The sequence below is a fragment of the Chiloscyllium punctatum genome, chromosome 6, assembly GCF_047496795.1.
Source record: "Chiloscyllium punctatum isolate Juve2018m chromosome 6, sChiPun1.3, whole genome shotgun sequence".
Lineage (NCBI taxonomy): Eukaryota > Metazoa > Chordata > Chondrichthyes > Orectolobiformes > Hemiscylliidae > Chiloscyllium > Chiloscyllium punctatum.
This window is the reverse complement of record NC_092744.1, coordinates 68,301,836-68,545,628: the sequence shown is the minus strand read 5'-3', so window position 1 is coordinate 68,545,628 and position 243,793 is coordinate 68,301,836. Positions and strand designations below refer to the sequence as shown.

At 40.6% G+C, this 243,793-nt stretch overlaps 1 protein-coding gene across 3 annotated transcripts; it reads left to right on the top strand.

Moving 5' to 3' along the window:
- Positions 1-444: 444 nt before the first annotated feature.
- Positions 445-201,286, top strand: LOC140479059 (SH2/SH3 adapter protein NCK1-like). Of its 3 annotated transcripts, XM_072572873.1 has the most exons (5): positions 454-815; positions 80,494-80,545; positions 133,066-133,309; positions 196,882-197,594; positions 199,069-201,286. In XM_072572873.1, the coding sequence occupies exons 3-5, from the start codon at positions 133,084-133,086 to the stop codon at positions 199,261-199,263; spliced, it is 1,134 nt and encodes a 377-aa protein (XP_072428974.1). In that variant the 5' UTR covers positions 454-815; positions 80,494-80,545; positions 133,066-133,083; the 3' UTR covers positions 199,264-201,286. The 3 variants fall into 3 exon arrangements, with proteins under 3 accessions (XP_072428975.1, XP_072428974.1, XP_072428976.1); XM_072572874.1 differs by lacking the exon at positions 80,494-80,545 and having other exon boundaries at positions 445-815; XM_072572875.1 differs by lacking the exons at positions 454-815; positions 80,494-80,545; positions 133,066-133,309 and adding an exon at positions 152,621-152,737.
- The last annotated feature ends 42,507 nt before the right edge of the window (positions 201,287-243,793 follow it).

Below are 243,793 nucleotides of genomic sequence, written 5' to 3'. Positions count from 1 at the left end.
GCGCTGAAGACCAGTTTCAAGGCAAAATCAACCGCGTTGAACTGTGTAATTAGTGCATAAATTGCTTTGATAATTTGGGTGAAATTATTTTGCAATTAAAAGTAAATATATTTACTATCTCTAGTAAACTTACTTTCTAAACATTTAAGATAACTATTATGTCAAAATGGGAAACAAAGGAAATGCTTATGTCTTCTTAATCGGGAAACGGAGCAGCAAGTGTACGGAACGTCTTGACAATCCATAATGCGAAGATAGAGAATGATTTTCCTCTTTTTGTAACAATGTTACCGACCAATGTCACGCACTGCATTTTCTCCCTCCTTTTTGCCTTCCGCGATTGCGGATGACTATCACAATGACGTCACTGCAAAGTTACAACTTTGTCCGTCCAACGAAGAGGAAAAGGGAGAATCAACAAGAGGAGGGAGGATCTGCAAACCAGGGTGCTTTCGATCAGGAGCGCAGTCCTGCGCCGGGGAGAGGAACTGAGCGGAGTCAGCAGCTGATCTATTGTTGCAGGCGCTTTGTTACAAAGTGTAGCGAGCGAAACTGACGATTGACACCACCGTCAGCCAATAGGGAAAGGGAATGGTGATGAAGTCAGCCAATCATAACGACGGAAGGGCGGGATTTCCTTCAGTCAAACACGGTGCCTGAGAAGCTCTCATGCGCAGTGGGACTTTTCACACGGTTCAAGACTGGCGAGCGCAGACTTCAACTGGACACAGAGAGGAAAAGCTGGCTTGAGTGTCTGTGGATGCAGTTGTGTTGGGGTTAGCACCAACTTCTTGGGATCGTAGTTTGTTGTCCAGGTAAGTCCTCGTTTTCTAGTCGAGCGTGTGTATGTGTATGCGCGCTACACCATGAGTGGAGACCGATCGCTGTAGCGAGTCACCGCTATCAGCTTGTGGTCGCCTGTTAGAGGGAGGCAGAGGGACTGCAGCGAAAGCTTCTGATTAGCGGCAGCAGACGGGCGCTGGGGGGGTGTGGGGGGAAGAAGGGACAGCGTCCCACTTTGTACATTCACCTATCCCTGGATTTATTTTCTTTTAACCGTGTGGAGAGCGAGCAAGTTGACAGATGTAAGGACGATTAGTGCTGGCAGCAGCAAACAACGAAAAAAAACTTTCTCGATGGCTCATCGGAACAAAAGTGCCTTTCTCGGCGTTCAAAGCAAGTTCAGTTGCGACCTCTCCCCTGGATTTTCTGTTGCATTCAACCAGAATCTTTTGTTCTTCCGACCTTAAAACTACCATTGTTTTCGAAAGCTTGATCATTTCCAAGAGAAATACAGATTTCCTTCTAAGAATCTAAATATTTTTGCTGAACTTGAGTCTTGGCTTTAGGGTGGAGTGATGAAATTGCAGTTAAAACATTTAAAACATGAAACAAAAAAAGTTATGGAAGGAAATTTGATCTTGTCCGAAAGGCAGCTTTACTGAACTTAATGCCCATCTCAATCGATCAGTCGAATATTTAAAGTTTGCCGAACTGTAGACTTTTTTTCTTAGCTGGGCCTTTTGCTATCTATTGCGTGAACTTACTATTTTTCGTTCTTTTGCCGTCAAAAGAAATTGATATTATTGGACACTTTATTTTAAAGAATATTTAATTATACAGATATATTACATGTAAGACGTTTACTTTCCCAAATACCCTTTGGTGGCCTTCACCTCATTTCTAGCAAAAAAAAACACTACTAAGCTAATGGTAAGACACTTAAGGAGGTCAAATGATGTGTAAAGCGCTATATTAATACAGTTTCTTTTGCTTTTTTTTTCTTTCCCCTCACTTATACGTTGGAGATCTGTGAAATGAAATTCTTCCTGTTGATTCCTGTGAACTGCCCTAGTCTCTTCTAGGTTTCTCATCTATTAATAGCTCTGGAACTTAATGGAATCTTCATTCAAATCCATATGTTCACGCTGCTGCCAAATTTAGAAAGTTGAGCACAGCTTGGAATCAGGCCATCTGGCTGATGCAGGCATTTATCATTCCCATGAGCAAATAAGTCTAATTTTGATCCATTTGGTTTTTGGATGTGAACTTTGGTAAGGCCAGTGTTTCTTGTTTGTCACTCGTTGCCCTTGAGAAGGCGGTGGTGAGCTGCCTTCTATAAAACACTAAAGTCCATTTGGAGTGGGTACACTCGTAATGTTGTGATGGAGACACGTGACTTTGACATAGTAATGGAGAAAGAAACACAATTTATAGTTCAGGGTGAGGATGCTATGTGGCTTGTAGGCAGATTTGATGGTGATGTTTCCAAATACCCCAGTTCTTGTAGATGTTAGAGATTGTGGATTTGGGAGGCCTTGTTGTAGGAGCCTTTGCGAATTGCTGTAGTGCATTTTGTTGATGATACATGCAGGTGCCATTCTACTTCGGTGGTGTGGTGCCAGTTAAGTGGGCTGTTTTGTCGTGAATGATGTTGAGCTTTTTGAGTGTTTTTTGAAGCTGCATTTATCCAGATAAGTGGAGAGTAATTCCATCAGACTCTGTATCAATTCAAAGCCTTTTGTTTCATTCACTTATCCAATTTAACCATGTTTACTCAGTTCTTGCCATAACTGCTCACCCAAAGTCAATTCCACAGTCTTATAACTAGAGAAATGTGTCCCACTCTGTCCTTCATCTCTCATCTACTCTTGTAAGATAAGACCTATAACTCTTTTCTCCACATCAATTAGATGAGAAGCTATTTCTTTTAATATATCATGAGCCTGTATCCCCACTTCTGCCCACCCACAGAACTGAACACACTGGATTCAGAGCATAGGTCTTCCTTTCATTTCTAACCAAACTGCATAATTTCGCTGACCTATTACATCTGATAAGTTTTTGCCCAACTCCCATCCCTTTCCATGTTTCTTCTGGTCTTCTGAGGAATTTACTGAAAATCTGCAGATAATACTGAAATGAGATATTGACCTCTTCTCTCACTGGGTCCTTATCCAAATCAATGATGTAGGGCAGTTGACGTGGTATACATGAACTTCAGTAAAGACTTTGAGAAGGTTCCACATGGTAGGCTGTTGGAGAAAATGCAGAGGCATGGGATTGAGGGTGATTTAGCAGTTTGGATTAGAGACTGGCTTTCTGAAAGAAGGCAGTGAGTGGTGGTTGATGGAAAATATTCAGCCTAGAGTCTGGTTACTAGTGATGTGCCACAAGGATCTGTTTTGAGATCACTGCTGTTTGTCATTTTTATAAATGACTTAGCTGCAGGCATAGGTGGATGGATTCGTAAATTTGCAGACGATACTAAAGTCAGTGGAGTAGTGGACAGTGTGGAAGAATGTTACAGGTTGCAGGGGGACTTGGATAAACTGCAGAATTGGGCTGAGGGGTGGCAAATGGTGTTCAATGCAGCTAAATGTGAGGTGATGCACTTTGGGAAGAATAACAGGAAGGCAGAGTACTGGGTCGATGGAAAGATTCTTGGTAGTGTGGATTAGATTAGATTACTTACAGTGTGGAAACAGGCCCTTTAGCCCAACAAGTCCACACCGACCCGCCGAAGCGCAACCCACCCATTCCCCTACATTTACCCCTTACCTAACACTACGGGCAATTTTGCATGGCCAATTCACCTGACCTGCACATCTTTGGATTGTGGGAGGAAACCGGAGCACCCAGAGGAAACCCACGCAGACACGGGGAGAATGTGCAAACTCCACACAGACAGTTGCCTGAGGCTGGAATTGAACCTGGGTCTCTGGCGCTGTGAGGCAGCAGTGCTAACCACTGTGCCGCCCGCTGCGCAGAGGGATCTTGGAGTCCATGTACATAGACCCCTGAAAGTTGCCACCCAGGTGGATAGTGCTGTTAAGAATGCATACGCTGTGTTAGGTTTCATTCGTAGAGGGATAGAGTTCCAGAGCTGCAATATCCTGCTGCAACTATACAAAACACTGGTGTGGCCACAGTTGGAATATTGTGTACAGTTCCGATCGCCATATTTCAGGAAGGATGTGGAAGCATTGGAAAAGGTGTAGAGGAGATTTACCAGGATGTTGCCTGGTCTAGAGCGAAGGTCTTATGAGGAAAGGCTGAGAGATTTGAACCTGTTATCATTGGCAAGAAGGCAACGAAGAGGGGATTTGATAGAGACATACAAGATGATCAGAGGATTAGATAGGGTAGACAGTGAAAGTCTTTTTCCTAGGATGATGATGTCAGCTTGTACGAGGGAACATAATTATAAATTGAGGGTGATAGATTTAAGACAGATGTCAGAAGCGGGTTCTTTACGCAGAGAGTGGTAAGGGCATGGAATGCCCTACCTGCTAATGTAGTCAACTCAGCCATATTTGGGAGATTTAAACAATCCTTAGATAAGCACATGGATGATGATGGGATAGTGTCAGGGGACAAGCTGAGAATAGTTCACAGGTCGGTGCAACATAGAGTGCCGAAGGGCCTGTTTTGCGCTGTATTGTTCTATGTTCTTAGTGGCCTGGGAACTAAGCTCTCCAGGGACATTTCCACCCACATCTAACCACTGAAGCAAAAACACACCTTACGTCTTTTTCACTTCTTTTTCTCCTTGGCAATTTAAAATCCGATTTACTATCCTCCCAATAATTTCACATCCTTACCATGCTTTAGTAATCTCCCATGTGGTATCTTGTCAATGACTTTCCTATTGTGTCTTCTGTCATTTTCTTAACAAGCATCTTCCTTCCTTCCTTCCTTCCTTATTAATTAATTGTGAGGTTTGTTCATCTGTCATGCCTCCCAAGATGTCTTTACATGATTTGTGCTCTTATGGGATGTGGGCATTGCTGGCAAGGTTAACATTTGTTGTCATAGAGTCATAGGGATGTGCAGCACGGAAACAGACCATTCGGTCCAACTCATCCAAGCAGACCAGATATCCCAAGCTAATCTCGTCTAACCTGCCAACAATCAGCCCATATCCCTCCAAACACTTCCTATTCAGATGCCTTTTAAATGTTGCAATTGTACCAGCCTCCATCACTTCCTCTGGTAGTTCATTCCAAACACTTACCACCTTCTGCATGAAAAAGTTGCACCTTAAGCCTCTTTTACATTTTTCCCTCTTGCCCTAAATCTATGCCCTCTAGTTCTGGACTCCCCCGCCCCAGGGAAAAGACTGTCGATTTATCCTCTCCTCGCTCCTCATGATTTTAAAAACCTATCCTAACTTAGAACTACACTACCCTTCATTCCTGATGCTGAATCAAAATCTTTGAATTCTCCTCCCTGGCACCACTTTGAGTGTATTTACACTGGAGAGACAACAGAGGTCAAAACAACAGCTCACTGGCATCTTCTGAAGGGCATAAATTGCTGTCTCTCCAGTGAAGGTACGCTCAAAGTGGTACCAGGGAGGAGAATTCAAAGACTTTGATTCGGTGACAGTAATGAATAGCAGTGTAATTCGAAGTTAGGATATCATGTTCCTTGGAAGGGAACTTGCAGTTGGTTGTTCTCCTTTCGTTTTTACCTTTGTCCTTCATGATGGTAGAAATCACAGATTTAAAAGGTGCTGGTGAAGGAGCCTTGGTTATTTGCTGCAGTGTGTCATATGTTTACATTGTTGTGGTTCTGTTCGTCGAGCTGGGAATTTGTGTTGCAGACGTTTTGTCCCCTGTCTAGGTGACATCCTCAGTCCTTGGGAGCCTCCTGGGAAGCGCTTCTGTGATGTTTCCTCCGGCATTTATAGTGAGGCATTTATAAATGCCGGAGGAAACATCACAGAAGCGCTTCCCAGGAGGCTTCCAAGCACTGAGGATGTCACCTAGACAGGGGACGAAACGTCTGCATCACAAATTCCCAGCTCGGTGAACAGAACCACAACAACGAGCACCCGAGCTACAAATCTTCTCTCAAACTTTGAATATATTTACATTGCTGCCACGTTGCATAATAAAGAAATGGGATGTTTAAGATTGTGAATAGGGTACTGGTCAAGCAGGCACTTTGTGTCTGGATAGTCTCAAGCATTTTGAGTGTTATTGGAACTGAACTCATTTGGGCAAGTGGAAAGTACTCAATCTCATTTTTGACCTGTGCTATGTAGATGGTGCACAGGCATTGGTGAGACAGGAGATTCAAGTATTTACAGAAATAATCCTGTAAAAATTCCCAGCTCCTTGCCTGTTCCTGCAGCTATTGTATATGGCTAGCTGATATAATTTCATTTCAGGTCAGTGATGGCTCCCAGGATGTTGATAGTGGAGATTCAGAGATGGTAGTGCTATTGAATGTCAGGATGATGGTTGGATTCTCTCTTGTCGGTCATTTTCTCACATTTACACTTGCTAGTTCTCAGCCTGGATATTGTTTGTGTCTTACGACATGTGGATAGGGCTGCTTAAGTATATGAGGAGTTATAACTGGCTCTGAATACTGTGATCGCATTCATGAACATCACCTCAACTCTTACGATGGAGGGAAGGAAGCAACTAAAGATAATTGGAACAGCACATGACACTGAGAAATTCCTACTGTGATGTCCTGGGACTGAGATAATTGACCTTCATCAACCACAGCCATCTTCCTTATTGCATGATTCTAACTGGTAGGGGGGATGGTTTCTCCCTGATTCCCATTGAAAATAATTTTGTTAGAGCTTTTTGATGCCACACTTGGTCAAATGCTGCCTTTATATCAAGGGCCATTAGTTTTGCCTCCCTTAAGAGTTCAGTTTTCTCCAGGCTTAGAGCAAGGGTGTAATGAGGTGAGGAGATGGATAGCTGTAGTGGAATCCCAACTGAACCATCAGTGAGGCAGTTCCTGCTGTGTAATTTCTACTTGACTGCAATGCCACTAACCTCTTCAAACACGTTTCAGGTTGGCTGAATTGAAGTTATACTGCTTTTTGTGGCCGTACCTGAGAAATGTTTCCATATTGTTGGTTAGATGCCAGAATTGTAGTTTCTTATTTGAAAACTTGACTATATTTTCCTTAATTGAAGACACTCAATTTATCCTTACTGCGTTACCAAACTAACTGGCCTATTGTTACCTGAGTTAACTGTCTCCCTTTTACAAAAATGGGTGCTGCATTGGCCCCTTTCCAATCCATTGGCACATATCCACACTGCATGAAGCTCTGAAATATAATTTCCACATCTACTGCAAATCCCCCTTTAGGGTCCGATGACATGTCCACTCATTGTCTTTTCCTGGTGTGGCCCACCTAATCAATCTTATTGTATCCATCAAATGTTTGCTGAACTTGTACTCAGTTGGTCCAGATTCACCTGTCCAATATTCTGCTTAGTGGAGACTGGTGGAATGTATTTAGTAAATGTATCTGTAATATTTTGATTATCATAGAGATATACAGCATGAAAACTGACCATTCAATCCAATTTGTACATGCCCGCCCTCTGAAAATTGACCCTCTTTCCTCTGTCTAAGCTCCAATTTTACTTTTAATCATTCTAATTTCTAAAAAATACATTGTTCTATTTGAGATTTTTTGATTTTTATCCCCTCACCACTCTTTTGTCCTTTTACAAATTTTATTATTATCCTAGATATAGCTTGGATCAAATCTTCAATTTTACTTGTTTTTTAACCTCCTTTTCAAGAACAACCTAAACAGTCTTCTTTGTTATTAAGGGAAAAGCATAATCTGTACCTTGTGTGGTCTTTCTCTGAAGAAAAAAAGTTATTTTGTTTCACAGTCCAATGTGTTAAATTTTGCTTCCACCTTACTTCAGCCAACTTGCTCGTTATCTTGCAAAACTCAGCCACAATTCAGTGTGGTTCCATTAATAGTTTGTACTGATTTTGCATTTCTAAGCAGATCTTGTATTATACTGCATTCTGAATTCTACTCCCAAGATTAACCTGATGTCTTTTGTTAACACTGTAATTGACTTTGTGAGATAGCAGGAAGAACTCTTTCCCCATTGTTAATTTTCACCCCCTTTCTAGTCTTTGTGAGATGTGGTGGATGACAACTGAAAGCAAAATGCTGTTTCTTCTTTCCTTATTGCATGCATGTAGATCATTTGCACAGTATTTTTCTTTCAAGGCTTAGTTCAGCTGTATCCCGTAAAGCTACTAGCCAAAATGAATTAACTAATGACAGCATGGGGGCATTATCTGTTGCCTATCAATGTGGTCAGTTTTTGAGTGAATAAGCACAGTTGCAGATCATAAAATTTGGAGGATGATTCAGCACAGAAAGAAGCCATTTTCCCCACCGCCTGTTGTTGGTCTTTGTTTGCTTACAATCATTAACCTTACTCTTCTGTTTTACATAGCCCTGTAATTGTTTCTCCTTCAATAATTTATCCAGTTCTCTTTTGAGTTCTTCTATTGGATCTGCTTCCACCATCCTTTCAACATTCACAAGCACTCTGTTTCTTCTTTCAAAGTTCCTCATGAAACCTTGGGTTGTTGTGAATGTTACTGATTACTGACCCCTCTGCTACTAGAAGGAACTGCTTCTTTTCATTTATAATTATATTTTATAATTATAAATGAAATCAATTATAAATCAGTCAATTATAATTTTGAAAGCCTCAATCAATGTTCACTTGCACATGCTCTGTGCTAAGGCAAACAATCGCAGCTTCTTCCTTCAACTCAACTGAAGCCCCTTGTTCCTGTTACCATTCTAGTAAACTTCATTTGCATCCTCCCCAAGGCTTTGACAGCGTCCCAAAATTTGGTGCTGAGATTCGAACACTCCAGGGCAAGCTCAAAAGATTTTTCATAAAAGATTCTGTATAACTTGCTTGCTTTTGTGTTCTATTGATAAACCCAAGGATTCTTGATGCCTTTTTAAACAACCTTCTCAACCTGTGTTACCACCTTCAAAATTGTGTCGATCTGCCTCCATTGTCTCTGTTCTTGCACCACATCTCACATTGGACTTTTTAATTTGTGTTGGCTTTGACATTTTGTTAGGAAGATAATCACTTTACACTTCTCTGCATTGAATTTTTTCTGACATTTCATTTATTACACAAATTTACTAATCTGTGTGTCCTTTTCATGTCTGTTACTATCCTCTTCACGGTTGGTTAAATTTGAATGTTGTAACTTTAAAATTATGCCATGTGTGCCAAAGTCCATGTATATATAAAAAAAATCACACTACCGGCCAGAGGGGAATACCAGTTCCCTCAAGCCTAAAAACAGTGTTCTCCACAAGTGTGTGCTTGCTGTCTCAGTTGGTAGCATTCTCGCCACTGAGTCAGAAGGTTGTGGTTTCCAGTCCCACACTACGTAGGGGAAGACTAAAACTTGTAGTGCAGCTCAAGGAGTGTTCCATTCCTGAAAGCTCTTCCTTTACATGAGGCTCCATCTGACCCACAAGAGGCCACAAAGTTATTTGAAATAAGAGCAGGGGAAATTATTGAATGACTTGAACAATATTTATCCCACAATCAATATCAGTTGAATGCAGATTATCTGGTTAGTGTCGCAATATTTTTAGCTTGTGGGACTTTGCTGTGTTCAAATTAGCTGCTGTGGTTCCTGTATCATAACAATGATTGCACTTCTAAAGTACTTAATTGTTATAAAGAAATTTGGTATGTCCTGAGGTCATGAAAGGCTCTTTCAAAATACAAGGCTTTCTTTAACCAATGTTTATAGCTATGCTGCTAGCTCTAGACATTATTCATCAACCTGTTCAGATACGTTACAACGCACTGCAGAAACAGATGGGTTTTGAGCCCAGGGTCCTGTGGGTTATTACTAGTTCTCAGTATTTTTTAATCAGTTTGTTTAGGAATGTGGGGCAAGTGGGACACATCTCTGGGGCAAGTGGGACATGAAGCTGGGCCTTCTGCCCCAGTGATAGGACAACCACCACTGCTGCACAGGAGTCCTGTGTTGCTAGCTCTATGCCATTCAGTTCTGTTAACAGATCTATTAAAAATTACTCTGTGAATTCACTTTCAAAGGTCCAGATGCACAACATCCTCTGCATTGCCCTCCATCACTTACTCTCCATTTCCTTGTCAAATGGTTTAGTCATGTTAGTCAAGCAGTGTTGTCAACAAATCCATTCTGTATTTTATCAATTAGCCCATAATGTCCTAGATTATAGTTTCAGAGCTTTCCACATCCCTGATGTCCCACTATGTTATGGAATTGATCCCTGTCCCTCCTTTTTTGTTTTGAAGATCTATCATCACCAATCCTCTAGTCCTCTAGTACTACTCCCTTAACTAAGGTGGGGCAGAACCTTGGAGCCTGAAGCTCTTTAATCTTCCTCTTTTCTTCCCTCAACATAAGATGTGACCTGCCTGTACTGGGTGAAATGAAGTCAATTACACAAAATGGAACAAAGAACCTTTTTTGGCAAATATTAACGAATATTCATTATGCTGATTGCTTACTATTGCAAGTTGAACTACCATTATGCTGTATATACTGTTCTCAGGCCAACAATGGAAATATTTTTCATTTGTGTGAGGTATTATGAAATGTTTTGCAGCCAATTGAAGCATGGCCCAATGTTGTGACACATTTAAAAAAAAATTAAACTTGTGCCTCTCATGGCCTCAAAATCTTGTGGTTCTTTTTAAAATGAAGTAGTTTTAAAGTAAAGTCACTATTGTAATGTAAGAAAGCAAGAGAAAATTCTTTTCACAGCCAGCTCCAATGGAGTAGCAAAAGCCATAAAAGCTGAAAATATAATGTGGGTCATGCAGCATCTGAAGAAACAGATGTTTCATGTCAAATTTTAGGAGTTGTTGGCTTAGGGAGGTCTGTTGACCTTGCCACTGTTAGAGCTTAAATACTTTTCTATGCCTATGGGCTGGTAGATGTTGACTCTGTTTAGAGTCTTTATCAATGCAGTGCTCTGTGTTGTAGTATTTTTTATACAGAGTTGTTTTTTTTCTTATATCTTACTTTGGTTTTTGGTAGTTTGTAGAGTAGACTAGTAGTTTGTTTCCTTTATTTATTGATGTTGCTATTATATTGTAAAGTTAGACTATTGTTACACTATTTTCTATTAGTTTTGTAATTTTGTTTAAAAAAACCAAAATCTTTTATCTTTTCAGTAAAAATATTTATAAGTGTAAAAAAGAAATTAATGCAGTGCTGCCTCAGTAATGCATTGAGTTTAGTTCAGATCATCTGCTCAAGTCTGCTTAATCCGCGATCATCTTTCTTTGCTGGTAGTTCAATGAACTGAGTCAAACTGATGCTATTGGCAGTATTTAACGCAGCTAGTAGGATTTTGCCTGCTGGCTGCAGAACCAGTGAGAGCCTTCTTTGGGAATGGCCAACCAGAAATGGCCACCTGTGGGTGTTTTTCAGGGTCTGGAAATCCCGGCCCTGAGGACTGCGACTTAACTTGGTCACAGCTATGCTGTTACTGGAAATGTCACCAGGGAGATGGCCGTTTTTGGTACTGAACAAAAGGTAACGCATAAGATTTCCATTGATATCGGCTACAGCTGAATGTGGATAAGGTGTGGGGCTGTTTGTTTCAAACGAAGGGGCAGGTGGGATGTGCAGCTGCCAGTCTGTGCAAACCTCCCCTCCACACACCTCACCCCCCCCCCCCCCCCCGTAGCTTAATAATGCTGCACCACTTGTTGTCAACTCAGTGCCAGGTCAACGAACTGACCCACACCTTACTGGGGGCACTGGGGGATTTGCTATTTGGATGTCTCTTCTAACCAGTGACTGCTGCCTGGCCACTGCCAATGCTGGTGGGATGAGGTTCACAAGTTTCACAGTTGGGGATCTCACTTTGTGGGAATGCCATCCATGAGCCTTTTCCCCCCAGACCTGATATGGGCAGAGGCATGTAGGCAGTGGATGTCTCCACGAGAACCCTCCTGTCTAAGTCAGCCCATCTCCTTCACTCTCATCGGAAAAACATTAATTCCCACTGTGAATAACTGTTGAATGCACTGTGATTCTGATGCATGTGGATTTTTTTTTAACATTAACATGGATTGAAGTTCTCACCTCTACTCTTCTTCTATGCAATCCGAAACATAAATCTTTATGTCAACTTGCACAAATTGATTGCACCCTGTAGAGCCACCAATTGAAACTTTTACATGTACAATTATTCAGACTTTTCTGATTGATTTTGTGATCAGTATCCTGTCGATGATAAAATTGTGTGGCTGGCCTATATCAATGAGTTGACATGACAGCCTGTGCATGGGACTGATGAAAAATGGCTCACCCAATATTTTAGTTAAGATCCTTTCTCACCGTTGGCTAGAGAGCAATTGTCCTCTCATCTAAAAGTGTTAACTGTCTCCATTGACAAGCATCTCTTTATGTTGCTGCCTGAGACATTCGAACAGCAAATTAGTTTCTGGGGACAACTCCAATCATAAGGAATTAAGGTTGATGGAGGAGGTGTGTCTGTCTGCGTTTTGGTTTTGTAGCATTTTAAGATAAGACCTTTGTGGTTGTCACATGGTAGAAATTGCCAGAATGGATCTCTGGGTCTAGGCTTTGTCTTAGCCAGGTTCTGTTCTCAGTGGGATTATGATTATTCAACTTTATGAATAACATGGAAGGTTCAGCAAAACATTGTAAATTGTGTCCTCAATTGGAATAATAAAAGGAGCGTGAATGTCCATACGTTTATCACAGAAGGTCAATGTGACATTTTGTTAAATGAGCATTAAGTGATTGACTCCAATTACGTATAACTTATTAACGTATAAATTAATAGATGGTAAATGTAACCTGTTCTGACTGTTTTAAAAGCAAGAAAGAGAACCTCAGATTGGGGTTTCATGGCATCAGAAACATTCTTTGAATCTTTTAAAAATGCTAGGCAAGTTTTGGTCCACCTCCCATTTCCATCGATCTCATTTCTGCCAATGGAGGGGGGGGGGGGGAAGGTGAGCAGAAGGGAACTGTATTCTGATGGGCCCGCTGTGCTTACTGCTGAGTTCAGATATCTCACTTTGGCTATTACAAAGGTCTTATCCTGCAGAATGGAAATCACAAATTTTTTGAGTAATTGTAAACACTGTTGAAAGATGGTTAAGGTCTGTTTGAGTAATACTCACAACTTTAGGGAGAACGTTTTAAGGGGTAAAGACCCTAGGCCTAAACAGCTTCTACAATAACCAGATGATGGTCCAGATGAACTGAAATCAGCCTTCTAACCAGTCTGTCTTGGCTCTCATGTGCTCCAGTGGCCACCTCTGCTTTGCTTCTCTTGTTGGTGTGTTTAAATCTTATTTCACCGCCACACGCTTTAAGTTTTCCGTTACTCCATCCTTCATGGAAGGGATATATGTAATTCATTAATGGGTCTAATATTCGATCAAATACATCTTGTGTTGCTTGTTACGAGAAAGACAAGAAAGTGCAGTTAAGGCAGTGATCAGCCATGATCTTATTGAATGACCAAGTAGGCTTAAACGATCTCATGCTCTTATTTCTTCTTCTATTGTATTCTGTCTTGCAATATAATTGCTCCGAGAAACACTCGAGTATATCTTTGAGCAAATAGATGTTATCACCTTGTCTTTGTGCACATATACACTGTGGTCAAATTTGAGGAAAGCAGCCGGATGCAGTCATGTAGATAATGTAAAAGCTACTATTGTAATGCCATTAGGCCTGACTGTGCCACACGTCCTGTTAACAATTTGCGTCTCTGCATACGACAACAGTCTTTGAAGGAGATCTCAGACTCATTAAATAGTGCTGCAGCTTAATGGCTGCTTTAAATTTATTTTGCACTTATTAACATGAGAAATGTCAACTGTGGGTTTTTGCTGTTTTCAAGCCTAGTTTTCTCCCTCATCTGGTGTTGCATGATTATGCTGGCAGCCTTTTGGTAGCTTGACTACTGGGTTTTCTTTGTGTGAATCTAGATGGTGTCTGAATTAAATGCTTGGTGGGGTGTTGTTACGTAATGAAGGCCTAAAAGACATCACTGTTGACATACTATTCTCATCGAGCACAGTAACCGTGTTGCGTTTCCAGAGGAGCTAATCAAATAAAAGATGAATCCTAGCTGATTTATCTTGTTGCCCTATGACAAAGAATTGAGGTCATAGGAGCTCATCCACTTTAACAAGCGCTACATTTAGCATTTGGTATTAGCTAGCTGACCTCAGATGACCAAGAATTCAGTTATTTCTGTCTGCAACAGGGGAGGCTTTACATATAGCTGGTACTGACTTGCTCAGTCAACTTTCAGTTTTCTGTGTAGGTGGGGGGGAAATTGAAGTGACTCAAACCTGATTTCGTTTTTATTCCCATAGGGATGTTTTGGCTTCACTTACTGCCAACTGAAACAGTAACTTCAACAATATAAATGCTGAATAGATAGTTGCTACTTTGGCCCTCAATAGAGAAATCAGCAACATTCATAACTTCACCTTAAACAGAAAGGGAAGAGTGTGAGATGAAGGGGATTTTAGTTTCCAACCACTGAAGCTATTAAGGGTGGTTAAGATGATGCATGTACTTTACATTGACATTATATATTTCACAGTTAAAGCAAAGACTGAGCACATCCAGTGACTATCTGGGGCTGTATCCACTGTAGGTGACTAACAATGAGTTTGTCATCCATTTGGCCAGCAATTAGGTGCAGATTAATAAAACCACATGTCCTAACGTGATGTGTTTGCAGTCTGACCATGTAAGGAAGAAAATCTAACCAATTTGATTCCTCATTCAATATTATGTGTGAGAGATTGAAAGAGTTGGTTTCCTGTGGTACCCTAAATAAATACTTTACCATGGCAATTACAAAATAAGCTAATACAGAGGAACCTTGATTATCTGAAGGACATGAGCAGGGAGCCATTTGTTCGGTTAATTGAATTCTGGATAATCGAATGCCAGATAACATTGTTTAGCCAAGCATCGGGACCTTGCGATCTTGCCGGATAATCCGATATTTGCATATTTGAATACCGGATAATCTAGGTTCCTCTGTACATCTTGTGATTGTGGTTAATATAAAACAAAGAACAATAGATGCTGGAGATATGAAACAAAAATGCCAAGTGCTGGAGAAATTCAACAGGTCTGACAGCTTCTGTAGACATGATGTAGAGGTGCCGATGTTGGACTGGATGGACAAAGTCAAAGATCACACGACACCAGGTTATAGTCCAACAGGTTTATTTCAAATCGCAAGCTCCTTCCTCAGGCCAGCTAGTCAGGTAGCTGCCTGAAGAAGGATTGGGGGCTCTGAAAGCTTGTGGTTTCAAGTAAACCTGTTGAACTACAACCTGATGTCATGTGATTTTTGACTTTGACAGCATCGGTAGAGAGAGAGAGAAACAGAGTAAATGTTGCAATGCCAGTGATCCATTATCAGAACTAAAAGCTGGGAAACGGTGGTATTCAGCTGATAGCAGGGGTTGGAGGAAAGGAGTGAGTCAGGTAGATGAAAATGATGCTCGGAGGGAGGGAGGGAGGGAAAAGAAGAGGAGACATAGGAAGTGCTGATGAGAAGCAAATAGTTGAAAATGGGTTGGCAGTGCGAGCAGCACCCCATATCGGACAAAACCTTGTGTGTGGTCAAGGTAATTAACATGGAAGAGGGTATTCACATTCTGAAATTGTTAAACTCAATGAAGGCTCTCCGGTTCCTGGATAGAAAATTAGATGTTTTTCCTCCAGCTTGCGTTGAGCTTCACTGGAGCACTGCAGCTGGCCTGAGAAAAAAACGTAGTGGCTGCTGTGTCGGTGGTATAATGTGGGTTGTTTTAATTTAGATTTTTCTCGAAAGGCTCTGTCAGACTTTGGCTTGTCCTGTCCTAAGTGTTAATACAGTGTCATCAGACAACAATGGAAAGTAAATTAGTTCGTAGTCAAGCTCCAATCAGTTGTGAAGAAGGGTCACATGACCTGAAGTGTTAATTGTGATTTCTTTGCGCAGCTGTTGACAAATCTGCTGGTTTTGTCCAGCAATTTCCATTTACATTGTACATTATTCAAATTTTTCCAGCCCTGCCTTATCCCTGATATGAAAACCTTGGAGTGCTTAAAGGATTATGTGAAAATAATTGTTCTCCTATGTATTTTTGTCTAGTCTCCTTGTCAATCTTATGAAAATTTTGGTATTTAAGTGTACTGTAAAGAGGATAACCACCAATCAGTAAAATGTGCTGAATAGTTAAAAGACTGTGGTCTACTTATTGTTTTGGGAAATTTTGCTAGTAATGAAAGTATTCTTTCATGAAGAGTTTGCTGCATTTTTAAAGAAAGCCTTTTTGTTACTTATGGAGAATCCTATAAACCTTGTTGTAAGGTAGGACCTTCCAAATGATTCAGAATCTGATTTCTGAATCATAGAATCTCAACAGTGTGACAAGAGGCCATTTGGCCCAACAACTCCACACCGACCCTCCAAACAGAAACCCACCCAGACCCATTCCCCAACTCTATTACTCTACATTTACCCCTGACTAATGACCTAACCTACATATCCCTGAAGACTATGGGCAATTTAGGATGGCCAGTTCACCTTACCTGCACAGCTTTGGAGTGTGGGAAGAAACAGGAGTACTAAGAGGCAACCGACACAGACACTAGGAGAATGTGCAACCTACACACAAGCAGTCACCCGAGGCTAGACTCGAACCTGGGTTCCTGGCGCTGTGAGGCACCAGTGCTAACCACTGAGTTGCCATGCTAATGAACTTTAATTTGTGTCTGTTATATGATCCACTATCATGGTCACCATGAGTTACGGCACACTTGAGGATGAATTATAAGATCTTTGGACAGCAACACATGTATGATAATTTTAAAATTATCTAATCTGCACTAACCAATAGACGAGCATTTAGCATTTCACAGGATAACTTAAAATAAATCTTGGTTGGGAACGGATGTCAGGTTAAAGAAAGTTTGAGTGGGGTCGCAGTAACAGTGAAAGAAAATGGTATGTCATTGAAGACTAAATGCATTGCAAGGACAGAATGCAAGCTAAACTAACTCAATTCTAATTGGATGAACAAAATTGTACAAAAGTGAAGTAAATAAATACACACTGTAAGAAGCCTTTTGAAGGCAAAATGAGGAAGGATACTGGAGCTCTTGATTTTCTTTTGATGCTGTTGGAAGCTGGAACTAAAAATGAACCCCTGGTTTTCATTATTGTGAATTGTCTGTTATTAAATAAACATTGGCACCCCTAAAAGTTGACAATTTGTTTAAACTGAAGAGAAACTGAAATGATTGCCTCCTGGAAATATATATCAAAGAACACGTGAGTAATCTCTTACCCAGTTTAGGATGTGTTATAAATACATTTCATGAATGAAACATTACTGAAATGGATGGGCTAGACATGGTAAAGCGGCAAATAACTAATAAAGCCCCAAGGATGGAGAGTCTATCTTTCACTAATTAAGGGTAGAGGTGAAATTATTAAAATTCTGATCATGATGGAGAAGTTTATGGCCATAGCTCATTTCCAATTCCTTCGAAGTTCTTGTTGTGATTATACAACAAAAACATAAATCTGTTAGTAATTGCTGGGAAAACAATGGGATTGCTCATGGACCAAGCTCAATTACTTGTACAGTATACAATGATACAGCTAACATGGCCTCAGAAAACAGAATTCTCAGTTTACCAATTGTTTCAAGGTAGTAACATCTCAATTTGGCAGTGTTAACTACACTGTACTGTAGAAATTAGAATTCCAGAGAAATGTTTGTGAAATGTTTTGCATGGACACCTGCTCAACACATTTAAGACCGTGAGTAGGTATAATCTGAATACAGTTAGTTGAATAAGATGAGACAGTAGGTACATTTTTAATGGACTGATTATCTAACTGGAGTGATGATTTATTGATGGGCACACATAGGAAATGGTACGTGAGGTAAGCAGTAAACAGAAAAACTGTCTATTTCAGGGAATTTTGTATCTCTTTTCTGAAATTTGATTTTAACTGGATAGTTCACTGTCACTGTAAAGCAGATAGAACTGATATTTATTTGCAATTTTAACACAGTAACACATCACAAGGTGACTTTTGCAGGTGTTAACAGACAAAATTTGATACCAAGCCGCAGAAGGAGATATTAACTTGCATAGATCTTTATAGCATAGAAAGAGGCCAATTGGCCCCTCACATTCACACAAAGATCTGACTACATTAATCCAGTTTTCCACCTTTTAGCCTATAGCCCTGTTACCTGTGATGATGCAAGTGTTTACTGTAAATATGGCTTAAGTGTTCTGAGAGTTTCTGACTCAACCACCCTTTCAGACAGTGAGTTCTAGACTTCCACTGCCTTCTATCTCATATTTTTAAATCTATGCTTCCTGGTTATTGACCCCTCTGATAATGGAAAAAAGTGTTTTCATCCACATGCCCCTCATGATCTTTTATATACATCTACTGGGTCCCCTCTCATCATTCAGTGCTCCAAGGAAAACAGTCTCAATCTATCCCGTCTTTCCTCGTAGTGTAGACCTTACAGCCCAGGCAATGATCTGGAAAATTTCCACACCCTCTATAGTGCAGTCATATTCTTCCTATAATGTGGTGACCAGAACTGCATCCAGTTGTGGTCCAACTAGTGTTATTTACAGTTCCAGCAGAACCCCCTTGTTCTTGTATTCCAAGCTTTGGCTAACAAAGATAAGTCTTCCATATTCGGCCTTAACCACCTGATCTACCTACCCTGTTACCTTCATTGATCTGTGAATATGCACACCGTTTCTCTTAGCTTCAGTACTTTCCAGGGTCAGACCACTTATACTGTAATCTCTTGTCTTGTTGGCCCTCCCTATGTGTTGTCTCACACTTTTTCAAGTACAATCCCATTTGCTATTGCTTTGCCAATGTGACCAAACTGTTGATATCCTCCTTTGATAAGTTACAGCTATCCTCCTCAATGTTTGCCACTCTACCAATTTTCTTGCCGTCTGTGAACTTCTTGATCGTACCCAGTGGAGGGGACTGAAAACCTTAACATAGTGGTTGTGTTTTGAAGAGCATTGAAAGAGTTCAAAATTGAGAGAGAACTCTTGAGGTTCAGGCCTGAACTGCAAAAGATTGATGATAGGTGGTGTGATTAAAATTAGGGACCCATGTAAGTCTAAAGTTGGAAGACTGCAGAAAAGTACAGAAGTAGGAAAGATTTTGTGATTATTTAGGAGGTTTGAAACTACGGATGAAATTTGTAAGTAGGCTGGTTGCTGAGCCAAAAGCCAGTGTAGGTTAGTGGGCATAGGGGCATCAGGTAAATGAGAACTTTGTCTTTCCTTTCCACCTAGATGCTTTGTGTGGTCAGTTTTCCTGCCAAACCTTGCTGTTTTGAGAAGAAAAGACAATTGGACAAGCAGCTGGGCCCTTAATCCATGGCAGTGGAATACTATAACTATCTCTGCTGCTGTCAGGAACACTATCATTTCATACGTTGTCTTTAAAATCATCATGAAAATGTATAATTTTTTAAAGCTTTCTTCTTGAAAGAAAATCACCTGTGCAAGTCCATTCTCTTTTAAGCTTATGAAGTCGAACATTATGGTGAACATTGATCAAGCAGAATTAATCTGACCAGTCCATCTATCAAATAATTGGTTCTTGGTTTAATCAACTTGAGAAAATTTGATACCAGTGCAACCTTTTCATTATGTTTTATCAGGCAAGTTGCCTGATACAGAGCATCTGCAGTTGTACATGGGCATTATCTTTCAATCAATAAAGTTTCACAAAGTTCAACTTTGAATTATATATCACTTAACCTTCAGCTTCATCTCCACTTAAAATATGTTGAGACCAGAGGTCAGACGTGCCTCTTACCTTTCTTCTAATTTTCGATCCTTAATTATTGAAGATTTTTTTCCCATATTATGCCACTGATTAAGAGACTCAATGATCCACAAAGATGGATATTGCTGCAATAAGTTATAAATAAGATGTCAGCTTTATTTTCTACTTTTGTTGACATTTTCATGCTTTGGTTTTGAAATGGCTTTGAATTGCTTCATGAATCTCCTGTAATTTATTGGCCACTTTTATCTGCAGTCATGCAGTTACAAGAGAATCTAAGGATGTGCAGTGATGAACACCAGACTGCCTTAACTTTTTCTCTTGCCAATTCTCCCTCAAGTCACCACAGGTTTACCAGACCATAGGGCTGCTCTCATTAAAGGGAGGTGATCTGGTGGTGATTTAACCTGAGGGCCACCATATCTCTGGTAAGGTGAGAGGCTGAGAAGGAGAGTCCTTCATGCTAACCTCAGCTGGTGATGGGAATTGAACCCAGACTGTTGGTGTCACATTACTTTGCAAACTAACTGTGCATCCAAATGAACTAACCTAACGCCCCTGCTTCCAATTTGAGCACCTTTTCAAACAAAATAAAATATGCTGGATATGTGAAATGTCGATACAAAACTAAATGAACATGTGGATTCAGTAATGGTTTTTACCTGTGGTACATGTTTTCATATTTATTTCCTAAAAATGTTTTAAAAATATGATTTGATTGAAATGGAACAAAATGACATTTTCATCCTTTACATTATAGTCGTCAACTTATCCAATACTTGTAAATCTAATAAATAATAATGAAATATTTGTTTCATGTATTCTTATTTAATGATGGAAATTGATGTTCAATCTATTCTGTGGTCTCAATTTAATAAAATCACAGCTATGATTGGCTTGTTTGGAATCTTTTCATTTTCAACATCCACATTTTTAAAATGTTCTCTATTCAGTGACTGGCAAAGCTAATTTGAAAATTTGATGTACTCCGGTATTAGCTTCTTGAACTTAACAAAAGCAAATTGATTCTCTTCAATTCAACTTCAGTGAAATTATAGAAAAATTTGATCTTAGTAAAATGAATCCCAATGATGCAATTTAAACCTGGTTATCAATGCTTAAATAATCAGAACACCTTTAAGGAGAGAAAGTGAGGCTGCAGATGCTGGAGATCAGAGTCGAGAATGTGGCACTGCAAAAGCGCAGCAGGTCAGGCAGCATCCCAGGAGCAGAGAATCGATGTTTTGGGCATAAGCCCTACAATTCCTGATGAAGGGCCATTGCCTGAAATGTCGATTCTCCTGCTCCTTGGACGCTGCCTTACCTGCTGTGCTTTTCCAGCACCCCACTCTTGACAGCAATCAATTTAAGGCCAAGGGATTATGTTACTGAACTAATATTCCAGAATCCTGGTCTGTTTGACCTCGCAACACCAACTGGGGACATTACATTTTGGGTTATTCCCCTCGAAGAAGAGAAGGCTAGAGCTAAATTGAGAGAAGTGCTCAAGATCATACAGAGGAGGTAAAAAGAGTGATTGACTAAAGAATCGGCGGTGGTATGAGGAGAAACCTCTTAGTGCATTTTCTTTGAAAGGGTATTTTTTTCCTATATGTAAGTTCATGAAGCCATACTATGGCCACCTCATTTACCAAATTTAAGGTGACTACTCTGCCATTTATTAGTGAGGAGCATCTCCCCAACTGACTATGTGGGTTGGAGAGAATGATGTAGGGAGATTCAATTGTAGTTTTCAACAGAGAATTGCATAAGCACCCGAAGAGAGAATGTGCAGGACTCCAAGGAGGGGGCAAGGACTTGATTGGCTGATTAGCTTACTTAAGTGCTCTAGCCATCCTTTTATCTGTGTTACATCACATCTGTGAAATTGGCTTTGCTGCCTTCATTATTTCTGTTGTCTTTTAAACCTAACAAACCTTATTTTTTCAGTTGGTTTGATCCCTTTGCAAAACCTCTTGGTTTATGCAGCTCAGTTCTCATGGTTTAATTTCTGAGAGACCATGATTTCATCTCTTTACAAAATCTGGATTTCTTTTCCTGTTAGCAGATGGGAGCACGTTTTTTGGCATTATGGATGATTAAATTTTTTCAAGTAGTCTGTTAATACTTGCATCTGTTTCTTTTGGGCTAAGGATGTAAAATAGCATGCTTGCTGCTTATCTCTATCCTCCCTTACTGGAAGAAGTACTTTATTATTATATTATAATTATAAAAATTAAAAACCTCATAAGATTGTTCCACTACACATATGGAATAGCCAGTGATGGCCTCCTCACGAACTGGTATTTCCTGTCTTTTAAATAGTAACAGTTAACCTTTGATTTCGATTCATTTCCTGAGTAGGCTGTTTGTTACAGCTCTCACCTCAAAATCGGTCTGTTTCTAGCGAAGAAGATAGTCTACGTATGTGAGCCTGATTTTATATCCTTTGTTTTAAATTTTCAAAAATAGTCTCAAATAACCAAATTTCCACAACTTTATGTATTAAATTTTATATAGATTCTTTATCCTCCTGTGTCATTCTATTGGCCTGAGATCTAGTGACATCAGAATCGGGAATCAATCTGGAATGTTCTTCCAGTAGCATCTCCAGTTTTTTCCATTTCCACAGGCTGCTCCAACACCCTGTGGACGCTAACATTTTTCAGTCAGCCAGGCAGTTGTCCAGGATAAAATCCGAATGAAAAAACTGATTTTATTGCCCTCCCTCAATTACAATTTCTCCACTTAGAAAGTCACTCTTTTAAATTCGACACCATATAATGGAACCAGTTTACATTTTCCGTGTATACCTTCAAAAATAATTTTGTTTTTCCTTCATTAGCCTGCCTGGAAGACTAATGGTGTCAACAGCCGGCTTCAGTTACTGACTTGCTCCAATGCGTCTTCATATTTTTATTAGTCTCCTTTTATGAGAAGGGTAGAGGCCTGCATCTCCTCCCATAAACAAAATCTGGAAACTTTTGCGTAAGAAGTTTATTTAATGTTTTGGAAAAATAGGAGAATACTTATTTCTTAGAGAGAAAATGTCCAGAACCCCCACTCTTTGGCAATAGTCAAGGAAGAATGCTTTTAGAACATAGAACATAGAAAAATATAGCGCAGTACAGGCCCTTCGGCCCTCGATGTTGCGCCGACCGAAGCCGACCTAACCTACACTAGCCCAATAACCTCCATTTGCTTGTCCAATGCCTGCTTAAATGACCATAAAGAGGGAGAGTCCACCACTGCTACTGGCAGGGCATTCCATGAACTCTCAACCCGCTGAGTAAAAAATCTACCCATAACATCTGTCCTATACCTACCACCCCTTAATTTAAAGCTGTGTCCCCTAGTAACAGCTGACTTCATTAGCGGAAAAAGGTTCTCACTGTCAACCCTATCTAAACCCCTAATCATCTTGTACACCTCTATCAAGTCTCCCCTAAACCTTCTTTTCTCCAATGCGAAAAGCCCCAAGTGCCTCAGCCTTTCCTCATATGATCTTCCTACCATGCCAGGCAACATCCTGGTAAACCTCCTCTGCACTCGTTCCAATGCTTTTGACTACTTTCAGTTCACTACCCCTTCCTAGTAGCTTCTGAAGAAACATGCTTTATCATATCCTTTGTTCCCATTTTAGTACACATTTTCCTTCCTGGTACTTTTTTTTTCTGAGGGTGTGTGGGCTTTTTTCTACTGCAATAGGTTTCCCCTTTAATTTCGAGCACTTAGTTTTAGTATGTCCAGTCTTATTACAATGAATGCACAGTATTTTCTTCACAGTTTTATAAATAATAAGGCCTTTCTCCTTCATTATTTTGGTATCTCTTTTTTTTCTATCTTGAAAAATATATTATTCTCTTTTCCTCTTAACTTTTTTCTTTGTTGATCGTAATATGTCATTTATATATGCAAGATATTGTAGGTATCTGCCAGGACTGCTACTTCTTGGATCTTCAATACTTGACACTTCTCACATAAATAAATCTTAAACGCTTACTGGAAATTCTTCCATATCATGATTTCCCTCATGTTCTCAAATTTCAGCGATCATAACCAGACCCTACAGTATCTTGTTTTCTTTAGTAAATTCTGCAAGCATCTGATTTAGGTTTCTTTCTTATAGCCCAAGATTTTAATTGATAACCTAGACGGAGAAACTCATAAGCATTGAGTAATGCTCTTTTAACCACTTCATAGTCTGCAGATTTCTCTTCTGATGGTCTGGAGCACACATTCATCATTGTACTTATTAAGGTACACAGTTACATTAAGGTCCAACCACATTTTGGTCACTTCAGCTATCTTCTACTTACAACTGATTTTTCAAATATGTCCTCTGGGAATTTTTAGTGCTAAACACAAATAATTTAATCATATTCCTCAGGATCTTTACTGACTCTTGTTTATTCCTTTACACTAAATTTCCCTTTAGTCAAGCTGTATTGTCTGTACTTTTTCTGTCTCACTGGAGTTCAAGTTTTTGTATTTGCCTTTATTTTTCTTACTCTTGTCTTGCTAATTCAAGCTTTTTATTTCAATTTATCTTTCCTTTTGCTTCCAGTTCAAGCTTGAGAGGTACAGTTAGTAAGTTTGCAGATGACATCAAAATTGGAGGTGTAGTGGACAGCGAAGAGGGTTACCTCAGATTACAACAGAATCTTAACCAGATGGGCCAATGGGCTGAGAAGTGACAGATGGAGTTTAATTCAGATAAATGCAAATACTGTGCATTTTGGGAAAGCAAATCTTAGCAGGACTTATACACTTAATGGTAAGGTCCTAGGGAGTGATGCTGAACAAAGAGACCTTGGAGTGCAGGCTCATAGCTCCTTGAAAGTGGTAGATAGGATAGTGAAGAAGGCGTTTGGTATGCTTTCTTTTATTGGTCAGAGTATAGAGTACAGGAGTTGGGAGGTCATGTTGTGGCTGTACAGGACATTGGTTAGGCCGCTGTTGGACTATTGCGTGCAATTCTGGTCTCCTTCCTATCGGAAAGATGTTGTGAAACTTGAAAGGGTTCTGAAAAGATTTACAAGGATGTTGCCAGGGTTGGAGGATTTGAGCTATAGGAAGAGGCTGAACAGGCTGGGACTGTTTTCCCTGGAGCGTCGGAGGCTGAGGGGTGACCTTACAGAGGTTTACAAAATTGAGGGGCATGGATAGGGTAAATAGGCAAAGTCTTTTCCCTTGGGTGGGGGAGTCCAGATCTAGAGGGCATAGGTTTAGGGTGAGAGGGGAAAGATATAAAAGAGACCAAAGGGGCAACGTTTTCACACAGATTAAATGTACGTGTATTAAATGAGCTGCCAGAGGATGTGGTGGAGGCTGGTACAATTGCAACATTTAAGAGGCATTTGGATAGGTATATAAATAGGAAGGGTTTGGATGGATATGGGTCGGGTGCTGGTAGGTGGGACTAGATTGGGTTGGGATATCTGGTCAGCATGGACGGGTTGGACTGAAGGGTCTGTTTCCATGCTGTACATCTCTATGACTCTATCTGCAGCTGAATCTTAGCTAATTCTCACTGTGTTACATCAATTTTTCTTTTACTTCTAGATAATCACTTGATTTTTGAAAGATCCTGCTGTCATCGTTACCTTCAGTTTATCCACTGCCTCTCCCTTTTTAGCCTTACTCAAAAGAATTTTGACTGCATGGTAGCCCTGTGGTTCGCACTGCTGCCTCACAGCGCCAGGGACCTGGGTTCAATTGGGCGACTGTCAGTGTGGAGTTTACGCGTTCTCCCCGTGTCTGTGTGGGCTTCCTCCGGGTGCTCCGGTTTCCTCCCACAATCCAAAGATGTGCACGATAGGTGAATTGGCCATGCTAAATTGCCCATAGTGTTCAGGGATATGTAGGTTAGCTGCATTAGTCAGGGGTAAATGCAGAGTATTTGAGGAATGGGTCTGGGTGGGTTATCTTTGGAGGGTTGGTTTAGACTTGTTGCCAAAGGACCTGTTTCCACACTGTAGGGATTCTAATTTTAAATATTACATCTCCTACTCCCAGAGAAGTCTTAACAGTCTAAGCCATTTAAAATTCCATCCCATGTAATATAATTGAACACAATCCTGTATCTCAAACCAGTACCTCCTCCCTTCTGTTAAGAATTCCAATATCCCCCTTAAATTCAAGGACTTTCAATTCTGGATGACGTCCCATTTTATTATGATCTCAATTGCTGTTAACATGGGACACATCAGGACCCAGAATGAAACTTGACTTGATAAAGCTACCTTTGATCTTCAGGGTTGAAAATTTTAAAATATGAACACTTTCACAAATGCACTTTCAGTGCAGAATAAAATGTTTATTAGGAAATAAAGATCTAGATAATTTGGAAAGGTTTCAGTACATACGCCAGCAAAAGGGTTTAAACTCAAGTAATTGCTTTTATCTCTGCAATGTCTCACAAACACCAAACCCCAGTGAAGATTCACCACAATCTTTACACTAAGATGTCTTGCTTGGGCTGGAACAACTGCAACCAGCTTGCTTGAGGCAAATGTCTTCCTTTTCTTCAGCTGATACACCTAAATCAAACTGCAAAGTGAACTCAATATTACTTTAACTTAACAGCAAACACATGAATTCCAGAATTCTATTTTCAGTAGTATTGTAGGATTTCTTTCTAGAGAGATCTTTCTATTTCCACTCTTTGACATACCCACATACTCACTGACTTCTGGATTTTCCTGTCTCCGTGTCCCTAAACACCTGTTACTAGGCAACAGCACAGTTTTATTTCTACTTTGTTTTAATGCACTAAACCAACAACCCTCCCATTCATTTTGTTGCACTTCAAAGATTATAAAATCTTGTTAAAGATGTATGTACAAAAACTGACTTCGAGACCTCTTGGCACCAAGATCACAAAGATAATTCTTTTATTTAAAAAAAATGTGAAACTAAAACCAAGTCTCCCTCTTTAACATAAAAGAGTTCTACATTTTTCTTATCTTATTGTCGTGATTGTAATGAGGTCAGCCACATGGGCCTAATAGAATATGGGTTACCTGATTGGGGCTGTTAATCTGGTCCAGTCAGGAAGCCCTGGCTGACATAAAAGGTTAGACGTCAGGGATATTGAAGCCCTGGAATGTCGGATTCGATGAGAAGGTTTTGTCAAAGACTACATATTTGTAAATAAAATGTAATTGGTGATGCAATGCTGGCCACTGAAGAGTTATTTCACTTCCCAATGTGAAATCTGATTTAATTTGGCCTTCCCTTGTGAATTAAGATGTATCTTTGGAAGCTGCACATAGGCAGAATTGACCCTTTCCACTTTTTGTTTTGTTTCTCTTACTGCTCCCTGACATCCCCTTTTCAAAAAAAAACATGATGGGATATATTGAAGCTTCCACTAATTGTCCTGTCATTGGTATTCAAAGGTACTTCTTGCCATTCCACAATTGTTTCATTTAATTGCCAGTTTTTGTATTATTTGTGTACACCTATTTCTGCCTGTGGATTATTCCATCTATCTTTGCCTGTTGTGTAGGTAATCTCTCTCTTGTTATCTGAGAATAAGGTAGCTAAGATTTACCATCTATTTACCTGTTTGATAAATTAAACTAGATGTGCTGCACAAATAAGAGTGGATGGTAAAGATTATTGGAACGTAAGCAGAAAGGCATTCATGCAGAAAAAAGCACGTGCAAATGACATGGTGCCATAACAGTCAATTCTGTTCATTACAAAGAACTTCCAAGAATACGATAGGAAGAACTGAAATCAGGATTTAACCCACAATTTGAGATTGATCCAAGCCTTAATGAAGTAATGCATGCTTGAATGTGTGTTTTCTTTCCTGCCAAAAGTGCTCTTTAGCAGTGTGTCTGCTCCAGAACAGTAAATTCTATGTCAAAAACAGATGGTGTTTTATTAAGAGCAGTAAAGATTAATGGACTTCAACTTTTCCATTAATTTCTAACTTGTCCGGGTTTGCATGTTTATTAAAATGATAAATGCAACTAAAATGACCTGAGTTCCAACTATCGAGCAAGTGTTTCAAAATTTGCCATTAAATCAGAAGTATATTCATTGTGTTGAAGTATTTATTAAAATACAGTAATAGTTTTATAAATGTACCCCTTCCCTGGCTTTTGGCATTATTTTATTCTGCAGTTTGGCTTTTTTTTTCTGTGAACTCATTGTAACTAAAGCTGCATCCAGATCATTTGATGAATACTGGAGAAAGCTTTTGTTGCCTGTCTGTTTGAACATCAAATCTCAAAACTAATGGATGGGATTTCTATCAAAGTTGGTATACAAGGTATGGCCCAAGAAAGAGCTGATTTGGTTTTGGCCAAAAAAGAGGAAGTGAATCCTGGAATTTTTAAAAGCATTTATTAAATTTGCTTGCTTTTTCTTATGAAAGTTGTGGGAGCTTTTCTTCGGTACGTTGTGAACTGTCTCATCTGCTGTCATGCAATTTGCACAGTTCTCAACATGGGACCAGTTTTTAGATCAGGTTGAAATACATGAAGACTCATTAGTAAGATCGTAGCTCTTTTTGAAAATATGTATTTATTTCAGTTTTGAAATTACGGAGCATCCTTCTGATGGGAGGAAGCATCCAGGAAGAGCTGCCTGATTGTAATAAAGTTCAGTTAATATAGTATGGCAGAGATATGCACTCTATTTAATGGCCCTCACTTCACTTGTTTCTACTTGTGTCCCATGGATATGTAGGTTGACCTGTTAAATAATACAATTACAAAAACAAAGTGTGGAATCTTCCCCAGAATGACCCCGATATTGGTGAGAATGTTGGGAGAACATTACTGGCCATTTCATTCTCCCAAAGAGCCTCTCAATGTTGAGAGTGAAACATCCCGTTTTGCAACCATGATTCTCGCTAGTGAGTGTCAAGAGGTATTTTTGTATATCTGAGCTTCGTCATTGTGCTGTCATCTCAGCTCATCGATGCGGCTTTCCCATTCCCTCACCCATTGCTAGAAACTAGACAATAATTAGTGAGGCAAGTTTGTGACGATATCGTGAGAAACTCACGAGGCTCACTGAGAAACACTTCGCCAGATTTGACGCTTCGCCGATTGTTGGTAAAATTCAGCCCAGAGTCTTTGTTTGCTTGTCTGAGTGCTGCTTCCAAGAAGAATGAAGTTGGAAATTTACTCCTTGATTATATTAGTTGGTTTTTCACAAATGTCAGAATTTACTGAAGTGTCAGACCCATGAGTCACGTTGCTTTCGAAAGTGTCCAAAATTCTTTCCAGGTGTTTTAGAAGACCTTTAAAAGCTCTGCTTTCTCAAATATCTCATAAAAACTTATAATTCCTCATCGAACGTTCACGAAGATAATGCTGCAATGCATTTTTATGTCACTTTTGTACCTTTTCTGCAATAGATGTCCAAAACTGTGCTAGAATCTTTCAGAAGGAAGAACAAAAGGGAAAGCCTGTTCTTTGGGTGAAGGGCAAGAACGCTTTGGTAACAAGAATTCATGGTGCAAAAGACAACAGGAGTAATAATGGGTATTTATAGAGACAAGTGTTGTGTCTAAGTGAAGCATGAATGGCTATTTTGCAGCTGTCTGAACACAAGATGAAGAGATAAAGAAAGAAACCAGATAATTTTTACAAAATCACACCAACAGGATGAAGGCAGGCATTGTGATCTAACTTTGAACACATTATTGAGTCTAGACGGCTGTCGAGTTGAAAACTCCTTGACCTTGCTTTGAACTTCATTGGAATAACTTGGAAGGTCAAGGACAGAATAGTCAGAAGTGGACGCAAAGTGGAAAATTAATGTTGAACTACAGGAGTCTCCGGGTTGAACTTTCAGATTGAATGGAGGGATTCTATAAAAAGCATCACCCAATCTACACTTGTCCCCAGTGTAGAGAAAAGAGCATTGTGCACTGCAAATATCGTGTACTAAGCACTTGGGGCTTTGTACAGGGAGTTGGGAGAAGATGAAGGGACAGACTTTGCTGAGTATGAGAGTTAGGACGTCATATTGAGGTTTGTACAGGATGTTTATGAGGCCTCTTCTGCAATACTGTGTGCAGTTCTTGTCGCCTGTTATAGGAAGGATATTATTAATCTGGAGAGAGTTCAGAAAAGAGTTACCAGATGTTGATAGGAATGGAGGGCTTGACATATAAAAATAGACTGGAAAAGCTGGAACCTTTTTTCATGGGAGCATAGGGGTTTGAGGGGTGACGTCATTGAGGTTTACAAAATCATGAGGGGTATAGATCAGGTGAATGACAAAAGCCTTTTCCCTAAGGTGGGTGAGTTCAAAACTAGGGGGCATTTTTTTAAGGTGAGAGGAAAATGATTTAAAAAAAAGAAATGAAGGGCATCCTTTTTACGTAGAGAATGATTGATTAGTATGTGGAATATACTGCCAGAAAAAGTGTGGGATGTGGATACGGCTACAATGTTTAAAAGACATTTGGATGAAGTTCATGAATGAGAAAGGTTTAGATGTATAATGGGCCAAGTGCAGGCAGGTGGAATTTGTTTAGTTTGGGAACATGGTCAGTGTGGACTAGTGGATTGAAGCTTCTGTTTCCACGCTCTCTGAGCCTATGTATCTCCTGAACATGCACAGAAAAGCCTCATTAGGGATTGCTGGGGGCAACTGAGGTATGGACCAGGATGTCACAGAGAACAATCCATGTAGAAAGTGGAAAGGAGAAGGCAGGAGAAGACATGTGGGGTCATGGCGCTCTCCTGGTGGAACTGATGGAAGTGGTAAAGAGTGATCCATTTAAATATAGAGGCTGGTGGGGAACAAGGTGAGGATAAGGCCTATCAGGGTTTTGGAAGGGCGGTGGAGGGGTGAGAGTAGACATGTCTGAAATAGCTGTATAGCTGTGAAGTGCTGGCCTGCCTGCCTTGACCAAGAAGGAAAAAGGAAGATGGATCACAAGCTGGTATGGAAGGCTGCCTTATCAGAACAGACAAAACATTGAGTTGGAAAACCTGGAAAAAATGAATGGGATCATGACAGAAAGCAGAATGTGGGCAAGTGTATGGGGGGGGTTTGGTGGGTGGTGGTGGTGGTTGTTCTGTGGGCTTGTTGTAAATGTTAGTCTCCATTTCTGCTGTTAGGCTATAAACTAAGAAAGGAAAAGTCTGAATTGGGCTCGGAGACAAACAAGAAAGGATGGAATTTGGAAACAGTGCTCATGAAATTTCTAAATTTATGGTGAAAGCAGTCAGGTCATTGAGAAGATCATGAATACACTGAAGAAAAAGAAGAGAGAAGAGTCTGTGAGTAGGTCTGGAATAATAAGTATTCTACACCTCACATGAAGGAAGACAAAAGTAAGAACCACCTTGGTTCCCAAATACAGACCATTTCCACTTGGAAGAAATGAGTGGAGCAGAATGAGTTGTTGTTTAGAGTGACAACAGGCTCCACCAATCAGAGAAGGGTTATGTTGAATGGACTGTTTGGGCCTTTGGCTCAAGTGAGAACTGCAGATGCTGGAGGTTAGAATTGAGAGTGTGGTTTTGGAAAAGCACAGCAGGTCAGGCAGCATCCGTGGAGCAGGAAAATCGACGTTTCATGTTTGGGCCTTTGTTCATTCAGAATTGGAGAGCTCGAGACTGTCCTGATGGGGAACGAAAGTGCGAAACAAAGGCCTAATTTGAAATTCCACAAGCAAGTACAATAGGGAGACTTTATCATTTTGGGTTGCTAGCCTCAATGACTTTGCTTTTGTTGCCTTCTAGCTTGTAAAATCTTTCCCTTTTTAAAACTACATTTCCTTTGCCTGTTTTTACTCAAATTATATTCCACAATTTTTTCTGCATTGAACAGTATCTGCCACTTAGCACTCCGAAGTTCTTATAGCATTGTACATTGCAAACCAATTTTGGAATTGTTTAGTAATTGCTAAATTAGTATCGTGTTTAGGATATGTAAACAACTGTAAATAGTAAATCAGTGGTCTAGCACATCTGTCGAATTGCCACCTTTTGACATGTTCCCTCCACTTCCAGTCACTTTGTTCACATGATTACATTCTTCTTGGTGTGGTGTGTCACCTTTGCCCTAAGCCATAGTCTTTGAGTCAAATGCTTTTTTGAAAATCTAGAGGAATCACATTTGCAGCGTTTCTTATTTTATAAAGTTTGACAAATGCCTTTTCAAAATTTGGTTCTGACTGATTAACTTGTGTTTCTTGAGTGCTTCCTAATTTCATTTATATATTAAAGACTCCAGTAGTTTATCAACAGCTGAGTTGAGATTAATTGACTGCCGTTTCTTAGGCTAATTATTTCTCTTTCTTCAAAGTGCGTAGTCCCATTTATCACACTCCATTAAGTACAATTTTCTTTTTGAGTTTTGAAAAAGGATGGTCTCCTTGTGCTATTTTTTCCAAACCTCCCTTAAGAATTGTAAATATAAGCCATTAAATACAGGTGATTTGTTCACATTAAAATTGAGTAACTATTTTGGTACCATTCCTTTGAATTAATTTATTTTATTTTAATCATTCAGCAGTTCCAATATTCACCTACATTCTTTTTTTCAAAGTTGACTTCACCCGTATACAGGTTTTTTAATTTCAAAAATATACTTTATTGATACAAAAAACACACATAAAGTTACTAAAGCAGTTTGGTTCTGGACAGTAAACCTTTCTCCAAACCCCTTACAATGTTAAGTTAAATGCTCTAGCCCTCGAATTTCCTTTTCCTAGACTAAACCTATTTATATTATTTTCAATGCATCTCAAATATTCTTTGACATTTAGATCACCTACTTGCTCAGCTTATCACCCAAAACTATTTAAAAAAGGGCTTCCTTCCTTGCTGGAAGTGAGTGAGATGGATAACCAATCCCCACACACATGTTTTTTGGGTAATTCAAAGTTCCTGTAAACAGCACTCTGTTAATGTACACCTTAACAATTTGTCAAACGTTTTTGAATATTCATGTTTGACAATTTGGAATGAAACACAGAAATGTGACTAATTCTTAATCAGACTGTATTCTTAATCTCTGGACCCAAAACACTAATCATGTTTTCTGTCCACAGAAGTTGCCAGACCCGCTGAGTTTTTCCCGCAATTTCTATTTTTGCTTCTGATTTCCAGCATCTTTGGTACTTTTGATTTTTTTTCCCCCTCTTTCATTCTACTTTTTCCATTTCTTCATTGCCATGTTAACTTCAGACCTTCCTTGGAGTTCTCATTAATCTTCCTGTGAAATTTGTAAATTGTAAATGATCTGTGTAGAGAGTGTTCTCTTCTGTTTTTCGTGGTATTTTATTTTAACTCTATATTTTACTGTGCCCCCATAAATCAAGTGTTTTTGAGGAAGGAAAGTATTTTTTTAATATGCATTTGTGTGTTTCAAAGCTGCCCTTCCCTTCAGAAAGCACCCAAGGTTTCTGTTCAGTGTATATCAGCATGTGAGTGTGAGCTTGTGATCAGTAATTAAGCATCGTGGGAATTGAATTTGTCCTACCACTTCCTAATGTATGCAAGTGCTGTTGACTGAAGCATGACTGTTTCATTAGTGTATGTCTAATCCAATTAACTTGGACTAATAAAAGCAAGATACTGGGATCTTCTCGCACAGTGGTGCTATCCCTACCTTTTGACCCAGGAGGCCTGAATTCACGCTCCATTTACTTCTGAATTGTGTGATAAAATTACTGAAGTTGACTGTAAAACTTCTAGAAGCATACAGTGTAGTATGGTCTTCAGCCCATGAAGTTGTACTGCCACACACACACTGAAAGCAAAATACTAGGACTCTTCTGGCATGGTGGAAGGGTGTCACTACTTCTAAGCCAGAGACCTGAGTTCAAGTCCTCCTTGCTCCAGAGGTTTGTCATAGAGCAAAATACCTCAGATATTGGAAATCTGAAACAAACACACAAAAAGACTAGAGGAACTCTGCATCCGTGACGAGAAGAGCAGAGTTAATTTTAAGTTCGATATGACTGTTCTTCAGACTGCTTTGACCGAAACCACTTCTTAAAGGGTGCTGAATTCTGTTTCCAGCTGAATTCTGCTTAATTCCTTTCTTTCAAAAGTAAGACTAAGCAAAGAATTTTGAAGTGCTAGTTGCCAGGGAGATGGTGTCTATCTCGTGAATGGTGATACTTAATGCTGACCAGACCCAGCCCAGTGTCTCGATCTGGGCTTGATATACCTCAATCTGGCAATTAAATAACTAGACAAAGACAAAGAAGATACAACATATTTGGTGCGTTAATACTGGAATGCACAAGGAGAGGTGAGCAGTGAAAGTTACTGAGGCCTTTGTTAAAGGGCAAAACTTCAAGATCTCAGAGGAGAGGTGAAAAAAGCTTACAGGCCCAAATTGCAGAAAGAGAGCATAGATTAAGGAAAGTGTTTTGAATGGTAGCATCAAAAACTATTGAGAGACTTAAAAATATGGGTTAAAATATGGAATTAGAGGAGTTGCATGGTGACTGATGAGGCAATAAAGATAAAGTGAGGATTGAGATTTAACTTCTGTGTTGGGGATTGGGAAATAAGTGGAAGATGATGGCGTTGAAGTGATCAGTGACCTGATAAAGATGAAGGGCAAAGAGAAGGCAGTTGCTCTGCTTGATCGATTGTTCATGGAGCACTTGGGCAGCTAAGAATAAAAAAATCTCTTTCAATCCAAAGAATATTGCAAGGTACATTAGAACCAATGATTAGCAATAACGTGAAGGAAGCGAACCTGAAAGTAACAACCTGGATATGGATTTTATTGATAGTGCAGTTGATGTAAACTGGTGGTAGAAGATATAAATAGTCTTGCTGATGGATGGGGTGTGGCATCTCCACTCAACTCAGCATGGAGCACTATCAAATTTAACTTGCCTGAGCAACTGGAGAGGAGGATTATGTCTGAGGCAAGGGTATGGTGATGTGTTTTAGTGGATAAATGTGCTAAATCTCATTGTTCAGTTATAACCTGGGATGGCTTGCTGAAATGACTGTGGAAGAAGCAAGTCATGGAACTATTGTTACAAATGGTCATGGATATCATAAATCAAGCAGGGGAATATGTAAATTAAGTTATGTTAAAACATTTTATTTCTGAGATTCAAGGCTATGGTTAGAATATTCAGTCAATATGGTATAGGCAGTCCATAATCATTTTGGTATGAATTCAGGAATCTTTTTTTCCCAGTGTAATTGGCAGCTGTAACTGGAGGTTACGTCTAAAAGTAGAAATAGATGCCCATCTGTGATCAAGAATTAATGGTGTAAATTATTTTTAATGTGAAGAAGGGAGCAGTGGTTTTGCCTAAAATCTTGTAATGTGACCTGGCTGCTGTATGTGCAAGTTCTTCTGAATTGAGCAAGTTCTTCAAAATTTGAGCATGTAAACTAGCTGAGTCCGAATTTTCACTGACCACGTCTGTCTAGAATGTGAGAAAGAAAATACTTGTATTACCATCGCACCACATCACAACCCCAAGAACTTCCAAACTGCTTTCAAAACAACAGGTTACCTCCTGATACGTGCAGTATACTAAGTTAGACGTGAATCCAGAAAGTCCCATCACTAGTAATTGAACAAATTGACAGATTGTTTTGGTATTGAGGGGAACTATCAAGAGTACCTTCCTTCTGAACTTTTGCTTCCCTTTTAAATAACGCTACCTGGGTAGTGTTCGCCCAAGCAAGTGGAAGTTAATTATCGCTTTTGTGTGAGGTCATTTCCAACAATTTAACTGTTATTAAAAGGTAAAGTTTGAAGGAATTGAGGCAAAGTGTTTTGAAATATTAGAGAATTATTACAAATTGGCTCTTTCAGTCTTGTGAGATGATGTCTTGCGGAAGCTGATCAGATGTGTCTATTTTCAATCATATGATTTGAATTAAGCAATGTCATTGGTTAAAAAAAGTCTTCCATGCTCCTCTTGCTGAGAGGGAAAACTATAAGCAGTATCACTTATTTTTTAGGAATTTTGTTAAACAAAATTTCATCAAATCTGCATATGGAGAGGTTGGACAAGCAAATCTGAGAAAGAAAGAAGTTTCTGGAAAGGTCAGAAAGGCATACTTGTGTGTCACTTAATTATACAATAATTCAGTGGTTTTGGGCCAAATGATTTAATTTAAATAAGTGAATAGTGATTCCCATGATTTCAAAAACCATCTTTTGATGTCTGTTACAAATATATTCTTGCCAAAACATCTAAATCTTAAATGTCTTATTCTTCCTGGACATGCAAAGCAAATGTCATCACTTGTAAGAAATGGCTGCTGAGGGACATTAATTCTTTCACTTTTCTTATATATAGTGACTTCTTTTGGGGTTCATGAGGACACATTTTTTCTCTCTTTTTAATCTTCAAATTTCATGCAGTTTACACATAGCAATCTTTATTTAAAAATATCCAGACACTAATTACATATGACTGAAGAAGGTTCTCTGTAATGGAAATGGGGTTTAGGATTTAATTGCAGACGTCCGTACTTTACATGTCTGTATGATCAAAAAACTTGGAAAAAATGTATCTTTTATAGTTTGTGGAGAAACCATCTGTTCTCATTCCTGAAGTTTCAGAAAGTTCAAGCGGGAAGTTTTTTTAGAATTACCACGTTCTAGTTTGACATATTGAGATTCTTGTGCAAGAAGGTGGGTAACCCTGTTCTTTTAACTGGTGCAAAACTTGCCTTCAAAAGATTGCAACGATACAATTGAAAATCTACTTAAATGACTTGCAGCATGCACCTAAGTTGGTCAGTAGGCTTTGGGTCTGATGGTTTGTGGTAAGGTACTCTGCAGAAAAGTCAGCCAGTGACTGATGGGTGGTCACATATTGATTTGGATGTTAAGCTTGACGGTTCATTTTAAAATGCATAACCCAGCATCATTGCAATGTATTGAACAAGCATTTTGCTATCAGAGGCCAAAGTATCCCTGGTTATTGAATTAAAAGGAAATTAAAAGCCATTAACGCATATTCATAGTTGAATACTTTTTTCATGGCCACCAACACTGCTTTTATTTGAAAAATGACATTAACTATGATTAAAGTACATGTGTTTGGTCAAAAATAGACACATTCTTGTCATCCAGAAGATAACTGGTTTAGTCAGCAGAACAACAAATTGGAATATTTGAATTGAGATTGTCTTCACAATATGTTGTGTTAAGTGAATTTGATAAGCACTATTAACTTTTAACTTCAGTGACTCCTTCATGAAAAATATGTGGTTGATCAGTATAGACAGTAAATAAAGTACCCGGTGCAAAATAGAGGTGTGTGTGACTCTGTGTGTGTCTGTGTCTGTGTGTGACCCTCATTTTGGAATTCTTAGCTTTTGAAGGATAATCATTGGCTGTAACCCTAAACCCATAAGGCTGACATGTGGACATGTGCAGTCTCATCAAAGTAATTTTTTGGAAACAAGAGATTTGTATTTTGGATATGATAAATTGGAGATTAAACTCCATTAAGCATGTACAGTGAAGAATGATGTGTACAGACAGATGGACAAAGCTATTTGCACAGTGTCAAAGAAGAAACCTTTTACTAAAACCAAATCAGGTGAACTTATTGAAAAGTTCCAACTTGTAATTTGACCTTATTCTTTTTAAGCTGCCTAGCAATTTTCCCATTCCAACCCCTATGCTAATTGGCAGATGAAAGGTTCTGTGGATGGGTCACTGGACCCAAAACATTAACTCTGATTTCTCTTCATAGATGCTACCAGACCTGCTGAGCTTTTTTCTGTTTTTGCCCCTTTCCACAGCAACTGTTTCTGTTCCTTTGGTAACTACTCAGAAAATAAATCACCTTTTCTTCTTACAAAATTACGACTTGGTCTTTAACTGCCATTGCCACTCTTGTACTTGATTTTCTTTTGTCTCCCAAATTGCTGTCCATGCTTAATCTACCTGTTTTGACTATATCCATTCTAGTTTCCAGCCTTGCTATGGCACGGAAACCGATCTAATCAAATTTAAAACAACACGCCTTGTGAGCATGAGTGCATTTCTCTCCTTAACTGTTGTGCTATAGTTGACATCAACTTCACCATTCTGCTCCAGTATCTTTCTTCTGTTGTCCATCTTGGTAGAACGTCCTTGCCGGTTACCTTGAGTTCATCTGTAGAATCTACATTATCTTTGTTTTGAATCCGCAGAGGTTCTGTCATTAGACCCTACCTGTCCTTCATGTCTGTTGCCATTTAAATGCAATCATTTACACATTTAAGGGACAGCATCTAGATGTAGACTTAAGACACAGCTCTACTGCACAGATTGCTTTAGTGTTGTTGTTTGCTTATCTGACATGCTGCTTTGAATGAGAGAGAATCTCTACTAGCTGAAGACCAGAATCATCATCAGCCTTTGCTTCGGATTCCATGCTTGTGTCATTGTTTCCATCCCCTCCCAAACCACAGTCTCTGGCTGAACCAGTCTTTTCAGAGCCTAGCATTTGATTCATCCTCAGTTTGAAACTCTGATTCCAAATTCCATCCAGCATTTGCAGGAGGTATTGGTGTGGTGGTAACATTAAGGGACTAGTAATCTGGAGACCCAGACTAATGCTCCATGGGCATGGGTTCAAATCCTGCTGCAGCAGCAATTGAAATTTTAACTCCATTATTGAAGCTGAAATCAAAAGCTAGTATCAGTCCAGGGACATGAAAATATCATTGATTTGATGAAAATAAAAAAACACCTGGTTCACAAATGTCCTTTTAGGAGTGGAATTTGCCATTCTCATTTGGCTTGACCTGCATGCAATTTCACACTCACATCAATGTGGTTGACTCTCAACTGCACTCTGAAATGGCAAACCAATCAATTGAAAGACATTTAGGGTGGGACCAGAAATACTGGTCTTGACAGTGTCCCCCAACTCCCATGAAAGGAAAATTAATAGCTACTTGCTTCCATCCATAAGGCTGCTTATCTCTGCATTTACCTCAACCTATCTGGCAATTGAATACACTTTCCCATTTCCACACTCAACTAATTCCAACTTTATCCTGAGAATTCTCTGTCATCCACCTTCTGTTAACAACTCCATTTCCCTTGCATGTTCATTACCGCTGTCCTTGCTGAGTCCTTGCCCAGTGCCATGGATGTTTAAAATTAACAGAGGATACCAGATTTGGTGAGTTGCTTGAGCACTTTGTGTTTTTATTTTAGATTTATGCTAATATGCAAGTCTCTTATTTTAATAAAGGTTACTGAAGATTGATAATTTCTGGAGAAATATATCTGTGCTTCAGTTGACCAGCTATTGCATCCAGTGCAACTTGGGATTGTGTTACAGTACCTGGATAATGTATGTTATGATGTGAAGTAATACTTTTGTTTAAACTTATTTTTTTTCAATGCTGAGGAGTTGAGAATTGTAGAATCTTGATCAGCTATGTTTCTGCTGGTATGTTTATCGAAGTGTAACTTGCTATTTCCTTCAGCAGTGCAGTTAAATAATAGTAGGCAACAGAAGTGACATTGTCAAGTTAACTTTGAGGTTGGTTGCAATCTCGAACAAAGGCGTAAAGCTTCAGTTGACACCATATTCAAAAGAGTATTTTTTCAATGAGACTTGATTTCACGCAATGCCAAAATGCAAATTCCCTGTGTATTTCCTCGTCCCCTCCCGTCTCCACATTTCCATTTTTATTTGATGCGTTAGCGTACAATTTTCCAACTGAAGTTATCGAATTCAGTTGCATGTGAAGAATTGTAATTTTGTTGCTGCATTGAACAGAATCTCTGTAGCCACAGCACATAGATTTCACAGTTTAAAAGAATTGTTCCGTGATCTATTTCCTGTTCTAAAGCGTAATTTTAAACCCATGGATTACCATTAAGTAGTGAGTTAGAATCAGCTTTATAATTTTACATTTCATAAGGATTGCCAGTTTCTATCTGCATTTTGAATGGGTGCAATTATAATGGAAAAGGTTTGCAGTTTTTGGGTAGCCGACAGGCTGAGACTAATTATGACGGGCAAAGGAAGACAAAAGCAGTGTTAATAAAGTTGATCTGGCTACAGTCTACTCTTAATTCAAGGTCGTTTTTTAAAATTATTTTAATTAGCAGGCATAAACATGGCTGCTGTCATATCCTTTCTCCAGTGCAAGCTGTCAAACTTATTGGATGAATTTTACCCAAAGTTTCATGGAAGGATTCTAGCTGTCATGAGTTTTCTGATGCATTTCTCCACTGCTCACATCATTATGTGCACACCACACTTCTACAGCATCGACCTCACACTCTCTTGGGCATATCGCGTTAAGGGCGTTCTGAGATTTTTGCAGCCAGCACAATATTTAAAGCACAGCTGTGCAACTAGATTAAACCCTGCCTGCCTGGAAGAGCCCTTCACAGTACATATAGTGGGAGGGAAACAAGGAAGAATCGCTTCAGAGGGCATATAGAGTGCACCCATGACACTTAACTACAAATACAAGCTGATATTCATAAATGTACTGCTATTTTGCATCACCAAATGTTTGATCAGCTGTTGCAGTAGCTGAAGCTACACTACCAAATTACCCATCCACAGTGCCATGTTCAAAACCTGAGGGAGTTCTCCTATTTCCCTAACACCCACCCCAGTATAACAACTTGTGATGCTTCCACATTGAACAGTGACAAGTTGGAAAACCTTCAAATGGTTGAAAAGCATCGATTTTCCTTTTGTTCAGTAAAAATTAAAAACAGCAAGTGAAAAGATCCACATATCCTTTTGGGGATAAGCAAGACCTGCTTACCTTTTGAGCAGCAACAGATGTATAGTCACTTTACCAAACTTTGATCTGTTGGAATTAGGTGCCAAGTAAACCCTGTCTGGCTTGTTGCTCCAGTCTTGCATTGCTTTATCCTGGTGCAGGTGATATTTCTCCTAGAGAATGTTCTCATCCTCCTGTGCTAAAGGCCATGGCTACTCTCCCAGCTCTTCAGCCTCCCAATAGATTGCCTGTATCAGTTGTGCAGAACGCAGCATTCGAGGGTTATACCTCACATTCTGTTCAGATTGTACTGTAGTGCCCCCACCACCAGTCCAATCCAAATATTGAAACTTCATCTGCAGGCTTACCACCTGCTCCATGATGGCCCTCACTGAAAAATAGGCCACATCGTGCCTGCACTCTGGCTCAGTCAGGGGTTGTGTCATACAGTCATCAGCCAAGGTTGCAGAGGGTAGCCCTTGTCTCACATGACCATCTATGTAAGGCATCTGGCCCTTTAGGTGACGCAGGAACATAGGAGTTCTCAAGGAGATAGACATCATGCCTGCTCCCAGGGTACCTTGCACAGATATGTTACCTATGATATGTTACCAAAGATCACAGATGATTGGATATTAATGAACTGGACTTCTTTCCTGTTGGTGCTTTGATAATGTGAGAATCACTATTATTCCTTTGGGCAATGCACTTAAAAATGGGAAAAGGATACTGCTTTAAGCAAGGGACTTTGAAATAAGATCTTGCAATTTTGAAAAGAAACAATTGTCCAGACTCAATATGTGGTCTGTCGACAAAGTTGCCTTACTTCAGCAGGGGGAGAGGATGCTAGACACCTCTGCTTGATGTGTGTGTATTTGGCGTAGTTTTGCCCATTGACAGAATTTGTTTCATTCAGCCATGACCATTTGTAGGTGTTCAGTTATACTCAGCATACTAACAACTTGGTGATTGGTTCCTATATAAGTGGCTGCAGCTATTTATTTGGACAATGTAGCAGAAATGTCCAGCCAAAATAGCAGAAAACTCCCATCCCTCTCACTCTGTAACTCTCTTATGAAGATCATGAGCAATTAGCTAGTCTGTCTGTCTCACTATCTCTCTCCTATGAACACACTCATGTGCATGCCCTGCTCGCACACTCTCTGTCCGGAACGGCAAATCTTCAACCAGGTGGATAAAAGCTGGAGAATTAGTACGTCCACACTTTGTGCCCTCATCAGAGTCAAAGGGACTGTGGAGTGTTGCTGAACAAAGAGAGACCTTGGAGTGCAGGTTCATTGTTCCTTGAAAGTAGAGTCCCAGGTGGACAGGATAGTGAAGAAGGCGTTTAGTATGCTTGCGTTTATTGGTCAGAACATTGAATATAGGAGTTGCGAGGTCATGTTGCGGCTGTACAGGATATTGGTTAGGCCACTCTGGAATACTGTGTAATTCTGCTACAGGAAGGATGTTGTGCAACTTAATAAAGTTCAGAAAAGATTTTACAAGGATGTTGCCAGGGTTGGAGGGTTTGAGCTATAGGGAGAGGCTGAATAGGCTGGGGCTGTTTTCCCTGGAGTGTCATAGTCATGAAGGGCATGGATAGGGAAATAGATAAGGTCTTTTCCCTGGGTTGGGGGAGTCCAGAACTAGAGGGCATAGGCTTAGGGTAAGAGGGGAAAGATGTAAAAGGCTCATGAGGGGCAACGTTTTCGCAGAGAGAGTGGTGCGTATATGGAATGAGCTGCCAGAGGAAGTGGTGGATTCTGGTACATTTGCAGCATTTAAAAGGCATCTGGATGAGCATATGAATAGGAGGGGTTTAGAGGGATATGGGCCAAATGTTAGCAAATGGGACTAGATTAATTTAGGATATTTTGGTTGGCATGGATGAGTTGAACAACTGTACATCTCTCTGACTGATGCTAGAATTATGCTTCACTGACATATTTTGTTTCTTCCCCATCGGTAATATTAGTGCTTTGTCTTGTCTCTTTGTCCTGTTTGCATGTGTGTGTGAATTTTTAAGATGGTGTAGAGTTCATGGTATGCTGCCCTTGACAGATTGAGGCAGGACCTGCTGAATTATGCCTGCCTCTCACAACTTGTTAGAATTTAAGACATGGTCATTTGGTTGAACCAGGTTCTGTATGTTTGCAGTGTAAGCTGCTGGCATTTGATGTGATAGAATAATGTGTCCAGCCCTGTGATGAATCACTACTGGCCACCACAAGAAGCTACTTGGCTTTGGTTCTGTAGTAAAAGTCAAAGCATGGCAGAGATGTTGCGGGCATCCAGCTGGGCACAAAGTGAGTGAGCATTGGGAAAGCAAGTGAAGATCCTGAAGGTACCATCTGCTCTGGGTGCCCGTCGCTGTGTGGAAAGCATTGTGGCAGCAGCATTATAATGGAAGGTGTCAGTACAGTTAAAGTGCAGCATTGAATTGAATAACTGCATTCTAAGTGAGTCACAGATTTTTGTTTTTTTTTATATAATGAGGTGAAGAGACTCATGCAAGTCCTTTGTCGATGGGAGGGGAGGGTCAGGCAGAGGTATTGGGAACTATTGGCCCAGTTGCAGGCCTGGAGCACCAAGTGTCCACTCTGACTTTCATTTTGGGAGTTGTTGCATCTGGTTTTACTCTGCTGCTTGGGAGAATGGGCAAAGTGTACATAGAAGCAGTGAGATAGGTAACAATGAGATGTTAATACATGCAAACAGGCCTGTCATCACTCACCTCCGAGATTCTGGTTTCATTGCTAAACCCTTTAACGGGAAGTCAGACTTTCTTGTTACTGTTATGTCAGGGATTTATTTTTCTGACCTTTCCACATTTTCCCAACTGATGCATAATTGCCCATGCCATTTACAGGGCTGGGAAAATTAACCCCGTAATTTCCTTCCTTTGGCTGTCTTTTCCATTTTGTGTCTTTTACAATGTGGCCACGCTACCTGTGCATGAGCAAAAGTTCCATAGACTTAGAACATGGAAACCAATCCCTACAGTATGGAAACAGGCCATTTGGCCCAACAAGTCAACACCGACCCTTCGAAGAGTATCCCACCTAGACCCATTCCACTATCCTTTTACTCTACATTTCCCCTCACTAATACACTTAACCTACACATCCCTGAACACTATGGGCAATTTAGCATGGCCAATTCACCTAACCTGCTCATCTTTTGGACTCTGGGAGGAAACTGGAGCGCCTGGAGGAAACCCATGCAGACACAGGGAGATTGTACAAATTCCACACAGTCACCTGAGGCTGGAATTGAACCCATATCTCTGGTGTGGTGATGCAACAGTGCTAACCACTGAGCCACTGTGCCGCCCAGTTAGTGGTTGCTTCCAAATCTGGCTGTGCTCTCCTTAGACAGGGATAAGGAAGATGATAAGTTTCAGTTCACACAGATTTGATTCTGAAAGATTCCATCTAATGATCAATAAAAGCGAGTGCTGGTAGTGAGGATAAATGATCACAGCTCCCTTTTGTTCCATTGAGTCTCATGTGGCAGAACGGAAGGAGCAGAGTAAAGGGAATGAGCAATGAGGCCTATATGAATAGGGGAGCATCTGGAGCACAACTCCGAACGAGAAGAAAACAAGAGTTGAAATCGCTGAGAAACTCGGCAGCATCTGTTAAAGTTTTGGGTCCAGTGACCCTTGTTTGGAATGCTGAGTTCTGATGAAAGGTCACTGGGCCCAAAACATTAACTCGCCTTTCTCTCCACAGATGCTGCTTGATCTGCTGAATTTCAGCAGCCATTTCTAATTTTTGTTCAGATTTTCAGCATCTGCAGATTTGTTTAATTAATAAAATTTGTTAGTTCACACACGGCTCTTCATTTTACTTGGTGTTTCCCACTCCTTTTGTATTGCACTGATGAATAGGACCGAACAGTGTTCAAGACCAGTAAATAAAGCTTCACAGTGAAGAAACAGAGTCCTCCTCCCTGTACTAACAAATCCTTTGTTTCTTTTCCCAATGCACATGCAAAACCATTTGCCCTGAAATATTATCGCCAATCCCTGTTATAAAGAATGGGGAAGGTGAGATTGGAAGTTATTGAAGTCAATGTTCTGATAATTGCAGTATAGAGTGCCCAAGGAACAGGTTTCTGGTAATGTTGTGCTTAATTTGAATCATGCTGAAGGTAAAGGCAAAAGACTCTGATCTGGGTGGGTTGGGGAATTCAAGTGATAGGGGGCTTGGTGCTGTCGATTCACTGACTAAGCGGAGGCATTGACAGTGGTCTTCCCAGATTAGGCGATGCAGCATAGTGAGCACGAGCGAGTGCACATCCTTCGCAATAACTGAAACTAATTCGTTTTATCTACACTTACCTTTCATTCTTTTGCTCACCCTCTTTCTCTACTTTAAACCTCAATCCCTCATTAGTCCTCAAACCCCTCTTCCCATCCTATTATTGTACAGTCTATTCTTTATTACCTCTCATATTTTTAGGCCTGTCAGAGGGTTGCAGACAAAATATTGATGTGCATTTTGTCTGCATGTGCTCATTTACCTGTTGTTTTTGAATTTTCTTCTTTTTGTTGGATTTTTAGCATTTGTGGTTATACGCAGCCATTAGCATCCAGTGAGAAAGCTGGGTCCCTTGCAACTCTACAGCACTTTCTATTCACGCATATTTAGGTAATTGATGTGATCAAACACAGGAAATAGAAGCTATGTTTCTTCACATCTTCCATGACAATCAGAGTAGCATCAAAATATTACACCCATGCAAATCTGTACACTGTACACCCATGCAAATCTGTGTCACAATCTCACAAGCCAATAATAAAAAGATTTTTTAAAAAATGACCCTACATCAACCTGCTTTTCTTCAGTCATTCTAACTGTGTGCAATTACACTCCAGGGAGATAACTTGTAATTTTCCAGTGGTTGTTCCATTTCCATCGCCGGTGATAGTCTCCAGACTATCGCTCTACACTATTACAGACCCACAGACTCCCATAAGTATCTGGACTACTACTCCCACCCAGTATCCTGCAAGAACTCCATTCCATTCTCCCAATTCCGCTGTATCTGCTCAGACCAGGAAACATATCCACTCGCAAGCATCTTGGAGGTTCACCTATTTCAAACAACATGCTTTTCCTCCTTCTGTCATCCAGACAGCCCTTCATCACACCATCTCCATTCCCTAGTCCACTACTTTAAATCCCTCCCCCATAAGTGCAATAAAGACAGAGTCCCCCTTGTCCTCACCTACGACCCCACCAATCTCCGCATCCAACGCATCACCCTTAAACACTTCCGCCAACTTCAATTAGACGCCACCACCAAAAAGATCTTCCCTTCCCCATCCCCTCTCTGCTTTCTCAAGGACTGTTCCATCCAACAGTCCTTGGTTTGCGCCACTCTCCCCACTTACCCCCACCCCCAAATCCCCAGGTACCTTCCCCTGAAACCAGAAAAGATGCACCCTTTATCTGCAGCTCCTCTTACACCCACCACCAGTCCTGAAGAAGGATTACACCCAAAACGTCAACTTCACCTCCTGATGCTGCCTGGCCTGCTGTCTTCTCCCAGCCTCCCACCTGTCTACTTTTGGATTCCAGCATCTACAGTTTTTTTTTGTCTGTTATAAATTCTGCGCATGTCTAAGTGTAGTTTCATTCAGATTTAAGAATAGGATGTACTGTATAAATTTCCTAGGAAATACAATTGAAGCTGTATTTCAAATGTGGCTGGCTTTTTGCACTTGCAGAATCCTACTGATTTGTACGTTTTATGCAACTATTTCCTCCACATATCTTTATGATATCTCTCCACCCTTCAGGCTGTCTGCTTGTATTCCTGATGAAGGGCTTTTGCCCGAAACGTTGATTTTACTGCTCCTTGGATGCTGCCTGAACTGCTGTGCTTTTCCAGCACCACACTAATCTGGACTCTGGTTTCCAGCATCTGCAGTCATTCTTTTTACCCAACTGATCAAGATCCCATTGTACTCTGAGGTAACCTCCTTCGCTGTCCACTGCACCTCCAATTTTGGTGTCATCTGCAAACTTACTAACTGTACCTCCTATGTTCACATCCAGATCATTATGTGAACATAGGAGGTACAGTTAGTAAGTTTGCAGAATACTCCAAAATTGGATGTATAGTGGACAGCAAAGAAGGTTACCTCAGATTACAATGGGATTTTCATCAGATGGGCTAAAGGGCTGAAGACAGGCAGATGGAGTTTAATTTAATAAATGTGAAGTGCTGCATTTTAGAAAGGCAAATCATGGCAGGGCTTATACACTTAATGGGAAGGTCCTGGGAAGTGTTGCTGAACAATGAGTCCTTGAAACGCAGGTTCATAGTTCCTTGAAAGTGGAGTTGCAGGTAGATAGAATGGTGTAGAAGGTGTTTGGTATGCTTTCCTTTACCCTACAAGGTAGATGTAGCAAATGGCCATGATTTCTTTAATGACTATGTTTCCTGGAATAGTTTGCCCCAGGCACACAAGTTGAGGGCATCACTTCATACCATGCAGGGCTCACCAAGAGGCACTCTTGCTCTCACTGCATACCACAGTTATATTGGACAGAGTCACACGTTGATAAATCAGCCTGTGACCACCATGTCCTACATGGGACTCAAACCTGCATCGTTCTGTAATTGGAGGTAGAGGTGCTACAAACTGTGTCACAAGGACTCCCATTATTCTTAGATTGTCTTTTAAAAATCTGATCTGTTGATTGACCTAGCATCTACTGCTTGTTGACACTTGGAGCTCAATTTATTGAGAAGTTTCAGAATGTTTCTCCTGAAAAGCCTGGCTCTGATTTCAAAATCGTGCTCCCTTTCCCTAGGCTGTTCCAACAGCAGGAAAAGTTTCTGTCTACCCTATTGATTCTTTTCAAAGCGATTAAATTAACTCACTAAAATTATCACTTCACTTTCTAGATTCAAGAGAATACAATGGAGTATATTTAATCTGTCTTCGTAATCTAAACTTGGTGATATTTCTAGTGAATCTGTGCACCACTCCTTCCAAGACCAATATATCCTTTTCTGAGGCAGGGCATCCAGGATTATAGACATCTGGCTTTGTGCAGCTGTTCAAGAGCTTCCCTTTTTATATTCTAGAGCTCCAGTTATAAAGGTTAGCACTCCTTTGTGTTCTTGATTATCTTTGGCACTTGACTGCTGAGAACTCCAAATGTCTCTGGTCCTCTATTGCTCCTTGTTTTTGCTATTTTAATAAAAAAATGATCTTGGATCTGTCCTTCTAATCTAAAATGGATGGCCTTGCATTTGCACTTCCTGTTGACAGTTGTCAGACATTAAATTCTGTGGCCATGCATGATAATTGAGTCACTATCTTACCAAGCATGCCCGGTAGCAACTGGGAACCTTGGCAGCTTCACTCATTTCCTTCTGCCAGAGGACTTGACACAATATGTAAGGCCTCTGCAGAGATCCAGTATTGACACATATTGAGACTTCCTGTCTAATCTGTTCACTGACTTTACAAATTTAACTTTTGACAGAGCAAGCTGCCTGTGCTAATGAAAGAGCTTTTCAGGTAATTAATGGTTATGCTATTTAATCTCAATGTTAAAGCATTAATGATTTCAACTATTTTTCAGTGTATATGCACTGCATCTGCTTTCCCCCAATCTGTGTGCTCACTTATAGCTGACTGCATGCCTCTCTCAATGCTACGCTAAATCAGAGTCAGAAGCACATTGTCTCGCATGGTGCGAAAATCTGTTTTCCTGTTCCGCCCTCTCGAAACAATATAAAGAAGATCAAACCAGAGATCAGAGCACCAGTGTGCATCCCTTAAATGCTGCTTTCAGTTTGTAATCTGCAAACAACAATATGAAGTCTGTTTTTCCTCAGGCTGTCATTTTAAAATTGGCAGTTCTACATTCTTTTACAAAAATAACTTGACTTTAACCAATGTTGACGCCATGATTTCCCAAGCAGGAATTAATTTCTTCTAAAGGCAGAATAAAGCAAATGGAGAGTGGGGATGAGAGCAGGAATGTTTTGATTCTGGATTGTGATTGATTACATTAGTTTGACATTGACAATGAGAAGTTGAAAGAAATAAAGTTGAGACGAACATTTTATAAGACGTCAAACTCTTGCATTACTTCTCCTCAAGAACGTCTTTTTTTTTGTAACTTATCTCCAGGTTCCCTTTTGAAGAATCACGGCACATGGAGAGGCATATTGTTTTAGTTGTTTTCAAGTTTACCTTTGCAGGTGTTTGTTTCTAGCCTGTGTAGATTGAAGAAAAGTAATTGGTTTCTGTCTTGTGTGGTCTGGAAAGATGAAGATATCTTTAATGTCTCCATGCCTGTGTGATTATGAAAATGTATATTTGTCCTTAAACCTGGTATAAATATATAAAGTCAGATATATACTGCCAGATGCCAGTAACTGGATATTTTAATTCAGATTGGCAAAACAATTTTGATCATGAGATTTATAATTATTACCTATTAACATAGTCAGTTATTTAAGCTGCCTCATATTATTCAGTCAAATCACAATGGAAATGTTTGTTGTTGTACTGTCAAGGACATGTGTTGCTTGTTAGTTATACAGGCCCTTCTATCTTATTGGTTATACTTGAAATGAGGGGAAAAAAATTGCAAAGCTTGGGAAAACCGTAGGGGGGTGGACTTTTGATTGTTTCTCTTGGACATTTATAACACAGAAGGAAGCCATTGGCCCATTATATCTGTACCAATCAACAAATTTCTGACTACAATAATCTTAATTTTCAGCTCTTGTTGCATTGTCCTGGAAACAATGGCAATGCAAGTGAATTTCTAAACATGGATTAAATGTTACAAGAGTTTCTGACTCAACTACCCTTTTGGAAAGTGAGTTTCAGATTCCACACTCTCTCTTCAGCTCTCCTTTTAGCCTTCCACCTCTTACCTTAACTCTATGATCCCAGATTATTGACCTCTCTAAAAATGTGAAAAATGCCTTTCTATCCACCTCACCTGTGCCTCTCATAATGTTGCACACCTCTTGTCAGGTCTCCTCTCAACCTTTGCTGTTCCAGCGAAAACCACCCCAGTCCGTCCAATCTTTCCTCCAACCAGGCAGACTGCTAGAATATCTCCTCTGCACCTTCTGTAGTGCCATCACATCCTTCTTAGTGTGGTGACCAGAACAGCATGCAGTTGTGGCCGAACCAGCATTTTATAGTTCTACAATAACCGCCTTGTATTCTATGCTGTGGCTCATAAAGGCAATAATCTCCTATACCTTCTTAACCACATGCCCTGTTACCATCAGAGATTTGATCTTTAGTACTTTCTATTTATAGTGTGAGACCTTGCCTTGATAGCCCTCTGTAAGTGCATTACCAAGTGTAAGCTGGGGAAGTGATTTCTGGGCCCCTTGCAGAGATATTTGTATCATTGACACCCGTATGTGAGGTGCAGGAAGACTGGAGATTGGCTAATGTGAAGCCATTGTTTAAGAAAAGCTGTAAGGAAAAGCCAGGGAACTATAGACAGATTAAAGCCTTACATCAGCAGTTTGTAAGTTGTTGGAGGGTACACTGAGGATTGGGATTTAAATGCATTTGGAAAGCCAAGGTCTGATTATGGATAGTTAGCATGACTTTGTGTGTGGGTTATCATGTCTCACTAGCTTGAGATTTTTAAAGATGTAACAAAGAAGATAGATGAAGGTAGAGAGATAGACATTGTATATATGGACTTGAAAGCATTTGACAAGGTTCCACATGGTAGACACGTTAGTGAGGTTTGATCACATGAGAGCTAGAGGGAGCTAGCCAATTGGATACAAAATTGGCTTGAAAGTAGGACACAGAGGGTGACGGTAGAGGGTTGCTTTTCGGGCTGGAAGCCTGTGACCAACGGTGTGCTGGATTCACTGCTTTTCATAATTTATGTAAATTATTTGGATGTGAATATAGGAGACATGGTTAGTCAGTTTGCAGATGACACCAGAATTGGTGATGTAATGGACAGTGAAGAAGGTTATCTAAGAGTGCAGCGGGATCTTGATCAGATGGGCCAGTGGGCCGAGAACTGGCAGTTGGAGTTTAATTTAGATAAATGTGAGATGCTGCATTTTGGTAAGGCAAACCAGGGTAGGACTTATATACTTAATGGTACAGCCTTGAGGAGTGTTGTCGAACAAAGAGATCTAGGGGTTGCAGGTTCATAGTTCCTTGGAAGTGGATTCGCAGAAGACAGGATGGTGAAGAAACCATTTGGTACATCTGCCTTCATTGATAAGAACATTGAATGTTGGAGTTGTCATTTTGCAGCCGTGCAGGATGTTGGTTAGGTCACTTTTGGAATACTTTGTGCAATTCTGGTTAACCTTCAATAGGAAGGATGTTGTTAAACTTTGAGGGTGCAGAAAAGATTACCAAGGATATTGCCAGGACTGGAGGGTTTGAGTTATAAAGAGAGGCTAAATAGGCTGGGGCTTTTTCCCTGGAACATTGGAGTCTGAGGGGTGACCATATAGAGATTTATAAAATCATGAGGGGCATGGATAGGGTGAATAGCCAAAGACTTTATCCTAAGATGGGGGCATCCAAAACTAGAGATTTAAGTTGAGTGGGGAAAGATTTAAAAGGACCTGAAGGGTAACGTTTTCACCCGGAGGGTAGTGTGTGTGTGGGATGAACTGCCAGAGGAAGAGATGGAGAGTGGTACATTATAGCACTTAAATTGTATCTTGATGGGTTCATGAATAGGAAGTGTTTAGAGAGTATGAGCCAAATGCTGGCAAATGGGCCGAGGTCAGATTGGGATTTCTGGTCAACGCAGATGGGTTGGACTGAAGGGTCCGTTTCCATGCTGTATGACTCTATGATCCCTCTTTCCTAGATTGAATTCCATTTTGCATTGTTCTGTCCAACTGACTAATCCAATGATATCCTTCATTGATAGTCTACTGCTATTATTTACTATCTCACCAATTTTTGTGTCATTACTACAAACTTTCATATGCAAGATGGGTGAACTGGGCCAGACATAGACTAGATCAGGCACCGAGATAACCATGAGTGTTATAACTTTCAGGTTGCTAAAGTGCCCTAAGGTTGTTTCATCATTTTTTTCCCAGGTTGGCAATCACTTCTGTATTACACGTGTCTTATGTGAGATATTCTTGGTGAGGTGAGTTCCTCATGTTGGTGCTTACAAAATGGCTACCAGATGACACTGATGTTATCTAGACAATCCTGGTGGACCATCTCACTGTAACTGCATCTCCTGTAGTGTCTTTCCTGGCTTTGCAGCAAGTATCTTGTTCCAGGTTTTCTATGGGGAGAACATTTCACGTAATTCATCACACATTAGGAGAAGATTTGCTGAAATCGACAAAAATTAAGAATTGCCAAGCTGCAATTTCTGCTATAGAATTTGAAAAATGTTCAATATATTTGTATACTTGGGTTGAGGTGTTTAACCATCTGGAGACCCTTGCTAAGTAAGTCAATGAACACATTCACAGTATGTTCCTAAACCGGTGATCTTTGAGCTCCGCCTGAAGGATTCTTTTGCTTGCATTCCCTAAATTTGATTAAAACTGGACTAGCTCAACAGATATGTGCACAATCCTTTCTCTTACCTGATCTTTTCTCAAGCATTTTATTTTCTTTCCGCAGTCAGTGGCCTTGGTTTAATATCTGGCAGTCTGCGTGCGTCAGCATGTGTCTGACATTAATCTTGGGTTGTTGCCAAAAGAAACCAGAGAACAGCTGGTCCCAGTTGGATTACAACTGTTATATCTTATGTGATCTGTGATGTGGAACACACTGATCTTGGCTAGGTAACATACAATCTTGTTTCTGAGCAGTACATTTTTGCACAAAGAAATCAACTCTACTCTTAAAGTTCTCAATGACCTGTACCATTCAGCAAACAAAATGGATGATGGACTGAACTGTTTGTGTATGTTTGTTACTTAAATCTTGCACTATAGATGTTTTTTTTTTCCAGAATTAACTAGCACACTGCCCTAATCTTGTCCAAGACTGCCTTCTCTCCTTGATCTTTTTGATTGATCTATGAAATCATTGTTATCTTTAGAGACACTAACATTCTTGTACAATTCTGAATTTTATTCACCATTTTTATATTGCTTGAGCTTGCTTTGTTATTTAAGATACTGTGTATTCCCCCAAATGCTTTCACATTCTGACCCTATTTGAATCTTGAAAATTCTTGTGACTCTTCTATGAGAACTGAGGCTGAGGCTGGGGCTGGGAAGACATATGAGAGCAGGGACCAGAAGACCTGTTAAGATGGGCATGGGCTGTGTGTGTGTGGAGACATGATAGCTGTTGCCTCTGAACTCGCTAATTATATCAAGTCAGCAAGCATTTGGGCTTCATTGAGCTCATCATGTCGTTTCAGTTCAGTCAAACTCAAAGGGGACTAAGTACTTTTAAATTTAGCCCTTTTGTACTAGAAGGGATATTGAAGTTGTGCCACATTTATAGATGTGCAAAATATGAGTGGAGTTATTACAGTAATCGGTTAAGTACAGCGCAATGAAATTTAATTCGTGAAATTACATTATGACTGAATCAATCATCAGTTCTGAAATAAACATATTTCCCTAAATCCTTTCTTCATGCCTTTTGATTTGTATATTTGGAATGCAAATGACAATGATTTGAATGCTTGGATCTCATAGAACATTGGTGATCAGTAGTTTCCTGTTACAGCTCTATGAATGTGTTGAATTAAATATTAATGTTGGCAGCATGAAGCTATCATTGGTGAGCTGTATGTTCTGTCTCTGAGAACTATAGACAGACATTTTTGGCTAAGAAGGCAAGGTCATTTTTAAATGGGACATTATGAATGTTGCATTGCCTTTGGCAACTTTGTTCAGCACAGTTACATCCGCTTCGATGCTTCCAAGTCTGGGTTGTACCTGGACAGATGGGAATTGGAGGAGTGGTAGACAGTGAGGTTGATTTTACGAAGCATTTGACAAATAGATACAAGGAGGAAACAACTGGTTAACAGTACTTGATGCTATAAGTAATGATTTTGGTGGCAGAGAGAATTCATAGAAAAGCTGAATTGAAAGGGCAAGTCTCAAAGCTGGAAGATGCTGCAACTGTGGAGAGTTTTTTTGGGTCTTATTGAATATTTGATGTTCTGAAGGTAGGGTGTGCCAATGGGGATTAAGCTGGCAAATAAGGAAAATCCCTTGATGATCAAATGTGAGTACCTGTATTCTATATTAGCTGAAATTTGCGTAAGTTGGAGCTTGAGCTGGTCAATAGAGGACAGTGATGTGGAGAAATTTATTCATGGAGAGGGTAGTGAGTCTTTGGAATTGTGTCCTCCAGAGGATTGTGTGAGTTCAACCACTGAATATGTTCATTACAGAGATTGATTGATAGGTTTTTTATTACTAATGCCATCAGCAACATGGCCATATTGTAGGAAGATGGTTGGGAGAAAGTGAGGACTGCAGATGCTAGAAATCAGAGTCCAAGAGTGTGACGCTGGAAAAGCACAGCAGGTCAGGCAGCATCCGATGAGCAGGTGAATCGACATTTCGAGCATAAGCTCCTCATCAGGAATGGGGGGTGGTGGGGTCAAGGGGGCTGAGAGATTAATGGGAGGAGTGTGGGGCTTGGAGAAGGTAGCTGCGAATGTGATTTGTAGATGAAGTTGGGGGTGAAGATGATAAGTCTGAGAGGAGAGTGGAGTAGATGGGTAGATTAAAAGGGCGGTGCAGAGTTGGAAGGTTGGATCTGGGATAAGGTGGGGGGAGGGTGCACTGGAAGGGAAATGAGCAAACTGGTGAAATCCACATTTATCCCTTGTGGTTGGAGGGTCCCAAGGCGGAAGATGATGTGTTCTTCCTCCAGGCGTTGGGTGGTAAGGGTTTGGCGATGGAGGAAGCCCAGGACCTGCATGTCCTTAATGGAGTGGGAGGGGAGTTAGTGTTCGGCCATGGGACAGGGGGATTGTTTCACGCATATGTCCCAGCGATGTTCTCTGAAGCATTTCGCAAATAGGTGTCCTGTCTCCCCATTGTAGAGGAGACTACATCGGGAACAACAGATACGGTAGATGATATGTCTGGAAGTGCAGGTGCAGCCATGATCTAATGGAATGGTGAAGCCGGCTTATGGGTTAATGGCGTATTTGAGTTCTGTGTTCCTGTAGTTATTGACATACAGAGTGAACTAAACATAGTGTGTGTCTGGTTTTGCACCATGCCTTGGAATTGTAATGGTTGTCTTGTGATGTGTGATGGAAACCTATAACTCCCATCTGAGTTAGTAGACCAAGTGTTCATTGATTTTTGCAGAGCATTAAAGAGTTTTTTTAAGATAAATCAACCCTCCTGCTTTCTAGGTATTTGTTATTTCTGACAATGAACTGAAAAAGATTATTTTTCTTTTTGTGGCTGTGATCCTGGCCTTACTCCCTTAACACGGTGCTACGTTTCTACAAAATTTCACTACACTCTGAATTAGTTGCACATGGGACAATAAATATCCTGGCCAAATCCAATTACTGGAAACTGTACCCTTCTGTTGTGAAGAAAGACCAAAACAAAGATGTGTTCCTCTTTTTTTTTACAGTTTATCTTTGCTTGTCATTTATAATTGAAAAAGGAAACAAAAGTATTCGGAACTTGAATATTGAAAAGAACCAGTGCAAAACTACAGATTTATTCTGAGTTGCCAATGTTTTAACGGAAAGCAAAACTTGGAAATTTCCAAGTTCCAATGATTTTTCTTCTGTTCCATCCATCCACTTTTTCCAAATGTCACTTCAGAATTCCACTGATGGAACAAAATTCAACTCCTGGGTGCTTGGTTTTTAGGACAGTAGGGACATAGTCAGTTAACTGGGAGTTTCCAATCTTCATTAAAAAAAAAAGTTCATCCTTCTTTTCGGCCTTTTGACAAATATTGGGCAGATTCATATGCTATATTTATATTTAGTGGATTATATCAGGAATGTCAACCAGTGGCAGATGTGTTGTCATTCAAATTGACTTTAGGCAAATATCGTCTGGATTATACAGTGGTTAATTATTTGACGCTTTGATGATATGTTCAAGAATATATGTTCGGGGCGGCACGGTGGTACAGTGGTTAGCACTGCTGCCTCACAGCGCTGGAAACCCGGGTTCAATTCCCGCCTCAGGTGACTGACTGTGTGGAGTTTGCACGTTCTCCCCGTGTCTGCGTGAGTTTCCTCCGGGTGCTCCGGTTTCCTCCCACTGTCCAAAGATGTGCAGGACAGGTGAATTGGCCAGGCTAAGTTGCCCGTAGTGTTAGGTAAGGGGTAAATGTAGGGGTATGGGTGGGTTGCGCTTCGGCGGGTCGGTGTGGACTTGTTGGGCCAAAGGGCCTGTTTCCACACTGTAATATAGTCTAATCTAACTAATCTAATAGAATTATCAAATTGATGTTAGTGTGTTTAGATTGAACATTTAGAGAGTGCTTAGTGTCCATTATAAACTCTGCTTTATGCCACTAATCTCTTCGTTCTCACATTGGTCACATTTGGATTAAGTAGGCAAAAGTGAGGACTGCAGATGCTGGAAACCAGAGTTTAGATAAGAGTGGTGCTGGAAAAGCACAGCAGGTCAGGCAGCATCGGAGGAGCAGGAAAATCGACGTTTCGAGCAAAAGCCCTTTATCAAGAATAGAGGCAGGAAGCCTCCAGGGTAGAGAGATAAATTGGTGGGTGTGGGGGTGTGGGGTTTTGTGGGTGCTAGGGAGAAGGTAACAAAGAGTACAATAGGTGAATGGGGGGGTGGAGATGGAGGTGATAGGTCAGAGGGGAGAGTGGAATGGATAGGTGGGAAGAGAGATTGGCAGGTTGGACAGGTCATGAGAATAGTGCTGAGCTGGATGGTTGGAACTGAGGTAAGGTGGGGGAGGGGAAATGAGGAAACGGTGAAGTCCACATTGATGCCCTGGGGTTGAAGTGTTCCGAGGGGGAAGATGAGGTGCTTTTCCTCCAGGCGTCGGGTGGTGAGGGAGTGGTGGTGGAGGAGACCCAGGACCTGCATGTCATCGGCAGAGTGGGAGGGGGAGTTGAAATATTGGACCCTGGGGCAGTGGGGTTGATTGGTGCGGGTTTCCCGAAGATCTTCCCTGAAGCGCTCTGCGAGGAGGCGTCCAGTCTCCCCAATGTAGAGGAGACCGCATTGGGAGCAACGGAAACAATAAATGACATTGGTGGATGTGCAGGTGAAACTTTGATGGATGTGGAAGGATCCTTTGGGGCCTTGGATGGAAGTGAGGGAGGAGGTGTGGGCACAGGTTTTGCAACTCCTGCGGTGGCAGGGGAGGGTGCCAGGAAGGGAGGGTCGCTTGTTGGGGGGCGTGGACCTAACCAGGTAGTCGCAGAGGGAACGGTCTTTGCAGAAAGCGGAAAGGGGCTTTCTGCCTCTGTTCCTGATGAAGGGCTATTGCCCGAAACATCGATTTTCCTGCTCCTCGGATGCCACCTGACCTACTATACTTTTCCAGCACCATTCTGATCTAAACCCCACATTTGTATGAAGTCCAGTATTTTAATCTTAGTTTAGCAAAACCGTTTTGAGTCCACTGACCTTAAAGGTTTCAGATCTCCAGTATCCACAGTTATGTTTCATTTTATTCTTAGTAGCTTGTTCAGGTTGGTGGCATTAAAATTTCACATTTTTAAAATTCAACCTACTTTTCTAGTCAACCTCTTCAGACATGTTATTAAAAACATCTGAAGCAGGTGGGACTTGTACCTGGGCCTCCTGGAAATTACCATGATGCCAGAAGATGGCCCAAAACTAATTGGGCCTGGTAGTCCCACGCTGTGTCCCATCTAAGTACTAAACAGGCTGAGTCTGCATAGCTTCTGAGATCGGATGCTTTCAGACTAATATGTCTGGAGGCCACATTTTAACCATCACCAAAACTGTTGGCTCCACTTCTGCACTGTTGCCAGACTGTTCCTGTCTTTCCATACTATTTTTGAAGTCCTTATGTAATCTTTTGTTATATAAGGCAAAGACCCTCTCCAAAGTGAGAGAGTCTAACCAACACCTCTTGACTACCACGAGCATTCATATTGCTGGTTTCCACACAATCAACACACTTGGGGGGGGGGGGGGAAGAGCCATTGGCCAGACATTGAACTGGACAAGTTATATAACTAATGTGGTTATGAGAGGCTTGCCTCAACCCTATGCACACATCCTGCATTTGTCCTTCCTCCACGTCACCCACCCACACTCTCTTTCTCACCTGATTCTACATTTTTGCTCTGTGTATGCAATCTGACCATTTTTAAGCTCAACATGTGACATTTATTTGAAGTTATGTGAGAATATGAATTCGATGTTAAATTGTTCTGACCTCCATTTCTGGCTCCTCTTTTATTTTATTTTGCCATGAGAGAATTGTTCAAGCATGTCACGTTCTGTTAAGATGACCGAATTAAACACCGGATAGTGGGCCTTTGCTAACAACTGGAGTTTATTCAAACAATTAACATTTCATTTTAGACACTTCTAGTATACTGACGGTCAGGTCACTCGTAAGTTATGCTTGACTTTTTAAGAGCTACGTCGTATTTGTTCATTCACATGTTGCTTGGTTACAGCAAGGTTGTGAGGTCAGTTTGAGGAAGTGAACCACTATAAGTTATCTTGGCTTCTCTATGCAGCCAGATGTTGATATTCCTCCAATCCACGGTCTCCCATGCTCTTAAGTTACAGGTCAAAGTAATAAAATTGTCCTGTCGTTATCTGTAATAAATGTGTTGATTTATCCCATTTTTTAATCTAGAAGTTGTATTCGATGTAAAGTTTGTGAAGATATTTAGGGTGTTAAGTAATCATCGTTGGCTTCAATATTTACTCTGATTCCTTATCAGACATAACCATGATCCAACAAAATATCTAGCATTCATCAGAAAACATCGCACCTCTTGGAGATGTTGCGGACGTTTTAAACATTGCTAATGAGTAATTGCATACAATCTGACTTATATTACCTGATACTAGCTCATCTGGGCCTTTCAAGGGTCTTGTATTTTCTCCGGCTCTTTCTCCATTGATTGTTGTTTGTTTTAAAAGTCTATGCAATTCAAATCTCATTGTCTATATCTGTACACTTGCAAATCAGTCATTTAAGTTATCCTCTCTAAATATCTTTCATTATTAAACCATGCAGCACAGCAGGTATCCATTCAGCACACTTGCGAGTTTTGAAGGAGCCATTCAATTAATCCCAGCCTCCTGCTTTTGCCTCACAATTGTGCAAATTTTACCTTTTTCTAAGTACATGTCCAATTCCCTTTAACTTTGAAATTCTATATTGAATCTATATCGCCCTTCAAACAGTCCCTTCCAGACTATATCTCATTCCACGTTGCTGTAAATATGCATCTGTTATGTGATTCTGGTTTTCTTTCCATGCTGTGTATTCAGCAGTGACATGACGATGAGAGATTCTATTTTTTGACTTGCGAATGATGGGGTGTTATTTCCTCTTTCTGCTTTACAAATAGGGATTTAGCTGACTATTGGAGTGAGGAATCTTCAATTCTGCCTCTGCTATCTGAGAAGTGAGGCATCATTGTTTGTCAGATGACCAACAAAAAGAAAATGAAGTTGGGCCATTTAACACGAAAAGGGTCCTGATTTTCAATCCTGGACTAAAAATTGATTTCTGCAGTTAGATACCAAGAATGAGTAGCCTAAGCTCTGTCACTTTGCCTTGATTAAGCTCATGTATTAATATTTGAAGCCCTTGGATCCAAATAGATTGGCAGAAAAGTGAGCTAAGGATATTTCATTTTTGTTTTTAAGTTTTAACCAAAAAACCTTCGCTGAATGCATGATTATTTTAGAAAACCTGAGACATAGCAATATTGTGGATACACTTTAGTTGTTACCATGCATCAGAAGATTAAATTTGAATGCACAACAGTCAATTATACCTTGTATTGAGTCCCAGGAGGCTGTAAGAGAAAGAAAACCCTGTTAGCCTCCTGTAGTTCTTAATTGGAAAACTGGTCTGTCAATCTACTGCTAACCAGCCTCGTTTTTTTTGTGCTTTCAAAAGGATCCCTGCAAATGATGGAAGAAAATTTAAATGGGTTGGAAGGTTGGGGGTGAAACAAAGGAAGAAAGCCGCTTGTTTCTGTAATAGTAGTGGGTAATTTTTGCATAATTTGGGGACAAATGGATGCATACCTGTTCTTTTTTCAAAGGTCTTACCAACTTTCAGGAGATGAATACATTCTCCATGGTTATTGTAGATTTTATTTGATTTCTGCAAAAAGCACCATGTGCTAGTTGTAAGTTGCAATTAACCTCTTAAAAGTTTGCAAATTAAGTTTTCAGAATTGTATTTAGCATCTTCCCTACCATGTCGTCACCTCCCTTTGTCAGAAAGGCAAATTTTTAACATCTTGCTGTAAAATGATTTTTGTTGTTTGAACCGGGGTTGGGGGGGAAAGAGAGATGTACTTTTGCACGTTATGAAGATATTTTACATTCATGTCTCCTTTTGAATAGTCATATATTATAGAATTATAGTGTCTGCAACTTGTGAAGAAATTCTTTAAAAACAATATTTATTATTAAAATCTCTAAAACATTTTATCAAACTATTGTTCAATTAAAGAGTCATTCACATATGTATTTTCTGAAATCATTGTCAAAATGTAAGTGCCTTTTCAATGTGTGTGGTCACAATAACAATGAAGGAAAGTGCGTATTGCCAAGTTTGAAAGCATGACCATCGATGGTGAATTGATTTGAACCAGGCAACTCAAAACAAAACATAATTAGATGAGAATTGATATCCTGGATGACTGTGGGCTTGAAGATACAAGGAAGAGCAGGATCTTGAAGGGATTTGAAAATGAGGATGAGAATATTAAAATCAAGGTGCTGCTTGATCGGGAACCAGTGTGCTTACTGACCTATATGGGGTGATAGGTGCGTGAGACTTTAGTTAAGACATAATCAATAAAGTTTTAGTTTAGGGGAAAGTTGAGAGTGGGAGATAAATCAGTTGTGTGTTGGACAAGTCAAGTCTAGGGAAATAAAGGAATGGATGAGAATATCAGCAGTAAATGAGCTGAGGCTGTGGTAAAATTGGGCAATGTTATTGAGCTGGATTTAAGTGGTATTAATGATTGTATGTGTGTGTGTTTGGAAGCTCCCCTTGCATCAAACATAAACCCAGGCTTGTGCACGGTGTGATTCCGATGGTTGCCGGGGAAAGTGGTAGAATTGATAGGTAGGGACTAGAAAATGAAAACCATGGCTTCCCAGTCTTTCCATCTACTACTAAATGATGGATTAGATGTCTGATAATTAAGTGAGTGGTGAAGTGATGAGAAATGGTTGTGAGGTGGAAGTGGCTGTTCCAAATGTAAAAATTAATGCTATGTCTCGGGTTTTGATAATGTTGCCAAGGGGACAATGTGTAAGTGAAAAATATTGGGGAACCAAGGATAAATCTTTTTGGCAGAAATCAGACGTAATGTTGTGTGAGCAGGAAGAGCAACTATTGCAAGTGTTACTCATGCTATGATTAGATAGATAAGGATAGAACAGCAGTCCTAACTGATTGACCACACCCTCATCCTCCATTGTCCTCCAATGTTAGAAGAAATGGCGGTGAGTGATAGATTACCTTTGTCGCACAGAATGTCATTTATGACTATTATGCCAATTTTATGATGACATTATACATCTTGACTGCAAGGAGACATCTGACTGCCTACAATGGAAGCCATGCCATCTGTTTCAGATGGGTGCTGGGGGGGTTGGCTGAGGCAACTTTGAGTTGTTTAATATCAGTTGGGTTCAGAGATGTAGAGATTGGTATAAGTATTGGCCATGCTGGTTGGGGATGATGCATCTCATGGCCAGTTTGTTGGCTGTTGTGTAGGAAAATTGATTGTGCTGAGTGAGTCTCCATGAATTGACCTTGGACTTCCTGGTATTTCCCACGTTCCAGATGAAGGTGAATAGTATTCACTTTATTTGGCGTTTATTACAGATTTGCCTTGGCCATGTGTTTGTGGGAGGGCTTTACTTTGTCACAGAGTAGGGATATACGTTGCTACTTGGGTCAGGAAGCTGTATTGTTTCAGTGCTCAGCCCTAGCATGCATTGAGTTAGTCTCTTTTAGGATTTGAGATGAGATGTATTTATGGTGATCTCCTGACTGGCTGGTTATGTGGACATACCCAGATGTAAGGAGGGCAGAAGCAGTAGAGGCCTGGTGTGGATGGATGAGATTTATGGAGTGATTTCAGAATTTATAAACATTCTTTTTCAGTGGTTTAATGATTTTTTTTTGGAACTAAACTGTTGCTTCACACATCTCAAATGTGTACCTGTTTCTTTAAGCTGAAGGTCAACTCTCACTCTCCATGCAACAATCTGCTTGCTGGATTTAACACTGTGCTAAACTTTCATGAAAATGGTGGAGATTGCTAATTGTCTCTGAGGCTAGCAGATTAAAGCTGTTACTAATTCAACTTCTATTTTCGTTAATTCTGATTTGGGTTTCATTTTGACGAGCTCAAGTCACAAACTGGGCCGCAGTGCGATAGTTGGAAAATGCACAAAATGCCATTCTCAAATCTTTATGAACATCTTCCCCAAATCATGCTGCATGTTTATTTAGAAGCTTTATATTTAAAAACTATGCAATTTTTCATCATCTTCCATTGGAACCTGGGCTAGTTTCTTTACAGTATTTCCAGGCATTGTTCATTGTTTTTGTTGCAATATTTGTATTTCAGTGTCCTTTTTGCTGCCTAACTTCAAATTCATTTCTGTCCATGTGTTCCATGTAAAAACTTGTAATGGTTCCAGATTGACAAAGGTTTTAAACACATGAGCTATGATTACAAAGCAGCTCTCACGTGGAAGGCAAGGGAAGAAATGTAATGTGGATTTGTGTGAGCATATTGTAACTTGTTGTCCTGGCGTATTTCTGAATAAAATGACATGCTGTCAAAGCTGTTCATTTTGCACTCCAAGCAGATGTAAGAAGATTGGATTTTAAAGGGAATAATAACATATACTACATGAGAACAGGGTTCTGATTATTGGTTGAGGTGTTGCCATAAAGAATGCACTGGGGAGTGAGTATTGCCCAGGCTTTTGTTTAAGCTTTTTTTCCCAAAACAGCTGGAAGCTACTTTTCTGGAAGAGGACAGTTCCCGAGAGACATTGCAAGCCGAATGATGATCTTCAACCTTTGTAATATAATTCTTAACGAATTTGGGATTGTTCACCAAGCCCTGTCCAAACTCAGAATCACATATACTGTTATCCCGAAAGATATTTTATCTCCCTGTCTCCTGCATAAGTGAGTAATGTGACAGTAATTTCAAGGCCAGTCACATAACCATGCGTTCTAACAGCGGATTGTTTCAAGCTGTTGTTCCCTTCCTCTTGTTTACAAAGGCAGAGTAAGTATAGCACTCAAACCAACCTGTACTTGCAAAACTCAGTGCATATATTCAGGTTCAGGATCATGAATTCTTTTTGCCAAAGGAGGGGAGGCAATAGCTCCCTATTCTTTTCATTTTCAGCAAAACTCACATTCCGTACTACCAACCGTATGACTATTTGCATACTTGGTATTGTTTATTTATTTAAAAAAAAGAAATTCTTCAAAGCTGGTATGCTAATAGTAGTTAAATTATCTGGAAAAGCTGACACAAAAGCATCTCTCTTGGCCAAGTTTTTCTCGACTGTAATTGAGCTGACAGTTACACAAGTCTGAATTTTTCTATTAAGTTGTACAGTGAAGGTTGCAAGACTCTGTTGCCTTTTCTGGGATGTAACTATAATAGCAAGAGACTGCTGCTTGACTTGACATGGTGTTCCGCCATTGGCGACAAGGTGATAAAAAGCCATACAGCTTTTCTGTCTTAAGGCATAAACCTGCACAGAAGAATTGATATCTTTGTGACCAAGCAATGTGGTAATGCGCACTTAACTTTGTCAATGGGGATACTTTGATAAGACTCTGAAAACATTCTGCCTATGTAAGATTTAGTGAGGGACATGTACAGTGAATGTAAGATTCACATTGAACTTTAGCTCATTGTTGTATGGGTTGTGGAAACTGAATGAGCTAATAATGTGTAACTGTGTCCTTGCTGCGAATTCTGATGAGCCTATTTAATAGATTTGTGTGTGCCATTCACACACTTCAGGTTATTGCTTTGATGATCCATTAGTCAATACTTGTTGCTTTGACTTGTGAAATTCTGTTGCAATAAAATTGCAGACCTCCGTATGCTTTAAATGAATTCCTTTCAACTTGGAAGCTTTATATTTGAAAAAAAAGATGTACTTGTTGATGTTGGAAGCCAATAGACTGGCAATTTTATTTTTGAAAACAATACAAGCAAACTTGAATTTCGAGAATTGAGGCTGTTATATGGATTGTGTTCAACTTTGAGTTTTTTTGTGAAATATATGAAATGTTGTAAGCTAACATTGACCTATATGTAGTTCTTGTGATTATGTTTAGATGGATGCATGGTATACATACAGATATCATGCTTTCGGACTGAATGCTTCCACTTCCTGGACACAACGGAGATAGCAACTTTTACACAAGCCTTATTCTTGGATTTTTATTCGTTAATATAGAAGTTACCAGAATAGTTTGTATATCAAGCTGTTGTATCCTGTTACTGTAAATGTAAACACCAGGAAGAATGTATTTATAGAACACTCATTCCCATACAATGAAAATCACATTAGCTGCTGAGAAGTTAACTTCGGTAAGATATGACATTTTCTGTCAAATCTTATTATAGTGTTCCAATTGCTTTCTTTCTATTAAAAATAAAACATCCTTAGTGTCTAGTTTATCTTGATTTGGAATCTACAAGGAAGGCTGGATGACTGATGCTGAGACTGAATCCAAAATAACAGAAGATCCAAATTTTTATTGTCCTGTGTAGTCAAGGGTTCAGAAAAGATTCACAAGGATGTTACCAGGGTTGGAGGATTTGAGCTACAGGGAGAGGTTGAATAGGCTGGGGTTGTTTTCCCTGGAGTGTCGGAGGCTGAGGGGTGACCTTATAGAGGTTTATAAAATTATGAGGGGCATGGATAGGATAAATAGATAAGGTCTCTTCCCTGGGGTGGAGGAGTCCAGAATTAGAGCGTATAGGTTTAGAATGAGAGGGAAAGATATAAAAGAGACCTAAGGGGCAACTTTTTTACAGAGGGTAGTACGTTTATGAAATGAGGCTGATACAATTGCAACATTTAAAATTCATCTGGATGGGTATATCAATAGGAAGGGTTTGGTTAGATGTGGGCCGGGTGCTGGCAAGTGGGATTAGATTGGGTTGGGATGTCTTGTCGGCATGGATGAGTTGGACTGAAGGGTCTGTTTCCATGCTGTACATCTCTGTGACAAAAGTACAGGAGTACTATGAAAAGTATAACATGTCACCACACAAAGCAACTTCGAGTCAAAGGGTCATAGAGATGTACAGCACAGAAACAGATCCTTGAGTCCAACTTTCCCATACTGAGCAGATACCTAAACTAATCTATTTCCATTTGCCAGCATTTGGACAATATCCCTCTAAACTCTTTTTCTTTTCATATACCCATCTGGATGCCTTTTAAACGTTGTAATTGCACCAGCATCCACCTCTTCCTCTGGATTCCATACATGCACTACCCTTTGCATTAAAAAGTTGCCCCTTAGGTCCCTTTTAAATCTTTCTCCTCACCCTAAACCTATGCCCTCTAGTTCTGGACTCCCCCAACCCAGGACGAAAAACCTTGTCTATTTATCCTATCCATGCCTCTCATGATTTTATAAACCTCTATAAGGTCACCTCTCATCCTCCAACGTTCCAGGGAAACATCCAGGTTTAAGAACAAGGTAGAAAGCAAGGACCAAGTTAAAAGTTACACTATACCGTAATTACTGTAATGTTTAAAACATATGAAATAAGGTTAAAAGTTACACATTACAGACCTTCTTAGTTTTAAATAGAAAATGAAGAAATAAAGCTGAAGGTTCAAACATTAAAGTCTTTCTAAAGCGCTCAGCCACCGTGGGACCACACTTCAAAGAATTACCTCAAGACTGGAAGTCCAAAGCCGGGCTGAGAGAGTACCACATACCACTGAAAGATCACCATGCCAGGCTGAGAGAGCACTACATACTACCGAACGATCACCATGCCGGGCTGAGAGACTGCCATGCCAGGCAGGGAGTCTGCCTCACCAATCCAGGAGGCTGCCACACCAGGCTGGGAGGTCATCTCTGTGTGGGTCTGCACTGAGTCCAAGGCCGTTAGTCCGAGGCTAGGAGTCCATGGCTGGAAGAAGAAAGAAGGGAAAAGAAGGAAAGAAAAACCCCCAAAGTGAGGGGAAAAGAGTGAAAAAGAAAACAAAACGGCTGGAGTAGACGAGCACTGCCTGAAGCATCTTACTTCGGCGCCTTCGTGGAATGACTGGAGACTTTGGAAGAGGAATGCATCATGAGGGTGACAATGAGCTGAGAGTCACATTTTTAACTTGTTGATAAGCATAAAATACTTTTATAATGATGTACTGTGGGGATAGTTTGTCATGGATTTTGCTATATGTGGAACATGAGGTGCGTTGAAATTAAAAAATCAGAGTAACCTGCATTTATACTAGAAATAGTTGTGATTTAAGTTAGACTTGGGACCCAATGGTCACCCATTTCCTCCTTCATCACATGTCCAGGTACATCTTGTCCTTGTTTCAGAACCTCTTGGCACTGAAATGTTGTAGAGGATTCAGTGGAGCAAGATAAAAAGAAATAATTGAAGGGAAAATGATTGTGTGGGAGGGTGGGATGAAACCAACAGAAAACAAAAAGCACAAGGGATTATTGTATTATAGTTCTGAGATTGACACTCCAGCAAGTCAATCCAAAGGTGCCTTTGCATTCATAGCAGCAGATGTTCAAACCTGTTGCAATGGATTCAAAATATAAACTAAATTGAGATGATAGCCCTGTACCCCATAGTGTGTCTATTACTTTTTAATTGCCGCTAACCTTGATATTCTACGTTGCCTCAAAAAGGCAATGCAGTAGGAAAGGAATTCCAGACTGTTTTCAGTGAAAAATGTTGATACTGGTGCTAAGTGATGAATTAAGATACAAGGGAAAATCTAAACCTTTTTGAAATTGGCTGAGGGTATTTATGTTCACTGATCTCCACAGCAGATTGCCTGGTGTTTCTATTCTTAAGTTTTTCTTTTCTTAATTAATTTTGACTTGATGCTACTTCTCAGTCTTAATATTCTTTTAAATATTATACTGAAATATAAGGAAGAAATACTGACCGTTCTAAGTGCCTCGTTCAATGATTTGAACACCAAATATGAATCCTTCAAGTAAAACACTATTATTATAACCAACTGGTACAGTCCTCTGAGAATTTCTCCATTGAAACATGCTACTTTAATTGCTTTCCGGTGTGTCATGTCATTTACATGGCCACTTGGGAATTATAAGGGTGAATCTTAATAACATTTAAGCTATTTTTAAGTTTCTTAATGAATGACTTCAGTTCTCTTTTGAAAACAGAAGATTTGTTAACGTTAATGAGGTGAGGCCAGGGGTGAAGGTTATATTCTTGGTGAATGAATTATTGATCAGTATCCTCACATAGCACTGCATATCATTGCATTTATCTAGTTCTTTTATAAATGTACAAAAGAAAACCTAGGTACAGTATATAAGTCTGAAAATGCTAATTAATAGTCAAAATAAAAATGATTTTAGCAACTTTTTAAAAGAAATCTAGTCAGAAGTTGACAGGAAGTCTCTTATGGATTAATAGAATAGAATAATTTTGTATCTTTTGATCCTCAAATTGTCTGTCATTGAAGCAAGTATACTTTGATGTATTTGAATTGTAAATATTGATGGAGAATTTAAATATTCTTTATCGGTGAATATGAAATAATTTTAGTTGTTTTCACCTGTCCTGTTACTATATAGTGTTAGTTTTCTTCTGCTAATGGAGCACTGAAGATTTTACAAAGTGAAAGCCTTACAGAGTGAGCAGATCATTTACTTCTCTACAAACTTTCTTCGGCTCATTCCAGTGAACAACTAGAGATACAAGGGGAGGAATTAGTGTTTGGTGGGGAATGTAAACTAGTGCACATCAATTTTGGAGTTACAGGTCTATCCAATTCATCTAGTATCCTTGTGCAGTACGCAAATTGTGTCCCATCATATCCTGGATTAAAATATTTTGCAATCTGGCCTCATCCTCCCTCATGAATATAAATGTATTAACCTTACCAATGCAACTCCTGATGTGTTGACCTTGAGCTTTGATTGTTACAATCTTCTTTCTTGACTTGATAATTGGTTTTCCACTGAGATTGCAGTATATGTGTTGAACCTTATGCACAGGATTGAGACAGTCATGCACTTTCAGAAACATTTTCTGGACCAGTGCCTCAGGTTTATACAGTATGGCAGATGCTGACTGTTGAATATGATGGAATTTGAATTTGTGTCTGGATTATTGTTTGTTGTTGGAATCATTTGATAAGGTTATGGAGCTTATGACCCCTAGCCATTGTCATATTTGCCAGTGATTTAATTCCCCATGTGGTCTTTGCTAAGCCGGGCTGTTGGCACCTCAGTTTATAACCCTTGAGTCTCCTAAGCTGTCCATCATTAAGAACTACCTCCTGCTACTGCTGTAACTTCATCGTTATTGCACAAACCTGTCTCTTACATTGAGTATTTTTTTTCAGTATTTCTAATCTTTTCTGCTTCACCTTGTCTGCTTTTGCAATGATCTCTGTGAAATTCCTTGGTGTTTTTCTGTGTTAAATGAACTTTATAAAAACCAGCTTTTGTCTTTAAGGAAATGTTTAAAGTAAATGAGGTATTAACAGTGTGTTGTTGTAAACGAGTTTATGGATAAACAGAATACCATGTTCTCAGACCTGTTAATGCAACATTGCCTGCAGCTGGAACAAAAGGCTGACTTTCCATGATATTCACGTGAAGTTAGCTTTACATTCTGAAACCAGTTAACATCAGCCACAGACGCTTAGCACAGGGATCTCTAGATCTGCCTCAAAGTAAGCAATCTTAATGATTAGGCAAAAGTATTGTTGTCTTCATCATCTGTTTCATCTGTCCATGGCAGTATTGAGCAATGTTGACGTAGCACCCCTTCTCACGGGCATATGATTGGGAGAGATGTGGTTACCATCTCTGTCCCAAAACAAAACAGGTGGATTGCTGGACCCAGTATTCTGAGGGTGACCCCTCAATCGGCTTGTCAGGCTGGTGTCTGTTGTCATGGGACTGCCCTTAGCTGTACTTGGCAGTTGAGTCACACTGAATACAGCTGAAGCAGATACTGAATGTCAATATTGGACTCTCTTTGTGCACTGTTCTCTCAAACTATTGTGCCACTTGATTGATTTTCTTCCTACCAACCATACAGCAGTTAGGAATGGTGTATTGTGCTATGAAGAAACAGTTGAATCAAAGTTAATTGTTTTAGCATTGCATTTGGGAGATGGGAACCGGAAACAGCCTTTTCACTGATTGTCAGAAGCTCTCCTTGAAGTAATGATAACTCCAAGCTGTAAAACATTTTCTAAAGTGTTGGAATAATTCTCATTAAGCCTTGCTATCTGGAGTTCAACTGAATTGATTTTTTCAAAAACATTGTTTGCAAATTCCTGGTAAAGTGAATTTTTAAAAATTTAGGAAAGATAACTGAGTCTGATCTGAAAGCTTATCACTGAAAAGCTCCTGAAGACCAAAAATGCATGCAGACTCCAGGTATTTATGAAAGACGTCCTTCATAGGAAACTGAATGTTTCAACAATCCCTGCCCTGTTGGCCATAGACATTTGTTACCTAGGGGACTCGTGCTCCCATCTTACATGCTGCATTTATGATGTCGAGGTGTCGGTGTTGGACTGGGGTGGACAAAATTAAAAATCAGACAACAACAGGTTGTAGTCACAACAGGTTTATTTGGAAGTACAAGCTTTTGGTGTGCTGCTCCTTTGTCAAATAGTCAGCCCTAACTACTTGATGAAGGAGCAGCGCTCTGAAAGCTTGTACTTCCAAATACACCTGTTGGACTATAACCTGGTGTTATCTGATTTTTAACCATGTTGCATTTAGATAGTTAAATACTTTACCTTTTTGAATTAGTGTTCTTGCATTAAGGAAAAATGGGAATGCAAAAGCTTTCCACAGTTTCCCTGATAGTTCACTGAATAATATGAAGTAAATTTTTGTTCACGTGAAATGCATTATTTGACAATTCAACTTTTTAAAAAAAAAATCTTCTTCAGATATTCTGAGGAAATGGCTGCCAAACTGATCAGCTGCATATGCTGATGCGATTGAAAGCATTGTTTTCTTCATTTTGGGGAGGGGAGATAGTATTCCTGAATTAATATTCCAGAGGGCCAGGCGATTGGTCCAAAGGCATGGCAAATGGTGTAATGTGAATTAAATAAAATCTGGAATTAAAAACTGGAACAATGACCATCATATCACCACAGTTGCTTGCTGTAAAAATCCATTTGGTTCATGAATACAATACATGAATTTAGTGGAGGAAGTCCTGATTTTTTTTTAACTGGTCTGACCTACATGTGACTCCAGATGAACAGCAGGGTGGTTGCCGTTTAACTTTTCCATCTGGAACAATTTAACAATCCACTCACTTGAAGGTAAACTAGGATTGGGTAACAAATGCTGGCATTGCCAGCAACATCCACATTTCAAGAAAGAGTGGGGAAAAAAAACATTTCATTTCTTTCCTCAGATTGAGATTGTTGTTTGCCGTATGAATGTGTTGCAGATTGACGGGGAAAAGCAATTGCAGGCAATATCGAATTCCTTTTCGAGAAAAGAATGGGTGAATAAACTGTGACTTGCTTTTCAATACGACAAGCAATTTTCAAACAGTGACCACCTTTCCTTGCAGATGTCCCTTCACAATGTGAGATAATAGTAGAATTTCATTGTTATTTTGTGATAATATGCTCAATTTGTGTGATTGCTGTGCAATAATAGTCAACCTGCATGTTGAAAGATGCTGGCATCGATAAATTATTAATACTCCATTTTGTATTGCATCTGATCCAAACAGCCATCATAAAATTTGGTGTTGGCAAATACATTTCCTTATCAAGCTGCGCTAGTCTTAGCTACGTTATGCAACATGGCCATTTTCCCAGCATCATTTATCGTAGGTAGTTCTGTGTTAGTGTATGCATTTCAAGTTGTTTATAAGTTGTACATTTTTACAATCTATTTGAGGGAAGGTTCTGTACATGGCATTTTTTTAGTAGTCGTGGGAAGAGCAGAAAAGCATTTTTGGCCTTAACCTATGGACTAACTACACGTGTCAGCTATCATGACCACAGCGAGAGTTGTTGGAGTAGGCGGGTTACAAGTGGCTGCAGTACAGAGATTTCTGGAAGAACTGTGAAAAAAATCTGCACCTTTTTTGGTTTGTGATGTGAAATAAATGTTCTCAGTAACACGAGAGTACAGTCTATGATCTGTTCAATTAAATTTGCTGAGCAAGTATAATTAATCCAAAATAGCGTCCATTTGATTTGGTTGTTATAAGTCTGTAAGACTTTAGGCATGTTAAAGGGGCTGTAGCCACAGTTCCATATTGAGGAAACAGTGCCTTATCAGGTGAACCTGAAATGATAGTTGTAAGCTTAATGGTACAAGATGACATAAAAAGCTGCCATGATGCTCTGAAGAGCAGGGGGTTATACTGTTTTTATTTATTCATGGGATATTTTGGAAACAATGGCTGCTGTATTTGGCAAAATAAGTTCACTGCCATTAAAACAATGCAATTCTTTCTGTACAATACTTGGAACATTAGCACTGAATGCCAGTATTATTGTTTTGCACACATTTTAAAGAATTATTTCTTGGATAAGTATAATGTTTACTTCATTCCCAGTGAAATCCATTCATATGTGACTTGAATCTGAGACTATCCTGTCTCTTTTATTTAGTTTTGTAGTAAATGCCATTTTTTGTAAAGCTACATTCTGGTTGTGAAGGATTTAAAAATATTAAATAGCTTTCTAGCACCTTCACTGAATTTCTGTGTGTGCAAGTTATGCTCATTTCTTGAAATGTTTCCTTCAACATTTCCGTGAGGTAAATGGGGGGAAAGCAGTGAGAGTCATAGAGATGTACAGCATTGAAACAGACCCTTCTGTCCAATTCGTCCATGCCACCCAAATATCACAACCTAATCTAGTCCCGCCTGCCAGCACCCAGCCCATATCCCTCCAAACCCTTCCTATTCATATATCCATCCAGATGCCTTTTAAATGTTGCAATCATAGTAGCCTCTACCACTTCCTCTGGCAGCTCATCCCATACACGTGCCACCCTCTGCATGAAAATCTTGCCACTTAGGTCTCTTTTATATCTTTCCCCTCTCACCCTAAACCTATGCCCTCTAGTTCTGGAGTCCCCCAACCAGGGAAAAGACTTGGTCTATTTATCCTATCCATGCCGCTCATGATTTTATAAACCTCTATAAGGTCACCCCTCAGTGTTTGATACTCCAGGGAAAACAGCCCCAGCCTATTAAATGTCTCCCTATAGCTCAAATCCTCCAACCCTAGCAACATCCTTGTAAATCTTTTCTGAACCTTTTCAAGTTTCAGAACCTCTTTCAAATAAGAAGGAGACCAGAATTGCACGCAATGTTCCAAAAGTGGCCTAACCAATGTCCTGTACAGCCGCAACATGACCTCCCATCTCCTGTACTCAATATTCTGACCAATAAAAGAAAGCATACTAAACACCTCCTTCATTATCCTCTCTACCTGCGACTCTGTGTTCAAGGAGCTATGCACTCCAAGGTCTCTTTGTTCAGCAACACTTCCCAGGAACTTACCATTAAGTGTATAAATCCTGCTAAGATTTGCTTTCCCACAATGCAACTCCTCGCATTTATCTGAATTAAACTCCATCTGCCACTCCTCAGCCCATTGGCCCATCTGATCAAGATCCCGTTTTGATCTGAGGTAACCCTCTTCGCTGTCCACCACACCTCCAATTTTGATGTCATCTGCAAGCTTACTAACTACACCTCCAATGTTCACATCCAAATCATTATGTAAATGACAAAAAAATAGAGGATCCAGCACTGATCCTTGTGGCACTCCACTGATCACAGGCCTCTAGTCTGAAAAGCAACCCCAACATCCTCTGTCTTCTACCTGTGAGCCAGTTCTGTATCCAAATGACTAGTTCTGTATCCAAGTGAGATCTAAACTTGCCAACCAATCTCCCATGGGGAAACATGTCAAACATCTTACTGAAGTCCATATAGATCATGCCCAATGTTCTGCCCTCATCAATCCTCTTTATTACTTCAAAAAAATTCAGGTTTGTGAGACATGATTTCCCACGCACGAAGCCATGTTGATTATTCGTAATCAGTTCTTGCCTCTACCAATATGTGTAAATACTTTCCCTCAGGATTCCCTCCAACAACTTGCTTACCACTGATGCCAAGCTCACCGATCTCTGGTTCCCTGGCTTGTCCTTACTGTGGACACCTCCTAACAAAATTCAGTGTTTTTTTGTGAAATAGTGATATTGAGGAACTGTGGAATATTACAGATGTGACAATGCAGGAGAGTGTTTTATATTCAGTCAGCTATAATATGATAAGCAGTGTGGGCGAGGTAGCCAGAAAGATGAGTGTTAGCTTAGATTAGATTCCCTATAGTATGGAAACAGGCCCTTCGGCCCAACCAGTCCACACCGACCCTCCGAAGAGTAACCCACCCAGACCCATTTCCTTCTGATTAATATACCTAACACTACGGGCAATTTAACATGGCCAAATCACCTGACCTGCACATCTTTGGACTGTGGGAGGAAACCAGAGCACCTGGAGGAAACCCACGCAGACACTGGGAGAATGTGCAAACTCCACACAGATAGTCACCCGAGCCTGGAATCGAACCTGGGACCCTGGTGCTGTGAGGCAACAGTGCTAACCACTGAGTCACCGTGCTGCCCCAGAGTGTTCTTCTCACATCTTTTCTTCTCACTTGATGGCTGCCTAGCAGAAAGTTATCCAGTTAGTAGTGTGAGTCGGTGCTCTGTAACCCTTAGTCTGGAGTCCAGGCTGAAATTTCATGCAATCTCGGTGTTCTGACATGACACGGTAGCAGCTGCAAATCTGAAGACTTCCTGCTCTCTTCCGTCATTTCATATGGAAGGCTGAAGAATTAAGTTTGATATCATTCGATAGTGTCACTCTCAGCAGAATCAGCTGCTACATGCAGTCATGATCCTGGTGGCAGGGCCTGACCTCTGCCCTCGTGTCACCTCCTTGTACCTGCTTATCAGGCGGTTATTTCTCGATAGCAGGTGGGCTTCTGAATCTGGTTTCCACTTGCATTCTGTAATTTCTGAGACCGGAGTGGTGATCGTATTTTGCCAACCCCCATGGGTGTTGGGTTGAATGAAATGTGTCTCACCTCTCAAAGAAGTCTGTGAGATCTTAGGCCTTGACAGAGGTAACAGTGGAGTGAGCAATGAGGGGTGGGGAGATGTAAAGAGGGGATAGTAATTTAGAAAAGCAGTCAGTGTACCAATGTTCTGCAACATTGTGACTTGAAACTAGTGAGCATTCTTGGACAAGGAGAATGAGGCATATCAGAATTTGATGTAGGAGGCAGTTGAGAGTTTCAAGATGCACTTGGAAATGAACTTTGGAGTTCTTTTAGAACAGGGTTGGAAGCAGATAACTGAGGGGTCGTGGGTGATACACAAGACTTTGAAAGAGCCTTCATTCTAGAGTTCATAATTTGCTTGGTATTTGCTGTGGCTGAGAATCTTGATATTTGTGAATTAAAGTGCAGAGAAATGGAAATCTGTTTCACTGCATTGTTCGAGGTTTGACATTGACCAATACAGTAAAAAGGTGCTTTTGGCAAGGAACTCTAATGAGATGGTAAACAAACTAAATGTGTTGGACAAACACAACAGGCCTGTGGAGAGAGAAACAGAGCTAACCTTTGAATTGAGTATTACTCTTCCTTTATTTTGTATTTGTTTAAGATTTTCGGCAGCCACAGTATTTTGCTTTTATACTGATGAGATAGTGGCCTGTTTTGTAGATTTGAGTTGAACTGCAACCAGCGTGGCTCGGTGGTTAGTCCTGCTGCTTCATTGTACCAACGACCCAGGTTCGATTCTAGTCTCGAGTGACTGTGTGGAGTTTGCATATTCTACCCATGTCTGCGCGGGTTTCCTCCGGGTGCTGTAGTTTCCTCCCATGTTCCCAAGATGTGCAGGTTAGGTGAATTGTCCGTGCTGAATTGTCCATAGTGTTCAAGGATGTCTTGGTTAGGTGCATTAGCCAGGGGAAATCTAGGGGGTTAGGTCTGCTGGGTTCCTCTCTGAAGAGTCTGTGTGGACTTGTTGGGCCAAATGGCCTGTTTCCACACTGTCTGAATTCTATGATTCAATCTGTGTCGTTACTTTAGGTTTTTTACAGTTACATCAATCTACAGTTTTGCGAATATGTTTTAGAACTTCATCCCCTCTTGCAAATTGTTGAGTTAATGTCTGTTAAATTAGTGGTGAAATACATTGCTCACAGCAACCCCTGTTAGTTGTGCAATGGCAGGGAAAGGGTAAAGAAGCTATATCAAGACTAGCTTCTGAATTGCACAACGCTACCGTTACAAGTCTTACTTTAGTCCTTGAGCACGGAAATCAAAGCTGACTCTTCAGTGCAGTATTGAAGGAACATGCAGGGTAATATTGGAGGTGCAAATTGTGAAATGACCTGCTAAACCAAAGCCTGAACAGGCTGCTCAGTTGAATGTAAATTAAGAGCCTGTGGCACTATTTCAAAGAGGATCTGTGTCCAAGCTGCTGACCAGTATTTACCCCTCAATCAGTATCTCAGAAAACAGATTGACTGGTCATTCTCCCATTGTTGTTTTGTGGACCTTTTGCTGAGTGCAAATTAGATTAAGTGTTTCTTATGTTACAGTAGTGACTAAACTTAAATGAAAACTTTATTGGCTGCAGAGCACTTGACATCATCAGTCTTGAAAAGCAAAGTATAAATGCCAGGATTTATTTTCATTAAAAACGTGAATCATATTTTTCAGAACTTTTGAAACAAATGAAATGGTTAGCACTAGTTCTAGAAAATTTGAACATGGGAAAAGTAAATGGAAGAAAAATTGACTGTTAATTGGCAGGAATATTACTGAAACTTGGTTCTGGCATTGTGTGTGTGGTAGATAGTTTGATCTTGCCTAACAAGTGAATAATGATATCACCTTTATTCTATTTAGTGCTTCATGCTATTGGAGACTGACCTACATTGCCTAATATTAATTTTGATTTAGTAACTTTTAGTGAACCCACATTTAAGGTATTCCGGTTTCATATCCCATCATCAAAAGGACATTATTAGTCATAGATTCATAGAGATGTACAGCACTGAAACAGACCCTTCAGTCCATCCCGTCCGTGCTGACCAGATATCCTAACCTAAACTAGTCCCATTTGCCAGCACTTGGCCCATGTCCTACTAAACCCTTTCTATTCATATACCCATCCAGATACCTTTTAAATGCTACAATTGTACCGGCCTCCACCAGTTCCTCTGGCAGCTCATTCCATACACGCACCACCCTCTGTGAAAATGTTGCCCCTTAAGTCCCTTTTATATCTTTCCCCTCTCATTCTAAACCTATACCCTCTAGTTCTGGATTTCCACGCACCAGGGAAAAGACTTTGCCTATTTATCCTATCCATACCGTTCATGATTTTATAAACCTCTATAAGGTCACCTCTAGCCTCCGACACTCCAGGGAAAACAAACAGACCCAATTTAGCCTCTTCCTATAGCTCAAACCCACCAACCCTGGCAACATCCTTGTAAATCTTTTAATAACTCATTCAAGTTTCACAACATCCTTCCGATAGGAAGGAGACCAGAATTGTACATAATATTCCAAAAGTGGCCGAACCAATGTCCTGTACAGCTGCAACATGACCTTCCACCTCCCATACTCAATACTCTGACCAATCTTATCTATCTGTGACTCTACTTTCAAGGAGCTATGAACCTGCACTCCAAGGTCTCTTGGTTCTGTAACACTCCCTCGGGCCTTACCATTAAGGGTAAAGGTCCAGTTATGATTTGCTTTTCCAAAATGCAGCATCTTGCATTTATCTAAATTTAAACTCCAACTGCCACTCCTCAACCCACTGACCCATCTGATCAAGATCCCATTGTAATCTCAGGTAATCTTCTTCACTGTCCACTACACCTCCAATTTTGGTGTCATCTGCAAACTTGCTAACTTTGCCTCCTGTATGTTCATGTCCAAATCATTTATCTAAATGACAAAAAGTAGTGGACCCAGCACCCATCCTTGTGGCACTCCACTGGTCACAGGCCTCCAGTCTGAAAAGCAACCCTCCACCACCCTCTGTTTTCTACATTCGAGCCCGTTCTGTATCCAAATGGTTAGTTCTTCCCATATTCCATGAGATCTGACTTGCTAACCAGTCTCTCATGGGGAACCTTGTCAAAAGTCTTACTGAAGTCCATATAGATCATGTCCACAGCTCTGCCCTTATCAATCCTCTTTGTTACTTCTTCAGAAAATCAATCAAGTTCGTGAGACATGATTTCCCAGGCACAAAACCATGTTGACTATCCCTAATCAGTTCTTGCCTTTCCAAATACGTGTAAATTCTGTCCCTCAGGATTCTCTCCAACAACTTGCCCATTACCAATGTCAGGCTCACCAGTCTGTAGTTTCCTGGCTTTTCCTTACCACCTTTCATAAATAGAGGTACCACATTTGCAACCTCCAGTCTTCTGGCAACTCGCCTTGCATGAAAGATAAGCGAGGATGGTTTAGGATTGAAGGCGACAAATGAAGAGAGTTAAAAAGCAGAAACTACTTTCATTGAACTCAAGATAGATGCCACACATGCTGCACATTTTCTCAGAAGTTTTTTCAAAAAATAATTACAAACTGCCCTTTTAACTTTGAAATGAGAGCATCAAAAGAGGAGAAAATATTGTTCAGCCTTGAGCAAAATTTAAGGTTAAAAGAATCTTCTTTTCCCTTATCTCATTTCTCTTTTCCTTCATGCACACAATAAAGAAGAAATAAGATAACTCCCACCTTAAGAAGTTATTTATTTCATTCCTTTACACGTACTCTGCCCAAAGACAGGTGCTTGGCTGCAGATGCTTAATCCTGAGCGGTTTTTTTTGGTGGCTGTTGTCAGTGGCGGTTTGCTATTGCCTGGCACATTGAGGCAGGACAAGGAGATATCTCCCAATTCTATCTCAGCCAGAATGGGAATTGAACAGGCACCATTGTCCTTATTTTGAACCACAAGTCGCCATGCCAACTGAGGTAACCAGTTCCCAAGAAATGTCGCATGCAAAGCTCTTAAAACAAAAGTGCAAGAGTAAGGTCTTAAAATATCAGCTCCAACTTTAATATTTTTATTGCATTCCTGATCTAAAATAGTGTATGCTTAGAAGGTGGATGCTGAGCTGAAGTAAGCCACGTACGAAGTCAGGCTGAAGAGGATTGTCTTCTTTATAAGAGCTAGTAGAATAGATTATTGAGTACAAATGATTGCAAAATGGTTCTGGAATGGCAGAAACCATTGAACTGGAAACAGTTTCTCTCCGATCCACATGAGTGCTGACTTGGAAATACACATTTGTTGTCACTGGGTCAAAAGTTGTTGTGGTTCTGTTCGCCGAGCTGGGAATTTGTGTTGCAGACGTTTTGTCCCCTGTCTAGGTGACATCCTCAGTGCTTGGGAGCCTCCTATGAAGCGCTTCTGTGATGTTTCCTCCGGCATTTATAGTGGCCTGTCTCTGCTGCTTCCAGTTGTCAGTCCCAGCTGTCCGCTGCAGTGGTCGGTATATTGTGTCCAGGTCGATGTGCTTATTGATTGAATCTGTGGATGAGTGCCATGCCTCTAGGAATTCCCTGGCTGTTCTCTGTTTGGCTTGCCCTATAATGGTAGTGTAGTCCCAGTCGAAATTACTATTATATACACTACTATTATAGGACAAGTCAAACAGAGAACAGCCAGGGAATTCCTAGAGGCATGGCACTCATCCACAGATTCAATCAATAAGCACATCGACCGGGACCCAATATACCGACCACTGCAGCGGACAGCTGGGACTGACAACCGGAAGCGGCAGATACAAATCACTATAAATGCCGGAGGAAGCATCACAGAAGCGCTTCACAGGAGGCTCCCAAGTACTGAGGATGTCACCTCGACAGGGGACGAAACGTCTGCAACACAAATTCCCAGCTCGGCGAACAGAACCACAACAACGAGCACCCGAGCTACAAATCTTCTCACAGACTTTGAACTGGGTCAAAAGTCCTGGAAATCCTGACTTAAAGGCACTGGAGTGACACTGGCTCCCCATCCTAATAATCACTCTGGTGATAAGGATCCTTGCTATGTAAAATCATCTACACTATGATCCTACTTATGGAGACTTCTAAAGTGGAGATAACTGTTGTGCTGCAGCTTTCCCATGTGAAGTTCTCCCTCGATTGGGAGATTCCTATTCTTAATGCGTACCACAGACACATTTGTGGTTTTGTACTCCTCCAGTCTCGCCTCATTACCAACATATCCTTCATGGCCAAGACAGTCTGGAGTGACACTCGAACCCAGAGCTTCTGGCTCAGAAGTGGGATTGCTTCCCACTGCACTACAAGGCCTCCCATCTGACATGACCTGAACAGCAATTGGGGAGAGAGGGCAGAAGTGTGCCTTGCAAGATATGCTCCCACCACATTAAGGAATGCAGTTGTTTCTGATATAACGTGATAGTTTCGTTCTTGTGCAATTTCGTGTTCTAAGAAATCACGTTATAGCCAATAGAAGTAAGGAAAGTTCACGCTGTACAGATAACGGTTCAAATTCTTCAATCACGTTAAAGCCAATTCATGCTGAAGAAACTTGAGCAGAACCGAAAAAAAAATGATAGGAAATTGATCTAGATGAATGATTTGAATATTTTGATCATTTTTTGCGTGATTCTTACCCAGATGGGAAGAGATATCAAGCAATGTCTCATGAAGAAATTAGTGGTTGCTATAGAGGTTGTGAGAAGACAAATGGTACATTGTGAATTGGTTGTATTCATCCTAGGTATGTTCTTGGCAGAGTGTAAACTTTTTTTAAAAAAATTCATTCTTGCGGTGAGGATATTGCTGACTAAGCCAGCACTTTCTGGTCATCCTTAATTCCCCATAGGACAGCAATGCATCAAGAATGCTCTTGTGGGTTTGGAGTCACAAGTAGGCCAGACAAATTTCCTTTACTAAAAGTCAAGTTTTGAAGACAATCAAAAACAGTGATATCTAATTCCTTAGTGAATTCCGAGTTCACCACCTGCCATAGTGGCATTCATGCTGATGTCCCCAGAACATTAGCATGGTGCTCTGGATTATCAGTCCACTGACATTACCACTACACCACCAGCTCCTCCATCTTACCTATCATTTTTGACAGTCAAAATTCAAGCATGCACATTTCATGCTAAAGATCTGAAGCAGAGATGCCGAATTTGAAACTTTAACTCCGTTTCTCTCTCCACAAATGCTCTCAGACCTAATGGGTTTTTCCAACATTCTCTGTGTTTGTTTCAGATTTACCTTTGTGCAGTTGACCTGCTTTTCAGGAACTTCATCTTTTGCAATGCACCTCTCAAAATTCTGTTTAAAATTATTTTGTGAATGTTTCTTATGACTGATCTTTTCCCAGGACCTGTAGTCTTCAGCTGACCCTGTAATTATCGAATGCGGAAATGCTTATTATGAATGAATAAATGGAAATAAAACACAGAAATCCACAGAAAATGCCAGTTTTGGAAAACTAAAGATTGTATTAGATTAGAAAACCCATTTTCTGTTGTTCACTTTTGTTTTTCTAGAAGTAATGTTGAAATGAAGAATAAACAGGTAATACATTTTTTTTAATTTCAGCTCACCAGTGGAGAGGATATTCTTTGAGGCTGGCAGTTTTGATGTGGCACAGGTAGAATTTTAATTTCTGCTTACTGAATGAAATAAGCAAACGTTTCACTTCACCGATGAACCATAATTGTTAGTTAATGTTGTTATATATTCTTATAGTGTGATAAAGGATTAAATGTTCACACATAATTTGTTTAACTTCAATAATCATCATTCTTTTGTTTAGATTCAATGGCTAATTATCTTGATATCATGTATAACTGAACCTTTAATCCTCATGCTGAACTATGAAAATGCAAAGTGAGATATAAAGGGATCTGATGTAAATTAATAGTTGAGCAATGTTAGTAACCACAATGGCAGACCAACATTGAGCAATTCAATTACAAGTTAAATTCTTTTAGTAGTTATAACAAGGTCAGCCAGGTGGACCTCATAGAATATGAGTTCCCTGATTGGGGTTGTTAATCTGGTCTAATCAGGGAGCCCTGGCTGACAGATATGAACATGAATGTCAGAGAATCTGTTCGTTCTGAGCGTTGGCTCTAGGGGAGCTGGATCAGTGTAAAGGACTTTCCACGTATAAATGAAGGGTGAATTGATAATGCTATGCCAGCCTCTCTGGAGTTATTTCAAATATCTAAACTATACTCCTTCCCATTGTAATGTACTGGTATATTTTGAAGCTCTGAACAAGTACATAGTAGTTGGGATACATTTTAATTCAGGGTTTTGTATCAATGTGGAAAATATCTCTCTTTATATTTCCAGTCCTCTGAACTTGAGGGTGAACATTCCCTGAACCTTTTTTGATTCTGTCTTTTGTCTCCAAGTTCCATATTTTGGTGACGTGTGAACATGGGTTACAGCTCCTGTTTTGAACTTGCCAATGTACCTTGCTTTTCAATACTTGGCGAATGGATCTGTCCTACTCTTTTCCCTTCGGATTGAACTGTTTGACCTCCCACTTGCTTCTATTGAAATTCGCCTGTCATAATTTTACCCACTCACTTCAACAATCAGTTTCTGTTTGTAATGATATGCTTTCATCTATTTATATCCTCTCAAGGATTTAGTTCTACAGTACGAAGATATGGTGATGATATAAAATGGATTTTGCCTTTACAAATAACGGTGCAAGTAACAGTATAGATATATTAAAAGAAGAAGCAGAGCCATTGCTCGGAATACATGTTAATAAAATTCTGGTTCTCAAAATATAGACCAGGTTGGCTAAGATATGAGGTCGTTCTGCAATTGCATACAAGCTAGTGAAGCATATCAGTGAGGATATAGAAAAGGTGCTGATGTGTGATGGGAAATCACGAGGTGGCAGTCTGAAACCTCTGTTTGGACAAGAGAAAGAAAACCTTTGTTCAGCTTGACATCGGTTGCATGTATAAATACAAAATGCTGGAAGTATTGAGTAGATCTGGCAGCATCGGAGATCGGAATTCTTCAGCTCCGAAGGAAATCTTGTGGACTTTATGCTGAAGCAAGGGGGAGGAAGGACAAGAGAGAAGCTCTGGGATGGGATAGAAGCAAGAGACATTAAAAACAAAGATATCATGGATCAAAGGGAGTGGTAATTAGACAAATACTTTATTTCTTTTTTTACTTGAGTGAATTGTACATGGCAGAAGATTGAGCTGCTTGGGCTGAAAGCAAAGGCATGTGGTAAAACAAAAAATTGAAACAGTAAAGAGGTCATTATCTGAAAGTATTGAACGCCTTGGCTTTCTAGACTTAACATAAAGTGTCTAACAGAAAGATGAGGTGTTGTTCCTTGAGCTTATATGGAATGTGACTGGAGCGCTGTAACAAGCTGAGGATGGAAATGTACGTGACAAAAATTACATTAAAATGGGAAGCAACTAAAAGCTCAAAATTAAAAATCACACAACACCAGGTTATAATCCAACAGTTTTGTTTGGAAGCACTAGCTTTTGAAGCGCTGCTTCTTCATCAGGAAGTTATTAAGCATTAGAAAACTAATGCTTCCAAATAAACCTGTTGGACTATAACCTGGTGCTGTGTGATTTTTAACTTTGTCCTCCCCAGTCAACACCAGCATCTCCACATCATAACTAGAAGCTCAGTGTCTTACTTCTCGACTATCTGAAGCAGTTCCATAAAGCATTCCCTCAATTCATGTTTGATCTCCCCAGTGTAAAAGAATTGATTATTGCAAGAAGGAAGTATGTTAGTTCAAAGGAAGTACAATTAAATTGCCACTTTGGATGGTCAGGAGAGGTGATTTTATTTTAATGGATGCAAATTGGTTCTAATGGATGAAGTAAAATTTAGTTTCTATAATCCCATAAGTCTCAGGGTCACATGTTCACTGTGACTTTTTTCAGGCACTAGATGGACTTGCTGTTAATATCCACTATTCTTTTCAGATGATAGGCCCTCAGACATGGGATAAAGTGGGCCAATAAGTTTGTGAAGGACAAACAGAAATGGATTTAGTAGTATAAATGTAGGAAGCTAGGTCATGGAAGAATGATTGAAAGTGTTGTGTTAAATCATTACAACTGCTGTGTTCACAGACAATATAAGATCATTCAACTGGTAAAGTAATGACTTAACTTTCTCTTTAAGTATATCTATACTGTTATTTCCACCGTTATTTGTGAAAGCAAAATCTATTTTATATCACCACCATGACTTCATACTCTAGAACTAAATCCTTGTGGATGCAAAGCTGGGAAGTTTTCATTTTGGTAATGGCAATATGATAGCAATAGATTGGGAAAGGGGAAGGTACGTTGAGACCTCTGTCCCTGTACACCAGTTGCTGAAAGTAAGCATGCAGGTGCAGCAGGCAATGAAGAAGGCAATTGGTATGTTGGCCTTCATATTGACAGGATACGAATATTGGAGCAAGGGTGTCTTGCTATCATTGTACAGGACCTCGGTGAGACCATGCCTGAAACGTTGTGTGCAGTTTTTGTCTCCATATCTAAGGAAAGATGTTCTGAGATGTTCTGGCTAATGTGGGAGTGCAATGAATGTTCAGCAGTCTGATTCCTGGGATGGCAAGACTAATGAAGAAAGAATGGACCAAGTAGGACCACATTCATTAGAGTCGAGAAGAATTGGTGGGGAGGGGGTGTGAGGTTTGCAAGTCCCATAGAAACCTATAAATTTCTAACAGGGCTGAAAAAGGTAAACACAGGAAGGGTGTTCCTGATGAACACAGGTTACAATCAAAGGACATAGGGTCGGCCATTTAAGACTGAGATGAGGAGAAATTTCTTAACTCAGAGTGGTGAGCCTGTGGAATTCTCTGCCACCAAAACAGTTGGGGATTCTGAGCTGTGAATGGGAAGGTTTTGAGAGGATATGTTATTAGTGACAGTCCTTTGTTTGGGGATGACAACATGAATAGGTGAGATGAGAAACTTTATAATGATTGAGATGTATAAAATTATGAGAGGCTAGACAGTACTGACAGGAAGAAACTTTTCCCCTTGTTAGAGGGTTCAGTGACCCGGAAGCATAATTTTAAGAGGCAGAATGTTTAGAGGAAATGGGTGGAAAAGCTTTTTCATCCAGAGTGCTATGGGAATCTGGTAGCGACTGCCTGTAAGGGCGGGAGAAGTTTGATAGGTCTAAGGCCCTTGTAATGGGCTCTAGACCTTGATTCCTCTGTTAGATTCTCATGCTTTGGCAAAACCATTTTTATTTAGTCTGGAGGCCATGAGGATTTAAATTTTTGAGTAGAATCTCTCTTTCTGTGACATGAGATCTTTCATACCAGTTGTATGCTGGACGAGTGCAAAGTGACCTACTTACATTCTGTGAGCTGCTTGTTTGTCCTGGGAATCTGCTATGATTAAAATATCTGTATCTCCCATCATGAGTTTCCTACAGGGAACAAGAATACATATGCTCGGGTAGTTTGAACTCCATTCCTCTTTATTTGCAATGAATCTACTCCCTTTAATGGACATCATCTGTGCAAGTGAATCAAGGTCTCAATGTCACAGCAAGACTGACTCTTAAAACAAAAAAACATTCGTGGGAACCTTTTGGAGAACATTTTTTCCACAAGCATTCCTCATGGATTTCTATCCCTGTTTTATTGAATAAATTTGAGTAAACTGCATTATTGGACAATATTAATGCATTTAACTAAAATAATTAATCAAGTGATGTTTGCTTGCATAGTCTATTGCTGCAACTATGGAAAAGGGCATCTCTGTGTGAAAATTGTATAGCAAAGATCATTGATTCTACTACAGTATTTTCCTCTCATAATCTCAGTTCACATATTTTAAGAAACCATTCATACTATACTTACTTCAAACAAAGTTTTGGGCGGGGCGGGGGGGGGGGGGGGGGGGGGATACAATGTTGTGAGATTTCAGCTATCCTTTCCACTAATTCCTCAATTTATGCTGTATTCTGGAACGTGCCATTGGAAACAAAATGAGAAGACAGTGACATTTGAGAGGGCTGAAGACGTGACAAGAAAATGTTGGAATTCTAGCATCTCAGGAGGCTCAGCCTTATATTGCGTGTTATCAAACATTCACAGCAGGCTGGGCCGAGGCTGAAGGGCTGAAGGGCTATACTATATCAAAGACAAAGTCACCACCACCCTCAAATTGTTTGTGTCTTGGGGTTTGCTGGAGACATGCACAGGTTCTTCCAGCAAATGCATAAATAAATGACTGATAACCTCTTTGTCTCACCAGGAAATGATGTCAGTTTTGCAACTGGTGATGACTGGGTTTTCAATAGTGGCTTCCTATATATATTTGAGACTGTATGTGACAATTTGAACATCCCAAGATTGCCTGGGAGTTTTTGTCTACTACAGGAATATCCACTCGTTAAAGGACACACGACATGAATAATTTTATGCAGTTATATGATATTCCCAGATAGCTACCCTGATACTTTAGTCCAGTGTTAATCCAACTTCTCTCTTTTTTTTTTAACCAAGAAATTGGTTTTGATCAGATTATTGCTATGCTGAAAATGAACTTCAGGTATTTGGACAAATTTAGATCACCCTTCAGAATGCATTGGCCAGTGTCACTAGAATGGTTTCCAGTTGTTTTGTGTTCTTTACAAGCAGCAAGATTTTGACCTGCAGGTCAATCAAAACACAGGGCACAGAGTCTCTTGAAACTATTCCATGAAAGAGGAAGTGGAAAGCAATACGGTTAGAATCCGCAATGGATGCGCTCTGCTGCCTGGGATGACTTCTTGGTTATGTGATTCCCTTGCTTTCAGTCAGGCCTGCCCACCTGACAACCATAGAATAGCCGCTTTCACACGTGGGTTGCTTGGCATACAGCAACCAAACATGGGCCACAAGAATGTTGTGGAAATAAATATTTGTATGTCATAATTAATTTTCTGCTCTGACAATATTTCAAATGTGCAGTTGTAAATTTTTACTCATCTGATATCTTTAAGTGGTATAATCCCTGCTCCTGGCCAGTGTTATCTGGGGTTTACAGTTAGAGGGTCTTGCCAGTGATGACTCCACTTGCACCAGACTTGACTATCCTGGCAAGAGGCAGCATATAGGCCACTTTACATTTTACAAAAGCCTTGGAGGAAACTTGATGAGAGGCCTTTCAAAATAAGGATAGATTTGACATGGTAAATCTGGAGAGAATGTTTCCTTTTGTGGACCAGTACAAAACTGGAGCCCTTAAACACCAAATTGTTTTAAACCCAAAGGAAAATCCAGAATTTTGTTCACTCAGAGTGGATATAATGTGGGACAGTCCACTGCAGGAAGTTGATGAAATGAAGCTGTTGAAGTTTGCATGTTTTCAGAAGGAAATAAGGTGAATACAAGAGTAAAAGGAGCATAAAGATAAGTTGAAAGCCTGAGGTTGGTTGCTTTGAAATCGAAAAGTACTTCTATCAAATGTAAATGCCAACGCCTACTAATTGGGCCAATGGAGTATTTCATTGCTGTAAATTCTGTGTAATACTTTGATGTTGTGGTATGATTGTTTTATTTTCTTGTAATGGAATTTCCAAACCAAATAAAAGTGTTAATTTAAGCGGAAGTAATTCTAGTTGCTGAGGTACTTTGACTTGAGCAGATAAATGTGAAAGTGCAACTTTAATTTTTTTTATGAAATCCCAACTTTACTAATAAAAGAAGTCTACCTTATACGAGATTGCACAGGGAGTCTCCAAAAAAACGTGATGAGGTTTTGAAGATTCCAATTTGTGAAAATCTTTGTGAAAAATAATTTATTGCTGACTAATTTTTTTTTACAACATTGCATCAAGCTGTATGGAGCAAATATGTGTTGTAGAACCTTAAAACCTGCGCAAAGAGAGTGGAAATATTTCAGGTATGATTATAATCACAGTAAAGGATTTAAGATTGATATTGCACATGTTACAGGACTACTAATTGGTAAGAATAGCATGCATTTAGAGTATATTTGTGTTATTTCTGCTAGAGTAACTTGCCTAGGTTTGTACCTTTGTAAGTAGGGCTACAGAAACCCGAGCATGTGGAGATTACAATGCTTGTGGTTATTCTGTCAGGTTAGTCATTTTCCTGTAAATATCTTTTGTTGACTCTGAAGAATTAGTGTAGAACAGAAATGTACAGCACAAAGCAAGGCTGACTTTGGCCTTGTTAAAAATTGATGTTTAATATATATTCCAAATGTTCTTGCAAATGAATTTTGAAATTAAATACCTTACTCTTGTGTGTATAAATTCGAAATATTCTTTTGATCAGAACTTTTGTTTCACAGCGAATGCCACATGCCATCATTTTTCAACACATCAGTGATTTTCTGTCAATATAGGTCATTTACTTGATAAATTCGTACATGGGTGTAATACAGTTTACTTTAAAAAGATCTTTTTAAACAGTAGGAAATAGAAACCTTGCTGCGTGGTGACCCTAGTCACTGGATTGTAGCCTTTTATACCATACGTGGGGTTCACAGTTGTGGTTTATGCTATGCTTATGCATCCTGTGAGGCACTGCTGTTTCTGCTTTACAAGTATTTTGTAAGCACCTGGACAGCTTGTCCCATGACCATTTTTTCTAACCTCTTTTTTTTTCTCTCTCTCACACGCACACACACACACGCACACACACACACACACACACTTTCTCTGACTTAAGGTGATTCTCCAAGTTTTCTACGTTGTTTGATCTGAATAAGTTGGTTGTTAGAATCTTGGGATCAAGCTTGCAGACCAAGTTCTACACAACCTAATCACCTAATCTGCGTTTGACCTCTCCACTGCAGAGGTCACATTGTGAGCAGCGGCTACAATAACACTTGCTCTCTTACCTGAGTATCGCTGGCTGGGTCTGCATTTATTGCAGCTCCCTGAGAAGGTAATTTCACTTCTTGAAAGGCTGCTTTATAAATATTATAGGTAGACCCATGATGGTGTTCAGAAGGGAGGATCCAATGACACTGAAGGGATGGCAAAATATTTCTGATTCAGAGTGGTGAGTGGCTTGAAGGGGAAATTGCAATTGCTGGTGTTCCCATGATTCTGTTGTCCTTGTAGATGGTAGTAATCAAGGGTTTGAAAAGTGTTATCCAAGGAGTTTTGGTGAATTTCTGCAGTGCGTTTTGTGGATGATACGTACTGCTGCTACTGAGAGTCAGTGGTAAAGGGACTGAATGGCACCACATCCACAAAAGGTAAACAGGCTGCTTTGACCTAGATGTTGTCAAGCATCATGAGTGTTGTTTGGTGTGCACTGAATCAGGCAAAGGGGGGAAATATTCCATACACTCCTGAACTGTGTCTTGCAGATGGTGAGCAAGCTGTGAGGACTGAGGAGGTGAGTTATTCACCGCAATATTCCTAGCTTCTGACTTGCTCTTGTAGCCAGAGTATTTATTTGGCTGGTTCAGTTCATTGTCTGGCCAGTGGTACCCCCTTCAGGATGGTGACTTGGGAATGACTGAAGGCGGGTTCATCAAATTGTTGCTTGACACCACTTGTACACATCTCATTGCCTCATGAACCATTTTGATTTCTCAATTGTAGACTGTCACTTCTCCCTGTGCTAGATCCTCCACAATTCTGGGAGTTCTATTCTAGCATCAGTCTTGGCCTCTTGTGTGGCATTTCTGGTGTAAGAGCTGCCACCCTCTGGCCAGCACTCTTCATTGGGCCCATCTTCCACACTGGGGTCCTTTAGTGCTGGGGAAGATCTCATCACAGCCTGATTGGCCTGTGGTTCAAGGGACCTCCCATGAGAGGCAGTGAAAGTCCCTCGCTGGTTCTCCATTTAGCAAGCGACATCCCAATGAAGAGATTCCTCCCGATATAGCAAACCTTCGATTTAAACTACAAAGGCTTTTATGCAATAAATAGTCAGAGTTTGTGTAAATCAGAATGAATTACGCGCAAATTGGATAATTATTGGCCTTTGTACAAAACTTGACATGGAATGAGACCAAATTCTGAAACTCAGTATAAGTAATAATGGTATTTAATGCCTTTAACATGTTCTCTTATATTTACTTGAGTTTTTAATTAGTATAAGCCTTTTCATTTCAGAGTAGAATCTGAGGAATCTTCCACCATAATTATTAACATGTGAATTTAAATGAACCAGTTTGTGCTGGGTGGTATATTTTAATGTTGCTTTTCTTTTCTCTTTCACTATAGAGTACTGTTCTTTCACATCAAAATGTTCTATTGCTTTGTTGATGTGCAAGAATTGTTAACAGACTTGTTAGTTATTACTATTGAATGTCAAACCTCATCAAATAAGAACAAAAAAACTGAAAGACCAGCTGGAAATCAGAAATAAAAATAGAAATTGCTGGAAAACCTCAGCAGATTGGACAGCATCCATGGAGAGAAAGCAGAGTTAACGTTTCAGGACCAGAGACTCTTCTTCAGAAGTCCGATCTGCCAAATAATAGACCTTTTTGTGTTTGAAGGAGCTTTGTATCATATCTGGACCAAAATTGCTACCTGACTGGGTGCTTTAACCAGTATACTTAAGGAAGAAGAGGTATTGCTTATTACTGAGTAATGCACATAATTTCTGGCAGTAATTTGAGTGGATAGTGATGCTAGAATAGGATCTGCAAGGTTGCATGTTTCCCTAAGATGATAGACAGGAGAGATTGAGTGAATCCTTACAGTATAAAGGCAGTAGGAGTACACTTAAGAGGGAAATGAGGAGGGCAAAAAGTGGACATGAGATATGGCAAATATGGTTAAGGAGAATCCAAAGGGTTTTATATAAATACATTTAAGGTCAATAAGTTACCCAGGAAGAGAATAGGGCCTCTCAAAGATCAGTAAGGCAGCCTATTTGTGAAGCTGCAGGAGAGGGGTGGGGGGGGGGGGGGAGGGGGGAGATATAACTATGGAGTAGCACATGGAAAATATAGAATTTGGGGAAATAGATGGTGACATCTTCAAAAATGTCCATATTACAGAAGAGGAGGTGCTGGATGTCTTGAAACACATAAAAGTGGATAAATCCCCAGGACCTGATCAGAAATATCCTGGAACTCTATGGGAAGCTAGGGATGTGATTGCTGGCCCTTGCTGAGATTTGTATCATCAATAGTCACAGGTGAGGTGCCAGAAGAATGGAGGTTAGCAAATGTGATGCATTATTTCAGATAGGTGGTAAGGAAAAGCCAGGGAACTATAGACCGGTGAGCCTGACATCTGTGGTGAGCAAGTTGTTGGAGGGAATCCTGAGGGACAGGATTTCCATGTATTTGGAAAGGCAAGGACTGATTAGAGATACTCACTCAACATGGCTTTGTGCATGGGAAATCATGTCACACAAACTTGATTGAGTTTTTTGAAGAAGCAACAAAGAGGACTGATGAGGGCAGAGCAGTGGACATGATCTATATGGACTTCAGTAAGGCGTTCGACAAGGTTCCCCATGGGAGACTGACTAGCAAGGTTAGATCTCATGGAATACAGGGAGAACTAGCCATTTGGATACAGAACTGGCTCAAAGATAGAAGACAGAGGGTGGTAGTAAAGGGTTGTTTTTCAGATTGGAGGCCTGTAACCAGTGGAGTGCCACAAGGATCGATGCTGGGTCCTCTACTTTTCTTTATTTTATATAAATGATTTGGATGTAAACATAGGAGGTATAGTTAGTAAGTTTGCAGATGACACCAAAATTGGAGGTGTAGTGGACAATGAAGAAGGTTCCCTTGGAGTACATTGGGATCTTGATCAGATGGGCCAATTGGCTGAGGAGTGGCAGATGGCATTTAATTTAGATAAATGCAAGGTGCTGCATTTTGGAAAAGCAAATCAGAGCAGGACTACATACCTAATGGTAAGATCCTGAGGAGTGTTGCTGAACAAAGAGTGCAGGTTTATAGCTCCTTGAAAGTGGAGTCGCAGGTAGATAGGATAGTGAAGGCGGTGTTTGGTATGCTTTCCTTTATTGGTCAGAGTATTGAGTACAGGAGTTGGGAGGTCATGCTGTGCTGTACAGGACATTGGTTAGGCTACTTTTGGAATGTTGTATGCAATTCTGGTCTCCTTCTGATAGGAAGGATGTTGTGAAACTTGAAAGGGTTCAGAAAATATTTACAAGGATGTTGCCAGGGTTGGAGGATCTGAGCTACCGGGAAAGGCTGAATAGGCTGGGGCTGTTTTCCCTGGAGTGTCAGAGGCTGAGGGGTGACCTTGTAAAGGTTTACAAAATTATGAAGGGCATGGATAGGATAAACAAACACAGTCTTTTCCCTGGGCTGGGGAGTCCAGAAGTAGAGGGCATAGGTTTAGGGTGAGGGGGGAAAGATTTAAAAGGGACCTAAGGGGCAACATTTTCATGCAGAGGGTGGTAGAATGAGCTGTCAGGGGAAGTGGTGGAGGCTGGTAGAAGTTCGGCATTTAAAAGGCATCTGGATGCGTAAATGAATAGGAAGGGTTTGGAGGGATATGGGCCAGGTTCTGGCAAATGGGACTAGATTAGGTTAAGATATCTGGTCGGCATGGACAAGTTGGACCGAAGAGTCTGTTTCTATGCTGTACATCTCTGACTCTTTAAACCCACATAACAAACCAATGCACGTTAAAACTGCAATGGGAAAGGTTGCTGTGCAACACAGTGGTGCAAAATGAGAGTTTGATCTGGGTTTTAGAATTGCACATCTATCATTCAGTTAAATTGTAGAATTTGTTTTCTCCAAAAACAAAAGCCAGAAGTATAAAGATTAGATCTGTGAGAAATAGATTTAGGTAAAAGCAAATTCTAACCTGAAAATCTCCCTCCTGGGGCTGAGCAAAATATATGACAAAATCATTTTGTATCGATTCAGCTGGTTAATACTTGGACTGTACTCCTTACATGAGTTCATCTGAATATTCATGGGAGGCTTTTCCACATACTCTGATAATATGAGTAAAGTGAGCATGCCCTGTCAAATTTGGCAAAACATTGTGGTGCAATACTCTTCAGATATGATTTTCCTGATATTACAAATCTTTTTAATGAATTAATGAATAGGGTGCCTGAGAAGTTCAACCATAGTTCATTTTCAAAGAAAACTAATATTGAATTTATGCTGTATGCATATTACTTGATTCAACACAAAACACTCTCTTGTGGGTTTTGGTCAGCTGCCTATAAATAAGGGGACTTTGGGCTTAGAATTTTCTTCTCCCTCAACCCAGAGGTCTCAGATCTAACCTCAAAATTTTCCATCATTTAAAACTAATTCTGCAGTTCAACTTTAATGATGTATGCTCGGTTCTGAAATTTAGGTCACTGATTACTTCATTTTGCACATGTTAGTTAATCAGGTTCTTGAAGATCATCTTTGTGGTGGAGGAGGGGATTTCCACAAGCTTGTTAAATGCCCTCCTGTTATCAAACTCATGAATGCTTTACAAATGAATAATTGCTTCCTGGAGTAGTGAACCTGGTTTTACATTTACATTGCTAGCTGAAAGTGATATCCTATTTTTATTCAATCACAGCTCACTGTAAATTATTATATCTGTGTGGGTATCGACAAACATTTTAACAGCACTTAGAAAAGTAATTCTCTTCTTGGCAAATTTGAAGCATTTCTCTTCTGTACCATCTACAGAAAACAGTAAGGATGTTTAAGAGTGATTTTTCAGGATATCTCAAAACACTTAACAGCTATGGAAGTTCTATTGAAGTGTCAGTGCTTTTGCAGATGTATTGCCTTTTCAACCTGTTCAGAGACATTGCTACACACCTCAGGAGCAGATGGAATTAGAATTCGCGCTTCCTGGCTGAGATGCTGAGCCACTATGAATACAGCACAAGGACACTCTTTAATTTTGGAAACAGAGCAATCCATTGTTATGGCTGAATTGATTTGTTTGCAAAGCATTAATTATGCAGTCTGCATCTAATTTCACAAATCAAATACCAGGAAGTATTAGGAGTAGGTTTAGTACGTAAAGTGCTTATGTGTAGGACATCACTCTACCCAAATTGCCTATTGTGTGTCACTTACAGAACCGTGAAAGTACCTTGTGAACAATGAAGCACTTTATGACCGATGCATAGCCACTGAGAGCTTCTGCGTATGCCGATCTGTAGGCAGATGCATTAGTTTCACTTGCAGACACCATGGATTCTGGGAATTTGTTCAGCGAACATAGCTTGGGACATTGTAATGAAGGTTCATAATATTATTGGGGAACATTTGGATTCTAAATCGGAGGAGGTATAGACGCATAGAAACTAGAAGCAGGTTATTTGGCCCTACTATTCACACTCCATTCAGTATGATCATGGCTGATCTTCTGTCTCAATGCCATGTTCCCACTTTCTCTCCATATTTCTTGATGCAGCTACTGTCTAAAGATTTATTATTGTACTGACTAACCTGACCTCCACAGCCTTTGTAGTAGTGAATTCCACAGGTTTACCAAATATTAAGTGAAGAAATATTTCTTCATTGCAGTCCTAAATGGCCAATGCAATATCCTGAGTCTGTGACCCCTGATTCAAGAATCCCCAATCAGAGGAAGCATCCTGTCCCATCTCGTGTTACAACACTGGGTAAATCCCTCTGCTAATGTAAACCAAACACACAGAAAAGCTCACCTCGCCTCGTAATCTGTTAAAGTACTGTTAGAGAACCACCCAAATTTCACTATTTTAAGAAAAAAATTAACAATTTATTCTTTAACTCCAAAAGAGACCATTAAACAACAATTATCTACACTGTAAGCTCCTTTGTCTTAACGATTAAGCTACGTCCCACTCTGTATCAATATACTGATCTGATAAAATTTACAGAAAGTCACTTTCAAAACCAGCCAGTGGTGTCAATCCTCCTCTGTATCTTCCTGGGTCATCTTCGGTCTTCTGCTGCACAGACTTTTCATATGGAAGAGGTATCTTTTAGAGAGATGGTTAGCAGGTGGTTTGAATGGCAGTAAGTGCTCTTAGTCTCTCTGACTAACTGAACAAAATGCATGTTTTTTACATCCCAAAACATCGGATTGGCTCATTGGTTTGATGTTGTCAAACCAATAAAATTCAAATTTGATTGGGTTTTAGTAACTTGGGGCATAATGTAAACTGGTTGAACTCGAATTGTTGTGTAAACAATTCACTACCTGATCTACATTTCAAATGGCACATCTTCAAATTATCCAGCATGCACTGTGCCTGCAGTCAGTCACATGACAGGCTTAGATCAAAGTGGTGGTGGAAAAGCACAGCAGGTCAGACAGCATCTGCGGAGCAGGAAAATCGACGTTTCAGGCAAAAGCCCTTCATCAGGAATAATTCTGACCTGCTGTGCTTTTACAGCACCACTCTGATCTAAACTCTGGTTTCCAGCATCTGCAGTCCTCACTTTTGCCCACATGACAGGCTTGCCAGCTTTTCAACTTTCACTCCCTTTAAGGTACAGTACACATTCAACTCCTAGTTTCTCTAGCTCAGTTAGAATTTCAAATGTTTCATTCAGATTCCCCTCTAATTCTTCCAAACTCCAGTGAATACAGGCCTGATTGAACTTATCTCTTCTTTGCCATCCCCGGTATCAACCTAGTGGGCCTTAACTGCTGTCCCTCAATGGCATCTACATCTTGTTATGGTAAGGAGAATAAAACTGCACACAATACCCTCTGTGGTCTTATCAATGCCTAGTAGAACTGAAGTAGGGCATCTTTACTCCTGATCTCAAATCTTTTTGCAATGAAGGCCAACATGCCACTTGCCTTCCTAATTGCTTGCTTCATCTGCCTATGTTCTTGCATTGACTGGTGTGCATGCATACCAAGTTGCTTTGTGCATCACACTTCTTGGTATATCACCATGTAAATAATACTGTCTCTCTGCCGTGTGTTTGCTCGCAAACTTGTCTACATTGCGCTGAAGTCGTCTTGCATCTTTCTCGCAGTTCTGAATCCCACCTAGATTTATCATCAGCAAATTTGAAAATTTGCATTTTGTTCCTTCACTTAATAAATTATATATGCTGTGAATAGCTGGGGCCCGAGCACTGTGGTATACTACAAATCTCTAGCCTGTTTTGTGAGCCTGATGAAGAAGCCTTCTTAAAATCCAAATACACTCCATCTACTTGTTCTCCCTTTTCTGTTCTACTTGCTACATCCTCAGAAGACTTCAGAAGATTGGTTAGGCATGACTTCCCCTTCATCAATCCATGCTGACTTTGTCCAATTCTGTTAATGCTTTCAAAGTGTTCTATTATCTATCTTTTATGACAGACCGTACCATTTTCTAGACTACTGGTATTAGGCTAATTGGTCTGTAATTCTGTTTTTTTCCCACTCTATCTATTTTTAATAGTGGGCTTATATTTACCAACATCTGATCCAGCCTTTTCCATAGCTTAAGTTTGAATTGTAATTCGAAATTGTTAAGAATCTGTTTTTGAGTGTTTTTTAGATTCATTTTGCAAGTGGTTTTGGGAGGACTAAAGGACATCCCAGAGAGTTCAAAGACTGAATCAATTTAGCTAGAACTAAAAAACAAAAAGGATGCAAATACAGTGTGATCTATAAACCAACTAGTGGGAAGGATGCAGGGGAAGAGATCTGCAGAGAAATTACAGAGAGACCACATTATAAGATAGTTATAATTGGACTTTAATTACCCTAAGACAGGCTGGAATTCTGGTAGTACACAGGGCAGCGAGGGTTAAGCACTGAGATTGTCTTCAAGGATTTTCTGATAGCAGCATGTGTTCACTTTAACCAGGATGGATGCACTGTTGCAGCTAGTTCCTTGAAATGAAATAAGGTGGACTAAATAGATGGTGTCAATGCAAGAACATTTTGAAGAGAAAGTGGTGGTAAGTAGGATGAAAGTAGAGAATGGTGATGTCATTCCAGAGTGAGAAAAGTCAGGGTATACAGCTGACCTCAACAGGGCAAGGACAGAGCTGGGCTGGAAGGGCTGCAAAAGCAGTTTGATGGGGGACACTGTAACTGAGTCATAGGTTACTTTTAAACTGGAGATGGTTCAGGTACAATCAAGGTATAATCTCTCAAAAAGGATAGGTAGACAAATCAATGCAAACGTCTCTTTTTGATTCCCTTCTGCCTTTCATTCTGGAGAGAGGCACTTCCAACTACTTGTACAATTTATGAAGGAGCAGATTGAGTACAGTCTTCCTTTCTGCTTTCACTCCTCCGTGGTAGTTTCCATTTATTTTGTTCACCAAAAAAGAGAGAGAGCCACTGGGTTATGGTTTCATTGGTGTAGTGGTACCCTCCTTATATCTTGCTCATTTCATCAATATGGCGACCTTTGAGGGTTACAAATGATTGGATGAAGTCTGGCTTGATGTGGCAAGTGAATGCCATTCATACTACCACATTTCGAATAAATCTGAGTGACTTAGTGGTAAGAATTCCAGTAGATGCTTTCTCTCTTGCTAAAGAAGAACTGTGCCCAATGTTTAGCCCACTATCACCACTTCTCTGTTCCTAGTTGAAAGGAATTAGAGTGTGTTGCTTTGAATTTTCTGGGGTATGTCTGCTTTCATCCAGTGTCTTGCATAATATACCTGTTACTTGACACACACTTGCCTTGGTCACTTATTATGCGGCTTACCTAATGAAATATTCTCCAGCTCAATGCCAGCCATGAAGTATAGATGCACTGTGAGTAGGATGATTGTGCAAGCAGGCATGGCATTGGGTGTTTGGCCGACAGTATGAGGAACATGTGCTGGGCTTGAAAACCTGTCAACAGGACTAGTTGAATATCAGCAGTGATTTCCTGCCAAAGCACTGATAGAAAGTGGGGGAAATAAAGATGCAGAAAGATGCATGTGAAGTATGCATGTATTTGTCACGGAATGTTAGATTGCTAGATTTCTTTTATTTTTGAGCTGGGCAAACATTCTTTTTTCCCCTCTTTACCCCTCTTCTTTTCCATGTGCATCCTTTTCATTTAAGATGAATGGTAAGGTGAGTTGATGTCAAGCAATGTGTGGCTGTGAAAGGGAAGCTTCACTGCATTAAACACAAAGCAGTACTTTTAAGCAATGCTTGGGGTTGGTGTGGAAGTGGATTTTGTGTGTGTTTGATGGCCATTGGTGAAACATGAATGAATCTGGCAGTAGTAAGACCATCGCAGGTGGACTGCAGCTGGTGCATGGGTTGTTGTGCCCTATCTAGAGCCAGTCCTTGGTACTGAGCACATCATGGTCATTCTGGAAACCCTGGCTCTGTGCTGCGTTGTGCTGAATCACTACAGGTGCCTGAGATACCCCCTGATCATGTCATTGACTCACTCGATGATATAGCTGGTTGTTGTATTATGACTTTGCTCTTGGGCATCATTAGTTGAATTCCCCATGGTCTTCCATGTTTGTAAGTGGATACCCCTTATCACTAAGGAGCCAACTGGTACATGTGCTTTGAGGTGGGATGTGATTACAGAGGGTGGACTGCCATAGGCTGAAAGCAATTTCCTTGTGAATCTTTCCGCATCATCTTTTATTTGGTTGATTACCAGCTGTACATTCATGGTAGCCCTGATGGTTGAAATAGATCAACTTGTTTGGGGATGTTGTGCCACACCTTCTGGAGCAGGAGCAACTTGACCCCTGAGCCTTGTGGCCCAGAGGTAGGGGCTCTACCATGGAGTCACACAGCACAGAAACAGACCCATCGGTCCAACCAGCCCATGCCAACTATAATCCCAGACTAAACTAGTTCCACCTACCTGCTCCTGGCTCATATCCCTCCAAACCTTTCCTATTCATGTACTTATCCAAATGCCTTTTAAAGAATGTAATTTGTATCCACATCTACCACATCTTCAGGAAGCTCATTCCACACACGAACCACCCCTGTACAAAATATTTGCCCCATGTCTTTTTTTTTGTCTCCCTCACTCCTCTCATCTTAAAAATGTGACCTGTAATCTTAAAATCCCCCACCTAGGGAAAAGACACCACCATTAATCCTATCTATACCCCTCATGATTTTATAAATTTATAAAATTTATAAACCTCCTTGGCTCCAGTGAAAAGATTTCCAGCCTATCCAGCCTTTCTTTATAACTCAAGCCTTCCATACCCAGCAAGATCCTGGTAAATATCTTCCGAACACTCTCCAGCTTGATAATGTCCTTCCTATAACTGGATGACCAGAACTGGGGACACAGTTCTCAGAAGAGGCCTCACCAATGCCCTGTGCAACCTCAACATAACTTCTGAACTCCTATACTCGCAGGTCTGAGCAATAAAGGCAACCGTGCCAAGGGTCTTTTTAACCATCCTGTCGAAATAGGACACAAATTTGATCCAGATGTGTTTTACCTGGCTGTTGATGTATGCTCTTTGGTGATTTGGAAGTGCACTAATAGCCATGTGTGCATGATGCTTTACAGCTGTGGGAAGTCAGACGGATCTGCAAGCCCACATGCTCACTCAATTATTATTGGAGGCAAATTGAAGTCAACCAGCTGACGTGAGATATTTGTGCACTGTTAGTCTGGTGTACAGACCATGAAGGTGTGCAGTTCATCTCATTGCTTAAATGCTGTGAATATCGTGATTCGTAGAATCATGCAAAAAAGCACTGGTGAGATTTCAGTATCTATTGGCAATTTCAGTCTCATGTATTCAATCCCCTTCAGGGTTTGCAAGAAAGCGCTGGTGATATTTCCATATCTATTGGCAATTTAAGTCTCATCTGTTCAATTCCCTTCAGTGTTTGCAGTGTTCTCACCTTCATTTCACGACCTGTTTTTGGTCAGCCATGCAACTTCTGTTAAACTAACAATCACATTAATGTCACTGCAATGAAGCATTCAAATTGACAACCTGATACTCTCAAGATGTTTGCTGACATGCAGCCGGTTGGATGCAGAAGTTAGCAGGTTGCAGCCCCCCCCCACCTTTTACAATGTCAATTCCCTCATCTTGCTCCATCCTACCCCTGCACACTAAGGTTACATGCAAGCAAGATAGGGCCACCTGGCCCATCGAGTCTGGGAGAAAGTGAGGGCTGCAGATGCTGGAAATCAGAGTCAAAAAGTGTGCTGCTGGAAAAGCACAGCTGGTCAGGCAGCATCTGAGGAGCAGGAGGATCGACGTTTCCCAATGAAGAGCTTATGCTCGAAACATCAACACTTCTGCTCCTCTGATGCTGCCTGACTGGCTGTGCTTTTCTAGCACCATACTTTTTGGCCCTTTGAGTCTGCTGTGGCGTTCAAAAAGATCATAAAACTGATTTTACCTCAACTCTACATTTTCATATATCCCAGACGATCTTTCATTCATTTGGTAATCAAGAATGAATCCACCACTGCTTTAAAAATATTTAAAGACTCTGCATCCACTGCTCTTTGTGGGAGAGAATTTCAAAGACACTCCACCCTCTAAAAGAAAAAAAGGTTTCCTCATTCCTATTTTAAATGGGCAATCCCTAGTTCTAAATTTTGCCACAAGAGAAAAACTCCTTTCCGTATCTATCTGGTCAAGTCCCTTAGATTCTTATATGTTTCAATTAAGTGACTCTTCTAAACTCCAGAAGACACAGGCTTTGCTGGTCCAGCCTTTTCTTATAACGCAATCTGTTCTTTTAAGGTATCAGTCCGGTACATCTTCTCTGAACTGCATTCAACGTGATAATATCCTTATGTAAGCATGGTGACCAGTACATTATAAAGTGCTTCATATACAGTCGAACCAGTGTCCTCTATAACTGTAACATAACCTCATGACTTTTCCATTCGGTTCCACTTGCAACAAAGTATACATTCCATTAGTTTTCCTGGTTACTTGCTGTACCAGCATAGTGACATCTGCAATCCATGCACTGAAATGCTCAGCTGCTTCTGCATCTCAAAATTCTGAACTTCTCACCATTTAAGTAATATGCTGCTTTTTTATTCTTTTGGTCAAAGTGGACAATTTCCCACTTGTTCACATTGTGCCGCATTTGTGAGATCTTTGCACACTCGCTTAACCTATTTGCCTTTGTAAGAGGCACTTGGATGGGTATATGAATAGGAAGGGTTTGGAGGGATATGGGCCGGGTGCTGGCAGGTGGGACTAGATTGGGTTGGGATATCTAGTCGGCATGGACGGGTTGGACCGAAGGGTCTGTTTCCATGCTGTACATCTCTATGACTCTATGACTCTAAAAGGTTAGGGGGATTAAACTCCAAACACCCCTCCCTATGTCCTTTGGGATCCAACCCCGAACATACACCTAACTTGAATCGTCCCTAACACCCGCTTCTCCAACCAAAGCCACCCTGCATTTTCCATTAAGTAGTGGTTCTGAAAGTGTTATGTTGGAGAGTGCATTAAGCTCCACCCAGTCTGATGATGTCATAAACACTCAGATGAGGAAGTCAGAGAATGGCTCTGGATCTCGAAGGGGACAGGTGTCATCTATATCTTGCAATAGTCTTTCTCACTATATTTAACCAGTTAATGTAACTTGTAACTAATTACTGTCATGTACTGAACTACATACTGGAGTAGCGTTCAATGTTTCAATACTTTGTAAAATGAATTAGCTTTTTTTCAAACAAATAATCCACATCCTGTTACAAATAATCCACAATACACCATTTTGTTATGATTCATTCGTGGTTGCCCCTCTAACACAGTCCAGGAAAGATGATTATTGGCAGCATCATTATAACCACCAACCGACCCATTTTGCCCCTTTTACCACGTACCTGTCTGTCACTCATTCACGAAAAAGTTGCTTAATTGTTTGAGAATAATCATTCGCGGGATGAGTGGGAAACTATCTAGGCCAGCAGTTATTACAATTTCCTCCCCTCAAGAACATAATGAATCATATGGGTTTTTCCAACAATTGACAATGGATTTGTGGTCATCGTCAGATTCTTAATTTCAGACTTTTAAAAATTGAATTCATAGTCCACCATCTGCTGTGGTAGGATTCAAAACCAAGTTCTCGAGAACATTACCTGGACCTCTGCGTTAAGCATCCAGTGATAACACCACGAAGTACGTCTGATAGTTGTTCTCTGTGTTATACATTAACTTGCCAGGATACAGCAGTTAATACTGTTTTAAGAAAGGGTGGCAGGCTTAATCTCCCTGACTGTCCTAGACGGAGAGTTCAACTGGACTAAATTTACACTGCACATTAAGAGGTCTCTGCCATTGGGAGTTGGGTCCAGAAATGTGGGAATGGATATAGGGGAAAAAGAAGTTGAGAGCAGCAGTCCAACTCGAGCATTAAATTCCACTCATTATAAAATACAACATTCTAATAGCTTTCCTGATTACTTGCTAGACCATCATACTAACCTGAGGATTTGGGCCACTGTTGTTGATATCACAGAGAAAAATACACTTTTCCTATATTGGAACTGTGGTTTCCAGGACCACGAGTATTTGTAGTTAGTCTTCAATTTTGGAAATGAAAGTACAGCTGTAAAGATAAAAGGACAAGGTAGTGTGGAGACAAGCATTTGTAGCTAGTGGAACTCTGTTGATTGAATAAAATACCCCACCTTCTTTTTGTCTGGATAAGAGACAGCTTATGTCCTTCCATGTGCCCAAATTATCTGATAGAGGAGATCACCACAGGACTTGAACCTCTGAAGCTCTGGATAGCACAGTAATTAACATCAAAGACAGTTTTAGGCTAAGAGAGACAGTTTAATTTTGGGGAATGTCACTTGAGAGTTGGGATGATTGGCAGGATTGAAGTTTGCCAGTACACCCCTGAGATGCAGTGCCTCTTTGTATTGGCAGCCCACTGAGCCATTTAGTTGGATGGCTAATGCATATTGAAGTTAGATATAGTAACTGTTAATTGTGAGAGAGCTAATTTTGTCCGTTATGGAAGCGACAGCTTAATATTACCCTTTCTGAAAATTAACTGTGTGATATAATTTCTATTACAGTGCAGAGTATGAAATATAATGCAGAATCAGCTAAGAAAAATGCAAAAGGGAACCAGAACAAACCTGTTATCAGGTCAAAAGAAACATTTAAAATGAATTTCATTTATTCAGGCAATATACAAATCCACACATGATTTGAATATCTTTTCATTTTACTTTTTCTTTGAATTTGAGAGTCTGAATCAGTGATTGAATATGATCTGGAAAGATTGCATTTCTTTAAAGTGCATACATTTTGAATAATAAGTCTTAAATTTGGGGAAATGAAAACACAACCATAAAGATGAAAGGAAAAGGTGGTGTGGAGGCAAGTATTTCTGTTGGGGAGGGAACTCGCCAAAAGTATGAAGGTTTCAACAGCAGGATTTATTTAAAATGGATTTTGGGAATAGAGCAAACTATTTCCTTTAGAAATACTGAAATTGCATTGTAAATCAGGACTTTACCTGTGTGAAATAACATTCTGGTGAACACTGAGCAGTGAAATTACCAATCATGACATGGAACAAATGGAGAATAATGGCTGCCTGGGAATGATTACGAGGCAATAATCTGATAATGGGCAACAGTAAACTGGCCAAGAATCTATTATGGATTGTAATGATTCTCCGAATTCAGAAGTGTAGTTACAGCATTGAAATTCCCCATGAGCAGAGGTTTGTTATTTTAGGTATAATGTCAACTATGCCATACACTTTTATTGATATCTTTTAATTATTCTTGTGTGAATAGATTTTTCCCAATTACTTCAATGGCACCGCAAGTGACAAGTATCATGTATCGTATTGGTATTGCGGTGGTTGTTGAATCTTGGAACATCCAAAATTGAAACAGCACGTAACAGTATTTTTGATGGCCTGTTACTAAATTGTATTATTAGATTTATAATGGAAAACCGAAATGTATTGTATAAATGTGTGATTATTGGTAGTACCGTTTAGATTTAAAAAAAATGTTTGCAGACTGAACTGTGGTTGGAAAGGTAATATATTTCTTTTTAAACCAATCCCATAGCTCTTGCCAAGGTCATTTACATTCTGAATCATAAAGCATGATCCCAACGTCCCATCCTGTCCAGTTGCTTTTGGCTTTGTTGGAATTTAAGCATACGGAGGGTTGCATTAGCAATGGGATAAATGTAAGGTTTATTTTCTCCTCTCTTGAGTCAGCAATCTTAATTTAAATATTTTGGATTCCACTGCAATCTTCTCCCAGGTGCTGAAAAAAAATTAAATGGTTCATGGTCAATAATCTTTTTTGAATTTTACATGAGTATGACATTTCATGTGGAAATATTTTTTTCCAACAAAACGGCAATGTGGTTTCTTATCTGATTTGTTTCTTTGACAAATTTCCATATTGCTGCAGAAAATATCTTGTTTTTCTGTGGAATAAGATTCACAGGCAGTTTTGAGCTTGGGAAAATGCAGTGACAGTACATTGACCCAAATAGATGACTCAAGTCATTATTGCCAGTCACTAGTCAATTGTACCTATGTGCAACATTTCAAATATCTGTTACTTTCTTCTTCATGATGTGTAAAATATTTTCTTTTCAGAAAAAGCCTGAATACTAGTTTTCTATGATAGTTGAAACAATGAGACTACATGGTAAAGCTGGAGTCACAGTAGCAAGATAACAAAAATGAACTACATTTTTTTGACTAAAAAGTGATGAGTCAGTATATTACTGAAGAACACTCAACATTGTAATTAAGGGTGTATAATATTTAATATTTTTGGAATTTGTATATCAAAATAAATACATCTAGGCGTTGGTTATTTCTGTGATGGATTTTCTTTTTTTAAAAAAAATAAGGTTAGAGGGTCCTTCTTGGAACAGTGGCTTTGTCAGACAGCAAGTGACTGTGTACCTCATTTGTGCAAATGGAAAGATATTTACCTTTTGCAAACACTGGTTAACATGCAAGGCTGTTATCTTTGTATTTAGTTCGGAAGGCACCAGTGTTAAGTTTAGCAGCATGCTTACTTACTTTCAGAGCAGTTCAGGGAAGAAGACCCATCAGAAGGGTTTAGTTTGTGAAACTTCCAAACCGGGAGACTTTGGTTAGCAAATCTGCAGGTTTTGCAACGGAAAATGTTTCAGCTCTCTGATTTGTGAAAAGTTCACAGCACATTTAGAAAGGCCTCATTGAATTGTCTGCCAGACCATGGCAGCTTTTGCCCAAAACGTCAATTTTCTTGCTCCTCTGATGCTGCCTGACCTGCTGTGCTTTTCCAGCACCACACTCCTGACTCTAATCTCCAGCATCTGCGGTACTCGCTTTCACCATGGCAAAGAAACTGTCAGGAGTCAGTTAAATGGAACCCTAAGTACTTGAGATAGGACAATAATTTCTCTGGACTTAAGTCTGTAATATATTTTGTGTAGCTTGATTTTTAAAATTTTTTTTGTGTAACAAACTTCAGTTTTCTGTTGTTGAAAAAATGTACAGCCTAGTGTGAATATGTCCAGGTGACTAATCACTATAACTAACTGAACTAACAAAAAGCCCTGTCAAGTCAAATTTCATTCTAGGACCTGATTTGTTCAGCAGTATCGTTAAATGGGAACATAATAACATGATCAGTAAATATAAGCTCAGCAAAGATCTAGGCTGAAGTACTGACAAGGAAAGATGAAAATCACTTTGTGGCAACTTTTTAACAAGGACCAGAACTGGCTGGGTTGAATTGAGTGCTATGTTTTGGTGAGATGAGTGCTGAATCCATATTGTTAGTAATGTCAGAATATAAATAATTTGTTTTACTCTCGAGGTATATTCAACTGCATAGTGAAAAGTTAGCAATCAGTGAAAATAAGCACACTGAAAATTCTATTGAAAAACGCCCAAATCATGTAAATAGAGAAAAAAAATTCACTGACTTCATAAATTTTTGAGGACATCCTTAAAAAGCTTTGCAGGCAGTTACTGCAGATATTTATGACGTGAAAATGTTAGTTATTATACAAATGAAACAGTGAAATACTGTTTTCAGTTTTGCCAGCTTTTTAGTGAGTAATTAGGCTGAAACTATGCTGGAAGATTCCAGTATTACCATTAAGCCTATCTGCAAAGTCATAGAAGAAATGTAACATTTTCTCCCATCATTGGTGAATATTCTTTTTCAGATTTTCTATCCAGTTGTTGGTTGTTAATGTAGCACAAAACATGATAGCCATACGTATTTTTGAATGAAAACTATATGGCAGTATCGAGCATTTAATTACCACTGGTACTGAATGAAGATTGCTGGAAAGTCCCTGTTGTCTTCCATGTTTGACTGCCTTCAGATTGTCCTTTCTGAACAGCGTTTTTATGTCGAACCAAGGATCTCTTAGCAGCATTTTAGTGCTTTGTTTGTAAAACCAAGCTGTGGATTTGAACATTTGTCAAATTAAAATTTCAACTCCGAATGATAGATCTTTGTTAGGCAAGGGCATTAAGGATCCTGCAACTAGTGTGGGTAGATGGGGTGTGTTAGGTCAGATCTGAGTAGCAGAACAGGCCTTAACAAGAAGTCTACTGCTGTTGCTATGTATAAAGTGATTGTAACAATGTGCTTACAATGTTTAAACTTGGTATTTGGTGAGTTGCACATATCAGCCACTGCACTCAGCTTTATATTTGGTGATTGATTCTGGTCAATTTTACTGATGTCATATTGAAACAATCACTTGTTGGTTACTTAATTTGCTTCCTAACCTAATTTAATGTTCGATAAAGCGATTGAACTGTATTCAGACTGTGGTCTTAATATTGAAATAAAAAATAACTTTTTACAGTATCTCATCCCCGTCCCTCCTGTTGCTTCGCTTCTCACTAACATGTTTCTGCAAGAATTCTGCAATGTTGAGAGACCTTGAATTGTGAGGATTTATGGCTTACCAATCAACCTCCATTTTGGTAAATAGCCTACCTTATGGTTTAAGAAAAAACAGATTAATGAGTAGATGGAGAACAACTGGTTTTTGATCAGACATGAGCAACTTGTACAAATGAGGGTCAAACTTTTTTTTGAAAACTTCTAAGATTTTCAAGGCCTATGTTTTCATCTTCACTAGTGCCTTCATTAGGTGAGATGCAGTCACAAGGTAAAATTCCCTTCTGTCATTAAGTTAATATTTGGGATATTTGGACTCTCAGAAGCAGAATTAAAATAATTCAATGTCCTTACTCATTATCAATACCGCCTCCTTTAAATGAAGCCAGAGCTCACAAGGAAGGCTTAAATTTGTTAGAACACTGTTTTAAAATTTGTACAAGATTATAAATTGGCAATAAAAGATTTGTTTCTTCGGTGCTCACTTCATAACAATTCACATTAATTTGCATTTAATTCATTAGCTGTGATTTCAGATTTTCTTGGCTCCCTGGTAGTGAGGTATATTCTTTTGGTGACAGGTTTTCCCCCTTGACAACCTCCCTTCCTCTCTCCAACTCCTCCACTCCATCCCTCTTTGCAACCACCCTTCTCTTACCCGTTTCCCCTTGCAGTCTCTTGCTTCTTTCCTTGCTCTCCCTTTTTTTGGAGTTAGCCACTTTTTGTCTTGCTTGGGAGACCTCATTCACACCCCACGTCTAGCAAAGCCTTGCCAGCCCTTTTCGTCACTGCGACTTACCCTCTGAATTTGAACAGAAGGGAGAAATGACCAGCTCCCATCCAAATTTTTCAGTTTCACGTACAGGGGGTAACCAATCAGGAAAAAATGATTTAGTTCTTTACGGGTGATTTGGCCACTTTTGGCAGCAAATCTGCCTGCTGCCCCAGTGTACTTTGATTATTGGTGAAGAACCAACTCATTGTCTTGCTCAGAGATCGAACTTACAGCCGTCACGCAAGCAAATTGCAGAGATTCTTCCTTGAATTGTTTTGGCTTTGTCCAACTTCAACACCACAGTAAAATAAATAATCTAAGATGCACATTTTGCTTCATAATTTGTTCATAAAATTGAAACAAAAATCCTGAACTGCTCTAAACCTAATCTGCAACATCCAATTGCTTATAAACTTACCAGGCGACTATCTCAAAGCTGTTCTACCCTCTAAAACAATGTAACTGTAAAGTAATCTTGCCAGCATGGCCTCAGTGTATACCTTGTTTTCCTTAAATGTTTTCTTCTGGACGACAGCGAGCTATGGTAGATGTCATAACTGTTTTGCGTACCTAAGCAGGACCCAGAATTGGAACTGTTTGGAAAATCTGCTCCAAGTGCCTGCATTTATTGCACATCACAGCAGCGTTTGTATTACAACGCAGGGAAGTCAGAAGGTGTAGAATGTGGTTTTAAAACCAAGAAGCCCTTTCTATTTTCAAACCCTAACAAGCTCATGAGCACTCTAAGACCAAAAGATCCTGGGCTGATGTATAGAATTATTATTTTTTTAAATCGGGCTCATAGCCACTTTGACATTCCTTTGCAATTTGTGAACAATTGGGAAAACTTGCATCTGTAAAAAAAACTTAAGAAAAAGATTAGATCTGCTCAGTGACTTAGTTAAAAGGAACAGCTGGCTAAATCCATTTTTGACATCACTTATCTCAGCTTCCCACCATGAGTCAAGGTAGCTGAGCTTGCTTAACTGTTGTAGCTTTCATTTGACTCCCCCAGTGTTATCTCTCTCACTTCCAGTCACTCACTCCTTCAACTGAAATCATGCTTCCATGAAGACATGGAAATGCATGCGTCTTATGAATAATTGTGTAAAACAAAGTAATTAAGTTAATGGCAACATTTGAATTTCTCAATGCTGACCTTCTGTGTGCTTGAAATTGTCAAACTGGCTAATTTCCTGTTCGTAAATGCTGCTAAACTAAAAGTTCGCAGACTCTGAATTAAGGGCACCAGAAATGGCCCACAGAGGGGTTGCACATGCATTGCCTGGTGTTCTGGAGATGGGTTAACTGCAATTGTATTTTGAGTTGTCACACAGTATTTCAGAGCTTCATGTTAAATTTGGGTTGCCCATTTGATTCAATTTATTTATTGTCACTTGTATTTTGTTTCAAAACACAGTTAAAAGCATTGTAAAGTGTCGCCACTCTCTGGCACCATCTAAAAACACAGAAAAATAAACCAAACATAGAATATAAAGGCAGAAGAATAAAGAAATAAAGAAAAAGCGTTCATTCCTCCTTTCTAATGTCAAATGTAACAGTGGCTTCCTCGATTATATTGCTTTACTATTCGTATATTGTTTGAGCTGCTATTTCAGAATTTACTGACTTCATGTTGATCTTGCAGAATCTGTAATTTGTGAGAGCTCCCAGCTGTGTGAACTTTGTCCTGTTTCTACTGTGCATTTTTATATATTAGTATAAATAAATTGAAACAGTGCTGTGTAAAGCAGGCATCTTGGGCTGAAAATAGCAGGTGTCCAGTATGTGTGTGTTCTGTGCCAGAGGCTTATGGCCTGTGGTATTGGATTGTTGCAGAGTCATTGAGGCGCAGAAGGAAATTATTTGAATCATTTTGACTTTTTGTAGCTTTCTATAGAACAATCCAAACCATTCCATTGTCCCATTCTATCCCTGTGATATGTTTATTGCGGTCTGTGTCTATTCAATTTCCTGTTAAAATCATTATCTCCACTTCCACCAATCTCTTGAACAGTGTGATGCAGGTCTTTACCACCTGAAGTATTTTCAAAATAAAAGTTTAATCTTCTATGCCATGCATCTTTTTTACCAAAACCCTCCATCTATGAGTCTCATTTTTTGGTGTTCAGCTGGTGGAAGGAGCTGTTGAATGTCCATCCATCTGTATTTGTCACAATCATATACAACTCTATCATATGTACCCTCAATTTCCTCTGCTTTAATTCCTAAAGTTTTGGCAATTAGGCTGGATGCAGTACTCTAGGTGAGGCCTCACCTAGATCTTCTATATGAGCATAGTGCCCTTGCTTTTGGAGACCAAACTTCAGATCATGGAGCACAAGATCCCAGATGGTTGGCCAACTACTCTCTCAGTATGTTCTGTTACATTCAGCAAATGATACACTGGAACCCCTGGTCCCTATGTTCCTGCAAGTAAATAAGTCAATATTATCACTCCCAATCCTTTCTAGTACAATACATTACCTCATACTTGTTAGTTTTACATTCCACATGCTGGTCTATCTATGATTGCATTTGATTGGTATCCCCTTGCTGTTTTCCACATTGCATATTTTGATATTTATTTGAATATCAGACTTCGTTCATATATCAAAAAAACTATCACAACCCCTTGAGAAACAATACTGAGTCTACCATCCTCCTGTGTCATATTTCCTGGCAGTCATGATTCACCCATTTATCTTTTTAGCAAATAAACAATCAACGCAGGCTAGTTATTGGGTTACTACTTCAGACATGACTAATGGCTCCTCTCAGAAACCTCAGCATTGCCACAGAGCTGGGTTACAAGGAGAAGACATAAAATCTGAGAAAGCCCCAGGACCTGATGACGCATATCCTGGAGTTCGAAATAGTTAGCCAGCACATCCACTAGTTCTGTGGTTATGATATTCAAAAATCCTCCAGGTCAGGGAGTGTTCCCAGAACAATGGATATCAGCCAATGTAACACTGCTTTTTCATTAAAGTGGGAAGAGAGGAAACGGGATGGCAGGGAGGGAGGTAGCTACAGGTCAGTGCTGGAAGTGCTGGAATTGTATAATTTTAAAAAAGCCTCAATAATGCATTTCAAGATGCAAACCATACTCAGAACAAATCAACATTGTTCTACGAAAAACACTCCTGTTTGACTGATTTTATTAGAGATTTGTTGAAGAAAAGGATGACTAAAAGGGGAACCAACAGATGCTGTATTCTAGGATTTCCAAAAGCCATTTAATAAAGTGCCATGAAAATGTTATTATCCAAAATGAGAACTCATAGATTTTGGAATGGTACATTAGCATAAATAGAAAATTGGTTATTGGACAGGAGTCAAAGTATGAGAAGTGGACTATTTTCGAGTTAGCAGACAGTGACTAGTAGAATGTCACAAGTATCAGTGCTGGGACCGCACATATTTGCAATCTATATTAATTACTTAGCTGAAGAGACAGAAATATCCAAATGTGATGTTGATAAAAAGTTACTTGGCAATGTAAGATGTGAAGAAGACACAGAGACTTCAAATTATACAGAAAGGTTAAGTGAATGGCTAACAATGCAGCAGATTGAGTAAATATGAAGAACTGACCATTTGTAATAGAAGACCAAAATGCTGATTTATAGAGAAACCGGACTACTCGCACAGTTAATGAAAAGACGTACAGCAAGCAATCAGGAAAGCAAATGTGTTGGCACTTTATTACAAGGGATTTGGAGTAAAGGAATAATGAAATCTTCACACAATTTTACAGGGCTTTGTAGAGCCACACCTGTAACACTGCACAATTTTAGTTTTCATATTTAAAGAAAGATGCCTTTGTATTGAAGGCAGTGCAGTGAATATTCATTAGATTGGTTGTTGGGCTGAGCGTATTTCTCTATGGTGAGAAGCTGTGTCATTTGGCTGTATATTTCTGATGTTTAGGAAAAATTGAGGGGTTATCTGATTTAAACATTCAATGGACTTGACATGACATGGTGGATACTTAGACATTGTTCCACTTGATTGGGGCATCTCGAACAATTGGGAAAAATCTCAGGATAAGGGTCAATTGTTTAGGACTGAGATGAGGAGAACTTTCCTCAAAGTGTTTTGAATCTACTGAATGCTTTACCACAGAGGATTGTGGATGTGCCATTATAGAACATAGATCCTATATGGATCTGAGATAGATAGATTTTTAGTATCTCAGGGAATCAAGGCATATAGGGAGCAGGCAGGAAAGTGGAGTTGAATCCCAAGATAACTCATGATTGTATTGAATGGCATGGCAACCACAATGGGTTTCCTCATGCTCCTATTTCTTATGTACTTAAAGTGTCATTTGAGCAAGGCTTTTTAAATGAATTATTCTAAAGTCTTATTCTTTCAGTTACCACATATGGGTACAAAGCAAAGTTAAAATATAATGAAAAATATAGCTCAAGGGCCTGGAAAATTCCAAAGACTTTTTGTTTCTTTTCCTTTATTAAGTACTATTTTCCTTAATGAATAAGATGCATGGTGACTCAGTGGTTAGCACTGCTGCATCACAGTGCCAGGGATCCAGGTTCGATTCCAGCCTTGGGCAACTGTCTGTGTGGAGTTTGCACATTCTCCCCATGTCTGCGTGGGTTTCCTCCCACAGTCCAAAGATGTGCAGGTTAAGTGAATTGGCCATTCTAAATTGCCTGGAGTGTTAGGTGCATTAGTCAGGGGTAAATATAGGGGAATGGGTCTGGGTGGGTTGCTCTTCAGAGGGTCACTGTGGACTTGATGGGCTTAAGGGCCTGTTTCCACACTAGGGATATCTAATTTGAAATAATTTCACAGCTACTCACTCAATACCACACCCTCCCCAACGCAAGGGACAATGATGTCTGCATATCTTCATGGATAAGATTGAATTCAGTTTGAGTGACACACCACTGCTTCTTTGAATAGTACAACTAAATAAAACAAGTTTGTGCTGTTGGTCAAATTTGCGTATTGGTGTACGTATCCACACATAATGTGGCGACTTGGCTCTCGAGCATCAAGCAATATGTGTCATGAAACATAACCTGCCAGTAAGAAATATGTCCACTATGAGCATCTTAGTAAAAAGAACTCCTCCAACGACAAAATAGTAAGATCTCAAAAAAGTCTTTTCAATTCAGTGAGTTATACCCGTTATACAGTGGTTTGTGCTTGCGTTTAATAAGGAAGTCTGTCATCTCAATTTAAAGAACTTGTGCATTATGTATTTAGAATCATAGAGTCATAGAGATGTACAGCACGGAAACAGATCCTTCCATCCAACTTGTCCATGCCGACCAGATATCCCAAGCCAGTCTCGTTCCCCCCTGCCAGCACCCAGCCCATATCCCTCCAAATCCTTCCTATTCATATACCCATCCAGATGCCTTTTAAATGTTGCAATTGCATTAGCCTCCACCACTTCCTCCGGCAGCCCTTTCCACACATGCACCACCCTATGCGTAAAAACATTGCCCCTTAGGTCTCCTTTTATATCTTTCCCCTCTCACCCTAAACCTATGACCTTTACTTCTGGACTTCCTGACCCAAAGGGAAAAGACTTTGTCAATCTATCCTATCCATGCACCTCATGATTTTATAAACCTCTATAAGGTCACCCCTCAGCGTTCGACGCTCTAGGGAAAATAGCTTCAGCCTGTTCAGCCTCTCCCCGTAGCTCAAATCCTCCAATGCTGGCAACACCCTTGTAAATCTTTTCTGAACCCTTTCAAATTTCACAACATCCTTCCAATGGGAAGGAAAACAGATTAGCACACAGTATTGCAAAAATGGCCTAAACAAAGTCCTGTACAGCTGCAAAATGACCTGCCAACTCCTGTACTCAATACTCTGATCAACAAAGGAAAGCATACCAAACGCCGCCTTCACTATCCTATCTACCTGCGACTCCACTTTCAAGGAGCTATGGACCTGCACTCCAAGGTATCCTTGTTCAGCAAAACTTCTGAGGACTTTACCATTAAGTGTATAAGTCCTGCTAAGATTTGCTTTTTCAAAATGCAGCACCTCGCATTTAACTAAATTAAACTCCACCTGCCATTCCTCAGCCCATTGACCCATTGATCAAGATCTCGTTCTAATCTGAGGTAACCTTCTGTGCTGTCCACTACACCTCCCAATTTTGGTGTCATCTGCAAACTTACTAACTATACCCCTCTGCTCACATCCAAATCATTTATATAAATGATGAAACGTAGTGGACCCAGCACCGATCCTTGTGGCACTCCAGTGGTCACAGGCCTCCAGTCTGAAAAACAACCCTCCACGACCACCCTTTGTCTTCTACCTTTGAGCCAGTTCTGTATCCAAATGGCTAGTTCTCCCTGTATTCTATGAGATCTAATCTTGCCAACCAGTGTCCCGGGGAAGCCTTGTCGAACGCCTTACTGAAGTCCATATAGATCACATCTACCGCTCTGCCTTTTGTTACTTCTTCAAAAAACTCAATCAAGTTTGTGCGTGGGAAATCATGTCTCAAAGCCATGTTGACTATCCTTAATCGGTCCTTGCCTTTCCAAATACATGTACATCCTGTCCCTCAGGATTTCTTCCAACAACTTGCTCACCACCAACGTCAGGCTCACTGGTCTATAGTTCACTGGCTTGTCATTACCACCCTTCTTAAACAGTGGCACCACGTTCGCCAACCTCCAGTTTTGTGGCACCTTACCTGTGACTATCGATGACACAAATATCTCAGCAAGAGGCCCAGCAATCACTTCTCTAGCTTCCCACAGAGTTCTTGGGTACACCTAATCAGGTCTTGGAGATTTATCCACTTTTATGCATTTCAAGACATCCAGCACTTTCTCCTCTGTATTATGGACTTTTTCAAGATGTCACCTTCTATTTCCCTTCATTCTATATCTTCCACGTCCTTTTCCTCAGTAAAGACTGATGCAAAATACTCATTTAGCATCTCCTCCAATTCCTGCAGCTCCACACAAAGGCTGCCTTGCTGATCTTTGAGGGGCCCTATTCTCTCCCTAGTTACCCTTTTGTCCTTAATGTATTTGTAACAACCCTTTGGATTCTCCTTAATTCTATTTGCCAAAGCTATCTCATGCCCCCTTTTTGCTCTCCTGATTTCTCTCTTAAGTATACTCCTACTGCCTTTATACACTTCAAAGGTTCCCCTCTTATACCTGACATATACTTCCTTCTTTTCCTTAACCAAATCCTCAATTTCTTTAGTCGTCCAGCATTCCCTATACCTACCAGCCTTTCCTTTCACCCTGACAGGAATATACTTTCTCTGGAATCTCATGATCTCATTTCTGAAGGCTTCCCATTTTCCACCTGTCCCTTTACCTGTGAACATCTGCCTCCAATCAGCTTTCAAAAGTTCTTGCCTAATACCATCAAAATTGGCCTTTCTCCAATTTAGAACTTCAACTTTTAGATTTGGTATATCCTTTTTCATCACTATTTTAAAACAAATAGAAGTATGGTTGCTGGCCCCAAAGTGCTTCCCCACTGACACCTCTGGCACCTGCCCTGCCTTATTTCCCAAGAGTCGGTCAAGTTTTGCACCTTCTCTCATAGGTACATCCACATACAGAATCAGAATTTTTTTTTGTACACACTTAACAAATTCCTGTCTGTCTAAAGCCATAACACTATAGCAGTCCCAGTCAATGTTTGGAAAGTTAAAATCTCCGACCATAACCATCCTGTTATTCTTAGAGATAATTGCAAACTCCACACACATTTGTTTCTCAATTTCCCGCTAATACAATACATTCCCAACAAGGTGATCATCCCTTTTTTATTTCTCAGTACTCTGCTTTGTCCTTGCCTGCCCTGACTGTTTGACTCACTTCTGTTCTCAACTGTACCAGTCTCAGATTGATCTCTTTCCTCACTATCTCCCTGGGCCCATCCCCCCACCTGACTAGTTTAAATCCTCCTGAGCAGCTCTAACAAATCTCCCTGCCAGTATATTCGTCCCCTTTCAATTCAGGTGCAATCTGTCCTCCTTGTACAGGTCACTTCTACCCAGAATAGATTCCGATGATCCAAAAATGTGAATCCTTATCCCATACACCAGCTCCTCAGCCATGTATTCATCTGCTCCACCCTATTCCTGCCCTCACTAGCTCGTAGCACTGGGAGTAATCCAGATATTATTAGTCTCGAGGATTTCCTTTTTGAATTTCTGCCTAACTCTCTATATTCTCCCTTAATCAAGAGACACACCTCAATAAAACACATAGTCAAGAAAGAACCCACTTTACTCACTACTGCAGACTTTCTGTCGGGCCACTCTGAAAACTATTCACTTATCTGTCTCTGTGCTGTGACCGCTCCCAAACAGGTTCTTCCAAAATCAGTTGTGAATTTCACTGTTTGTTAATTTTCCCAGACACACTCCGATGTCCGGCGATACATGAATTCAAACAGCAAAGGCGGTAACTGTGCAGGTTCACTGTTGATTGAAAGTGAATCAAATAGTTGTGTTTGCTACTGCAATTCGTGCACATTTGTGCAAGACGTCAATGTACCCGATGAAGAGATTGCTGTCATTGTTAAGCTATTAATGTCTGAGAGGTTTGTGTGTTCCATTACCAGGTTGCACTTCAAAGATTTTGTTTGTTTACATTTCTTCTCTCGTCATTTGAGCGAAGATGAAAGGCAGGGACAACAGTCTGAAACCTGATGGTTAAAAATAAGTTTGCGCAATGGTCTTGCATTTTTAAGTTTTTTTTAAATGTACCCATTTCATCAATCAAGTCTATTCAAACAGATCTGAAGCTTATTGAAGAAATCAGTGATGCATTACCTGTTTACTCAATAGTTGATCTACACCTTTTTCATGAATGTATATGTGCTTGCGGTCCTTTTCAAATGTCTTTAGAGGCCTATTAATGTCAGAGGATTGGTGTTGTCTTTTGGGTTTATTGTTGCAAACTAGTTAGCAACTAGTGAGTTCTAAAGCTGTCGCTTCAGCCACTCATTGGTTGATACAGGAATTAATGTCAATAAATTCTGTGAAATGAAGTTAAAGCAGTAAATCTTTTGGTGAAATCACCTCTCAAAAGGTTTACAGCACCATTCATTGTGGCTTCCAATTTATTTAAACAGAATAAAATTAAATTCAAAGTCAAGGGAATCTACTGAAAACAGTGAGGAAGAAAGTCAGCATCTGAGGACAGCAGTGTATGAAGAAAGGGTTTTTTTTTTAAAGGACCCTTTTGACAGTGTTAGTGTTGCCCAAGAAGCAAGAGTTCAACTCACACCTACTCTGAAGATAAATATCATAACAACTCTGAACCAGTTGATTTGAAAAATATCTACAGTTTTGGTCCAGGAGCTATGCTTGAAACAAACCAATCAGTCTGGTCAGAGAGCCCTGGCTGACAGATAGAAGCAAGAGATTCAGAAGGTCTCCTCAGTCTAGGGACTGGCTCGGAGTTAATTGGTCAGAGCCCATGTACTGTGACCATGTGCATAAAGGATGACTTGATGACAGGATAGCTGCCTCTTTGTGGTTATTTCAACACGTAAACATCAACTAAGCTTAGAATGTGAAAGAAGTCAAAAAGAGCACTCCATCTGAATGCACTCAGAATTTGCAACGGCATATGTTTTATACGCAAAATAAAAGGTGAGCAGACACAATGTAATTGCCATTATGGAATCACAGCTGCATGGTAACCAGCACAGGAAATTGAATGTTTAGGGTCTTTCAACATTTACAGAGAACAGGCAAAAAGGAAAAAGAGGTGATGTGCTGATAATGGATGAGATCAGTACGTGAATAAGGGAGGAGCTCTGATCGAAAAAACAAAATGTGGAATCTAAGTGCAGCTAAGAAACAACAAGGGGCAGCAAACATGGTGAAGAATTATTTAAAGGACATGAGGAAAAAGTATTAATCAGGAGATGAAAGTATGTGTAGCATGTGCTGTACAAAAATCAAACGTGACTATAATCTGTGTATGGACTGGGTAAACCTAATAACCATGAATGGTGTGGAGAGGAGTTTCTGGAATGAGATTAGATGGTTTTCTCAAGCACCATGTTGAGGAACCAACTCGAGCACACTCTATTTTAGATCTATGCGTTGTGCTACAAAAGGACTAATTGATAAACCTGTTGTAAAACGACGTTAACTGACTATAATGATCAGTTTTTACAGTATATTCAAAATGAGGTAATTCAATCTGAAGCCAGCATGTTAAATTTGAAAGAAAAGGAAATTATGAAGATATGAGGGGCAATTTAGCTGTAATGGATGAGTAAATACAGGTCATTCTGCACTAACATGAATTCCATTTACAGAAGCTCGATATAACATCGTTGACGAACTGGGGATACTGTTTCTAAAGTGTGAAGTTTTAAAGCATGTATGGGTTATAACGCAATTCTGGCCCCATTAGTTTAAATGGTACTGCTATTACCCGATTTTCCTAAACACAGTAACCACCGCATTATAGCAGAACTGACTGTACATTAAAAAGTATGAGGATACATAGTCTAAAAAAATTGTGACAGTTTCCAGCATTCATCCATTCATTCAAGGCACTAAAGCCCAAAAAAGAACAGGCAACCATGGCTAATAGTGTGAATTAATGATTGAATAAGATTAAAAGAAATGGCCTATAAAGTAGACAGAAACAGAGTAAGCCTGAGGATTGGGATGATTTTAGAACACTGCAAGGCAGGACCAAAACAAAAAGACAAAGAAAGGAAGAAACAAATATGAAAGTAAACAAGCAAAGTTAAATCAGATTATAAAGGTTTCAATAGATATGTATAAAGCAAACATTCGGATTAGACAAATATGGGGACATTGTAGGCAGATGCAGGAGAATTCAAAACAATACAGAAATGAGAGAAGCTAATCAGAGTTCCTACAGTGTGGAAGCAGGCAATTCAGTCCACACCAACTTTCTGAAGTGCAACCCACCCAGATCCACCCCCTATTCCTGTAACCCTGCATTTCCCATGGCTACCCACCTAGCCTGAACATCTTTGGACACTATGGGCAATTCTACACAGCCAATCTACCCATCCTGCACATTTTGGACTGTGGGAGCAAACCCACACAGACATGGGGAGAATATGCAAACTCCACACAGACAGTCACCCAAGGATTAAATTGAACTGTGAGGTACTGTGAGGCAGCAGTGCTAACTACTGAGCCACCTTTACCAGCTAAGTCACTGTACCTTCAGTGAGAAATATTCAAGAAACCTCCCTGAATTAAAGGTTCAAGTGAAGCGTTGACAGGTCTCTTGAACCTGATATTCGACAGCCCAGATTGTTGGATAGCTCTGGAGATAACAGATGTAATAGGGATCATCTTTTAAAAATCTGGAAGAGTTCCTGCAGATTAGCTGTAAGAAGTATGAATCCTTATTTAAAGGGGTAGGAAGGGGGAAAACAGGTAATTTGTTAGACCTCTATCCGTAGTATGGAAAATGCTAGAATATATTATAAAAGGTGTGATAAATGGAGATTTGGATAACATGATCTGACCAATCACAGCTTGGATTTGCAAATGGGAGAAAGCATTTGATGAATCTATTGAATTTTTTTGATTCTAACAGAACTGATACAGTGGAGTTGATGGACATAATATACTTCAATTTTTAGAAGATTTTTCACAAAGTCCCAATATCAACGAAGCACATGTCCAGAACTAGAGGGCATAGGTCTAGGGTGAGGGGGGAAATATTTAAAAGGGACCGAAGGGGCTAGTGTTTTGTATGGAATGAGCTGCCAAAGGAAGTGGTGGAGGCTGGTACAATTACAACATTTGAAAAGCATCTAGATGGGTATATAAATGGAAAGAGTTCAGAAGGATAGGGGCTAAATACCGGCAAATTGGGCTAATTTAGGATATCTGGTCAACATGGACGAGTTGGACTGAAGGATCTGTTTCCGTGCTATATATCTTTATGACTCTCTATTACATGGGAGAGGTCATATACGGATATGGATTATGGTTGGGCTAATAGGTGGAAAATAGGAGGAATCAATAGATCAGCCTGGCAGACAGAGAGTAGTGGGATACCGTAAGATCAGCACTTGACTCCAGTTGTTCACTGTACGTATCAATGATTTGAATGTGAGGACCAAATGTAATACCTTCAAGCTAGATCAGAATGCATGCTGTGATGAAGATGCAAGATTGCTGCAAGAGGATTTGGATATATTTAGCATGTAGGTAGAATGTAGTTGATGGAATACAACGCAGCAAAATGTGAGGATATGCATTTTGAGAAGAGGAATAGATGTGCAGAGTATTCCTAAAATGGTAAGAAATTAGGAATTGTAGATGTAAAGGACCCTGAAAATCCTCAATCAATTGCTGAAGTCAGAATTGTAGGCACATTAAGTAACTGGGAAGTCCGGTAGTATGTTAGAAACAAAAACTGAGGCTGCTGGAAAAGCTTAGCAGCTCTGGCAACATCTGTGAAGAGAAATCAAAGTTAACATTTCGAGACCGGTTGCCCTTCCTCAGAACTGTATGCTAGTCTTTGTCGCAAGAGGACTGGAGTTGCAACGTCTTGCGTTAATCCGATAGAACTTTGCTTAAACTATACCTGGTGGACTGTGTGCAGTTCTAGTTCCCTTATCTTAAGTAGCGTAACTTTGTCACAGAGGGAGTGCAACAAAGATGGTGCACTGTCCCATGAAAAGAGATTAGAGAAACTGGACCTGTGTTCTCTACCGTTTCAAAGCACAAGAGTTCAATATCTGATCGGCATGGATGAGTTGGATCAAAGGGTTTGATTCTGTGGTGTACATCTTCGTGACTCTGTTTGCCATCAATTTCTGTACAAAATGGATTCCACTGAGGAAATGGACTTTGCCGACCAGATATCCTACATACGTGTATCATTTGGCCCATATCCCTCTATTCCTATTCATATGCCCATCCAGATGCCTTTTAAACATTGCAATTGTACTAGACTTCACCACTTCCTTTGGCAGTTCATTCCATACACGCATCACCCTCTGTGTGACAAAGTTGCCCTTAGCTACCATTTAAATCTTTCTCCCCTCACCCTAAACCTATGCCCTCCAGTTTTGGATTCCCTCACCAAGGAGGAAAGATCTTTGTCGATTTACCCCATCCATATCCCTCATGATTTTATAACCCTCTATAAAGTCACCTCTCAGCCTCCGAAGCTCCAGGGAAAACAGCTTCAGCCTTTTCAGCCTCTCCCTATAGCTCGAGCCCTCCAACCCTGGTAACATCCTTGTAAATCTTTTCTGAACCTTTTCAAGTGTCACAAGATTCTTTCAAAGGAGGGAGACCAGAATTGAATGCAGTATTCCAGTAGGGGTCTAACAGATGTCCTGGACTGCCCTGACATGACCTCCCAACTCCTATACTCAACGCACTGACCAATAAAGGCAAGTATACCGAACACCTTCACTATCGTGTCTACCTACGACTCCACTATCAAGGAACTATGAACCTGCAGTCCAAACTCTCTTTGTTCAGCAATACTCTCCAGGTCCTTACCATTAAGTGTATAAGTTCTGCCCTGACTTGCCTTTCCAAAATGCAGCACCTCCCAGTTCATCTAAATTAAACTCCATCTGCCACTTCTCAGCCCATTGGTTCATCTGATCAAGATCCTGTTGTACTCTGAGGTAACCTTCTTCGCTGTCCACTACACCTCCAGTTTTGGTGTCATCTGCAACTTACTAACCATACCTCCTGTGTTCACATACAAATTATTTATATAAATGATAAAAAGCAGAGGATCCAGCACCAATCCTTGTGGCATACTGCTGGTCACAGGCCTCCAGTCTGAAAAACAATTGCTCACCACCACCCTCTGTCTTCTACCTTCAAGCTAGTTCTGAATCCATATGACTAGTTCTCCCTATATTCCATGAGATCTAACCTTGCTAATCAGTCTATCTTGCGGAACCTTATTGAATGACTTATCGAAGTCCATATGGATCACATCCACCACTGTGCCCTCAAACCTCTTTGTTACTTCTTCAAAAATCTCAATTAAGATAACGAGGCATGATTTCCCATGCACAAAACCATGTTGACTATCCCTATCAGTCCTTGCCTTTTCAAATACTTGTAAATCCTGTCGCTCAGGACCCTTTACAACAACATGCCCACCACCAATGTCAGGCTCACCGGTCTTTAATTCGCTGGCTTTTCCTTACTACCTTTCTTCATTAATTGCACCGCATTAGCCAACTCCAGTTTTCCGGCACCTCGCCTGTGGATATCAATGATACAAATATCCCAGCAAAGGAGCCAGCAATCACTTCCCTCGCTTCCCACGGAGTTCTAGGGTACACCTGAGCAGGTCCCGGGAATTTATCCACCTTTGTGTGTTTTAAGTTGTCCAGCACTTCATCTGCTGTAATATGGATATTTTTCAAGATGTCACTATTTATTTCCCCAAATTCTTTATCTTGCATAGCCTTCTCCATTGGTAAACACTGATGCAAAATCTAGTATCTTCCCCATCTCCTGTGGTTCCACGCCGAGGCGGCCTAGAATGTAGTGTTTATTTAAGAGTGCCTCTGCAAGCTACTGAGGGAGAACTCATGATCGGTATTACACCTCATCGTGATAAATGAAGAGTTATTTAGCAATAAGAATGGAGGGGAGATTTAGATTAGATACAAATGGTCATTTAAAAATTAATTCCAGCTATTTACAGACATGGTCGATGGGGCTGTTGCCTCGATGATTTCCATTCTTTCCAGGTTGAGATGTGCTACAAAATGGAGCCACCTTTGTTTCAGATCTTGGGTAAATATTGTTTGTTTTCTGTCTGTCTGTCTTTCTGAAGTTTGAGCACCACTGCTGTGGTCGGGTTTCAGTTAGAGCTGAAAGTAGGCTCCACCTGTATTTGTAAGTGCATTTAGTTTAACAAAAATATATAGCTAGTTCACACAACATGTACAACCGCCATCAACTCCCCAAAATGTTGCAACAGTCATAAATTAGTTTGAACATTATTTTGTCCCTCTATTTGCCCACTTGTTCCTCATTATGTAATAATGTACAAATAGAAAATGTAAGTTGGATTTTTTTTGCCCTGTTTGAATTTGCAATTACTTGTGACGAAAGTCATAAAATTTTATATTACATCAACGTAACCATTTACCTTAACTACTTCTGTTCTAATAGCTCGCATAGATTCTGATTACAGTGCTGCTTGTGGAGGTCCTATCTTTTCCATTGCCTAGACTTTGCATAAAAGCAAGTGCATAATCTTTCCTCTGTTCTTTTGGCAGTCATAAGCTTTCACCAGATCATGGATAACATTGGCCAAGAAGATAATTTGTCCAAAATATAATATTCCCAACTATCACATCTTGTCTTTTGTGATTTAACATATTTTAAAGAGCCATATCTCAGACATTATTCAAAACAATTTCTACTTAGATTTGAACAACACTACGCACTTATCAAGTCACTTGATATTTTTGAAGAACTGAGCGAATTTATACTTCTTAATGATTCCTGTGTTAAAATGTTGTGCAATTGAAGCCTCTTGCAAAAAAATTAGCATTTCCCAATGGAAATCAATTGAAGAAATTATTCAGTTGTTACTTTTGCAGAGTCCAGTCTTTTTTGTGTGCTATAAAGCCTGCACTGTGCTCAAAAGACAGCATTGGTAAGATTAGATGCTACTGTAAGTTGGGTTCTAATTCTGTTTTATAATTCAGTTTTATGCCTTAGTATATTTGCTGAAATAGGTGTAAAATAGAGATACAGCATCACTGGCAGAAGGAGAAATATTTTTTACGATAATTCTTTTTTTATTTTGAAGCAAATTGTTGATGATCGGCATGGAAAAATATTATGGCAGGTACTCAGTAGTGAGAATCCACCTCTTTGCACTGCTGACTGTTCCTGACTGGATTAGTGGTGCTGGAAGAGCGCAGCAGTTCAGGCAGCATCCGAGGAGCAGTAAATTCGGCGTTTCGGGCAAAAGCCCTTCATCAGGAATATAGGCAAAGTGCCTGAAGGGTGGAGAGATAAATGAGAGGAGGGTGGGGGTGGGGAGAAAGTAGCATAAGAGTACAATAGGTGAGTGGGGGAGGGGATGAAGGTGATAGGTCTGGGAGGAGGGTGGAGTGGATAGGTGGAAAAGAAGATAGGCAGGTAGGACAAGTCATGGGGACAGTGCTGAGCTGGAAGTTTGGAACTGGGGTGAGGTGGGGGAAGGGGAAATGAAGAAACTGTTGAAGTCCACATTGAAGTGATCCGAGGCAGAAGATGAGGCGTTCTTTCTCCAGGCATCTGGTGGTGAGGGAGCAGCGGTGAAGGAGGCCCAGGACCTCCATGTCCTCGGCAGAGTGGGAGGGGGGAGTTGAAATGTTGGGCCACAGAGCGGTGTGGTTGATTGGTGCAGGTGTCCCAGAGATGTTCCCTAAAGCACTCTGCTAGGAGGCGTCTCCAATGTAGAGGAGACAGCATCGGGAGCCACAGATACAATAAATGGTATTGGTGGATGTGCAGGTAAAACTTTGGATGTGGAAAGCTCCTTTAGTGCCTTGGATGGAGGTGAAGGAGGAGGTGTGGGTGCAGGCTTTGCAATTCCTGCGGTGGCAGGGGAAGATGCCAGGACGGGAGGGTGGGTTGTAGGGAGGCGTGAACCTGACCAGGTAGTTACGGAGGGAACAGTCTTTGCGGAAGGCAGAAAGGGGTGGGGAGGGAAATATATCCCTGGCGGTGGGGTCCATTTGGAGGTGGCGGAAATGTCGGCGGATGATTTGGTTTATGCAAAGGTTGGTAGGGTGGAAGGTTAGCACCAGGGGCGTTCTGTCCTCGTTACGGTTGGAGATGTGGGGTCTGAGGGCGGAGGTGCAGGATGTGGATGAGATGCGTTGGAGGGCATCTCTAACCACGTGGGAAGAGAAATTGCAGCCTCTAAAGAAGGAGGCCAGCTGGTGTGTTCTGTGGTGGAACTGGTCCTCCTGGGAGCAGATACAGCAGAGGCAGAAGAATTGGGAATACGGGCTGGCATTTTTGCAGGAGGTAGGGTGGGAAGAGTTGTAAGCCAGGTAGTTGTGGGAGTTGGCGACTTTGTAAAAAAAAATGTTGGTGTCAAGTCGGTTATCATTAATGGAGATGGAGAGGTCCAGGAAGGGGAGCAAGGTGTCAGAGATGGTCCAGGTAAATTTAAGGTCAGGGTGGAATGTGTTGGTGAAGTTGATGAATTGCTCAACCTCCTCGCGGGAGCACGAGGTGGCGCCAGTGCAGTCATCAATGTAGCGGAGGAAGAGGTGGGGAGTGGTGCCGGTGTAATTACGGAAGATGGACTGTTCTACGTAGCCGACAAACAGACAGGCATAGGTAGGGCCCATTCCGGTGCCCGTGGCTACCCCTTTGGATTCGAAGGAGAAATTGTTAAGGGTGAGGACCAGTTCGGCCAAATGAATGAGTGTGTCGGTGGAAGTGTACTGTTGGGGATGTCGGGAGAGGAAGAAGTGGAGGGCTTGGAGGCCCTGGTCATAGTGGATGGAGGTCTAGAGGGATTGGATATCCATGAAGAAGATGAGGCGTTGGGGGCAGGGGAAACAGAAGTCTTGGAGGAGGTGGAGGGTGTGGGTGGTGTCTCGAACTTATGTGGGGAGTTCCTGGACTAGGGGGGATAGGACAGTATCGAGGTAAGTAGAAATGAGTTCAGTGGGGCAGGAGCATGCTGAGACAATGGGTCGGCCAGGGTGGTCAGGCTTGTGGATCTTGGGAAGGAGGTAGAACTGGGCAGTGCGGGGTTCCCGGATTATGAGGTTGGAAGCTGTGGGTGGGAGATCTCCTGAGGTGATGAGGTTCTGTATGGTCTGGGAGATGATGGTTTGGTGATGGGGGGGGTGGGGGGGTGGTCGAGGGGGCAGTAGGAAGAGGTGTCCTCGAGTTGGCATTTGGCTTCAGTGGTGTAAAGGTCAGTGCGCCAGACTACCACTCCACCCCCTTTATCTGCTGACTTGATGGTGAGGTCGGGATTGGAGGGCTGTGTGTTGTGAGGGTGAGAGGTTGGAGTGGGGGAGGAGGGTGGACAGGTTGAGGTGGTTAATGTCCCGGCGGCAGTTGGAAATGAAGAGGTTGAAGGCGGGTAATAGGCCGGCACGGGGTGTCCAGGTGGATGCAGTGTGTTGGAGGTGGGCGTAGGGTTCCTCTGAATTTGGGCGGGGGTCCTGATTGTGAAAGTAAGCTCGGAGGCGGAGGCGGTGGAAGAAGTGTTTGACGGCACGGCATGTATTAAATTCATTGATGCACGGGCGGAGGGGGATGAAGGTAAGTCCTTTGCTGAGGACTGATCTTTCGTCCTCAGTGAGGGGGAGGTCTGGAGGGATGGTTCCTGACTGCTCATACCAAACAAAAGAGAAAGACTTGCATTTATGTGACACTTTCAAAAATCTCAGTGTGTCCCAAAGTGCTTTTCAACCAATGAAGCACTTTGGAAGTGATATGTATACAGAATCGGCACACTGTGAGCCAATGACTTATAAATGGGGCAGGATTATCAGCAGGGTTTGAGGGAAACAAAAATCAGTTTACAGAGCCTATTTATGCAGCAGGTAGAATTTGAGCATGATAAACTGTAGCATCGTCTCCCAGTTGAAGCATGTTGATTTCTTTAGCAAACTGTAGTGAATAGAGGATTGTTATGTTCCAATTTTTTGTGTTAATTCAATTCCAGTCACTTACAGCGTGTTGCTCTCTAGGCATGATTGTTAATGGTATCATTCATTCTGGCAAGGGTCATACTGCTATCAACATACTGCTCCGGCCCTCCTTCGAAATAGTATAATGGGCTCTTTCATTTCCACTTGAGAGAAAAGATCAGACCTTGGTTTAACATCTCCTGTGAAAGCCCTGCCATCGGTGCGGTACTCATTCAGTATCACGCTAGCGACATCAGCTTTGCATCTGTCCACATTTCTGGACTACTATGCGTTCACATCTCTAGAATGGGATATGAACCCATAACTTTCTAACACCGTGCTTTGCACTGAGCAGTGGCTAACATGTCGGAGCTTGTTACAAATAACTTGACATACTGGTAAGGTGACATCATGGTATATGGACACATTTCAAATGAATATGTATTACGCAGCTATGCCAAAAGTGCTAACTGGTTACTCTGCACTCTCTGTAGTGATGTGTAATTTGATCATTTAAAATGGGAATGTTTAGTGAAAAGAAAATCTTTTTGCTCTCAATTCAACTGTAAAATGAAATAATTTGAAATGAGACAAATTTGAAGCAATACGGAATAAAAATACTGTGAATTTGAGTATTTTGAGAATGTCTCACTGCAATTTTACAGAGCATTGGTGAGGACTCACCTGGAATATTGTATGCAGTTTTGGTTTCCTTATCTGTGGAAGGACGTTCTTGCTATTGAGGGAGTGCAGTGCAGGTTTACCAAATTGATTCTTGGATTGGCAGCACTGATGTGTATGAAAAGAGGTTTGTCTGTGAATGGTAATTGAATGACATCTGATCTACTGAATGTAGAAAAGAGAATCTTTTCGCTAAGTAGTTGGTAGTGTATGAAATAGTAATTAGTCATAGAGATATACAGCATGGAAACAGACCCTTCGGTCCAACCCGTCCATGCCGACCAGATACCCAAGCCAATCTAGTCCCACCTGCCAGCACCCGCCCCATATCCCTCCAAACCCTTCCTATTCATATACCCATCCAAATGCCTCTTAAATGTTGCAATTGTACCAGCCTCCACCACATCCTCTGGCAGCTCATTCCATACAGGTACCACCCTCTTGTGGGAAAAAGTTGTCCCTTAGGTCTCTTTTATATCTTTTCCCTCTCACCCTAAACCGATGCCCTCTAGTTCTGGACTCCCCGACCCAGGGAAAAGACTTTGCCTATTTATCCTATCCATGCCCCTCATAATTTTGTAAACCTCTATAAGTTCACCCCTCAGCCTCCGTGCTCCAGGGAAAACAGCCCCAGCCTGTTCAGCCTTTCCCTATAGCTCAAATCCTCCAACCCTGGCAACACCTTCATAAATCTTTTCTGGACCCTTTCAAGTTTCACAGCATCTTTTCTGATAGGGAGGAGACCAGAATTGCATGCAATATTCCAACAGTGGCCTAACCAATGTCCTGTACAGTCGCAACATGACCTCCCAACTTCTGATGAAGGGCTTTTGCCAGAAATGTCAATTCTACTGCTCCTCGGATGCTGCCTGAACTGCTGTGCTTTTCCAGCACCATTCTAATCTAGACTCCTGTACTCAGTACTCTGACGAATAAAGGAAAGCATACAAAACACCTTCTTCACTATCCTATCTACCTGCGACTCCACTTTCAAGGAGCTATGAACCTGCACTTCAAGGTCTCTTTGTTCAGCAAAACTCCTGAGGACCTTACCATTAAGTGTGTAAGTCCTGTTAAGATTTGCTTTCCCAAAAGGCAGCACCTCGCATTTATCTGAATTAAACTCCATCTGCCACTTCTCAGCCCATTGGCCCATCTGGTCTAGATCCTGTTGAAATCTGAGGTAACCCTCTTCGCTGTCCACTACACCTCCAATTTTGGTGTCATCTGCAAACTTACTAACTGTACCTCTTCTGCTTGCATCAAAATCATTTATATAAATGACAAAAGTAGAGGATCCAAGTGCCACTCCACTGGTCAGAGGCCTCCAGTTTGAAAAACAACCCTCCACCACCACCCTCTGTCTTCTACCTTTGAGCCAGTTCTGTATCCAAATGGCTAGTTCTCCCTTTATTCCATGAGATCTAACCTTGCTAATCAGTCTCCCATGGGGAACCTTGTTGAACGCCTTACAGAAGTCCAAATAGATCACATCTACCACTCTGCCCTCATCAATCTTCTTTGTTACTTCCTCAAAAAACTCAATCAAGTTTGTGTGACATGATTTCCCTTGCACAAAGCCATGTTGACTATCCCAAATCAGTCCTTGCCTTTCCAAATATGTGGAAATCCTGTCCCTCAGGATTCCCTCCAACAGCGTGCCCACCACCGAGGTCAGGCTCACCGGTCTATAGTTCCCTGGCTTATCTTGACCACCCTTCTTCAACAGTAGCACCATGTTAGCTAACCTCCAATCTTTTGACACCTCACCTGTGACTATCAATGATACAAGTATCTCAGCAAAAAGCCCAGCAATCACTTCTCTAGCTTCCCACTGAGTTCTCGGGTACACTTGATCAGGTCCTGGAGATTTATCCACTTTTATGCATTTCAAGACATCCAACACTTCCTCCTCTGTAATATGGACGTTTTGCAAGATGTCACCATCTATTTCCCTACAGTCTATATCTTCCATATCCTTTTCCACAGTAAATACTGATTAGATTACTTATTTAGTAATGAGTGCAAAGTACTCATTTAGTATCTCCCCCATTTTCTGCGGCTCTACACAAAAGCCGCCTTGCTGATCTTTGAGGGGCCCTATTCTCTCCCTAATTACCCTTTTGTCTTTAATGTATTTGTAAAGCTCTTTGGATTTTCCTTAATTCTATTTGCCAAAGCTATCTCATGTCCCCTTTTTGCCGTCCTGATTTCCTTCTTAAGTATATTCCTACTTCCTTTATACTCTTCTAATGATTTATCCGATCTATCCTGTCTGTACCTTACATATGCTTCCTTCTTTTTCTTAACCAAACCCTCAATTTCTTTAGTCATCCATCATTCCCTATACCTACCAGCCTTTCCTTTCACCCTGACAGGAATATACTTTCTCTGGATTCTTGTTATCTCATTTCTGAAGGCTTCCCATTTTCCAGCCGTCCCTTTACCTGCAAACATCTGCCTCCAATCAGGTTTTGAAATTTCTTGCCTAATACCATCAAAGTTGGCCTTTCTCCAATTTAGAACTTCAAATTTTAGATCTGGTCTATCCTTTTCCATCATTATTTTAAATCTAATAGAATTATGGTCGCCAGCCCCAAAGTGCTCTCCCACTGACACCTCACGCACCTGCCCTGCCTTATTTCCCAAGAGTAAGTCAGGTTTTGCACCTTCTCTAGTCACTACATCCACATACTGAATCTGAAAATTGTCTTGTACACACTTTACAAATTCCTCTCCATCTAAACCCTTAACACTATGGCAGTCCCAGTCTATGTTTGGACATTTTAAAATCCCTGACCATGACCACCCTATTATTCTTACAGATAGCTGAGATCGCCTTACAAGTTTGTTTCTCCAATTTCCCTCTGACTGTTTGGGGGGTGGGGGGTGGTGGGGGGTGGGGGGTGTGGGGTGGGGGGGGGGGCCCTATAATACAATCCCAATAAGGTTATCATCCCTTTTTTCTCAGTCACACCCAAATAACTTCCCTGGATGTATTTCTGGGAATATCCTCCCTCAGCACAGCTGTAATGCTAACCCTTACCAAAAATGCCATCCCCCTCCTCTCTTGCCTCCCTTTCTATCCTTCCTGTAGCATTTGTCTCCTGGACAATTGTCATTCTGTTTTTAGCTATTAAAGTGAGTTTTGATATTTTTCTGTATTCAGAAATGAATTGACAGCGTGCAGAACTCATAACGTGAACTACTGTAATCTGTTTCTAAAGTGTCTGACCAGAGTACCAACTTGAATTATGTTGATTCCTGAGCCACCTAGTTTCAACATTAGTTGTCACTCAAAATCAACTTAAATCGAGTATCAGTTTTGAACATGTTTCTTTGACTTCCAGATCTTGATGTAACTCAAACATTCAGCTAAACATTAGTGTTTGCTTTAGTATCAAGCATCAGTAAAAATGTATTAGGCGTGGATCTAAATTAATTTGATTTGAGGCATTAAATTGATTTTAAATACAGCAATTTTGTTTATCCTGTGAAGCATGGAGGTCATTGGGTAGAAAAATGCAAGGATAATCTTGTTTTGTTTCTTGTAGACTGTGTTAGATTCAGTTTGAGAGTTATAGGGTAACATTTAATGATGTTCTTGTGAACTGAATAGTGCCTCGTGTTGTTGGAGACCAGAGTGACCATTTAACTCAGCATTAACCATTAAATTTGGGGCACATTTAATGGAATAAAAAACACTTTCATTGCTTTGGAAGGTCATATGGTAATTTACTTATAAGTTTTATAAGGTTTTCTATCCAGATCTATTTAGTTGTAACAACCCTAAACAAGTGAAAAGGACATTAAATAGAGCTCTTTAACGTAGCTCTTTCTTAAGACTTCCACCTGAACCAATGATGGTCTGTAAATACAGATCTGAACAAAATCTTAATAACAATTTCTGCCTCTCTTGAATGGCATCCAGGTAATCTATTTTCAACAGTCTCCTCTGTAAAATCTGCTTATATTTAGGCAAATGTAACAGTTGCAGCATGGGTGTTGAGGCAATCCATAATATTCTAAAACAATAACATTCCCAATCAAACAACCCACAACATTGTAAGAGAGAAAGTTTAAATTTCCCACTCTCCTGATGTTAATAGATGGATCCCTGCTTTTAAAAAAAAAAGACCTAATCTGCATCTTTACCAAAAGAAAAATGGTTCTTCTTTCTCCATTTCCTGTGTACCAAGTTTTGCTGAAACCCGTCCACCAGTTTTGGAGGTAGATGATTTGACTGTAAGCTGTAGAATGGGGGAAGGGTGGAAGTAATTAGAATTTACAATTTTAACTCCACTCCATGCGTATACTTGTTCTTTGCAGATAGAAAACCTTTGAAATTTAATGTCCATAAATCTGATATTAATATTAATTTAATATTTAATCTTGTAAATATGCCAGGAGTTGGACTGGTCACCATTTCGCCTTTGGATAGAAGCAGTGTTAAAATAGACCTTCAGTTTGTAAGTGAAACTGGAACAGTTTGAAAGAATAAAGGCTGTTTTTAGGCTGTTTCATCATTATTTTGCAACATTGTGTAATTCTGAACCAGAATTCCCCATACTTAACGCAGTGACTTCAACTTTTTTCTCAAATTTCCCTTTCTTCTGCTGCCCTTGAAAGAGAGGAAGAACTGGCTTTTAAATAGTCCCTTAGGAGTCAATATGGCAGAATCTTAAGTGGTCTGAAAAGCATCGGTTAGGGAGTAGGTATGGCAGCATCACATTGGAATTTCAGTGAGGCCAATCTCAATATTGGGAAAAAGAACTTGCTTCATTTTCATAAGTTTCTGATGTCAAGGTGGGGAATGGCGACTTGCCTATTAAAGGGGATTATTGCTTATTAATAATCTTTGTTGATTGCATGTCCTGATTCATTAATTTATAGCTCCTCACCTCCCACCTGCCATTAGCAAACATCATGCCATTCTTAATGTGGAAATCAGCGTGGCAACATGGTGACTTCAGCTCATTGCTTGTTCCAAATGATCTCTGTGTTTGACACTGGGAGCCAACATCAGTGGGCACATCCAATGTGTACTGGCTATTGTGATGATGCTGCTCCTTTAACAAGGTTATGCTGTCCTTGGCTTTTTTTTCCAGGCAGGTTGTAAAAGCAGCGATTCCGAAAGGTCTGGCTTTCAATGGGTTTTAGGGCCGATATGATTGTAGCTAACAGATACTGCCTCGGGAAAAAGGCTTTTCGGTTTTAAACAAAACACTGGTACAATGAAAGGGGAGTGGCCGATTCTTCCAGCTCAGCCTGTCTCTGTTTGATTTGGTTTTTCGCAGTCTGACTACTCGGTGAAAACAGTCAGGCAGTTTGAGGCTGCTGATCCAAGAAACAGCTGCATGGAAGAGGATGTTCCATGCTGCCATCTGACTCTCTGACTTCTCTCCTGTAAAACCCGGTGTTTGATTTTTACCTTTTGTGCCTAGGGGTGTTTATGGGGCTTGTTGCAAGTATTTGGAACAGCATCATTAGGTTGGGATAATCTGTTGGGTTTTTGGATAGGTTGTTGTTTGGTATTTAGTTCTCTTTTGTGTTTCATTCGGTAATCTTGTAAATAAATTATGTTTTGTTTAAAACTAAGTGGTTTGACCAGCTGCATCCCTCCTTGAATATCCATGTTACACCTGCTTGAAACAACTCGCAAAGTTAGGGTGTAGGCCACTTTCTTCAAATGTTTTGAGTGGTCTGGCCTGGCCCACAACACTGTATACACTCTACGTCCACAGACATTGGCATCCCACATGTCCAGCCTCGAAGAATTCTCCAGGTCCATCTCCGATCCACCTACAGTATGTTTAAGCACTCAATGCTGCAGCAAGGCCACATTTTGATTGGGCATGTCCCGAGATCATGGAATGACTCAGGCTGCATCTCTGAGCTGTTTGTTTGCTCTAATAGTGCTCACTCTCTGAGCCTGCCTGGATCCTCACAGCAGCCTTAACTTCACTTGCCTTTCTCAGCCTTTTTGCATTTAACCACTCCCCCGTCCCCCCACACCACCAAGCCAGAGATACCAGGCTCTCAGTACTGCTGTATGGCCATGCCATTTAGCACAGACATAAAGCCAAGAAACTTGTCATGGTTCTTTGTGGTTATCATGGGCCTTGGTGGGAAATTAGTGCAGTCGCAGAAATCAAACGAGTATAAGCTATCAGAGAGAAGATAGTGGCACACGTTCTGGCAGAGTGAAGAATATAATTCCTACACTGCTGTGCATTTCTCCAAGTGGCTGAGACTCTATTGACTGTGGGTAGCACAGTAGCTTAGTGGTTAGCACTGCTGCCTCGCAGTACCAGGGACCTGGGTTCGATTCCAGCCTCGGGCAACTGTCTGGAGTTTGCACATTTTCCCTGTGATTGCGTGGGTTTGCTCCGTTTCCTCCCCCAGGCTAAAGACGTGCAGGTAGGGTGGATTGGCTATGCTATATTGCCCATAGTGTCCAGGTTATGTGCAGGCTAGGTGGATTAGCCATGGGAAATGCAGGGTTTCAGGGATAGGGTAGGGCCATGGGACTGGGTGGCATGGTCTTCAGAGGGTCAGTGTGGACTTGATTGGCTGAATAGACTGCTTCCATGCTGTAGAGATTCAATTACTCTTAAGTGTTCTTGGAATGTGGAGTGATAATACCAGTTTGTACTCTATAGTTTAGTGATCAAAGAATATTTTTTGCTGTTGGTTCAGTCCCTCATATAACTTGCTTGCTTTTCTACAGATGGTGTTGTGAAATCTTTCACATCTGCCTGAAATAGCAGCCAGGGCCTATGTTTAACGCCTTGGTGGCTCCAACAGTGCAGAACATTCTTGATACTTTATGAAGTGTTCTTCTTGATTCTGTGCTCAAGTTTCAAAAGTGGGAATTGAACTCTCAACCCACTGGTTCAGTGAGGCTGATGAGATTCGAAACTTTCACTGGTCAAAGAAATGCTGTCGCAATATTGGATTAACTACATAGCTAAATGGAAAATACTATTTGAATTATTATCTGTTAGACTTTTTTTCAAACATTTTTAACGTTTGAAATAAATTTTCCTCTTAAAAGTCATAAAGTTTTGTTTCGGTGAGATGAGGATCTCCGTTCGTAAACTGCCTTCATAAACCTGCTTTCCTTAAAGCAGCCCGAATGAAGCACATTCACAATTCAAATCTTGCTCCTCTTTTCAGCTTTTAAAGTGTTTGTATAAGTTAACCTTTTCCCTTTCTGAACTGTGTTAAGCGTGGTATTCTGCAGTCTATTTATCTGCATTATGTTACAATACCAATCCCTTTCTCTTTGAACATGCAGTGCGGAACCCACGGGAAGATGACGGAAGAGGTGATAGTGATCGCCAAGTTTGACTATGTGGCCCAGCAGGAGCAGGAGCTTGACATAAAGAAGAATGAGCGACTGTGGCTGCTTGATGATTCGAAGTCATGGTGGCGGGTTCGAAACTCAACCAACAAAACTGGCTTTGTACCATCAAATTACGTGGAGAGAAAGAACAGTGCTAGGAAAGCTTCTATTGTGAAAAACCTAAAGGATACCTTAGGTAAGTTTGTCATTAATAATACATAATAGATTATTGTCGCAGTCAATTAATTTTAGTTTATCTTTTGAGAAAATGTTTCCGGAAAAGATTCAAAATACAGCATATGTATTTATTGAAAACACTCATTGTCATAAAGTCTGCCACCAAATTATGAATGTCAGCAACAGTAATCATGAGAGAATAATTGCAGTACTGAACTCTGGAAACACTAGTGGGTATTTAAGTGAATGAAATTGAGGCAGATGGGTAGGCAGTAATAGAGGAAATATATACAGTACAAATGTTATGCTGCTTAAGTGATGCTTTTGCAACCATCTGTTTCTTCTTTTTTTGGTGTTCTCATAAACAAACGTGTAAAACTAAGCAGACCAGAGTGGAGATGAGCTTCAAATCCAAACTTGCATTCAGAAGCATAATCTCCTATGAGTATTTTTTTTTCAAGGAAGATTTATGGAGACCTGTCATTGCTGTCTTAATTATGTGTGTTATTTAAAAAGGAGATTTAATATAAGCATTTATTAACTACGTGCCCAACGGCTGCAAAATGACTTTTACTTCGGCGGCTACTTTTCATAATGAGGAGATTGGACTTTGCATGTGCTTTTGGCAATTCGTAATCTAATTTGCTCAAATACACACAAGACAAATAATCTCAGTTTCTCCATTATCCCCGTGGTAGAGAGAGTTTGGGAAACTTTGTCAGCCTGGATGAGTTGGACTGAAGGTCTGTTTCCGTGCTGTATGATTCTAAGACTCTATGTACTGAATCAGTGATTTTTTTAAACAATTTTAAAAACATTAATTTATGCCACTTATAATAATGATTGTTGGAAAAGTGATAATATAATTTCAATGCTGTATTACTAGCTATTGCATTCCTCAAACATTTTTCTTTCAGGCTCATAGATTGTGAAAAACATGAACCATCTATAGTCCATGTGAAATTAATCCTTAAACTGTTGCTGTTCCTGTCTGTGTATGTTGCAAGTCCTTGTCAGTCTTTACTAGCAAACAGCATAGGAAAATGTAATGAATGTTATAAGAATCTATGGAGAAGTGTTTTAATAGGGGATATCCACACAGATTCAACTCTGCTGCTGTTCCATGCAAAGATGACTTAAGTATACTGGAAATAGATTGTCATGATCTTGCTGTAAATATTGGCAAAATAAAATAATGTAAATCAGAAATGACTCTTCAAATATGACCCTGCACCTCTTGAGAACACTGACTGCGGGTTGTATGCCTTTTAACTTCAGGCCCACAATCATTTGTGGAATTGATTCCAGATGTGTTCATAATCCATGCTTATTAAACCACAGTTTTCTCTCCACCACAGCATATAAAATCCTAAAATCTGATGCCAGGTTGTTTAGGACTTCAGCAGTTTAGGATTTTCAATCTTCTCAATGTTGTGACATGGACATCATGGCGAGACTGCAGTATATTGCATATGCTGGTTTGGGAAGCTGCTGGTGGGCCATCTTATTGAATTGCTCTCATCAGTCTTTTGAGCCTGTTACTAGACAGATCAAATAGTGGTGGCAGTATCTGTCACTAAACGGAAATCTGTTGGGTACGTAATAAGTCCAACTTGCTCCAGATGTGTGCTCCAACATCTCTGAACAAGTTGATTAGAAAATATCTGTACTAACAGCCCAGAACTTCATGGCAAGTTCTATTGCCAACTTTATAGTTTGATTTTCTAAAACCTAGGCTCAAATTCTTGAATTGTCGGAGTGAGATTTGTAATGCTTCTCTAAATTATTAGTTCAGGCCTGGGAAATATTAGTTCAGTAATAGTACCAATGCACTACCAAATCTTTGCTACTAACAGGAGAAAGTGGGGATTGCACATACTGGAGATCAGAGTCAAGAGTGCAGTGCTGGAAAAGCACAGCAAGTCAGGCAGCATCCGAGGAGCAGTAGAATCAATGTTTCAGGCATAAGCCTTTCATCAGGAATGAAGGGCTTATGCTCAGAACGTCAACTGTCCTGCTCCTTGGATACTGCCTGACTTGCTGTGCTTTTCCAGCACCACACTCTCGACTTTTGCTATACTATTAAAAGCCTGTGTGCTGGCCTGTACTATATGTTTATTTTGCTTTCCTTCTGGCAGTATTTAGTTTTGATTCAGTTTATGATTTCATATGCTATGGGATTTTCCCTTACTTTTATAAAAACTGCCGCATTCATTTTTCATTATGCCCATAGAAAATATCTATATATAGTATATACATAAACATCAATATAGAAAGTCTTTACAGAGGTATTGGGAAAGGTGATCATAACTTTGTTCAAAAGAAGTTTGCTTTTTTTTTTTGGAGGGTTCAGAAAGGAAATTTGTGAGTTGATGATGCACCCATGGAGTGAGTTGCCAAGTGTGAGACCTTGAAGACTGAAGAATATACTGTCAGTGTGGCAAGTGGAAGAGACAACGCAGGAGTGACCAATGTTAGAAAAATGGCAAATTTTTGCAAGAGCTGTTGGTTTGGGGAAGTAAGTGGAGACAATTTGGAGAAACCTTGAAAGTGTTTGGACATGACTATTTTCTTTTAACTTGGAAACTGTGTGTAGTTCCATAATGTTTGTGGCATAGGCAGCAGATGTTATTATAGGCTGAAGCACAGAGTGTGTGCAGAATGGTAAATAACTAGAAAAGTATGGAAATTGTTGAGTCAGCAGGTGACAGAGACAGAGATAGAGGCTGGGATAAAAGACTGCAACTTAATGGTGGGTATGGGTGGCTGTTGTGAAACAGAGTATCTCAAATCACACATAAGATGCAGAGATTGAGAACAGTCTCATTCAGCCCAAGATAGTGGCCAGTGAGGAATATAGAATTGGTGGCAACATGCAGTTTCAGGAAGGGATTAGAAATAATTGCTTCTGTTTCCCCATTGTATACCTGATGGAAGTAGTAGTACATTTAAGACTGGGTTGTAGAAAAAGACCTCAGTACTACAGAGACATCTGAGAATGAGGTCCTACTGTGTGCTTGGCATAATTTCAGGCAATGGATGACCAGTCTAGATCTGGTCATGGCATACTGAGATCAGCATCTCTTGGATTTAAATTGATTTCCAAATCCAAGATGAATAATTTGAGTTGGAAAAAAAGTTGTTGAACACTGAATCACAATAGTTGATATTAAGTTTTTGTCAACTTATTCTTATTGTGATTCCTCTCTGTCAGAGCGAATGAAAATGTCTTAAACAATTTTGAACATTTCAGGAAAAGTATATGGCTTCATAAAAATTACATTGCATTCTTATTACAAGTTTACGTCTGGATTTGATGACAGATGAAAGAAATGAATTTTGTACTACACAGAGATGATTGTTCTTCCTCCAACTCCTTCATCTTTGATATAGACATTAATTGCAGTGGAACAACAATCAGTGTGTTCCCCACTAATTATATAATTAAACAGAGAGAAATTTTCTGTCTTGATTGACTGAACCTTCAAAAAACAGAGTCAAATATTTTTGTTTAGACAATTAGAAACCTGACTCATTATAAGCAGAACCATTAATTGAACCAGTCTGATTATTGGGTACAAATTTTGAGACATTTAGCTTACTCCTAACCAGTGGCTCAGTGGTTAGCTCTGCTGCCTCACAACAGCAGGGACCCGGGTTCAATTCCAGCCTCAGACGACTGTCTATGTGGAGTTTCCACATTCTCCCCGTGTCTGTGTGGGTTTCCTCCGGGTGTTCCGGTTTCCTCCCACAATCGCAAAGATATGCAGGTTAGGTGAATTGGCCATGTCAAATTGCTAATCGTGTTAGGTGCATTAGTCAGAGGTAAATATAGGGGAGGGGAGTGGGCCTGGGTGGGTTACTGTTCGGAGGGTCGGTGTGGACTTGCTGGGCCAAAAGGCCTGTTTCCACTCTGTAGAGAATCTAATCTAACCCCTGAATTAAAATTTTGTGATCTTCCACATATACTGAGGTACGTAGCTGATTGGTAGATGGATTCTGAAGTCCCCTTTCATTTGGAGTATATCTCATTTATGCTTTTGTGAAGTGTAGCCTTATTGTGTTTTTTTAAACGAAGTTTAGTTTCATTTATTTAAACAGAGTTAGAATGAAATCTTGATAAACTACCAGCTGTTTTTAAGATTTGTAAGTATTGTGCATTATCACAGTTTTCCACATAATAATCTAATTACGCAGGTATTCTTCTGTCTAACTACAGCCAGTTGGACTGACACTCTAATCAATTCCAGTCTATATGCCTTCATCCATCCATCCCCTCCCCCCTCCATCCCCACGCGGGGCAATGGACCATTGTATTTTTAAATACTTTTCCTTTAGTCCTGCAGAGAGGGAACAGAGTTCCATTCATGTCAGTCTTCTGCACATAGATGGATTTAATTTGTGTTGACCAACTGAGTGGCAGATTCAGAATCACAGAATTCCTCATGATGTGAATCTGCATGATCAAACATATTAACCACCTTGTTCTTTGTGATGAATGTATACAGTGAATATCACTTCATTATACCAGTTCTCAGATTTTCAACATTAGGTTAGATGAAATATCCTAATGTTGCAGAAATTTTGACTGCATTTCAGTATACATGAGTTTCAGAGAGAGGGCTAAACTTAACATGACTGGAATTTTACCTTGCATTCTGAGTCAATTGGCTTTAATACATTTGAGTAAAGACGTTAAACAAGGTCGAAGTTAAGTAGGACTAACAGCAGTGTGGGTATACCAACTCTGTGGCAGCAATTCACAAGAATCCCTTGCCACCACCTTGAGGGCAATCAGGGATGGCTGATTAAATGTTGACCTTGCAGGCAATGTTTATGTCTCGCGAATGATTCAAAAGGAAACTTCCTTCACTAGTGGCATGTGGTAACTGCACTGAAATTGTTCTCCCCTTGTTGGAAAGCACTTCAGAGTGCCTTAAGCGATATTCTCAAATATTTTGCGTGCTAGCTATGATGTCAGATGCTTTCATATCAACAAAGGTTGGGGAGTGTATCAGAAAACTGTATGGCTGGGCTTTGATGAGTGAGACTTTAAATATTTTCCATGCTGATATAATCAAGGGACTCTTCCTGATGTAGAGAAGCCATATGAAAATAGTTTTTTAAAATTTCCTCCTGCCTTCTACTTGAACAAGGGGAGAGTTGACTATGGCATTGACAGTAACTATCTGGATGTTGATATTTTAGTCATAATTCTATAGAAGATCTGGTTGGAAAAAAGTTGATGCTTCCAAACTGTCTTTAACTCAAAATCTTAGATTTTTAAATGGCTGTGCAAAGCTTCAATTAAACATGACACAGAATCAATTTAAGTTTAATTATGCACACCTGGTATTCAGGATATGATCTTCTGTGGGTCTAGACAGCAGCAATTGAAGGCAGTGAAATATATTTGTCTCAAGTAGTAGATTAGATTCCCTACAGTGTGGAAACAGGCCCTTCGGCCCAACTAGTCCACACCGACCCTCTGAAGAGTAACCCACCCAGACCCATTCCCCAATTTTAGCATGACCAGTTCACCTAACCTGCGCATCTTTGGATTTTGGGAGGAAACCGGAGCACCCACAGTAGTGCTATCAGGACCTGTGTAGTTCTGTCATACACTACTGCCTGCAGTAGTTCACTCGCAAAGTTGGCAGTGGTGGGATTTGAACCCAGGACTCAAAAGAGACTGGTGCTTAAATCCAGCACCTTAGACTACTCGGCCATGCGAGTAGTCATTTGGTTGTGCAAAGTTTGAGTATTGCTGAAAAAAGACGTATTTCTTCAAAGCGTTTCATCTTGCACTCATCAGAACATTACGCAAGAGAACAAATTCAAGAGGAAAATCATTGTTTATAATGCATAGAATGAATATAATTGATGACCAAGTGGAGTGATTAGTAGAGGTGCTGGCATGGAGAATGTACCCATTAATGATGATTGACAGTTAACAGCCAAACTTTGTTGAATTTTAAATCAGATACATTAACTCTGATCAATCAGAGTATTTCTCTGAGTAATAAGCCAGCGAATGGATGACACATAGTTTGTTGAGTTGAAATAGGCACAGTGCATGTCTGTTCTTTTTATTTGTAAAGAATAATGTCCTGTGTATGAACAAATGTAATTTCCAGTACATGTGAGTGCACCACATTGCTAAGCCTGGCTGACAGTCTTAATTGATAATCTGGATAATTCCTTACTTACTTATTGAGTTCACTTTCATCCAATTAACACTCCTCTTATGCAGTAAATGTTTTTTTTGCCTTGAGTTGGTATTCTTGTGAAATATCCTGATGAGTGCAAGACAGTTTTGATGAAATTTGTTTTTTTTCAGCAATATATATGCCTCCTAGCTCTTGATCTCCTGAAGATCAGTAACACATTGGGAAGGAAGGAGCATCCAATTCACCTCAATGAAATTGTTTTATTTATTAGTGGGATATCAAATGTTTATTGGTCACTGTCTACTATGATAGTATTCAAACATAGTGACAAAAGAGGACACATATTATGACTGATAAAAGAATGAAAAAAGTCAGAAAAGCACAGTTCAGGCACCAGTCCAGATTATGCATGTCAATGAGATGTTTTCATTCAGTTCCCTTGTGGTATCTTTCAACTTTTTGAGGAGGTCCAGAGATTGTAGATATCAATTCTCAACCTGCCATTCACTGGTTGGGGATTTGCCCTTGCAGTGAAGGTGGCTTTCCTTTTTTCCTTTCAAGAAGGGAACTTGCAGAGAAATAGGGAATGAGAGAGAAAGAGAGACTAGCTAGTTTCTTGGAATTTTCTTTTACAGCATTATTCACGGAAGAGAGAGACCAGCAGAGAAGTTTTTGGTGACTTTCTTTTTAAAACATCTTTTTTTCCCTCAGTCCCTTCGTTTAAGCAGTATCCTTTTCAATTTTTAAGTACAAAATATAAGCGAGAAAGAAACGTTTGTCACTTCAGATTGTTTCCAACAGCCATTCACAAGAGAAAAGAAAATCCCAAATGACTGGTGTTTTGAATCTGGTGAGGAGTGAGAGTGTGAAATACACTTAAACCCGTTAACTTTCTGACTTCTAATGGAAGTGACGTGATAGGGAAGGCCAGTATCTTGGTCAGTATGGAAATCCCTCAATTATCCTTGCATTATTCCATAGGCGGGGTTTTGCTGTGTAAATTAAATGCAGTCATTCCCACACTGCCACAATATCTACACTTTAGAAGTTGATTTAGTTCTGTTATCTATTACCATATGTGACTTATCCACAAGTAAGTCTGAGAACTCTGGTCCTTTTTGAAGCTTCATGTAGTTCCAGCCAATAAAAGGTCTAACTGGAATTTTCTCCTGTTTCTGACGAAGAATTGCTGGGTAGATTTGCTTAAGCTAAGACAAAATCATGTTATACAGTAGGATAAGATCATGGCACCTTTCACATTCTTAAGAACCTGTACCATACTGTGATTTCCTTCATATTGGATGACCTTTCGAAAAGGAGGATCAATAAACTCTGGCATTTCATGTATGGCTGACTTCTCAATAACTGTCTTCCTGTTTCACTGGATAGCATGAAACATATTTCAATAAATGCTCAATGACCAAAACTAACCCCATTATTTTTTTTTCGGTATTGACTTTATAGCATTTCCAAACTAAATTAAAATAAAATTGGTATGATCAACTGAGGAAAATTAATGTGGCCTTTAATTTAATCTGTCTATCTCATCTAGAAAAGGGCAGATTTTCTTCATCTTGTTTAAAGTTCACTGTATTTTTGTCAGGAAGCTGAATGAAAATATAGTATTTGAAACATCACTAACATTGTGGATTTTTATTAATGACTAATTGTTACTTCAAGGACCAACAACCCAATCTTCCAATTTTCGAAACTATCAGTGTCATGATGTCAATGGAATAATCTCTCCTGTTGGCAATCTAATCCATTTCCAATATCCCTAGCATCCACCACCTTACTTATGCCCTCCCACCCTCAGCATTGTCTCCCTTTTGAGCATTTCATCCTTCAGCATGTCTCCTTGATTTTAAATCCATGTTGTCCAAGTGTCTTTCTTCCACAACCATAGGAAATCACATGTTAACCATATCTCAAACTGTCCTTATTTTCACTTCCTCCACCATCAGTGGTTTTAATCCTCACAAAAACTTTGGTTAGAATTAATTATTCCACATTCAATTAATGTGTCTGACCATAACACAACAAACTTTTACATTGAAATGATTTAAGTAGGAAATAGCCTATTTATGAAGGAATGATTCTTGAATATTAGTTTAAGGAAGAGAGGGATAGGAACATTATACCTTTATATGATTACAGGCTAGTGTGGGAATCATCTTGCTTACTAGATTTAAACACATCAAAATAATAGAAAATTAGCTTGAGCCCTGTGTATTATATTGGGATTGGGTCAGTAAATGGTTTACAATTGTAATTGCTTTGGATTGAGCTTGAAGGAGGAGATTGTGTAAATAGTGTTGTTCTACAGTTGTGCAACATTATTAGTTGCATTAAAATTTATTCCCAGTTTTCTTTCTCAAAAGCCAACTGTAGACTCAATGATACAAAAGGTAACGCATCCACTTATTACTGCTACCCACAATAATTTTTCTTTAATCCTCAAATTTTGTTTGAGTTTTTTTGCATTGATGAAAAATTGTGTAAGGTAGCCAACCATGTCGAATGGTTCAAAGATATAAAGTGTATCACCAAGATATTTGTAGACGGGGAGTAAGGAGGAAGTATTCTGCTGTATTTCTTTATTTTTTTACTTTATACTAAGAAGATCTGTAATGTTGAACTTTAACTTCTATCTTTATTTTTCTATTTTGTACCTAGGTACTTTGTATCTAAGATGGCATTGGGAATGGTGGCTTTGTTCTCTTCTCACTGTACTCCTGTACTTGAGTACACAAGACAATCAACCTAATTCTAATTCTGTTTAAGCTTGTCTCATGAAGTGTTTCTGTGATTTTGGTCTATTTTGAAAGGGATGGGGTTTAAAAAGCTGTAATTAATGTCACAGTGTTGCTAGCTGTAATCACATCCATGGGAAGATGGTTCGTCTACAACTAAAGACTTGGATTTAGAATCGCAATTTAGGAAGTGGCTAGTCTTTGGATTTTTGAGCTTGAATGGAAATATCTGATATGAGTCTTGCAATTCCTGTGGTTGCAGGGGAAGGAGCTGGGAGGGGTTGGTGGTGGGGGTTGGGGGGGAGGGGGGCATGTGCATGAACCTGACGAGGGAGCCATGGAGGAAATGGGCTTTACGGAAAGCGGAAAGAGGCGGGGAGGGAAATATATCTCTGGTAGTGGGGTGTGTTTGTAGGTGGTGAAAATGTCAGCGGCTGATGCAGTTTATGCAGAGGTTGGTGGGGTGGAAGGTGAAGACCAGGAGGGTTCTGTCCTTGTTATGGTTGGAGGGGTGGAGTTTGAGGGTGGAGGTGCGGGAAGTGGATGAGATGCACTATCAACCACATGGGAGGAGAAATTGCAGTCTTTTTTTTTATAATATATTTTTATTAAGAAAAAATAGATTTTTAAATATTACAACAAATCCAAAACAATGCAATTCAAAACAGTACAAAAATAGTACAAAACTAAACCTGATTAAGGATGATCAGCCATGATCATATTGAATGGTGGTGCAGGCTCGAAGGGCAGAATGGCCTACTCCTGCACCCAATGTCTATTGTCTAAACCCAAATAATAAAAAAAAATTCCCCAACCTACCCTCCTATACAAATGTATAAACATATACAGAGAAGTATAAAATTTTAAAAAAACTAAACTAGCTATTTAACTAACTAAATAAATACCTAACAACAAACAAATAAATAGTAATAACTCGGCCCAGCCAAACAAAACACTCATACATTCACAGTTCCTCCTCCCTGGATATTGGACTCATGAAACACAATCGTTACGGCTATATAAAAACCCTTGTTAGTGTGGCAGATAAATCTGTGTCCAGGTATTTCAAAAAGGGTTGCCATGTCTTGTAAAAATTCTCAGTTTTGTGGTGGACCATATTTGTGAGAAAATCCAGGGGAATATGCTCCATAACAATCTTCCGCCAACCCGACAGGCCTGGGGGGTTTTCTGATATCCAACCTAGCAAGATTTTCTTCCTTGCACAGAATGTAGGAATATTGAAAAGTTTTGCCTTATGCGAGTCTGCAGGAAATACAATGGGTAGGTCCAAAAGGAGTGAAATAGGGTCCTTCTCCACCCCTACACCTAAAATCCTCTCCATTGCACCCACCACAGCACTCCAATATGTTTGAAACCTGTCACAAGACCAAAGACGATGGGTAAGAGTACCCGTACAGACCTTGCATTTGGGGCATGCTGACGATACCTCTGGTTTAAATTTTGACAAATGGTCTGGGGCTAAGTGGACCCTGTTGAGAATCTTCAACTGTAAAACATGGGTCCTATTGCAAATTGATATCTTCCTTGCATTCTCCCAAATATCCTCCCATGCCTCTGAAGAAACTTCAACACCCAGCCCTCTTTCCCACATCTTGCAGAGTTGATCAGACTCATCTGAGGTGGCACCCCCCAATTGGTAATATAGAGTACTGACAGAGAGTGTGCTCTTAGCCCTTAGTACCCACCCCTCTTTCTATGTCAGATTTGTAGGGATCAGTCAAAAGTGTGGTCCTTTTTTGAATAAAATCCCTAATTTGAAAAAAGAACAAAAGAGGTCTCTATTAGGTAACTCGTACTTCTGTATTAACTGATCGAAGGACATCGTTACATCTCCCTCAAATAAATCACCCATGCAAGATATACCCCTAGCTGCTCAAAGTTTAAATCCTGAATCTATGATACCTGGTTGAAAACTCTGCATACCCACTAAAGGTGTAAACAAAGATGTTTTGCCAATATTACCTTCCCTCTGCCGAATTGCCCTCCATGCTTTAACAGTATTGATGACTATTGGGTTATGGCAATATTCCCTAACTGTCCTCACCTTGTCCAAAAACAGCAAACTGGTAAGGGGCACCTTGCCTGGGAGACTTCGATATCTAGCCATATTGAAAGAGAGTCCCCACAAACCCAATCACTTAGGTAGGTCAAAAGTGAGCTTAATTGGTAATTTTTAATGTCCGGAAGGTCTACTCCCCCCAGTCTGTGAGGCAACTGCAGTTTGGCTAATTTAATGAGGGGCCGTTTATGGTGCCAGATAAAGGAGCTGAACCAACTGTTCAGTCTCCTGAGTGTTTGTTTATTGAAAATCAGGGGGAGTATCTGTATAGGGTATAGCAAATGAGGGAGAGTATTCATCTTAATAAGCGCTATCCGACCCAACCATGAGACTGGAAGTGCCTTCCATCTTTGGAGATCTTGTTTAATTTTTTCAAATAATTGAGTAAAATTGGTTTTGACCAGTCAATCCAGAACTGGAGTAGTGAATATGCCCAAATACACACACCCCCCCTTGACCACCTAAATGGGAATCTATAGTCACACTCAAGAGCCAACTCTTTCGTAAGACAACCCATAGGCATAACCTCTAATTTAGCAAAATTAATCATATACCCTGAAAAAGCGCCAAACGCATGAATGCATTGTATCAGGCAAGGCACTGAAACTGCTGGATTTGTCAAGAAAATTAGAACATCATCCGTATACAGCGAGATCTTATTTAATTTTGACCCCACTTCTGGAGCTGATATATTGAGTTCTCCATGAATGGCCTCTGCCAACGGTTCAATCACCAACGTAAAAAGTAATGGTGAAAGGGGACAGCCCTGCCAGCTGCCCCTAGAAATATTAAAATTGCTTGATCGTACCCTGTTGGTAATGACAGCAGCGAGAGGTACACTGCAGAGAACCGTTACCCATCTTATAAAAACTTCGCCCAGACCAAACCGATCTAGAGTATAGAAAAGGTACGGCCACTCAACTTTGTCAAATGCCTTCTCTGCATCTAAAGAAATCACCAATCCCTGCATTGACTGCTGTTGGCATGCTTGAATTACATTAAGCAGCCTCCTAACGTTATTAGAGGATCTGCCACCCTTCATGAAGCCGTCTGATCCTCTTTAATAATAGAAGGTAACACAGTCTCCAGCCTTAACGCAAGAGCCTTAGAAAGGATCTTAAAGTCCATACTTAAGAGCGAGATGGGCCTGTATGAACCACAGTTTTCCAGATCCTTCCCTTTTTTAAGGATAAGTGAAATATTGGCCTCTCTGAGATGGTGGGAGACAAACATGACTGTATGAATCATTAAACATATTCAGCATCAGGTCTGACAGTATACTTATAAGTTCCTTATAGAATTCACTGGGATGTCCATCAGGAGCAGGCGTCTTTCCACTCTGAAGCTGCCTCACAGCTTCCTGCACTACTTGCTCTGATAATGGGGCATTGAGAAACGACTGTTATTCGGGAGTCACTCCCGGGAGCTTCAGGTCTCTAAAAAAGGATTCCATTTTGGCCTGCCCCTCCTCACAATTCTCAGACTGATATAATTTAGAGTAGAATCTCTGGAACGCCACATTAATCTTTTTAGAATCACATGTTAGGTTCCCAGACCCTTCCCTAATCGCTGTAATGGTTTGTGGGGTACTTCTTTTTTCTGGCAAGGTATGCTAAGTATTTGCCTGGCTTGTCACCATGCTCGTATAACCTTTGCTTTGCAAAAGCCAGCTCCTTCTTTGCCATCTGCATGTGCACGGAATTTAGTGCAGACTGCAGTGCTGTAATCATCTGTAGTTTGACCAACGAGGGTCTGTCAAAATAGACCTTCTCGGCTGCCTTCAACCGTGCTTCAAGGAGACGTTGCTGCTCACCCTTCTGCCACTTCCTACTTGTGGAATATGAAATAACTAACCCTCTTGCATAAGCTTTGGCAGTTTCCCAGAGAACAGATGAGCTATCAACCGAGCCTATGTCGGTGTCTAGGAATGTCTGAAATTCCCTAGAGAAATACTCCACAAACTTGCTGTCCATGAGAATAAAGGGGTCCATTCGCAAGTACCTTGAATCCACTAACATCCTTAATTTTAACAATGAAGTATACTGGAGCATGATCAGAGATGGCAATATTACCAATCGTACAGGATGCCACCAGATCCAGGGTTACCGCAGGGGTCAGAAAAAAATCAATCCTCGTGTGACATCTGTGTGGATTGGAGAAAAACGTGAAATCCCTACCTATAGGATGGAGACACCTCCAGATGTCCACCAATCCTAATTCCCCACACAAACCCAATAATTGTTTAGTTTGTGCTGAGGGTATCAAGGGACCTTTAGGCAACCTGTCTACTGTGGGGTCCATGAGGCAGTTAAAATCTCCCCCTATAATGATGTGCCGAGACTTGAGACTTATCAGTTTAGAAAAAGCATCTACCAAGAATTTAAGAGGATGAGCTGGGGGACAATAAACATTTAAAATGCCATATTCTTCCCCATTTATCAAGGCTTTAAGAATTACAAACCTCCCGTATGTGTCTTTAACACATTCGAACAATTTAAATGAGAGATTTTTCCTAACCAATATAGCCACTCCCCTACTTCTGGTATTAAATGATGAAAAATAAACTCGGTCAAAGCCATCCTGCTGTAATTTCAGATGCTCCTTGTCATCCAAATGTGTCTCTTGTAACAAAACAATATCCACCTTCTCCTTTCTAAGATTCAAGAGTACCTTCTTCCTCTTAATTGGTGAGTGACTTCCCTTGATATTCCAGGTACTCCATTTAATCAAATCATTAGCCATAATCTTCTGCAATTACATTTAACTTCCAGAGAGGAGGAACCCGAACCACAAATTGCTGAGCCTTAGTGTCACATGATCCACCAAATATAAAAACTACATAAATTAAAACCACCACATTTAACAAACATACAAAATTGTTAAAAATAAAAAGCAACAAAAACCAGAAAACAAACCAACATATAAAGCGCCAATAGCGCTGAGTAAAGGACCTCACCGCCTGCCCGGAGGTGGCAACTACCTGTCCCGAACTGCCCATAACTAGGCATCTAACCATCTCAACCACCTTCACTTCTCCCAGCTGGAGCCGCATCACAAGCACAAGCTAAAAAGAATAAACTCCCCATAGAATATCAATATGAATTTAAAAAAACATTCTTTTATTAAAAAAAAGGGAATAAATACCCCACCCATTCTTTGGTATGTCTTAACTTAGAAATTTAAATGTACGTCTTAACCACCGACAGACATAGTTTGAACCAAATCATTATCAATAGAGGTTTTAAAAAAAAAGGGAAAAACAAAGCTCCAAGTGGATTTCCTCCATTTCTTTTACAGAATGATAAACACATACCCAAGCAACAATATTTGTACATACTGCAATTGTTTAAATTAGGTTAGTTTGTCCACAAAGTCTCTTGCCTTCTCTGATGTATCAAAGAGATGCATGGATCCATCTAAGGTGATCCGAAGCACTGCCGGATATCTCAGGGAGTACTGAATCCCAAGCTCCTTCAATCTTCTCTTGACACCATCATACGATTTTCGTTTCTGCATCACCGCCGCTGAAAAGTCCTGAGAAAACATGATCTTAGATCCCTTGTAAATTAGGGCCTTTGGATCTTCCCCCTGGAGTCTGGAAGCCTTCATGACTCTCTCCTTATCCCTGTAATGATGGAACCGCACCAGGAAAGGACAAGGGCGTTGACCCAGACCTGACCTCCGTGCTGCGACCTGGTGAGCCCTCTCTATCTTCAAAATCCTCTCATGCCAGTCTCCAAGTCAAGGAATTTTGGAAGCCAGTCTTCAACAAATTCCGCAGGCCGCTCACCTTCCTTACCCTCGGGCAGACCGATGATCAGAATGTTTTTTCTCCTGCCCCTGTTTTCAAGATTATCCACTTGGTCACGCAAATTACGAACCTGCGTCTTCAGGGCTTGGATCTCTTCCCTTGAATGAACTGGCATCAGCTTCCACCACTGTGACCCTGTGCTCCACCTCATCCGTCCTCTTCTCCAGGTCTCCCAGCTGCTGCTCATGCTTCTGCAGCATGAGAGACACTGGGGCCAGCTTATCTTAAATCTGTTTCCCCAACATCTCGTGAAATTTCGAGATCTGGTTCACCAGGTCCTGGAGAATAATCTGCTCTGAGGCTGCTGCAGGCCCGGCCTCAGATGCTCCTCCTCCTTTTTTAGGCATTTCTGGACAGCTACAAATACAGGTAAGTCAATTTTTAGATGTTTCTTGGAGCTCCACAATCTTTCCAACACCCCAAGAAATCTTGATGACCTGGGTTGGGTGATTTAAAGGACTGTCCTGCTCCTGCTGCGATGCGAAGCTCTGCAGTGTGATCTTCTCAGATCGCCGCCATCTTCGATCCCCCTGAAATTGCAGTCTTTAAAGAAAGAGGCCATCTGGTGTGTTCTGTGGTGGAACTGATCCTCCTGGGAGCAGATGCAGTGGAAATGGAGTAATTGGGAATAAGGGATAACGTTTTTACAGGAGGCAGGGTGGAAGCAGGAGTAGTCCAGGTAGCAGTGGGAGTCAGTGGGTTTGTAGCAGATGTCAGTGTTGAGTTGGTCAACGATGATCGAGATGGAGGGGTCCATGAAGGGGAGGGAGGTATCTGAGATGATCCAGGTGAATTTAAGGTTGGGATGGAATATGTTGGTGAAGTTGATGAACTGTTCAACCTCCCTTGTGGGAGCACAAGTTGGCAGTGATGCAGTCATCAATGTAGCGGATGAAAAGGTGGGGAATGGTGCTGGCGTAACAACAGAAGATAGATTATTCCATGTAAGCAACAAAGGGACAGGCATAGCTGGGGCCCATGCAGGTGCCCATGGCTACCCCTTTTGTATGGAGGAAGTGGAAGGATTCAAAGGAGAAATTATTGAGGATGCACCAATCCATTCTCCTCCCGGCACCTTCCCCTGCCACTGCAGGAATTGCAAAACCTACGTCCACACCTCACCCTTATCTCTGTCCTAGGTTCCAAAGAAGCCTTCCACATGCATCAAAGTTTCATCTGCACTTCCACATGTCATTTACTGTATCCTTTGCTACCGATATGGTCTCCTCGACATTGGGGGGACAGGACGCCTACTCGCAGAGTGCTTCAGAGAACATCCCCGGGACACCCACACCATCCAACCCCACCACCCCGTGGCTGAACACTTCCACTCCCCCTCCCACTCCGCCAAGGGCATGCAGGTCCTGGACCGCCTCCATTACCGCTCCCTCACCACCCGTCGCCTGGAGGAAGAATGCCTCATCTTCCGCCTTGGGACCCTCCAACCCAGTAGCATCAAAGTAGATTTCACCAGTTTGCTCATTTCCCCCTCTTCCCCCCACCTTATTCCAGATCCAACCTTCCAACTGGGTGGCACGGTGGCTCAGTGGTTAGCACTGCTGCCTCACAATGCCAGGGACCCAAGTTCGATTCCAGCCATAGGCAACTGTCTGTGTGGAGTTTGCACATTGTCCCCTAAACTGCATGGGTTTCCAGTGGGTGCTTTGGTTTCCTCTCGTAATGCAAAGATGTGCAGGTTAGGTGAATTGGCCATACTAAATGGCCCATAGTGTTCAGGGATGTGTAGGCTAGGTGCATTAGTCAGGGGTAAATATAGGGTAGGGGAATGGGTCTGGCTGGGTTACTCTTTGGAGGGTTAGTATGGACTTGTCAGGCCAAAGGGCCTGTTTCCACGCTGTAGGAATTCTAATTCTAATTCTGCACTGCCCTTGTGACCTGTCCTACCTGTCCATCTTCCTTCTCATCTATCCACTCCGCCCTCCTCTCTGACCTATCACCATTATCAGCACCAACTCACCTCTATCTACCCATCACACTCTCAGCTACCATCCCCCCCTCCCATTTATCTCACCACTCCCTCGGCTCACAGCCTCATTCATGATGCAGGGCTTTTGCCCGAAACATCGACTCTCCTGCTCCTTGGATGCTTGCCTGACCTGCTGTGCTTTTCCAGCACCACAGTCTCGACTCTAATGTCCAGCATCTGCAGTCCTCACTTTTGCCAAGTTGAACAAATAGTTAGGGTCAGTTTATGAGGTTACTGATCAGATCCAATTCCATAGTGCATGGAGCTACATCGTTCCCAACATTTGTTTGATCAGTGAAGGTAACATTTGAGAAACACATTAAGCAAATGAGGGAGCTATGAAGTGGCCAACCAACTGGTATTTTACAGTAACAGAATGCTGTAGGCAGTACAAAAAGACATTCTGCCTGCCACACAATTAAATAATGGAGAGTATGAATTTCAGTGTTGGTGCAATGCCAGGTATATAGGCCACATGAAAAAGCAATTGGTTGGTTAAATTAGACAGCATGTTCCTTCAATTCTTTATCACAGCGCTTAACCAGTCTGCGCTTGCAGAACCAGAAACAAAATGTCTGTGTTAATATGTAATTCAGTTGTTTGGGCTGCACTTGTTGCATGATCCTGATTGCACCAATAACTGCACTAACAATCAATGAAGGCAAGATTGTAATGTGGCTCATTTGTGCTCGCTAGAGGGGCTGTATGTTTGAAGGCAGAGAATCATTGTCTGCAAACAGAAGCCTGATGAATTATTCAAAATGATGGATTATTTTGGAGTTTCGGGTGCCTTTAACTAACTGTTGCTTTCTTTGTGCGAGCAGCTTGGCCAATCCCTGTCAACTTGCCAACCAGTTTACTTCCTCTTCTCTGCAGTATAAATTATTGAGAATGTTTGACATATGGCCGCCTTGTGCTGGTCATTATTGGGGGTATCACCTTTTATTGGAAGTCATGATTTGGAGGTGCTGGTGTTGGACTGGTGTATACAAAATTAAAAATCACAAAACACCAGGTTATAGTCCAACAGGTTTATTTGGAAGCACTAACTTTCAGAACACTGCTCCTTCATCAGGGGCTTGTGGAGTATAAGATGGTAAGATACGGAATATGTAGCAAAAGTTTACAATGTGATGTAACATCACTGCTTCCAAATAAACCTGTTGGACTATAACCTGGTGTTGTATGATTTTTAACTTTGTACCTTTTATTGGAGACACTCAAGTGGGGTTATTAAATTGTAAAGAAAATTAACTACTTTGGTGCCCTAACTAAAAATGTTTTCTAAATTTTTTTTCAGGCTTTGCCGTGGGTAAATCGGCTGCTATTTTTCATTCATAAGTATAACTTGACTTCAGAAGGAATTCATTCATTGTGTAGCACTAACCCAAGGAAGCAATATGGTGCCATTAAAACTACAGGTCCTTTTCATAATACCCTTGTGCTGACAGGGTTGTCAACACCAGAGAAATATTTAACTTTTGAAGCTGGTGATGCAAATTCCAAATCCTCATACAGATTAAGAACCATGCTTACCTTATTAAGAATGATGTGTATCAACGTAAATGATATATTTCAATACATTAAATGGTTGCAGTATATACCGCAGTAATATTTTTAGCAGTAAAACACCATTTTGATTTTGTTGTTCTGAAGAGATCTATAAATGGAGATGTTGCAAAAAGATTTTAACACCTAAATATTCCCCTCTCTTGTGTTTTTGCAAGTGTTGACTGTTGATGGAGTGTGATTCTGTGAATACTACAGGAATTCTTGCCAATACCTGTCTGAACTCTGTTAACTCAACATTGACCAGAGATCAAATCTATATCCACTGTATGGTTCAACTGTTCACAGATCAACTTGTCAAAGCTTGTGTCTGAGTTTAGTCAGTTACAGTTGCAATGAAGTTCATGTATAGTACAGAAATGCTGACACTTCAAGTACAATGGCATATTAATTTTGAGAAAAAGTGCAGTAATTTTGGTCTAATATGCAAACACCTTTGGAACATTATTGCTCTTGGCACTTGACACTTTGTTTAAACTGAACAGGAGTAGATATGTCATGCAATTCAGCAAAATAGATCTGTTCATATGTGAATCTGGTGAAATTGAACTAGGGTGGAATGATCAAACTGCTTGGCCACACTAAAAGAAGCAAAGGAGAACCAGTTTGATGGGAAACTGTTACTGAGTTTGAAATAAAAATCAACTAAGCACTGGAGCCATTTGTTTCTGAGGAGGCGGCACTGGAGGATAAAGGGGAGGGGAAACTGAAGACTGGAAGTTGAAATGTGAGTGCAGTGTTTACCCTAGTCACTAATTCTGATTGATAGCCACTCTTGTAACTTCTAAAGTAATCCAAAGTAATGTAACCACTGTTACCGTGACAACATGATTCAGCAATCAGACTGGTTTTATAAAACTTCAAACTAAACGATTCCAATGGTTGGTTAGAGTTAACTGGATTCCTTTGGCTTGAAATGCAGTCAAGTCACATGCTCCTTGGGGTGGGGAGTTTCTAGTCTGATAATTACTGCATGACGATTAGAGGTTTCTGTCAGACTTGCATATCTGAGCTGAACACAGAGGTAAAGGAAAGCAGACAAAATGGAACCAGTTAATATTATCAAGCAGTTCTTTGGTGAGTTACTAGTTTCCAATCAATTGGTAACCTATGGTCGAGTCAGTTTCACGCTTTCATTATGCTGAGACAATTGAGGTGCACATACTCAATTTAATTTTCTGTTTAGTTTTTAATGTTGACAGTGTTTTATTTCCTCTGTTTTACATTTACCAAGTTGTTTGGTGTTCTTTCATAGGAAATGAAATCTTAGCAGGACTTACACATTTAATGGTAAGGTCCTGTGGAGTGTTGCTAAACGAAAAGACTTTAGAGTGCAGGTTCATATCTCCTTGAAAGTAGAGTCGCACGTAGATAGGATAGTGAAGAAGGTGTTTGGTATGCTTTCCTTTATTGGTCAGAGCATTGAGAACAGTCATATTGCAGCTATATGAATGTTGTTTCGGCCACTTTTGGAATATTGCATGCAATTCTGGCCTCCTTCCTATAGGAAGGATGTTGTGAATCTTGAAAGGGTTCTAAAAAGATTTACGAAGATGTTGACAAGGTTGGAGGATTTGAGCTACAGGGAGAGGCTGAACAGGCTGGGGCTGTTTTTCCTGGACCGTCAAAGCCTGAGGGGTGACCTTATAGAGGTTTATAAATTATGAGGGGCATGGATAGGATAAATAGACAAAATATTTTCCTTGGTGTGGGGGAGTGCAGAACTAGAAGACATAGGTTTAGGGTGAGGGGGGAAAGATATAAAAGAGACCGAAGGAGCAACTTTTCCATGCAGAGGGTGGTACGTGTATGGAATGAGCTGCCAGGGGAAGTGGTGGAGGCTGGTACAATTGCAACATTTAAAAGGCATCTAGATGGTATATGAATAGGAAGGGTTTGGAGGGATATGGGCTGGGTGCTGGCAAATGGGACTAGATTAGGTTGGGATATCTGGATGAGTTGGAGCAAAGGGTCTGTTTCCATGTTGTACAGCTCTGACTCTAATAGGTGCACTATGAATAGGTATGTTTTGAGCTTATTTTTCCATTCTCAAGTAATGAATTATGCTGCAATAACATACCATCATTCCAGTGCTCAAGTTAGTTTCAGACCTGAATTAAGATTACTGTCGTGACTCCAACAACTTGTTCAATCTTGATTTCAAGTGAAACCTTTTCCTTCCCCATTTCAAGCCGCACACTGGCTTTTGGGATTTTTTTTTGTAAAACTGGGAAAGTTTTGGACTATTTGTGATGAACATGTAAGTGCAAGATTTTAAGTGTTTGCTTCCTTACATTTTGCACTGCTATTGATGGCAAAAAAAGTTGCAGAGCTGTACTATTTAAGTTAGTTGTAATAAGTTGAGGAAATAGTGCATACTAGCAGTGACACAACACGAGTAATATAGGGGAAGGTTAAATGGATATCGGGCTCAATTTACTCTATCTTAATAAACTAGAATTAAAAGTAGGAAACCATTGTTGGCTGTCAGTACAAGCCTATCTGGTCTACATCCTTCCTTGAGGGAAGGAAGCTTGCCTTTCTTACCCAGTGTGACTCTCATAACACACCATTGTGATTAACTCTTAATGGGCTAGCAAGTCACCCAGTCATATCAAATTCCTGCAATGCCTAAAGAAAGGAATTAAACTGAACGGACCATCCAGCAGTGATATAGTTACTGAAAACAGCAATGGCAAATCCAACCCAGTCTACCCTGCAAAGTCAAACATCTGGGAGAAGCCCCAAAATCGGGAGAGCTGTCCCACAGATTGGTCGACCAATAGCCTGACATAGTCAAACATAGAAATTCATATGTGACACTGAATGTCCAGAAACAAGCAAAGTCACTGCAGGCTCTGTTCTGTCGTGTCAGCAGGATGACCACATCTGAGGAGGCAGTACAGTCAAGAGGGAGTTGTCCTGAGAATCTTTGCCTCGACACCATGATATTTCATGTGGTCAAGTCCAACATTGGCAAGGAAACTTGCTGCTGATGACCACCTACTGCTTCTTCTTGACTGGACAGGGTAAATAGGTCATTGCCCTCGATTAGGGAGTCCAAAACTAGAGAGCATAGGATTAGGGTGAGAGGGGAAAGGTTAAAAAGGGACCTAAGGGGCAACTTCTTCATGTAAAGGGTGGTGCACATATAGAATGAGTTGCCAGAGGAAGGCATTTGGATGGCTGTATGAATAGGAAGGGTTTAGAGGGATATGGGCCAAATGTTAGCAACTGGGACTAGATTAATTTAGGATATCTGATTGGCATTGACGTTGGACCAAAGGGTCTGTTTCCATGCTGAACTTCTCTCTAACTCTATGACTGATTTAACCCCTGGTCTACCGATTGGAAGAAGCTTTGAAGTTGGCAAGGGCACAGAATATCCTCAATGCCCATAACTCTCAGTAGATCAGTAACACCGCCACTACTGACCAGGTTCTAAAGGATATTTCTATTAGACTGGTCTGCAGCAGGTGATGTGCGACATATGTACTTGGCCTCATCCTCAGCATCCTATCTGCCACAGATGAATTTTTCCATGAGAGCAGTATCAGGAGTTATTGCTACACAGTCCTTGTGGAAACAAAGTTGTTTGGTACTATCAACGTGCTGAATAGGATAGATTTCAAACAGGTTAAGCATCTCAAGACTAGCTATCCATGAGGCGTTATGAGGGCCTGGCCACTGTACAACTGCCATCAAGTGGAGGGACCAACCCTCATACAATGAAGAATGCAGAAGGGCATTCCTCCTGGTGATAACCTTCCGGCAGTATACTGAAGACTTTCCTCTTGAATTAGCCATGCCCCTAACCAAGATTGTTGGGTTGGTGGCAATGATATAGCTATTCTAAAACAATGTGGAAAATAACCAAGGGTATGTCCTGCCCTCAAAAGCAGAACAAATATCTGAGCCAATTAACGAGTCTACTCATGATCATCAATTAATTGATAGAAGACATTTTTGACAGTGCAGTCAAACAACACTTGCTGTAAATCAGAAAATTGTTTTGATTAGCATGGGAGACATTGGCTTTCTTGCACATATTTGTATGTGAGTAGGCCTTGTTACCATATCCTCAATGGTGAATGCCCTGATTACATTTGCTATTAAGTCAACATGGATGCTGTTGGAAATGTATCAAGGAGAGGGAGCAGCCTCAAAGGTTATGTTGCTTGGCTGCAGATAACCAAAATGGAATTCTGATTGCTGAATGAAGCAGGCTTTTGGCAACAGCGTGTAATGAAGGAGCAGTGAGGGGAAATATGGATGGGGTGGTCATCCTAAAAGAGATTGAGGGGGTGCAATGGTTTGGAGCCTGACCTATTGGGTGCAGGGATAATTTAAAAATGGACAGAGTCAAAGTGGACTTGCTTTCTGTTGGTGATAATTAGCACTTCTACATTCTATACAACTCAAACCCATCATTTTTGTTGGAGGGTGGGGATGGCAGGAGGGGAAGTTAACATTCTTCCTGTTATTTCAGTGAACATTTTTGACTTCAGGAGAGATGAAGGCTTTGGTGAGTGAGTCAGAAAACAGAAAAAGAAAAATATTGGATTCACAAGTATATTGGAGGGCCCTTCTGATAATAAATGTGAAAGTAAACTGTTGGAATCAGAAAAGCGTGGAGTTAAATCCTCAGTCGATGTTGATTTCCTAATTTATCAATGACTACCCATGCATCAGGATGAACTAAAAACAGCCAGTACCCCTTTATGTCCCCCACCTTTGTTTCTGACAATGGTGCATTTATTCATATTAGTTGAGCACCGGAGTAGTTGCAGCTGTGCTGCCCTATGATTGAAAAGCCTGGGGAAAAAGTGTGGGAAAGAACATGGTGATATATGTAAATCTGAAGCATCTGAAAGGGTTAATACTTGACTGAGTTCAATTAACATCATCCACAGAGGTGAAGGCATAACAACTCTCTCTCGGGAGAGAGTAAGTGAGGGGGGTGGTGTTAATAAGCTGGAGATTGGTGGGAGAGTGAAGACTTGGGTGTTTTGTGGGAAGCAAACCTAAGGCTGGATCCTCCCAATCATATTTCTTGTAGTTTACCATGTGGAGCCTATTTCATAACTAGTAAGTAGTTGCTGAGAAGCAATAAACTACATCTTGTTTACTCGACAGCATTTGTATTGTTGGAACAGCAAATAATTACTCCCTCACACACGCAACTGTATAAACCACCAAAAGAAGCTCCACATGCTTTTTCTTATTCATTCATGGGATATAAATGGTGCTGGCTGGACCAGCATTAATTGCCCATCCCTAGCCATCTTTGAGATGGTGATGGTGAGCTGGTGCCTTGAAATACTGTAGTCCATTTGGTGTAGATAGGCCCACAGTGCTGTTGGGGATGAAGGACACTCTGAAGATATGGATGGTAGCACACACAACAGTAGAACAGTGTTTAAAAACTCTATGCTAGAAATACAAAGGTAAAGTCAAATTCCTAGTTAGCTTGCATTTTAAATTTGGCAGAACAGTGGTGGGTACTTCAAGTTTCAATAATTTAATTTTATTGTAGGGTTCCTTCCTGACCTTGCTGAAAATGTATTAAAAATTAAATGAATACTGTATGATATTCCCAAGTTACATTGCTGAGAATAAATTCTGAATGAGGAAATGAAATACATTTATGATGTGTCTTAAAATCTATTTGTTTAATGTGCACCCAATTCATGAATCACTCAAAAACTCATTTCCCATTCATTATCTTGAAGCAGTGTATGAAGAATGATGTTACGTAAGCTTATCCTGTGCTGACTTGCTCTATATGACAGGCCTGGCAGTTTCAGAGTATAGAACTGATCAATTTTTATTCAACTTGACATGAAAATCGAGACAATGAAGAGAAATGGATACTTGCTAAAATCAAAAGGAATTGGTGAAAGAGAAAGGTCTTTACAATCAACTGAAATGAACACGAGATGCACGTATTTTAATTAAAATGCTGCCAATGGCTGGGTATAATGAGGGTGCAATGAATCTCAAAATGTAATCCGTTCTAATGTGAGGATATTGCCCAAGGCACCATCTGTCACTGGCACCAACAATTAATGTGTTGGAATGGCTGAAATGTTTACTGTGCAAAACATGTTGCCATCCAATTTCCTTTCAGTGCATCAATCTGGATTCCACTAACATTTCCTCTCAGTTGGCTTGTCACACTGCAGAACAGTTTTTGGTTTTGTTCTTCTTGGTCATTGTGGTTTTATGACTGGGGGTAACTTTTACATTTCCAAATTCAGTGGAGATGAGCACACTTTGTTCTTATAGTTAAGTCAAAACTTAAAATTGATGCACATTGGCCTAACTAACCTTGACTCTTTTGAAGTGCAACCTTTCCACCAGTTAAGGTTTAATTCACCCTATTGTTTGATCAAACAGGTACCTGTTGTCAGTTTTCTGTCGAGGTGGGAAGAGAGGAGGGCCAACCCCGCCGAATGTAGTTCTTGCTGAAAAAGTTGATATAGTGAAGTACTGTAACATGTTTGCCAGTAAGGAGCACTGGTCCTTTTTAAGATTTAATCACGCAATCATGATTTAATATTAGTGCATGGCCACACAGCGCCAGGGACTCTGGTTTGATTCCAGCCTTGAGTGACTGTCTCCATGGAGTTTGCACGCTCTCCCAGTGTCTGTGTGGGTTTCCTCCGGTGCTCCGGTTTCCTCCAATGCTCCAGTTTCCTCCCACAGTCCAAAGATTTGCAGATTATGTAAATTGCCCACTGTGTTTAGGGATGTGTAGGTTTGATGCATTAGTCAGGGGAAATATAGAGTAATAAGGGTAGGGGAATGGGTCTGGATGAGATCTTCTTCAGAAGGTCGATGTGTACTTGTTGGGCCAAATGGCCTGTTTCCACAATGTAGGGATTTTATGATTCTATAAGAATTAAAAATATTTAATACTAAGTTCCATTAAAGGCTATTGTATAATTTTCACACTTCTATAAAATCATATTTGTTGCTGATCATTGATGGATTACCGATACATAAACTGGTTGGATGATTTAAATCATTTTTGGACTAAAGTAGCATGGTGCTAAGAAAGTAATTTAACCATTGGGTTTAAAATAATATGAACTTAAAAGAAATGAAGAAGTATTGGAATGTGAAATTGGCATAAATAATGTGCTAGTTCTAGACTGCAAATAAACCAACTTTTATCATGATGATTTAAAGTATAATAATAACTAAACATCGGCATAAATTTAGCAAATTAACTTCAATTGTCAAGAAATTAAGAATCTGAAATAGATTCCAGGTGTGAAGAAAGGAAACCTATTGATGGGTTGAAGGGGGTTCTATTGAAAAGCAATTGGAAAGGTTGGACCCTTATCCATTGGAGTTGAGAAGAATAAAAGCTGGATCTTATTGAAACATATAAGGACCTGAGGGGAACTAACAGAATGGGTGCTAAAGGAAAGTTTCCACTTAGGAGAGACTAGAACTTGAGATCACTTTTTTTTTCCCAAAGAGCTGTTTCCCGTTTAAGATAAGATTTATTTTTTCTGAGTGTGGAATTTGCCTGTGTATGCTGTCATCTGTATTTTCTAAGTGGGTGCATTCTATAGAGGGCTTCAGTGGTCTAGTGTGTGTAATGCTGGTCATCTCCTAGTCTAACAAAAAAAAGTCTTAATACATGAATATGAAATAACTCCACACAGCATGGTATCTCATCACCAAGTTACCCTATATTTACATGGAGAGAGTCTTTGACACTGATCCAGCTCTCAGAGTGAGCAGAACCACTGACACTCCTGTTTATATGTCAGCTGGGGCTCCCTGATTGGGGCTGTTAAGCTGGTCCAATCAGAGAACCCATATCTAATTAGCTCCACCAGGTTGACCTTGTAACAATCGCTACAGAATAAGATGCAGTTTATTGTGTATCTGCTACTGATCACAGCTCACATGAATAGGCTCTGTATTAGCATGGGGTACACCTAGTCTTGGGTCTGTCTTTCCCAAGATCCTACTTCATTTTTGTACAAAATGCTTATGAGAACATCAAAGTGGGTGGTGCTAATTGCACTCAATCAGTCATTAACTCTTTTGGACCCATTTTAAACAGTTATAATCAGATACTTAGAAAATCATGATGTAACCAGGCAGACATGGCTTTGTGAAAGACGGATTAGTGTACTAGAGCTTTTTGAGGAAGCAACATTCACTGGATGGAAGGACGCTGGTTGGTGACTTGCATAGATTTCCAAAAGACATTTTGTAAGGTAGCAAAGCAAAGATTGCTACAAAAGGATAAAGTATATCAGCATGATTACAGAATTATTTAACTAACTGAAAGCGGATATTCGGGATCAATGGTCATTTTTGTAGTGGACTATAACAGGAATCAGTATAGAGTCCTCACCTGTTTACCATTTATATCAGTGATTTGGATGAAGAGACTGAATGTATGAAAGCAAAATTTGTCAATAGTACCAAGATAGATAGGTAAGTACATTATCAAGAGGAGATAGAGCATTTACAAAGATGGGCTGTGAGGAGAAAACAGACAGGAAATTGGAGGTGACACAACCAGATCAGCCATGATATTATGGTTGAACAGGCTCATGGGCCCAAATGGCCTATTACTGTTTCTTATGTACCTGGGTTTTTTTTCCAATCGAAATTGAGGTGTCCAGATATACAGCCTAAGATCAAGCCTCATGCTCTATCCCTATCCATAGTCATTCAAAAATATAGAGGGTGGCATGGTTACATCTTGATTGAGGCATCCAAACTATTGATTACATAATGTATCAAGAATTAAGTTTGGGCCTGAAATTATGCCTGCAGGACTCAGTTTGATGGTTGAGCCATTTGTATTTTTTTTTTGCCTTTCCTCGACCCATTAAGCATTTACATTTTTTTTCAAATGATTAGATATTTGTGACTCAGTCGATCAGAATGTTGGCATGCTCACATATGTACCTCTGCGGAAGAGCACAGATTGATGTCTGTTGATTACACAATGGTGTGTACATAGTCATGGCCCAGTCATTACACGCTTAGATGGAGAGAAAATCCAAGGTGAAGTCTTATCTGTTTTAGTAACAAAAATTGCTCTGATCTAAATTGGCTAAGTACTTGATTGGAATTGATGTAAATTTTCTGGAACGTGATTTGTAAATTTGTCCTAAACTCCTGTGCTGCAGCATTTAATGAAACATACATAACAGGAATCAGTTGGAATTTTAATAGTCTGGTATGGTACATTTCAGAAGTTAATATGTTCCTAAAGTGATAGCAAATACATCTGTTCAGCTAATCATGTGGAATTGCAAATTTCTCATGCATGATACTATTTCAGGATTGAAGTTCTTAGTCAGTTATGTGCTGCATGATTAAATTCTGCATTAGTGTGTTGATAAGCAGGGCTGTTGGTCTAATGAGAAATTGGAAATATAGTACAGTGCTGGCTTGGAATTACCCATTTCCCTATTTTGGATATGAGCAGGAAAGGTAAGAGAGGTAGGCAGATAATGCAGGAATCTTCTATGTGTATATCCCCATTTCAAGCAAGTATGCTGTTTAGGAAAATGTAGAGACTGATAGATTCTCAGGGGAATGTAGCACGAACAGCCAAGTTTCTGGTATCGAGACTGGCTCTAATCCAATGAGTCGTATGTTGGATTCCAAGAGATCGATTGCGTTAAGGGGCTCTCTAGTCCGAGGCACAGACAAACGTTTCTGGGGCCAGCAGTGAAAAATCAGAATGGTGTGTTGCCTCCCTGCTGCCAGGATCAAGGATGTCTCAGAGTGGGAGCAGAATATTCTCAAGGGGGAGAGGGCCCAGCTGGAGGTCATTGTATACATTGGAACCAATGAAATAAGAAGGGGAAAGGATGAGAATCTGAAGGGAGAATATTGAGAGTTAGGCAGGGACTTAAAAGAATGTCCTCGAGAGTCATCGTATCTGGATTACTCCCAATGTCATGCGCTAGTGAGGGTAGGAATAGGAGGATAGAGCAGATAGAGCATGGCTAAGGAGCTGGTGTATGGGAGAATGATTCACATTTTTGTATTATTGGAATCTCTTCTAGTAGAAGTAACCTGTACAAGAAGGACAGATTGCACCTGAATTGGGAGGACTAATATATTGGCAGGGAGATTTGCTCGAGCTGCTTGGGAGGATTTAAACTAGTAAGGTGGACAGGGGGCGGGGGTGGGGAGGGAGGTGAGACCCAGGGAGATAGTGAGGAATGAGATCAATCTGAGACTGGTACAGTTGAGAAAAGATGCGAGTCAAACAGTCAGGGCAGGCTGGGATAAAGCAGAGACTGGATTAGTGGTGATGGAAGAGCACAGCAGTTCAGGCAGCATCCAACGAGCAGCGAAATCGACGTTTTGGGCAAAAGCCCTTCATCAGGAATAAAGGCAGTGAGCCTGAAGCGTGGGGAGATAAGCTAGAGGAGGGTGGGGGTGGGGAGAGAGTAGCATAGAGTACAATGGGTGAGTGGGGGAGGAGATGAAGGTGATAGGTTAAGGAGGAGAGGGTGGAGTGGATAGGTGGAAAAGAAGATAGGCAGGTTCGACAAGTCCGGACAAGTCAAGGAGACAGTGCTGAGCTGGAAGTTTGAAACTAGGATGAGGTGGGGGAAGGGGAAATGAGGAAGCTGTTGAGAGCAGAGGAAATGACCTGGGAGTTGCAGTGGGAGAGGGACTCCCTGAGATTCTTGTAGAGAGAGGAGGAAAACTTCTTCAAGGCAGGCATCCTTGCAAGAGGATTTGCAGTCAGGTTAAAATCAATGAGGTAAAAACAATAACCAGCAACCATAATTGTATTAGTTTTAAAATAGTGATGGAATCAGAGAACAGATCTAAAAGTAGAAGTTCTAAATTGGGAGGCAGGTTAATTTTGATGGTATTAGGCAAGAACTTCCATAAGCTGATTGGGGGCAGATGTTCGCAAATAAAGGGACGGCTGGAAAATGGAAAGCCTTCAGAAATGAGATAACGAGAATCCAGAGAAAGTATATTCCTGTTAGGGTGTAAGGATAGTAATTATAGGGAATGCTGGATGACTAAAGAAAATGAGAGTTTAATTAAGAAAAAGAAGGAAGCATATGTCAGGTATCGACATGAGAAATCGAGTATAAGAGTAGAAAGGAAGTAGGAGTATACTTAAGAGGGAGATCAGGAGGGGAAAAAGGGGACATGAGATAGCTTTGGCAAATGGAGTTAAGGAGAAACCAAAGGGGTTTTAAAATACATTACGGACAACAGGATAATGGGAGGGAAGAGGGCCCCTCAAAGATCAGCAAGGCGGCCTTTGTGTGGAACTAGAGGAGATGGGGGAGATACTAAATAAATATTTTGCATGAGTGTTTACTGTGGCGAAGGACATAGAGGAGATAGAATGTAGGGAAATAGATGGCGACATCTTGAAAAATGTCCATATTACAGAGGAGGAAGTGCTGGATGCCTTGAAACGCTTAAAAGTGGATAAAAATCCCGAAGACCTGATTAGCTATACCCTAGAACTCTATGGGAAGCAAGGGAAGTGATTGCTGGGCCTCTTGCTGAGATATTTCTATCATCAATAGTCACAGGTGAGGTGCCGGAAGGTTGGCTAACGTGGTGCCACTGTTTAAGAAGGGTGGTAAGGACAAGCCAGGGAACTATAGACCAGTGAGCCTGATGTCGGTGGTGAGCAAGTTGTTGGAGGGAATCCTGAGGGACAGGGTGTACATATATTTGGAAAGGCAAGGACTGATTAGGGATAGTCAACATGGCTTTATGTGTGGGAAATCATGTCTCACAAACTTGATTGAGTTTTTTGAAGAAGTAAGAAAGAGGATTGATGAGGGCAGAACGGTAGACATGATCTATATGAACTTCAGTAAGGCGTTCGACAAGTTTCCCCATGGGAGACTAGTTAGCAAGGTTAGATCTCCTGGAATACAGGGAGAACTAACCATTTGGATACAGAACTGGCTCAAAGGTGGAAGACAGAGGGTGGTGGTGGAGGGTTGTTTTTCAGACTGGAGGCCTGTGACCAGTGGAGTGCCACAAGGATCGGTGCTGGGTCCTCTACTTTTTGTCATTTATATAAATTATTTGGATGTGAGCATAAGAGGTACAATTAGTAAGTTTGCAGATGACACCAAAATTGGGGGTGTAGTGGACAGCGAAGAAGGTTACCTGAGATTACAACAGGATATTGATCCGATGGGCCAATGGGCTGAGGAGTGGCAAATGGAGTTTAATTTAAATAAATGCGAGGTGCTGCATTTTGGGAAAGCAACTCTTAGCAGGAATTATAAACTGAATGATAAGGCCCTCGGGAGTGTTGACAAACAAAGAGACCTTGGAGTGCAGATTCATAGTTCCTTGAAAGTGGAGTCGCAGGTAGATAGAATAGTGAAGAAGGCATTTGGTATGCTTTCCTTTATTGGTCAGAGTATTGAGTACAGGAGTTGGGAGGTCATATTGTGGCTATACAGGACATTGGTTACGCCACGTTTGGAATATTGTGTGCAATTCTAGTCTCCATCCTACCGGGAGGATGTCGTGAAACTTGAAAGGGTTCAGAAAAGATTTACAAGGATGTTGCCAGGGTTGGAGGATTTGAACTGTAGGGAGAGGTTGAATCTGCTGGGGCTGTTTTCCCTGGAGCGTCGGAGGCTGAAGGGTGACCTTATAGAGCTTTATACAATCATGAGGGGCATGGATAAGATAAATAGGCAAAGTCTTTTCCTGGGTGGGAGAGTATAGAACTAGAGGGCATAAAGAGCAAAGAATAAAAGGGCAACTCTTTCACACAGAGGGTGGTGCGTGTATGGAATGAGCTGCCAGAGGAAGTGGTGGAGGCTGGTACAATTGCAACATTTAAAAGGCATTTAGATGGTTATATGAATAGGAAGGGTTTGGATGGATATGGGTCAGGCGCTGGCAAGTGGGACTAGATTAGGTTAGGATATCTGGATTAGTGGTGCTGGAAGAGCGCAGCAGTTCAGGCAGCATCCGAGGAGCAGTCGGATGCTGCCTGAACTGCTGTGCTCTTCCAGCACCACTAATCCAGAATCTGGTTACCAGCATTTGCAGTCATTGTTTTTACCTAGGTTAGCATATCTGGTCGGCATGGACAAGTTGGACGAAAAGGTCTGTTTCCATGCTGTACATCTCTATGACTCTGAGACAGGGTGCCCTGAGATGCAGCATGCAATTCTTTATTGTGTAAAGACTCCTGTGTTTTTGCCCTTGCATTTCTTCCAGCCCGCTGATTAAAAAGGCTAAGGGACAGGGTCACATCAGCATGTGTTGCTCAGAAAGCCAGGATGCTCTGCAAACATTGTGAATAGTTGAGAGGCAAAGCTACTACTTTGTCCACTTTTAGTAACCATGTCGTATTAGAGGAGTTTCCTGTAGCTTATGGCACCTTTGACCGTTGGCTGAATTTTTACCCATTTTAGTCAGCTTGAATGTTCCATGTTGTCTCTGTAAACCGGAGAGTATCTGTTATAGTCTGATTAACTTTTATTAAATGAGTCCGGTGTAGATTTCTGCCTGAAATGTGCTGCACTTTTAGCTTTTGTTTGTGGAAGGGAGCGCTTGACTTAAATTTTAATGTCGAAAGACTTTTGTAAATGAATGTATGGCTGACTTCAGTGAAAATGATCGGTTCGGTGTGAGAAAGATGCAACTTTATGTATATTGTGATTCTTTTTTAAAAATATTTATCTGACCTAGTTGTGTTGATGTGCCTCCTGTTGTCACCAGTTATTGATAAAAGCCCCCTAAATTATCTTGAACACACCAGTCCACGAGCATTTCTGCTGTATTTCCGAGACACTTCCTGGGGATGTATTATATGTCTGTTTCTCAGCTGGGCTGTGAATTGTATCTGCTGCTACACTGTAACTTAATCCATCAATTTGACATCAGTTTCCATGTTTAACCTGTTCTTCCTCACCAAACGTTTTTGCTCTGTCTAACCGTTCTTATTGCCATGATGCTGCAATCCAATATAACCCATAATTTGATCCAATTAATTATCAGGACGGGTCTCGCACAAAATGTGTTCACACACCGACTCCATCCGTTCTCCTTTTACAACAATATTTCAGACCGATACAGACTGTTACAAGCTCAAAATTGAATTTGACCTGGAGGTCTGTTTTTCGCCACATCATCTCCTGCATCAACATGGCCTGTTTCTCCTTTTTTTTTGTTGTGTCAACTCTGCCCCTGTCATTGTCCATCTGCTGCTGAAACCCACAATATTGGATTTGTTATTTCTGAACTTGATCATGCCAATGCTGTCTCATCTTTGGACTGTGGGAGGAAACCAGAGCACCCGGAGGAAACCCACACAGACATGGAGAACATGGAAATTCCACACAGATGTTTGCTCAAGACTGGATTGGAAACTGGGTCCCTGGTGCTGTGAGGCAGTAGTGCTAACTACTGAACCTCTGGGCCACTCAAAACCATGCAGTCTAGAACTTTTGCAAACCAAGGCGTCATCTTTGAAGTGACTGGAAGATTTTTAAAAAATACAACAATGCATTGATCAAACCTGATTGAAATGCATGTTCAATACACTAATTTTATTTTCACACACAAAACATTTGATTACTATCAGCACTTCCTTTGTAATTATCCTTCTGTACTTGTGATAGTTAAAGGACCTAACATTCTGAAGAGACTAATGTTGCTAACACATTGCTAACTTTAGTTTAGATGCATAGATACAGTTTACTGCATAATTTTACAGCGCATTTTGGGATTCAGCTCTAACTATGTGGAAGTTATTTCATTAAAAGTACCTTGCTTGTTTGTAGATAGAGTATACAAATATAGCTTTATATAAAATTTCCTATTTTTAAATCTGGGAATCATGTTGTGGCTTAATGCAGCAAGTTCTTATTTAACATTAGGTTACTTTATAATCAATAAATCAATAGGACTTGTCACTTCATGGAATGCCATCTGCTCTCAAACTCTTCGACTTGCTGCCTTTTGATTCTCTAATTTGCAACCTCCTCCCTGTTACCGACCCTCCAACTTGGAGTCTCATCTCCAACCCAATCTTGAACATGTGTTTCTACTGAAGGTTGAAATGAGCTGGATTTCTTGCATTATAAAAGTGCAGGTCCTGGTGGTGCAGGAGCGCTGAGTTGGAAACCCATGTTTTCTCGAACATTTGTGCTTGTTGTTTCAGTCTCCTGAGCCCTTGTTTAGGAGTGAGGGCTCTGGAGATGAGCAGCACCGGTGAGAGGCAGGATTAGTTTCAACAGATCTATAAGAACTGATTACAAAGGCTCAAGTTCGTGACTTTTGCATCATTGGAACACTTTCATCAAACCTGAAAACTCCAGCTAGGTAAGATCTTGAATGGAAATGCAGGAGAGAGATGTGGTGATTGGGTGAGTCAGCAAGTGGGAGCTTCAACCAAAGGGGAGGTCAAGGAGAGGGAAAAGATGCAAATTAGAGAATTGGGAGTGGAAGAATCTGCTCCATACAAGGTATTGGTGACCAGCTGGACCCATAAGTAGAAATGTATGTTTCTCTTCTATATTTTTACATTTTTTTTAGGTAATTTTATTTCTCACTGTAGGAACTTGGTAGTTTGAAGTATTTCAACATACAGGTTATAATGTTTTAATCAATTTTCAGGTAAAGAAGGTCCTGCAAAACCTAACTTCACTTTCAACAGTAGTCCCTACAGGGACCCCGAGTTTCATTTAAAGTTGTCTTACTTTTCAGGAATGCATCCTAAGTGAGGACTTGCTGTTACCAAAATGGCTAAGCTGTTCCAATAGTTTGGAAAAATGTTCAGCCTTGCAGTTAAATGTTCAGACTTGCAAATTAATTTTTGCAATTAAATTTTTGATAGTGGAATGAAACTTTTGAGTAGTTTTAAAAATTCAACTGAAGTTCAGTATAAACTGACAAGCTCATGTATTTTTTGGCAATTTTTTTGAATGAACCAAAGCGCTATCTCGGAGCAGAACGTATTTCACATTGTTGATTCTTTGAACCCTAATGATAATCCCATAAGAGTGCTTATTTTTGTCCATTCATGAAAAGATTATTTACTGTTGATAATGATGCTTGAATTTTGTTAGCATTCCATTTGTATTTACCCATAAACAAAGGAACTGCTTGAACTAAATTCCAAAGAGATTTAGTTCTTACACATTAAAGATTATTGAATCTTGTCTACATATGGATTTTTAAAGTTTTTTGTTTTGGGGGAAGGGATTGAAAATGCTGTAATGTATTTGTGATTTTTTTAAAAAGAGCTGACGACTTTTTTTTTGAAAACTCCAATGCATGGATGAAGGATTGTGTAATGAAGCAGAAATAATAAACCATCTGCTAACGTAGATAAATTTACTTTCTTGTGATAGATAGCATAGAAGTTTCAGTTCTGTATTAAGTAGTGTACTGACCATAGAGATCCTTCTTTTCCTCTTTTTGTTTGAAAGATTTTGTATAGACAGGACCTATTTGATTGAAATGAGAAACTGCTGACAAGAATTATTGTGAACAAAATAGTTGATGTGGCAGAATATATAACTGGAAAAGCTGGTTATGGGCATTTTGTTAGGTTTTACTGTAAACACATGTTATGGCGTCTGTGAATTATTTTTAGAAAACATTATGACTATTAAATGCATTTTCAAAATGGATATGGATCAAAAGATGTATTTGGCTATTTTTGGCTCATTTCCCCATGAGGATTCTACATTATATTCAGGATGCATATGGAATGCCTCCTAAATACAGTTTGTAACTGTTTTGAATTTTTGCCTCCACTGTCCTACATGGAATGTTATTCTACCGTTGTCATTCTGTGGAGAAGAGTCTTCTGTTCTAAATGTTCTAGTGTTACACTTTGTATTTGAATTTTCTTGCCCTTGCTTTTTAAATCCATCCATAGTCTCATCCCTTCTTATCTCCATTATTTCCTCCCGACTCTCAATCCTTTAAGATATTTGTGTGCACCTAACTCAGGCTGCTGAACGTTGACTGATTTTTAATTGCACCTTAAATTGTCAAGGCTGTAAGATCCAAAATGACCTGGATACCTTTGATTTGCCTGTATAATATTCATTGTACCACTCTATACCAGTGACCTTGATTGAATCATAGATAGCATATAGTTAATGGCACAACTATAAGAAATGGTTTTGCAGTTTCATGCAATGTGTTTTTTGTCTGTCATATAAACAAAGCAGATCAAACCGTAGTACTGAGATATCATAAAAGTAGAACGCATGATCAGTCTTCTGTCTGTGTGCAGCTTGTAGAGCTGATCAAAAGGTCAGTGAGGCCCTCTCTCACTGCACACCCCAGATCATCTCCTCTGCCCAGAAGCATGCCTTCCTTGATCAAAAGGTCACTATTGTTTGCCACCACTAGATGAGCCATTGTTGGTCTCTCTACGCTTTAAGAGTATCAGGTTTTATCCACTAGAGGATCGCCTCAGTATTATGCAAGCTGTAATTGATTACAGTAGTTCTGCACTTCATGTTGTAGTTGTGTTTCTGGAATATGCAATTTTAAAGGGAAGAGCTTTAATTTAGTTGAGCAAGGGCTTGGGAAACGAACACCAAGAGGCAGGAAATAAACCCTCACGTTGGAACAGCTTTAATTTGTAAATTCTTGGGGGATGAGTTGTTGGCTGGAATGGTGGTATCAAAAAGTGTTAGTGAGCAGTAGAGGCAGCTCCATAGTGACACTGTGCCACATGCAGAGCAAATATTGAAACAAAACTCCTGGTGCTAAAAGCAAATACCACCTCGTCCATTAATTGGTCAATGTTAAATTGAAATTACTTAAAGAACAATTTAAAGCAAGGCCTTGCTGTACTTTTATTGCTATTAATAAAATGTATTTAATAAATTTCTGTTCACTTTATTCCTCAGGAAGAAATGATATTTTCTTATGTGTTGGGTAAAGTAAGCAAGATTATGATGTTTCAAACCCACTTCTTCCTGAAAGCAGTGTATTTTTTTGAAGTCCTCAATTTGCCAGGACTTACTAATATAGTCACATCCCTTTGCAAAATGTTAGTTTGAACTTATTGTTCCTCAATTTTACTCCTCAACCAGACTTCCAGTCACTTGTGACTTCTGCCTGGCAGATGGGTCTTTCACAAATTGGTTAAGCACAAATTTCGATCTGTGCAATGATGAAAGATTAGAGAATATTGTGGTCATTCTGAGTATGTTTGAATGACCCAGTTCCTTGCAAAGACTGTATGCCTTATGTCTTGATTGGATTGAAACTTTTTGGATCTCTGAAGACTCACCTTAGGAAAGTTAGCACTGTTTCTTCTCCTCTGAGACCTCTTCAAAGGAATTTAAATGTCTGGGAATACGTGGGTTTTGTAAAATTAGCTTTCACAAAGCAGTTTGCATGAACTTGTGTTCACATCTCTTAACACATATCTAATTTTAATTGGCACATATTGCTTAAATACATCATAAAAACAGATGTTGATGAAAATGGTGCAGTGCGGATAAAAAAAAGTGCTAATTTTTCATTGTCTTTTCACACTCTTAGCCTGTTTCTATGGTGTGTCTTTAGGATGTTGCCTGTTATACAGCAGTAATAAGACTTTAAATCCTGCTTCACTTTTACAATATCATAAGCAATATATCTGCCATGTGGAAGTTTTTGTAAAACTTTATTTTTCAATTACAAGAAAGCAAGCCACTCAGACATGCAGTGTCTTATTCTCTGAATTACATTATTTCTTGTTAAGTTTGTGTTTTCTTTTTGTTAGATCAAAATCTAGGATTAATATGTGCCTTTTAATATCAAACTACACCTCAATGGGACCTAGTAGCATATGCTGTAGGATGTTATTGTTTTCCCCCAGCACTTACCATCTTCTGATGGCTATTGGTAATAATTCTGCAGTTGTAACTCATTCACAATCAGTTGAAGGAGACTCAATAACCCTCAAACTTAAAAATCGCATAACACCAGGTTATAGTCCAACAGGTTTATTTGGAAACACTAGCTTTCGAAGCGCTGCTGCTTCCTCAGGTGGTTGTGAAGCCGGCGATCTCCACATGCAGTAGGTGGTAAGCCTGAATACCAACAATCCATTATACTTGTGGCCTGTTAATGAGCAATACTGTGCTGTAGACTAACACGCTGAAACAGTAGAGTTGCTGCACTCTCTGGAAGATGTAAATGATCCCAAGGCTCTATTCTGAAACACAGCAGTTCTGCCCATAAACCGAGCTCATATTGACACTTCAGCTATGTTAACTTGGTCATGATTGCATTGTTATTGTGAGATTTTGCTGTGTAAACATTGACAATTGTGCCACAAGAAACATACAGGCACAATATTAAGTGTTTAGGGATATTCTCCAGATCATGAAAGATGTTACATAATTATAAGCTTCGTTTGTCCTGAATCAATTAATTCCTGTTTTATTTGTGTTGCTAATCCACAAGGTTTGTTTCCTTGATTGTATAAATGTTGCAATTCTATCTCGTATTTTGGCAAGTTGTATTAAAAGTTTCTTTGTACACCAGACCTTGGTTTTGTGGTTCAAGATTTGTATTTTGTCACGTGCAAGTTTGATGCCATGACAACACTTTATTCCTGGACTTAGAACATTTGAACGCATGAAGTTACAAGACGTCAACTGGTAGTTTTGTCTCTGAGGTGCTTCAGAGTAATACTGGGTGATTGGGGAGGCTTCCAGATGAGACATTTAACGTATGGGCGGACATACAAATTCTGAGGAATTGTTTGTGAAGGGTAGTCATATTATCCTGTAATTCTAAATGATTTTTATATTAAATAAATTAACTTGCCATTTATCTCCATTTTAGCAACTTGGTATGCACAAGTTGACTCCCAATTTTCCAATCTTCTACAGATTCTGGTGCCGCCAGTGGACTGAAGAATTGCAAATGTAACACCTTTTGTTGGTAAATGAGCATAACGATAGGCTCACATTTTTGCTGGGTTTATGTGACAAGGCTCATGTCATTTAAGCTGCTGCAGAATGCTGCTGGCTCTATGCATTTGGAGCTCAGTAGCTCCAAGAATCCCAGGATTTCTCACTGCGTTGGAGAGTTGGTACTTGAACTAACAGAAGCAGGAATTGCTTGATCTGACCGAAAGCCGGGTCAAAGAAAAGAATTGTCAATTTGGGGAAGTTGAAATGGTTTTTCTGCGCAATCCTAGATAGCTAGGATCATGCAGATAACTAAATGCTGAAATATAGACTTTTAGAGTCATAGAGATGTACAGCATGGAAACAGACCCTTCGGTCCAACCCGTCCATGCCGACCAGATATCCCAACCCAATCTAGTCCCACCTGCCAGCACCCGGCCCATATCCCTCCAAACCCTTCCTATTCATATACCCATCCAAATGCCTCTTAAATGTTGCAATTGTATCAGCCTCCACCACTTCCTCTGGCAGCTCATTCCATATACGTACCACCCTCTGCATGAAAAAGTTGTCCCTTAGGTCTCTTTTATATCTTTCCCCCCTCACCCAAAACCTATGCCCTCTAGTTCTGGACTCCCCAACACCAGGGAAAAGACTTTGCCTATTTATCCTATCCATGCCCCTCATAATTTTGTAAACCTCTATAAGGTCACCCCTCAGCCTCCGACGCTCCAGGGAAAACAGCCCCAGCCTGTTCAGCCTCTCCCTGTAGCTCAGATCCTCCAACCCTGGCATCATCCTTGTAAATCCTTTCTGAACCCTTGCAAGTTTCACAGCATCTTTTCTGATAGGAAGGAGACCAGAATTGCACACAATATTCCAACAGTGGCCTAACCAATGTCCTGTACAATCACAACATGACCTCCCAACTCCTGTACTCAGTACTCTGACCAATAAAGGAAAGCATACCAAACGCCGTCTTCACTATCCTAGCTACCTGTGACTCCACTTTCAAGGAGCTATGAATCTACACTCCAAGGTCTCTTTGTTCAGCAACACTCCCTAGGACCTTACCGTTAAGTGGATAAGTCTTGCTAAGATTTGCTTTCCCAAAATGCAGCACCTCGCATTTATCTGAATTAAACTCCATCTGCCACTTCTCAGCCCATTGACCCATCTGGTCCAGATCCTGTTGTAATCTGAGGTAACCCTCTTCGCTGTCCACTACACCTCCTCCAATTTTGGTGTCAACTGCAAACTTACTAACTGTACCTCTTATGTTCTCCGAATCTAATTTTGAGAAGGGCTTGAGCAATTTTGAGGTGAGCAGCCATTGGGACGATCTCGGTTCAAATAGTATTGAGGGATCAGAAGCTGCCTCCTTACAGGAGGGGAATTGAAATCCATGTTGGTAAAAACAGAGTTTTTTTTTGTGTGAATGGCTGACTCATTTCTTGTATTTTCTTTTCTTCTGCCTACCCATTGACATGCAGATTATGGTGTGTTCAGTTGCACTCTGTATGTTAATTCATGTTTACCTCATGCCAGTCTGGATGTATAAGAGTGACTTTGACTGTTTCCTTTGTTGAATAGTAAAATTCTTCTGCTTTTTTTTTTACAACTGTGAAAATCTTGTGGCATTATTCTCTTAATAAATATTTTAAAACATTGTCTATTATACAGGAGCAGTTATTAGGTCCTAACGAGTTTCTAAAAACATTTGTCGATCTTGACGCAGATCATAACATACTGTGCTTAAAATAAAAATGTAAACATTGCACCAAAATGACTAGATTATAACAGGCAGAATACAACAGTTTGGTGCTTGAAGAATCATCAATCACGTCATACTGTCATTATGATGTATGGGAGGTCATTTGCCACAATGAGTTCATATCAGCTGATTGTAGAACAATACAGTCAGATTGCTCCCTGTTCTGTCCCCAGCGTCATGCAACTTTATTTTCCTCATGTGTCCATCTAATTTCCTTTTGAAGTTATTGTTTATCTTTACTTCCTCAATCCTCAAAGGCAGCAGGTTGCAGTTTGTTACTACTCATTGTGCAAAATGGTTTGTCTCCTTCCATGTTTAATAAGACATTGCAAACAGTTTTGTTCATCTCCTCTAAGCCTATCATAAACCTGTACACCTCTATTAAATTTTTGCCCAATTTCCTTTGATATTGGGAGGACAACGCCAGCTGCTCCAGTTTAACCTTGCAGTTGATATCCTTCATTGCTGGAACATTCTTCTCTGTATTCTCTCAAGGACACTCTCATCCTTCCTAAAATCTGGTGATTGGAGCAGGATGTGATTTTCTAATTGTGGCCTAACTAGAGCTTCATAAGAACTCAGTATGTGTACTGCTCTATATTCCATTCTTTCACCCAATTAATCTGTTTTTTAATTCTTGGTGGAGTCACCACTTCAATCACTAACTCTGTACATTCCATAAGCTCCCAATATTTTGTCGATAATAGTTGTCCAGTGCTCTGTCCTAAATTTCTTGCAATATAAGTGCAAGATTTAAATCTCTCTTTAGACCCCTCAAGCATTGAAATTAATTAATTTCTAATAACCATGTACCATCCGACCATAAATTATAAAACCGCAATCGATTCTGACGTGTCGTGCTCCTTTTTTTTTAAGAAAACACAGTTTAGTTTTAAGTCTTGATACTTTTCTCATATCAGGTAGAAACCTGGTGAATCAACAATATTCCCTTTGTCATGACAAATATTGTAATTCATTGAAACTGCACCAACTCCCATTTAGCCTCAGATAACTGCCCAGAATAAAAGCAAACTGCATCACGTTTCTTCAGTAACAATTTAAAAAAGTTTAATTTTAATAAAAACAGTAACAAAGAGAATTTCAACTTGATGTAAGTTAAACTTGCCCCTGTCATGTGTGCGCATGTATAGAGCCACACTCAGACACATCAGTGAGGCAGACATTAAGGGAGAGGAAGAACTGATGAGCAGAAGGTGTGTTGGAAGATTTAACATTTTTCTTTTATATTTTTGCATTTATTTTATTTTGAAGGTCTTTTCACTTTGAAAACTTTAGTGATGTAAGGTATTTAAATTACATGATATAAGATAGCAAGCATTTCTATAAATATATAAAAGTGGCTAAAGTAAACATTGATCCTTTAAAGGAGGAGAAGGGGGATTTAGTAATGGGATATGAGGAAATGGCTAAGACATTGAATAGGTATTTTGTGTCAGTCTTCACAGTGGAGGTCACAAATAACATACCAGTTATTGTCAAAGAGGCAAAGGAAGGTGAGGACCTGGAAACAATCATTATTCCGGAAGAGGTGGTGTAGGGCAAGTTAATGGAGCCAAAGGTAGACAAGTCTCCTGGCATTGATGGAATGCCTCCCAGGGTGCGAAAAGAGATGGCAGGAGGAATAGGGGGAACAGATTTCGGACTGAATTGAGAAGGAACTTCTTCACCCAGAGGGTGGTGAATCTATGGCAATCCTTGCACAGTGATGTGGTTGAATGTTTTTAAAGCTAAGATAATTTTTTGAGTCATAAAGGAATCAAGAATTATGCTGAGAGGGCGGGTAAGTGGAGCTGAGGCCACTAAAAGCTCAGCCCCGATCTTATTGAATGGTGGAGCAGGCTCAAAGGGCCAGATGGCCTACTCCTGCTCCTAGTTCTTATGTTCTTACGCTGTAACTTTTTTTTAAATGATGGGAATTGTACAACAGAACTTTACTGAAGCTTTTGTGTTGGTTGTAATGGGGAAAAAAATCTGTATTTCTTAACATTGTTTTACTTGAGATTGTGCTTTTCAGGGACATAACTAAGTATTAAGTGAGGAAATAGTGTAGTGTGGAATTATAAACTTCTAACAATACATTAACTGTGGTCTTACTAAGCATTTATGGTTTTTATTTCTTTATACACAAACCTTTTCCATTTGTAGAAACAACTTCCTCCCATTTACTAACACAACCTTTGCCATCTCACCTGCCCAGGTAGATGTACATCAATTGGGTGTCATTCAAGGGCACAGCCTTGATGTTAACCTTGTCAAGGGGTTTCGAACCATCTAGCAAATGTATCACAGGCGTTAGAGGTCAATCTGTGATCTGGGAGTTGTTGAAGCAGTTTTACCAATTTACTGGTTGGAAGAGAATTGGATCATCAGAAACCAAAGCACGATAAGACAAAAGATGTATAGTGTAAATAATTGACTTATTGTAACCAACTGCAGCCAAAAGCAATTGTAAATTCTCAATGGGCAAGAAGGCAGACTCCTGCTACATCTATCACCACAATTGATTCTTTACAGTTACTCTTGATGATGCAATCAAAATTGTTTCATAGTGTCGACCTAACTATCCAGTAGTGTCTTTCAGTGTGGTGGAAATATTTGCTTGAAGTATTTTCAATGCCAAGACAGGAGTGAAATTTAATTACTGCTGTGCATTGCCTCACAAGAAGTCAAACGTTTCAGCTGTTAAGGTGGTGAGATTCACGGGAGATGAAATACAATGGAAACATTCTCTGCATGGACGTCCATCACTTCCGCAATATTCCACATCTATTGCTGCAGTGTTCTGAAAAGGAACATTGAAATGAGCATGCAAGGGTGGAATAGATTCCTGGTCAGTTATGAATTGGCAGGAGATTGGAGAGTCTACCATTGGTAGCTGAAGCTCCAGGCTACAATATTGCATGTAAGGTGTGTGTTGCCACAGCAATATGATTTTCTCAGAGGCCCTGTTGAGTCATTAGTTGGATGGCCAATATGGATTAAATTGGTGCAAGTGACATTGGATTTGATTTCAGTCACTTTCTCCATCAGCCCAGTGGATTTTTATTTTTGGGAGGATGAAGAAGGAGAGTGTATGCCCAGCACTGTCTCACTCACTGTCAGACAGATAGACAGAAGGAGAAGACTGAGAGCTGAGTCTTAGAAATGAGCTGTACACGTTTCCCACACATTTCCCCCCCCCCCCCCGTGGTGTTGTGAACATTATTTCTCACCAGCAACTTCAAACCCTTGTGAACCAGAGCGAAATCATTGACCATGTCCCTCCCTAAAGGCACCAATTTAGTTCATTTGAATAGAATTCTACAGTCAAACTCCAGAAAGTTTCTTAAATGCTGCATAAGCATTACCCAGAGGAAAATAGAAAACTGCAGTAAGGGGCATATCCTTATCCAAGTGGCCTTTTGACACCTCTACCCACAATCCCAGCCTGATGTCAAATCCTCATGTTCCAAACATCTACCTGGAGAAAGGAGCCAATAGAGATGAGTCATAATTGGAGACCGGGTGGGAGCTGAGCACGCAGGCCGTGTCCAGGAGCAAAGGCAGTATCACAAGCATGGGATGGGCAGACCAAAACACGAAGGGAATCCTGAGTTCCTGAATGGCATGAAGTGAGGCACATCCCAGTACAGGCGTGACTTGCTACATTGTTGCTGAGTGCCAGTGAGGAGCGGACTGGAGGCTGAAGTGATGCAGGACAGTTGTTGGACTTCCTTCTGGCACCATTTGCTGAGCTGCTGCTGTTTGGAATTTTTTTTTACCAGACTCTAATATAAATCCTTTTCACAATGTTATAGCTACCTCATTACTAACTCATTCTCAGACCTGTTACTAATGCTTCTACTTTCCTTTTAATCCTCTTTTGTATAACAACACTTTTTTTCCCCTATGTAAGATTTGTACCTGGGTACTTGTACCTAAAGATGGTGCCATTAAAAGGCAGCCATTGTAAAATCTTTTCACAGTACTTCTGTACTGGAGTACAAGTGACAATAAAGGATTTCCTGTTCTTCCCTGTGATACTCATTAGCAAATCTAACGTTACTAATCCAGAAAGGAGGCTTGAGAGAGAACAGGGAACTATGATCACTCAAGACTAACATCAGTCATTAGGAAATTTCTATTATTGTTGTAGTTAAAACTTGACAGGTTAAATCACATGGGATCCAGGGGAGCTCATCAATTGGATATAAAATTGGCTTAAAGGTAGGGGAGAGAAAATAGTGGCAGAGGATTGCTTTTCAAACTGGGGCCTATGTCCAACAGTGTGTTGCAGTGATTGGTGCTGAGTCTACTGCTTTATATTTATATAAATGATGTGGATGTGAGTATAGGAGGAATAGTTAGTAAGTTTGTAGATGACACCAAAATAGGTGGTGTAGTGGACAGTGAAGATCATTATCTCAGAGTACAGCGGGACTTTGATCAGATTGGCCAGTGTGCCAAGATGGGGCAGATGGACTTTAATTTAGATAATTGTGAGGTCCTGCACTTTGGTAAGGAAAGCCATGGCAGGACTTGTACATTAGATATTCGGACCCTGCGGAGTGTTGCCGAACAAAGAGACTTAGGGGTGCAGGTGCACAGTTCTGAGAAAATGGAGTCACAGGTAGACAGAGTGGTGAAAAAGGTGTTTGAGACACTTGCCTTCATTGGTCAGAACATTGAATATAAGAGTTGTGACGTAAGGTTGTGGCTGTACAGGACATTGGTGAGGTCACTTCAAGAATACTGTGTACAATTCTGGTCACCTTTCTAAAGGAAGGATATTGTTAAACTTGAGAGGGGTGCAGCAAAAACTAGCAAGGATGTTGCTGGGATTGGAGGGTTTGAGCTAAAGGGAGAGACTGAATAGGCTGGTTTTTTTTCCCCTGGAACCATCAGATGCTGTAGGATGACTTTATGGAGGTTTATAAAATCATGAGAGGCATTCTTAAGGTGAATAGCCAAGGTATCTTTCCTAAGGTGGTGAAGGGGGGTGGGGGGTCAAAAACTAGAAGGCAAAGGTTTAAGATGTGAAGAGAGAGACTTATAAAGGACCTGAGGGGTAAGTGTTTCACGCAGAGCGTGGTAGGTGCATGGAATGAGCTGCCAGAGGAAGTGGTGGAAGCTGGTTCAATTACAACATTTAAATGGCATCTGGATGTGTACATGAATAGGAAGGGTTTAGAGGGGTATGTGCCAAATGGGACCGGGTCAGATTGGGATGTCTCGTTGGCCGAAGGGTCTGTTTCTATGCTCGATGATTCTGTCGCTGCACTCACTGTAAGAAAATGGCCAGTAGTCAAGTGAGGATTCTATGTGTGAAGTTTCACTAGTGAACAAATTTTAAAAGGTTTTTTTTTAGCCATGCTGCAAGTTTTTACAAGCTTTGAGTCTTGTTGTGTATGAAGCATCACATAATCAGGATTAACAGTAACTTACATCTGCAAGTACATCTGGGAGTTGTGGTGAATTTTGGAGGGGTGGGGTGGGTGGAGCACATAATTTTGGGCACAGAGTCACCCAGTGCTGAACTCTTCTGATTTCTTCTTTGTTGATGATTGTGGATATGGTTTGATTTAGCTTCGGATGAAAGCTTTAATTTCAGGTTTGTCTGAGAATCTACAGGCATCAGGCTCTTCCGAGTCCTTACCCAAGTGAGCCATTATATGTGGGAATTCTGATGATGGGTGCTGGCAAGCTGTATGACTGCAGGGGCATTGTGGCATGCATTATACTCCTCTGCTATCCCAAAACAGTTCTTTCCAGCATGGGTCTTTGGACAATGATTTAAAATCAGCAGTCTAGTTTGACTTGTCCGTCTATTCTCCTAACCTGTTGAGGGCAACTGTAGTCTATTTCTGCTGCTTTGAGTTAGAACTGAGTGTACAATGCAAGAAACAAACCTATTTTCTGTTTTTCATGGCTCAGCTATTCACTACTAAAATTATACATTCAGGAGAGTAGTATGACAATTCTATAAATCATATGTCCTTTTTCTTTATAGTACAGATATGTTTACACTATCCTTGAACTATGTTAATGAATGGGAATGAATGAACCACTTTTTGTTTGGATTGTGATAGTTCAATTGTTCAAAATGATAAAAGTACTTTTTATTTTAAAGATGCTGTTGAAATATATGGACTGTAAAATTGTCAAATAGGCTGAATGTGCAGGAAAAAAAATGTAGTTTTGAACTGTATTGCCTTTTTTAAAAGCAAAATACACATTATACACAAGAGTGCACACAGTAACTCCTTATTTTTGGCCAGTTTTGACGAAAGATTGTGTTGAGATATCTGACTTGGTTTCGAACAGATCACTAATTAGAGGCCAGCATTCCAAGATGAACATCTGTTTGCTTTTAAAAAAAATATACAACCAGAACATTGTACTTGAAACTATCTTTTCAGAAAGCTGAACACTTGATGTGGAACTTTCAACTCATGCATGCCCCAAGCAGTTAAGTCATACACCCTTCAACATATCGGAGTGAATCTACAATTGCTCTAACACTTTTTTTTGCAATGCTTCCAAATCTCAAATTTTCCATTATAGATGCAGTAGAAAAATTCATTGTCAAGTGGTTTGAAAGGCTTTTACTTTTGCAACTATGCAGAATAAGAGTTTTGAACATAACTCTTACTGGAGAATTCGATGAGGTTTAAATTGGAAACGTAGTTCCGAGGTAATTTCTGAATCGACAGTATTGAGCAAATGATGGAATTACAGAAAAAATTGGCCATAAATCAGGGAAAATAATTAATGCAAATAATTTCTTTTAAAAAATGCTGTTGAAGTTTATAAACAGCTACAGCACGTAAACTCTGTTAGTATGGACGTGCAGATGATCAAGGTGTTACTTAAGCAGCAAGTGAGAGAGATAAAATCAGGCATTTCAAATTCTGTTTTGTTGTGGTTACTGGCCGCTTCTTTATGGTGAGTAAGAAGGAAGGTTGATGTCATCATCAGTAATCTAGCTAATCGGAACAATGAAAAAGATCAAACAGCTTTCCTGAAATTACTTTTGTTTTGTTACCATAGCAGCAAACTTGTGAGCAGGTTAATTATTAGATCTGCTGTTCTCATGGGAAACTTTTGTATAAATGATGGATTTGTTAGCCCCCAAACAAATTTTGCACCTAATCATAGTTCAACAATGTATCAAAATCCTATTCGCTGTAATAAGGATCCAGAAGATCTATTGTACTGTTGGCTTCTGCATTGCGCCAACAGGAAGTGGTAATACAATATGAGCTATTTAATAAAATCACATTGAGGCTGCATGGTTGATTTTGCTGGATATTGGAGTCCTATTCAGAGTTTGGAGTCTTAATAGCAGTTTCTACAATCTGGGTTCAGGGGCTTACCTGAACAGTATGTTTTGACAGTCCCAACTCGGTTGAGGAAAGTGATTATAAAAAAAACTAAGATTGTACAATTGGTTAGTCAGCAATATTTTCTAATAAAATGCTTTCTGGTTTTCCCCTTCAAAGTATTGACATTTCCCTGAAATGCTATTTGCTCTCTGTAATTTGTAAAAATAACTGCTACCTGGGATCTGGGAGTCCAGAACTAGAGGGCATAGGTTTAGGGTGAGAGGGGAAAGATATAGAAGAGACCTAAGGGGCAACCTTTTCGCAGAGAGGGTGGTACGTGTATGGAATGAGCTGCCAGAGGAAGTAGTGGTGGCTAGTACAACTGCAACATTTAACAGGCATCAGGATGGGTATATGAATAGGAAGGGTTTGGAGGGATATGGGATGGGTGCTGGCAGGTGGGACTAGATTGGGTTGGGATATCTGGTCAGCATGGACGAGTTGGACTGAAGGGTCTGTTTCCATGCTGTATGTCTCTATGACTCTAAGTCTCATTGAACCTAATCTCATTCTTATCGATGAGATACCTGCTGCAATGGTGCAGAAGAGGCCCATATATATACTTGGAAGAGGGAACTTTGACTTTTAGTTTATGTTTCTTTTGTCCAAGGCATGTGTGTCATTTTTACAGCACCTTCACTGATTGACTGACCAAGGACACTGTTAATCTGTAAGGGTAAAGCAGTTGCTGGATGGACGTATTGAACTTGGCTTCTGAAAGTTTGTAATCGGCCTTCCTGAAGGGCATGTTGCAAATGTAGGAAGTAACTTAAAATGTGTCTGTATCAATCAATATTTAAAATAATTTGACAAAAGATAGGATAAATAAGACAAATTGACAGAGTCTTTTTCCCTGGGTTGGGGGAGTAGGTTTAGGGTGAGAAGGGAAAGATATAAAAGAGACGTAAGGGGTAACTTTTTCACACCAGAAGGTGGTGTGTGTATGGAATGAGCTGCCAGAGGAAGTGGTAGAGGCTGGTACAATTAAAACATTTAAAAGGCAGCTGGATGGGTACATGAATAGGAAGCGTTTGAGGGGATATGGGCCAAGTGCTGGCAAATGGGACTAGATAAGGTTGGGCTATCTGGTGGTCATGGATGAGTTTGACCGAACGATCTGTTTCCATACTGTACATCTTTATGGCTCTATGAATCTAAACGATAAGTTAAAAAAACTTATCTGGAAACTTTTGAAATTAAGGGAATTGAAGGAGTGCTGGGCAAATTGGCCTTGAGTGGGAGGCTATGCAGAGAGGGTCGACTGGAACACTGTGGATGTGAAGAATTGACAGAAAACTGGCTTCACCCCTTCAAGGCTTGATAAACAATGAGCTATAAATTCCTGAGCTTTTGTAAACCTCAAAATGATAGCGATTGGATATTTTTGAACTTGTAATGAAGCTGTCCATGTCTATGTGCAGCAGGATCTGGGCAACATTCAGGTTTAGGCTGACAAGTGGCAAATGACATTCACGTCACACAAACACCAAACAATTACCATCTCGAACAAGCCAGAATCAAAACATTACACCTAGATAATCAATGGCATTACCGTTACTGCATTCCTGACTGTCAACATCCTGGGTGTTATCATTAACTAGAAACTGAACTGGACTATTTTAATAAATATAGTGGCTATGAGAGGTCAGAAGCTAGGAATCTTGTGATGAATAACTCACTTCCTGATTGCCCAAAGCCTGTCCACTATAAGGCAGAAATTAGATGTATGATAGAATGTTCCACACTTGCTTGAAAGAGGACCGCTCCAACAAAAGTCAAGAAGGTTGACACCATCCAGGGCAAAGCAGGTTGATGGCTGGTACCACGTCCGCACTCTCCTTCCACTATCAATACTCAGCAGCGGCGGTTTGTACCATCCACAAGATGCAGTACAGAAATTCACCAAGGTTCCTTAGAAGGCACCCTCCAAACCAATGACCACTTTCTTGTTGGAAGGACAACAGCAGCGGATAATGGGAACACCACCGTCTGCAAGTTCCTTTCCATGCCACTCACTTTACTTGGAAGTATATTGCTGGTCCTTCAATATCATTGGAACAAAGTGCTTGAACTCGCCCTCATGGCATTGTGGGTATATCTACGCAAAATAGACTGCAAGGGTTCAAGAAGGCAGCTCATTATCACCTTCTCAAGGGCAGCTAGGAGTGTACATTAACATGATAGTGAACCTGTAATGCCCCCTCCCTGTGAGTGAATTTTAAAAGTTTTTGAAAATGAAGTGATTGCAGTGTTGACTCCCTTTCTGCATTTTCGAAGTGGAAAATGCTGAGAAGATCTACTGGACAGTTATTAATCTGGAAGAGCTATTATATAAATACCACTTTGTAAGAATTAGTTCCTTTATTATATAACGCGTCAATTAGGAATGAAATTTAATCGTAAGGTTTTCAATTAAAGTTATAAATGTCATAGGTATCAATAGGTGGCCAAGCGGTATAAGGTGCATTACTGGAAATAATTATCTGCGTGAAAGCAGTGTGCTGGTAAACGTTTTTGTTTGTTCGTGAATTTGTGACCATTTTCTTGATGTATTAGGTGGGTTTTTTTTTCAAAACTAACTGTGCCTGACTCAACCCAAGTTGAAATGAGGGCAAATTTAAATTATGACTGGTTTTTCCCTCTTAACAATTTGATTTATTCCTTTTTTCTTTTTTTACTCTCATCTCTTACTGAGGTTGCTGAAGGATGATCCCCAAGCCTTAGTTTTGATTGCAATTATTAAAAAATAAACCTATGGCAAAAACCTTTTAAAGTGAATTAATTGCTGGATTTATTAACAAAATAGTAAAAACATGAAGAAAATGCTGCACTCTTCCATGCACACACAAGATATTAAGGGTAACTGAACAGAAGAAGGGAGAGATTGCGTATTACAAGTTTAGGTAAAGATCAGTTCACATGAGTTACAGCTTCCTGGACATCTGTATCCAGCAATAATTTCCTCATTGAGCTAAGGACAATTATTTTCCTTCTTGCAGGGAAAATGTTGACTTCTTTCCAGCCAGGAATTTTAAACGCAGGGATGGGAGAGTGTGAGACAGCTGCTAACTCTGCCAGAGATCCAGAAATTCAGGCAATGCTCTGAGCACATGGGTTCAGTTCCCACAGCTGTGCATGGCAGAATTTTAAGGCAATTAATAAATCTGGAAGTAAAAAAGTTGATTTAACAGTAGTTCTGAAAGAATTGTCAGCTGTCATTCAGAAAAAAAAACCCACCTCGTTCACTGATGTCTTTCAAAGAAGGAAAATCTGCCGGACTGAGCTGGTCTAGCCTACAGGTAACTCCAGACCCATAGCAATGGGTTGAGTCTTAAATGCCTCCAAAAAAGCTGTGGTAAGTCTCTCACTTCAGGGGCAATTAGGGCTGTCCAACAAAGGTTGACCATGCTAGAGACAACTTCACTAAAGCCTTTCACCCTGACTTTAATTCATCTGGACCATCTTGGACACCTCCCCTTCCTGGACTTCTCCGTCTCCACCTCCGGCAACCGACTCAACACTGACACCTATTTCAAAGCCACTGACTCCCACAGCTACCTGGACTACACCTTCTCCCAACTCCCCTCCTGTAAAAACACTATCCCTTATTCTCAATTCCTCCACCTCTGCCATATCGGCTCCCAGGAGGAAACATTCCACTTCAGGACATCCCAGATGGCCTCCTATTTCAGGAGCCGCAATTTTCCCTCCCACGTGATCAACAGTGCCCTCCAGCACATCTCTTCCACTTCCCATGCCTCCACCCTTGAACCCCACTCGTCCAACCACAATAAGGATAGAAGGGCAGCATGGTGGCTCAGTGATTAGCACTGCTGCCTCACATTGCCAGGAACCTGGGTTCGATTCCACCCTTGGGCGACTGTCTGTGTGGAGTTCACACATTCTCCACATGTCTGCTTGGGTTTCCTCCGGGTGCTCCAGTTTCCTCCCACAATCCAAAGGTGTGCAGGTTTGGTGAATTTGCTAGGCTAGGGGGACTGTGTCTGGGTGGGTTACTGTTCAGAGAGTCAGCGTGAACTTGTTGGGCTGAAGGGCCTGTTTCCATACTGTAGGGATTCTTAAAAAAAACTTTCCTAGTTCTCGTCTTGCATCCCACCAAACTCCCAGGTACAGCGCATCGTCCTCCGCAATTTCCGCCACCTTACAATCAGATCCCAGTATTGGAAATTTACTTCCCTCCCCACCCCATCTGCATTCTGCAGAGGCCATTCACTCCTTGATTCCCTCATTAGGTCTACGCACCTGACCAACCCACCCTCCTACCTGACATCTTCCCTTGCTGCCGCAAGAGTTGTAACACTTGCAACAAACCTCTCCCCTCAGCTCCGTCCAAGGCCCTAAAGGATCTTTTCATATCCGGCAGAGATTTTTCTGTATATCCACCCACCTAATTTACTGTGTCCGTTGCTCTTGATGTGGTCTTCTCTACACTGGGGAGACAGGGCTCCAATCCATGGAGCATTTAAAGGAATATTTCTGGGATACACGCACCCAACACTTCAACTTCCCCCTCCCACTCTATCAAAGACATACAAGTCCTGGGCCGCCTCCACCACCAAATCTAAGCCAACCGACACCTGGAGGAAGGACACCTCAGCTTTTGCCTTGAGACCCTCCAAGCACACAGCCTCAACATTGACTTCACTAGTTTCCAAATTTCCCCTCCCCGCACCCCCCCCCCCACCTCATCCCAGATTCAATCCAATTCAGCACCACCCTCTTGATCTGTCCGACCTGTCCATCTTCCTTCCCACCTATCCACTCCACCCTCCTCACCATCCTATCGCAATCATCCCCTACCTGCATCCACCTTCCCAGGTACCTACCCTTCTACGACCCCCCCACCCAGCCCCATCCCCATCCCCCTATTTATTTCTTACACTCACTCACTCCTGATGAAGGCTTATACTGGAAGTGTTGTTCTCCTGCTTCTCGAATGCTGCATGACCTGCTGTGGCTTTTCCAGCGCCACCCTTTTCAACTCTGACTCTGCAGTCCTCATTTTCCCTCGTGCCAGAGACACCTACATTCCTTGGAATACTAAAGCGTTCCCTCTTGAAACAGCAACTGACTTAGACATGTGGAAAAAAAAGGTCATCAGCATGCCTACCTCTGTGGGCTAATCGAGTGATCATTAATTTGACAAGGTTGGAGCTTGACCGTCCCCATTTGAGTTTCCATTATGAGATGACAAGGTCACTGAAAGTGTTAACACTGATAATGGGTCATGGTCAAAAACAGAAATGGCTGGATAAACTCCGATCTGGCAGCAGAAAGCAGGATCAATGTTTCAAGTCCAGTGACCCTCCTTCAGAAATGATTGTCGTTAGGAGAAGGTGGTATACATGCTGAAGATAGGGTTTGGCAAGGTGTGTGTGTATGTGTGGGGGTGTGGTGGCAGGATAAAGGAGTAAGCAATAGGTGGAAAGGGAATTCAGAGACAGAAAACAGTAATTGGATGGACAAAGGGATGGATATTAATGAGCTGGGAAGAAAGAAAAGCTGATAATAGGGACCATACGTTGGTGAAAATAAGTTGGTTGGCTGTGATGAAAGCAGTTCATGTGATGGCAGGGTCAGGGCTGTGGTGGTGGGGAAACAGCATGGAAGAAGAGGCTCAGGCTCAAAACCTCATTAACTCTCTCCCTGTTCCGACTTCCTGGCTTCAGCTTTACGACCTAGCCACAACCTGATGAAGGGTCACTGGACTGGAAACATTAACTCTGCTTTCTCTCCACAGATGCTGCCAGACCTGCTGAGTTTTTCTGACCATTTCTGTTGTTGTTTCAGATTTCCAGTATCCACAGGCTTTTTTCCAATGAGTTTTCCTTTGTTGAGAGCTAGCTGAAAGCAGATGGATCATCTCCAAGTACATTGTGTCAGTTTTGGCTGGTATGCCTGGACAATACAGGGAGTTCAGGAGCTATTGGAAGTACAACCATGTGATCATCAGCCATTTTGAATCCAGCAAGGTTGTCCTTTTATTTCAAAAATGAATTTAAGTCCAAAAACCATACAAGAAAACTGTTTTCTTTGGGATTTCTCTTCATGTTGTCTGGCCTGACAACAATTCATGAGCATTTTGTTATAGTATGTTAGGTGTAATGCACAAGGCACAATTACCTGACAGTGAAACATATAATAAACTAAGGGAAAAGGATCAATTCAGTGAATATATTTGGAGAAAGGGCACAAAATAATTATTGGGATAGGACAGAATTTTAATCTTTTGTCTAGTCTCTTCAGTTTTGTTTCAACCAAGCAGTTGAAACTAGCAGTTGTAGTAGCTTTTGATTTTTGCTTCTAAAATATTAAATTATTCCTGGACCACACCAGTATTGAGAACAGTTAGAATCTGGCACATCCTCTTACTTTAGCAACTGCCATTGCACCATCTTGCACATAATTAGTTTTCTCGCATGCAGATGTCAGTCTCATAGTACAGCAATACATATGTGAGAAATACCTGCTGAATCCTGAACAGCCCAATTAGTGCAGTTATTTTAGATTTTTTTCTACTTTTGAATGAAAATAGGTAATTTTCAAAGCGTAATCTTGTTTGTGCTATGGTGTTATGTTGCTGTATGTCTTAGGGCCAGTCAGTGTTCCACTGCTTTCTTCAGTTTACTTGTTTGAACTTGTGCATCTCGGGATAGGTAGCTGTTTTTTTGAAAAATAAAATCAGGGATCAAAATTCTGGAATTAGTACATTTTGTTTTGAGCAGGTCACTGATCTCTCCTCAATGAGAAGGTAAAGAGGTTCATCACCATAATTCTATTCGTTTTAAAATAGTGATGGAAAAGGATAGACCAGATCTAAAAGTTGACATTCTAAATTGGAGAAAGGCCAATTTTGACGGTATTAGGCAAGAACTTTCGAAAGCTGAATGGAGGCAGATGTTCGCAGGTAAAGGGACGGCTGGAAAATGGGAAGCCTTCAGAAATGAGATGACAAGAATCCAGAGAAAGTATATTCCTGTCAGGGTGAAAGGGAAAGCTGGTAGGTATAGGGAATGCTGGATGACTAAAGAAATTGAGTGTTTGGTTAAGAAAAAGAAGGAAGCATACGTCAGGTATAGACAGGACAGATAGAGTATAAAGAAAGTAGGAGTATACTTAAGAGGGAAATCAGGAGGGTAATGCAGGGACATGAGATAGCTTTGGCGAATAGAACTAAGGAGAATCCAAAGGGTTTTTACAAATATATTCAGGAAAAAAGGGTAACTAGGGAGAGAATAGGGCCCCCTCAAAGATCAGCAAGGCGGCCTTTGTGTGGAACCACAGAAAATGGGGGAGATACTAAATGAATATTTTGCATCAGTATTTACTGTGGAAAAGGATATGGAAGATATAGACTGTAGGGAAATAGATGGTGATATCTTGCAAAATGTCAGATTACAGAGGAGGAAGTGTTGGATGTTTTGAAACGGTTAAGTGGATAAATCCCCAGGACCTGATCAGCTGTAGGATTCTGGATTAGTGGTGCTGGAAGAGCACAGCAGTTCAGGCAGCATCCAAGATTTTGAAGCTACTTGGATGCTGCCTGAACTGCTGTGCTCTTCCAGCACCGCTAATCCAGAATCTGGTATCCAGCATCTGCAGTCATTGTTTTTACCTGATCAGGTGTACCCGAGAACCCTGTGGGAAGCAAGAGAAGTGATTGCTGGGCCTCTTGCTGAGATATTTGCATCATCGATAGTCACAGGTCAGGTGCCGGAAGACTGGAGGTTGGCAAACGTGGTTCCACTGTTTAAGAAGGGCGGTAAAGACAAGCCAGGTAACTATAGGCTGGTGGGCCTGACCTCAGTGGTGGGCAAGTTGTTGGAGGGAATCCTAAGGGACAGGATGTATATGTATTTGGAAAGGCAAGGACTGATTTGAGATAGTCAACATGGCTTTGTGCGTGGGAAATCATGTCTCACAAACTTGATTGAGTTTTTTGAGGAAGTAACAGAAGATTGATGAGGACAGAGCAGTAGATGTGATCTATATGGACTTCAGTAAGGTGTTCGAACAAGGTTCCCCATGGGAGATTGATTAGCAAGGTTAGATCTCATACAGGGAGAACTAGCCATTTGGATACAGAACTGGCTCAAAGGTAGAAGACCCTCAATATACTTTGGTGGTGGAGGGTTGCTTTTCAGACTGGAGGCCTGTGACCAGTGGAGTGCCACAAGGATCGGTGCTGGGCCCTCTACTTTTTGTCATTCACATAAATGATTTGGATGCGAGCATAAGAGGTACAGTTAGTAAGTTTGCAGATGACACCAAAATTGGAGGTGTAGTGGACAGTGAAGAGGGTTATATCAGATTACAACAGGATCTGGACCAGATGGGCCAATGGGCTGAGAAGTGGCAGATGGAGTTTAATTCAGATAAATGCGAGGTGCTGCATTTTGGGAAAGCAAAATGGGAAAGCAGGACTTATACACTTAATGGTAAGGTCCTAGAGAGTGTTGCTGAACAAAGAGACCTTGGAGTGCAGGTTCATAGCTCCTTGAAAGTGGAGTCGCAGGTAGATAGGATAGTGAAGAAGGCATTTGGTATGCTTTCCTTTATTGGTCAGAGTATTGAGTACAGGCGTTGGGAGGTCATGTTGCGGCTGTACAGGACATTTGTTAGGCCACTGTTGGAATATTGCATGCAATTCTGGTCTCCTTCCTATCGGAAAGATGTTGTGAAACTTGTAAATCTTTTCTGAACCCTTTCAAGGATGTTGCCAGGGTTGGAGGATCTGAGTTACAGGGAGAGGCTGAACAGGCTGGGGCTGTTTTCTCTGGAGCGTCGGAGGCTAAGGGGTGACCTTATAGAGGTTTACAAAATTGTGAGGGGCATGGATAGGATAAATAGGCAAAGTCTTTTCCGTGGAGTCGGGGAGTCCAGAACTAGAGGGCATAGGTTTAGGGTGAGAGGGGAAAGGTATAAAAGAGACCTCAGGGGCAATTTTTTCACGCGGAGTGTGGTACGTGTATGGAATGAGCTGCCAGAGGAAGTGGTGGAGGCTGGTACAATTGCAACATTTTAAAAGGCATTTGGATGGGTATATGAATAGGAAGGGTTTGGAGGGATATGGGCCGGGTGCTAGCAGGTGGGACTAGATTGGATTGGGGTATCTGGTCGGCATGGACGGGTTGGACCAAAGGGTCTGATCCCATGACGTACACCTCTATGACTCTGTCTTCCAAGCAGATGTAGCTATTTGATGGTCAGACTAATTGATGTGATCCAGTTTCTCATTGGCATTCTGTTTGTTTACAATGAGATAGCTAGCACATTGGGAAGCTAATAGGCATAAGAAAGATAAATGGCTGAAGGCAGAGAGACTTGTATTTGTGAGCAAGGACAGACAGGATAAGCGCTGCTATGGATGTGCAGCTCTGACTCTGTTTAAGTCTTAATTCAGAATGGTTCACGTAGTAGTGGGGAATAACTTATATTTATGTCACACCCTTAATGTAAGTTGCTTCACAGGAACATTATAAAACAAAATGCTAAGCCTCACGAAGAAATACTGAGGCAAATGATCAAGTTTTGGTCAAATCGTTTTGAAGGTATCTTGTAGGGATGGAAAGGGTGGTACAGAGTTGGGGGAGAGGTGTAGAGAGAGAATTCCAGTGTTCAGTGCCTAGATATGACTGCCAATAATGGGGCAATTAAAATTGTGAATGCTCAGGATGCTTGAATTAGAGGTGCACAGGTATCTTGGATGGTTGTTGAGCTGGAGGAGATTACAATGGTAAAAGCGGTGAGAGCACTGGGATTTTCAGTCGACATTACCTGAACCCACCTAGGTCAGCTACTAGGAATGGAGATGGCTGTGAGTTAAGACACTGGCAGCAAATGTTTGGATTACTACCAATATTCTGAAGGGCAGTAAATGGAGAGCATTGGAATTGTTGAGTCTGGAGTTTTCAAGTGAGGGTTTCTGCAGCAGATGAGCTGAGTTGGGTGATGTTGCACAATGTTGCGGCGGTGAAAGTTAACAGTTTTCATTTTCTGAGGCATCAGTCAACTGTGGCACTGAGAGTGTGAACAGAATGGTATGATTTCAGCATATTACCAAGGTGTCAGGTGGAGTTGATAGTTATGGAACAAGGGGAGTAGGGACTGAACACAAAAGCTTCTGTCTTCCCATATTTACTTTTCGTTACTCCATCACTGGCAGTTGTGCTTTCAGTTGCTTAGGTCCCAAATGCCAGAATATCCTCCCTGTCTGCCCAACTCGATTTGAATCTTTAAGAAGTTCTGCCAAATCTTTAACTAAATGTTTGGCCATTTGATCTGTTCTCCTATGGTTTGGTCCTACTTTGTCTTTAATCACTGTTGTGAAGAGGTTTGGAACTTCTATTATGTAAGTGGTGCTGTATAAATGTAAGTTGATGAAAATCAAAATATTGGTACTTATTGTATGAAGTGTAGCTTGATTCCTTATCTATGTCCTTCACCTCCCTTTCATGCTCACCTAGTTGGTGATTTCACTGTGACTTTGTGCTGGTCACTGTCTCCCAGATTGGAAGAAGGGAGCCACACGAGTAGATGACCAGTGCCTGATCATGCCGTTGTCACATACTTGTGAAACTGAAGATAGCTTTGCCAACTTAGTCTGGAATAAAGAATGTTATGTGAAGGGATCTCATGAAAGGAAAAGAAGAATGAGAAAGCAGTAACCGAGTGAAAGAAAAATTGCATGGTAACAGTTAAATTAACTTATTCCCCTAGCCCCAGGAATTTTGTTTCTCTTGATTACATTCTTGTGTTGTACTGTTACTATTCCTGAATAGGCACTTCAGTTGATTGCAGATTTTGCAATCCAAAACTTCAGGTACTTTTAAAGCCAATGATGGGGAAGTGTGTGTATGTGAGCCAGGTCATGAATGCAAAAGTCCACTGAACTCATTCTAACTGGTGAATTCCTTGCTTTCAGGCCCCATTTATAAGCCCTGTGGATCAAATATCGTTCGCCCTTGTTTTCCATGATCTTATTAATGTTTTTTGTTTTATCTTGACGAGAGATTTCCTCTTTTTGATTACACCTCATTCTGAGCTGTATAGTGGCTTCTTTAATTAACTGCCCAAATGTTTGGAAATGTGGAATCATTTTCTGACCTTTGGAATTGAAATCTGTTCCGCCTGAAGAATGCAGTCATTTTACAGAAGGAAAATGGGAACAAAGTTCCCTGTATGTCGTCCAGGGATGAAGGATTATTTTAGGAGCAAGCCAGGAGGCCTGTAGCTGGTTGCTGGGAGATGGAGTGCACAGCAGCTAACACTTCAACTCACTCGCACATCAGCGAATTGGTAAATGGCAGTGTTAAAATCCAAAATTAAATTTGCATAAACTTTATGAAGCTATATCCAACAAAGATATTGTGAGGGAATTTTGATTTAGAACCGTTCTTGCTGTTAGTTTGTTGTTACAACACCTTCAGTCTTTGCATATCCAAGGCATCATTCTGGGGCAGTTAACAGAACTGAGCACTATCACAAAGAATGTAGCTATTTAAAAATGAAGAAAAGAGCTTTCAAAGATCCTCTGGCACTGTGATTATTAAGACACAAGTAGATTTCCCTTTTTCCAACTCAGTGATGCACTTAGAAGGAATGAGATGGAAAAATTTGTGCAGTTTGTGTCTAATTTTGTGATTTAAAGCTTTTACCCCAGTCAGTCACCCATGATTTCAAATCAAACTCTACTTTTTCAAAGTGAACTGCGTTTTCAATTTTGGGGCATCTGATTTTTGAGGAGTTATAATTTTGAAGCTTTGTAAGAGGGGTTTTTGAGCTTTTTAATTCCATAATTGGTATTGAGAAACAAAAACAAAGGCCCTCCACAACAGGAATCCAGCAACTGACCTCCATCTGATTGGCACTAGTCCAGTATTTCTGGTAATGTTCCCTTATATAGCTCCAAAAGAAAGAAGTTAAATGTGTATAATATCTGTCATGACTGCCCAAGACTGTTATGCCAATTAATTACTTTTGAGGAGTAGACACTACTCTTTTTCCCAGTCATGTGTAGAATACAAGTGTCACAAACAGCAAAGAGATAAGTACCAGCTAATCTGTTTTGGTCATGATGATGGTGGTTGAGAAAAAGATTAGCCGGGACACCAACAGAACTACCAATATTTTGTTCGTATCTTTCACCTGTATTTAACGCCCCAACTAAAAGTTGGTCTCACTGACAGTGTAACACATTCTCAGTGGTGCACTGTAAGTATCAGCTTAGATTAGGTGCTCAAGTCTTGAATCCAATCTGGAATCAATCACCTTCTGCCTTTGGGTTGAGGCTTCTGTGAGAAATGATAATTTGTACTTTTCGAATTAGACATGCTTTAGTTCCATTCTGTGGTAATGAATGAACAGTTTTGTCAGCTTTGTGTCTTGAAAGACTATTCGTTGACTACAATTATTGTTTAACAGCATAATCTGGTCCAAATTGCTGAGATTCAATATATCCTAGTTTATTAAATACAAATTGCGTGGCATGGCATTGCTATCCTTAAGCGATAGGCACCCACTAAATGTGACCAAAAGGTTGGGGCTTGTCCAGTTTAATACAACTATATCTTTAACAGTGTGACACATCTTAATTACTGCTAAACAGCCACTCCAAGAATGAAAATGAACTTTTATAAGTATAGTCCTTTATCCCATTAGACTTTGATTATTGTCAGAGATAATAAGTAAAAGCTATTTTATCCTCCATGCCAATTGTGCTCTTTTTTAAAAGCTTTATTTTGCTATCTGTGCATGATTTGACATTCAATTAAATTACCCATCTTCCACTCACTCTGTTAGTCATTAATGAGTCATCAATCCGGTCAAGGAAATACACAATTGCTTGCTCTTTTCATAAAAGCGCCAGAACCACTGTAAAGGGTGCTATGTTATTTACTTTGTAATACAGTAAGTTGTAGAATCCCACAGATAACCTCTGGCCAGGTTCAAGTGCAGTAAACATCTGTCATTCATTGAAAGCAAGGTCCCAGCCCATTTCTTCCTATTGAGGGCACGGAACGTCAATGAAGTCACGAAAAGAGTATTAAAGTTGCTTTGGATCATCTCAAAAATGGTTACTTTTCTTTTGAGCTTTGACCATCACAAATCTCATGCATGCACTTTTCAGAAAGCTTGCAGAATTATTTGAAAAAACTTTGAATTGTTTGAATAAAAAACTCTTTCTGCATGTCAGAGGGAAATTGAGAAACAAATTTCTAAGGAGACCTCAGCTATCTGTAAGAATAATAGGATGGTTATGGTAGGGGATTTTAACTTTCCAAACATATACTGGGACTGCCGTAGTGTTAAGGGTTTAGATGGAGAAGAATTTGTTAAGTTTGTGCAAGAAAAATTTCTGATTCAGTATGTGGATGTACGACTAGAGAAGGTGCAAAACTTGACCTACTCTTGGGAAATAAGGCAGGGCAGGTGACTGAGGTGTCAGTGGGGGAGCATTTTGGGGCTGGTGACCATAATTCCATTAGATTCAAAGTAGTGATGGAAAAGGATAGACCAGATCTAAAAGTTGACGTTCTAAATTGGAGAAAGGCCAATTTTGACAGTATTAGGCAAGAACTTTCTACGCTGATTAGGGGCAGATGTTCACAGGTAAAGGGACGGCTGGAAAATGGGAAGCCTTCAACTGAGATAATGTGAATCCAGAGAAAGTATATTCCTGTCAGGGTGAAAGGAAAGGCTGGTACATATAGGGAATGATGGATGACTAAAGAAATTGAGGGTTTGGTTAAGAAAAAGAAGGAAGCATATGTCAGGTATAGACAGGAGTGAACGAGTAAATCCTTAGAAGAGTATAAAAGAAGTAGGAGTATACTTAAGAGGGAAATCAGGAGGGCAAAAGGGGGACATGAAATAGCGTTGGCAAATAGAGTTAAGAAGAATCCAAAGGGTTTTTACAAATACATAAAGGACAAAAGCGTAACTAAGGACAGAATAGGGCCCCTCAAAGATCAGCAAGGTGGCCTTTGTGTGGAGCCGCAGGAGGTGGGGGAGGTACTAAATGAGTATTTTGCATCAGCATTTACTGTGGAAAAAGATATGGAAGATATAGACTGTAGGGAAATAGATGGTGACACCTTGAAAAATGTCCATATTACACAAGAGGAAATGCTGGATGTCTTGAAATGCATGAAGGTGGATAAATCCCCAAGACCTGATTAGGTGTACCCTAGAACTCTGTGGGAAGCTAGAGAAGTGATTACTGGGCCTCTTGCTGAGACATTTGTATCATCAATAGTCACAGGTGAGGTGCCAGAAGATTGGAAGTTGGCTAACATGGTGCCACTGTTTAAGAAGGGTGGTAAAGACAAGCCAGGGAACTATAGACCAGTAAGCCTGATGTCAGTGGTGGGCAGGTTGTTGGAGGGAATCCTGAGGGACAGGATGTACATGTATTTGGAAAGGCAAGGACTGGTTAGACATAGTCAACATGGCTTTGTGCGTGGGAAATCATGTCTCACAAACTTGATTGAATTTTTTGAAGAAGTAGCAAAGAGGATTGATGAGGACAGTGCGGTAGATGTGATCTATTTGGACTTCAGTAAGGCATTCGACAAGGTTCTCCATGGGAGACTGATTAGCAAGGTTAAATCTCATAGATTTCAGGGAGAACTAACCATTTGAATACAGAACTGGCTCAAAGGTAGAAGACAGAGGGGTGGAGGGTTGCTTTTCAGACTGGAGGCCTGTGACCAGTGGAGTGCCACAAGGATCGGTGCTTGGCCCTCTACTTTTTGTCATTTATATAAATGATTTGGACGCGATCATAAGAGGTACAGTTAGTAAGTTTGCAGATGACATCAAAATTGGAGGTGTCGTGGACAGCAAAGAGGGTTACCTCTGATTACAACAGGATCTTGATCAGATGGGCCAGTGGGCTGTGAAGTGGCAGATGGAGTTTGAATCAGATAAATGCGAGGTACTGCCTTTTTGGAAAGCAAGTCTTAGCAGGACTTATACACTTAATGGTAAGGTCCTAGGGAGTTTTGCTGAACAAAGAGACCTTGGAGTGCAGGTTCAGAGCTCCTTGAAAGTGGAGTCGGAGGTAGATTGGATAGTGAAGAAGGTGTTTGGTATGCTTTCCTTTATTGGTCAGAGTATTGAGTAGAGGAGTTGGGAGGTCATGTTGCGGCTGTACAGCACATTGGTTAGGCCACTGTTGGAATATCGCGTAGAATTCTGGTCTCCATCCTATTGGAAAGATGTTGTGAAACTTGAAATGGTTCAGAAAAGATTTACAAGGATGTTGCCAGGGTTGGAGGATTTGCACTATAGGGAAAGACTGACCAGGTTGGGCTGTTTTCCCTGGAGCGTCAGAGGCTGAGGGGTGACTTTATAGAGGTTTACAAAATCATGAGGGTCGTGGATAGGATAAATAAACAAAGTCTTTTCCATGGGGTCGGGGAGTCCAGAACTAGAGGGCATAGGTTTAGGCTGAGAGGGAAAAGATATAAAAGAGACCTCAGGGGAAATTTTTCACGCAGAGGATGGTATGTGTATGGAATGAGCTGCCAGAGGAAATGCTGGAGACTGGTACAATTCCAACATTTAAAGGACATGTAGATGGGTATATGAATAGGAAGGGTTTGGAGGGATATGGGCTGGGTGCTGTCAGGTGGGACGAGATTGGGTTGGAATATCTGGTCAGCATGGATAGGTTGGACTTGAAGGGTCTGTTTCCATGCTGTACTATGACTCTGTCACAATTCAGGATCATAGAAATCAATTGTGGCGACCAGCTGCTTCAAACTAAGATGAAAAGGCTCTTGCTAACCTGCAGCACTCTGGGCAACAATCTATTTATTACAGTAGATTTGGTGAAATTATTTCTTATTTTAAAATGATTATGTTATACCAAATTGCATTGCACAATAACTTCTTTCAGTGCTAAGCAAATACAAATTAACTAAACAATCTTGTATGTGAACACTTCCACTTTTCCTGTGAATATTTTTAAAGCATTCAGCTCTATTTGTTCACAACTACATAGGTATTTATAACCACAGTTTAGTGCAGCTAATTTATCTCTGTGAAATGCTGTTTGGTATTTTTATTCCTAAGTGCATGAAGTGCCTTTGCATTCACGATCAACACGCATTGCAGTCATACTTTATTATTCCTTTTCAGGAATTGGGAAAGTGAAACGGAAGCCAAGTATTCGTGACACTGCATCCAATGCAGATGTGGATGGTTACCCGGATAATGGAGAACGTCTGTATGATTTGAATGCTCCCGCTTATGTCAAATTCAACTACACAGCAGAGAGAGATGATGAGCTTTCTTTGGTTAAAGGAACAAAAGTTACCGTCATGGAAAAGTGCAGCGATGGCTGGTGGAGGGGTAGTTATAATGGACAAACTGGTTGGTTTCCATCAAATTATGTCATGGAGGATCCTGAGGGCACCACAGTCGAACCTGTGGGATCATTGACAGAAAGACTAGCAGTTGTGATCAATGCACACAATGCCAAAGTACTTCATGTTGTGCAGGCTCTATATCCGTTTAGTTCTTCGAATGAAGAGGAGCTTAATTTTGAGAAGGGTGAAGTGATGGATGTTGTTGAGAAACCAGAAAATGATCCAGAATGGTGGAAATGTAGGAAAGCTGATGGGCATGTGGGTCTGGTACCTAAGAACTATGTGAATATTGTGCAAACATCACCACCGGTCATTAGCCTTGGTCCAACACCACCTCGATGTGACTACATAGGAGCAGCAACCACTGGCAGGTTTGCTGGTAGCCCATGGTATTATGGAAAAATTACAAGGCATCAAGGAGAAGTGGCTCTGAATGAAAGAGGAGTTGATGGTGATTTCATAATTCGAGACAGCGAGTCCTCAGTAAGTCGTGGATTAATTATCTTAAAATTATGAGTTTGAGTTTTCAATTACCGTCTTAACAGTATTCCAGTATTCTGAATGGAAAGTATGCTAATACATTACACAGTGCATTACTCTTAACTCTTTTAAATGCATGTAATGGAGACGATAATGAGGCATTACTGTATTGTTGCACAAGCTCTTTAGATCCTCTTGAATAGATTGCTTCTAATGAGTTTAATGTGGAATAGCATCATTTTTGGTACACCCTGTGCTTCAATATCTGATTTTTATTTTGGCATTTCACCAGAAGTCTCCAGAACATGAGTAGAAACCTGATTTGGACATTTGCAACTAAAGGGTCCCTCCCTTTTCTACTCTAAGCATAGATTTTACAAACGATGAACCACAGATTCTTTGAGTCTTAGAGTCATAGAGATGTACAGGACAGAAACTGACCCTTTTGTCTAACTCGCCCAAACCAACCAGATATCCCAACCTAAATCAGTCCCATCAGCACTTGGCTCATATCCCTCTTAAACCCTTTCTATTCATATGCCCATCCAGATATAATTTAAATGTTGTAATTATTACTAGCCCCCAGCAGTTCCTCTGGCAGCTCATTCCGTTCACACACCAAACTCTTGCATGAAAAATTTACCCATTAGATCTCTTTTAAGTCTTTCTCCTCTCACCCTCTGCCCTCTAGTTGTGGACTCCCTCACTCTAGAGAAAAGACCTTGTCTATTTATCCTATCCATGTCACTCCTAATTTTATAAACCTCTATCAGGTCCCCCTCAGCTTCTGATGCTCCAGGGAAAACAGCCCCAGCCTATTCAGCCATTCCCTATAGCTCAAATCCTCCAACCCTGGCAATGTCCTTGTTAATCTTTTCTGAACTCTTTCATGTTTCACAACATCCTTCTGATAGGAGGGAGACCAGAATTGCACGCAATATTCCAAAAGTGGCCTAACCAATGTCCTGTACAGCCACAAAATGACCTTCCAACTCCTATACTCAATGCTGCGACCAATAAGGGAAAGCATACCAAACACTGCCTTCAGTATCTGATACTACCTACGACTACTTTGAAGGAACTAAGAGCCTGCACTCCAAGGTCTCTTTGTTCAGCAACACTGCCCAAGACCATACCATTAAGTGTATAAGTCCTGCTCTGATTGTCCTTCCAAAGTGCAGCACCTCACATTTATCTCAATTAAACTTGAGTTTTTTCTTTTCTCTATGAATTGAACTATAGCATCAAAAATGTTTGCCAATCAAAATGTTAGCAATGTGGGGAGAGAAGCACAGCTTCTTTCTAATCTGGTATGTGAGTGACTGTGGGGTTAGAAACACCGAAATTTGCCCTAATTTGTTCTATCATTGTCGACAGATACTCAATGGTGTGCATGTATTATGTGACAAAGTTGGCACTTGGAGTGTATATATTTAAAAAGAAACCTAATCAGCTCTTATTTTCACTTCTTTCACAGCCCAATGACTTCTCTGTGTCTTTGAAAGCCCAAAACAAAAACAAACACTTCAAGGTACAGTTGAAGCAAGGTCTCTACTGCATTGGACAGCGCAAATTTGACAGTATGGAAGATTTAGTGGAACATTATAAAAAGGCTCCCATTTTCACAAGCGAACAGGGAGAGAAATTGTTTTTAGTTAAACCTTTATCTTAATGCAAAAGGTAAAGATCCACTGAAATGGATTCTTCTTGCAGGGAAAAAGAAACAATGGAAGCAAGGAAAACCATGGTTTTTATCAGACTTACTGGCAATAATGACCTAAAACAACAGATCTACTTAAGTTTTCAATTTTAACTACAGTTTGTGTCCCATTTGCATCGTAATGCTGTTTAATTTTGGATAACTCTTTCTTGTATGTAAAGATTTTGTGCCTTGCTTCTGTTGAGCTGCTCATTGTGAACACACTGCCTACAGTTACCTTTTTATCACCAATTTGGCCCATTTCGCCCAATAATCTTGAATCTTTTTATATTTCACTTACTATATACTCTATATATACATATATATATATCACTTACTAAGTCTTACTACAGATCTTTGATTATCTCTGTGTTTTAGAACCTTGTTGACTAGCTCGTGATATGTGAGATGTGAAATTTTATGTATTGTGTGTTGGAATGTTCATTTGCTTTTTCTGACTTTCTTCTGTTATTCACCAGAGATATCGATCAACTATGATTTAATTTTGTTTGAACTTTTTTTTTGGTAGAGGGTGAAAATTGCATCAGGATAAATGCTCTAGTGTGACAAAAGATGAGGACATACCAGATTTTGCCTTAAAGTCTTTCAAACCAAAGGCTATGTACAACTACTGTAATGTTTTATATATAAAGTTACAGTTTAATCACACTTTGGTAGGTCCTGCATTGGGATGTGACTTTAGTAATATCCTTTAACTATATTTTTGTCTGTATTAACTCCAAGGTTTAAACATAACTGCTTTTAATTGATCTGTCATGGTTTGATCATCATCTCCACTTAATGCTTGCTTTGTTATTGGTTCATATTAGGGCTGCATCATATATTGTGTCGATTAGCTTGTAATACAGTTTTAAAGAATATCACCATTTAACAGATAATCTATAATCACTGATTTATATCAGAAGTACTCACGTCTTCTGTTTCATTTTATTTTATTTTGAAGCTGCAGTTCTGTGCCCAGAATGTTGGGCTCCATAGTTGTTGACTGAGCATCCATAATGCATCTTGCACCTGGAATGCTGTGTAGGCCACTGACTCAGTATGATGTACATGCTGAATAATGTAGGGGAACTTCTGTTTTATTGTCAGGAGAGAGGGGCAAAAGAAACAAATTCAAAGGTAGCCAATTACTCAGACGTGAATGTGACAACACATGGTTTGTGTACTACAGAGATCAGTTTATAGTATCAATAGAAAAGCTGTGTCTGAGTTACCAGAATTTTAAATGATATTATTTATCTTTTAATTTATACTTAAAGTCCATGCCATGGTTTCAGATTCATTCAAAAAGATGGTGTGTATTTTACTGTTATTAAGATATCAATTGTACCAGGAATTATACGAGAGAATCGAGTTGCAAAATGTCGTACTTTGTCTTGTGTAACTTAAAGACCAGAGATCAGAACCTTGTTGGAAATACAGATGCAAAGAACCTATAAAACAGCAATGTGCTGACACTAATGTCCTATCCTGCTCTCCAGTGATCTGGTACCAAGAAGGTTATAAGAGACCTGTAATGAATGATGCTTAAAAATAGCATATTTTTATATATTGAAGTTTAGATAATGTAACAGTTTCTGAACCCTGGTCTTTTGATGTTCAATATAGTTGTAAACCTATCGAAAAAGTTGTTGAGTATATAGTGGCGCTTGGAAAGCTATACTCAGTCATTCTCATGTTATTTCTAATCCACTATTTTGTTACTGAAATTACTTAACCATATGTGTATATCATTTTATTTTTCAAACACCAAGGGTAACTGTTAAACTATAAAATACTGTGAAGTCAAATTATGTTTTGCTGTCCTTAGTGCAGCAGATGTCCTACTTGCTTTTAGAAACTTATAATTTCCAAGTACAGTTGTGTTTAATTATTGCAAAACTCAATAAAGTTTCTAAGTCATCTTCTCCTAATGTTTATTTTGTTGCTCCTGAACAGTTTTTTCCTGAATCATAAATAAAATGTTTTAATTCTACCATTTTATTAATCCCATCTTTTTTGTTACAGGGCAAAAAGACATTTCACTAATCACACAAAGATAGATCACTGCTGAATGCTGAACAAAAGCTTGATTTAGTTGATTCAAAATAGTCCAAAATTCCAGAATTGATGAAATGTGAAATTAGAGTGGTGAGGTTTCAGTGTAATGCTAACTGTCATTTTGCTTCCAAGAAGCCAGAGGAAGTGCTTTTTTTTTCAGTAACCTTTGATTTGATTTATTACTGTTACATGCACAGAAATATAGCAAAAAGTATTGTTTTGTGTGCTCTTCAGGCTTGAGTTCTGTGCATTAGTACATCAGAGTAGTTGAACAATATAGTGTTACAGCTACAGAGAAGGTGCAGAGAAAGATCAACTCTAACATACGAGAGTTCCTTTCAAAAGTTTGATGACAGCTGGGACAAAACTATTCTTGGATTTGTTGGTGCATGTTTTCAAATGTGTGTATCTTCAGCCCAGTGGAAGAGAGTATAACTGGGATGGGAGAGGTCTTTGGCTGCTTTCCCGAGGCAGCAGAAGTACAGATGGAGATTATGGAAGGAAGGCTGGTTTTCACGATGGATTGGACTGTTCACAACTCAGTAATTTTCTTGCAGTCTCGGGCAGAGCAGTTGCTATACCAAGCTAAGATACATTCGGGTAGGATGCTTTCCATAGTATATCGATTTAAAAATTAATAAGAGTCCTCGTGGACATGCCGAACTTTAGCCTTCTGAGGAAGTAGAGGCTGTGGTGATTGTAAAAAGGTCAACAAAATGGACCTCATAGAATATGCGTTCCCTGATTGGGGCTGTTAATCTGGTCCAATCAAGGAGCCCTGGCTGACAGATATAAATAGAAGTGTCAGAGGTTCTGTTCACTGAGAGCTGGCTCTGAAGAAACTGGATCAGTGTCAAGGTCTTTCCACATGCAAATAAAGGGTGACTTGGTGTTGGGATATTGGCCTCTGTGGAGTTACTTCAGAGGTGTTGGTGTACTATCTTGACCGTAGCTTGGATGGGTCAGGACAAATTGATGATATTTACACCTAGGAATTTGAAGTTCTAGGACATCTCCACCTCAGCACCATTCATACAGACAGGGACATATCTTCCACTCCACTTCCTGAAATCTATGACAATTCCTTTGTTTTATTGACATTAAGGGAGTGATTGTTGTTTTTACACCATGCCACTAAGCTCCCTATCTCTATCCTATTTTCTGTCTCATCATTACTTAAGGTCCACAATGGTGTCATCAGCAAATTGTAAATGGAGTTAGAGCTGAATTTGGCCATACGGTTGTCAGCATATAAGGACTAGAATAAGGGACAGAATACACAGCCTTGTGAGGTACCGTGTGTTGAGGAGTACCCTGGAGGAGATTGTGTCACCTATCCTTATTGATCACGGTCTGCGGGTCAGGAAGTCAAAGATCTAGTTGCTTAGTTGGGAGTAGAGTCCTAGGAGAAAGATTTGGTTGGAATTATGGTATTGAAGACAGAGCAATAGTCAATAAGTAGGAGTCTGATGGAGTAGTCCTGTTATCCAGATGTTCCAGGCATGAGTATAGGGCTCGGGTATCTGCTGTGGACCTATTGCGATGGTAGGCCAATTGCAGTGGATCAAGGCAATCTGTGTCATTAGTGACCTCTCGAAGGACTTCATAATGATGGATTTCAGAGCCACCCAGTCTCACAATTTAGGATTTTGTGTCCATTCTTCGCACAAGTAAGACGTAGACATGTTTTGCCTTAAAATGAGTTTTGAGCAGAAGTTTACTTCACAATTGTTTGCTGTTGCCTGCTGAGTTCATTTTTGAGAGATAGTTGTATGGTGATTCAAATCTGGGTTGGGCAGTTGTTTAGATAGATACCAAGCATTAATGGAAAAAAACGGCAGAGGAGATGTGATGAGAGAACTAGAGGGACAAAGAGACAATAAAATAGATTGATAGATAACATCAGATGGAATCCAAAGGCTTTCTATAGGTATGCTTACAGTAAAGGGGTTATCAAAGGAGCGGTAGCATCAATTCAGGGGCGAAAAGTGGTAGAACAACCTGGTTGAGGAACAAAATGAGCACTTTGCATCAATGTTTACCAAAATAGAGGACATTATCAATGCCATGAAAAACCAGGAGGTTGCCAGGATACTGGATGTAATAAAAACAGGTAATGAGGAGATACTAGACAAGCAGGCTCCATATACAGTGGATATATTTCCTGGTCTAGATGGAATGAATGTGAGGTTATGGGGGAATGTAAAGATGGAAATTTAGAAGCTGCTGATCCAATCTCTTTTATGGATGTAGATTTGCTCGCTGAGCTGGAAGGCTCATTTCCAGATGTTGCATCACCCTACTATTAACATCTTCACTGGGCCTTAGGCGAAGCACTGCTGATAGTTCCTGCTTTCTATTTATATGTTTGGGTTTCTATAAATAGAAAGCAGGAACTATCAGCAGTGCTTCGCCTGAGGCCCACTGAAGGTGTTACCTAGTAGGGTGATGAAACATCTGGAAATGAGCCTGGAAAATCAAAAACAATAACCAGATAAGCCTTTTTATGCAACAGGTTATTAGCATTTGGCATGTTCTGCCTGGAAGACTGAATAATACAAATGAAATAGTATCCTTCAGAAGGGAATTATATAAATACATTGTGTTATCTAAATTATAGAGGTATGGAAAAACAGTCAAGTGGAGCTTATTGAATTCCTCTTCAGAGGTGTTTCTACAGCTTGATGCAGCAAGTGGCCACTTTGTTCTGTCCTGTTTGATGTTTGGCCAACCTAATTGTATATGCTTATTCTGAATGGCAGTCACTCTGTTCCTATTCATTCATTAGAATAAACAGGTACGACATGTCATTAAGGATGAAAAGAAACAAGAGTGGCTGAAAGGAGGAATTAATCTTTGCAGTGTCAGTACGACCACTAGTAGATTGAATTCAGGAATGTCAGGTTAGGTGCCTCCAAGTAGGCTCTTGTGTATTTATTTTTCTAATAGAGCACAAACAGAAGTTGAACTATTTGTACCAAGTGGCCATCATGAGACTCTATGTTCTGTACATTTTGTTTATGATGAAATTAAACAACGTATGAACAGACTCGAGAGAGATTAAACAAACATCCATCATTACTTGAAGATCAGGTCTGGATTTCACTTGCAGGTGAGACTTGCACATCAGATAATAAAAAGGCAATGGACCAATTCCTGAATTAAAAAGATACCAGCAGTGCCTGGTTATGTTGTATTTTCATATTTTTGTTACCCCCAGCCCCCTTGGAGAACAGTGTGGAATATTGGAGGATTTGCAGGCTGATTATCAATTGTGTTTGGCTATGTTGAATGTTCTTCCTTGGCTGGTCAGGTTCTGGAGTGGGATTTAACCTGATGTCTCTTGGCTCAGAGGTAAGGGTACTGCACACTGTGCCACATGATCTTCTATGGGCAATGATTAATATCAATTAACCTGTGCATATATCTGTGACAAATCTGAAGTCTTTATGTCTCTTGATATAACCTGAAAAGACATAGTGTTTAAAAATAACTTTAAACCCTTACTTCTGCTCCTTGTGCTGACTTCAGTGAGATTACCTCACCTATTTAATTTCCTGAGAGGAAGTTAACCTATATACATCCCAATTCTCATCCCACATAGACAGTATTCACCCCAGCCACAGGAACCATAGTGGTTTATGGAAGTATTTAGTATTTCATTTTGGACCTGGCCCAATTTCCATAATATAATTGAATTTTTGATTGATTTGTAAATTCTTCCCTCAAGCCACTTGCCTTATAGGTGTTCCTGAGACTAAAATCAAAATGGTGGGTTTGATTCCAAGGTCCAGGAATGATATAGCAGTAATTCTAGATGTCAAATATATTTTAAAGGAGTCATGATTTGGAGACGCCGGTGTTGGACTGGGGTGTACAAAGTTAAAAATTACACAACACCAAGTTATAGTCCAACATGTTTAGTTGGAAGCACACTAGCTTTCGGAGCAACGCTCCTTCATCAGGCGAACCACCTGATGAAGGAGTGATACTCCGAAAGCTAGTGTGCTTCCAATTAAACCTGTTGGACTATATTCTGGTGGTTGTGTGATTTATAATATTTTAAAGGATGAGCATAGCATTTTTCATTGTCAATGATTTAAAAAAAAGAACAGACATATTACTGAGTAAGTGAAAAAACGTCACCACTGAAGTCTCCTAAGGATCTATCTTTGGCCCACTCCCTTTCCTTCCTGTGCATGCCATTCCTTGATATCATAATCTGCAGACATGGGATTAGTTTAGATATTATACTTAAGATGCTCTGCTCTGCTGCCACTTTGCTTTTAGTCTGTTTGTCCGATATGGTCTTGGCAAAGCACTCATATTTTTCCTAAACTGCACTAAAATCACTGATCATTGCCATCTCTGTCAACCATAAGACAAAGGAGCAGATTTTTCAGCCCATCGAGTCTGCTCTGCCATTCAATCTTGGCTGAAAAGTTTTTTTTCAACCCTTTTCTCCCCATATTCCTTGATTCCCTTGACAGTCAAGAACCTATCTATTTCTCTCTTAAATTTACTCAATGACCTGGCCTCCACAGCCTTCTTTGTCAATCAATTCCATAGATTCACCACTCTCTGGCTGAAGAAGTCTTTCCTTATCTCCATTCCAAAGGGTCTTCCCTTTACTCTAAGGCTGTGCCCTCGAGTCCTTGTCTCTCCTGCTAATGGAATCATCTTCTCAACATCCATTCTGCCCAGGCTGTTCAGTATTCTGTAAGCTCTACTAAGATTCCCCCTCCTCTTTCTAAGCTCCAACGAGTGTCGACCCAGAGACCTCAAACATTCCTCATATGTTCAGCCTTTCCTTCCTGGGATCATTCTCATGAACTTCCTCTGGACATGCTCCAGGACCAGAACATCCTTCCTGAGGGATGGGACCCAAAGTTGCTTACAATAGTCTAAATATGGACTGACCAGAGCTTTATGAAGCCTCAGAAGTACACTCCTGCTTTTCTATTCTAGTCCTTTTGAGATAAATGCCAACAATGTATATGCCTTCCTAACTACTCACTCAACCTGCAAGTTTACCTGAAGAGAATCCTGGACAAGGACTCCCAAGTCCCTTCACATTTCAGATTTCTGAATTTTCTCCGCATTTAGAAAATAGTCCATGCCTCTATTCTTTCTACTAAAATGCATGGCCTCACATTTTCCCACATTATATTCCATCTCCCCTCAATGCATGGTAGTCTTGTTGGTCAGTGGTCTGAAACTGGTCAGTGTTGTGATTAGATTGTGCTCCTTTTTTTGAGACAGTTATACTTGAATAATATATTATGGATTTTCTTTATTTGAAATTACTGATTGAACAATTAGTATTCTGGACACAAATATCGTTCTTGAAATGTATGTTCATATTGTACTTTGCATTCAAACATATTTACCTGAAAATGATACATTTCTTTTCAAATATGAAGCAAACAATTTGTCTTAAATTTAGAATATGCCACTAAGGATTGGGTGTGTATGTGGAATTCAGTAATTGTAACCTACATCAAATTGGATTATAAATCTATGCAATTGTTTCATTTCAATAGATGTCTATCACTGCATCTTAAACTGCAATTTTGTTGACTAAGTTATCAGTACTGTCCTAATTCAGTTTTGCACACAAACAGTTCTGTTCTGCTCCTTTTGAAGGAGAAGGAAATGTGTTTCTAGAATGCCATTGTAAGCAGAGGGTAGTATTGTTCTGTACACTTGTATACATTTTGTGCAAATATTTTATTCCTTAGGCCATTTGTTCAGCTTGTCTACGCCAGTATTTATATGTTCAGGTTCTTCATTTCCTTCTTTGTTTAACACTGTCAGCATTATTCTCAATTCCTTTTTCCTTCATGCTGATCTAATCTCTGCTTAATTGAATCGCTACTATTCACCTCTCCTCCTACCTATGGTAACAGAGTTCACTTCTCCCCATGCTCTGAGTGAAGTGGTTCATTTTCAATTTCTTATTTGATTTTCATAATGACGGCCTTTGGGTTTCCTGTACCCCACAAATTGAAACACTCTGTCCTCTAACAAAACAAAACAAATTGGACATCTTTAAGGCATCCTGGTTCCTGGTTCAAAATACCATGTTGCATCATGTTTGAAGTTAGGGAAGCTTTGCACTTGTAATAGCATCCCAGTACAGTGGGAACTCAATGTGTACATTAAATTATACCATCTTAAAATTAAAAATAATACAGATATCATTACCCCATTAAACAAAAGAAAAGGACTATGGATGCTGAAAATCTGAAACAAAAATAGAAAAAGCCAGAGAAATTCTGCAGGTATGGCAGCATCTATGGAGCGAAAGTACGGTCAATGTTTCAGGTCCAGTGACCTTTCTTCAGACCTAGTTTCTGTAAATATTATATATGTGTGCTGCTTTAGTGTCAGACTAAATCAGACTGTTCAATTTCCTCAGAAGGCAGAGATTCATCTTAGTACTGTAGCGTATGATTATCAGGATATCCTGGATTATTGTTAACATCTTCCCACAAGAGAAAAGCAATTTGCCAACTTAAATTGGAGACTTCCTCCTATTGAAACACTGTTTCGCAAATCCCACTTGTCTTGCAATCCACTTACAAAGTCATTTGGGGCATTTTATTAACCCTTCATAGGTTTAAATTCATCCTGATATAGATAGATAACCTTTATGCAATGTCCTTCTTACTTTATCGTCTGCATTGGAGATCGGTTCAAAGATCCTCCAACCCTTGATCAAAAATAACTCTATCAACTCTGCAGCAGTTCTCTTGCTATAACAAGAGCTTTAATCTGACTAAATATTTACCATCTCATATTTTAGCAAGTCTGTGATATCACTGCTCAGCTATAAATCTGCAAGTTCACATTCAGAAATGAAACAAGAAGCCAAAGTTCTCCAATGTAAAAGCATCCCATGTTGAGAAATCCCATTCTGTCTGCACACACAAGTTGCAGCCATGGTGCAAACCCTCTAATTTGAGGGTGCAAGTTTTGCAAACTTAAGTATTTTTGACTTTTGCACACAATTTTCAATGACTTCTATCCATTTTTTAGTTATTGTCCACTATATGTTTTATTAATCTATTGGTCCAGACTTTGTAGTCTGAGGCAAAAGAATGAGCTTGCCATTCTTTACATTTGCAATTGGTCTCAGAAATTTACACATCAGTCTGCAGTTTTTAGTGAAAATAGTCTGTCTGTGGGTTGCGTGTACAGGACAGATAACAATTATCTCTTCAACCAATCAGAAGAATCTTTTCTGAAGCACATGCAGTCTGAACAAGCAAGTGTATTTTACAGTATTTAATGTAAAATCATGTACAGAAAACGAATTGAAGAGGAAGAGAGATGCGATTGAAAGAATGGTGGAAAAAAGAATCTCATCGTAATTCACATCTGAAAATAATGTTAGTAGGCAGTAATTTAACACTTGGACCTTAAAAACTTTGTTTATATTTAAATGGGTGAACTACAAATCATTGTCGTTTCAGTGGGGACATGCTACAGTTTCCCACCATCTCTGTTTTTAAATGCCAAATCTCAATTGAGCTATGTTTTATCAAAGCTTCTGGAGCAGTAGAGCTCTGATTGATTTTCATGTTTAACTGCTCTTACAGATACAATATATTGTCTGATTTTATTCTGATAACAATGAGAGCTGCAAACACCACCAAGATTATTGCAAATTCTGGTCCACTGAACTTTCTGATTGCATGGTCTTTGTTTAGATGTAGGCTTGATATCAGATTACTGGCTAGAGGAGACTGCTGCAGAACATTTCTTGGTTTGATTGTGCCTGTGGTTTACATAATGCAGGGTTTTGAGTTGATTCTTGGATTCTGTTGTAGTCTTGTCAAGGACCACCATGTCCTGCATGATTACTACGTTATTGGATGGAGTATCCATTAGTTGGCTGGAGTTTGTAACATTTAAAGCATTGGATGTTCCCAGGCTTGATGCATTTGACTCGGCATAGGAAGGGAGGCAAGATCCAGCTAGGGGTTTTTAAAAGGTCACTCAAATCAGTCAGTGAACTGTCATTGGAGTGTTAGCCAGGAGCTGTGGATGGCTAGAACCAATATGTTGTTAGCTCTGAGCAGAGCAGAGGTGAGGAATGCTCAGTGAAACCCTAGAAGCTGTTTGGTAGCTCCTTAAGGTCAGGGCTTGAAGAAGTGTGCATATGGTCAAGAGTAGCACTGTTCAGTTCAGTGCAGTTCAATGGGAGCAGAATGCCAGAGAGCAGGCAGTTTGAACAAAGGAAAGCCAGGAATCTGCAGTTGTGTATAATGAAGCTGGTAGTCGGGGCAGTGGAACCTCTGTTGAGCGGTGAGATTTTCTCAGAAAAGTGGGAGAGCTGACAGGATTATGGAATGCAGCCTTGTGAATATATTAGAATCCCTACAGTGTGGAAACAGGCCCTTCTGCCCAACAAGTCCATACCAACCCTCCAAAGAGTAACCCACCCAGACCCATTCCCCTATGCTATATTTACCCCTGACTAATGCACCTAACCTACACATTCCTGAACACTGTAGGGCAATTTAGCATGGCCAATTCACCTAACCTGCACATGTTTGGATTGTGGCAGGAAACTGGAGCACCTGGAGGAAACCCATGCAGACACAGGGAGAATATCCAAACTGCACACAGACAGTTGCCCGAGGCTAGAATCGAACCCGGGTCCCTGGCACTGTGAGGCAGCAGTAATAACCACTGAGCCACTTTATGGAATGTAGTGGGAGGCAGTCCGAGCAGATGAGATTGTTCACCTCCCAGTCATTCAAGCTGTTCATGCTAGAGCAGCTTTTGAGAAAACTAAGTCTTTGAAGTCTGTTATGAGGAAGACCGATTTAAAGAATATGATTGTTGATGTTCACTGACATCAGGGAGATTCTTCTGGAACTCTGTAAAACATTAGTTACTGCATACATTAGTCAATGGATTACAGGAAGAACATAATCAAACTAAAAACAATATAGAAAACATTTACAAGGATGAAGCTGGGGGAAAGATGGCATTGACTGAGTTTGTTTTCTTTGGAACTGAAAAGCTTAAACGAAAATTTAATTAAGGTATATGAAATTGTGAGACTCTAATTGAGTGGATGGGAAGGATCTGTTTCTGACAGCAGAATGATCAGTAACCAGTGGTAACAGATTTGGAAGGATTAGATGAGAGCTAGGATTTCTTTCACCCAGAGTGAAGTGGGCCATGGTCAGTTCTGCAGTAAACAAGTCAGTCAGGGAAACCGCACAGAGACGAGTTGGGGGTCTCCATGTAAATCAGTTAGGGGTGGGTCACAGTCCTGGAGGTTTGCAAAATGAAAGGCAAATAGGGTTATTAGAGGACATTGCTGTGATGGAGAAGTGTAAAAACTTGGGGTTGGGGATTGGCAGCAACCTTGAGTGCTAGTGTGGTTAAGGGGTTAGTAGATGTTGATGTATGACTGTTTGAAGGAGGGGGCTGGTGCATGGGAGAATACGGGATGCGAATATTGACTGTCAGCACCACTGTGTCTTTGGGGTGGGGTGGGGTGGGTGTGGGCCACTGTAGAACATGGTGGACATGACTAAACTATAGAGCCAAAGATCAGGTAGCATGTTGGAATATGTGAGGGATTAGCATTGCTGAGCTCTCTGTATGTGTCAGGAAGAAAGGAACGTGGAGTTTCCGGGAAGTTCTTTGACCACACAGAGCCTTAGACTCACTGTGCCAAGTGTCACCTTTCTTGCTTTCCACGTTCAATTGATTCCTATATGCAAACTGTGAATGGGAAATGGCTGTGACCACACTGCTTCTGGGCAAAGCCAGCATTTTGTTTCCTGTCCCAATACAAAGGCTCCACTTCTAAGTAAAGTGAGGTTCTTCAAGGAGCAATTCCGTTAACCAGGCCCTTTCACGGTACAGTTTGAAGTCGCCTGGAATCATAGCATCATGCATGTGAGACACAGGCAGTGACACAACTCTGTGGGGTGCAAATGCTGTGCAAGCAATCTTGACCATGTCATTGCCCACTGAATGTAGCCACCGCTGTAATGCAGGAGTAACCATGGCAACCTTACAAGAGGCACTTGTAAGCTACAAAACACAAAGAAAATGAAAAATCTCGTCAGCTGCAAAAGGACACAGAATTGATTCCCTCTCCTTGAAATGTGAATATTCTGTGACATGCTCTTGTATGCAATGCTGCCTTTTCTTGGCTGATATGGGGCTGGGAGCATTGGTCTCAGTACTCAGGCAGCACTGATAATCTCCTGTCTTCTTGTAATGTGACTCAACGTCCAATGTCAAACTTCCTTATCAAGGCATTCCACGACCCTCCTAGTTAGAGAGCTCCATGTCTCACTTTTTGGAGGAGTATTCCAAACTGAGCTTAGTGAATGATGTAAATGCTGACTGCTCACATTGTGAAGGAGATGTTCTGTTTCCTACATTCCGCATTTTCATTGCAAGTGTGACTAATGGATCTAGCTGCAACAGGAGTTATCATTGCTGTGGCTGCAGTGCAATGAAATGAAGTGGAAGAGGAATAGATGCGCCAGTAAGCTTAGGAACAGCAGTCACCTCCAGCAGCTGTCAAACATATCCACATGAAGAGGTTTCAGCTGAAGGTCCTGTCAGGGTGGCACAGGACAAGCTCGATCATCTCCAGATGAGTGAGGCCGAGTGTCATTGCAGACTGAGATGTCCCAGGACACTGTCACATAACTATGTAATCTCTTAGAGCAGGAAATGGAGTGTCTGGTCAGCTTCTCCCATTGATAGTTGAAGTGACATCTTCATTGAGTTTTTATGCAACTGGCTCCTTCCAAAAAGGATCTTGTGTGGGATCACTCAAACCTTGACCCACAAATGTATCAAGGCAGTTCCTGATGCTGTTTGTGCCAGGTCTCACTGCTTGATCGGATTTCTGCATGATAAGTCAGTGATGCGGTTCAAGCAGTCAGCTTTGTCAACATCACTGGCTACCCCCAGGCCCAGCGTGTGATGGTCTGTATATACGTTGCATGGAGACAGCCATATCATAACACAGCTGAGTTCATCAACAGAAAAGGGGTCCATGCTATCAAAGTGCATGTTATCTGTGATCCTTGGTACCACGTCTTTGAACTCTGCACCAGGTACCCTGGGAGCTGCCATCGTGCCTATATCCTTGAGAACGCTCTTATTCCTACAGTGTTTCAAGGGCCAGATACTAGTTATTGGGGTACAATGTGACAAAGGCTGTTGACCTGTATCCTCTTGACTGAGGTGGATTGTTGATACAGTACAGCCCATTCTTCAACCACTGCGTATAAAGTGAAAGACAACTCCAGGCTGTCAAATGTTTTACTGGGTCAATGGATAGGCTTCAAGGCTGGTACTGGTGCCAGAAATCCTGGCAGTGGAGAGATCATCCAGCTGTGGGCAGTGGAATAATAGGACAAGTGAGCCGCCGTAAGTTAGAGTCATAGAGATGTACAGCATGGAACAGACCCTTCGGTCCAACCCGTCCATGCCGACCAGATATCCCAACCCAATCTAGTCCCATCTGCCAGCACCCGGCCCATGTCCCTCCAAACCCTTCCTATTCATATACCCATCCAAATGCCTCTTAAATGTTGCAATTGTACCAGCCTCCACCACATCCTCTGGCAGCCCATTCCATACATGTACCACCCTCTGCGTGAAAAGGTTGCCTCTTAGGTCTCTTTTTTTATATCTTTCCCCTCTCACCCTAAACCTATGCTCTCTAGTTCTGGACTCCCCGACCCCAGGGAAAAGACTTTGTCTGTTTATCCTATCCATGCCCCTCATAATTTTGTAAACCTCTCTAAGGTCACCCCTCAACCTCCGATGCTCCAGAGAAAACAGCCCTAGCCTGTTCAGCCTCTCTCTGTACATCAGATCCTCCAATCCTGGCAACAACCTTGTAAGTCTTTTCTGAACCCTTTCAGGTTTCACAACATCTTCCCGATAGGAAGGAGACCAGAATTGCATGCAATATTCCAACAGTGGCCTAACCAATGTCCTGTACAGCCGCAACATGACCTCCCAACTCCTATACTCAATACACTGAGCAATAAAGGAAAGCATACCAAATGCCACTTTCACTATCTTATCTCTCTGCAACTCCACTTTCAAGGAGCTATGAACCTGCACTCCAAGGTCTCTTTGTTCAGCAACACTCCCTATGACCTTACCATTAAGTGTATAAGTCCTGCTAAGATTTGCTTTCCCAAAATGCAGCACCTCGCATGTATCGGAATTAAACTCCATCTGCCACTTCTCAGCCCATTGGCCCATCCGGTCCAGATCCTGTTGTAATCTGAGGTAACCCTCTTCGCTGTCCACTACACCTCCAATTTTGGTGTCATCTGCAAACTTACTAACTGTACCTCTTATGCTCGCATCCAAATCATTTCTGTAAATGACAAAAAGTAGAGGGCCCAGTACGATCCTTGTGGCACTCCACTGGTCACAGGCCTCCAGTCTGAAAAACAACCCTCCACCATCACCTTCTGTCTTCTACCTTTGAGTCAGTTCTGTATCCAAATGGCGAGTTCTCCCTGTATTACGTGAGATCTAACCTTGCTTATTAGTTTCCCATGGGGAACCTTGTCGAATGCCTTACTGAAGTCAATATAGATCACATCAACTGCTCTGCCCTCATCAATCTTCTTTGTTACTTCTTCAGAAAACTCAATCAAGTTTGTGAGACATGATTTCCCACGCACAAAGCCATGTTGGCCATCCCTAATCAGTCCTTGCCTTTCCAAATACTTGTACATCCTGTCCCTCAGGATTCCCTCCAACAACCTGCCCCACCACTGAGGTCAGGCTCACTGGTCTATAGTTCCCTGGCTTGTCTTTACCGCCCTTCTTAAACAGTGGCACCACGTTAGTCAACCTCCAGTCTTCCAGCACCTCACCTGTGACAATCGATGATGCAAATATCTCAGCAAGAGGCCCAGCAATCACTTCTCTAGCTTCCCACAGAGTTCTCGGGTGCACCTGATCAGGTCCTGGGGTTTATCCACCTTTAACCATTTCAAGACATCCAGCACTTCCTCCTCTGTAATCTGGGCATTTTGCAAGATGTCACCATCTACTTCCCTAAAGTCTATATCTTCCATATCCTTTTCCACAGTAAATACTGATGCAAAATATTCATTTAGTATCTCCCCCATTTTCTGTGGCTCCACACAAAGGCCGCCTTGCTGATCTTTGAGGGGCCCTATTCTCTCCCTAGTTACCCTTTTGTCCTTAATATATTTGTAAAAACCGTTTGGATTCTCCTTAATTCTATTCGCCAAAGCTATCTCATGTCCCCATTTTGCCCTCCTGATTTCCCTCTTAAGTATACTCCTACTTCCTTTACACTCTTCTAAGGATTCACTCGATCTGTCCTGTCTGTACCTGACATATGCTTCCTTCCTTTTCTTAACCAAATCCTCAATTTCTTCAGTCATCCAACATTCCCTATACCTACCAGCCTTCCTTTTCACCCTGACAGGAATATACTTTCTCTGGATTCTTGTTATCTCATTTCTGAAGGCTTCCCATTTTCCAGCCGTCTCTTTACCTGCGAACATCTGCCTCTAATCAGCTTTCGAAAGTTCTTGCCTAATACTGTCAAAATTGGCCTTTCTCCAATTTAGAACGTCAACTTTTAGATCTGGTCTATCCTTTTCCATCACTATTTTAAAATGAATATAATTATGGTCGCTGGCCCCAAAGTGATCCCCCACTGACACTTCAGTCACCTGCCCAGCCTTATTTCCCAAAAGTAGGTCAAGTTTTGCACCTTCTCTCGTAGTACATCCACATACAGAATCAGAAAATTGTCTTGTACACACTTAACAAATTCCTCTCCATCTAAACCTTTAACACTATGGCAGTCCCAGTCTATGTTTGGAAAGTTAACACCCCCTACCATAACCACCCTATTATTCTTACAGATAGCTGAGATCTCCTTACAAGTTCGTTTCTCAATTTCCCTCTGACTATTGGAGGATCTATGATACAATCCCAATAATGTTGATCATCCCTTTCTTATTTCTCAGTTCCACCCAAATAACTTCCCTGGATGTATTTCCGGGAATATCCTGCCTTAGCACAGCTGTAATGCTATCCCTTATCAAAAATGCCATACCCCCTCCTCTCTTGCCTCCCTTTCTATCCTTCCTGGAGTATTTGTACCCTGGAACATTAAACTGCCAGTCCTGCCCATCCCTGAGCCATGTTTCTGTAATTGCTATGATATCCCAGTCCCATGTTCCTAACCATGCCCTGAGTTCATCTGCCTTCCCTGTTAGGCCCCTTGCATTGAAATAAATGCAGTTTAATTTATTAGTCCTACCTTGTCCCTGCCTGCTTTGACTGTTTGACTCACTTCTGTTCTCAACTGTACCAGTCTCAGATTGATCTCTTTCCTCACTATCTCCCTTGGTCCCCCCCCCCCCCCCCCCCCCCCGCCCCACCTTACTAGTTTAAATCCTCCCAAGCAGTTCTAGCAAATTTCCCTGCCAGTATATTAGTCCCCTTCCAATTTAGGTGCAATCCGTGCTTCTTGTCCAGGTCACTTTACCCCAAAAGAGATTCCAATGATTCAAAAATGTGAATCCTTCTTCCATACACCAGCTCCTCAGACATGCATTCATCTGCTTTATCCTCCTATTCCTGCCCTCACTAGCTCGTAGCACTGGGAGTAATCCAGATATTACTACCCTTGAGGACCTCCTTTTTAAATTTCTACCTAACTCTCTGTAATCTCCCTTCAGAGTCTCAACCTTTTCCCTTCCAATGTTGTTATTCCAATGTGGACAATGACCTCTTGCTGGCCCCTCTCCCCCGTGAGAACATTCTGCACCCTCTCTGAGACATCCTTGATCCTGGCACCAGGGAAGCAACACACCATTCTGCTTTTTCTCTCCTGGCCACAGAAACGTCTGTCTGTACCTCTCACTACAGAATCCCCTAACACAATTGATCTCTTGGAAGCCGACGTACCCCTTGTTGCACTAGAGCCAGTCTCAATACCAGAAACTTGGCTGTTCGTGCCAAGTTCTCTTGAGAATCCATTACCCCCTACATTTTGCAAAACAGCATACCTGTTTGAAATGGGTATATCCACAAAAGACTCCTGCTCTAGCTGCCTACATCTCTTACCCTTCCTGGAGTTAACCCATCTATGTGACTGTATCTGAGATTGTTCCCGCTTCCTATAACTGCCATCCATCACATACTGTTGCTGTTGCAAATTCCTCATCGCTTCTGTCTGTCTTTCCAACTGATCCACTCGATCTGATAAGATTCGCATCCAACAGCATTTATGGCAGATATAATCTGCAGTAACCCTTAAACTCTCTTTAAACTCCCACATCTGACAAGAAGTACATATCGCTGCAAAGGCCATTTTTGCTCCATCACAATCTACAGACCCAGAAAATAACACCGTCTTATTCCTCTACAAACACTGCCCCAGGTTAAGTTAATAGCTATGGCTTATATTTTAAGTTTAATCAAGAGACTTATCTCCAAAAACATATATAATCAAGAAAGAATCCACTGTACTCACTACTGCAGCCTTTCTCTTGGACAGACTTAAAACAACAATTAATTAATCTGATTCTGTGCTTTGAACCTCGCCCAAGAGTTCCTCCAAGATTAGTTATGAATTTCACTGTTATTTTTCCCAGATGCACTCCGATGTCCAGCGATACACAAATTCAAACAGCAAAGGCGGTAACTGTGCAGGTTCTCTCTCTCTCTCTCTCTCTCTCTCTCTCTCTCCTGCACTGTCCTCACCATGTGCTTCTTTGCCTGTTCTTCTCCCTTTTAAACTGCTGTTGTTTTGACTTTTTTTCTCCAAAGTTCCAAAACAATGCAACAGCATACAAAACAGTAATTGCTGCTCCTGGAATTCCTCAAAAAAAGGAGCAGCTCTTACAGCCAGAAATTTTTCCTGTCCTCCATCTTGGATTACCCAGCTTTGATGGTGCACAGTTGACGATGTGAATTTGAAATGATAGCAATAGAAAACACACCTGGCCTCATGGAGACATACTCTTTGTAAACCTTGCTGAAAGTGACACTCAGCTGATTTCTGTACGATTCAGCCCCAAGTGTAGCAATTGCAGTGTTAAAAGGTGGGATTCAATTCTTTAGCTGGCACAATAGGCTACCTGTGACCTAAATCTTTCTATGTTTCTACCTTTTAATAACTTACAATTATCCAATTAGAGCCTTAGGGGATAAATAATTTTTCTTACAATGTCTAGAAAACAGCAGTGCGAGAGGAGTTTGCTCAGGTTGCAAAAGAAGCTAGGCATAGTTGATGCTCTGTTCTGGCAGGTTTCCACACAAGAAATTGAGCAGGTGGCTGCAATGGCTAGGAGTAAAATCTCAGGGGTGCAACAGAAAAAATCATGCAAGTTTCTACATTATCAGTATCATTCACTTTTAAAGAGGTCAGCAAAAATGACGACACACTTAAGGAAAGCAAATGTCTTCTCATTAAATCTATAAATTTAGAATGCTCTCTCCAAGGCTCAAAAATTTAATACAACATTGAATATTACAGCGCAGTACAGGTCCTTCAGCCCTCGATGTTTTACCGACCTGAGAAACCAATCCGAAGCTCATTTAAACTACATTATTCATTCTCATCCATATGCCTATCCAATGACCATTTAAATGCCCTTAAAGTTGGCGAGTCTACTACTGTTGCAGGCAGTGCGTTCCATACCCCTACTAATCTGAGTAAAGAAGCTACCTCTGACATCTGTCCTATATCTATCACCCCTCAACTTAAAGCTATGTCCACTCATGCTAGCCATCACCATCCAAGGAAAAAGGCTCTCACTGTCCAACCTATCTAGCTCTCTGATTATCTTATATGTCTCAATTAAGTCACTTCTCAACCTTCCTCAGTCTAACGAAAAAAGCCACAGGTCCCTCCTTTCCTCGTAGCACCTTCCCTCTATATCAGAAAACATTCTCGTAAATCTCCTCTGAATCCTTTCCAAAGCTTTCCACATCCTTCCTATAATGCGCTGACCAGAACTGTGTGCAATACTCCAAGTGTGGCTGCACCAGAATTTTGTACAGCTGTAGCATGATCACGTAGCTCCGAAACTCAATTCCTCTCCCCTTAAAAGCTAACACACTGTTTGCCTTCTTAATAACCCTACCAACCTGGGTGGCAACTTTCAAGGATCTATGTACCTAGACACTGAGATCTCTCTACTCGTCTACACTGCCAAGAATCTTACCATTAGCCCAGTACTCTGCATTCCTGTTATTCCTTCCAAAGTGAATCACCTCACACTTTTCCACATTAAACTCCATTTGCCACCTCTTGGCCCAGCTCTGAAGCTTATCTATGTGGTTCTGTAATCTGCAACATCCTTCGTCACTATCCACAACTCTACTGACCTTAGCGTCATATGCAAATTTACTAACCCATCCTTCCATGCACTCATCCAGGTAATTTTTCAAAATGACAAACAACAGTAGGCCCAATTCAGTTCCAGTGTTGTGCCACAAGGATCTGATCTTTAGGATGAACATTTCCCATTACCTACCAACCTCTGTCTTTTTTCAGCTAGCAAATTTCTGATCCAAACTGCTAAATCACCCTCAATCCTATGCCTTTGTATTTTGTGCCAAAGCCTATCGTGGGGAACCTTACCAAATGCCTTACTGAAATCCATGTACACCACATCAACCACTTTACCTTCATCCACCTCATCCACTTGTTTAGTCACCTTCTCAAAGAACTCAATCAGATTTGTGAGGCACAACCTACCCTTCACAAAACCATGTTGACTATCCCTAATCAACTTATTCCTTTCTAGATGATTATAAATCCTATCTCTTATAAACCTTTCGAACACTTTACCCACAACTGAAGTAAGACTCACAGGTCTTTTATTTCCAGGGTTGACTCTACTCCACTTCTTAAACAAGGGAACGTTTGCTATCCTCTTGTCTTGTGGCACTATTCCCATGGACAATGACAACATAAAGATCAACGCCAAAGTCTCGGCAATCTCTTCCCTTGCTTCCCAGAGAACTTGAGGATAAATCCCATCTGGTCCATTTTCACACTTGCCAGAATTGCTAACACCTCCTCGATAAATCCCATCTAGTCTGGTGGCCTGTATCTCACTATTCTCCTCGACAACATTGTCTTTTTCAAATGTGAATATTGACAAAAAGTATTCGTTTAGCGCTTCCCCTATCTCCTCTGACTCCACGCACAGCTTCCCACTACTATCTATGATTGGCCCGAATCTTACTCTTGTCATTCTTTTATTCCTGATATACCTATAGAAATCCTTGATCCTATCCACCAACAACTTCCTATGTCTACTCCTGGCTCTTCTTAGCTCTCTCCTTAGGTCTTTCCTGGCTAACTTGTAACTCTCAAGTGCCCTAAATGAACCATCCCATCTCATCCTAACATAAGCCTTCTTCTTCCTCTTGACAAGAGATTCAATTTCTTTGGTAAACCACGGCTCCTGTGCTCGACAACTTCCTGCCTGCCTGACCGGTACCTACTTATCAAGGACCCTCAGTAGCTGGTCCTTGAATAAGCTCCACATTTCAATTGTGCGATAGTTCTGCAATAATCCTTGTAGAAGCTGGGGAAAAGGCAACAGAGAGAAAATATTGTATTCATTGTCAGGATCTTCGACAAGTCTGAGAATAACAGTTTATTTGGATGTTTCCCTCTTACAATTTGGGAAAGGCACTCAGCCAAATTCAGAATGGAAAACTAATGTTTTACTGATGGAGCTCTATAATAAGCTCTGGCAAGCTTCAATGGATGTAACGATCTTGGGTGAAGTCACTGACTCTGTGGGAATTCAACCCTATCGATGCTTCAGACTGGCTTGCTACCAGGAACATAATAACTGCAATGCTGCAATTCTAAAAGCACATATCATAAATCTTTCATAAACAAGCAATGATGGGTACTGTGAAAGACAAAAAGGGTGTAATCGAATTTCCTCTCCTGGTTATTTGAGAAAACTTTGACTGAGTGGGGACAAAAGAATTCAATAGTGATTTCATTTATTGGATGGTTCACTTCCGCAGCCATGTACAGCATATTGTTGATAACGTGACTTAGTTACTCAGAAATTCATAGTGGGAGAGGTGCACAGCAATTTTGATCTGTGTTGCTTTTAGCTTTTCTATTGCAAATCCATCTGTTATCATCAACAAGCCATGCATAATCGGTTATCTAGTTTAGTAGGCTTCGGAAGTGTCACCATAAGGTTATATTATGTACAAAAGTATTCTATTGTGCTTAATAATCCAAAGGTCTTAATACCAAGATTCTTGTCTATGAGCTACGCTTTACAAATCACTTCAAATGACATCAGTGCTAAGTACCCAAATAGCATAAATGTGTTTATCCAAATTGTGTCTTAATTTTGATAGTTAAGAATGCCAATTGTTGAAATTAACTTCTAGGGTCCGGGTATAGTTGGCAATTAAGGCAGAAACTTACTGTCGTGAGAATGGTGTGGAAAGCCACCTCAAACTGTGTGCTTGTCTGATTAGATTCCCTATAGTGTGGAAACAGGCCATTTGGCCCAACAAGTCCATGCCAACCCTCCGATGAGTAACCCACCCAGACCCATTTTCCTCTGACTAATGCACTTAACACCATGGGCAATTTAGCACGGCCAATTCACCTGACCTGCGCATCTTTCCTGTGGGAATAAACCAGAGCACCTAGAGGAAATCCACACAGACAGTCACCCGAGGCTGCAATTGAACCCAAGTCCCTGGTGCTGTGAGGCAGCAGGGCTAACCACTAAACCACCATGCTCCCCTTATAAGGCAATCCTGCAATATTGTTAGAGAATGAATTCCCAGGTTTTGACTTCAGCCATCTTGAAGATAATGGTGATTTGTGTCAAATCCATAATGGTGCAGGACTTGTGAGTGTGTCCTTGCTTTTCTGGATGGTGGAAATGGCCAATTCATTAGTTTATGCTGAAGGTGGCCCAACATGCAGAGCCTCTGATCCATTCTAGCACTAGTTTAAAATAGTAAGAGGTGGCATAATTGAAACATCAGATCCTCTGTAGTCTTGATGGGGTTTCTGTAAGAATGTGAGAGAATCTAAAACCAGGGATTACAATTTATAATTAAGAGGTTACTTATAATTGGAGCAGCACATTGGTTCAGTGGTTAGTACTACCGCCTCATAGTGCTAGGACCTAGGTTCAATTCCTGCCTCAGGTGTCTGTGTGGAGTTTGCACATTCTCCCCATGTCTGCATGGGTTTCCTCTGGTTTCCTCCCACAATCCAAAGATGGGCAGGTTTGGTGAATTGGCCATGCTAAATTGCCCATTGTCGGGGTAAGTATACAGTAGGGGAATGAGTCTGGGTGGGTTACTGTTTGGAGGGTCAATGTGGACTTGTTGGGCTGAAGGGCCTGTTTCCCTACTGTAGGGAATCTAATCAAAGATAAAATTCTCTGTAAGGGTTGTAAGTATTTGTAACTCCCTTCCCCAAAGGCAGGAAATATTCAGTACAGTCTCTGAATATTTTTAAGACCAATGTAGATAACTTCTTGGTAAGCAAGGAGATAAAAAGAAGTCAGGGTTGGGTGGGGATGTGGAGTTGAGATTAGTCAGGTCATTTACAGGATTTGCTATCACTACCCAATCCATAATTGCCCTGAGGACACTTAACTGTCACCACATTGGTGTGGGTCTGGAGTCACAGGTAAGACCAGACCAGATAAGGATGGCAGATTTTCTTTCCTGAAGGATTTTAGTGAACCAGATGGGTTTCTTCCAACAATCAGCAATGGTTTCGTGGTCAGCAGTAGATTCTTAATTTCAGATTTTTAAAAAATTCAAATTCCACACTCTGCTATGGCAGAATTTGAACCCAGGTACCCAGAGCATTACTTAGGTCTCTAGATTAATAGACTAGTGATAATACCAGGAGATCATCACCTCCCCTAATCTTATTGAATGACAGAAAAGCCCAAGGGATTGAGTGGTCCACCCTTGCTCTTGTGTTCCAGATTCCTATCAGATTTATCTATTTTGTACAGTTAACTCAATGATGACACAGCCCCACTTCCAAATCTCCCCTCTGTGGTACAGTGATGGCATACCAGCATGCCAACTGACAGTGGGAAATTGTGGACTTGCCCATCTTGGTTCTGCCTTTGGATATTGTTGTAGGTTCAGCCCAAATTGTGTAAAAATCATGCTTCTGGACAAAACCCAGAAATCAGCCAAACTAAAAATTATTACCAGGGTTCTGATTTGCAGCATTTTAAAACATTTTGTCTCGACATTCTTTCAGATCTCACGTCTTAGAGCACTGTGATAGTGAGCCTCAATTCCTTACTTCTTTGAGAGTATCAGGCTGACCTTGACATAGAGTCATAGAGATGTATAGCATGGAAACAGACCCTTCGGTCCAACCTGTCCATGTCGACCAGATATCCCAATCCAATCTAGTCCCATCTGCCAGCACCCGGCCCATATCCCTCCAAACCCTTCCGATTCATATACCCATCCAAATGCCTTTTAAATGTTGCAATTGTACCAGCCTCCACCACTTCCTCTGGCAGCTCATTCCATACACGTACCACCCTCTGCGTGAAAAAGCTATACCTTAGGTCTCTTTTATATCTTTCTCCTCTCACCTTAAACCTATGCCCTCTAGTTCTGGATTCCCCCACCCCAGGGAAAAGAATTTGTCTAATGAAGGCACATTTTCTGTCATAACCAGAAAAGACCTTGCACTTCTGGAATCTGACTTATGTCAGTTTTGGGAGCAGTACAGTATCACAATAGACCTTATCTTAAATTTAAAGTATCAAGTAAATTATTATTTTTGGTAGAAATCTACATTTAATGCCTCGCTGGGCATTTTGAAAATAATTCCGAGGATTAACTCATTTTTATCCTCTTGCATGTGTTACCAATAAAAGAAATCATTTGATCTAAGGTCTCCTCTGAACAAAGTCAAACCTCTCCTTTCCAGCCAGTAATTCGAAAACAGTACTAGATCTTCCTTAATGTTAAAGACCCAAGGGCAAAAAAGTCCAATTTACACAATGTTAACGTCGTAATGATTTGGGGAGCGTTGGCCACTATCTCTACAACCCATGTGGTTTTCATCTTTGATATGATTACATGAAACAGTGACACCTTTTTACGCCAAAGCATGTTGAATGGGCAATATCCACACATCATACGGACTACCAGCTGTTGTGTCGATAGGATATCAAATGTGGACACCACACATGCCTGTGTTGTCACATTCTGTAATGAAATGTGAGGCAGCGCGACAGGCCTTGCAAAGGTGTTATTCAAACAGCCAGGCACCATGATTGTAGGCAAATAAAATTTCAACTGAAAAGTGTCTGAATGTGTTTTTGGACATGCATATGTCAGAGTACTGTCACATGCTCATAGTAAGTGACCTATCTGTATAAAGGTGGCAGTAGTAAAAGTGCTTCTATATCCACAATACCATAGGGACAAGAAGCACAGACTGTGGAAAGTGAAAAATCTGCACAGCGCCCTCCAACTTGCTCTTGACAGTGTCGGGGGGTTTTTATGGCAGGCAAGTCAATGTACCAAAACATTTCAAATCCATATCTAATCACTGCTGTCCAGCAGAGTTCCAGATCCAAATCCACATTGATATCCTCTACAACAGAACCTGCCTGCAACCTGGCCCTTCAGTTGGCAGACAAATGAAACAGCCTTTGACCCCAATTTAGTTGCAACCCACTCTTGCCTGGATGATCCACATATCGCTGATAACAGCTCTTTTTTAACTTCCTCTTCACCAGCTTTGTTGTTCCTCTCCTTTGTCTTGGGATTGCTGTGGTTGGACAGTGAGAGGATCTATAAACACGCTATGAGCAAGTTGACCATCATTGTCAAATAGCAGAGCGAGAGTCTGCTGAGAATTAAGAAGAAGCAAAAAGGTGGGAATGTCCTTAAATGTTCTCAGTGCTACCAGCTAATACCAGACTGTTGTAGCCAATAACCATGATGAAGAAAGTCATTACTCTCCCAGGTTCAGGAGATGGAGATATCCTTGTCCCCTAAATGTTCTACTCTGCTCTCTTCTATTATTAGCTTCATTTCTCTGCCAGAGAGAGGGTAAGAAGCCTGTGATTGTTGCACTTTGTCTGGGTGATGTGTCTCCTGTGGGTGAATGGTTGAAGGTATGGGAAGGCAGTGTGAAGTGGATGTGAAGCTGACAGCATTGACAGGTGTGTGAGGGTTTATAGAGTATTTGGATTTTAGGATTCCTGAGTAGGGAGGCCTGCTGAATGAGTGGGCAGACCTCTCATTTGGATACATTGAGCAGACTGAGAGGTTGGTAGAGCAGTGAGTAGGAGATGTTGGATGAAGATACATTCATTGACAGTGGCCATCAGTGAGAGTTAATTTAAGATCTTGATGCACTGCTGCCAGGGTCATAGTTCCAGACTCCAGACCTCCCTGGTCACCTGCTCCACTACCTTGAAATATTCTAAGTCCCACCACCACCCCTAGCATCTGTAATAGTGCGGTGGTAGCTCTTCTCTGATTCACCTGCACCACTCATGCTGAAAGCATCACATTCATCAGTCACTAATGTAATCTCATTTTTCCCACCTTCCCTTGAGCAAACATCAGTATGTCTTCAATATGTGTTTATGGTTGTCTGTACTATGCAATTGGAAATTAATAAAACTTGTGTTACCTGATATAGACAAAGGTGAATAAACAATTGAGAAAGATGGCCAGCACAGATTCTTATGTATAACCACCTCGGTTATATTCTCTTCTATCAGGCAGAAGATGTGAAGGTTTGAGAACACATACCAACAGATTCAAGAACAGCTTCTTCCCTGTTATTATCAGACTTATGAGCAGACCTCTCATATGGTACAGTTGATCTTTCTCTGCACCTTCTCTTTAGCTGAAACACTATATCCTGCATTCTGTTCCATTATCCTGATGTATGGTATGATTTGTCTGGATAGCACACAAAAAAACAATACTTTTCACTGTATCTTGGTACATGTGATGATAATAAATCAAACTTTTAAAAAAATTTCATGAGGTGGAGAGTCAGTTTTGAGTTTTGGCCATCCTGATCTGAACAGGTAGAAACACTTTGTGGCCTAGGCATGGAAAAGTGAGAGTGATTGAACTTGGCATCTTCAAGTTTCAAAGCTGTACATTATTCATAAACTGAAACAATTACACAGCACTCTTGAAATTTGAAATATTCCTTTGCAATGTTGTAATATCTTAGTTGCAGAAATTTGAATAAACTTCTTAAAATCTACTTTTACAAGTATACATGATGAAGAAATGTATACCAAAGTTACGGAAAAATGCATCAACATTTTGTCACAGCTAGAACAACATGATGGTCTGAACTTTGGCTTTACCATCAGTGACCATTTATGCTTGCTATTTAAGTGCTTTGTGCTTGTGGCAAATTAAGAAACTACCTGACAAAGTGACATCTCTGTTTCTGGAGGTAAGTACATTATTTCATTTCGATATAGAAATCACAGTTTCATATAAATCAGAAATCGATGTACTGAACTAAAATAAAACTGGAATTTGTTCAATATCACAACATTCAGACCTAAAGTTTTTTGTTTAAACAAATAATTATCAAAGGCTATTAATCAGGTTAGTTTCAAAGTCAAATTTCAATGTTAATGGGCCAATGACAATTTAGCAAATTATCCCACGCCTTCAGGATGGTAAAGCTTGATTAGCTGGCAGATGCTGCTGGAGATTATCAGAAGAAATTACACAAATCTAACCCAGCAATAAAAATATCTCCAGGCAGCCATTTAACTGATCATGAAAGTATCTTCAATCCCTTCTGCAACTGTTAGACAAAAAACGACATTGACAGGCCTCATTAACGCAGCAGCTGAAGAAGCCATGTCTTTATAACACAGCTCCCGGGCAAAGGGAGAAAAGCAATTGCTATTGTAAACGTAGTAAAATCCAGTTGTTGAACAGTCTTTCAATTTAGGCTTTGGAAGCAATTATGCATTTCTCTGGGAAGTGAAACCTTCCCCCCCCCACCCCCACCACCCCATTTCCACACATATTTACAATAACATTGCCTTATTTACTGTCACATAGGGACAGGGAGTCTTATTTTTTAGATTAATTTATCATTTCTCTCTGTTATTGATACAATCTCGAGTGTTTCAAGGTGAAATTTGTTTTGTTCCATTGTTCAGGCCACCCATTATTGTTGTGAATCTTCTAGAGATGTTTTCACTTTGTTGTCAGCAAGAGAGCGTCATAATTCCACTGTCTGTCGACACGTTTCTTCAATTGTTTTCATCTCATCTCGGCCTGTTCTCTGTCTGCCAACGTTGCAGATAATTATTTATTTGTTTCTTTAGCTTTCTTATCCAGTATCAATATAATTTACATTGGTTTGGTTGCAAGCTAGAGTTTTAGTAGGTATCATTGTCACATGTATACAAGTACAAGATACAAGCATACAGTGAAAAAGTGTACAATGTCCCACACATGACACCATCTTAGGTACAAAATCTTAGTGACAGAAATAGAAAAATAAAAATACAGGTGTTCCACCCCCTCTCTCCACCCCCCACCCCCCCCCCCTGTATCTGCAGGTGGTAAGTTCCAAGACCTACTGGAGCTGTCCGAAACTGCGAATGGTAGCGAACCCTATCATTTAAATGGGAAACCTACCTCCCCGGCAGCCCCCTGGAATTTCTCTGGAATGTTCCATGTAATATTTCGGGCTGCAGTAAACCGTGGATAACTGAAACCGCAGAAACCGAATCCGCGGATACAGGGGTTCTACTGTATAGGTTAAAAAGTTCAGCAATACTTAAAAGTACAAAAATAAAGACATAACGTTTAAATATCAAATACTAGAGTCCTTTCTTGAACCATGGGCCTGCAGATGCCCCAAGCTGGGCTTTCCCCAAGAAGGCATGCTCTCTGGGCGCTGGGCATGCTTTCACCCACGCTGGACATGCCAGGCTTTACCGATAATATGCAAGGCTTTAGCCCCAGTAGTTGCTGATTGCTGATGCCACTGTCACCACCGACCTCTGATCACTGCCTCGTCACCGCCGCTGTCCAGGCTCACACTGGGCCTGATCTGCTGCCACTCTCCATCATCGCTGCAGTCTCTACAGCTTCCAAAAGCTGAATAAGAAACACTTACCTGCTTTGAATCATAGATAAAAACATTTCACGATCATAATTCAGGCATGTTGTTCCAAACTTCATTAATGTTGCTTTGTTAGGTAGCTGTGAAAACATACAATGTCAATGTCCTATTATACAGTATAACACAGCTGTGAAGCATGACTATGTTATTCCACAATGCAATGAGTAGTGTGTGTTGGGATGAAAAATAGTCAATCTCTTTGTGCCAGTTCAGGAGGGAATTAATATAATCTTGAATACACTGGTGAACATGAAAGCTTTACCTACTTTACTATTATCATCATAATTGACAATTTTTACTGGAAAACTCTGAAGAAAATAAATAATTACATTAATTGAACAATTTTTTTTGCTAAGATGGAGAAGGTGATAAATCTTTCCAGCTACTGCAACCTTTCAAGTCCTAATTGCTGTTGTGATGTTGGGTGCTGTCAGTCAAGTCGCACAAAGCAAGGTCCCACAAAAACGAATGAAAAATTATTCTTCAGTGGTTTCGGTTGTGGGATTAATGCAGAAAGTGCAAGGACAGCACTTCCTTCAAATAGCTCCATGGAATATTTTACATAAACCTGTGAGAGAAATTAAATGAGAAATAGGAGGTCAATCGTGCAGCACATTCACGGTATTGGATTTGAGAACTAGCCTAGATTGTGTGCTGAAGTCTCGAGACTGCGACTTACACCAACTCTGATTCAGAATCAACAGGGCACCATTGAGCTATGATTGATATCTAAAGACAGCAAATAGTACTGAAAGATCCACAATTCTCTGGTTGACGGCCAATATACAACACAAATAAAGCTGTTCTTCAAATGATAGCTGACACTTGGAATTGAACTAACTAATGCCCAACTTTGTTAAATTTAATTTTATCATGACACAACTTGTATCTGAAAACGTGAATCCTGCATTTCTACAGTCCACTTCCATGGAGTCTCTGCTATTGGTAGCAGTTCATAGAAATTATACTTAATTCCAAAGAAATACATTGCCTTAAAAGAAGGATAGGAGCAACTGAATGTTCCCATTTTAGACTTCTGAGTAAGGAAGTGGGGACCTAACAGACATTAATCACCAATTGTGCTCAATCATACACATTAAAACAGGTTCCATTTTGAGGTTATTATGAAGATCTGTAGCTCAGGTAGTTGTTGAAGTTGTCAGTTGGTTTGCCAAGCTGGTTGATTTTCTTGCAAACATTTCATCTCCCTCCTGGGTGACATCTTCAGTGCTGTGTAACCTCTGGATGAAGTACTGTTCTTGTGATCTGCCCTAAATTCATACGGTTCTGTCTGTTGTGGTGGGTGGTTCTGCTTCTGGTTTTGTACTGTAGTGGTCTGTAGATGGGGTCTATTTCCACCTGTTTATTTATGGCACCAATGGGTGAATACCAGACCTCCAGGAATTCCCCAGCTTGGCTTTGTTTAGCGAGTCCCAGTTGAACTGGTGTCCTTCATTGTCAGTGTGTATTGACATAAGAGAGGACTGGTCATGTTGTTTTGTTGTGAGCTGATGCTCGTGTGTTCTGGTGGTGAGTATCCTGCTCACTTGTCCTATATAATGTTTCTCTCAGTTGCAGCATGGTTTTTGATATACATTTGTCCTGCATATTGTGGGTATGGGGTCTTCTGTCCTTGATAGTAGCCGGCAAAGTGTCACTGTTGGTTTGTGTGCTGTCATTATTCCCAGAGGATGTAGAAGTTTTATTTTTAGTTCTGAGATGTTTCTAATGTAAAGTAGAGTGGTCAGTGTGTTGGGGAACAGTATCTTCTTGGTGTTGTGTGTATGCCAGGCATCAGTGGATGAAGCTGATGGGGTACCCATTATTGGCAAAAACTTTTAATAAATGTTTCTCTTCTTTTTTGCAGTGTTCTGGTTGCTGCAGTATGTTATAGCTCATTTAACCAGGGTCTGGACACTGTTCTGTTTGTGGAGGTTGGGGTACTTACTGTTGTAACTGAGGATATGGTCTGAATGTGTAGTCTTTCTGTATACTCTGTTGTTCGCTCATTCGTTCGACCAGTATGTCTAAGAATGGGAGTTTATTGTTGTTCTCTTCTTCTCTGGTGAACTTGATCCTGGTGAATAAGCTATTGATGAGGTGGTGTGTACTTACCAATGTGGACCGTTTAATGATAACAATAATGATATTGTCCACGTAGCTGATCCATAGTTTGGGCTGGACCTGGGGGAGCACAGTACTTTCTCGTCTTTGTATTACTGCTTTGGCAATGAGCCCAGAGATGGGTGAGCCCATGCATGCCCCATTGATTTGTTTGTATACCTGATCATTAAAGACAAAGTGTGTGGTCAGGCATAGGTCCAGTAGTTTCAGAATATTATCTTTGCTGATAGTTTTGTTGTCAATCTGTGTTATCAGTTTGTTTAGAAATGCGGCTAGTGTTTCCTTTGTTGATGATATATTGATAGAGGTGAACAGTGCTGTAACGTCAATTGAGAATATTATTTCATCTGCATTGAATTTTGTATCTGTGATGTTGTTGAGGAATTCCTGTGCTGAATGGATGGCATGTGTTGAGCTTGCAATGAGGTGTTTCAGTCTGCAGTATAGCTCCTTGGCTAGTCTGTGTGTCCGTGCGCCCATTAGGGAGAATATAGGTCTGAGGGGTGTGTCTGGTTTGTGCACTTTGGCGAATCCGTAAAAGTGGTGTGTGTTAGAACCTTTGGGCTTCATTTTCTGGATGTCCATTCTTGTTATCTATCCTGATTTTCCTAATTTATCTTACTGAAAGGAGAACCGCTTGCTACAACAGACAGAACCGTATGAATTCGGGGCAGATCATAATGGCAGCACTTCACCAGAGGCTATACAGCATTGAAGATGTCACCCAGGAGGGAGACAAACCATTTGTAAGAAAATCAACCAGCTCGGTGAACTGACCAACACCTTCAGGTTCCATTTTGATTTGATTTGAATTGAATTTTGAATCATCAAATAATGGGTGGAATCTTGTTGGTGAACTGCTGGTCAGTTGGCAAGTGACCTGTTCTGACTCCTTGAGGAAAACCAGTCTGAAGCCAGTCAGGCACTGGGGAGGCTTTCGTCCAGAATTAAGACCACAGGGACAGCGGTAAATAATGAATTGGCCACATTCTTCTTTTTTCTAAAGACTTTTTAAAAATTCTGAGTCCCACTGATATTCCTGCCTCAATACAGTTCGTGAGATACTTTAGTGTAGGTGCCCTGCTACAGGGACAAAATCAGAAATCATAGGCCTCAGTGCTTATCCTGGCCAGGGGACCCCCAGCCCCTAACCCTAGCATGGCAACCCTGTCCACTGACACAAGTGCAGCAGCTCCACAGTCTCCTATCAGTAAGAGTAATAATGAAGTTGTTGTCTTAAAATCTTAACTGGTTCAGTACTGTTCTTTAGGGAGGAAACTGCCAATCTTGTCTAGTAGCAGAAATGGAACTGCCTCACAGTAGATTGGTCAACATTTAATTGCCCTCTAAATTGGCCAAGCAACCACACTCACATGTAGAGTTATAGAGTCATACAGTACCAAAACAGACCCTTTAGTTCAACTTGTCCATGCTGACCAAGTTTCCCAAACTAAACTAGTCCCATTTGCCTGTGCCTGGCCCATATCCATCTAAACCTTTCTTATTTATGTACCTGGCCCAATGTCTTTACGGTGTTGTACCTGAATCTATCATTTCCTCTGGCAGTTCATTCCATATACAAACTGCTCGCTAAGTGAAAAAGTTGCCCCTCAGGTGCCTTTTAAATCATTCTTCTCTTCCTTTAAAAATATGCCCCCTTGTTTTGAACTCACTTTGCTATTGACCTTATCTCAACCATGACAAAGAATAACTAGAATAACACTGCGTGAACTACAAAGGATCAAGACATAGGCCAATTTTTGACCAGTGATTAATAATGCCAATTAATCAGGTTTCGTATTGGCAGGAGTAATGCTGGAACTGAGCAAGATTCTTTGTTTAAGTTGTGATTTGGAGATGCCGGTGTTGGACTGGGGTGTACAAAGTTAAAAATCACACAACACCAGGTTATAGTCCAACAGGTTTCCAATTAAACCTGTTGGACTATAACCTGGTGTTTTGTGATTTTTAACTTTGTTTAAGTTGTGATATTGTTGTTACATGTGATTGTAGCCACTGAGTGGCGCTGTTGAAGAATATTGGGCGTTATTGTACAAAGAATGAAAAGACTTGCACTGGAATATCACTGATTGGCTGGCTCATCTTTAGTTAACTGTTCTGACTGTTAGGAGAAGTGTGAGAGGAAATAAATATTTATGAAGTTGTTTCTTTTTTTCATTTACTTTTCTCCCAATAGCAACTAATATTTTTTACGTACAAAATAATGATTTAATTTTCAAAATAGTCAATAATAAACATGTTACAATAATGCTCCAGTATAAGTCATTTATTTTTCTTTCAATGCCTTTATTGAACTTGTATTTGAAAACCTCACCCTGGGCCTGAGCTTGGTATCTTCTAAACATTGCAGCTGTGACTTTGTGAGTGAAATAAAAACAGAAAAAGCTGGATCTCTCCACCGTGTCCATTGTGGCAATATTAATGTGCAGAAACCTGAGGGAAATTAGTCAACCTCTGCTGCCTTCAAGCCAAAACCAAAGTCTCCCCAACCAGTGTCATTGAGCTGCAGTGCGCAGATGATGTTTGTGTGCATGTGATCTCTGAGGATGTCCTCCAGACCATCGTCAGTATCTTTACAGAGGCATGTGAGAGCATGGATCTCTCTCTCTGAACATGCTCAAGATGAAGGTCCTCCATCAACCAGGCCTGGCTTTGTGGAGCAAACCCTGATCATCAAGGTCTATGGAAGGGCCTTAGAGAATGTTGGCCACTTCCAGTATCTTAGGAGTGTCCTGTCGGCCAAAGCAGCTAGTGATGAAGAGATCCAGCACCATCTCCAGTATGTTAAAGCAACCTTCGGCCGCCTGAGGAAAAGGGTGTTCAAGACCAACATCAGATCTGACAACAGGATCATGGTCTGCAGAGCTGTGATGGTTCCTGTCCTCCTCTATGGCTCTGAGACATGAACTGTCTACAGCAGACACTTCAAGGTGCTGGAGCAGTACCACCAACACTACCTGTGCACGATCCTGCAAGTCAGCTGGGAGGAACGACACACCAACACCAGCATGCTCGACCAGGCCAATATCGCCAGTAGCATGGTACTGACCACCCCCCCTTGATTGACTGCAATGGGCTGGGCACATCATCCACGTGACCAACTTGAGACTCCCCAAGTGGGTGCACTACTCCCAGCTTCAAAGCGGCAGGCGAGCCCCAGGTGGACAGAGGAAACACTTCAGGGATACCCGCAAGGCTTCACTGGCGAAGTGCAGCATTCCCACAGACACCTAATCATGCTTTGGAGAGCCGTGCTGTTTCCTGTCCTCCGATATGGCTCTGAGACGTGAAGAAGGGAGATTCCCCTGTAGTTACTACAGTCAGACTTGTTCCCTTTGTTGAAAGTGCTCACACTGTGGCATCTCGGAGCTCTCCCGGGCTGCTCCCTTCCTTCCAGATAAGACAGGCAGGGGTGTGTGGATGTAACAGGAGCTCTGTGTCTCTGCACTTTAGTGCCTCAGCAGGGATACTGTCTGCTCCAGAAGCCTTGTTGTTCTTGAGCTGGCAGACGGCCTTCTCTAACTTGTGAGGTGCTGGGGCATTGCCAAACACATGGGGTGTAGATTGCTGTGGGATATGGTCAAGAATGCTCTGATTGATGACAGAGCCCTTGTTGAAGAGGTCTCTAACTCCACTCTCCCTCCTGCATTGTTTGATGGTTTTTTTCTCTTTGACAAACATCATTCTGTCCTTGGCCAGCAGTGGGCTGGGGCCTTGGATGTTTGGTCTGTAAGTGAATTTGACAGCACAGAAGAAACCCTGCACATCATGGCTGTCGGCCTCCAGTGCTTTCTCCATCCACTACCCATTCTTTATATTGTGGGTTCGTTGACAGATATCGGGTCTTCAGTTGCCTCTGGGTCTGCCTTTTCTCTTCTGAGTGCGGTTTCTGTTTTACACACTGAAAGGCCATACGCTTCAGCTTATCAGCTCTTGGACCTCCTGATCATTCTCGTCAAACCAGTCTTGGTGCTTCCTGGTTAAGTGACCGGCTGAGGTTTTGCAGCCACTGATGAAGGCTGTCCTGTGGGTGGACCAGAGGCTGTTGGAATCCTGCCACTCACTTGAATGCACCATGCCCCCACTCAGTTGCATTGCTTGCAAAGCACTGCATCAGAGCAGCAAAACCATTGTTATTGGGACTTTTCACAATGAAAAACAGAGCAATCTGGTTGACGGACTGTAAAGTTTAGAATTAGTTCCTTTGTTTATGAATTTTACATTGGCAAACTTATTTTGCTGCTGTGGAAATCATCTCCAGATGAAAATAATTGCAGAAACTGAGGCCATTATGAAAATAGGCAAGGGTCAAATGATCCAAAGACCTAAAATAGATTAGATTTTTGTAATGTAGAAAGATGTTTTAACAAGATTCATACATCATTTTGTATGTGATTAGATAATTGATGAGGAGTAAATGTTATTAAGAGTGAAGCAGAGTTTAAACTTTCAGACTAAAACTTTTCCGTAGTGCCTATTATATTAATTATATAATCTAATCTCATGGTTTTGTCTACAGCAGATTTTAGACTGGGGAATTCCAGTGGAAGTTTGAAACACAAAAGAACAACTAAATATCAGGATGTGATGTGCTAACAACTTCTGCATAACTTTGGAGAGATTTTCCTGACATTAGACCTCCCTGTTTACAAGATGGCAGCCAATGACCTCAGAAGAGTTGTCCCCTCCTTTCTGCTATCACCTCCTCTAAGCTTTTTTCTCCATTTCATCTCCCTCATTTTTCTCTCCCTTTCTCTTTATTTATTTCCCTCATTTCTCTCCTTATCCTCCTTTCCAATGGCCTTTTCTTCCTCTTCTCCACTTTTCTGTCTTTCACTTTCACCCTCTCATTCCTTTCTAACCATCCCTTGTCATTCCCTAACTCCCTTTCTTTCATTCACTGCCTTCATCTCCCTGCCTCCTCTCTTTCCTATCAGATTTCTCCCTCTTCATTCTTCTTCTGTAGGAACAGGATTCAGCCAATTTACACCCACAAACATGTTCTACCCTTCTATAGCATGATGACAGATCTATAAGCAAACTCCATCTTTGCCCATCTCTATCAATTAACATCTTTTCCCTGTTCCATCGTTCTTGACCCACTCTCCTGAGCAGGAGTAATTGGGAGAAACGGCATCAGGAGTTCCAATGCCGAACAACAGTTGCCACCAGAGAGAGAGAGAGAGAGAAAGACAGAGAGTATGATACAGGGGACAAAGATTAGTGAAAGAATCATGTAAACAGGCATTGGTAAGAGGCATGATTAATACAAGATCAGATCCAGAGATTTATAAAGTTTAGGTAAATGCGACTGTTCTGAATAAACACGTGGACCATTTGAAAGCAGCAAATTCACAGACTGTGCAGGAGCAAAACTTGCCCTGCCCCTCAGAACTTTCAGAAATACTTCAGGAACCTGTTTATTCACCCTTTCATGTCAGCTAGGCTCCTTGATTTGACCAGATTTACAATCCAATCAGGAAACTCATAATCTATGATGACCAGCTGGTTGATGTCATTACAATCACTACGGGGGTGTTGATGGGAAGAGGAAAAGCAAATCACAATTCAAATCTCTCATGCTTTGAAGCACATCAGGAACTGCCATTCTCTAGCTGCTATCTATCCAGAGCAAGACATGTGACCCCTCAATGTGACATCAAATTGCCTAGTAGCCAGCAAGGTTTGGACTTACACAGCTGCCATTTACATATAAAGCCTATGATTATGCCAGACGTTTTGCTGCATTGCTACCATAATACAAGGCATTTTTGCATGAGCACATTGTTAAATCTGACTTTTAAATTGATTGGCACGATGTGTGTGGCTGCTTTATATCTCCTGTGGTCCAATGGCTGTACTGGCCTCAACAAGAGTATAGCCCTCAGTAAGACTGGGTCATACCGTCCTACTTTATCAAAGTTCAGTACATGGAGATGTTGTAGGTACACCCACAATGCTGTTATGGAGGGAGTTCCAGGATTTTGACCCAGTGATAATATGGGTAGGGTATTTTATTTCCAAGTCAGGATGGTGAATGGCTTGGAGGGAACTTGCTGCTCCTGTGCATCTGCTGTGCTTTCTTTCTGGTTTAAAGATTTTGAAGATGCTGTCAAATGTGCCTTGGCTAGTTGTTGCAGTGCCTCATGTATATGGGGACATTGTGCTGCTACTGTGCATTGGTGGAGAGAATGAATGTTTAAAGTTGTTTTGCATAGTTAACCAAGTACCTAACAGAATATGTTAAATTCTCTACTGTTCGTGTGAGTACATAACTGGGAACAGTCCCTTAACAGTGAGTGTCTGAGAATAGACCAATTAAGCACTTGATTAAATACAGATTGCCCCAGTCAAGCAATTTGCAGAGTGGCAGAAAGGAGGAGCTGCTGAATATAGTGCCTTGTAAAATATTTACGAGTTTCTCTAAGTTGTGTTGAAATTCATTGGATATTACTAAATGCCATAGTTTATCTGGCATGAATACATTAGCTAAGGCTTATGGACTGTGCGCAAGTGAGAGTGATGTTTGAAGTTGTACAATTGCTGTTAATTTTCACAGGTTGGGAAACAGGTTCTGGAATAGACAAAAGGCAATGGATTGAAACTCTCTTGTGCTAATGTTCAGCACTATTCTTCTGAATTAATTAAAATGATGCCTGTGAAAATGAATGGGCTGAGCCCCCTAGCAGGTGCGTTTTCAGCTGGGAAAAGGTTGCGTAAAATCTGTCAGGTAGCATCGCAGCCTATAATTCCAGAGGTGGGAGGTTCAGGAGGGTAAGGTGTCTATGGACTTGCTGGTGCTGAGGCCTCATGAAGCTCTGAAGTACCCCATTATTTCCCAGTTAAGGTCCTCAATCTGGCTCTAATACACTGAGCAGTGCAATATGGGCGACTAGTGGGGAAACCATTTTTTTAACATTTTTTTTAAATTTCAAAAATATACTTTATTCATAAAATTATTTGGATCTCTATACAATTGGTCATGCCATTTTTATGCACACATTACATTGCTTTACATACAGATATCAAAATTAATTTTTCATATATACAAGTCTGTACAATTACTATTCTGCTGAGGTGTCAGTGGAGCCCAAATTACTGGGTGGGCCCCCTGTTCTTCTTAGGCAGGCAGACATTACACGGTGGTCTTTCCCCACCGCGCCTTGGCGGCAGCTGCCCCAAGCTTCAGCGCATCCCTCAACACGTAGTCCTGGACCTTGGAATGTGCCAGTCTGCAACACTCAGTCGGGGTCAACTCCTTCAGCTGGAAGATCAACAGATTTCGGACCACCCAAAGAGCGTCTTTCACCGAGTTGATGATCCTCCAGGCACAGTTGATGTTCATCTCGGTGTGCGCCCCGGGGAACAGACCGTAGAGCACGGAGTCCCACGTCACGGAGCTGCTCGGGATGAACCTCGACAAATACCACTGCATTCCTCTCCAGACTTCCTTTGCATAGGCACATTCCAGAAGTTGGTGTGTAACAGTCTCGTCCCCACCACAGCCGCTTTGAGGGTAGCGTGTGGTGCGGCAGAGGGTCCGGGCGTGCATGAAGGATCTCACAGGCAGAGCCCTTCTAACCACCAGCCAAGCCATGTCTTGGTGCTTGTTGGAAAGTTCTGGCAATGAGGCATTCTGCCAAATGGCTTTGACAGTCTGCTCAGGGAACCACTCGATAGGATCCGCCCTCTCCTTTTCCCGAAGGGTCTCAAGGACACTACGTGCTGACCACTTCCTGATGGACTTGTGGTCAAAGGTGTTTTTCTTCATAAATTTCTCTACGAAGGACAGGTGACACGGAACGCTCCAACTGCTCGGAGCATTCTGTGGCAGCGGAGCCAGGTCATTCCTTCACAACACCAGGGACAGGTAGAACCACAGTACGTAGTGACACTTGATGTTTGCATACCAGAGATCCACACACAGTTTGAAGCCACACACAAAGGTGGCCATCAGGGTGAGGGTGGCATTGGGCGTGTTATTTCCCCCATTGCCCAGGTCTTTATACATTGTGTCCCTTCAGACCCGGTCCATCTTTGATCTCCATATGAAGTGGAAGATGGCCCGGGTGACTGCGGCAGCACGGGTTCTGGGGATAGGCTAGACATGTGCCACATACAACAATACTGACAGAACCTCACGCGTGATGACCAGGTTTTTACCCACGATGGAGAGCAACTATTGCTCCCATCTGCCTAGTTTCTGCCTCACTTTCCTGATCCGCTCCTCCCAAGTCTTGGAGCATGCCCCAGACCCACCAAACCAAATACCCAGCACCTTCAGGTGGTTGGTCCTGACAGTGAAGGGGATAGAAGATTGGTCAGCCCAGTACCCAAAGAGCATGGCCCACATTTGGTGCAAAGGTGGGTACATATTCAGGAGTGTCCTGTATGCATGAAAGGCACTCTCTGCTCACCCTCCCCAAGGTGACTGGTTCCTATTCAGGTGAGAGTGAGATGGCATGCCAATGATGCCAGCCTTACCACAGAACATAGAATATTACAGTGCAGTTCAGGCCCTTTAGCCCTCGATGTTGTGTCAACCTGTGGAACCAATCTGTGAGTTCTTGAGTTAATGAACTCAATAACCATCCAACCTACAGCATTCCATTTTCATCCATGTGTTTATCCAATGATCATTTAAATACCCTTAAAGTTGGAAAGTCTACTCTGTTGCAGGCAGTGCGTTCCATGCTCCCTATGCTCTCAGTAAAAAAATCTACCTTTGACATCTGTCCTATATCTATCACCCCCAATTTAAAGCTATGTCCCTTCATGCTAGCCATCACCATCTGAGGAAAAAGGCTCTGACTATCCATCTTATCTAACCCTATGATTATCTTATTGGTCTCAATAAAGTCATCTCTCAACCTTCTTCTCTCTAACGAAAACAGCCTCATATCCCACAGCCTTTTCTCTCTTGATCCAGGCACCATCCTGGTAAATCTCCTCTGAACCCTTTCCAAATCTTCCACATCCTTCCTATAATGCGGTGACCAGAACTGTACGCAATAATCCAAGTGCTGCTGCAGCATGACCTCTTGGCTCCAAAACTCAATCCCTCTACCAATAAAAGCTAACACACCGTATACCTTCTTAGCAACCATATCAATCTGGGTGTCAACTTTCAGGGATCTATTTGCATGGATACCAAGATTTCTCTGCTCACCTACACTACCAAGAATCTTACCATTAGCCCGGTACTCTTAATTCCTGTTGCTCCTTCCAAAGTGAATCACCTCACACTTTTCCACAGTAAACTCCATTTGCCACCTCTCAGCCCAGCTCTGCAGCTTATCTATGTCCCTCTGTAACCTGCAACATCCTTCAGCACTATCCACAACTCCACCGACCTTAATGTCATCTGCAAATTTACTAACCCATCCTTTAATGCCCTCATCCAGATCCTTTATAAAAATGACAAACAGCAGTGGCCCCAAAACAGATCCTTGCAGTACATGACTAGTAACTGAACTTCAGGATGAATATTTTCCATCATCCACCAGCCTCTGTCTTCTTTCAGTTAGCCAATTTCTGATCCGAACCACTAAATCACTCTCGATCCCATGCCTCTGTATTTTGTGCAGTAGTCTGGGGAACCTTATCAAACACCTGACTGAAATCCATATGCACCACATCAACTGCTTCACCCTCATCCACCTGTTTGGTCACCTTCTCAAAGAACTCAATAACGTTTGTGAGGCACAACCCACCCTTCACAAAACTGTGTTGACTATCCAACCAGAAGGCTGATAGTCCTGGAGACCTGACAGCCCCTTTGAGAGAGGAGTCCCTTGAAGAGTGAAAGTTTGTGCTAAATTCCAAAGAGTGAAGTCAGATCGCCCGTCCTGTTAGCCCACTGGGGCTGGGAAGGTGATTTTCCTTGTCTGCTGCACCCCCACCTCCAGCTCTATTAGCCCACCACATGGCTACCAGAGGAAGGGCCTCTTGTTATTTAAATTGGTTGCCGACCTCTGTTTAGTGAGCAACACATCTGTGCTGGGTGACAAGATTAGTCACTATCCTGATGTGACACTCAGCCATCTTCCTGACCTCCCTGCCACACTGTGGCCCGGAAATCCCTGCTTGAAGTATTTCAGGTCCTGATGGCATTTTGGGGTGTAAAAATAATTTGGCCGTCTTGTTTCTTGATCATTCTGACACGGCTTTGTTCATGCATCACCAGGTAAAGCTTGACATGCTGTGACTGGGAAAAACATGTTAAGTAAAAAAGAAATTGCACTGAGATTCTCTCATGCATACGGCTTTAACATTGGGACTCCCCCATATTCTAGGAGATGTTTAACCAATCTGTGGCAATGATACAGTGGACGACTAGGGCAAGTCTAGAGCACTTTTACTGCAATACAGGTCGTTCTGCTATAATGGGACAATTGCGTTCCTCTGCAACCCAACAGTATGGAAAACTACTATAGAAACTTACACTGTAGAAGATCGCTATAGAAAGTTGCTATACCTGTTCAGTAGAAAGTTCACGTTATCTAAACAGCATCCACATTATGGCCAATTTGTGTGAACGAAATGCATGCTATACCAGAACATCCTGCATGAGATTTTATGATTCCACTATATTTACTTTCACAGCTCTGAAAGATTTGCAAGGCATCTCTATGAAAACAGATGGGAGACAACAATATATATATCACTTTTATTTTACACAACATTTTACACAACATGCTCTCCTGCTGGGTGGGGGTTGGAAGGGAATAGGGGAGGGTTACTCAGCTCATTAGTTTGACTGGCACCATTTTAATTAAAAAGTAAGAACAATGCTTAACACAAGTTTCATTCGATCACTAGTTGCATTGCTGACTGAGTTCTTTGCCTGTACCTGTACAAATGATGACCTTCTCATTGCTAAGGTCTGGCACCAGATCTGCCCCATTCTATGCACCATCAATGGCTCCAGACAAGGATTTATTTTCCCAATGAAATGTGACATTTGTTCTGATAATAACCGAGCAAATGAAAATGACATTTTGGAAATGTACAATTACCGATCATTTTCATAATAGAATGGGAAACCGATCCAGAAATACAATGGGCAGAAAATCCAATTTTGACAAAATATGTTTTGTTTTAGATTTCCACCAGCTGCAATTTTTGTCTTTTTATTTCAGAGAATTAAGTCGACTGTTGTAAATTAAAACTACAAAAATATAATGTTTCAAAAGCCAGTGGGGTGGCAAATGCGTGTTACTGGCTGGAGCATATTTCCTTTTATCAATATTAATGTTTACGTTCCTTCAGTAAACTGAAACAACCACCCTTGACAAAAAATATCTTGGAAACTGCATTATAAAAAAGGAATTAATAGGAACAGCAAAAGCAAAGACCAAGTAAATGAAAAGCCTAAGTAGATCAATGATGTTTATTCACTAAATGATTAAAACAAACTTTTCACGTCTTTGTTATAAACTTTAAGTTCCAAGTTGCCTTTATTTTGATGCAGGAATGCTAATTGAATACACAATGAACATGTGACATAACACTGTCCAGTTACAAAACACTTGTAGTTCAAAATGAGCTTCTTCAGTGCTTATTAGTTCTGTTCTGGATTCTTGAAGAAGGGCTGATGCCCAAAACATCGATTCTCCTGTTCCTTGGATGCTGCCTGACCTGCTGCGCTTTTCCAGCAACACATTTTCAGCTCTGATCTCCAGCATCTGCAGTCCTCACTTTCTCCTCTGTTCTGTAGTAGTAAATTTCTGTTTTATACCCTCTACTATCATTGATCTAAATCTTATGTAGCATCAAGAACTTTTCACGTTCCATTGCACCCTGCCATTTTACTGTTAGTGTATACTCCTTGGTTCAGTTGCATTTTTGAATGTCTCCACTGCAATCATAGCAGATGGGACATTAGAATGGATCATTACACCATACGAACCCCCACTTGAGAATGTACATGCAACAGGACTTGTTCTCTGATAGCTACTTCAGTGGTTGTTTTGGCTGTAGACAGTGTCACTACTCCACAAACAACAAAGAGATGAAATACTAAAAATTCAACAACACAGCTAAGCATTGAATTACTTGATAAGCTGCTGTATTAAAGTGACAGCATGTTATAATCCTGTTACCTAAAGGAAGATTTTACTGCTCCTCGGATGCTGCCTGAACTGCTGTGTTCTTCCAGCACCACTAAGCCAGAATCTGGTTTCCAGCATCTGCAGTCATTGTTTTTACCTAAAGGAACAATGCTGGTATTTATGATGATCATGCTGTTTTGATCCTTGTTTCATGTCACTCGGTTTCCACTCGGTTCTTTTCCACATTAAAAGTATTTTTTCCGGTCTGTGAAACAAACATTTATTTGCATTTTCAGAACAAGATGGAATCACATTCAAGTGCTGTACAATTCTTCAAAGAGTATTGGGGCCGAATACTTTTAAATATGAAGGTGTTAATTCAGCCTTAGTAATACTAGTCAGAAATTAGTCAGAATCTAATTTATTACTAAATTAGAAAAAAGCCACAAAGCTGAAGTAAATTGTGTATGATTAGGCCGCTTCAATTCACATTTTAAGTAAGTGGAGTTTCCAGAGATAAGTTAGCATCTGAAAGCAAATTTAAACAAATTTTAGAGCTTAGCTAAATGCCAATATGTTTTGTGTGAGGAGATTAGAAAATGAATCTTACTCAGCTGCTTTCATACTATTTATTTCCATAGCCATTCATTTATGAATTTGTCACAGACAAAGTACAAAATACTTAAATAGACTCCAGAGTATCCCATGCTTTGGCTAAACACTTTAGGTAGCAACCTGATTTTACTTTGATGCTACTTAAACACTCAATGAACACATGCATTTGTAACAACACTGTCCGGTCAGCAGTTCAAAGTGAGTTCTGTTACTGCCTTTCAGTTAGGTGCCGTAACAATTGATTTCTGTTTCATGTCCTCAACTGTCATTGATTGAATACTTCCAAACCACTCACTTTCCATTTTATTGATAAATGAATTGTTTAAACAGTAGGGGGGAAAAAAATCTAAAATTTTGCATAACAAGAACAGAATGTAACTTCCTTGATCTCAATCTACAGTACAGGAACTGAAGAAGGTACAAATACACCGTCTGATGTTATATAGTATGAGCACGTTTCTGGTACTTCAATTCAATCTGCAAGCTTTTTTTTAACATGCATGTGCATTTTCAATATTCTTCAACTTGAGAGGAATACATTTCTCTTGGGTTGACATTTATTTATTGTCTCCACCAAAACTTTTCCTGTATATCCATTTTCAATTACTTGAACCAACATAATATTTTATTTTAAATACATTTGCATTAAAATTGCTTATCTGCTGATTTGGTGAAATCTGGCTACTGATTTGGCCAATAATCATATTGACATTTCAATCTTCTTTCTCTTTATTTAAGTGCAGTTGATTGCATGATGAACTTGTGACTTTTTTTTGTCTGTAACTTGCTTTCATCTGGGAAAGCTAACACAACAGGTGCTATTACCTGTTCTAATACTTAGTTTGTCTACTGCCTGAACTTTACTGTTGCAGTGGCACAATACTAATACTGTTGTAGTAATTAATAAGTAAGAAACAAAGAAAACTTACAGCCCAGGAACAGGCCCTTCGGCCCTCCAAGCCTGAGCCGATCCAAATGTACTGTCTAGATCGGTCAGTCAATTCCTAAGCATTTGTATCCCTCTGCTCCCCACCTACTAATGCATCTGTCCAGACGCATCTTAAATGAATTTACCATGCCTGCCTCTACCACTTCTGCTGGCAACACGTTCCAAAAGTCCATCACCCTCTGTGTGAAGTACTTGCCGCGTGTATCCCCCTTAAACTTTCCACCTCTCACCTTGAAAGCATGACCTCTAGTTATTGAATCCTTCACCCTGGGAAAAAGCTTGTCTCTATCCACCCTGTCTATACCCTTGATTTTGTAAACCTCAATCAGGTCTCCCCTCAATGTCCTTTTTTTGAGTGAAAATAAACTTACCCTACTCAACCTCTCTTCATAGCTAGCACCTTCCATACCAGGCAACATCCTCGTAGGCCTTCTCTGCACACTCTTCAAAGCATTCACATCCTTT

Excerpts from the sequence above, each read along its gene's own strand:
- LOC140479059 (XM_072572874.1), top strand. The coding sequence starts at position 133,084 with ATGACGGAAGAGGTGATAGTGATCGCCAAGTTTGACTATGTGGCCCAG. Across the intron at positions 133,310-196,881 it reads AAACCTAAAGGATACCTTAG|GAATTGGGAAAGTGAAACGG; the intron begins GTAAGTTTGTCA and ends ATTCCTTTTCAG. Across the intron at positions 197,595-199,068 it reads TTCGAGACAGCGAGTCCTCA|CCCAATGACTTCTCTGTGTC; the intron begins GTAAGTCGTGGA and ends CTTCTTTCACAG.